General features: G+C 44.1%; 2 protein-coding genes across 7 annotated transcripts; one reads left to right on the forward strand and one right to left on the reverse strand.

The window, feature by feature from the left end:
* Window positions 1-10,071: 10,071 nt before the first annotated feature.
* CAST (calpastatin) lies at window positions 10,072-215,685 on the forward strand. 6 transcript variants are annotated; one of them, XM_040421563.1, is made up of 44 exons: window positions 10,072-10,131; window positions 34,781-34,851; window positions 58,932-58,997; window positions 87,459-87,521; window positions 140,734-140,778; window positions 147,318-147,368; window positions 153,911-154,018; window positions 156,813-156,881; window positions 159,311-159,367; window positions 160,559-160,651; window positions 161,545-161,628; window positions 161,714-161,761; window positions 162,326-162,418; window positions 164,782-164,847; window positions 167,597-167,695; window positions 169,886-169,966; window positions 172,410-172,457; window positions 173,007-173,102; window positions 175,340-175,423; window positions 176,824-176,922; window positions 177,442-177,522; window positions 177,602-177,646; window positions 177,765-177,860; window positions 178,022-178,108; window positions 181,934-182,029; window positions 185,907-185,990; window positions 187,957-188,055; window positions 188,796-188,876; window positions 188,956-189,000; window positions 189,119-189,214; window positions 190,886-190,972; window positions 192,566-192,670; window positions 193,855-193,938; window positions 195,779-195,826; window positions 197,738-197,830; window positions 198,015-198,098; window positions 199,155-199,247; window positions 199,474-199,566; window positions 202,158-202,193; window positions 202,513-202,608; window positions 203,382-203,453; window positions 210,163-210,231; window positions 213,770-213,833; window positions 215,043-215,685. In XM_040421563.1, the coding sequence occupies exons 2-43, from the start codon at window positions 34,822-34,824 to the stop codon at window positions 213,824-213,826; spliced, it is 3,207 nt and encodes a 1,068-aa protein (XP_040277497.1). In that variant the 5' UTR covers window positions 10,072-10,131; window positions 34,781-34,821; the 3' UTR covers window positions 213,827-213,833; window positions 215,043-215,685. The 6 variants fall into 6 exon arrangements, with proteins under 6 accessions (XP_040277497.1, XP_040277502.1, XP_040277496.1 ...); XM_040421562.1 differs by lacking the exon at window positions 10,072-10,131 and having other exon boundaries at window positions 34,696-34,851; XM_040421565.1 differs by lacking the exon at window positions 10,072-10,131 and having other exon boundaries at window positions 34,696-34,851; window positions 164,788-164,847.
* Window positions 215,686-228,649: 12,964 nt separating this feature from the next.
* Window positions 228,650-262,615, reverse strand: ERAP1 (endoplasmic reticulum aminopeptidase 1). Its single transcript, XM_040421569.1, has 19 exons — window positions 262,461-262,615; window positions 259,587-260,138; window positions 258,952-259,090; window positions 257,308-257,442; window positions 254,035-254,155; window positions 253,796-253,950; window positions 253,164-253,277; window positions 251,666-251,797; window positions 250,668-250,799; window positions 250,498-250,572; window positions 250,130-250,287; window positions 248,812-248,891; window positions 244,981-245,164; window positions 240,682-240,838; window positions 240,399-240,583; window positions 237,168-237,326; window positions 233,534-233,674; window positions 233,375-233,456; window positions 228,650-229,423 (listed from the first exon to the last, which is right to left on the reverse strand). The coding sequence occupies exons 2-19, from the start codon at window positions 260,066-260,068 to the stop codon at window positions 229,277-229,279; spliced, it is 2,778 nt and encodes a 925-aa protein (XP_040277503.1). The 5' UTR covers window positions 260,069-260,138; window positions 262,461-262,615; the 3' UTR covers window positions 228,650-229,276.
* Between the last annotated feature and the right edge of the window lie 24,464 nt (window positions 262,616-287,079).

The following is a 287,079-nucleotide window of genomic DNA, read 5'->3' on the forward strand; positions in this document are numbered from 1 at the left end:
TATATACAGTAATACATCTCCACACAGTAGTGATCATTGCTAAACACTTTATTGTGGGACCCCAGTCAGTACCCCATGGCTACCTTTGGCCTGGGAGGAAGTGTGAGGGCTGGAATTCTCAGACAGACCACGACTCATCTGAGCCCACCTCACTGCATCATGAGTTCCTGCCCCGACCACAGGTCTTTTGTCCTGTGCTCACAGTTTGAGTATGGGTCAGCAGACTTCTGGATTCCAGGTCAGGATGTGAAAAATGACCCCCACGGAATTGAGTTGGAATAACTGCAGAAGATTATATGAGAGGGGGCATATCTATCAATGTTTTTTTAATTAGTGCGACATAAACTTTCCACCTTTATTGCCATGAGCGTAAATTGTATGCCGAAAATTGAGGTGATATTTAGCTGATCTTAGGTTGAGAACCTGTTTGAGTTTCTGCCTGTTGAAGGGCCTCAGTTTGAGAGTGTTTGTTGAGCTATTTCTGCGAGGAGGGAGTCATTTTGTTTTTGTTTTTTACTGCTGATTTCTAAAGCAATAACTACCGTATTTTTCGCTTTTATGAGACGCACCTGACGATAAGACGCACGCACCTAGGTTTTTTCAGGTGGAAAATAAGAAAAAAAAAATTTGAAACAAAAGGTGTGCTTTTGGTAAGTTTTGAACTAATGGTGGTCTGAGGATGACACTGTTATGGGCGGATCTGTGGCTGATGCATTGTTATGGGGGATCTGTGGATGACACTGTTATGGGGGATCTGTGGATGACGCACTGTTATGGGGGATCTGTGGATGACGCACTGTTATGGGGGATCTGTGGATGACGCACTGTTATGGAGGATCTGTGGATGACGCACTGTTATGGGGATCTGTGGATGACGCACTATTATGGGGGATATTTGTGGATGACGTACTGTTATGGGGGATATCTGTGGATGACGCACTGTTATGGGGGATATCTGTGGATGATGCACTGTTATGGGGGATATCTGTGGATGACGCACTGTTATGGGGGATGTGTGGATACTTATAGGGGGATGTGTAGATGACACTGTTATGGGGGGATGTGTGGATGACACACATATAGCATCTTATGCTGGTCCCCCTCATGGCCCTATGTGTCACATTATTACATTATTAATGTGCCCCCTCATGTCCATGACCCCATTACACCGGGCCCCGCTCACAGCAGTCTTTATATGTAAAGTCTATTTATTTAATGCTCAAGCGGTGGCTCTGCTTTGTTAAACTACCATAATCGTCTGTAGTAGTACTAGCTCACTCAAAGCAGCGGTCAGGCTGGCAGCGTAACGTCACTCACTCAGTCAGTCACACTCCTGACAGCTTCATTAATCAAGTGGGAGGGGCATGACCGACTGAGTGACGTTACACTGCCGGCCTGACCGCTGCTTTGAGTGAGCTAGTACTACTACAGACGATTATGGTAGTTTTACAAAGAGGGAGCCACTGCTTGAGCATTAAATAAATAAACTTTACATATAAAGACTGCTGTGAGCGGAGTACAGTTACTACGTCGGGTCCGGCCGCGAGTGCAACAGCAGTTGCCGGCCTCCAGCCCTCCTCCCACCCCGGGTGATAGAGGTTTACTGTAACTAATACATCGCAGGCCATGCTGTGCAGCATACGGCGATGTATCAGTGTCACCCATGTAAAAATGGCACCATTCGCTTTATAAGACGCACTGGGGGGAGTGCGTCTTATAAAGCGAAAAATATGGTAGGTGGCGCCTCCGGAGATGCCTCATTAGGTACAAAGAAGTTCTGAAGATGACTCTCCTCATAGGACCTATACGCCCTTTTTTAGACCTGGCGTGTTTAGGGAAAAGTTGCAGATTGTGGCGCAAATAACCTTGTGCCACAATCTGCGACAGAAATACACCAAAAAGTGGCGTAAATCTGTTAATAACAGATTACACTATCTCCAGATATCAAGATGTAAATCCCTCATTTTATCTTGTAGTTTATCCAGCATAACTGGAGGAATCTGGGATTTCTGCCATGAGGAGTCAAGAAGTAAATCTAGCGTCAGGTTTAAATCAGTACCCAGTATAATGTGACCTTCTGCAAAAAAGGTGTAAGGTCTCTAGAGCTTTAATTAACCAGGGGACTTGATTTGTGTTTGGGGCATAGGAATTAGCTATGGTATATGTTGTGGCTGCAATTTCACCCTTAACCAACAGAATCCTCCCCTCAGTGTTGCAATATTGTTGTTTCAGAAGAAACGGGACAGAGTGATGTATGGCTATGGATGCTGATGTAGCATGGGAACTATGGAACCAGTGTGTATAAGGGGATTTAGGTAGTTTGGGTATGCGAGTGATTTTAAAATTGGTTTCTTGGAAGAATACTGTAGTATGTGTGCCTTAAGTTTGCGTATTAGAAGGAGCGCATGGCTCCTCTTATGGAGGGAGTTAAAGCCATTAAGGTTGAAGGTTGTAAAAGTAAGTGTAGACATGTGTCCAAGAAACTGGACTTGCATATAGAATCAATACAATGTCACAATATAGGAGTGTGGAAAAGGGAGAGGAGGAAAAAGAATAGAAAAAGAAACAGGGTGGGGGGAATAGACTATAGACTGAACCTTTGAGTTCCGCCTCATGCACACGGCCGTTGTGTGTTTTGCGGTCCACAAATCGCGGATCCGCAAAACACGGATGGCGTCCGTGTGCGTTCCACAATTTGCGGAATGGCATGGACAGCCATTAATATAATTGCCTATTCTTGTCCGCAAAACGCGGACAAGAATAGGACAGGTTATTTATTTTTTTGCGGACCACGGAACGAAGCAACGGATGTGGACAGCACAAGGAGTGCTGTCCACATCTTTTGCAGCCCCATTGAAGTGAATGGGTCCGCATCTGAGCCGCCAAAACTGCGGCTCGGATGCGGACCAAAACAACAGCCGTGTGCATGAGCCCTTCTGAAGAGTAAATCTACAACCAGGTAGTTTCAATCTAGGGAAAAGCCCATTTGACAGGATATATGAAAAAAAGTGTGGGCCCTCACCCTGCCCAAATATGACGATGAATAGGCAGCAGCACTAATGCAATATGCACCCTGTGGGTATGGGTAAAATGGGGGTAACAAGGAAAGCAACAGATCCGAAGCTGTCCTGGCCAAAAGCCTTCAAGATCGTCTATCCAAATAAGTGGCATAGGAGTACACCCACATTATAAATAACTCTACCAAACTTATGGAAAAATAAAGCTAGACTGAATGAAATGAGACCAATAGTGAAATGAGACAATAACAAATGGCCTCAATTAGACCATTCACGTTGTACGTTATATAAAGTCTCATCCAAAGTTATTTTTAATAAACAAACACTTTCTATATCTTAGGCAAAGTCATTATTCCTCATATACTCGTATAGTGCACAGAATACATGAGCATTATATGACCAATGACCTCAGCGCCTTGTGGGGATCCTATAGATGGCACGGCGAACATACCAACTATTAGAGAGAAAAACAGTTCCGTTCTAAGAGGTAGCTTGAAACGATGGTCTCACCAATCCATCTTCAGTTCAGGTCTTCTGCTATGCACGTTGTGCCCTCTTCCCGTTGGAAGCTCAGATCCAGGGGTCATGTCTGGGAAGAGGCAGTAAGGTCGCTGGGTTCTCTGCTGGCATCCATGATGGAATCTCAATTGGAGTAAGGTTTAAGACAGGCCAAGCTTTTTTCCTGTCCTCTGAGGTACTGTAATGTATACGGATCCTGCGACCGTTATAGAGGATGGAAACTCCAGAAGGATAGAGTCAAGAATAGGACATATTGGGGGAAATTTATTGAGATTCCCATAGCAACCAATCACATTCCACCTTTCATTGTTCACAGCTCCTTTGAAAAATGAAAGGTGGAATCTAATTGGTTGCTATAGGCAACTAAGCCATTTTTACTTTGCACCAGTTTGATAAATCTCCCCCATTATTCCTGCAAAGCTGTTCTAGTAGCGGCCGTAGAATGTATCTCTTGCTGAGGGTAGAGGGAGCAATGTCCTGATAAAGGGACAGGACAGCTCCTTCATAGGTGATAGATGTCCTCTGGCTGGAGTTAGGATCTTGAAAGTGTCCACATATGAAAGAAGACCGCAGATCACATCGCGGGGTGTATCTTTTTTAGCCGGCTTGGGCCTCAGAGAGCAGTGGATCCTTTTGATGGCGATTGAGGATGCTGCTTCAGACCCCACTAGCTGAGTGAATGCTTCAGAGGCCACCTTGCCTAGGGAGTCGGCAGGCCAGGTCTTGGGTAAACCTTTTATGCAGATGTTTTTCACCGCCATGTTTTGGTTTCATCTCATCTGGCAGACGCATTTGAGAAGTCTCACTCTTCTATGAGAGAAATTTTTGCAGTCCAAGCTGACCTTTTTGCAGTTTAGCAGAGTTGGAGTTGTCAGATCCTTTGCCATTTGTGACCATGGTAAATGCTGAGAAGCTACGTCCTAGATTTGCAAGCGGGACTAAAGCCTGTAGGGGAATAACAATAGCACAGATTTCTGCTTCCATATCACCCACAGCATATAATAACGGATGTCCATGCCCCCTCTGTAAAGGATCGGGTGCTGGTTTTCCTTATGTTATCAGACATCCCAACCTGCAAAAACCCATTTCAGGGAGGTTTTCTTTCACTAACTTTTTATTACATTTTCCAAACATATGCAGTATCTGCACACTTTGCTCTATGGTGTGGAGGACTGGGCTCATTACCCTGCCCAAATTATCATATTTATGTATATGATTAAAGGGATTCTGTCACCACCTATAAGCCCTGTGAGCTAAACATCTGCTCATGTCCAGGGTAGCATTCTGATTTCTAAGGTGGCCTTATAAAAGCTATTTGTGGCTTTATTCTGCGGAAAAACAGGTTTTACTAACCTGTCAATCATTGAATTAAGGTGCCCAAGCAGGGGAGGTCTGTGGATACATGGTGCCCGGCCGCACGCATCGCCGTTCGTGCCCAGCGCCGCCTTCTACTCCTCAGTGCCGCCTCTCCCTCCCTCCCCCTCCTCCCGCTTTGAGATCCCGCGCGTGCGCACAGGCTCAGCCTGATGCGCCGTTGCGGACTGCTGGCATTGGCTTCTTCTTGCACTGTGCGCACGCGCCGAGAAGGGGACACTGTTACAGGTTGCCGGAAAGGTTTACTGCGAGTAAACTAGAGATGGGAAGTTCGGATCTTTCACATGAATCGGTTCATTTAAATCAGTTCATTCAAATGAACCGATTCATGAATCGAATCTTCGGTTCATTCGCTGAGCTGACATGAAGCAAGTGAACCAAAGCTTAGGTTGCGCAATGCGCATGCGCTGATGACGGATGCTTGGATTCACTTGCTGACTCGCTGAGTCGGCTCTTGGTCTGAGTCAGGAAGTTTATTCTTTAAAACCCTGTGTGTAATTATCTACCCCACTGTAGGAAAAAAACAAGCATCCAGGGGGGGGGGTGAATTTAACACTGGGGTAAATAATATAATTAAAATGGAGGGTTAAATGTGTAAATGTATTTTTTGTAAATACATCTCTCTCAATAGTTCTATAGCTACTGAATGAGACAGAAGAAGGGATGCCTTTAACATATATATCTCCTTGAGAAGCCAATTTGACCCTAAAGGGTTAATTCAACCTGTAATCTAAACTCTGTGTCCTGTCACTTTTCTTATCTCTCTGCTCTGCTATCAGTAAACCTTTCCTGTATATTGTCTCACATGTGGGCGTCAGGGAGCCGCTATCTAATAGCGGGAGACTCCCTGAACCTCCGGGAGACTTGAGATCCCTGTGTTATAAATGTTCATGGTGGGAAAACCCCTTTAATTCCTGCAGAGAGACGCATGGACAGCTGAGTTATTCTGCTTTATAAGCAGTATGAAATTATCATTAATTCAGTACACGGAAACAATTACCGTATGCTATACAATTGACTGCCTATAAGTAGTGCTTTATTACTGTGTTAGTAGCTTTTTAGCTCTGTTCCATTAGAGCACTGGTTTGCTGCAGCCATCTTCCATGCTTTACCCGGCAGCGCTACTTGTTCAGATGCTGTGTATAAGCACCTCGCCTCAAGCTTAAAGGGGTTGTCTCACTTCAGCAAGTGGCATTTATCATGTAGACAAAGTTAATACAAGGCACTTACTAATGGATTGTGATTGTCCATATTGCCTCCTTTGCTGGCAATGTTAAATTTTATCATCACATTATACACGGCTTGTTTCCATGGTTATGACCACCCTGCAGGGGCGTAGCTATAGGGGGTGCAGAGGTAGCAGTTGCTACCGGGCTAGGTGCACCCCTGAGGAGGAAGCATTGAGAAGCTATGGGGAGGGGAAGACGTTGGGGAAAGAAGGCTGTTTTGGGCACCTTAAATAGGAAAGCCCGACTATCTGGGCACCTGCAAGCTGTTTTCCAAAAGAAAAAAGCAGCTTTTTCTAAAGATTACATTAACACAAATTACATACAGATACAGTGGCATGCAAAGGTTTAGGCAACCCGATCAAAATTGCTGTTACTGTGAACAGTGAAGCAAGTAGAAGATTAAATGATTTCCAAAATACACAAAGTTAAATATTTATTAAAGACACATTCCCTTTGTATTCTAAGCAAAAACATTTTTTTTATTTTCATCTTTTACATTTTAAAAATAAAAAAAAAGTAAAAGAGCCCGAAGCAAAACTTTGGGCACCCTGCATGGTTAGTACCTAGTATAGGGGCATAGCTATAGGGGGTGCAGACGTAGCAGTCGCTACCGGGCCCAGTTGCTTAAGGGGGCCCAAAGACCCTTGTGCCACATAAGAAGACACCAGTATTATAGATAGTGCATTCTGGTCAAGTTACACCTCAGGTAGGAGAGAAGGGGTTAGGTCAAGAATTTGGCATGGAGGGGATGCCATTTAAATTTTTGCCTCAGGCAGCACAAAGGGGATGTGCTTCCCTGGCCACAAAGCATTGAGGGAAGGGGGGCCCCAAGCTGAACTCTTATACCAGGGCCCATGAGTATTTAGCTACGCCCCTAAACTAGTAGCACCCCTTTCACATGTATCACAGCTTGTAAACACTTTTTATAGCCGGATCCGTCTGACAAATGCATTGAAATACCGGATCCGTCTCTCCGATGTCATCCGGAAAAACGGATGCGGTATATATTTTTTTCACAGATTTAATGGTCTGCGCATGCGCGGACCGGAAGAACGGATCCGTCGATCCGGCACTAATACATTTCAATGGAAATTAATGCCGGATCCAGCATTCCGGCAAGTGTTCAGGATTTTTGGCCGGAGAGAAAACTGCAGCATGCAAAAAACGTAAGAGGGACTGAACTGATGCATCCTGAACGGAATGCTCTCCATTCAGAATGCATTAGGAGAAAACTGATCATTTTTTTCCGGTATTGAGCCCCTGTGACTGAACTCAATACCGGAAAAGAATAACGCTAGTGTGAAAGTACCCTTAACTGTTCACAGTAACAGTAATTTTGACCAGGGATGCCCTACATTTTGCATCCCATTGTTTGTTAACAGTGCTTCCGTGGGTTTTCTGTCCGTGCCTCCGCAAGTTTGTCTATCCCTGCACCAAATTTATCATCCAGCCTGAGCCACTATGATAAATTTTGTGCAGATCCACACAGCCTAAGGCCTCTTTCACACTACCGTATGGCTATTTCAGTGTTTTGCGGACCGTTTTTCACGGATCCATTGTTCTGTTTTTTTGTTTCCGTTGTGTTTCCGTTCCTTTTTTCCGTATGGCATATACAGTATACAGTAATTTTTTTTGCGGACCCCTTGACTTGAATGGAACCACGGAACATGATTTGCGGGCAATAATAGGACATGTTCTATCTTTCAACGGAACGGAAATACGGAAACGGAATGCATACGGAGTACATTCAGTTTTTTTTGCTGAACCATTGAAATGAATGGTTCTGTATACGGACCGTATATGGAACGCAAAAAACCGCCCGCAAAATGGAAAAATAAAAACGGTAGTGTAAAAGAGGCCTAAGGAAGCAATGTATCAATTTGCAACTTTTTCCACTTTTTGAAGCCAGTTTCTTTGCAATAAATTTACAAAATGTAATAATTTTTTTTAAACTGTCGCCTAATCATATTTATTGCATTTTGCACACCATCAGGGGACAGTTGCAACTTTTTTGTGAATTTTTTGCTAAAATTTGCAGTGATAAATTGGCTAAAAATATAGCTCTGGCCACAAAACTTCTAGACACCCTGTAGTAAATGTAAGACTATTTTTACACTCGCGTTTTGGGCAGATCCGTCATGGATCTGCAAAAACGGATCTGTTACAATAATACAACCGCATGCATCCATCATGAACGGATCAGTTTGTATTATCTGTAACATAGCCAAGACGGATCCGTCATGAACTCCATTGAAAGTCAATGGGAGACGGATCCGTTTTCTATTGTGCTAGATTGTGTCAGAGAAAACAGATCCGTCCTCATTGACTTACATTGTGTGCCAGAACGGATCCATTTGGCTCAGTTTCGTCAAGCGGACAACAAAACGCTGCAGGCAGCGTTTTGGTGTCCGCCCCCAGAGCGGAATGGAGACTGATCAGAGGCAAACTAATGCATTTTGAGCGGATCCTTTTCCATTCCAAATGCATTAGGGCAAAACTGATTTGCTTTGGACCGCTTGTGAGAGCCCTGAACGGATCTGACAAACGGAAAGTCAAAACGCGAGTGTGAAAGTAGCCTAAACTGGCAGTGCATGGTACAAACAACCCTAACAATGGCACAAATACATAAAAAATGTGGTGCAAATGATTGCTCCAATGACAAAACAGGGAAAATCATTCCACTTTTCTGATACAACATACTTGATACATTACCACCTAAGGTGACGCCATGTACAGGCTTAGTAAATCGACCCGTGTGCTCTGAAGTATGTGAGCCACTGTAAGGCCCCTTTCACACGGGCGAGATTTCCGCGCGGGTGCAATGCGTGAGGTGAACGCATTGCACCCGCACTGAATCCGGACCCATTCATTTCTATGGGGCTGTGCAGATGAGCGGTGATTTTCACGCATCACTTGTGCATTGCGTGAAAATCGCAGCATGCTCCTCTTTGTGTGTTTTTTTTACGTAACGCAGGCCCCATAGAAGTGAATGGGGTTGCGTGAAAATCGCAATCATCCGCAAGCAAGTGCGGATGCGGTGCGATTTTCACGCACGGTTGCTAGGAGACGATCGGGATGGGGACCCGATCATTATTTTCCCTTATAACATGGTCCTATTCCTCACAAAAGAAGACAGAAGAGATGCCGGGCTGCGCGAACAAGTGGATTAAGTTGAGTTAATTTTTTATTTTTATTTTTTTAACCCCTCCAGCCCTTCTGTACTATGCATTCTGTATTCAGAATGCTATTATTTTCCCTTATAACCATGTTATAAGGGAAAATAATAACATCTACACTACAACTAACCCAAACCTGAACTTCTGTGAAGAAGTTCGGGTCTGGGTACCACAGTCGGTTTTTTATCACGCACGTGCAAAACACATTGCACCCGCGCAATAAAAACTGAACATCGGAACACAATCGCTGTCAAAACTGACTGCAATTGGGTACCTACTCGCGCGGGTTTGCATTGGATGCCTTTTTGGTGACTGTCGTGTCGCATTATAAAAATATTGCGCAACTTTTCTGCGACAAGAAGTCGCACGACACATGTCGCCCTAGCCTAAGAACGCTTGCACCTACTACATGTCTCATAAAAACAGGAATGCCATATAAACGCTGCATGCCATTTCAGACACTACGCTGCCTCTGAAGGCGCCAGTAAAGGGGCTGGAAACCAGCTTGCCACATGGGCCACCTCTTTTGAGAAGGTCACATGAGCTAGTGTGGCTAGGACTGGCATGCCGACTTTTGGACAATTGCTTCCACTAGTTCACCTGGTAGAAGTTTCCCTTTAAAGGTATCACATAGATTAAGTCACTCTACAGTTATGTTCTGCAACATGCCTGGCTTTGGACGGCTCAGAAATATTTGCCTAAGGCCGGCCACTCCTATCTCACTCATTCCTTTGCTTAGACAAGATGCCTATGACAAGACATACTGATTAGCAGTCAAGCCACGAAAGAGCTTCCCAGCTTAACTGTCAATAGAAGGTAAGGATATTTCCCTTTTTCGATGTATTTTATGTTTTTTCATATGTTCCTTCTCGTGGTTACATAACGTTGAAGGTGTTTGCTTTATGCTGCTCCCATATGACCCTTTGTATGTGCTCGTACGAGACCCTGACAGCTAAACACTTGTCTTCCAACTTTCACTGTGCGAAATGTCTTATTGAATAGCTGAATGTTTATCTGGGAGTAGGTAGCATGCACAATGGGGTACGACATTCAGGCTGGGACACTACCGGAAAGAGGGGGCATAGCTTCTAAGTCACAGGGAGCTGTGACAGGACATACCTGACGTAGCTTAGTAGTTACACCGTATCCAACAACAATGAACTCAGTAAATAGGTCCCGATGTGTGTCAATGTAAGATACAGTATAAACCGCAATATATCCACTATACCGTATACCACAGAATATTGTGTAGGAACGGTGACCGTGGACCAGGAATGGCTCTTTTCTTCTCGTCACTGGGGGTCAGCATGTATTCCTCATTCATACAGTACTTGCTGCCCTTGGCATAGATCAGTCCATACTTAATTTTTTTTCAATGCAATTGGAAAACCAGAAAGCGGTATATTTCTGGTGTTTTTGAGATGGTATGTTGCATAATCGGTGCATCATAGGTTGTGTATCACCTGTTACTGTTTATGTTCACTTTATTCTTTATTGTTATAAAGTGACAAGGGAGGAGCGTTACTGTTATAAAGTGCAGCTTTTTTTTGTGGCCGAATCCCGCTATATTTGCCAGGTGGTGGCCGGATCTCCACCAATACCAGATCCAGAGAGGTCCAGCCTGCCAGATCTCTTACCGCATATGTGAAGCTTGCCTTAAAATTCCTATTTTTGTTTCCATATTGTATATATTTTTGTTCTATACCGTGTTCCGAGTCGTCGTTTTCTTTAGATTTGTTCTGTTTTTTAAAAGGAAGTCTGTCAGTGGCCAGGAGGCAGAGCTTCACTATGACCTGCTCCCTGCATTGAGCTGTGTCACGGCCCCTCCAGCTGGAGTGGTGTCATGGTGGTGAGGGTTGTAAAGCAGCTCAATGCTGACAGCACTTCACAGTGAAGTTCCACCTCCACATTCGCTCTACTCCTGATGATAAAAGCTCCACAAAATGAATGTTTGTCCCACTCGCCACTACCTGCTGCTGCCAGCAGTTTAGAATGGTCAATACTGCTGGCAGATTCTCTTCAATCGATTAAATGTTTTTTTGCTGTTTTTGTGATGTTGAAAAAATATGCATGATAAAAAATGGAACAAATATGCACATGTGGACTAGGCAAACACAAAAGATGTGCATTTGAATTCAACCCATTGACTTCTATCGGTCGAAAATAATACCCATACAGATTTATTAGTACAAGCTGCATTTTTAAGGGCCAACATACAAATTAAAAGATGCAGGTATAAAAATGGAAACATGAATACAATAATTAGTGTGTTTTTTTTAATGAAATTAATACAGATCCATAAAATGCAGCCAATTTATTTAAAGATCTTGTTTCAAGTTTCAAGAGGGGGTAACTAACTGATTGGTGGGAGTCCCACTGCTGGGATCCCTGCTGATCCCGAGAACTGGCTCCTGTTCCCCCAATCTGATGGTTGAGCATGCACCTTGCCACTCTAGTCTCAATGGGATTGCCAAAGATAACGGAGTACAGTGCTATTTCGGGCGCTCCCATGAAGAATGAAGGAGTGGTTGGGTGCATGCTCGACCTGCTACTGCATCAGATTAGGGGATGGAACCCCTGTTCTTAGGATCGGCGGGGATATCTTAAAAACTTGGCACAACCCCTTTAATGAGTGTAACACTTTCCTACAATAAAGACTAATTTCTAGAGAGATGTGATTGAACAATGAAGGGTTCTGAAGTTTTACACACTTAGGCAGAATGCACACGACTGTGGAACATGGACGTGAGCGGTCCGTGGTATCCCGGCCTGGCATCCTGCTGAGTGCTGGAGAGCACGGCCCCATTGGTTGCTATGATGCCGTGCGCTTCGTACCGCTGCTGCAGTACAGTGATACACTCATATGATCTATACGAGAGTATTACTGTACTGCAGCGGCGGCACGAAGCGCACGGCGTCGTAGCAACCAATGACGCTGTGTGCTCCTGCTCTCATCAGGATGCCAGGCCGGGATACCACAGACCACTCACGTCCGTGTTTCACAGTCGTGTGCATTCAGCCTTAGGAGGGAATTTACCATGTTCCAGAAAAGTGGCAAATTTTCGCAACACTCACACTTTTTTTAAGCTGGTGGGGCTTGGCCTCCCACGGTCCAGCAGATATACTACACTACAAACGTAAAATACAAATGCAATAGCACTCTGCAACCAGCATTCTGCCCTGCCTCCATGCTGGATGAGGCATTGGTGTACATTTTGGCCAAAGCGTAATAAGCCACTCACCACGTCAAGGTCGCCTCTATGGAGTGGTCCCTAACACTAGTTCCTACCTGTTTATGGGCCATGACAGCCACACAAAGTCCAGGGAATGCAGGTCAGCATGCACGCCAAGCACACTCTGCTTTTAACCGCGTCCGGTGCCATTACAGCTTTCATCGGATCCAGGGATGCAAGTACCAACATGCATGCTGATCCCACTATATACTTCTCCTAGAGCCAAATGGCTACTGGTAGGTTCTATATAAACAGACTCAGTTTTATACTGACTTTAAAACCAGCCTCCAGGACAGATTGACTGGTCAGGTGTGCATGACTCCAAGGAGATCGCCACGCCTACAATATATACTACAAAGAAAAAATGTGGGGGATTGGGTCAGCACAACCCTGTATGCAGGTGCACATCGTTATGGCGAAATACATATACAAACACAAAATACAAATGCAATAGCACTCTGCAACCAGCACTCCGCCCTGCCTCTATGCTGGATGAGGCATTGGTGTGAGACAAGGTGAGTGGCTTATTACGCTTTGGCCAAAATGTACACCAATGCCTCATCCAGCATAGAGGCAGGGCAGAGTGCTGGTTGCAGAGTGCTATTGCATTTGTATTTTGCGTTTGTATATGTATTTTGCCATAGCGATGTGCACCTGCATACAGGGTTGTGCTGACTCAATCACCCACATACTACACTACACTTTGCACCTGAAACTGTCATTAATTATAGTGCAAATTTACAATTAGATTTTCTGGTGTACAGACACGGGTCGGTAAAGTAGGCAATTATTGCATGCTTGTCAGAGCTGCTTTTACGTGCACCAATCTCCTCTGTATGGGAATGGACAATCACTACAGTGATCGCTTGTCCCCAAACACATTCAGTTTACACAGGACAGTCTGCTTCTAAGTTCGGGCTCATGCACACAGACGTATTTACTTTCCGTGTCCATTCCGGTTTTTTTTTTGCGTATGTTGAACCATTCATTTCAATGGGTTCGCAAAAAAACAACAAAAAAACTAAGTTACTCTATGTGCATTCCGTTTCTGTATGTCCGTTTTGCAAGAAAATAGAACATATATTATTGTCTGCATAACGGACAAGGATAGTGCTGTTCTATTAGGGGCCAGCTGTTCCGTTCCGCAAAATACAGAATGCACACGGACGTCATCCGTATTTTTTGCAGACCGCAAAATACATACGGTTTTGTGCTTGAGCCCTAACAGTGATTTAGGTGACCGCAACAACTACGCTTTCACCCAATGGACATTAGCTGATCGGTGGCACCTTTGTTTCAGTAACTCACAATTTTCTAGACCAGGGATGCCCAACCTGCAGCCCTCCAGCTGTTGCAAAACTACAACTCCCAGCATGCCTAGACAACCTACAGCTATTAGGGCATGCTGGGAGTTGTAGTTTTACAATAGCTGGAGGGCCGCAGGCTGAATCTAGACCTTTACTTATCAGAACAAATGAAACGTTATATATTCTTTGCAACAATTCTTCATGGTTTTCAATATCTCTGCTTGCTGTCATTTAATAGTAACACTTTTTGTTCACATTCATGCTGCAATATATCACAGTATGTAAGAGCTATCAGTCAGGAATACATAAGAGGAGAGAAATCTCTGCTGCTGTCAAGTCTAGAACTGCAGAAACGTATACACTGTAACAAACTGTCAGCAGTGTGAAAAGAACTAAGCAATGACGTTGGCATGGCTCAAACCAGTGCCACCCTATTCTTTCTCTCCTATGTCCAATGGAAAGAAAACACCTTGTCAGTAGTGAGACGGCCATATTGACTCCCTGACGTCAGTGAGAAACCGTACTTTATTATAAGAACGGAGGGCCACAAAATCTTGTGTGACAGGTCAGGGGACAGGGGACCTCCTGCACACTTCTCATCAATGTGAATACGTTCTAAGGAGAGAATTCAGGTATTGAGTGTCAGAAAGCAATTCTGAATGTGGCTAAACAACTACCAAGGTAATGGGCACAGTGATGCAGATCAACTCCTCAAACCTGTTCAGCCACATTGCACAGATTGATAGTGTTCTGCCTTCTACAAAGGACTGATAACAACTGTAAAACTGTAACATTTCAAAGGAGTTTTATTATGTACAGGCCGACTGTTATGGGGGAATAACTTAGAGACATATCAAACGTTTTGATCAGAAGAGGAGAGAAAACCACTCACAAAGCACGCTCTCTCCTCAAGGATGGAATCAAGGAGGGCCCATAGACTTTCTATCGAGTCCGTCTTGCTTCCTCTCCTGCAGCGAGTGAGCGCAAAATGAGTGATTTCTCTCCTCCTTGTAACGATCCCAGACCCCCAGTGGTCAAAACATTTGATGAGCCTCGGACATATCAAAAGCTTTACGAACACTCAAGTGACCCTATAACTGTTTCGCTGCCCGGGGTGTTTCGACATTTTGCACCTCTGGTTGCCAGGACAATTTTTACAGTTTCAACATGTACAAATAAAACTAAAATTATTGAATAAAAAAACCATACTAACCCCCCCATATATTTTTTTAAACAATGTCAAAATGCCATTCAGCACTTTATACACATTCCTGCAACTTTGCATCAAAGTATAATTTTTTTTATAAAAATTGGCTAAAAGTTGACATTAGTGGGTAAAAATGTTACTTGAGCTGAAAGGTACGGTATATGCATCACACCTCCTAAAAATAAAACTTCAACTTGCGCAGAGTTCATACATACACCTGACATCTAAAGTTACATGCACATATCTTCATAATCACTAGTTGACTGTCGATAGTCATGTCCACCTTCATTTAAATTTGTGACAAACAGAAATACATTTTTTTTAATGCATTAAAATAAACATTTGCACCTAAAACTCACATCCAAGCAGAGATTTCTGCATAAAAACAATGTAAAAATAATGGATACCACAAACATACTGTATACATTAACAAGAGCTTGTGCTCTTAACCCCTTAATAACTGCCAATACGAGTTTTTATTGTAGGCCGTCATGCAGTGGAGAGCAGGGGCTCAGCTCTCATATGTGAGCCGGGTTCCTGCTTTAACGGCCCAGATTGGCAAAATCACTGATCTGAGCTGTTAAACCCCTTAGATGCTGCAGTCAATAAACCACTGGATCTAAGCTGTTACAGAGGGAGCACTCTCCTTCTGTCTCCCATAGGCACACCACAAATGACAGTGCGGGGTGCCAATGCTGTGCATGGCAGCCTGGGACCTAATGAAGGCTCCAGGCCTGCTTGCAGTGTTTACTATCAGGCTACGCCTCCGTGGTGCAGTATAGCACTGACAGTATAATGCTTTGTACAGCATAAGCTCTACAACGAATTACAGAAGTGATCAAAATATCACCTGTTACAGCCCCCTTGTGGGACTAGTAAGTGGTTGAAAAAAAAAGATTTTATTAAATAAAAAAAATCTCCAAGTTAAAACAAATACACCTTTTTTCATTGAAAAAAAAAGCTTTTCAATGGAAAAAAATGTCAAAGACAAAATCCCCTCCACATATTTGGTATTGCCGACCTGCACAACATTTATGATGTAATTTATCCCATACGGTAAATGCCATAAAAAATAAAAAGTGCCAGAATTGTTGTTTTTTGCTTATTCGCCAACAAAAAATACAGAATAAAAAAAAAACTATTAAAAAGCGTTATATGCCCAAAATGATTCAAATAAAAACTTCAAGTTGTTCCCACAAAAATCAAGCCCTAACACAGCTATGTAGAAAGAAAAATAAGTTATCTTGGGATGCGGTAATGCAAAAATATTTTCATTTTTTTCCTTTATTGTGCAAAAGTAGTAAACCTTCAAAAAACTATATGTATTTGGTATCGCTGTAATTGTACTGACCTAGACCATAAAGTTATCATGTTATTTAGGGTCCATTAAGAAGTCCGTAGTGCATTGCGGATCCGCAATACACCTGGCTGGCACCCCCATAGAAATGCCTATTCTTGTCCGCAATTGCGGACAAGAATAGGACATGCTCTATTTTCTTGTGGCGCTGTGGACCGGAAGATCGGAGGCGCACTCCGGAAATGCAGATGCAGAGAGCACATAGTGTGCTCTCCGCATCCATTCCATCCCCATAGAGAATGAATGGGTCAGCACCTGTTCCGCACAATTGCGGAACAAATGCGGACCACACTTGCGGACGTGTAAATGGAGCCTTATGCTGAAAAATGAACCCCGCTAAATTTATAACGTAAAAACTCAGTGGCAGTATCGCAGTTTTTTCCTATCCCCCAGAGAAAAAGTTAAAAGGGTCTTCTGGGATTTTTATGCTGATGAGCTATCCTTTAGATAGGTCATCTGTATCTGATCGGTGGGGATCTGACACCCAGGACACCCGTCAACCAGCTGTTTGAGAAGGCACCGGAAGACACAGGAGTGTCGGTCACTTCTCAAACAGCTGATCGGTGGGGGGCCGGGTGTCAGACCCCCACCAATCAGATACTGATGACCTATCCTCAGTATAAAAATCTCAGAAAACCCTTTTAATAAAAGTAATAGAGATCGCCTTGGCGTGCGTCAGACGGGCTCAAATAATTTTGTACAAAATGTATTTGCTAAGCATCTCTAATTTATTAGCATAGCATTGGCAATACAATATACCTTTGTACTTTATTTGGTTTGTAGAGTGCATTATGTGTTGTTCTTTTAATAAAAGTAAGTTATATGTACAGTACACCAAAATGTCATACGGCTGCATAGATCGAAAAATAAATAAGTTAAAGCTCTTGGAAGGAGACAATCAAAAAATGAAAAAAATGCTTGGTCACTAAGGCCTCTTTCACACGGGCGTCGCGTGTGAGGGCCGGATAGGATGCGGGTGCGTCGCGGGAAAATGCGCGATTTTTCCGTGCGAGTGCAAAGCGTTTTAATGTGTTTTGCACGCGCATGAGAAAAATCGGCATGTTTGGTACCCGAACCCGGACTTCATCACAGAAGTTCAGGTTTGGGATCGGTGTTGTGTAGATTTTATTATTTTCCCTTATAACATGGTTATAAGGGAAAACAATAGCATTCTTAATACAGAATGCTTAGTAAAATAGGGATGGAGGGGTTCTTTGATGACCTGAGAGGAAAAAGACCTTTGGTGACGTCACTGCGCTCATCACATGGTCCATCACATGATCCATCACCATGGTGATGGACCATGTGATAAGCGCAGTGACGTCACCAAAGGTCCTTTTCCTCCCAGATCATCAAAGAAGAAGAAAGAAGAAAAGCCGGGCAGCGCGAACAAGTGGATGAGGTGAGTTTAATTATTCTTAATTTTTTTTAACCCCTCCATCCCTATTTTACTATTAAGAATGCTATTATTTTCCCTTATAACCATGTTATAAGGGAAAATAATAATGATTGGGTCCCCATCCTGATCATCTCCTAGCAACCTTGCGCGAAATCGCACTGCATCCGCACTTGCTTGCGATTTTCATGCAGCCCCATTCACTTCTATGGGGCCTGCGTTGCGTGAAAAACCCAGAATATAGAGCATGCTCTGATTTTCACGCAACGCACAAGTGATGCGTGAAAATCACCGCTCATGTGCACAGCCCCATAGAAATTAATGGGTCCGGATTCAGTGTGGGTGCAATGTGTTCACCTCACACATTGCACCCGCGTGGATAACTCGCCCGTGTGAAAGAGGCCTAACACCCAAAATGCATGCAGGGAAAGGAGTTAAAAACACTTAATCAGAGGCCATAAAATATTTGGATCTCAAATGCATTAAAATGGATACTATACACGGCAAACAGCTGACATGTTACCAAAATGTTACGTTGGTTCTGAGAGTGCACAGCATACAATATACAGTGGACCCTCAAGTTACAATATTAAATCGGTTCCAGGACGACCATTGTATATTGAAACCATTGTAAGTTGAGTAATCGGTTCCAAAGTCCCAAAATGTCATCCAAGATGGCAAAAAATGAAGATTTAAAGAGGACATTTTATGGTTTTGTACTAACGGAGATAAATACCTTTAGGCTGGGTTCACACGAGCGTGTCCGGATTAGTTCCGGATGCGTCCCGGTGTGTTGCGGCAAACCCGCGCGAGTAGGAATGCAATTGCAGTCAGTTTTGACTGCGATTGCGTTCCGATGTTCAGTTTTTATCGTGCGGGTGCAATGTGTTTTGCACGCGCGTGATAAAAAACCGACTGTGGTACCCAGACCCGAACTTCTTCACAGAAGTTCAGGTTTGGGATCGGGGTTGTGTAGATGTTATTATTTTCCCTTATAACATGGTGATGGACCATGTGATTGGAGCATGTGATCTGACATCACCAAAGGTCCTTTAGCCCATAGTTTATCTTTTAAAGAACTAAAGAACGGGAGAACTACGCGAACAAGAGGAGAAGGTGAGTTAATTTTTTTTAGTATTTTTAACCCTCAATTGACCTTGTACTAAGCATTCTGTTTTCAGAATGCTATTATTTTCCCTGATAACCATGTTATAAGGGAAAATAATACAGTGAATAGACTGTCACCTAGCAACCATGCGTGAAAATCGCACCGCATCCGCACTTGCTTGCGGATGCTTGCGATTTTCACGCAACCCCATTCACTTCTATGGGGCCTGCGTTGCGTGAAAAACGCAGAATATAGAGCATGCTGCGATTTTCACGCAACACACAAGTGATGCGTGAAAATCACCGCTCATCTGAACAGCCCCATAGAAATGAATGGGTCAGGATTCAGTGCGGGTGCAATGCGTTCACCTACCGCATTGCACCCGCGCGGAAAACTCGCCCGTGTGAACGCAGCCTTACTTGCGGGTACCCCCTGCTGATGCTACCACCCTGCCTGATTTTTTAAAATAGCGCTCTTACGCCCCGCTGTGCCCCCCTGCACTTTTCGCGCTCAGTATGCTAATACTGAGCATCGGTAAATATAGAAAGGAGACCAAAAGTGGCCCACATGCCAAGACTATAATAGTAGTACATCAATACATATTGTGGCAAAATAAGGGGGCCAACTATAAAGGGATATACGGTAAGTACCAGCTCCTGAATCCAGAACAAAACCTACAAACAAAAATGGAGCTCACAGTACCAGTAAAAATTATTATATTTTATTAAAGTATAACTGTCGTATTTTTAATTTTTTTTGGAGTATTGGATTGTGGGGATTAATATCTCCTTGGTGGCCCTATTTCAAATTTTCACTGTGTATTCAATTACTCCTTAATTCCACATTTTTGTTCCCTGTACTGCCTACTTTTACCTGTGCTTAAAATAGGGTTGCTATCTGTTGGGAGGACAGAAGCATGCAGTCTGCAAGGTCAGATTACAGACAGCCAGGGACTGTAAGTAAATGTATAAAGCCAGGTCCTCCCCAGCAGCTGATAACAGTGCTTGGGCTGTGTGCACTTCTCCCTGTCCCTGCGCTTGGCAGACGCTCCCTCACTCAGCAGACCTGGAGAATGCAGAGTTGAAGCAGCGCAGACCAGGGAAGGGAGATCTGCCATCTGCTCAGTGTATAAATGAAAGCAACATGTGGTAAGAGGACCCCTTTGTGCTGCAGGAGATTAACCCTTTAGGGGGAGGGCTCTGGTTACTGACACTTTTGGGGGGCTATTGTTACTGGCTAGTGAGGGCAGGCGGGATTAGCCTCAGGGTGAGGGCAGTGGCGGCCATCTTAACTGAATAGTGAAATTGCAGTTTTATGCAGACTGGTTGCTAAGGGCTGAATCTTATTAAATATGGGGTAAGTCAGTCTAATAGTAACTGATTCTGGAATATCATGTTATTAGTAACTACATATATGAAAATTGAAATTAGGGTCTAAGTGTGACAGTTATCCTTTAAATCACAGAAATGTAAAAAGACAATGTCACTTTAAAAGGAACGGTAGCAGAAATAAACACACCATTCTGGTCGTTACACAGGCTAAATGTTAATAATATGTTGTAAATTCTTATATAGAAGATTTAGTAAGAGTATGTCCCATATGTTAAATTATATAAACAATAATAACTCATGAACCCATAATCGTTCACACCAATTCATTAAAGAATAGCAATAAAGTAGTGCCCGGGATCAAAGAAATAAGTCTACCCTTTGCATGAAAGCCTGGGACCTACTGCAAGGAACTTACCCTACCCCGACCCGCGTTTCGGTGTGCCTTCGTCCTGTGTGAACGAATATGGGTTCCTGACAGTTATTATTGTTTATATGATTTAACATATGGGTTAAATCTTCTATATAAGAATTTACAACATATTATTAACAATTAGCCTGTGTAACGACCAGGATGGTGTGTTTCTTTCTGCTACCTTTCCTTTTAAAGTGACATTGTCTTTTTACATTTCTGTGATTTAATAGAATATAATATTTTTTACTGGTACTCTGTGAGCTCCATTTTTTTGTAGGTTTTGTTTAATACGGAGCATCGGTACAGGGAGGAGTAGATGCCAGGGTTCTCAATGGGCATCTCCTTCTCCCTGGCTGTGCCGTGATCCAAGCCAGGGAGAAAAAAAAGCTCACCTTCTCCTGGCGTCTCCTCCTCCCTGTACCGATGCTCAGTATTAGCATACTGAGCACAGAAAAGTGCAGGGGGGCACAGCAGGGTGTACGAGCGCTATTTTAAAAAATCAGGCAGGGTGGCAGCATCAGCAGGGGGTACCCGCAAGTAAAGGTATTTATCTCCGTTAGTACAAAACCATGAAAGGTCCTCTTTAAGGAAAATAAGCAGAAAACTGAGACAGATAAAACAAGTCATTACATATTACAATCAGGAATAGCTGCTAACTAGCAACTAATCCAGCTATTACCAGAGAAGTGGCCTTGATTGGCTGGATCTGAGTTTGAGACATTGTATATTGAGTCTAGTTTCAACTTACGATGGGTCAGAAAAGACCATTGTATGTTGAAAATATTGTATCCTGAGGCCATTGTATCTTGAGGGATCACTGTATATAAAGTCAGGTCCATAAAGATTGGGACATTGACACAATTCTAACATTTTTGGCTCTATACACCCCCACAATGGATTTGAAATGAAAAGAACAAGATGTGCTTTAGGCTACTTTCACACTAGCGTTCGGGTGTCCGCTCGTGCGCCCCGTTTGAAGGGGCTCACGAGCGGCCCCGAACGCATCCGTCTGGCCCTAATGCATTCTCAGTGGAGGCGGATCCACTGAGAATGCATCCGCCTGCCAGCGTTCAGCCTCCGCTCCACTCGGTGAGCGGACACCTGAACGCTGCTTGCAGCGTTCGGGTGTCCGCCTGGCCGTGCGGAGGCGAGCGGATCCGTCCAGACTTATAATGGAAGTCAATGGGGACGGATCCGCTTGAAGATGACACAATATGGCTCAATCTTCAAGCGGATCCGTTCCCCATTGACTTTCAATGTAAAGTCTGAACGGATCCGCTCAGACAACTTTCACACTTAGAAAATTTTCTAAGTTTTAATGCAGACGCATCCGTTCTGAACGGATGCGAACGTCTGCATTATCGGAGCGGATCCGTCTGATGAAACATCAGACGGATCCGCTCCGAACGCTAGTGTGAAAGTAGCCTTAACTGCAGACTGTCATCTTTAATTTGAGGGTATTTACATCCAAATCAGGTGAACGGTGTAGGAATTACAACAGTTTGCATGTGCCTCCCACTTGTTAAGGGACCAAAAGTAATGGGACAATTGGCTTCTCAGCTGTTCCATGGCCAGGTGTGTGTTATTCCCTCATTATCCCAATTACAATGAGCAGATTAAAGGTCCACAGTTCATTTCAAGTATGCTATTTGCATTTGGAATCTGTTGCTGTCAACTCTCAAGATGAGATCCAAAGAGCTGTCACTATCAGTGAAGCAAGCCATCATTAGGCTGTAAAAACAAAACAAACCCATCAGAGAGATGGCAAAAACATTAAATGTGGCCAAAACAACTGTTTGGAACATTCTTAAAAAGAAGGAACGCAATGGTGAGCTCAGCAACACCAAAAGACCCGGAAGACCACGAAAAACAACTGTGGTGGATGACCTAAGAATTCTTTCCCTGGTGAAGAAAACACCCTTCAGAACAGTTGGCCAGATCAAGAACACTCTCCAGGAGGTAGGTGTATGTGTGTCAAAGTCAACAATCAAGAGAAGACTTCACCAGAGTGAATACAGAGGGTTCACCACAAGATGTAAACCATTGGTGAACCTCAAAAACAGGAAGGCCAGATTAGAGTTTGCCAAACGACATCTAAAAAAGCCTTCACAGTTCTGGAACAACATCCTATGGACAGATGAGACCAGGATCAACTTGTACCAGAGTGATGGGAAGAGAAGAGTATGGAGAAGGAAAGGAACTGCTCATGATCCTAAGCATACCACCTCATCAGTGAAGCATGGTGGTGGTAGTGTCACGGCGTGGGCATGTATGGCTGCCAATGGAACTGGTTCTCTTGTATTTATTGATTATGTGACTGCTGACAAAAGCAGCAGGATGAATTCTTAAGTGTTACTGTAATGGGGTGCCGAAGGCGCACTCGGTCTCCCATCAGCCGCAGAGCTTGACCTTGTTCCCAGGGCAGCTTTGCTACCTGGGAAGCTCCCTGCTCCTAGGTCTGCCTTGAGAGCCGAGCTGATCACTTGGTTCCTCGATCGGTCGGTCATGTGATGCTGGCCACGTCACATGACCCTCACTCCCCACTATAAATACAGGCAACCTGCTGGCCACAGGTTGCCTGTTAATTTTAGGTATCTGGTGATTGTTTTGTTCCTGCATACTTACCTGATCCTGTGTTCCCTGACGATTCTCTGCCTGCTCCTCCTGTACTGCGCATCTCTCCTGGTATCCTGACCCCGGCTTCCATCTGACGATTCTTTGCGAACTCCTGTTGTACTTCGTTTCTCTCCTGGTATTTGACCTCGGCTTTTCCTGACTATTCTCTGCTCATTCCTTAGTACTGCGTAGCTCTCTAGGTATTGATCCGGTCTATTCACGTTCCGTTATTTGTCTTGTCTGTCTTCCCAGCACGTATCCTAAGTTAGGGACTGCCGTCTAGTTGTCCCCTATCATTAGGACTTGCGAGGCAAGTAGGCAGGGCCAGGGGTGAGGGTGGAGCGTAGTGGTCACTATCCTCCCCCCTGTGTGTAGTGTACGTTACCGTCACAGTTTCGGGCAATATTTTCTGCTCATATTCAGCCAAATGCTTCAGAACTCATTGGACAGCGCTTCACAGTGCAGATGGACAATGACCCAAAGCATACTGCAAAAGCAACCAAAGAGTTTTTTAAGGGAAAGAAATGGAATGTTATGCAATGGCCAAGTCAATCACCTGACCTAAATCCGATTGAGCATGCATTTCACTTACTGAAGACAAAACTGAAGGGAAAATGCCCCAAGAACAAGCAGGAACTGAAGACAGTTGCAGTAGAGGCCTGGCAGAGCATCACCAGGGATGAAATCCAGCGTCTGGTGATGTCTATGCGTTCCAGACTTCAGGCTGTAATTGACTGCAAAGGATTTGCAACCTAGTATTAAAAAGTGAAAGTTTGATTTATGATTATCATTCTGTCCCATTACTTTTGGTTCCTTAACAAGTGGGAGGCACATATGAAAACTGTAATTCCTACACCGTTCACCTGATTTGGATGTAAATACCCTCAAATTAAAGCTGACAGTCTGCAGTTAAAGCACATCTTGTTCGTTTAATTTCCAATCCATTGTGGTGGTGTATAGACCCACAAATGTTAGAATTGTGTCAATGTCCCAATATTTATGGACCTGACTGTATATATGCTTGGGCACATCTATAAACATATACACATACATACATACAAAACCGGGGATATGAATGGGCAGCAATAAGCCCACATACATACTGTCATGCTGACATAAGTGTATATATATAGACATGTGTGCAAATACATACACACATATCTATATATACGCACACACACTCGCATATACCTGGGGCATCACATACAGGGGACATACATATGTCCCCACTTGCCATACAGGGCCAATATATACAAGGCCATACAGGAAATATATATCCCTATTGGCCATATAAAGGGGCCCATATATATACATATAGACACATATCAATGAAGGAGCAGATACATATATATATCTATATATACGCCCACCTGACTTCCCTCTACAATGGAATTGCCTGGTCATTCAGTATGTTCAGGTAATCAGCTGACCTCATTCTTGGAGCACATACTGTTGCTGAACCTAGACCTGACCAACTGCAGCAACCCCAGATCATAGCCCCCACAGGCTTGTACAGTAGGCACTAGGCATGATGGGTGCATCACTTCATCTGCCTCTCTTCTTACCCTGATGTGCCCATCACTCTGGAACAGGGTAAATCTGGACTCATCAGACCACATGACCTTCATCCATTGCTCCAGAGTCCAATCTTTATGCTCCCTAGCAAATTGAAGCCTTTTTTTCTGGTTTGACTCACTGATTATTGGTTTTCTTACGGCTACACAGCTGGTCAGTCCCAATCCCTTGAGTTTCCTTCGCATTGTGCGTGTGGAAATGCTCTTAATTTCAATATTAAACATAGCCCTGAGTTCTACTGTTGTTTTTCTTCGATTTGATTTCACCAAACGTTTAAGTGATCGCCGATCATGATCATTCAGGATTTTTTTCCCCGACACATTTATTCCTCGAATACGAGGGGTCCCCACTATCCTTCCAGTTTTTAATAATGCGTTGGACAGTTTTTAACCACATTTTAGTAGTTTCTGCAATCTCCTTAGATGTTTTCTCTGCTTGATACATGCCAATGATTTCACCCTTCTCAAACAGACTAACATCTTTTCCACGACCATGAGATGTGTCTTTCGACATGATTGTTTAAGAAATGAGAAGCAACTCATTGCACCAGTTGGGGTTAAATAACTTGTTGCAGCTGAAAGATAATGGCCCATGCAGTAATTATCCAATAGGAGGCTCAGAACTATTTGCTTAGTTAAATCCAGGTGGCGACTTTTTTTTTGGACAGGCAGTGTATAACTTAAAGGGACTATGTTTTCCGTCCTGCATATCGGACAGCAGTCGGATCTGTCAAAACGTATGCCAACTGATGGCATTTGTATGACTAATCAGGATCCTGATCCGTCTTACAAATGCATTGAAATGCCGGATCCATCTTTCCAGTGTCATCCGGAAAAAACAAATCCGACTGAAGCTACATGGCAATATGTGTCACGTAGATTACATTACATACATTGCATCTAATGACTGGTGTCACAACACCACTCGCGACATTCTGTCACCGAGATGCCAGAATCGCAAAAATCCAGATGTGTTGGATTTTTGGTCACATGTTGCACAGGGTCCTGCTAGCATAGACCTCAATGCAACAGATATGACTGCAACCTTCCAGACGATTCTCAGCTCTAAAACAGTGGTACAACAGCAAGTTGCGGACTAGTCACACAAATGTTTTTGGTCACGTGACCTTTCTGAATTTTTTTTTCATGTGACATATGTCACTGTGTAACCTCAAGCTACATCTGACAACAAAAGATTTACATTGTTACCTCCCTGATCCAGATGACTGATATTGTAAATGTACTCACTGTTTTAGATGTCTGATATTGCCACCTGCTGGTCTAATGGATTACTGCAGCTTGTTCACCTCCTGTATCAATTATGTCCTTGCTCCGCAGCAGTGCATGGTCCGATGGCTGAAAAAACCGTCCTCTTTACTTCTCTGTTCTATGGCAAGCTATTTTGGGGACCTGGGCTACAGTGCGGCTTTTTCTGCCGTTACTGATTTTAACTACAGTATGCATTGCACAAGATTGCATTCAACTGGATACATTCATTTGGACTGAAGCTGTAGCTCAATGGTTGAAATCAATCAGTCGCGCTACAAAAAGTCGCAGTGTAGCCACATCCTTAAAGGGGTTGCCTCCGTTCAGCAAGTGGCATTTATCATGTAGAGAAAGTTAATACAAGGCACTTACTAATGTATTGTGATTGTCCATATTGCTTCCTTTGCTGGCTAGATAATTTTTTCATCTCATTATACACGGCTCATTTCCATGGTTACGACCACCCACCAATCCATCAGGTCGTGCATGCACACTATAGGAAAAAGCGCTGGCCCCTCTGGTGGGCAGGACTGTGGGCGCTCACATAGGCTGGTGCTTTTTTCTATAGCGACTAACACGGCCACTGCTGCCGGATTGCATGGTGGTCATAACCATGGAAACGAGTGGTGTATAATGTGATGGAAAACTGAATTCCGCCTGCAAAGGAGGCAATATGGAGAATCACAATACATTAGGAAGTGGCTTGTATTAACTTCTACATAATAAATGCCATTTTCTAAAGTGACACAACCGCTTTAGGCCCCTTTCACACGAGCGAGTATTCCGCGCGGGTGCAATGTGTGATGCGAACGCATTGCGCCCGCACGGAATCCGGCCCCATTCAAATTAATGAGTCTGTGTACAAGAGACGCAACGCACAAGTCGCAGCATGTTCTATATTCTGCGATTTTCATGTAACGCTGGCCCCATAAAAGTGAATGGGGCTGCGTTTTTCACGGATCGTTGCTAAGAGATGTTTGTATACCTTCAGTATTTTATCACGCGCATGCAAAATGCATTAAATCGCATTGCACCCGCATGATAAAAACTGAACTGAATGCGATCGCATACAAAACTGAATGAACTTGCTTGCGAAATCGCGCATTTTTCAGTGAATGCATCCGTAACACATCCGCACCTAATCCGCTCACGCTCCTCTGCAAGGGTCCTTAAGGCCCCTTTACATAGGCCGATGCATAGACAATCAATCACCTCTTCTGGATTGGGACGAGTAATAGCTACTACAATAACTCGTCCCCATAGAGCATCATTAGTTCTGGGCAGCAGACTTACACAGGACCATGTGCGGCCCAGAAATGATGATTTCAGTGTCTGAATCAACAACGCTTTCACCGGATTAACAAATGTTTGATCGTTCATCGGGTGATCGGTGGGACACAGGGCAATAATCGGGAATAGGCGTTCCTACGTATGCTCTTTCATGAGAATTGCGCCGATCATCACCCCGAGTGAAGTGTCAGATGCAATGATGGCTGTATAAGGCGATTTTCAAAGCCCTATTGAAATACAGAGGGAAAAAAATCTGCACATTTAAAACATGCTTCATATCTCAGACATGCCCCTTAGGCTACTTTCACATTCGCGTTTGGTGCGGATCCGTCATGGACCTGCACAGACAGATCCGCACTGATAATAAAACTGCATGCATCCGTTCAGAACGGATCCGTTTGTATCATCTGTAACATAGAGCAACCAATATCAAAATACCAATAATTCAAAATATGTGTCACTAGACCATAGTACAACAAAAATATTACTCCACACATATACGGTAATATAAATTCATTCTTTATTATTTAAAAAGAGAAAAGATAAATACATATTATAATACATACAGTGGTAGCAGTGCAGAACAATACTGCGAAAAGTAAAAATCCACCCTCCCCGCAAAACTCCTACAGTTGGCTTTGTACCATCAGAATTACATAGTGCAGGGATGCTCAACCTGTGGCTCTCCAGCTGTTGTAAAACTACAACTCCCACAATGCCCTGCTGTAGGCTGATAGCTGTAGGCTGTTCGGGAATGCTGGGAGTTAAGTTTTGCAACAGCTGGAGGGCCGCAGGTTGAGCATGCCTGATGTATGCATCAGGGTCTTAGTCTAATTACTGTGTAAGGCCTCATGCACACGACCGTTGTGCATCCGCGGCCGTTGTTCCGTTTTTTTCGCGGACCCATTGACTTTCAATGGGTCAGTGGAAAAATCGGAAAATGCACCGTTTTGCAGCCGCATCCGTGATCCGTGTTTCCTGTCCGTCCAAAAAATATGACCTGTCCTATTTTTTTGACGGACAATGGTTCACGGACCCATTCAAGTCAATGGGTTCGTGAAAAAACACGGATGCACACAAGATTGCCATCCACGTCCGTCATCCTTGTCCGTAAGCTACTTTCACACAGACGGATCCGCTGATCCGTCTGCATAAAAGCTTTTTAGATCTGAGTTTTCACTTCGTGAAAACTCAGATCCGACAGTATATTCTAACACAGAGGAGTTCCCATGGTGATGGGGACACTTCAGGTTAGAATATACTAAAAGAACTGTGTACGTGACTGCCCCCTGCTGCCTGGCAGGTGCTGCCAGGCAGCAGGGGGCAGACCCCCCCCTCTCCCTCCCTCCCTTGTATTTAACACATTGGTGGCCAGTGCGGCCGCCCCCCCCCCCCCCCCCCTTGTATTTAACACATTGGTGGCCAGTCCGGCCGGCCCCCCCTCCCTCCCTTGTATTTAACACATTGGTGGCCAGTGCGGCCGGTCCCCCCTCCCTTGTATTTAACACATTGGTGGCCAGTGCGGCCGGCACCCCCTCCCTCCCTTGTATTTAACACATTGGTGGCCAGTGCGGCCGGCCCCCCCTCCCTCCCTTGTATTTAACACATTGGTGGCCAGTGCGGCCGCCCCCCCCCCCTCCCTCACTTGTATTTAACACATTGGTGGCCAGTGCGGCCGTCCCCTCCTAATTAAAATGACCGACCCCCCATCATTGGTGGCAGCGAAGAGTTCCGATCGGAGTCCCAGTTTAATCGCTGGGGCTCCGATCGGTTACCATGGCAGCCAAGACGCTACTGCAGTCCTGGCTGCCATGGTTACTTAGCAATTTTAGAAGCATTATACTTACCTGCGATGTCTGTGACCGGCCGGGCGCTCCTCCTACTGGTAAGTGAAAGGTCTGTGCGGTGCATTGCTTATAGCACAGACCTTTCACTTACCAGTAGGAGGAGCGCCCGGCCGGTCACAGACATCGCAGGTAAGTATAATGCTTCTAAAATTGTTAAGTAACCATGGCAGCCAGGACTGCAGTAGCGTTACCGATCGGAGTCCCAGCGATTAAACTGGGACTCTGATCGGACCTCTCCGCTGCCACCAATGATGGGGGGGTTGGTCATTTTAATTAGGGGGGGGGCCGGCCGCACTGGCCACCAATGTATTAAATACAAGGGAGGGAGGGAGGGGGGCCGCACTGGCCACCGATGTGTTAAATACAAGGGAGGGAGGGGGGTCGGCCGCACTGGCCACCAATGTGTTAAATACAAGGTAAGGAGGGAGGGGGGGCCGGCCGCACTGGCCACCAATGTGTTAAATACAGGGGGGGGGCAGTCATGTACACAGTTCTTTTAGTATATTGTAACCTGAAGCGTCCCCATCACCATGGGAACGCCTCTGTGTTAGAATATACTGTCGGATCTGAGTTTCACGATCTAACTCAAATCCGATGGTATATTCTAACATAGAGGCGTTCCCATGGTGATGGGGACGCTTCAAGTTAAAATATACCATCGGATTGGAGAAAACTCAGATCCGATTGTATAATAGGGACTCCTGACTTTACATTGAAAGTCAATGGGGGACGGATCCGTTTGCAATTGAACCATATTGTATCAACGTCAAACGGATCCGTCCCCATTGACTTGCATTGTAAGTCAGGACGGATCCGTTTGGCTCCGCACGGCCAGGCGGACAGCAAAACGACTTTTTTTTCATGTCCGTGGATCCTCCAAAAATCAAGGAAGACCCACGGAAGAAAAAACGGTCACGGATCACGGAACAACGGAAAGCCGTTTTGCGGACCGCAAAAAAAAATGGTCGTGTGCATGAGGCCTAATACACATGTAAGTTAAATACCTCATAAATCTCGTATACTGACCTTATGCTATAACATATTAACCTGCTCATATGCTACCAGTGCAATTCTCATTAACTGTTGCATGGAGTCTCCAACAGGACATACTGCCAAAGGCAAGGAAAAGGACCTTACAATATATAGCATTCCCACCAATATCCTGAATGACAGGATTATTGGTGGTGCAGAGTAAGGCCTCCTGCACACGACCGTTTTTTTCCCCGTTTACTGGCCATTTATTGCGTTCCGTATACGGTCCGTAAACGGAACCATTCATTTCAATGGTTCCGCAAAAAAAACGGAATGTACTCCGTATGCATTCCATTTCCGTATTTCCGTTCCGTTTAAAGATAGAACATGTCCTATTATTGCCTGCAAATCACGTTCCGTGGCTCCATTCAAGTCAATGGGTCCGCAAAAAAAAAGGAACACATACGGAAAGGCATCCGTATTTCTTCCGTTTCCATTCCGTTTTTTGCGGAACCATCTATTGAAAATGTTATGCCCAGCCCAATTTTATCTATGTAATTACTGTATACTGTATATGCCATACGGAAAAACGGAACAGAAACGGAAACACAACGGAAATAAAAAACGGAACAACGGATCCGTGAAAAACGGACTGCAAAACACTGAAAAAGCCATACGGTCGTGTGCAGGAGGCCTAAGCATAACAGTATACAGTAATTACATAGATAAAATTGGGCTGGGCATAACATTTTCAATAGATGGTTGCGCAAAAAACGGAACGGAAATGGAAGACATACGGATGCATTTCCGTATGTGTTCAGTTTTTTTGCAGACCCATTGACTTGAATGGAGCCACGGAACGTGATTTGCGGGCAATAATAGGAAATGTTCTAACTTTAAACGGAACGGAAAAACGGAAATACGGAATGCATACGGAGTACATTCCGTTTTTTTTGCTAAACCATTGAAATGAATGGTTCCGTATATGGACCGTAAAAAACGGCCAGTAAACGGGGAAAAAAAACGGTTGTGTGCAGGAGGCCTTAGGAAAACAAATACTGACCAGGAGCAGAGGGGGAGAAAGGATGCCAACCCGACGCGCGTTTCGCCTCGCTTCTTCAGGGAGCGTATACGCCAGCAAACAGTACAGAAATAAAAAGGAGTAAAAAACCAATTAGACTAGTGGGGATCCTCACTGGGAAAGCAGCGGAAAGTTGGCCAGACCTACAACTAGGTTTATCTCTGGACTCTGAACCCAGTGCGGCTTAGAGCAAGCTATTTTCAAAGGGTCTTAGCTAGCCCCCCTTTCACCTTCCTCTTAGGCCTCCTGCACACGGACGTTTTTTTTTCCCGTTTACTGGCCGTTTTTTGCGTTCCGTATACGGAACCATTCATTTCAATTGTTCCGCAAAAAAAACGGAATGTACTCCGTATGCATTCCGTTTCCGTATTTCCGTTTTTCCGTTCCGTTTTAACATAGAACATATCCTATTATTGCCCGCAAATCACAGTCCTGATTCAAGTCAATGGGTCCGCAAAAAAACGGAACACATACGGAAATGCATCCGTATGTCTTCCGTTTCCGTTCCGTTTTTTGCTGAACCATCTATTGAAAATGTTATGCCCAGCCCAATTTTATCTATGTAATTACTGTATACTGTATATGCCATACGGAAAAACGGAACAGAAACGGAAACACAACGGAAACAAAAAACGGAACAACGGATCCGTGAAAAACGGATCGCAAAACACTGAAAAAGCCATACGGTCGTGTGCAATAGGCCTTAGTCATGTGACAGGAGGCTGGCTATGGAAGGCTGTATGGCATAATTCTAATTTGAGCCAATAATATGACCAGTAAGTTTTCCAGGATATTTTTACGAACTCAGGCACACCAAACATAAATATGAGATATAAATCCTTTAAACCAATATGGAATTTGGTAGGTTTCCTAAGACCGAAAATCCCGGTGTTTGAGACCAAAGAAACGCCCGAGTTTCCTGTTGATAAGAATATACATTATTTATTACAAGCCATAAATGATGACTAGGCTGCTTTTGAAGTACGTCATCTGGTGTATTTTTTTATACAGCAGCATTAGGTGGCCTGCAGACATACCGTCTGAAGCATCCATTAATTCTATTAGCATCTCTGCGTTAACTGGAGAAGTACAGTTTGGGCTTTTTTAAAATGAGATCAGAACCCATAAGGGCTCATGCACACGACCGCAAAACACGGATCCACCAAAAAACGGATGAAATCCATGTCATGTCTGCAAAATGGACAAGAATAGGACATGTTCTATTTTTTTGCGGACATACGGACACGGAGTGCACGCAAAGTTATTTTGTTTGTTTTGCGGCCCCATTGAAATGAATGGTTCCGCAAACGGGCCGCAAAAAAAAAAAAGGATCGAACACGGACAAAAAATACGCTTGTGTGCATGAGCCCTAAGGGTACTTTCACACTTGCGGCAGGACGGATCTGACAGGCTGTTCACCATGTCGGATCCGTCCTTCTGCTATTTCGCCGTGCCGCCGGAACGCCGCTCCGTCCCCATTGACTATAATGGGGACGGGGGCGGAGCTCCGGCGCAGCACGGCGAAAGCCGCCGGACTAAAAAGTCGGACATGCAGGACTTTTTAGTCCGGCGGCTTTCGCCGTGCTGCGCCGGAGCTCCGCCCCCGTCCCTATTATAGTCAATGGGGACGGAGCGGCGGTCCGGCGAAATAGCGGAAGGACGGATCCGACATGGTGAACAGCCTGTCGGATCCGTCCTGCCGCAAGTGTGAAAGTAGCCTAACTCAGAACACCTCCTATTTCGAGAAGGTAGGTGGTGCTGAGCTCAGAGGTATGGGATCTCTCCTTTGACCTATTTTTATTTTAACACTGTCCACTAGGTGGCAGCAGACCACAAGAAGGAAAAACAGTCATTTTACAGAAGATCCTATTTCAAAATCCTTTTTTACACAACAGGAGGAACTTATCGCTGGCTTTATGCCAGAAAACTGGCCTACAAAAGTTACAGACTTGGGCACCTGCATAACTTTTGGCTGTTTTAGGCTACTTTCACACTAGCGTCACGGACCTCCGGCAGGCTGCTCCGGCGGGTGAACAGCCTGCCGGATCCGTCCTGCCGCTAGTGACCGTGTGCCCTCGGACTGCCGCTACGTCCCCATTGACTATAATGGGGGCGGGGCAGAGTTCCGGCGGAGCCGCGGCAAGAGGCTGCCGGAATAAATGTCGGCCATGTCGTCGTTTTATTCCGGCAGCCTCTCGCATTACCCCCCCCCCCCCCCCCCTTATAGTCAATGGGGACGGAGCGGCAGTCCGGGGGCACGCGGTCACTAGCGGCAGGACGGATCCGGCAGGCTGTTCACCCGACGGGACAGCCTGCTGGAGGTCCGTGACGCTAGTGTGAAAGTAGCCTTATGTGGCGGAAAATCAGTTCCTTTCATGTGAATGAGGCTTCAGAAAAATAGGACAGTCACCAAAATCTCGTCATCAAATCTGTCGCTTGTGAATATACGTATCCGTCAATGGTGCTGATTAGCGTTGAGCGAATCGAAGTCTTTGAGTCGAGTTTCAGGGAAAATGTGATTAATTGAGGTAAAAAAAAACATACTTACCTCATCCGTTTGAGCGTGAAGAGTCGGCCACCGCCATCTTGATTGAAGATCACCAGGGGTCGCGCGGGTTTTTGCGCTAGATTTTTTTAATCAAGATGGCGGCGGCCTGCTCTTCGCTATCAAATGGATGAGGTAAGTATGATTTTATTTTTGTCAGATGCCGCAATCAGCGATGAATGTGGCATCTGAGGGGTACAATGACGGGAAGGGAGCGGCGCAATCGCCTTTCCCTGTCCTTTCACCCACTACTTACAAAGAATTGCACTTCGTGATGAATTAATTTGTCACAAAACAAATTTTTGGGTGAAATTCGGCGAAGCAGCCAAATCGAATTTTCCAAAACTTTGCTCCTCTCTAATGCTAATCCAGCAGTGACGCAGTGAACTCTGCTGTACGCTAGCCGATGAATTTGGTGCAACTTTGATGCGCAATTTTTTTGTGATGAAAAACTGCATTGGGGGCTGTGCGGAATGAGTGACTGGATGACTGTGGAGGTGACTAAGTACGGTATGTACATTCCATAGGTATGGCGGTATGTCATCACCAGGTGTGGAGTAGTTCAGCTTTAGGACAGTGACATGTGACAGGTCTGTGTAGCAGTCACACAGAGGAATGCTGCCCTGTCTGTCTGACTGGTCTGCTCCACTGTGTCACACCCAGGCCTCATCTGGGTCATGTCCCCCCCGGTGGGGACTGTTTACACCTACCGTGGGGGCTGCAGAAACCGCAACAACACACAAGGCAATGTAAACAGTCGCGTAATGTGAGTGCAGGCTGAGGCAGCAGAGCCGGGTGGGCAGCCCCTTGGCATTGGGACAGCGGAGAATAAGGAGGGGCCTCGTCTGAACGAGGTCGGAGACGCTGCTTCGTGCACTAGTAGGAAGTCCTGCTGTCATTTTGACTTTTGTTGTGTTATTCTGCAGTTCCCGGAGCCGGTGACCACAGGACGGACGCTGACATCATGCCGCCGAAGGGGAAGAAGCCCAAGGGGGTAAGTGCCGCCGGGCGAGGGCGTCTGCCAGGGGGCAAGGACATGCTTCCAGAGTGAGTCACGCAGCGGGGGCAGCCCTGGACACTACAACTCCCATCATGGTCTGCAGCACTGATTACTACATGCCTAGGACACATACAGCGCACCTACTCCTGGCTGAGCTCCAGCCTCCTGGAGGAGATGCTAGCAGGGTGTGGTGGAGTCTGCATTCCCTCAGCACTCAACCCCAAAACATAACCCTCCCCTTCTTGTCATGAAGCGGAGGCTCTGCCCTCATCTCTGCCCTCCGCCGCCGCACACCTCTTCTGCCTTCTTCTCCAGCAGAAGCCTTCACCATGGCATTCGCGAGCTGGTGGTACGCTACGGTAAATACCTGCCTCCCCGGGTCCTCTGCGGGGTTCTGCAAGTGGGCTCTGCCGGGCTCTGTGCTCTGCAAGTGGGCTCTGCCGGGCTCTGTGCTCTGCAAGTGAGCTCTGCCGGGCTCTGCGCTCTGCAAGTGTGCTCTGCCGGGCTCTGCAAGTGTGCTCTGCCGGGCTCTGCGCTCTGCAAGTGTGCTCTGCCGGGCTCTGTGCTCTGCAAGTGGGCTCTGCCGGGCTCTGTGCTCTGCAAGTGAGCTCTGCCGGGCTCTGCGCTCTGCAAGTGTGCTCTGCCGGGCTCTGCAAGTGTGCTCTGCCGGGCTCTGCGCTCTGCAAGTGAGCTCTGCCGGGCTCTGCGCTCTGCAAGTGTGCTCTGCCGGGCTCTGCAAGTGTGCTCTGCCGGGCTCTGCGCTCTGCAAGTGTGCTCTGCCGGGCTCTGCGCTCTGCAAGTGTGCTCTGCCGGGCTCTGCGCTCTGCAAGTGAGCTCTGCCGGGCTCTGCGCTCTGCAAGTGTGCTCTGTGCTCTGCAAGTGTGCTCTGCCGGGCTCTGCGCTCTGCAAGTGTGCTCTGACGGGCTCTGCAAGTGTGCTCTGCCGGGCTCTGCAAGTGTGCTCTGCCGGGCTCTGTGCTCTGCGCTCTGCAAGTGTGCTCTGCCGGGCTCTGCGCTCTGCAAGTGTGCTCTGCCGGGCTCTGTGCTCTGCAAGTGTGCTCTGCCGGGCTCTGCGCTCTGCAAGTGTGCTCTGCCGGGCTCTGCGCTCTGCAAGTGAGCTCTGCCGGGCTCTGCGCTCTGCAAGTGTGCTCTGTGCTCTGCAAGTGTGCTCTGCCGGGCTCTGCGCTCTGCAAGTGTGCTCTGCCGGGCTCTGCAAGTGTGCTCTGCCGGGCTCTGCAAGTGTGCTCTGCCGGGCTCTGTGCTCTGCGCTCTGCAAGTGTGCTCTGCCGGGCTCTGCGCTCTGCAAGTGTGCTCTGCCGGGCTCTGTGCTCTGCGCTCTGCAAGTGTGCTCTGCCGGGCTCTGCGCTCTGCAAGTGTGCTCTGCCGGGCTCTGGGCTCTGCAAGTGAGCTCTGCCGGGCTCTGCAAGGTGTGCTGTGTGCTCTGCAGGCCGGGCTGTGTGCTCTGCAAGGTGTGCTGTGTGCTCTGCCTCTCATTCCTGCCCGGAGTTCCCGGAATTCCTCCGCTGTCTCCTGGGAGCTCCGTCCTGTCAGAGGTCACACACTTCCCAGGCATCTCCTATGTGTTACTCTGTACTCAGCAGTAATCCCAGTATCAACATGGTACTGGTGCCTGGCACCCTGCTTGGCAGCCACAGCTGGCAGCCCTCCTGATTTTATAGGGGTTCTCCACACTTTGCTGTTGGGATGCCCACTAATGCCATGATCCTCATTGATTCTATTGCTCTGTGACCTGTGCAGAGGTCAGGAGGGAGCTGATAAGCTGTGGCCTTCTAATCCTGCCTGTAATGATATCACCTCTGTGTATAGATAAGCAGATAACTGCAGTAATGTGATCTGTACAGACCAAGAAGTGGTGCCTATTATTAGGTTTAGTGGGCAGGGCGGAAACTGCAGGATTTTATGTTTTTTGTTTAAATATAGATGACATCGAAAATTAAAAATATCACCAAAAATGAGTGATTTAAACAATAGGTTACTTTCTGATGACACATTTTCTTTAAGGTGCCACCACAGCAGTTCGGTTGGTTGATGTCTGGACTTTGGGCCATTAGAAGATCTTGATTCTTTTCTTGTTCAGCCATTCTGTTGTAGGTTTGCTAGTGTATCAGGGATCATTGTCCTGCTGACTCAGTTTCAGCCACGCTTTAGCTGTTGCTCAGATGGCCCCACATTTGGCTGTAGAATACCTTGTTATACAGAGGAGTAGAGATCCGACCGATTTATCGGTTTGGCCGATATTCCTATTTTTGCAAGTTATCGGCATCTAATCTGCCGATACCACCGATAATGCTTACACCGCTCGTGCCCGCCCGTCCGAAGTCTCTGAGTCCGCCATGTCTTTTGGCTGCCAGTGCCAACTTCGAGGGAGTACAGGAGAGACTACGCGTGTGGGCGTGCCTGCCTGGAACGTCCCCGGAGGGGACCCCGTAGGCGACGCTAGTCAATGTGACTGACGTCATTGGAGGCGAGAAAGTGGTCAGTGTGGGGCAGAGTGGAGAAACAGAGTGCCATAGTCATAGTAGATATACAGTGTGTTACCTACGACATCATATTACACACCTTATATACCTCATATACTATTATACATATACAGTGTGTTATGTATTATATATACCTCGTACTACATCATACACATTATATAGTAATTGTATTGTGTGTATAATGTATGAGCTGAGGTATATAATACATATAACACACTGTATATGTATAATAGTATGAGGTATATATAACACACTGTATATGTATAATAGTATGAGGTATATAAGGAGTCCTTATATACCTCATATTACAGTGTGTTATATATCATATACCTCGCTCATACTACATCATACACTCCTTAGAGTCCTTATATACCTGATAATAGTATACATAACATATACTGTGTGTTATATATACCTCATACTATTATACATATAGTGTGTTATATGTATTATATACCTCAGCTCATACATCATACACACATTACAATTACATACTATAATGTGTGTATGATATAGTATGAGCGAGGTATATGATATATAACACACTGTAATATGAGGTATATAAGGACTCTTTATATACCTCATACTATTATACAGTCCTGATCAAAAGTTTAAGACCACTTGAAAAATGGCAAAAAATCATATTTAGCATGGCTGGATCTTAACAAGGTTCCAAGTAGAGCTTCAACATGCAACAAGAAGAAATGGGAGTGAGACAAAACATTTTTTGAACATTCAATTTAAGGAAAACAATGAATAAACTGAAACAGGCTGTTTTTCAGCTGATCAAAAGTTTAGGACCACACCTCCAAAAAAACACTAAACCCCCCCAAAACAGAAATCCAACTTCCAAACATGAACTCAGTAATGAGTAGCTCCGCCGTTATTGTTAATCACTTCCAAAATCCGTTTCGGCATGCTTGATGCAAGCGTTTCCATGAGGTGAGTGGGAACATTTCTCCAAGTGGTGAAGACGGCCGCACGAAGGCCATCTACTGTCAGGAACTGTTGTCCATTTTTGAAAACTTCCCTTTCCATCCATCCCCAAAGGTTCTCCATTGGATTTAGATCAGGGGAACACGTAGGATGGGCCAAAAGAGTGATGTTATTCTCCTGGAAGAAGTCCCTTGTCCTGCGGGCATTGTGTACTGTAGCGTTGTCCTGTTGAAAAACCCAGTCGTTACCACACAGACGAGGGCCCTCAGTCATGAGGAATGCTCTCTGCAACATCTGGACATAGCCAGCGGCCGTTTGACAACCCTGCACTTCCTGAAGCTCCATTGTTCCACTGAAGGAAAAAGCACCCCAGACCATTATGGCGCCCCCTCCACTGTGGCGCGTAGAAAACATCTCAGGTGGGATCTGCTTGTCATGCCAGTAACGTTGGAAACCATCAGGACCATCAAGGTAAAAAAAATTCTCATCAGAGAATAAAACTTTCTTCCACCTTTGAATGTCCCATGTTTGGTGCTCTCTTGCAAAGTCCAAACGAGCAGTTCTGTGGCGTTCAAGGAGACAAGGTCTTTGAAGACGTTTTTTGTTTTTGTAGCCCTTCAGTCTCAGATGCGGTCTGATGGTTATGGGGCTGCAGTCAGCACCAGTAAGGGCCTTAATTTGGGTCGAGGATCGTCCAGTGTCTTGACGGACAGCCATTTGGATCCTCCGGCTCAGTGCTGATGAAATTTTTTGGGGTCTTCATCTTGACTTTTTTGTTCCATAACCCTCAGGATCATTTAAAAAAAGATGGCGCGCTGTGAGAGACCCTGCTTATGCAGTTCAACAACCCGACCACGTTCAAAAAGAGAGAGTTTTTTTGCCTTTGCCATCACAACGTGTTACTACCTGACAGAAAATGACAATGAATCCACATCTTTGCACAGATTTGGCCTTTTAAAGGCATGTGGTCCTAAAATTTGGATCAGCTGAAATACAGCCTGTTTCCGTTTAATCGTTATTTTCAATTAATTGAATGCTCAAAAAATGTTTTGTCTCACTCCCATTTCTTCTTGTTGCATGTTGAAGCTCTACTTGGAACCTTGTTAAGATCCAACAATGTAAAATAAGATTTTCTGCCATTTTTTAAGTGGTCTTAAACTTTTGATCAGGACTGTATATATACAGTGTGTTATATGTATTATATACCTCAGCTCATACATCATACACACATAACAATTACTATATAATGTGTGTATGATGCAGTATGAGCGAGATATATAATATATAACACACTGTATATGTGTAATATAAGGAGTGTATGATGTAGTATGAGGTTTAACACACTGTATATGTGAGGTATATACTTATATACCTCATAATATTATATATATATATACACCTCAGCTCATCATACACTCATTATATACCTCACAAGCTTTTGTTATATATATTTATTTTACTCCCCCCTCGATTCCACATATTTCTTGCACGCTGTTCCTTAGGGCTCATGCACACAACAGTATTTTGTGTTCAGTATACTGGCCGTTTTTTTAGTTCAGTAAGCGGTACATATACTGAACCATTCATTTCAATGGTTCAGCAAAAAAACAGAAGTGTCTCCGTGTGCATTCCGTTTCAGTATTTCCGTATTTCCGTACCGTCAAAAGATAGAACATGTCCTATTCTTGTCCGCAAATCACAGTGCTTGGCTCCATTCAAGTCAATGGGTCCGCAAAAAAAACGGAACACATATGGAAATGCATCCGTATGTCTTCCGTATCCGTTCCGTTTTTGCGGAACCATCTATTGAAAATGTTATGCCCAGCCCAATTTTTTCTATGTAATTACTGTATACTGTATATGGCATACGGAAAAAGGGAACGGAAAAACGGAAAGGAAACGGAAACAAAAAAAGGAACAACGGATCCGTAAAAAACAGGTAGCAGGGTCTGAATTTTCACTCTGTTCCATTAGGCAGCTCATCTGAGGGGCTCTCTGATCTTTGACCTCCTAAACATTCATTTTAGCTTAAAGGGAACCTGTCACCTGGATTTTGGGTATAGAGCTGAGGACATGGGTTGCTAGATCACCGCTAGCACATCCGCAATATCCAGTCCCCATAGCTCTGTGTGCTTTTATTGTGTATAAAAACCGATTTGTTACATATGCAAATTAACCTGAGATGAGTCATAGCTTGAAAATATATTTGTGTTTTGTACAGCTGGTCTGCACATAATCCGACATAGCAGGATACGGGACTGCTAGAACACTGCTGCGATTTTTATGTGGTAAAGCGCCAGTTGAGAATATTGCATGTATTGTTTAGAAATAGAAAACAGAAAATGGGCATGTGCGTGTGTATTCACCCCCTTTGTTAGGAAGCCCATAAAAAGCTCAGAAGTCACATGATTGGTGAAATGATGTCCACCTGTGTGCAATCTAAGTGTCACAGGATCTGTCATTACATATACACACCTTTTTTGAAAGGCCCCAGAGGCTGCAACACCTAAACAAGAGGCATCACTAACCAAACACTGCCATGAAGACCAAGGAACTCTCCAAACAAGTAAGGGACAATGTTGTTGAGAAGTACAAGTCAGGGTTAGGTTATAGAAAAAATATCTAAATCTTTGATGATCCCCAGGAGCACCATCAAATCTATTATAACCAAATGGAAAGAACATGGCACAACAGCAAACCTGCCAAGAGACGGCCACCCACCAAAACTCACGGACCGGGCAAGGAGGGCATTAATCAGAGAGGCAGCACATAGACCTAAGGTAACCCTGGAGGAGCTGCAGAGTTCCACAGCAGAGAATGGAGTATCTGTACATAGGACGACAATAAGCCGTAAGCTCCACAGAGTTGGGCTTAATGGCAGAGTGGCCAGAAGAAAGTCATTACTTTCAGCTAAAAACAAAAAGGCACGTTGTGAGTTTGCGAAAAGGCATGTGGGAGACTCCCAAAATGTATGAAGGAAGGTGCTCTGGTCTGATGAGACTAAAATAGAACTTTTCGGCCATCAAACAAAACGCTATGTCTGGCGCAAACCCAACACATCACATCACCGACTGGGAAACTGGTCAGAGTTGAGGGAAAGATGGATGGTGCTAAATACAGGGATATTCTTGTGCAAAACCTGTACCACTCTGTGTGTGATTTGAGGCTAGGACGGAGGTTCACCTTCCAGCAGGACAATGACCCCAAACACACTGCTAAAGCAACACTTGAGTGGTTTAAGGGCAAACATGTACATGTGTGGGAATGGCCTAGTCAAAGCCCAGATCTCAATCCAATAGAAGATCTGTGGTCAGTCTTAAAGATTGCTGTTCACAAGCACAAACCATCCAACTTGAAGGAGCTGGAGCAGTTTTGCAAGGAGGAATGGGCAAAAATCCCAGTGGTAAGATGTGGCAAGCTCATAGAGACTTATCCACAGCGACTTGGAGCTGTGATTGCCGCAAAAGGTGGCTCTACAAAGTATTGACTTTAGGGGGGTGAATAGTTCTGCACATTGACTTTTTCTGTTATTTTGTCCTATTTGTTGTTTGCTTTACAATAAATAAATAAAAAACATTTTCAAAGTTGTGGGCATGTTCTATAAGGCTACTTTCACACTAGCGTTCGGAGCGGATCCGTCTGATGTTTCATCAGACGGATCCGCTCCGATAATGCAGACGTTCGCATCCGTTCAGAACGGATGCGTCTGCATTAAAACTTAGAAAATTTTCTAAGTGTGAAAGTTGTCTGAGCGGATCCGTTCAGACTTTACATTGAAAGTCAATGGGGAACGGATCCGCTTGAAGATTGAGCCATATGGTGTCATCTTCAAGCGGATCCGTCCCCATTGACTTCCATTGTAAGTGTGGACGGATCCGCTCGCCTCCGCACGGCCAGGCGGACACCCGAACGCTGCAAGCAGCGTTCAGGTGTCCGCTCACTGAGCGGAGCGGAGGCTGAACGCTGGCAGGCGGATGCATTCTCAGTGGATCCGCATCCATTGAGAATGCATTGGGGCCAGACGGATGCGTTCGGGGCCGCTCGTGAGCCCCTTCAAACGGTGCGCACGAGCGGACACCCGAACGCTAGTGTGAAAGTAGCCTAAGTTAAATTATGCAAATCCTCAAACAATCCATGTTAATTCCAGGTTGTGAGGCACCAAAATACGAAAAAAGTCAAGGGGGTGAATACTTTTGCAAGGCACTGTACCCCTTTACTGAATGGGAGCCATAGAAATGTGCACATCAGAGCATCCAGAGGTCTCTATAGCTTCTCCATGCACATGGCCACCTTTCCTTCTAGTATTTGCAGCCCTCTATCCAAAAGAAGGGGGAGAAGTGTCTGTTTTTTTATTTTTTTTTTCAACTTGTCTTTATTAAAAATGTGGAGCCCCTTTCTCTGTGCAGCCTTGAGATTCTCTAGTAGTAGGCTCTATATTTTTACTCTGTTCCATCAGAATAAGTGCCTGGTCTTTGGGAAAAGGTCTAACCACTGGGACCCACATAAATCTATTGATCTACAGCTGCAGTCCAAATGAATGCTTTCAGTTGAATGCGCTACAAAAATTTGCAGTGTAGCCTAGCCCTTGTCCCTTTATCCTGTGGGTAGGGGATAAGTGTTGTTAGTGGTAAACCCTCTTTAATCCCTTGGATGCCTTTGTCAGCCATGACAGATGGAGGCGGTTCCTCTTTCATCTGGCAGACTGCAGTATGATTGCTGGGTGTTGATGGATTACTGTGGCAGCCAGGGGATCAATAAAAGTACCCTGTCATAGATAAAAGCCTACAATGAATTTAAAATCAATAAAATTTTGATTAAAATTTTTTTATTTTTTTAAAGCGTAAAGATTCGTAGATATGATACCGGCAGTCATAATAATCTGTATGGCGTGAAAAAAAGTGCTAAAACAATGGTAGAGTGCCTTTCTTCCCTTTCAGCTTTTATTATGCTGCGAGGTACAGTACATTGGCATTGGGTTGCTGCGATCTTTGGTTGCTCGATGTGTGTCGCAGGTAAAGTCGCTGTGTAGCCCCAGCCTGATGCTGATGGCTGCAGTTCAATCACTGCTGTGAAGAAGTAATTCTCTTTACTTAATACAAATCAGAATGAAATCCCCAGAGTGGAATATGTAAAGTAAGAGGCGTGGTAGAGATAATTGGGTCTGCAAACCATTAAACATAATTATAAAATTGCCAAACACGATAATCATTAACTCCACTTTATTGAACTGTTCTAATTTTAAAGTCTAATTTTAATCATTTTAATAATCTCATAATTATGATTGCTGTCAGTATTATCATCACAGGTTTCATGTATATATAGAATCTGATGATCCAGTGCACTGACGCTTCCAGTTAGATTACATTTTTGGTTACACTGCGCCATTCTCTCAGGACGAATCCTTTGTACGCAGTTTGTCTCATTGAAGTGAATGTACCCATCACATTGTACTGTACGACTGAATACTGTCAGATGCATACCCCCTAGGGGTGGGCGATATGGCCTAAAATCTATATTGCGATATAATTTTAAGCATGTGCGATATATTCTATATTTCGGGGGGGGGGGGGGTAAACTTTTTATTTTTTTTTTCACTTTTTATTTAATAACTATTAGCCTCCTTAGGGGCTAGAACCCTTGTCCTATTCACCATAATAGAGCTCACAGCAGCAGGGAGCCGACTATGGCAGCCAGGGCTTCGGTAGCATCCTGGCTGCCATGGTAACCGATCGGAGCCCCGTGATTACACTGCTGGGGCTCCAATCAGAAGCTGCCATCCTGGTGCCGTTGCCACCAATGATTTAATCGTGTGGAGGAATCGGGGGGGGGCGCAATTAATATAATACTTCAAAGAGGGGGAGTAGAGTAGGGGGGGCTGTAGCCACTGCGCCACCAATGAATATAGTGAATATGCCCGAATACAAACGTAGCCTGCATGTGCCGGCCATATCCCATACCTGGCCTCTATTACTGCAGGACCTGAGGGTTTAATTGCGGCAGATCACAGTGCGCAGTAATAGAGGCCGGGTATGGGATATGGCCGGCACATGCAGGCTACGTTTGTATTCAGTCCCTCCCCTCCTCCTCCTCTCTGTTCTCATTGGTGGTCAGCGGCCACAGTCCCTCCCCTCCTCCTCCTACTCTGTTCTCATTGGTGGTCAGCGGCAGCCGCTCAGGAGAACATGCTGAGTGCCGAGAGCGGCGCATGCCATGTTCTACTGCGATCTGGCGATATAAACAAAATCTCTATCGTTGGCCAGATTTATATCGTTTATATCGCATATCGTCTATATCGCCCACCCCTAATACCCCCCATGGAAAAGATATTTACTCAGTGTGAACTCAACCTAAATGAGACAACTGATCTGGGGGTACATCTGATCCTCAGTGGGTACCACTAATTTCTTAGGTCATCTATCAGGGAACGGTCTATGTGATAACAGGTTATCTCTCATTATAACACAAGCAAGGATTCTGCTAATTGTAATCAATCAATTCAAGAAAAGGCTGAGCACCTGTAGACCGTTATTGGTGTAAGGGTATGTAAGGGCAGATATGCTGCAGGTTTTCCATCTAGCTTTTGCGTATTTCCCAAAGAATAGAAAGAATCCACATAGAAACGGACACGTAGTGCAGCTTTTAAACCCGCAACATGTCAATTTATGCTGCAGATTTTCATTGTGGATTCCACCCTTTGTAATGCAGGGAGTAAAATCGGAGAAAATCCAAATGTAACTTGTGCGGCTTTTCACGTCGTTTTGTTGTAACTTCTCAGACCTGACAAAGCAGGTGACAAAGCAGAATAAATGTTAATCATTTACACAGTATACAGCTCTGGACACTCAGTTTTAGGCCTCTTTTACACGAACATTGTGCAGCCGTTCCATGCGTTGGGGACTGCAATTTGCGGTGCCCAATGCACAAGCAACTTCTGTGCGGCAGCCGGGACGGATCGAGACCCATTCAACTTAAATAAGTCTGTGATCCGTCCGCACCGCAAAAAAATAGAACAAATTCTATTTTTTTGCGGTGCGGAGGCACTGACAGAAACACCACGGAAGTGCTTTCGTGGTGTTCCGATCCGTGCTGGAGTTCTGCATCTCCGTGATTGTGGACCACGGGCACACAACATTTGTGTGCAAGAGGCCTTAGTGTTTTATTCTGAATTTATTGTGGCTCTTAGGTATCTGGCAGGTGAGAATATCACAGCCACTGGTCGAGGCAGGTCACCTTACATTTCCTGGGTTGAGTGGGGTCTGGAAGTAGAGATCGGAGGGGGACCTGGCAAGTGTCTTGTGCAAATAGTACAATTTAGTATAATTGTGTAACATTCTTTCCCGTAGGGAGACATTGAGGTTGTTTTATGGTACTCCAGCATGTGACTGCATGTCGCCATGTAGCCCTAGCCTTAACCACTTCAGCCCCCAGTGCTTAAACACCCTGAAAGACCAGGCCACTTTTTACACTTCTGACCTACACTACTTTCACCGTTTATTGCTCGGTCATGCAACTTACCACCCAAATGAATTTTACCTCCTTTTCTTCTCACTAATAGAGCTTTCATTTGGTGGTATTTCATTGCTGCTGACATTTTTACTTTTTTTGTTATTAATCGAAATTTAACGATTTTTTTGCAAAAAAATGACATTTTTCACTTTCAGTTGTAAAATTTTGCAAAAAAAACGAGATCCATATAGAAATTTTGCTCTAAATTTATAGTTCTACATGTCTTTGATAAAAAAAAAATGTTTGGGTAAAAAAAAAATGGTTTGGGTAAAAGTTATAGCGTTTACAAACTATGGTACAAAAATGTGAATTTCCGCTTTTTGAAGCAGCTCTGACTTTCTGAGCACCTGTCATGTTTCCTGAGGTTCTACAATGGCCAGACAGTACAAACACCCCACAAATGACCCCATTTCGGAAAGTACACACCCTAAGGTATTCGCTGATGGGCATAGTGAGTTCATCGAACTTTTTATTTTTTGTCACAAGTTAGCGGAAAATGATGATTTTTTTTTTTTTTTTTTTCTTACAAAGTCTCATATTCCACTAACTTGTGACAAAAAATAAAAACTTCTATGAACTCACTATGCCCATCACGAAATACCTTGGGGTCTCTTCTTTCCAAAATGGGGTCACTTGTGGGGTAGTTATACTGCCCTGGCATTCTAGGGGCCCAAATGTGTGGTAAGGAGTTTGAAATCAAATTCTGAAAAAAATGACCTGTCAAATCCGAAAGGTGCTCTTTGGAATATGGGCCCCTTTGCCCACCTAGGCTGCAAAAAAGTGTCACACATCTGGTATCTCCGTACTCAGGAGAAGGTGGGGAATGTGTTTTGGGGTGTCATTTTACATATACCCATGCTGGGTGAGAGAAATATCTTGGCAAAAGACAACTTTTCCCATTTTTTTATACAAAGTTGGCATTTGACCAAGATATTTATCTCACCCAGCATGGGTATATATAAAATGACACCCCAAAACACATTCCCCACCTTCTCCTGAGTACGGAGATACCAGATGTGTGACACTTTTTTGCAGCCTAGGTGGGCAAAGGGGCCCATATTCCAAAGAGCACCTTTCGGATTTGACAGGTCATTTTTTTCAGAATTTGATTTCAAACTCCTTACCACACATTTGGGCCCCTAGAATGACAGGGCAGTATAACTACCCCACAAGTGACCCCATTTTGGAAAGAAGACACCCCAAGGTATTCCGTGAGGGGCATGGCGAGTTCCTAGAATTTTTTATTTTTTGTCACAAGTTAGTGGAAAATGATGATTTTTTTTTTTTTTTTTTTTTTCATACAAAGTCTCATATTCCACTAACTTGTGACAAAAAATAAAAACTTCCATGAACTCACTATGCCCATCAGCGAATACCTTGGGGTCTCTTCTTTCCAAAATGGGGTCACTTGTGGGGTAGTTATACTGCCCTGGCATTCTAGGGGCCCAAATGTGTGTTAAGGAGTTTGAAATCAAATTCAGTAAAAAATGACCTATGAAATCCAAAAGGTGCTCTTTGGAATGTGGGCCCCTTTGCCCACCTAGGCTGCAAAAAAGTGTCACACATCTGGTATCCCCGTACTCAGGAGAAGTTGAGGAATGTGTTTTAGGGTGTCTTTTTACATATACCCATGCTGGGTGAGATAAATATCTTGGTCAAATGCCAACTTTGTATAAAAAAATGGGAAAAGTTGTCTTTTGCCAAGATATTTCTCTCACCCAGCATGGGTATATGTAAAATGACACCCCAAAACACATTCCCCACCTTCTCCTGAGTACGGAGATACCAGATGTGTGACACTTTTTTGCAGCCTAGGTGGGCAAAGGGGCCCATATTCCAAAGAGCACCTTTCGGATTTGACAGGTCATTTTTTTCAGAATTTGATTTCAAACTCCTTACCACACATTTGGGCCCCTAGAATGCCAGGGCAGTATAACTACCCCACAAGTGACCCCATTTTGGAAAGAAGAGACCCCAAGGTATTCGCTGATGGGCATAGTGAGTTCATGGAAATTTTTATTTTTTGTCACAAGTTAGTGGAATATGAGACTTTGTATGAAAAAAAAAAAAATCATCATTTTCCACTAACTTGTGACAAAAAATAAAAAATTCTAGGAACTTGCCATGCCCCTCACGGAATACCTTGGGGTGTCTTCTTTCCAAAATGGGGTCACTTGTGGGGTAGTTATACTGCCCTGGCATTTTCCAGGGGCCCTAATGTCTGGTAAGTAGGTAAATGACCTGCCCAAATGTGTGGTAAGGAGTTTGAAATCAAATTCTGAAAAAAATGACCTGTCAAATCCGAAAGGTGCTCTTTGGAATATGGGCCCCTTTGCCCACCTAGGCTGCAAAAAAGTGTCACACATCTGGTATCTCCGTACTCAGGAGAAGGTGGGGAATGTGTTTTGGGGTGTCATTTTACATATACCCATGCTGGGTGAGAGAAATATCTTGGCAAAAGACAACTTTTCCCATTTTTTTTATACAAAGTTGGCATTTGACCAAGATATTTATCTCACCCAGCATGGGTATATGTAAAATGACACCCCAAAACATATTCCCCAACTTCTGCTGAATACGGAGATACCACATGTGTGACACTTTTTTGCAGCCTAGGTGGGCAAAGGTGCCCAAATTCCTTTTAGGAGGGCATTTTTAGACATTTGGATACCAGACTTCTTCTCACGCTTTGGGGCCCCTAAAATGCCAGGGCAGTATAAATACCCCACATGTGACCCCATTTTGGAAAGAAGACACCCCAAGGTATTCAATGAGGGGCATGGCGAGTTCATTGAAAAAAAAAAATTTTGGCACAAGTTAGCGGAAATAGATTTTTTTGATTTTGTTCTCACAAAGTCTCCCTTTCCGCTAACTTGGGACAAAAATTTCAATCTTTCATGGACTCAATATGCCCCTCAGCGAATACCTTGGGGTATCTTCTTTCCAAAATGGTGTTATTTGTGGGGTGTTTGTACTGCCCTGGCATTTGAGGGTCTCCGCAATCATTACATGTATGCCCAGCATTAGGAGTTTCTGCTATTCTCCTTATATTGAGCATACGGGTAATGAGATTTTTTTTTTCCGTTCAGCCTCTGGGCTGAAAGAAAAAAATGAACGGCACAGATTTCTTCATTCGCATCGATCAATGTGGATGAAAAAATCTCTGCCAAAAAAAGAAAAAGGAGGGGAAAGGCGTCTGCCAGGACATAGGAGCTCCGCCCAACATCCATACCCACTTCAGCTCGTATGCCCTGGCAAACCAGATTTCTCCATTCACATCAATCGATGTGGATGAATAAATCATTGCCGGGATTTTTTTTTTTATATATACAAAGTGTTTGCCAAAGTATATGAACACCGCCACCTCCTCAGCTCATATGCCTCGGCAAACTTATCTTTTACTGCAGAGGAGAAATCTCGTCTTGCAGCGCCGCATACACCGACTTGCGTGTAATCTGACAGCAGCGCAATGCTTCTGTCCGAATGCACATCAGTGCTGCAGCTAGTCGATCGGTTGGTCCACCTGAAAGGTAAAAAAAACAAAACAAAAAAGAAAAAACCAGGCCGCAAAGCAATAACTTTATTAACTGTTGAACAGAACATAGAAACTTTTTTTAAACTTTTTTAACTGAACATTTAACTTTTTTACTTACCGGTATTTTTTTTTTTGTTTAGTTTTTTTTACCTTTTATAGAACAAACCTCTCCTTCCCCATGGGACAATGTGCAAAGCGCAAATCGCCCAAAGATGTGGCGAAGTACGTTATGCACTTTATCCCAGGTGAAAGGAGAGGTTTGCAGCAGCTGTGAGTGAATGGGCCCTAATAGCCCTGTGTGCCTGTCCTGTGAGATGTGATCCCTATGCTAGGTGTACCTGTGTGTGGTACTTCCGGAAACACTCTCCATAGCATAGGGCAGGGTGGTCAGCACAGTCAGGACAGAAATAGCGGGTGTCACGCCTTATTCCACTCCTGCTACAGACACGACATCTTTTTCGGGGTGACGGTTGGGTTGAGGTACCAGGAACGACACTGGGGAAATGTCGCTCGTGTAGACGGCTAACTACACTGGTGGATGGGGCCACGGAACCTCCTGGGTAAAGGAGGTTCTCGATGATCTCTTCCTGGAATTTGAGGAAGGATCCTGTTCTCCCAGCCTTACTGTAGAGAACAAAACTATTGTAGAGCGCCAATTGAATTAAATATACAGACACCTTCTTATACCAGCGTCTGGTTCTGCGGGAAACTAAATACGGAGACAACATCTGGTCATTGAAGTCCACCCCTCCCATGAGCGCATTATAGTCGTGGACACAGAGGGGCTTTTCAATGACACGGGTTGCTCGCTCAATTTGGATTGTCGTGTCTGCGTGAATGGAGGAGAGCATGTAAACGTCACGCTTGTCTCTCCATTTCACCGCGAGCAGTTCTTCGTTACACAAGGCAGCCCTCTGCCCCCTTGCAAGACGGGTGGTTACAAGCCGTTGGGGGAAGCCCACGCGACTAGTTCGCGCGGTGCCACAGGCGCAAATCCGTTCTATAAACAAATGCCTAAAGAGGGCCACACTTGTGTAGAAATTGTCCACATAAAGATGGTACCCCTTGCCGAATAAGGGTGACACCAAGTCCCAGACTGTCTTCCCACTGCTCCCCAGGTAGTCAGGGCAACCGACCGGCTCCAGGGTCTGATCTTTTCCCTCATAGATCCGAAATTTGTGGGTATAGCCTGTGGCCCTTTCACAGAGCTTATACAATTTGACCCCATACCGGGCACGCTTGCTTGGGATGTATTGTTTGAAGCCAAGGCGCCCGGTAAAATGTATTAGGGACTCGTCTACGCAGATGTTTTGCTCAGGGGTATACAAATCTGCAAATTTCTGGTTGAAATGGTCTATGAGGGGCCGAATTTTGTGGAGCCGGTCAAAAGCAGGGTGGCCTCTGGGACGGGAGGTGGTATTGTCGCTAAAATGCAGAAAACGTAGGATGGTCTCAAATCGTGTCCTGGACATAGCAGCAGAGAACATGGGCATGTGATGAATTGGGTGCGTTGACCAATATGACCGCAATTCATGCTTTTTTGTCAGGCCCATGTTGAGGAGAAGGCCCAAAAAAATTTTAAGTTCGGAAACTTGGACTGGTTTCCACCGGAAAGGCTGGGCATAATAGCTTCCCGGGTTAGCGGTTATAAATTGTGTGGCATATTGGTTGGTCTCTGCCACGACTAAGTCCAAGAGCTCCGCAGTCAAGAACAGCTCAAAAAATCCCAGGGCCGAACCGATTTGAGCCGTCTCAACCCGAACTCCAGACTGGGCGGTGAAAGGGGGAACTACTGGTGCGGCTGAAGTTGGTGACTGCCAATCAGGATTTGCCAGCACCTCAGGGACTCTAGGGGCTCTACGGGCCTGTCTTTGCGGTGGCTGCGACGGGGTAACTATTGCACGTGCCACCGTACCAGCTTCAACTGCCCTTCTGGTGCTCGCTACTTCACCATGTTGTACGGCAGTGCTGGTACTAGGTCCAGGAAGGGCTGCTTCTGGTGTATGCCTCACCACGTGATCCGGCAGCGACAGCCCCACTCTGCTGCTCTTGAAGCGGATCCTGCGTAACCTGTGGTCTAGCGACATGGGGCCGGGTACGCCTGGTGCTGCCAGGGACCTCCACCTCCTCGTCCGAACTTTGGGTCAGAGAGCCACTGCTTTCCACAGGTTCATATTCTGACCCGCTAGATTCGTCAGATGAGGGTTCCCACTCCTCATCCGACTGGGTCAGAATCCTGTAGGCCTCTTCAGAAGAATACCCCCTGTTTGACATTTTGGACTACTAAATTTAGGGGTATTCCCTGAGACTACCCAAGAAAAAAAGCAAACCTGTCTTACAAAGGGGAGGCTAGCGAAGTACCGGAGGCTGCTGCGGTTGATAAAAAATATCAAAACTGATTTTTTTATCGCCGCAGTGCGTGTAAAATGAATGTGCAGTGATCAAAAAATAATAATTTTTTGTCACTGCGGTGGGGCGGGCGTGGGTGAACGCACGTGTGGGCGACCGATCAGGCCTGATCGGGCAAACACTGCGTTTTGGGTGGAGGGCAAACTAAAGTGACACTAATACTATTATAGATCTGACCGTGATCAGTTTTGATCACTTACAGATACTATAAAAGTACAAATGCTGATTAGCGATACGCTAAACAGCGAATAAAAGTGATTGCGGTGCGGTGGGGTGGGCGCTAACTGACGCTAACTACCTAACCAAGGGGCCTAAACTATCCCTAAAACCTAACAGCCAATACCAGTGAAAAAAAAAAAGTGACAGTTTACACTGATCACTTTTTTTCCTTTCACTAGTGATTGACAGGGGCGATCAAAGGGGTGATCAAAGGGTTAATTGGGGTGCAGGTGGGTGATCTGGGGCTAAGGTGTAGTGTTGGTGCTACTCACAGTTCAGTCTGCTCCTGTGCTGGATCCAACCGACGAAAAGGACCAGCACAGGAGCAGACAAGCCATATAACAGATCATATTTACTAATATGATCTGTTATATGACTTTGGATTGGATTTTTTGAAAATCGCCAGCCTGCCAGCCAATGATCGTTGCTGGCAGGCTGGTGACGAAATACTTCTTTTAATTTTGCCGGCCCGCGATGCGCATGCGCGGGCCGGCTTGGAGCGAAATCTCGCGTCTCGCGAGATGACGCGTATATGCGTGACTCTGCGCAGCGCTGCCACCTCCGGAACGCAATCCTGCGTTAGGCGGTCCGGAGGTGGTTAAAGAGGACCTGTCACCGCTCCTGACATGCCGGTTTTATTAGCTAAATGCATTCCCCATGTAATAGCAATTCTGGAACATCTATTCTTATGGCTCTATGTTGTACTATTCCTTTATTATTTCTACTAGAAGTTATGAATGAATTGCTATTAGCCTTCAGTAAGGGTTCAGAGGGATGGTAACCAGTTGGGGGGGTGTACCTGCACAGTCTGACAATGGCAGCACTGATAGAGTGAGTCTGTGCAGGTACACACCCCAACTGGTTACCTCCCCTCTGTACCCTTGCTGAAGGTTAATAGCAATTCATTCATTTATCTTCTAGAAGGAATAATAAAGGAATGGAACATCATAGAGCCATGAGAATAGATGCTCCAGAAGTGTTATTACATGGGGAATGCATGAAGCTATTAAACCGGGCATCTCAGGTGTGGTGAGGTCCTCTTTAAAAACCTTTTCCAGAGTAAACAATGACCAATCCTTAGGGCAGGTCATCAGTGTTTCATCAGGGAGATCTTCTTCATTCATCAGAATCAGAATTTGCACACATTTCCGTTTTTCACCGACGTGTGCTGTCCGCATCTGTATGTCCATTTAGCAAAAGAAAAAAAAAGTGTCCTAATCTTGTCTGCAAATGCGGACCACAGACTCATTGAAGTCAACGGGGCCACAAAAAAAAAACAACTGATGCAACACAGACAGAAAAATACGTACTGTTGTTTCCACGGTTAAGAATAGAATCCAAGGTTCCTTTTACCCCCTCCTTCAGAAGCAACTGTAGTGCAGGCTACATTCAGACAGCCCAGTGCTGGTATCCTTTTACCATCTTGAGCTTTTACTACCTTGTGTAAAAGCAACACATGTCAGGCTGTTTTCTTTTCTTTTGAAATCTTTTTTTTTTTTTAAAAGATCAAAGCAAGAGTTTGTGTGTATGTGTGTGTGTGTATATATATGTATATATATATATATATATATCATTAGTTATACAATGATTAAACCTCTATGTCAATATATGATCGGTATTCATAGTGCCTGGATGTCAATGTACAGAAGTGAAAAAAGACATCGATGGAACTGTACTCGTGAGAATAAAGAACAATATGAACAAGTAATTAATAAACTGGGAGGGCGAGGTAAGGTGGGAGGGGGCGAGTCGGCCTATAAGCAGAGAGAGGATGAGGGGCTACAGCAGGCCGGGAGTAGAGTTGAGATGTGGCATATTTAAGCTAATTCATCATTAGGCCCTCCCTGTGCAGCCACTCCTCAAAAAGTGAACCAAGGAGACCAAATTTTGCTAAATTTGGCGTAATTTATAAATAAAGGGTGTGTCCTTCCTGATTGCTTTTGGTGCTACTAGAAACAAATATATAAAGTACTTTATAGTGGTGATGGGGATAGGTTGACTATTGGGAAGTGAAAAGAGGATGTGACCACTGAAAAAATAGTTGGGACTTCTATGACTACTGGGGAATGGTGGTCTGCCATGTAGACTGGAAAGAGGCCTTTACTACAAGAGGGGGACACTGTTGTAACTACTTAGGAGAGTTATATCTGGGAAGGGGAGACCTTCTAGTGACTTAACCATAATGTCAGTACTGACCCAGCCCAACAGTGTGTCATCAAGTGGCTCCTAACGTTATGGTCCAGGCCTGATAACAGATTCACAGAAATAACAGGTCTGTGGCTAATTCTTTTTCTCAGAAGATATAATGATGGTGGAGGGAACAGTTTGGTTGTAGCGTCCAATAATATTAATTGTATATTATTTGATGGAGAATGCATTCTTTGAGGACATAAGACACAGTCTGATATGTCTGGCCTACCAGTCTTTTTTACAGTGTTGGAGTACAAAAACACAGGAGATTAACTAAGGTCAGTCTTGTGTTTGGTGGCACTAGTTGTGATGTCTCCACATTAGACAGAAAAACATTTCTCAGGTATAGATACAAGGCAGGTGCTCAACTTTTCCATCAGTTCTGTTATGTTCAGGCAAAATAGTACTGGCCAGACATAAATAGTAGATGTGAACACTACCATATCTACTAACATGAGGAGTTAAGAGCTTTCTTCTGTTTTGAGTTTGTAGGCCCGGGAGACCAATAGTGTGTAATTACTTCTCATAATATCCTGTGTTTATGGATTCACATGAATGGGTAGATCTAAAACAAACCAACCTTGAACAGAAAACAGCCTGGCACCGTTTTACCACTCCTCACTCCAATTATGAAAATGAGGAGATGGAAGAACTCACACAGAGAGCCATTTCTCCTCATGGCTGGAGACTGGCTCGTAGACTTTCTGTTGACCCCACCTTGTACAGCGAGGAGAGACAGTGTTCTATCTGAGCACTTCTCTCCTCGTTTTAGCAGTCATGGGGGCCTTAGCACACTGATCAAGACATTTTAATGTCCTCTGTCTTTGCACTGTATTTGCTTCTCTATTTGCCCAGTGCAGGTTACCTATCCTGTCCGGTTGCTGGTCATCATTATCAGTGTAGGTTCACATCTGAGGCAGGTAAATCTGGTAGCCTGTTCCGGCAGAGGAACAGACTACCGGAGTTACCGTATCCAGCATAGCCGTAATGGGATCTGGTGGGACAGATGCAGCTGGCATTTATACCGGAAACCTTCCGGATTCCCGTTATATCCCATTATAGTGCATGGGGATCAGGTGGTTTGCAGCAGTATCGGGCTATGCTGGATACAGTAACTGCCTCTGTAGGAACAGACTGCCAGGTGTGAACCTATCCTTACTAAAGACATTTTACTTTTGAAAATCATTGACACGTTTTCCACTATTATTTAATTTAGCCAATCATTATACAGTATGTTGGACAGATATAAGGCTTTATACTTGTGAAAAATTTAACCTACGTGACCGTGACAATCTACTAGCTTTACAAGACATAATGATTGGAATTTTAGAGTTTATAGATTTCTGCAAAATGCAGGCTTGAATAAGTAACTTTAGGCAATTCATACATTGGTTCTGTGAGTATGGTGTGTAAGAACCATGTTCAAGTATCTGAAATGAAGGAGTTATGTGCACCACGCTAGGATCTCAACTGTAATGAGTGCTATTCAGACATGCGTTGGTTCTTCTCCATCAACTTTCCATTGCTCTGTGATATCCAGAATAATGAAGTGTGCTGAAAGAGAGTAGACAAACAGAAAATTATCAGACCAGTCGTAAGTCAATAGGATAAAGAATTGATCATCAAATCCTTGGCACGTGTGAACAGAGCCTACAGCCAGCCATACACTTGAGCTTCGACTATTTCTCCTGACCTATGATCGATGTGCATGTTTTAGTCAATGGAGTGACTAATCTTAGAAGCGACAGCGACTTGTCTTAGAAGCAAAGGATCCGCATGTAAAATCCAACATGGTCAATTTTTTTCCTATCAATGTCTGCATCAGCAGTGGAAGAGTCATTCCACAGAAGATTGTCAGCTGATCCTGCCAGGATTGTCAGATTTGGCTGATTTGTATCTCAGGTACATGGTCAGCTCAATGGTTGCCCATGGAGAAAGTAGTGTGAATTTCTGCATGAACTGACTTTTATACTTTCTTTGTTATTTCTGGATTTTATTTCTGCTTGTAATGAAAACCATGGGTGCCATAATTAGGCTTGTTCCTACATGTTAGAAGAGGAGCTGGTTGCATATTTCTTAGACTAGTTTCACATCTGCGGCAGGGGCTCTGGCAGAAGCTTCCACACATTACAGCACAAAAAGACAAAATACCGCTGCATGGGGCAGTATTTTAAATGCAGACACCCGACGGCAGTCATGAGAATAAAGAACAATGTGAACAAGTAATTAATAAACTGGGCGAAGGAAGTAAGGAAAGAACAGGAAGGTGGGACGGCGCTAACGGACTTATGAGCAGATAGAGGGCGAGGAACTAGAGCGGGTTGGGAGTATCGTATAGAAAGAGTTGAGGGCCATCTTTAAGCTTTTATTACCATTAGGCACTCCCTGTGCAGCCACTCCCTGAGCGATTCCTCAAAAAGTGGACCAAGTAGACCAACATTTGCTAAATTTGGTGTAATTTATAAACTCCAAATAGGAAGGGTGTGTCCTGATTGCTTTAGGTGCTACTAGAAAAAAATATATACCGTACTTTATAGTGGTGATGGGGATAGGCTGACTATTGGGAAGTGAAAAGAGGAGTAGTATCCTTTGGGCATTGGCATTGTCCGGCATATAGTTCCGGTTTTCTGCTCCTATGCCGGAACAGAGTCCCGGAAGTATGGTACAGGTGTGCACATAACCTTAGGGAGAAAGCATTATTACAATAAAGTGTGTGTATAGACTCATCCGGCCAGGGCCCAATGATATCACGGCTACAGTATCACGCCCTGTGGCTTTTATATAGTTGTCATGCAGCTTCTCAGTATTTCTTAATGTCTGGGAATCCGGAGGAAAGATTTACAACTGTAAAATCAGAGGTGGAATCCAACCATAGTTCTCTGTTTTAATTTAGGTGTAGGTTCACATCTGCGCTATAGTTCCGGTATTTTATTCTGGCTAAGGATCAGAATACTGGAATCGCCAGATCCGACATATGCTGGACCGACCCGTTCCACTCTAGATACCATTCAGAAGAATGGGATCCCACAGGTTCTGGTGTGAATACCAACATTTTGCCAGACAAAATACTGCTGCATGCCGGAATCGGCAGCAGATACATGTGCACTTAGCCTAAGGGGCCATTCACATAACAGTAAGAGTTCTGTGTCCATATTGCAGACCCCAAATGGCGGGTCAGCAATACACAGACACCGGCCTGACTTGAATGGATCCGTGATCTGCAAAATATAGCAAAAGATAGGACATATCCTATCTTTTGCGGAGTAGAGGCATGGATCGGAACCCCACGGAAACACTTGGAAGTCTCGAGTCTGTGCATCCGCAACGCAAAAGATAGGACATGTCCTATCCTCTGCAGTATTTTGCGGATCGCTGACCCATTCAAGTCAATGGGTCTGCATCGCAATAAAGAATTTACACCGCTGGTGCCTATGCATTGCGGACTGCTATTTACCGTCTGCAGCACGGGCACGGCAACCATACGGTCGTGTGAATGAGCCCTAAGTGATATAAAATGGCGTATGTGTTGTTTGAGAGTTGGTTTGTGGTTTGTAATTTTTCTGCATTATATCAAGTTTGGTATATGACTACTGTGGGGTTTCGCTCTGGTAGATAGGGTAAGCGGACGCAGTACAGAGGCAAAAGACTAGTTCTTAACGCAAAACTTCAGGGTTTATTCACACTTGAGGCAAATGCACAAAACAATGCGTTACTTTGCAGTCTTGGTGTTTACTTCACACACAATGGAAAGTACATCTTGGAGTTACTTCACACAAATTAGAAAGTTAATATAAGACAAGTCACCTTGATGTCAGTTCTGCCTCCAGAAGTCCACGGCAGTCTTTAGGGGGCCTGTTTCCTCGGCCCATGGGTCTTAGCCAACCTGGCACCAAACCTCAGATCCCAAGACAGAGATCCTGCTGCTGAACCCAGCTGCCTATTTAAGGACAGCCAGGTGCTTCCAAAAACCCAGACCAGCAATTAGATGTTAGGTTCCCTTTGAAGCCCATCACTTACTTATTGAACATGCCTCACATACCCTTGAAAAAGCACTTCCTGCTGCTAATGCTTCATGTGCTGACGGCAGCTAGACGCTTAATAGCCAGTTTTTGGAAACGCACAAACTCCCCCTCACAAACTGATCTTATAACCAGCATAATGGAGGTCAGGAGAATGGAATACCCTTTGGCTACCCTGCTTAACCAGATTGATAGATTTGATCATACTTGGAAAACCTGGGATTTGGTATTTGGTGTCCCAGCCTAAATTAGGCTTTGTTCTCCCTCAGATACTTACCCCGGATGTATCCTGTCCTGTCTTGTCCTTTTTTATTTTATACTGGCTGATACTATTGACGCCACCTTTCAGAAGTAAAATTTAAAGATGTTGGCTTCTTCATGTGTTCAACCTGAATATGACTACTCTGCTTCCACTCATCTGGGGCATGTACCCAGCTGATTTTACGACCATTGCTATCCTCACTTTCTGTACCTTAACATAATGTTTTTACAATGGAAAAAATACGGTCTAAGCTACTGTTGTAAATTAATCTGTGTCTGAAACTTTAATAAACAGACAATTGAAAAAAGTATATAATCCAGTCTAGTATTTGACCCCACCTGGCTGTTTTCCCAGACCATTCCCCTCACTGTGTCACACTACATACAGCCAGGCTACCGGGAAGGCGTGCCATAAAAGAAAAGATACCGTAAAATAGTGTTTTGCTTTCAGGCGTGACACTGGAATAGTAGATAACAGTCGAATTGTGTTTTATTTCAGCAAGGTGGGAAGAAAACAGATGGCACATCCAAGCCTACAGATAAGAAAAGCAGTGAAACAGCGGAGGTAAGTCCACATCTTGTAGCAATATCATTTTATAGAAAGATCTTTTGTTCAACTATGCATGAAAATGTTGACGACTGTTCTTTGTTCATTTTGGTTGAAATCATCATTTTTGAATAAATTTCGAGTAATGTGTGTGGCCACCTTTAGGAAATGATGCAGATGTGCAGCGGCTTCAGCTTTTTTGCTTGTGGTAAAAAATAAATAAAAGGAAAACTGCACTTAACATCTTTGGAAACAAGCAAAATAAGTAAATCTCAAACGTGATGCAAATTTTATTAACGCTATTCTTCTGGCAGGAGGAATGCAGTGGACGTAGTACAGACACTGGAGCTTTTAACATAATATCTATGTCTTTGGTTTTGCTACAAAACAATAGATGTAGTGGTGGTAACAGGACGCTGAATAGGAAATAGCCTGTGATGTCCTGCTATTTGCATCTACCGAGTAATGTTCTCTGGGTTCACTGAGGATATGTGTTGCCTTTGATCACTGTAAAAGTGTAATGACCGGCGTCACGCAAAGGGAGGGAAATGGGAAGGCCGTGTCCAAGGGAGAGGGAAAGGTGGTGACCCCTGACTCACCTTGCGGCTGGCACCTGACTGCCCTGACGTCCCTAGACGGGTTCCTCACCCGTACGCCGATCACGTGCCTAAACCCTGGCTTTCCCTAAGATGAGCCCTATGTAGTGAACGGGGCGGTGGGATCACTAGTCCGCACCACTGACACTAAGAGAAAAACACCAAGGAGAGGACAGACAATACAGACAAACATATAATCCCAGGTGGGCGACAACAGCAGACCACAAAGGTCCAACAGGGACCCGGAGGGTAACGTTCTGGAACAACAACCAGGGAACACAGCTACACAGCTCCAGTGGGTCAGTATAGAAGTCCAGGCAGGAAGCTCTATATCTGGCAACCAGAGAAGTGAGAGAGGGGAATATAAGGAGGTTGGGATTGCTGGACAAGAAACAGCTGAGGAGAAGGAGCTACGGATCCCTGAGTGAGCCAAAAAGGGTTGCAAGGCAAACCCAGAAAGCTACCATAAAGAAACAGCACAATCTTACTACATAGAGCGCGCAGCCACCCGCTGCGACTTCCTGACCCCGGGTATAACGGAGTCAGGCGTGGCTCTTGACACCCTCGTGACAAAAAGTCACTGTTAAAGGAGCGGTCACTGTGAAAGTCACTGTTAAAGCGGCGGTCACCGTTAAAGGTGCGGCCATTGTGAAAGTCACTGTTATTTAATATAAAATTGCAATAAATAAATACCCGAGCAATGCCGGGTCATCAGCTAGTACCTAAATAATTTCACCATGGTGCTGAAATAGCACTTCTACACAGAGGCCAAGTAATACTACCATTGGTGTGAACGAGACCTAAGTTTGATGTGGATACTTGTGGTCCCGGCTATACTGAGAGGAAATGCCAAAGATAGGTGATATAATTAAGGATTCATGTACACAGGCAGATTCTCTGTCTATAGTGAGCGCTGCTTGGTTATATATCGAGCGCTGGTCGATTTTCTATTACTTCCAGTCTCACTGGTGAGTAACGGCTCATGCACACGATGTCACGGCGGACATGCACAGTTAAACAGAATACACACCAACCAGGCTCTGGACGAGAGACGGGGGAAGGGTCACCTCCTAATTTATCCCTGACCTCTTTCCCTACAATGCTCAGCCCACAGATCAAATCTTGATGGTAGATTTGCTGTGTCCACCAGCCTATGCTAACAGAACCCTGAACTCCCTGAGATGGTGAAGTGGGGAGAAAGGAACTGCCAGCTCGCACAGAACCTGGATGGGATAGATGACATAAACAACCAAAGACACTTATCTGCTGAGAGCAGGAACAAACAGCCAACGTTCCATCCTAGCTTCCAAGACCACAATGAAGAGTATAATCCGCTCAGAGCACCTTAGCTGAAGACTATTTAAACTAATGACTCCACCCAGTGCACCTGATGCGAGGCGGATCCAGCACAGCATCAAAACAAATACTAGACTCGTGCTGCAATCCTGGCTGACCTCCGCACATCGTCAGAGTGGGGCATGACACACGACCATTGTTGTTTTGTGGTCCTTTTTTCACGGATCCGTTGTTCAGTATCTGAGGTTTTTTTCTCTCTGATTTAAGTCCTCTTCCATTCCGTTATCGCACAAAACATATCCGTATGGTTTCCATATTTGATAGTTTTTTTTGCGGATCATATACAGTAACAGTAACTTTTTAATCACCAAACACATGATCAATATGGGCTGGGCATAGCATTTCTACAGTATGGATCCGCAAAATACGGATGACATACGGATGTGTTCCGTGTGCGTTCCGTATTTTTTGTGGACCCATTGACTTGAATAGGGCCTCTGACCGTGATTTGCGGACAATAATAGGACATGCGCTACTTTTTTGCGGAACAGCCATGCGGACAAACAGAAATATAAAATCTCAAAAAAATGTCTGTTTGTCCCACTTTCCCCAGCTCCTACCTACTGCTGTGTGCAGTTTAGTATGGTCAAAACTGCTGACAGACTCCATTTAAAGTATAAGCCAGTCTTCATTGCTCAGATGGATCGCTCTTTAGATTAGCAACACTTAGGAGTACATTTATCAACCCTGATTACCAGAAAACTGGGTTCAAAAAGTCACAGAGCTTGGCGCTTGCCATGCTTGTGCAAAAAAAAATTTTGTGGTGGAATTTTACACCTCACTTTACCAAAAAGCATATTTATTATAATCTATGCCAGGAAACCGGCATAGATTATACCTGATATCTAGATAACAAAGCCGTGCCAGCCATGTTGGATCCCATTCAGTTATAATAATAAGGGTGTCCATTAGGGTTCTGATATTTTTGGCAGTACGAATAGTACTGCAGACTACACTGTTCTTGACATCAGACATAGGCCTCATGCACATGACCGTATGCGTTTTTCGGTCCGCAAATCGCGGATCTTGGCCATGTGCATGCCGCCAATTTCTTTTTCACTGCAATAGCAATATCTTATCCTTGTCCGCAAAATGTACAATAATAGGACGTGTTCTATCTTTTTTGCAGGGCTGCAAATTTAATTTAATTTTAATTGTATTGAAATGAATGAGTCCGCATCCGATCCGCAAGGAAAGCAGATCAGATGCGGACCAAACATGCGGTCGTGTACATGAGCCCTTACCCTGTGTGAACAAGTCTAACATGTATTTGCCACTTTCTGATTTTTATCATGGACTGATATTCACTGAAAATATAGAAGCATCTTTTCAGTAAGTATTCTTGCCACATGCTAAGTGTAGATGTCAAGTCCTTTAATTCAGAGGCACTTGGTAACCCCCAGGACATAGTGGTGATAAGTGCTGATCACAGCTCCGTCTTACCAGGGTGTTCACAGTCATGTCCGTACATCAGGAATGCTGATATTCCTCATTCCACTTCTGTTCGTAGCTCTTCTGCAGGTATCTTCTAGGATTGTGCAAAACATTAACACGACACACCCAAACATAAAATGGCCAAGGTCTTCTCAGGCCTGTCACCTACTAGTCACTACACAAACACTTTGCCAGTGATTTACACACTTGTTTGTTGTAAAGTAGCGCATTCAGTGCAAATACACAGTATAACTATGCCGCCAACCACAAGATGAGCGGTTTATGGACAGTGAAACATAGGATCCTTTTTATACAAGTAAATTGCTGCCCGTTAGGCCACATGCGCACGGCGCGCATTACCGTGTGGATTTTATGTTCTGATTTTCATGCAGCGAATGCGCAGCGCAATACATCACCAGTAAAGTTAATGAGGTCTTCAAAATCTCCTCTACACGGAGCGGTAATTTGGAATGCCAGTTGTTTGTGCGGATGTTCAGTGCTGATTCAACGGTTTGCAATGCGTGAAAATCTATGCGGAAAATCTGCATAAGCTACACTGCCATGTGCACATGCCATTAATGAGCTCCAGCAATACAGCATATTGATTAAGTGCCATTTACATGCAGTAGTCATTGTGGGTAATGCGATAAACGATCATTAAAGGGGTTTCCAATTTGTTAATACTGATGATCTATTTGATTGTCCCTTAATGCCGCGTAAAAATGCAGTCACCCAACAAACCTAGGGTTGCACCGGGCATCGAATTATCAATACTTTTGTACCGGCTCACTGTCATAGAGGTCGGGTGCCGTCTATGTGATTCTGCCACCGGCACCCGCCTCCTTTATCTGTATTAAACGTTAATTATCTTCATTGGTGGCGCAGTGCACCCCCCCCCCCCCAGTATCAAAAACATTGGTGGCGCAGTGCGACTATTTCAGTATTAAAGTATATTAGCAAATGTTTGTCATGCCGTTATCCAATTTACTCTCTACTGAAACAGAACTCATTATAGATGGTAGCGTTAGTAGAAGGCCTTGTTTTCCCAAATCTTGAGTTTTGTACAAACAACTTTTTGGATGCAGAGGTTTCTGTGACATTGCTATGTGGCTGGTAATAAGTCACGGCCCTGATACTTCTCATTCAATGGCTTCACTCTGAAATGTGTTTTTTTTTTCTTCTAGTGTCTTTGTAGTCTGCCCTCTAGTGGTCAACCCAACATGTCAGAATTACTATTTAGGTCACCAAATAAACTAGTAAAAGGCTGTGATTTTTTGTTTGATCTGTCAATAATCAAAACAAAAAATAAGATTGAACACTAAGATTTGTTGCATAGACTCGAAATTCTGTAAATATCTTTTCAGAGCAGATCTTAGGAGACTTTCAAGTCAGAGTGTGTAGGGAAATTAAAGAGGTTTTCCGGGTGTTTAGTACTGATGGCCTATCCACAGGACAGGTCATCAATATCAGATCGTCAGGAGTCCAACACCTCCACCTATCAGCTTGTGTGCTGCATTTTAGTGCTCAGGTCCAGGGTCTATAGATTGATAGCGCCGGACATAAAAACGTAGTATGCAGCATTTTTCTTTCCAGCACTTTTTGACATCAGGTGTTATAAGTGATGCTCTGGATGTACGTGAACAATCCCATAGAAAACTATGGGATCAGTTCTGGCTTCAGAAAATGTGAGACTGATCACGGAGATATGTGAAGTAGGCCTAAGTTCTTATCCAGGAGGACAAAAGGTAACCCTCAAGTGTCACCAGGGCTGTGGAGTCGGTAGATAAATGGTCCGACTCCTCAGTTTTTGGTAACTCCGACTCCTCTGTATTTAATATGCAAATGTATTTTATACTATAAAATACATTTGCATATTAAATACAGAGGAGTCGGAGTTGTCGGACCATTTATCTACCGACTCCACAGCCCTGAGTGTCACCTATTGGATTTCTACCCTACAAGTCAACAGCAAACACGCATTGCAACAGCACTCTGCAAACGTTGGATATATAGATTATTTATGTTACTAATGCTACATCTAATATATAAACCTGAGTGTATATGTGTGTGTGTGTGTGTGTGTGTATGTATTTCCGCTAAAGGAATCCGCACCGTCGCATTTACAATCACGAAATTTGACACACAGGTACATCAGGTGTCCGGGAAGGTTTTAGACTCTCAGGTCTCAGCTCTCTAGCACATACCGTTCCCGAGATATTCCCAAAAAATGCATTAGCCAATAGAAGCCTGTTCACATGACCCTTATCAGCCAATAGAAGCTCGCAGGCCCTTAGTCTCCACATACACACAGTTTTACTCCACGTTTCCATAACAACCCAGCCATTTTTTCTTCACTGCTGTAGGTCAGCTTTAAAGGAAATCTGTCACCAGGATAATAGCTATTGAAGTAAAGCCATAGTCTAATAGCACTTAGTCCCTTATTTCCAGATGTGCCTTTGTTCCAGCAATAGATATTTTTATCCTCTGAAAATCCAGTTTATTTGGTATGCAAATGAGCCAGTAAGGTGCCCAGAGGGGCGTCACTCTTGCAGGAAGGAGCCCAGACTCGGCCCCTGCCACAATGTGTCCACCCTCCCCTCCTACATCACATTCAAGCCATAACTTTGCCCCCCTTTTCCCTGCTCCCAGCATGAGGGCAGGCTTGACCACTAGCAGGAGGGGTGCCTGGGCTCCTTTCTGCAAGAGTGACGCCCCTCTGGGCACCTTACTGGCTCATTTGCATACCAAATAAACTGGATTTTCAGAAGATAGAAAACATCTATTGCTGAAACAAAGGCACATCTTGAAATAAGGTACTAAGTGCTATTACATGGCTTTACTTCAATAGCTATTATCCTGGTGACAGATTGCTGTGGATTACGCTGTTAAGGGAACGGAGTGCTGTGGAGGTCACAGTTCAGGGGGAAGGTAGGGTGACCATTCAGGCCACCCTCAAAAGACGGATTTAAAACCCCGCCCCCAAGTCACGCTAAGTCACGCCCTGACTCAGTCCAGCCACGCCCCTTCCAACTCCGCAGTCGACAGGGATTGAAAAAATGAAGGTAAAAATCAACTTCTGTCAGCTGCAGGGGTGGGAGGGAGGGTGACTTCTCCCTGCAGCTCACGCTCAGACAGCACAGTGCTGCTGTCTGAGAGTGAGCTGTTCAAAAGGACATCCCTGTGTCCTTCCAGGACCTGCGCCGGTGTCCTGCCTAAAATCCCTGTGTCCGTCCAGGTGTCCTGCCTAAAACCGGAACTCTGGCCACCCTAGGTGCAGGCTGCTGTGGAGGTCACAATTAAGGGGACGGTCTGCTATGGAGGTCACTGTTAAAGGGGCAGCTGCTGTGGAAGTCTCTGTTAAGGGGGCCGGGAATGGTGGAGGTCACTGGTAAGAGGACTGTAACCTATGGTCAATGTTAAGGGGCGGGAGCTGTAGAGGTCACTGTTAAGAGGGCGGGGTGCTGTGGAACTCAGTGTTAAAGGGACAGGCTGCTGTGAAGGTCAAAGTTAAGGGGGTGGGCTACTGTGGACGTCCCATTTTAAGGAGACGCTGCACTGTGGGGGGGCTGTGGAGGTCACTGTTAAGGCGGCGGGGTGCTGTAGATGTCACTGTTATAGTGGATACTGTCAATATCTTTTAACGACACGCACAAACATTAAATTAAATAGATTAAATATACCCGTGCGACGCCAGGTCCTTCAGCTGGTTAACTGTATACATGAACATGAGGTCTTAGCAGACGCTTTGTTCAAAATAAGATTGCCCATCTACTACAACAGGTTTCCTCTTATAGATGGGAATCTGCTCCAAAATGACTCCTCCTTGGGCCTAGGCCTCAAATTAATTTATAGAAAGTAGGACCTAGTTGTATACTGCTCTATTTGGGTAGCTGGTCTGACCTTTTAAACAGGTCTTGGAGCAGTGATTTGGGATATTACAGTAGCTAAAACCAGAATTGTTTCCATAATAAAGAGACACCCACCCACAGATTTCTGTTTTAGGGTGCTTGCCCCTTGTCAGTGCAGAGCAGGATTGGCTGGGTGAGTGGCTTTGACGTTGTAGTGCCCATAGTACTGCCCAACAAAGAAGTAAAAGTGCTTTACGATTCTAAACCTGCCACACCAGTGTCTACCTAATAGTACCTTCTGCATGTAACCGTGTCTACCACAACGTAATAGTTCCTGCTACAGCGTCCATACTACATCAGTACCCTTTTAGTACCTGCCCTGTAAAGAGACATAGCTGATGCCTGCCTATAGAGAATACATCTGAAAGCCCCCAAAGTATTCTGAGCTTTAGGATTTTGGGTAAATTGATGCTTCTTATAAGAGAAGACAGACCACTAAATGCCTAAGGTGAAGGATCTTTTTTGGTGTTTCATGGGAATGGTCAAGCAGTTCACGCAGTACTACATGGTTTGGGTAATTAGTTTTGCTGCTCGCTTTACAACTACAGGGAGTGCAGAATTATTAGGCAAATGAGTATTTTGACCACATCATCCTCTTTATGCATGTTGTATTACTCCAAGCGGTATAGGCTCGAAAGCCTACTACCAATTAAGCATATTAGGTGATGTGCATCTCTGTAATGAGAAGGGGTGTGGTCTAATGACATCAACACCCTATATCAGGTGTGCATAATTATTAGGCAACTTCCTTTCCTTTGGCAAAATGGGTCAAAAAGAAGGACTTGACAGGCTCAGAAAAGTCAAAAATAGTGAGATATCTTGCAGAGGGATGCAGCACTCTTAAAATTGCAAAGCTTCTGAAGCGTGATCATCGAACAATCAAGCGTTTCATTCAAAATAGTCAACAGGGTCGCAAGAAGCGTGTGGAAAAACCAAGGCGCAAAATAACTGCCCATGAACTGAGAAAAGTCAAGCGTGCAGCTGCCAAGATGCCACTTGCCACCAGTTTGGCCATATTTCAGAGCTGCAACATCACTGGAGTGCCCAAAAGCACAAGGTGTGCAATACTCAGAGACATGGCCAAGGTAAGAAAGGCTGAAAGACGACCACCACTGAACAAGACACACAAGCTGAAACGTCAAGACTGGGCCAAGAAATATCTCAAGACTGATTTTTCTAAGGTTTTATGGACTGAGGAAATGAGAGTGAGTCTTGATGGGCCAGATGGAGTGATCGCTGCTATCGCTCATCCCCATACAAAACATTGCTCCTGGGCAGCAGAGTGATGGTTAGACATCACGATCTGCTGCCTGGGAACGATGCTTGGGGTGTCCGCATTAGGGATCGACCGATTAGCGGAATTACCGTTATTATTGGCTGATATTCAGGATTTTGTACATTATCGGTATCAGCAACTAACCTTGCCGATATACCGATAATGCGTACAAAGCGAATACTAGTGAGCGCTTCCATTATGGAAGCGAGCACTAGTATGCATCGGGTGCCGGGAGCAGGGATGAAGCGCAACAAGCGCTTCCGATACTCCCTGGTCTTCTTTGATGGGGCCCGCGCTGCACTGTCCTGACCCCGTACAGCGTCAGGACGTAGTGCGCACACTATGACCTGACGCTGAACGCTGTCAGGTGACAGTGCAGCGCGGGCCGGAGAACACAGGGGAGCAAGACGCCGGACCCGGAGATGAAGAGGAGCCGCGGCACAGGAGAGGTGAGGAGTTTATTTTATTCATCTGAGGTCTGATAGGGGTTAATAAAGGTCTGATCTGAGGTCTGATAGGGGTTAATAAAGGTCTGATCTGAGGTCTGATAAGGGTTAATAATGGTTTGATCTGAGGTCTGATAGGGGTTAATAATGGTTTGATCTGAGGTCTGATAGGGGTTAATAAAGGTCTGATCTGAGGTCTGATAGGGGTTAATAAAGGTCTGATAGGGGTTAATAAAGGACTGATCTGAGGTCTGATAGGGGTTAATAAAGTCAATGGGGGGGATGGTGTGGAAATTTGCATTTGGCACTAGTATATTATAAATGTAAATTATAAATTGACTACCAACTTAGGGCTTTATTAATTTATAATTTACATTTATAATATACTAGTGCCAAATGCAAATTTCCACCACCTCAGTGACTACCAACTAATATAATATATATTATGAGATATAAAATATCGGTATAAATTATCGGCTATCGGCCTGAAAGTTCACAGATTATCGGTATCGGCTCTAAAAAATCAATATCGGACGATCCCTAGTCCGCATCTCTAATCATTTCACCTGATGAACAAGCATTTCGGGTGATCTGCGGCACCTTTAGACGGGCAGATTATTGGGAACGAGTGTTCGTAGGAACGTTTTACCCCCCCCCCCCCGATAATTGGCCTGATATTCAGGCCGTGTAAATCCACCTGAACTACTGACCTACAGTCATCTACACATTAGCTCTTTATTGCTTTGAAGCTTGGGAGTCTGATGGCATATCAGTAGACCAGAGGTTATGCCGTATATAGTACTGGAGGAGGATGTGATAACGGCAGTGTGGAGCCTGGAAATACAGAACTGCTTGGCAGCTGCATGCAGAGTAATTCCTTATCTGCGTGCTTCCATTTCTAAGCGCTTAGGTAATAAAGCTGCCTGTCTACTAAAAAGCCTCAGTCCGCTAATAGTCACTGCCTTCCGCTAATAGTCACTGCCTTAAAGGCGTAGTACTGTTTCAGCAAGTAAATGGTACTTGTATGGTGAAAAGTTAGAAGTTATATTTCCTAATATACTTTCTGCAGGCTCGGACTGAATGACAGGGGAGCAGGTGAATTCCCTGCTGGGCCCCTGAGCCAGGTTGGGCCCCTAGTCCTCCACCCCCTGCACTACACACAGGTTGGGAGGGCAGAGCATCTCAACCAGCCTGTGCATCCATATAAAAAGTGGGTATATTTACCACACTAGCCAGCCTATTATTATTAGACACATCAGGAGACCGGGTGGACTTCTGGGCAGGCCGGCCAGTATCTTTCCCCAGCGGCCCACCTTCTTGATGTCACTGCAGGGGCTCCCGTCATCAATCATCTTGAAGCGTCTTGCTGCTGCCCGCTGCTGCGTGGTCATGGGTTCCTGGCTGATATAGCTATGAGGGCTGTAATTCAAGGCAGGCAGCGGGATACTGACAGGGGGCTCCAGGACAGAACTATCTAAGGGTGCATTCACATGTTCAATCTTTTTTGCAGGGCTGCAGAACGGACATACGGATTGAAATGAATAGGTCTGCATCCATTCCGCAGAAAATGTGGATCGGATGCAGAACAAAAATATGGTTGTGTGAATGGGGCCTAAGCCACAGGCCAGGCAGCGTGCTACTGAAAGAAATGTTTTAGGGATTTGCAAACAGAGGTTAGGTAATATCTGCATGTAGCTGTACAGTGGGCCCCCAGAATGAATTTTATTGTGGGCCCTAAGCACCCCAGTCCGCCACTGACTTTCTGTATCAGTCCTGGATTTCAGTATCTCTGCTTGCATTCATCCAACAAGAAGTGTTCAGTGTTTACTCCCTGGGGATGCAAATGGGTCCTCTTAACCTGCACACTCCGCCTATCTACAGATATAAAGAAAACTTAAGGGGACTTGTTACCTCCTTTATGCTGCTCCCACCGAGGGCAGCATGATGACGTGGCATACTTGCTGCTGAGAATTTACAGATTAAGGGCTCATGCACACGAAAGTATATATTTTACAGACCGCAAAACACGGATCCGCAAAAAATATGGATGACGTCCGTGTGACATCCGTATTGCATCCTTTTTTCCCCCCAATCCATTGTAACAATGCCTATCTTTGTCTGCAAAACTGACAAGAATAGGACATGTTCTAACTTTTTTGTGGAACGGCCATGTGGGCATATAGAAATGGAATGCACACAGAGTCATTTCCGTTTTTTTGGTGAACCCATTGAAGTGAATGGTTCTGCATACGGGCCGCAAAAAAAAAAAACATAACGGACAAGGAAAAAAAAATATTGTGCATGGTGTGCATGAGCCCTAATACTGGAGGCACACACCGGAGAAGAGTCACAGAGTCCAGCTTATTCATGAGCTTCCGCTCTTTCTGCCCACCCATTGATGATTGACAGTTGTCCTTTAGTGAGAGAACCGACTGGCCGGTTTTCCATTCCTTTCTGGCATTTTCGGCAGTCAGAGTAGCACAGTCTACCACACTATTCTGTCTAGTGAAAATGCTCTATTTTGTGCATTTTTCACGCAACGCAGGCCCCATAGAAGTGAATAGGGCTGCGTGAAAATCGCAAGCATCCGCAAGCATGGGCGGATGCGGTGAGATTTTCACGCACGGTTGCTAGGTGACCATCGGGATGGAGACCCGATCATTATTATTTTCCCTTATAACATGGTTATAAGGGAAAATAATAGCATTCTGAATACAGAACGCATAGTACAATAGTGCTAGAGGGGTTAAAAAAAATAAAATAATATTTAAACTCACCTTAGTCCACTTGATCGCGCAGCCCGGCTTCTCTTCTGTCTCCTTCTTTGCTGATTGCAGGAAAAGGACCTGTGGTGACGTCACTCCGGTCATCACATAGTCCATCACATGATCCATCACCATGGTAAAAGATCATGTGATGACCGGAGTGACGCCACCACAGGTCCTTTTCCTGCAATCAGCAAAGAAGGAGACAGAAGAGAAGCCGGGCTGCGCGATCAAGTGGATTAAGGTGAGTTTAATTATTTTTTATTTATTTTTTTAACCCCTCCAGCGCTATTTTACTATGCATTCTGTATTCAAAATGCTATTATTTTCCCTTATAACCATGTTATAAGGGAAAATAATAATAATCGGGTCTCCATCCCTATCGTCTCCTAGCAACCGTGTGTGAAAATCGCACCGCATCCGCACTTGCTTGCGGATGCTTGCGATTTTCACGCAGCCCCATTCACTTCTATGGGGCCTGCGTTGCGTGAAAAACGCACAAAATAGAGCTTGCTGCGATTTTCACGCAACGCACAAGTGATGCGTGAAAATCACCGCTCATGTAAACAGCCCCATAGAAATGAATGGGTCATGAATGCAGGTGCAATACGTTCAACTCACGCATTGCACCCGCGCGGAAAACTCGCCCGTGTGAAAGGGGCCTTAGTATCTACGAGACCCAATTCCCCATCCCCACAACCCTTTGATCCGCAGACAGTCCATGTTTTATGTCCAGAACATGGATGCAAAAATATTGCTGTATCACGGTGTTGTAATACTGATCATGCGGATTTAGGCCTCATGCACACGTCCGTATGTATTTTGTGTGTTCCGGAATTTTGTATTTTCTCCATTTAAAAACTGTACAGTGACTGAACTGAAGACATCCTGATGCATACTGAACGGATTTCTCTCCATTCAGAATGCATTAGGATAAAACTGATCAGTTTTTTTCCGGTATTATTTGAACCCCTAGGATGGAACTCAATACCTGAAAAGTTTAACGCAAGTTTGAAAGTACCCTAACCTGAAATTACCTAAACTGAATAGTTTTTATGGTTTGCCCTTCCGCTGCAGATGACTTATTCTTTAGTACTGTCATATACAATGTTTGTCTTGTTTATGGAATGAATGGATTCTTCTTGAAGGAATGCAGACATAATTATGTAGATTCATTAACATATCTTTAAAATAAGGGATGTGTTACTATCACAGCCAACAGGGTTGCCAACCCAATATTTTCTTTTTTTCTGAACAACATATCCTACTCATGGACAGCCAACATTTTTTAAGGACAAATAGGAAAACTAAAATAAACCACAAAGTGATATATATATTGTGACAACCGTCTTGCAAGTATTTTCCTTCCAGCATGTCCGGCTGGACTGGTTTCTAGCCAGGTGAGGTCAAATACTGGACCAGAGTTTAAGTGCTGGTCTGGGTTTTGGCAGCAGCTGGCTGTCCTTAAATATGCAGCTGGGCTCAGCAGAGATGTCTCTGTTTTTGGGATCTGAGGCTTTGTGCCATGCCTGAGAGCTGCATGCTGTGGAAACAGGCCCCCTAAAGCCTGCTGTGGACTACTGGAGGCAGAACTGCCAGCAAGGTGACTTGTGTTGTATGAACTTTCCATTATGTGTGAATTAACACCAAGACTGCAAAGTTATGTGCTGTTTTGTGCAATTGCCTCAAGCGTGAATAAACACTGACGTTTTGAGTTAAGAACTTGTATTTTGCCTCTATAGTGCACCCGCTTACCCTGTCTACCAGAGCAAAACCCCACAATATGAACAGTAGTTTAGGATACTGATAGCTGGAATAGACATTAGTTGCAATCACAATAACCTGCAGCGTAGAAGAAAACAGACACATTAATTTTACATGAGCAGTGGAAAAATATTCCCACAGGTTATTATTGAACATCACCACTGCAGCCAGACACTGTTCTTAGCAGTGGACCTCTCAGGACATTGATTGTATACCACCCACATTGTGCCCCCTCACAGTACTTATATCCACATTGTGCCCCATCACAGTAGTTATGCCGACATTGTGCCCCCTCACAGTAGTAATGCCCACATTGTGCCCCCTCACAGTAGTAAGGACCACATTGTGCCCCCTCACTGTAGTTAGGACCACATTGTGCCCCTTCACAGTAGTAATACCCACATTGTGCTCCCTTGTAGTAATGCCCACATTGTGCCCCCTCGTAGTAGTTATGCCCACATAGTCCCCCTCACAGTAGTAGTACACACATTGTGCCCCTCTCACAGTAGTAATGCCCACATTCTGCCTCCTCACAGTAGTAATATCCACATTGTGCCCCCTCACAGTAGTAATGCACACATTTTGCCCCCTCACTGTAGTTATAACCACATTGTGCCCCTTCACAGTAGTAATACCCACATTGTGCCCCCTCGTAGTAGTAATGACCACATAGTCCCCCTCACAGTAGTAATACACACTTTGTTTTCCCTCACAGTAGTAATATCCACATTCTGCCCCCTCACAGTAGCAATGCCCACATTCTGCCCGTTTCAGTAGTGCCCTCTCCAGCTTCATTAGTAAAAGAAAACACAAGTACTCATCTTTCCCTGATGATCGCGTAGATGTGACGTTCCCCAGCAGCAGAATGATGTGGTCACACACACGCCGCGCTGCTGTGCTGTGTAGGAAGAGGCTGATTCCCGGGCCTGAACGTTCCTCCTATACAGCCCAGCAGCGCCATGTGTGGCTGCTGTGGAGCACTGCAGCTCAGCTGAATAGTGGAGCGGAGCGGCTCCCTGCTTCCCCATGTATATCAACTGCCCAGACACACCCTCAACCCTCTACGTGCCCCACTCGCCCTTACCCCCCCATACACACACTTCCTGCTATGGCTTATAGAATTAAAGTCCAAATTGCACCTAATAATGAAAAAATATACAAGTTGAGGTCTATTTTACAGGTAGGAAGCAAATAGTTTCTGGAGTAGTTAAGTAAGTTTATTATAGATTTGCTGTCACCTCTCCTGACATGTCTGTTTTAGTAACTACCGGTACTTGCATTCCCCAAGTAATAATGTTTCTGGAGCATCTGCTCTTGTTACTCTATGTTGTGCCATTCCCTTATTATTTCTACTAGAAGTTATGAATGAATTGCTAGCAGCCTGCAGTAACGGTACAGGGGTTGCCCGAGAGAAGTGAAGATCCCTCCAGTTGCCTGAGTAAAAAAAAACAAAAAAACACCTTATACCTACCCTTTTTTCCAAGGCCGTACTCTGCAGCACTGGTCTGGTCCTCCTGCTGCTGCTTCACAGTGTCGATAACGTGCAGGTGTACGGAACATCACCACTGCAGCCAGACACTGTACAGTCTAACACCAGAAGCACTGATTGAACAGACACAGCCGCTACTGGTAACACCCAGCAGTACCTTTACTGCAGACTGCTGGCAATTTATTTGTAAACTTCTAGCAGGAATAATACAGACATGGCACAACGTAGAGTCATAAGAATCGAGGCTCCAGAAATTGATATTTTATGAAGGATGTACCAGTAAGTAGCTGCTAGAACAGATCTGTCAGGAGAACTGACAAGTCCTCTTTATTGCTCATTTATTTATCAGGTCAAAAAGAGGAACAGAAAGAATTGAGTCAAAAAGAGGGACACGAGGGAGGCATGTGATTGGTTGCAGCAGTTGTACTGTAGTTCGTAAACAAGCCGGAGGACCAGATCAGTGCCACGAAGACTGTGCTGGAGAAACGCTTGATTAGAGGATTATTTTTTATTTTAGGGTATTGCAAGGCTTGTCCACATCTTTGGTGACCCTATAATAGTAATACGTGTTTTATATTGATGACGTATCCTCAGGATAGGACATTAGTACCTGATCAGTGGGGGTCTAACACTAGGGACCTCTGCCCATCAGCTGTTTGAGGAGGCCTCCTCGCAGCTTACCAAGCACAGTGCTGTACATTAGATAGAGGCTGTGTTTGGTGTCGCAGCACAGCCCCATTGACTTGAATGGTACTGAGCTGTGCCTAGGCCCTGTGACCGATGAACGTGACATCACTGGCTTATTGCAACCTGCAAGAAGACCTCGGCACTCACTGGAGTGCCGTGGCCTATTCAAGGACCTGATAGGCGGGGGACGCCCACCGATCAGATACTGATGACCTATGCTGAGATTACATCATCAGTATAAAATACTTGGAAAACCCCTTTAAAGGGCTTCTGTCAGCCCACTAAACCGTTTTTTTTTTTTTTTGCTTAATAATAACCCCTACACTGCAATTTATCCATACATAAGTAAAATAAGAATTTTGGTTCAGTAGAATTTGCTAAAACCCTATTTTTATAATATGTAAATTACCTTGCTACCAGCAAGTAGGGCGGCTACTTGCTGGTAGCAGCCGCATCCTCCGATGGTAATGACGCCCCCTCTGCTTGTTGATTGACAGGGCCAGCGGACGGGATCTTTCTCCGCTGGCCCTGCCTGTTTTCATTCAATATCTGGCGCCTGCGCCGCGGCCGTACCTATCTTCAATCGGCGCAGGCGCACTGAGAGGCGGCCACTCACTCGGCCGCTTCATCCTCAATGCGCCTGCGCCGATGACGTCACATCTACACCCCGCGCAGGCGCATTGAGGATGAAGCGGCCGAGTGAGTGGCCGCCTCTCAGTGCGCCTGCGCCGATTGAAGAGAGGTACGGCCGCGGCGCAGGCGCCAGATATTGAATGAAAACAGGCAGGGCCAGCGGAGAAAGATCCCGTCCGCTGGCCCTGTCAATCAACAAGCAGAGGGGGCGTCATTACCATCGGAGGATGCGGCTGCTACCAGCAAGTAGCCGCCCTACTTGCTGGTAGCAAGGTCATTTACATATTATAAAAATAGGGTTTTAGCAAATTCTACTGAACCAAAATTCTTATTTTACTTATGTATGGATAAATCGCAGTGTAGGGGTTATTATTAAGAAAAAAAAAAAAAAAACGGTTTAGTGGGCTGACAGAAGCCCTTTAATAATAGCAATTAAAAATTCTATAAATGGCAATTAATAATGTTAAACCATAGCAGTGTAAGCTCTGAGACCTCACCCATTGCAATAACTAAAGTGTTTGTGGAGCTGAAGATGGCCGGTAGACTGTAATGCAATTCTAGTGGGAAGATTGCTGAGCTAAGCAAAATCAGTGAAGTTGTAGATGCACTGTATGCCTTATTTGGGGGAATTTATCAAATCTAGAGAACTTTGGTACAAGTTTTTATGCATTTTTTGTAGTCAAGGCCAGTAGTGGATCCTAAGATCCTAAAGACAACTTTAATTCTCTTTTCATTCATGTTTGGCTACATGCACACGCAAATCGCGGATCCGCAAAACACGGATGGCGTCCGTGCGCGTTCCGCGATTTCTGGAACTGCACGGACAGCCTTTAATATAACTGCCTATTCTTGTCCGCAAAGCGCGGACAAGAATAGGACATGTTATTTATTTATTTTTTGCGGGGCCACGGAACAGAGTGACGGAGTGCTGCCCGCATCTTTTGCGGCCCCATTGAAGTGAATGGGTCCGCATCCGAGCCGCCAAAACTGCGGCTCGGATGCGGACCAAAACAAAGGCCGTGTGCATGAGGCCTTTTGGCTAAAAAAAAGACTCAGCAAAAACTGCATCAGCTAGGAATCCGCAAACCCTCAGGGAACATCTGGTGAGTAAGCGGCTCTGGTGGGATGAACATCGAGTGACTGCACATCATGGAAGCTCATTGTTAGGTGTGACACCGTGCATCCCGCTTACAACACAGAGGGCACTCCTTATTTTTTTTATAGGACATATCCATTACAATTATCCAAACCTTGCATACATTACATGTTATACCATAATTTAGCAGGGCTATTGGCAGGCACGCACTTGAAAACATGTTTTGCTCCATTTTTGGGATATTTGACTCCAATTTTCAGAAGAACTTTCATCTTGTGCCAAATGACAGCTCTCAAATCACTGATAGTCCATCTATACTGGTTGTATTATCTCCTAGGCATCTAGTAAGATGTAAAGGTTATGGTGTATATATGATAGGTTGTGCATTCAGAAATATGAAATATTCATGTACAGTATATGTGGTGGTGGAGAGCCCCTCCTTAAAGAGTTTTCCAGGATTATAATACTGATGACCTATCCTCAGGTCAATATCAGATCGGCAGGGGTCTAACACCCAGCATCCCCGCCGATCTGTGCAAGCGCTGCCTTCCCTTCATTGTTTACCTGTTCGCCATCGCAGCGTTGAGCAGGTGTAATTACAAGATGTCCCATTCACTTCAATGGGACGGCTCGTTCCTATTCAAGTGTACACTACAGAGCCGTCCCACAGAAGTGTATGGGACATCTTGTAATTACACCTGCTCAACGCTGCGATGTCGACGGCGAACAGGTAAACAGTGAAGGTGAGCGCAGCCTTCAACCAGCTGATCGGCAGGGGTGCCGGGTGTTGGACCCCAGCCAATCGGAAATTAATGACCTATCTTGAGGAATCCTGGAAAACCCCCTTAAAGGGATTATTCTTTTTTGTTTGCACCTATCAGTATTGTACTGAACCCCCTCCATTTCCGTTAGTATAAAATAAATTCAAGTCCTTAGTTCCGTCTATATCTTACAAGTGCTGCAAAATCTCTGCAAAGTAGGTCTTCTTCACTCAATAGGTCTTCTTTCAAATGGGATTTTCAGGTATATACCATAGCTCCACCATAGATCACTCAGGTCTACGGGGGAAAGCTATATTGGAGATATAGCCCTGAAAATCCTGTTTTCCTATGAAAGAGCAGCCTTTCCATTCCAGCTCTACATCTCTTCTCCTCCCTGCTGCTGCGGCTGTGACATAATGTTTTGGCTGTAGTGATGACATGTGGTATCCAGCACGAGACCACTGAGGCCAGTGATTGGTTGCAGTGGTCATGTGTAGTATACGGGTCCGACACTTCAGCAGCCAGAATAAGTCATCAATATCAGACACCTGGCACCTTCACTGATCAGCTGTTTCAGGCTGTCCTGGCAAAGAAAAAGAACTGCCTATGGAGCGAAAGCAGAAGGCTCCATACACTGTCCTTTCAGCTCAGCTATCATTCATCTGAATTGGAACTGAGCTGCAGTACCAGAGTATGGCCACTACACAGTCTATGGCGCTGTCTGCCTCCAGCTCCATACTTAGTGTAGTTTCCAGAGGCCCAAAACAACTTAGGCCAGGTTCTTCTGAACAGAAAAATAAAGAGAATAACGGATCCTGTAAAAAAAACAAACAGGTACTGAACATCAGTTATGCACATTTGGTCTCTGTTTAAGCCATTCCCATCTGAGATTCGTTACAAAATCCTGCAAATAAACAGTGATGTGAACCCAGCCTAATCATGGGGGTGCTGAGTGTCAAACACAACCGATCTGATATAGATGACCTATCTGTAGCCCGGAGAACCCCTTTACTGTAGTTTACTTGTTTGGTATATGTTGGAGATGTTCAGTGTCCCGTAAATATGTAAAAATATATATTTTGAAGGCTTTCCACCATTCCTGGCCCTTGGTGACACTGGTTATTAGGCACAGATTTTTTTTTTTTAAACTCTACATTTGATGGCAGGATACTTGGTAGTCATGTTGCTGCCTTGACTCCTTTGTGTAGGTTCTTCTACAAAGCTGAGCAGGCCACAGTGGCTTACCTTCAATGGATGCAGACCACGCAACTGCTACAGGAGGAGAGGGCACCTCAATGAACTTTTTGACTTGAAAACACAGCATTTTTACACAGCTGCCACTAGGGGGAGCTCAGTGCAAAGAGATGATTACAGTTTCCATTGCAGTCGGTTATAACTGTATAACGTCTTATGCACTGAGCTCTATAGTGGTAGATAGTTTTGTAACATTAATGGAGTGAAGCAGTGATTTAGAGTTGAATGGGGGAGATTTATCAATGTGCTTATGCCAGTTGTCTGGTGCAAAATCATTGGGAAATATGGTTGAAGTCAGATAAAATTTATTCCACTGAATTCCAATTCCACTCAAAATTTCTTTCACTTTTTCAATAAAAAAAAAAGTAAATTTATCAGAAATCTGGGGCATTGTGGTTTGTGTTCTACGTTGCCTGGGAGTGACTGGGTGGGGGCCTATACTAAGTTTTGCTGTAGGGCCCCATGAGAGCTGTGTACGCCTCCAGCAGGCCACCCAGGGGCGGATTTGCCATAGACCTTACAGGGAAATTTCCAGATGGGCCGATGCCCACGGGCCTGCCTGAACCCTCCTCACGGCCGGCCAGTGAAGGTTTTTGGGGATGTATTTTGTTCTGTTTGCAGTATTTTATGATGGGCTGTGATATTTGGCTTTGTTGTGGTGGTGTAATGACGATTTTTTTAGCAATATTTTTACGATTAATCGAGTATTCTAATAAGAAAAACCATATTTCTATTTCTTAAAGTGGTATAGCACATAATTGCACACACATAAGGCTTCATTCACAGCTGCAATATACCGTACATTCTGTCAGAAGAATAGCCGGAATGTACCATATCGGGTATAGCTGGATTATCTGCCGGCTGCTCCAGCGATTGACTGTAATGGGGTCAGGCCTTGTTACAGCAGTCAAGCTGGGTTTTGGCCGGACCAAAAAAAAAGCTTTGGACGATACGCAGCATGTATTCCAGAACATGGCCAGATGGCCTTGGACCACGTTATAGTCAATGAGAGCTTATAGCTGGTTGTATCCGGCTATACCCAATACTGTATACTGCAGCAGGCTGTTCTTCTGCCATGCCATCCATTGCCAGCCCAATTGCCATGTCTCCCACTCAGTGCCATCAGATCAGCCCCTCCATGCCATGTCCCCCACTCCCCCCGGTGCCATACGCCCCTCCATGCCATCCATTGCCATGTCCCCCTCCCCCAGTGCCTCCATGCCATCCATTGCCATGTCCCCCTCCCCCAGTGCCTCCATGCCATCCACCATGTCCCCCACTCCCCCAGTGCCATCAGATCAGCCCCTCCATGCCATGTCCCCAAACCAGCGCCATCAGCCTGTCTATGCCATCCATGTCTCATCCCCCACTCCCCCAGCGCCATCAGGCCCTCCATGCCATTGCCATCCATGTCCCTCAGCACCAACAGCCCCTTCAAATCACAGGTGCCCCCGCTCCCCGCTCACTTTATACTTACCTATCCTAGCAGTGCGCTGACATGGAGTCCGCAGGAGACCGACCGCGTCTTCTTCCCAGCATGCACTGGGAGGGACCTGACGTCACACACAGCGTCAGCCAGCGCGCTGATGATGTGTGCACGCAAGGCCCTGGCCAGTGCAGCGCGGTGCCGAGTCGGGAGGCCACGGAGCGGTGAGTGAGAGGCTTCACTTTACTCACGCTCCGCGGTCATGTGATTTTAAACGAATCGTCGATGCAGGGAAAATGCATTGGGGATTTTTTTGCCTCTATTACATCGATAAATCGTTTCAGCCCTAGTATAATTTGCCACAATATGGTATCGCTGGCCTGCCTTCCATCAGTATGGACCCGACTACAAAACGGGGCCACTTTTAGTATTTTTTCCAGGGCCTCTTTTAAGTTCCCAATCCGCCCCTGAGGCCACCTACTTTACAGAAAGTGGCTGGTTATAAGAGGGCAGTTAGGACACATGCAGAATCAAACATTTTCTATATGCTCGTATATATAGGTGTAATGTTTGCCCGCTTTGTAAAACAGCAGCAATATATACGGGCATTTTGAAATACATGTGCATTAAAGGAAATGAGTGACACGTTCACCTACTATTTCTATGCATGTTGAGTCATGTCATCCAGCACAATCAACAGGACCTTCATCTAGTGCGTGGTCCTACCGGCCTCATACCAGAGACTAGACTGCACTACTGCAGTGGCCGGGTCCGGTTTAGCAAGTTCAGTGGATGACGGCAACATTTTTTTCCATGCTCTAAATCAGTAATTATAATGACGAATGTTTTACACTGTAGGTGTGGCTGGACTTATATGACTATATGGGAATAAAATTGATTTAGTCATAGTATTAAAGATGAGCTAATTATACATGGAATGATTGGCTTTTTAGTTCTCAACCATATCAGGCCATTAATTCCTTAAATGGGCTAATAGTCATGTGATGCCGTAAAACCATACGTAATAACGCTGTGACGAGATCTGCTACAAAAATAGCATATACTGACACATACAAATATAAAATGGATAACATCATTATACCACTCCACCATGACCATATACCCTCTTAGATCCCAGTCATTAACCACTTCCAGACCGGGCCATTTACCCCCTTCCTGGCCAGGCCTAATTTTGCAAATCTGACATGTGTCACTTTAAGAGCGATAACTTTTTTATTTTTTGTTGAATAAGCTGCGTGAGGGCTTATTTTGTGCGGGACAAGCTGTAGTTTTTATTGGCACCATTTTGGGGTACATGTGGCTTTCTGGTTGCTTTTTTTCTAATTTTTTGGGAGGTGTCATTTTTCTATTTTCTTTTATATCGTTTACTTAATGGGTTAGATCATGGGATATTTTTATAGATCCAGTCATTACGGACACAACTATACCAAATATGTTTTTTTTTTTTTTTTTTTTTTACGTTTTACACAATAAAAACATTTTTAGAAAAAAAATCATGTTTTTGTGAGGGCTTGTTTTTTGCGGGATGAGGTGAGTCGTATGTACCCCAAAATGGTAGCAATAATAACGTCTATTATTGCTACCATTTTGGGGTACATACGACTTTTTGATTGATTTGTGAGGTGACAAAAAAAAGCTGTTTTGCCATATTTTTTTTTTTTTAAACCGTTCACTTGATGGGGTAGATCATGTGATATTTTTGTAGAGCCAATTGTTACGGATGTGGCAATACCAAATATATCAATTTATTTGAAAAAAATTCGTTTTACACAATAAAACGAATTCATGTTTGTGTGTTGCAAGTTTTTTATTTTTCTGTGTGGGGGCTCATTTTTTGTGGTATGAGGTGACGTTTTTATTGCTACCATTTTGGGGTACATATGACTTTTTGATTAATTTAACATTGTTTTTTGGGAGGTGATCTAGCAAAAAATTCTGTTTTGACGTAATGTTTATTTTTACGGTGTTCACCTGATGGGGTAGATCATAAGATATTATAATAGAGCTGGTCGTTGCGGACGTGGTCATACCAAATATGTCTATTTTTTATATTTTCTTCTATGTTTAACATTTTTTAAATAACAGTTTTGGGGGGAATTTTTAAATGTGAAACTTTTTTTTTTTTTTTTTTAATTTTTTTTATACACTTTGTCCCCCCATAAGGTCATACAAGACCTCTGGGGGACATTTAACTTCTTTTTTTTTTTTTACTATTGATTTCTCCTGTAACTGGGCTGACATAGTAGCCCCAGTTACAGGGGAAATACAGCCCCCAGAGAGGCTGTACAGCATAATACTGCACTGTACAGCCTCGGTGCAGGGCTGATTGTGGTCTATGAAAGACCCGTCAGCTCCTGCACTCCCCCGACCCCGGCGGTCACATGACCACCGGGCCGGGACAGGAAGTGGCATAGCGCTTCCTGATCTGTATACACAGCGCTTGTTGAGAGTTGTGTATACAGCGATCTATAAGGCAGGGACATACAGGAACGGTCCCTGCCTTCTCTCTGGGGTGTCCTGCTGTCACTAACAGCGGACCCCGTGCTCGGCAGCTGTACGATTAGCGTGCAGCTGCCATCTCTGAAAGGACGTTCCAGAACGTCCATTCAGAGATAAACCGACCGCCCAAGGATGTTTATAGTCAATGGGTGGTCGGGAAGTGGTTAATAATCCCATTTAAGCCCCCCACACAGGGACTTACAGGTGATTTCTCCTTTGACTGAGTTGTTCCCTTTCCTTTTTTTTCAGTCATTGACAGATCACTCTGACGTCTCCTGACCACAACTTGTTTCTGCATAAATGGACACACAGAACACGCCTATTTAGTAATAATGCCTCCTTTTATGCTCCTACTTAGTAATCATCCCCATTTAGGCCCCAGTCCCACTCAGAAGTAATTTCCATTTAGGCCTCAATAGATATAATGCCCCAGTAGTGCCATCTGTATATATAATGCCCCCCCAGTAGTGCCATCTCTACTTATAATTTCCCCCCAGTAGTGCCATCTGTACATATAATGCTCCGCAGTAGGGGCCTGTTTACATATAATGCCCACCAGTAGTGGTCTCTTCACATACAGTGCCCCCCAGTAGTGGCCTCTTTTACAATTAATCCCCCTGTATATATAATTCCCCTCCCCTATAGTGCCTGCAGTAGTGTCTACAAAAAATAAATAAAAATACTCACCTCATTCCCACTGTCTGTGATGCTGTCAGTCATTGCAACCATCCTGCACCGAACCACTGCCTCATAGGCCTCAGACCTAGCGGCCTTCAGCCTATGAGGCTGAACAGCGAGACACAGTTTCAGTCCCTGCTGTTCAACTTCGGCGACCCCTACAGACCAATACCAGATGATCCACAGCCCGGTATGGTCCATGGCCTGGTGGTTGGGGATCACTAATTTAAAGGATACATTTTTATTAGAAGCTAATTAAAGGGAACAAGAAAAAATCCTTAAATATTATTCAAATTGTTATATACACCCTTGTCAACTTTGCTGTATAGACTGGGACAGAATGAGCAGTGTCATCTCATTATTATTAGAGGGTGGACAAGTTAATGAAAGATCTGTGTTGTGAAGGCCTAAGGCCTCTATCACACTTGCGTTGTTGGGATCCGGCATGCACTTCCGTTGCCGGAGGTGCCTGCCGGATCCGTAACAACGCAAGTGTACTGAAAGCATTTGAAGACGGAACCGTCTTCCAAATGCTTTCAGTGTTACTATGGCATCCAGGACGCTATTAAAGTCCTGGTTGCCATAGTAGGAGCGGGGAGCTGGGGAGCGGTATACTTACAGTCCGTGCGGCTCCCGGGGCGCTCCAGAATGACGTCAGAGCGCCCCATGCGCATGGATTACGTGATCCATGTGATCACGTGATCCATGCGCTTGGGGCGCCCTGACGTCACTCTGGAGCGCCCGGGGAGCCGCACGGACGGTAAGTATGCTGCTCCCCCGCTCCCCGCTACACTTACCATGGCTGTCAGGACTTTAGCGTCCCGGCAGCCATGGTAACCACTCTGAAAAAGCTAAATGTCGGGTCCGGCAATGCGCCGAAACGACGTTTAGCTTAAGGCCGGATCCGGATCAATGCCTTTCAATGGGCATTGATCCCGGATCCGGCCTTGCGGCAAGTCTTCAGGATTTTTGGCCGGAGCAAAAAGCGCAGCATGCTGCGGTATTTTCTCCGGCCAAAAAACGTTCCGTACCGGAACTGAAGACATCCTGATGCATCCTGAACGGATTTCTCTCCATTCAGAATGCATTAGTATAATCCTGATCAGGATTCTTCCGGCATAGAGCCCCGACGACGGAACTCTATGCCGGAAGACAATAACGCAGGTGTGAAAGAGCCCTTAATAAAGCAAGATACAGTAGCAAAATATACATTAAATAAACAACAAAATGAGCCCTAGGTTGGAGCCCTCGGGATGAAAATTCACTTATTATACAAAAGTTCATCCAGACCAAAAAATCCCTTTAGGGGTCCCAACAAAAAAGTTTAATGTATATAAAACTAATTCTTTAATTGTACTTTTAAAATTAAACCTACAGACGACAGATCATGAACAATTAAAACTATCAGGGACTGGCAATATGTGACTTATAGTCTTGGAATTGCTGGGAGGACTGAGTGGGTGCTTTATTTATCTATATGTTTATGGATGTTATTACCACATTGTGTTATATGGAACAGACTCACGTCCCTCTGTCACCATCCACAGTGGCCACTGGGGACGGTTAGGACTTATCACAAATTGGCGATCAGGCAGCCACACTGTTTATTATAAGTCTGCGCAAATCTACTTGGCAGTTTTCTGCTCCATTCACTAGGTGCACACACAATGTGGCTGTCTGTATTACCACATATCAATTGTTCCCTGCCAGCGTTCATGCACTGTGGCTATTTGTATTACCACATACAAATTGCTCACTTATGGCATGTATACACTGTGGCCATTTGTATCGCCTCATTCAAATAACTCACTGCCAGTGTTCATACAATGTGGCTATTTGTATCACCACGTGCAGATTCACTGCCAGCGGTCACACAATGTGGTTAAATCTATCACCGCATGCAGATTGATCACTGCCAGTGTACATACATTGTGGCTGTTTGTATCACCATGTGCAGATTCACTGCCAGCGTTCACACAATGTGGTTAAATCTATCACCGCATGCAGATTGATCACTGCCAGTGTACATACATTGTGGCTGTTTGTATCACCATGTGCAGATTCACTGCCAGCGTTCACACAATGTGGTTTTTTTGTATCACCACACTCAGATTACTATCTGCCGGCGTTCCAGCCCATCCACATATGCCTCCACTCAGTCATGCATATGTGGATGGGCTGGAACGCCGGCAGATAGTAATTTGAGTGTGGTGATACAAACAGCCACACTTTTCAAACACTGGCAGTGATTAATCGGCATGTGGTGATACAAAAAAACCACATTGTGTGAACGCTGGCAGTGAATCTGCACATGGTGATACAAACAGCCACAATGTATGTACACTGGCAGTGATCAATCTGCATGCGGTGATAGATTTAACCACATTGTGTGACCGCTGGCAGTGAATCTGCACGTGGTGATACAAATAGCCACATTGTATGAACACTGGCAGTGAGTTATTTGAATGAGGCGATACAAATGGCCACAGTGTATACATGCCATAAGTGAGCAATTTGAATGTGGTAATACAAGTAGCCACAGTGCATGAACGCTGGCAGGGAACAATTGATATGTGGTAATACAGACAGCCACATTGTGTGTGCACCTAGTGAATGGAGCAGAAAACTGCCAAGTAGATTTGCGCAGACTTATAATAAACAGTGTGGCTGCCTGATCGCCAATTTGTGATAAGTCCTAATCGTCCCCAGTGGCCACTGTGGATGGTGACAGATGGACGTGAGTCTGTTTCATATACCACAATGTGGTAATAATATCCATAAACACACAGATAAATAAAGCACCCACTCAGTCCTCCCAGCAATTCCAAGACTATAAGTCACATATTGCCAGTCCCTGATAGTTTTAATTGTTCATGATCTGTCGTCTGTAGGTTTAATTTTAAAGGTACAATTAAAGAATTAGTTTTATATACATTAAACTTTTTTGTTGGGACCCCTAAAGGGATTTTTTGGTCTGGATGAACTTTTGTATAATAAGAAAATATACATTATGTGCAGATATAAGGCTCTATTTACATCACTCCTGTCACTTCTTGGTCTCTAGTGGAAGGGGTGTACTGCATCACTTCCTAAGGACTGTAGTAATCTGTGACAATTCTCTACCAATTGATAGCAATTCATTTCTGCTGCCATAAAGCACACACATCCTGCTGCACTTTCTATATCAGTGTTCCACATATTGCCATGGTGGCACGTATGATGTTATGGTGCTCCCCATGTGGCTCTGATGACCCTGCTTGTGGCTATCCAGCTAGCTCATGTCAGCACAGAATACTTAGAATACTATGTTACCTAGCAATACCAGAGTTACCATAGCATTACTAAAACTTGCTACTAAGTACATTTAAAACCATATCATTGGGTTTTATCACTAGTACAAGAGACTTGTGACTAGGTCATGTCTTTCAGTGGTTTTTAGCGTGTGTCTTATGTATTTTATGCAATGTTTTGATATTAAGGCCTTGTTCACACTTTACTGTTTTGACAGTGTTTTACATCACTTTAAAAAAAAATAATTGTTTTGAAAAAAGTTCGAAGAGATTGGAATCTAATTTACAAGTTTAAAACCAGGTGGTTTACAGGGCTTATTGCATTAGATGAAACGGTCACTGTTGTAAGACTTAACTATTGTGGCACAATTTTGCGTACAAGTATTGTGGCATTGTATGGCACTTGCCACATGTGACAGTAGCATCTGCTGTGTGTGACCAAGCCTAACATCCTATGGTCATATTAGGCTACTTTCACACTTGCGTTTTTGCCTGATCCGGCAGGGATCAGCAAAAAAAAACCTGCTTCCGTTACTGATAATACAACCATTTGCATCCGTTATGAGCGGATCTGGTTGTATTATCTTTAACATAGCAATGACTGATCCGTCATGAACTCCATTGAAAGTAAATGGGGGATGGATCCTTTTTCCATTGTGTCTGAGAAAACGGATCCGTCCCCATTGACTTGCATTGTGGGTCATGCCAGATCCGTTTTGCTCTGTATCCCATGACTGAAAGAAAACCGTAGCTTGCTGCGGTATGGGAACGCAACGGAACGGAATGCATTTTGGAGCATTCCTTTCTGTTCAGTTACGTTTTGTCCCCTTTGACAATGAATGGGGACAAAACGGAAGCATTTTTCTCCGGTATTGACTTGAGATCCTATGACGGATCTCAATACCGGAAAATGTAAAGGCAAGTGTGAAAGTAGCCTTAGCCCAGTAAAGGCCTCTGTCTCGCTAATTTCATGAAGCACTTATAGGGCAGTTATTACGCATTTGCTGCCTAGCATTTATAATTTGTACCTCTCTTGTATTGTATATGACTGCGGAGCACAATCCTTAAAATAACATTTTCTGGTTTGTTCCATTTTACAGAAAAAACATGGAGCTAGTGCAACAAGTGCAAGCACCAGTGCTGCAGCCGCTAGCAGTAGCAAGGTAAGGACAATGCCCTTCATGTCTACTACCTGTTTCACAGATTCGCTGGTCCGCAGAATTCAGTGGGAGAATCCGTTCATATATTGTTCTCAAAATCTCACGAAAAGCAAATCTCACCTCTTTACCAGTTCACCAATACAGCCTACTGTCCATCAAGTCTGCGAAGCTTGTACAGGGTGAAAAAGTTCAGCCATCTCTACTACTATTACTGCAAAACCCTCCAATTGTTGGCTAAACTTGTGAACTTTAATTTAATGGTGCTTTAAAGGGAATGTGTCAACAGAAAATGATTTTTAAATAATTTTTTGGTAATGTTATGTTAAATTTTCTATATTTAAAGGGAACCGGTCACCTAGAAAATGCATATTAAACCGCCAGCAGTACCTTATTGCAGCCTGTAGTATGATTATAAGGTCGAGTTCACATGAATGTGTGTGACCCGTGCCCGTGCTGCGGCCCGAAAATTGCGGGCCGCAATGCACGATCGCCGGCCGTAGGTCAGCCGCATCGGATCGCGGACCCATTCACTTTAATAGGTCCGCGATTCGCCCGTTCCGCAAAAAGATAGGACATGTTCTATCTTTTTGCGGAACTGAAGTACGGGAGGCAACCCCACGGAAGCACTCCGTAGTGCTTCCGAGGGGTCCCGTTCCGTGCGGCCGTTCCGCAATTTCGGATTTGCGGACCCATTGAAGTGGGTACGGATCACACACGTTCGTGTGAACTAGGCCTAAAGGAGTCTGTGTCTTTTCTGTGCAATGAGGCAAAAGTCTGAAAAAAGACTTTTTATTCAACTGGCCGCGCTATGTAAACCATAGTCTTGAAGTCAAGGGGCAGCGGCTTTCTCGCTTGAAGTCAAGCGCTCCCCGCCCCCTTTACCTCCCTAAAGCGTTTGATTGATAGGATGCCCGATTCCTTCACTGCCGGTTGCTTGAATGTAGTCTCGCGCTTGCCCAGGCTCTCGTGTGCCTGAGCATTGAGCTCATAGCGGAGTGGAACAGGCACAGCACAGGCGCCGGTATTGCAGGGACACGGCGCACGCACAAGACTACATTCATGCGTCCAGTAGTGAAGGAAATCCTATCAATCAAACGCTAAGGGGAGGTAAAGGGGACGGGCCCGCTTGACTTCAGGCTAGAAAGCCGCTGCCCCTTGACTTCAAGACTATGGTTTACATAGCGTGCCCAGTTAAATAAAAGTATTTTTTCAGACTTTTGCTGCATTGCACAGAAAAGACACAGACACCTTTATAGTCATGGTACAGGCTGCAATAAGGTACTGCTGGCGGTTTAATATGCATTTTCTAGGTGACAGGCGCCCTTTAAAAGAAATCCTGCAATTTTCGCACTGGCCACTAAGCCTAATAATAGGTGCCATTTATTGGTCTGTACAGATCACTTTACTGCAGTTATCTGCTTATCATTACAGGCAGGATTAAGGCGCATTTACACGTCAGGCAGGAATGCTTTTTCCTGATAATCTGCCCATGTAAAGGTGCCTTAGATCACTTAATGATTAAGAAAAAACGCTAGTTCATCGAGTGAAATGATCTTTGGTGCGAACAGTCATCCTTTCTGTTGGTGGAACAGAGATCTGCTAACCAGAAACAATAAATCTGTATGGGGACGAGTGATGGCAGTAGCCAACGCTCATCTCCATACAGTGGAGGTGACTGCTGCATGTAAACGCAGCTTTTCACCTCCACTGACGAGAAGGCAATTGTCAGGAAGGAACGCTACCTTCCCGATAATTGTCTTGTCATCCGCCCAGTGTAAATGTGCCTTTCGAATGACAGATATCACCTATATGTAGATAACACAGGATCCACCATTCGCAGTTGCTGATTGTTACAGCTTATCTTCTCCCTCCTGACTAGTGTTGAGCGAACTTGTGTTTTAAGTTCTGGTTCGGGTCGGGTTATCGAAGAATCGCATTATGGATTCCGCTACCACGGACCATAACTTGGTCCGTGGTAGCGGAATCCATAACGCGATTCTTCGATAAGCCGAACTTAAAACACAAGTTTGCTCAACACTACTCCTGACCTCTTCACAGGTCGCAGAGCATGCCTAGAAAACTCTCTCATAGAAATATGGACCAACTCCTCATGGGATATTATCAGCAGTGATGGCCAGTTCGCCGTGTTCGTCCGCGAACGCATGCGAGCTGCCGCCTTAACTCACAAGTCCGGCGATGCACAGGTAAGTCCTTACCTGTGCTGCGAGCCGGTCTGAAATCAAATGCGGTCACCGGGAGCAGGCAGTTCTGAGAACAGCTGCCGGGGGCCTTCATCGGGCTGTTCTCAGAACTGCCTGCACCCGAAGACCGCATTTGTTTCAGACCGGCTCGCGCACAGGTAAGGACTTACCTGTGCATCGCCGGACTTGTGAGCTAAGATGGCAGCTCGCATGTGTTTGCGGGCGAACACGGCGGACTGGCCATCGCTGATTATCAGCCCTTGTAAAAGGACATTTAATATCCCATAATACATTAGTACTGTATGTTCTCTGTAGTGAAAATGTTGCATCTTTTACTATTACATCTTTTTATTTGCTGTGTGGTGCTTGACTTTTACTATGCAGATCACAGCATATTTCTGCAGCGCACATGGCCTCAGAGGGTTAAGTGCTAGGAGAGCTAGTCACTCCTTTGGGTGGAGATTAAGGTTCTTACAGTTGCAGTTTGGGATGGCCCTGTCATGTCATGTGTGCATGAGATTTGGGAAGAGCCTGGTTACGTAGCAGAGGGGTTTGCCAGCACACCGAAAAGAAACTCTGATGTTGTGGTTGAGCTGCAGGGCAGGATATCAGTGAGGACGCAGGGCTCTTGACATAAGGTACGGTTTTATTTTACTGCAGCTCTGTCAGTCTTGCTGTGACAGCAGCCGGCATGACGGCAGGATGGTGGCGGTTCTTTTTGTGACACAGGTTTACGGTGACTTGTCTGAGATGGGTGGGTGCGTAGTGTAGGCAAAGTATCTCCAAAGGTCTGCGTGCATGTGGGGCAAGGAATCCTTACTGAGCTGAGCGATGGAGAAGTTCTGGAGAGTTTTATTTGCAGGGTGTGGCGGTGTTATTCGCCTGTGCCTTCAGTCCCGAGCCACTGACAAGGGTGACCTGGGAGATAAAAGGCATATTCGTGTCACTGGTGGGACCCGGCTTCTTACTGCAATATTGGGTACGAGAACGTAGAGAGGCTGAAACAGAATGTAAATCTGTGCTTATAGTGAAATTGATGAAAGCTGGTTAATTATTAGTAATTGTATAATCTATAGTGATAAGCAGCGCAAGACACTATCCTTACTACTGTCTGTTATCCCAGGCCTAGACTTAAAGGGGGTGTCTCATGGCTTTTATCATGTAGAGAAAGTTAATACAAGGCACTTACTAATGGATAGTGATTGTCCATGTTGCCTCCTTTGCTGAATGGATTCATTTTTCTATCACATCATTCTACACTGCTCATACCCAGGGGTTACGACCACCCTTCAATCGATCAGTGGTGGTCAGACTTGCACACTATAGGATAAAGCATCGGCCACTTTGGTGGCTGGGACCATAGCAGAGCATATAGGCTAGTGCTTTTTCCTGTAGTGTGCAAGCACGACCACCACTGATGGATTGAAGGGTGGTCGTAACCATGGAAATGAGCAGTGTATAATGTGATGGAAAAATGAATGAAGCCAGCAAAGGAGGCAATATGGACAATCACAATCCATTAGTAAGTGCCTTGTATTAACTTTCTCTACATAATAAATGCCATTTGCTGAAGCGAGACAACCCCTTTTAAGGCCACGAACGTTGTGTGCCCGTATTGCGGCCCGCATATGGCGGGTCCGCAATACACGGGCTCCGGCCAATGTGCACTCCAAATCACGGATCCGGACCCAGTCACTTAAATGGGTCCGCAATAACAGAAATGCGGAACGGAAGCACGACTGAGTGCTTCTGTGGTGTTTGTCCGTGTTCTATTTTGCGGTGCGGACGGATCACGGAACCATTCAAGTTGAATGGGTCTCGATCCTTCCCTCCTGCCGCACGGACGTTGCCCGTGCATTTGGGACCGCAAATTGTGGTCCCCAATGCGCGGAACGGATGCACAACGTTCGTGTGCAAGAGGCCTAAGCCTGTATTGGACTGACTGATTCTTCCGGCAATTGTCAGTAAGGAAGCGTTCCTTCCCGGCAGTCGCCTGCTCGCTAGCGGAGGAGGCCACTGCTATATTTCATGCAGCGATTTCCTCCTCAGAATAGGGAGCATCGATCGCTATGCGTCATTTCTCCCTATACTGAATCACTGTTTGCCGGCATCAGAGCGCCTATTACACGGCACGATCTGCCACCAAAAGATAATTTTTTTAACCTGTCAAAAGATTTGGTTTGCCCAATGAACATGCAGTCGGCGGCATTTACACAAATGTATTTTTCTCCCACACCGGTGATTTCACGGTGACGCACACTACTTTTGGTTCCAGATATGGACCAAACACACCTATTGAAGTCTATGGGTCCACAAAAAATGGCATATTTTGCGCATCCACAATTTGCAGACTGCAAAATACATACGGTTGTGTGCATAAGGTCTTACGATGACACACAGACTAAAGACGGATTCTTCACGGATATTTTCACGGATAAAACACAGATGGATACGGAAATGTGAACGAGGCCTAATTTGTATGTAGGTTTTCATCTGGAATAAGCCATGTTTTGCACACAGGCCCGTGCTATTGGCTGTCCGTTACATATGCTTCAGTTTGGTATATCAGCAGTATACAGTGTATATGTTTCATTTATCTGCAGGCGTATGGGGACTTATGGGGCAGCACCTTTGTGCCAGTGCTCTGGACCTGGGTTTGTATCTGATCACTTTAGGCCGGGTTCACATCACTTTTTTCCCATCCGTTTAGCATATACAAAAAACGTATACATTAAACGGATGCCTCAGACAGATGCCATACAGTGGCATCCGTTCACCATAGACTTCCACTGTAAAAAAAAGTGGGTTTTTTACCAAACTCTGCAGGATCCAAGAGTGTGTGCTGCGTTTTAGTATCCTTTTTTTCCCCAATGTATATGTGAAGAGGAGGCCCAAAACGTGATGTGAACCCAGCCTTAGTGACAATGTTTGTGTGGCTTCCCTCAGATATACCGATAGGTACTGTTAACTGCACTCCTGTAATGTTGGCCCCAGTGTGTGTGAGTGTTAACATTGTGTTCTGTTCACACTAGCATCATGGCGTTTGTTCGATTTTAGAATGGTTCCCCATTAATCCTATAGTTGTCCTATAATGGGGTCCATCAGGGTTCCGTCGGGGCTTTAATATATCCATCGGGGTTCCAGTATGTAAAACCTAAAAGGGGTTTTTCCATCTCAACATTACAATATCAGCTTGGTGTGCGTCCCACCTCTGGGACCTTATGCCATCTCCAGAGCAGGGCCCTCAAAGTGAAGGGAGAACAGCCACACATTTGCGGACACCCTCCATTCACCACTATGGGAGTTCCAAAAATAGCCAAAAGCTTGCTCGGCTATTTTCGTCAGTCTCAGAGCGGTGAATGGAGAGGTGGTCATGCTTACGCAGCTTGCTCTCCATTCACTGCTATGGGACTTCCGGAAATAGCTGAGTGAGCATGCAGCGCTCCATTCATAGCAGCGAATAGAGAGGATGCCGGGCATGCACAGTGCACTCTCCCTCAGTTCAAGGTCCCCATTCTGGAGATAGGAGCAGGTCCCAGATCTGGGACCTGCACCTATATGACATTTGTGGCATATCCTAGTGATAGGGCAGATGTTGAGATGGCAAAACCCTTTTAAATGGCGCTTTACATTGTGACCCCCAAACAGAGACCAGGGACTACGGGGCCTACTACCTGTATGCTATGCAGTCTACTTCTACTACTGCAAGCAGTCAAGCGCTAAAGAAGAAATTATGAGGAAGATGAGCAAAAATTCCTACAATTTGTGACTGTTCATACTGTAGATGGGCGTTTTGACAGCTGTATGTAACATTTGATGAATGCAGGGAAGGGCCGAGCCCCACAGGCAAATGTTAAACTCCCTAAGAGAACGCACCCAAACGTGAATAGTAACACTGAGCTGAGACAACGCCGTCTGAATACACAGTGGGACTTTATACACAAAGTCCCTTTTTTTGACCAGATGTACAACAATATTTAGTCACATGGCCAGTTTTACGTCATTGTCGACAGTTTGGCAGGACGGGGACGACCACAGCAAGTTTACCTACGTTAGGGACTCATGTACATGACCGTTGGATGTTTTGCGTCCGCAAATTGTAGATCCGCAAAACGCGGATACCGGCCATGTGCATTCCAAATTTTGTGGAGAGAATTGTCCTATCCTTGCCCGTAATGTGGACAATAATAGGACATGTTCTGTATTTTTGCGGAATGGTCATGTGGACATACAGACACATGATCATTTCCATTTTTTGCAGCCCAATTGAAGTGATTGGTTCCGCATACAGGCTGCAAAAAAACCAGAACGAACACGGAAAAAAAATATGTTTGTGTGCATTAAGCCCTTCACCTTCACATTCAGGTGTAAATGTCAGGGAAAAACTACTACAGCCATGGCCAGGCCGTAGATGCGCCTAATTTATGATAAGGCGCACTCCTTGACGAATCTTATGGCAGCATAAAAAGCCAGTCTTAGTAAATGACCCCCAGTTTGTACAAGCAGAGTGAAATGGTCATTTAATCTGGACACACATGGTTTGATGTCTCTGCCCAATGAAATGATTGAGTGTGTACACGACTGCGAACCGATAGGCCTTAGGGCTCATGTACACAAAAGTATTTTTTGTCCACATTTTTTGGGGGTTGGATGTGGAAAAGATGATAGAACATGTCCTATTATTGTCCACATTACGAACAAGGATAAGACTGTTCTATTAGGGGCCGGCTGTTCCGTTCCGCAAAATGCGGATGTCACACAGCCTGTATCCGCAAAACACTGAACGGTCTTGTGTATGAGAGCTTATACCTACATATTCGGCGGGTCTATACAGAGATTCCTATCAGTCCCTTCTACCGATGGAGCTTACAACCTGACTTTCCTACGAAAGATATTTGCAGTTACATCAGAAACCAATTGACCGGTCAGTACATTTTTCGAAAGGAAACCCACGCAAACCGAGGCACCGATTGGGTAGGATCTGAGGATTTGAACTCAGGATTCCAGAGTTGTAAGGCAATAATGCCAAGGACTTGAGCAATTGGTTCAGAGAGCAGCCCAGTCTCTCCTCTATACGTTTGCATGAAGATGTTATCTCCAAACCAATTAATACTTAGATATCGGAATGTTGGACTCCACATCGGCATACTGTAACCTTTAGTAAGTAGGGGGGAGCTTTGTTACTAGGACTGGCGCACTGTCCAAGTGATGGGTCAGATTTCTCAACTTGGCGCTTGCAAGCAATTAATGGAAGGTTTCAAAGTAGCACATGCTGTTATCACTATTGTTTTTGGGCCAAATGCTAGATTTTTCAGTGTCTTTACACCAAAAACGTTAATAACAAATACAGTTTTATGTAGTTGAGTTTTAAGATAATTTCCTAGAATTTTATGCTTTCTTGGCATTTTTTATTTAATTTTTTCAAGCCAGAAAACCAAGAAAAAAATTCACGCAGCCAAAACAGTATTTTCCATAAGGCCTCTGGGGGGTTGTGTGGCATCTGGCACCAAGATATTAGCAGGTGGGGCCTCCATAGCTCAGGCTTGTTTTTCCAGCACTTCCAACAGATGCTTAATCAGATTCAGTTACTAGGAATTTGGTTTTAACCCCTTAAGGATTGGGGCAATTTTCATTTTTGTTTTTATCTATCCAGTAAGGATACGGAACCGTATACGGAACCATTCATTTCAATGGATCCACAAAAAAAACGGAATTTACTCCGTATGCCTTCCATTTCCGTTTTTCCGTTCAAAGATAGAACATGTCCGCATAGCGGACAAGGATAGTACTGTTCTATCAGGGGCCAGCTGTTCCATTTCGCAAAAAACGGAATGCACACGGATGTCATCCGCATTTTTTGAGGATCGTTTTTTGCGGACCGCAAAATACTGAAAAAGCCATACGGTCGTGTGCAAGAGGCCTAAATAATTATATATATATAGTGTATATACCTTAAAAAAAAATATTTGCATTGCAATATCCTGATACCCATAACTTTTTTTTATATTTCCATCTACGGAGCTCTGTGGGGGCTCATGTTTTTCGCTTGGCAATCACTTTTTCAATAAAAAATTTTGGGAAGTGGAAGCAACCAAAAAAAGTTGATTCTGGCATTTAAATTTTTTTTTCTATTACAGCGTTCACCCCGTAGGATAAATAGTTTCATATTTTGATAGTTTGACATTTTCAGAAGTGGCAATACCAATGATGTTTTTTTTTTTTTTTGTTTATTTGTATTTGTAAAATGGAGAAAGGCGAAAATATATGGGGGGTTATTTAATAAGATCGGTGATTTAGACAGCCCCTGGTTAAATAAAGACCCCTTTTTTAACCAGCTGTGCGACAATATTTTATCACACGGCCAGCTTTACGCCGTGTCCGCCAGTTGGGGGTGATTGGGACGGGGGTCTTGGCAAATTTACTAACATTTACGCTTGCCAACCAGGGGCTGCCGTAGTTTTTACACCAGGCGCAGGGACTGCCACAGATGTGCCTAATTTATGAGGAGGCACACGGCTCGTTATAAATTAGCCTCATCTAGCAGCAGCGCCCCATTGTCTGGAGGCGGGGGGACAAGAGCAGTGGCGCACTCTGTTGTGTTCGGCATATCAGTGCTCTAAGCTAACTGCCATCACAGGGGGGACAGACTTCTGAAATCAGTGCGTCTGTCACTATACTATGCTGTCCTCAGTGAGGGCAGGATAGTGCAGATGAAGGTTCCCTTTAAGCCCTCCCTCTAAATAACTGCTTAGATGCTGTGGTCGCAGTTGACCTTGGCATTTGAGAGGTTAAATGTATGTGATCAAACACTGCTGCAAGATGTCCGCTGTGTAAAATAGAATACGCCTACCGGCTATGTCACCCGCTCAGGCCAGACATCCACCATATACTTAAGCGGATGTCGCCAAGGTGTTAAAGGGGTTGTCCGGCCATTTACTTAATTAAATTATTTATATATTTTATGGCTTACCATGGTGTAAAATTATAATTATTTAAAGTCAACTCAACTTACGGATCCCCCACTGCTCCTATTAGGAGGATTCACTGTCCCTCTTCAGTCTCTGCTACCCCTCAACATGCAGGAGATGCCCTCACGGCTGATGTGATGACCTAATGAGTGTGTCATTACATGTCCCATGGATGAGACAGCCATGTATGACCACCATTATGCCTCATTCACGCAGTCAGTGTTCGATCAGTGATTTTGAGCCAAAACCAGGTGCGGCTCCAAACACAGAACAGGAGCAGATCTTTCCCTTATATCTTATGTCTGTGGAGGCTCCAATCCTGGTTCTGGCTCACAATCACTGATGGAAATCACTGACCAAAACACTGACGTGTGAATTAGGCTACATGCACACGACCATATGTGTTTTGTGGTCCGCAAAAAAAAAAAAAGGATGACGTCATCTGTTTTTTTTTGCGGATCCATTGTAACAATGCCTATCCTTGTCCACAAAATGGACAAGAATAGGACATGTTCTATTTTTTTTTTGCGGGGCTACTGAACGGACATACTGATATGGACAGCACACGGTGTGCTGTCCGCATTTTTTGCGGACCCATTGAAATGAATGGGTCCGCATCCTATCTGCAAAAAAAACGGAACGGACACAGAAACAAAATACGTTTGTGTGCATAATGTGTGATTGTTAGGCCTCCTGCACACGAACGTGTGCGCCCCGTGGTCGTGCTGCAGCCCGCAAAATGTTGGCCGCAATGCACGAACACCGTCCGTGGGGCAGCTGCAGCGGATCGCGGACCCATTCACTTTATTGGGTCCACGATCCGGCCGTTCCGCAAAAAGATAGGACATGTTCTATCATTTTGCGGAACGGAAGTACGGGACGAAACCCCACGGAAGCACTCCGTAGTGCTACCGTAGGGTTCCGTTCCGTGCTTCATTCCGCACCATTCCGCATCTCCGGATTTGCGGACCCATTGAAGTGAATGGGTCCGCATCCGTGATGCGGAAAGGCCACAGAACGGCGCCTGTGTATTGCGGATCCGCAAATGTGGTCCGCAATACAGCAACGGGAAGCACACGTTCGTGTGCAGGAGGCCTTAGGAGGCATTTCAGGCTACCACATACTAGTTACCTCCTATGTGTTACATTTAGCCGGGATGAGTGATATTCTGCTCATGTGTCATCAGTTAGAGCCCAGTTTAAAACCTGTAATTAGGTTATTTTGGTTAACAGAAACCCGCAAATTGTGCATTTCACATGACCTCATAGCTACATTATTTGACATTTGGGAAATATGAAAGTACAGATATTTAAAAGTCATGGCCATAGAAAAGCGTTAACAAACTGACAGTATAGATCTGTTATATAGATTTATATGTACTTTAAATTGGCCATGCTACAGTCAGGTCCATAAATATTGGGACATCGACACAATTGTAACATTTTTGGCTCTATACACCACCACAATGGATTTGAAATGAAACAAACAAGATGTGCTTTAACTGCAGACTGTCAGCTTTAATTTGAGGGTATTTACAAAAGTGGATGACTGCAAAATACTGAAAAAGCCATTCGGCCGTCTGCAATAGGCCTAAATTTGGTGTGCCCTCAAAATAACACCACACAGCCATTAATGTCTAAACCGCTGGCAACAAAAAGGAGTACATCCCTAAGTGAAAATGTTTTGGCCCCATTACACTGTGCCTCTGGCAGGGTGTGATAGAATTCTGGTAAAATTGCTATTCACAGCCGTATGGAAGTATTAGTATGGGTGATCACAATTTCAAGTCCCCTAAGGGGACTAAAGTTTAAAAAAAATTTTTTTAAATATTAAAAAAAACTTTCCATTTCTCATATTAAAAAGATAAGTCTAATATATAAAGCTGAGTGTATGTCCGCTAAAGGAATTTGAACCGTCGCATTTTCAATCACGAAATTTGGCACACAGGTACATCAGGTGTCCGGGAAGGTTTTAGACTCTCAGGTTTCAGCTCTCTAGGACATACCGTTCCTAAGGTTTTCCCAAAAAATGCATTAGCCAATAGAAGCTTGGTCACATGACCCTTATCAGCCAATAGAAGCTCGCAGGTCCTCCAGCCTCCACATACAGTTTTACTCCAGGTTTCCATAACAACCCAGCCATTTTTCTTCACTGCTGTAGGTCAGCTTTAAAGGAAATCTGTCACCAGGATAATCACTATTGAAGTAAAGCCATGGCCTAATAGCACTTAGTACCTTATTTCTAGATGTGCCTTGGTTCCAGCAATAGATGTTTATATCCTCTGTAAATCCAGTTTATTTGTTATGCAAATGAGCCAGTAAGGTGCCCAGAGGGGCGTCACTCTTGCAGGAAGGAGCCCAGACACGCCCCCTGCCACAATGTGTCCACCCTCAAAAGATTAACTTAAAACTCCGCCCCAAGCCCCTCCCACTTTTTAGTCGGTAGGAATTGGAAAAATTAAGTTAAAAATCAACTTCTGTCAGCTGCAGAGGTGGGAGGGAGGGTGACTTTCTCCCTGCAGCTCACACTCAGACAGCACTGTACTGCTGTCTTAGAGTGAGCTGTTCAAAAGGATACACCCCCGATCCAGTTAGGCCACGCCCCTCCCACTCCTCAGCCGACAGGGATTGAGAAAATGAGGTTAAAAATCAACTTCTGTCAGCTGCAGGGGTGGGAGGGAGGGTGACTTCTCCCTGCAGCTTCAAAAGGACATCCCTGTGTCCGTCCAGGCCCTACGCCAGATGGAGAACAGGGAGTCTGAAAGCAAGACTGTCCTGCCTAAAACTGGACCTATGGCCACCGTAGGGGCAGACTGCTGTGGAGGTCACAGTTAAGGGGATTGTCCGCAATGGAGGTCAGTGTTAGGGACAGATTGCTGTGAAAGTCACTGTTAAAGGGGTGGGCTGCTGGGGAGGTCCAATTTTAAGGGATGGGGTACTGTTGGGGGGGGGGGTCAGTGTTAAGGGGTGGGGCGCTGTGGAGGTCACTGTTAAGGGGTGGGGTGCTGTTATAGTGGATACTGTTGATATCTTTTAATGACACACACAAACATTAAATGAAATATACCCGTGTGAAGCCGGGTCCTTCAGCTAGTAAAAAATAAAGTTAAAATGTCATATTATTTATCATGCAAGGTGAATGACGTAAGAAAAAAATCTTCAATGCCAGAATTGTCTTTTTGACCACCTTGCCTCCCCCCCCCCCAAAAAAGTTGAATTACAAATGATCAAAAAGTCAAATGTACACAAAGGTAGTCTCAATAAGTCTTCAGCTCGGCCCACAAAAGATGAGCTCTCACACAGCTCTGTCTGTGGAAAAAGAAAAAAGTTTAAAGTAACAAAAAAAGAGTGAAATATGCAAAACGACCTTTTTTAGTTTTTTTTTTACATTTCCATTCCACAAATATTTTTTTTCACAGTTTCTCAAATACTTTATATAACCCATTAAATGGTTCCTTTAAAAAGTACAATTTGTCACACAAAAAAGCAAGCCTTCGTACGGCTATGTCAACTGAAGATGGGAAGAGAACAAAACAAAACGTCGGCCCCAAAATTAGCTTGGTCATTAAAGGGGTTATCCACCATTTTACAAGCAATGGGCGATCCTCAGGATAGGCCATCAATCCCTAATTGTGGGGGCCCATCATCTCACACCTCCCACCAATCAGCTGTTCTGCAGTTGCTCAAGCACCTGAAGTCTGGGCCACAACTACATCCATTGTGTGGCGGACAGAGCTGGTTACTGTGGCACTGATCCCATTGCAGTTAATTGAAGTGAATGAGACCATCACTTGTAAACTCCTGGAATGGCATCCAGGTGTACTGATCCACAGTAATTTCACACGTCCGTAGTGTATTGCGGATCCGCAATACACCGGGCCGGCACCCCTATAGAAATGCCTATTATTGTCCTCTATTGCAGACAAGGATAGGACTTGTTCTATTTTTTTTATTTTTTTCAGGAGCCGCAGACCGGAAATGCAGCACAATGCCAATGCTTTCCGTCCCCATTGAGAATGAATGGGTCCGCACTAGTTCCACAGAATTGCGGAAACGGATGGGGACCCGTTCTATGGACGTGTGAATGGACCCTAATGGGGAAGGCATGCTATTGGTTCTTAGTTCATAGTAGGTTATTAGTAATTTCAGTGGTCCTTGGTGCACCACTTCCCCTTCTATTCCTGCCCTGTAGATTACGTATCTTTTGGCTCAGATTTTGTGTCTTGCGTAACGTGATGTGAAAGGTTCAGAAGGTGTTATTTCTGTAGAGTAGGCACACTCCAGGGTGGGGAGTGTTCTCTCACATACTTTCCGCTGTACCTTTCCCAGGTGTGGTTCAAAACACAAGTAACTTTGGAAACTCTGGTGCCATGTCCTTATACCTTCTGCATACTGTACAGAGCGTCATTCATTGTCTCTAGATGAGGGGGCATGACGAGATCATGTCATCAGGGAGATTATATGGTTATTGCACTGCATGTATTTTCTTTGATCCAGACACACTAGATGATACCCTACAGAAACCTCCAGGCATGATGTCATGGAACCACGTCATGGATTAGCTTCTGAAGGACTATTATGTACTATTCTTGGTGTACCGTACGGCAGAGCAATTACTGCAAGAGCCTGTTCACATCATGTTTTTTTCCAGTTGAGCATCAGAGGAATATGCTGAAGTAAGAGCTCATGCACACGACCATTGGCTGTTTTGTGGTAACAGTCGGCCCCTAATAGAACAATTCTATCCTTGTCCGTAATGCGGGCAAGAACAGGACATGTTCTATAATTTTGCAGATGGCACGGAACAAACAGGGTGCTGTCAGCATCTTTTGCGGCCCCATTGAAGTGAATGGGTCTGCATCTGACCTGCAAAAAAAATGGATCAGATGAAGACCCAAACCACGGTCATGTGCATGAGCTCTAACAAGTACAGATCATGGATGCCCCACCTCGCAAGTTACAAGCAGGGCTCAGCAACAACACTTCTGTTACTGATAATACAACCGTCTGCATCCGTTATGAACGGATCCGCTTGTATTATCTTTAACATAGCCAAGACGGATCCGTCATGAACTCCATTGAAAGTCAGTGGGGGACGGATCCGTTTTCTATTGTGGCAGATTGTGTCAGAGAAAAACGGATCCGTCCCGCATTGGGAGTCATGCCGGATCCGTCTCGCTCCGCATCCCAGGTCGGAAAGCAAACTACAACATGCTGCCGTTTGCTCTCCGGTATGGGAACGCAACTATATGGAACGGAATGCATTTTTGAGCATTCCGTTCTGTTCAGTTCAGTTTTGTCCCCATTGACAAAGAATGGGGACAAAAGCATTTTTTTCCGGTATTGATCCCCTATGACGGATCTCAATACAGGAAAAAATTAACGCTAGTGAGAAAGTAACCTTAGGCTACATGCACACGACCGTATGTGTTTTGCGGTCCGCAAAAAAAAAAAAGGATGACATCCGTTTACCATCTTTTTTTTTTTTTTTTTTTGCGGATCCATTGTAACAATGCCTAAAACAGACTAGGACATGTTCTATTTTTTTTGCGGGGCTACGGAACGCAGACGGATGCAGACCCATTCACTTCAATGGGGCCGCAAAAGATGTGGACATCACTGTGTGTGCTGTCCGCATCCGTTGCTCCGTTCCGTGGCCCCGCAAAAAAATATAACATGTCCTATTCTTGTCCGCAGTTTGTGGACAAGAATAGGCAGTTATTTTAAAGGCTGTCCATGCCGTTCCACAAATTGCGGAACGCTCACGGATACCATCCGTGTTTTGTGGATCCGCAATTTGCGGACCGCAAAACACACCACGGTCGTGTGCATGTAGATTCACACAGGACCAAATTTATCATTTAGAGTCATCAATTTTGTGGCGTGAAAAAGTCACAAAATATAACTTTTTCGTTACTCATCCAGCCTTGCCACTGTCCCAGAAGAGGGCAGGGCCAGCAGCCACCACTACATTTATCATCTTCACCAGTTTTTTGGCGTAGAAGAACACTGGAATTTATGCCAGCCAAAGGCAAGCATAGAGCTCAGTTCAGGCTTACGGACTGCCACCAGCGAGCCTGATTATCATAGCCCGACATACGCCGCCGGACTATAATAATTTTGGCCCAGTTTTTTTTTCTATTGTCTTTGCCCGACTATTGTGCGCGTTGTCACTTTTTTCATTTCTTTTTTTTTTTTGCATCACCTCCAGATGTTAGAAGTAAGGGTACTTTCACACTTGTGGCAGGACGGATCCGACAGGCTGTTCACCCTGTCGGATCCGTCCTTCCGCTATTTCGCCGGACCGCCACTCCGTCCCTATTGACTATAATGGGGACAGGACGGAGCTCCGGCGCAGCACAACAGTTCGCGGTGAGAGTTCACCGGACTAAAAAGTCCGGCAGTCTTTCGCCGTGCACTGCCGAACTGCGCCGGAGCTCCGCCCCCGTCTCCATTATAGTCAATAGGGACGGAGCGGCGGTATGGTGAAATAGTGGAAGGACGAATCCGACAGGGTGAACAGCCTGTCTGATCCGTCCTGCCGCAAGTGTGAAAGTAGCCTAAGTCTATGGGAATTATGAAATATAGTACAAACGTTTCTTGCAGTAGTGTTTTTCTTAACTTGTGTGTCTTTCTGGTTGGCTCATTTTAAACATCCGTGGGGCCGACGCATGGGGATCGCAGACCCATTCACTTGAATGGGTCCGCGATCCTTCCGTTCCGCAAAAAGATAGAACTTTTAGATAGAAGCACGGAACGGAACCCCAGAAAGCACTCCGTAGTGTTCCTCTAGCAGTGGCTTTGACATTTGCCACAAGTAGCTGTCTTTTATCTGACACCTAAAGAGACGTGTCCTCACTCAGCTGACTATTATGGCTGTGGACATATTGTGGAATCCGCTAGAAGACATGCAGAGATTTGATCCTTTGTATTTCCATTGGCGAAATCTGCAGCAGATTTGGAACCATTCATGGAGGAGTGGAGCCATTCAAATGCATTGTACTATACTTCATTGCAGAATTTCACTGTCAAATCTGCACTAAAAATCTGCAACAAATATGCCACATGCGAACATTGTCTAAAGGTAATACATATATTATGCCCTTTTTGGCCACTCTCCTGGTTTCCCAGGATCAAGCATAACAATGGTGTATACAGTGGAGAACCAGACCATAATTCCAGCAGAAACCGCAGCACTTCCAGGAGATGCCCCTAGAACCGTTTTTCTAGAGAAACGTGTATCTGCATGTAGGAGCTACAGATTTTTACATTCCTCTATTTTTTTGTCATTAAAATAATTCAGTGGAAAAATGGCCACAACAACAGCCTTTCCCAATGGTGCCATATTCAACAATAACCTTTAAAAGCATATACCTTCACCACCATAAGCTGTAATAATAATTAATAAAACAACAGAAACTTCAAGTGGATGAAGAGGCCGCGGTCTTTATTAAATTATTGGGGGTTACATAACTCAACCATTTTAAACCAATATAAAACCATATTAATAAAATTAAAGTCCATTTACTGAATTAATTTAAATCCACCCAGAATTCTGAGCGACTAACCCCCCCTTTAACCACCTCAGCCCCCAGTGCTTAAACACCCTGAAAGACCAGGCCACTTTTTACACTTCTGACCTACACTACTTTCACCGTTTATTGCTCGGTCATGCAACTTACCACCCAAATGAATTTTACCTCCTTTTCTTCTCACTAATAGAGCTTTCATTTGGTGGTATTTCATTGCTGCTGACATTTTTACTTTTTTTGTTATTAATTGAAATTTAACGATTTTTTTGCAAAAAAATGACATTTTTCAGTTGTAAAATTTTGCAAAAAAAACTACATCCATATATAAATTTTGCTTTAAATTTTTTGTTCTACATGTCTTTGATAAAAAAAAAATGTTTGGGTAAAAAAAAAAAATGCTTTGGGTAAAAGTTATAGCGTTTACAAACTATTGTACAAAAATGTGAATTTCCGCTTTTTGAAGCAGCTCTGACTTTCTGAGCACTTGTCATGTTTCCTGAGGTTCTACAATGCCCAGACAGTACAAACACCCCACAAATGACCCCATTTCGGAAAGTACACACCCTAAGGTATTCGCTGATGGGCATAGTGAGTTCATAGAACTTTTTATTTTTTGTCACAAGTTAGCGGAAAATGATGATTTTTTTTCTTTTTTTTTTTTTTCTTACAAAGTCTCATATTCCACTAACTTGTGACAAAAAATAAAAACTTCTATGAACTCACTATGCCCATCACGAAATACCTTGGGGTCTTTTCTTTCCAAAATGGGGTCACTTGTGGGGTAGTTATACTGCCCTGGCATTCTAGGGGCCCAAATGTGTGGTAAGGAGTTTGAAATCAAATTCTGTAAAAAATGACGAGTGAAATCCGAAAGGTGCTCTTTGGAATATGGGCCCCTTTGCCCACCTAGGCTGCAAAAAAGTGTCACACATCTGGTATCTCTTTATTCAGGAGAAGTTGAGGAATGTGTTTTGGGGTGTCATTTTACATATACCGATGCTGGGTGAGATAAATATCTTGGTCAAATGCCAACTTTGTATAAAAAAATGGGAAAAGTTGTCTTTTGCCAAGATATTTCTCTCACCCAGCATGGGTATATGTAAAATGACACCCCAAAACACATTCCCCAACTTCTCCTGAGTACGGAGATACCAGATGTGTGACACTTTTTTGCAGCCTAGGTGGGCAAAGGGGCCCATATTCCAAAGAGCACCTTTCGGATTTCACAGGTCATTTTTTACAGAATTTGATTTCAAACTCCTTACCACACATTTGGGCCCCTAGAATGCCAGGGCAGTATAACTACCCCACAAGTGACCCCATTTTGGAAAGAAGACACCCCAAGGTATTCCGTGAGGGGCATGGCAAGTTCCTAGAATTTTTTATTTTTTGTCACAAGTTAGTGGAAAATGATGATTTTTTTTTTTTTTTTCATACAAAGTCTCATATTCCACTAACTTGTGACAAAAAATAAAAACTTCCATGAACTAACTATGCCCATCAGCGAATACCTTGGGGTCTCTTCTTTCCAAAATGGGGTCACTTGTGGGGTAGTTATAATGCCCTGGCATTCTAGGGGCCCAAATGTGTGGTAAGGAGTTTGAAATCAAATTCTGTAAAAAATGACCTGTGAAATCCGAAAGGTGCTCTTTGGAATATGGGCCCCTTTGCCCACCTAGGCTGCAAAAAAGTGTCACACATGTGGTATCGTCGTATTCAGGAGAAGTTGGGGAATGTGTTTTGGGGTGTCATTTTACATATACCCATGCTGGGTGAGAGAAATATCTTGGCAAAAGACAACTTTTCCCATTTTTTTATACAAAGTTGGCATTTGACCAAGATATTTCTCTCACCCAGCATCGGTATATGTAAAATGACACCCCAAAACACATTCCCCAACTTCTCCTGAGTACGGCGATACCAGATGTGTGACACTTTTTTGCAGCCTAGATGCGCAAAGGTGCCCAAAGTCCTTTTAGGAGGGCATTTTTAGACATTTTAATACCAGACTTCTTCTCACGCTTTGGGGCCCCTAGAATGCCAGGGCAGTATAAATACCCCACATGTGACCCCATTTTGGAAAGAAGACACCCCAAGGTATTCAATGAGGGGCATGGCGAGTTCATAGAAATTTTTTTTTTTTGGCACAAGTTAGCGGAAATTGATATTTTTAATTTTTTTCTCACAAAGTCTCCCGTTCCGCTAACTTGGGACAAAAATTTCAATCTTTCATGGACTCAATATGCCCCTCACGGAATACCTGGGGGTGTCTTCTTTCCGAAATGGGGTCACATGTGGGGTATTTATACTGCCCTGGTATTCTAGGGGCCCTAAAGCGTGAGAAGAAGTCTGGAATATAAATGTCTAAAAAAAATTACGCATTTGGATTCCGTGAGGGGTATGGTGAGTTCGTGTGAGATTTTATTTTTTGACACAAGTTAGTGGAATATGAGACTTTGTAAGAAAAAAAAAAAAAATTCCGCTAACTTGGGCCAAAAAAATGTCTGAATGGAGCCTTACAGGGGGGGTGATCAATGACAGGGGGGGTGATCAATGACAGGGGGGGTGATCAATGACAGGGGGGGTGATCAATGACAGGGGGGTGATCAGGGAGTCTATATGGGGTGATCACCACAGTCATTGATCATGCCCCTGTAAGGTTTCATTCAGACGTCCGGATGCGTTTTGCGGATCCGATCCATCTATCAGTGCATCCGTAAAAATCATGCGGACATCTGAATGGAGCTTTACAGGGGGGTAATCAATGACAGGGGGGTGATCAGGGAGTCTATATGGGGTGATCACCACAGTCATTGATCACGCCCCTGTAAGGCTTCATTCAGACGTCCGGATGCGTTTTGCGGATCCGATCCATCTATCAGTGCATCCGTAAAAATCATGCGGACATCTGAATGGAGCTTTACAGGGGGGTAATCAATGACAGGGGGGTGATCAGGGAGTCTACACTGCGTGCAGAATTATTAGGCAAATTAGTATTTTGACCACATCATCCTCTTTATGCATGTTGTCTTACTCCAAGCTGTATAGGCTCGAAAGCCTACTACCAATTAAGCATATTAGGTGATGTGCATCTCTGTAATGAGAAGGGGTGTGGTCTAATGACATCAACACCCTATATTAGATGTGCATAATTATTACGCATCTTCCTTTCCTTTGGCAAAATGGGTCAAAAGAAGGACTTGACAGGCTCAGAAAAGTCAAAAATAGTGAGATATCTTGCAGAGGGATGCAGCACTCTTAAAATTGCAAAGCTTCTGAAGCGTGATCATCGAACAATCAAGCGTTTCATTCAAAATAGTCAACAGGGTCGCAAGAAGCGTGTGGAAAAACCAAGGCGCAAAATAACTGCCCATGAACTGAGAAAAGTCAAGCGTGCAGCTGCCAAGATGCCACTTGCCACCAGTTTGGCCATATTTCAGAGCTGCAACATCACTGGAGTGCCCAAAAGCACAAGGTGTGCAATACTCAGAGACATGGCCAAGGTAAGAAAGGCTGAAAGACGACCACCACTGAACAAGACACACAAGCTGAAACGTCAAGACTGGGCCAAGAAATATCTCAAGACTGATTTTTCTAAGGTTTTATGGACTGATGAAATGAGAGTGAGTCTTGATGGGCCAGATGGATGGGCCCGTGGCTGGATTGGTAAAGGGCAGAGAGCTCCAGTCCGACTCAGACGCCAGCAAGGTGGAGGTGGAGTACTGGTTTGGGCTGGTATCATCAAAGATGAGCTTGTGGGGCCTTTTCGGGTTGAGGATGGAGTCAAGCTCAACTCCCAGTCCTACTGCCAGTTTCTGGAAGACACCTTCTTCAAGCAGTGGTACAGGAAGAAGTCTGCATCCCATCCTTCAAGAAAAACATGATTTTCATGCAGGACAATGCTCCATCACACGCGTCCAAGTACTCCACAGAGTGGCTGGCAAGAAAGGGTATAAAAGAAGAAAATCTAATGACATGGCCTCCTTGTTCACCTGATCTGAACCCCATTGAGAACCTGTGGTCCATCATCAAATGTGAGATTTACAAGGAGGGAAAACAGTACACCTCTCTGAACAGTGTCTGGGAGGCTGTGGTTGCTGCTGCACGCAATGTTGATGGTGAACAGATCAAAACACTGACAGAATCCATGGATGGCAGGCTTTTGAGTGTCCTTGCAAAGAAAGGTGGCTATATTGGTCACTGATTTGTTTTTGTTTTGTTTTTGAATGTCAGAAATGTATATTTGTGAATGTTGAGATGTTATATTGGTTTCACTGGTAAAAATAAATAATTGAAATGGGTATATATTTGTTTATTGTTAAGTTGCCTAATAATTATGCACAGTAATAGTCACCTGCACACACAGATATCCCCCTAAAATAGCTAAAACTAAAAACAAACTAAAAACTACTTCCAAAAATATTCAGCTTTGATATTAATGAGTTTTTTTGGGTTCATTGAGAACATGGTTGTTGTTCAATAATAAAATTAATCCTCAAAAATACAACTTGCCTAATAATTCTGCACTCCCTGTATATGGGGTGATAACCACAGTCATTGATCATGCCCCTGTAAGGCTTCATTCAGACGTCCGGATGCGTTTTGCGGATCCGATCCATCTATCAGTGGATCCGTAAAAATCATGCGGACGTCTTATGGAGCTTTACAGGGGGTTGATCAATGACAGGGGGGTAATCAATGACAGGGGGGTGATCAGGGAGTCTATATGGGGTGATCAGGGGTGATCATGGGCTAATAAGGGGTTAATAAGTGACGGGGGGGGGGGTGTAGTGTAGTGTAGTGTAGTGGTGCTTGGTGGGACTTTACTGAGCTACCTGTGTCCTCTGGTGGTCGATCCAAACAAAGGGGACCACCAGAGGACCAGGTAGCAGGTATATTAGACGCTGTTATCAAAACAGCGTCTAATATACCTGTTAGGGGTTAAAAAAAACACATCTCCAGCCTGCCAGCGAACGATCGCCGCTGGCAGGCTGGAGATCAACTCTCTTACCTTCCGTTCCTGTGAGCGCGCGCGCCTGTGTGCGCGCGTTCACAGGAAATCTCGCGTCTCGCGAGATGACGCATATATGCGTGACTGTGCGCAGGGCTGCCACCTCCGGAACGCGATCCTGCGTTAGGCGGTCCGGAGGTGGTTAAAGAAACAAAGACCGCGACAATATTCAGGGAGGGTGGGCGGGACAAGCCTCTTCTCTGTTCTTGACACGGCGACTGATCTTCACAGGTACGACACCTTCTTAAATAGGTAGAATTCCCGCCGAACCGCTCCATAAACCAATCCAGGACCTAGATAAAAATAGAACAAGGCCCAGCAACCGGACAGCAACCGATTTAACCAATAGTAAACACTGACCCTTCAGCCACACTGACCAATCCAGAAGCTGCCCGGTATCCAGCTGGCTTACTTGACCTGAGGGAAATAAACAGAAACACAGGGAACAGACAAGGGGAAAAAAGGCAGAAAACCCAGTCCATAGCAACCTATGTTTCAATGGCACCATGAGGTGCAAAGCCTATTCAGGCCAAGCCCCTTTCATTACATGTGATGGCGTACTTTTCAGTCTTCGGCTAAATATACAGCTCCTGCGCAAACCAGTATGACAGCCACACGAAAGCCTCCTACTGTAAGGCTGGTTTCACACGGGCGTTGCGGATTGGGGCCGGATGCGTTCAGGGTGCGTTCAGTGAAACTCGCACTATTTTGCAAGCAAGTTCAGTCAGTTTTGTCTGCGGTTGCGCTTAGTTGTTCAGTTTTTTTCCGCGCGGGTGCAATGCATTTTGATGTGTTTTTCACGCGCGTGATAAAAAACTGAATGTTTACAAACAACATCTCTTAGCAACCATCAGTGAAAAACGCATCGCACCCGCACTTGCTTGCGGATGCAATGCGTTTTTCACGCAGCCCCATTCACTTCTATGGGGCCAGGGCTGCGTGAAAAACGCAGAATATAGAACATGCTGCTATTTTCACGCAACGCAGAACTGATGCGTGAAAAACAACGCTCATGTACACAGCCCCATTGAAATGAATGGGTCAGGATTCAGTGCGGGTGCTATGCGTTCACTTCACGCATTGCATCCGCGCGGAAAACTCGCTCGTGTGAAAGGGACCTAAAACTTCGATGAAGGATCAGGTATGTTGAAATCAAACATGCCGCACCCTCAGTTCCGTGACGTTTGCTTTTCTAGGACAGTTGGGTTGTCTCGATGAACATTAGATTGTTGAATCTTTTCCAAATCAAAGGCTTAGAATCACACATGCCGTTTTTGTTTTTTTACTCAAAGCCAGGAGCACAAGTTTGGAGGCTTTTTTGGCATGTAAGTAAATGCCATGAAATTCATGCATTTAAAAAAAAAAAATTTAGATACATTTTTTTTTTCCTCTTGAGTAGGCCCCATTCACATGACATTTTGCAGATAGGAGGCAGACCCATTCATTTCAATGGCTGTCCACATCCGTATGGCTGTAGCCCCACAAAAAAGATAAAACATGTTCTATTCTTGTCTGTTTTGTGGACAAAGACAGACATTGTTGCGATGGATCCTCAAAAAAAACGGATGCAACACAGACGTCATCCGTATTTTTTTGCGGATCACAAAATACATACGGTCATATGAATGCACCCGTAGTGTTTAGGAAAACTCCTGAAATAAACACCCAGAGCATGCTGCTATTTGAAAAAAATAAATGGAAATGAAGCCGTCTTAAAACTACAGAACAATAAACACAACAGTTCCGTAATTTTTTGTTGCTCAACATATTAATTCTGGCTTTGATGACAAAAAAAAGCCCTTTCTGTTACCACAATAATGCTTCTCCTGTATGTATGCATGTCTGGCTTTGGATGAAAAAAATGCATCAAAAACTGCAACTTACCGTAAATTGCATCAAAGACTGCATGTGTGTTTCCAGCCTTAGGTCTAGGCAGTGGCACTGCACTATAGGTCCAAGGGGTATGTATGGTATGAAGTCACCAGTCGCCTTGGGAGTTGAATATGGATAGCTTCTCCTCAGAAAAGGTTATCAATATCTGATCGGTGGGGGTTTAACTCTCAGTACGGCTGTCGATCAGTTGTTTGAAGAAGCTTTGGCACTCCACTGAGCCCCTTTCTGGACCAGTGATGTCATATTCATGGGTCATATGGTCAGTTTGCACCTCTGTCCCATTCAGGTGAAACGGCCTGGGTTGCAGTATCAAGCGCAGCCGCTATACAATGTACGCGCTGTGCCCGGTGGGGATCTTCTTCAAACAGCCGAGAGTCAGACTCCCGCAGATCAGATATTGATGACCTATGCTGAGGATGGGTCAACAGTAGTGTATTCCCAGGGTTTAAGGGATTTTTAGTGCTTGCAGTTATCCACAGGACATACAATATGTGCGGAGGTCCTGCTCGGTGCCGTCATCGACAATACTGAATGGAAGAGTAGTCATGCATGAGCCCAACTTCTCCATTCTTGGGTCTCCAGGACGTCACATATTCCCTATCCTGGGGATATGGGATAAGTGTCGTTTGTGGGAAAAACACTTTTAAGCACCATAGAAACCTCCTTATGTGTTTCTTGCATGTAGTAGTTTCAGTTGATTGTCTACCGGCAGATTACAGGAAATGTAAGTAAATACATTGTTGGGGGCTTGTTTGGTCTATTGCTGGAATACTCCATTGTTTTCAGCTTGTACACGCGCACCCCTCGGAAGTAGGAAGGAATAGAACCAAATGTAGCCTGTAAAATACTGCATATCTGTGTATATGGTCTGTAGCGGTGCTTTTCAGCTCTAGTCTTTATATCCTCCCATATTATTTCCCGGGAACCTGTGTCTGGTGATACATTGACCCCTGCGGCTGCATTACACATCAGCCGTTCACATGTACGGTGTGCTTGGTCCAGGTCTGCCAGAATGAAGGCCACTCTTAGGCCTCCTGCACACGAACGCGTGCGCCCTCTGGCCGTGCTGCAGCCCGCAAAATACGGGCCGCAATACACGAACACCGTCCCTGGGGCAGCCGCAGCACTTTAATAGGTCCGTGATCCGGCCATTCCGCAAAAAGATAGGACATGTTCTATATCTTTTGCAGAACGGAAGTACGGGACGAAACCCCACGGAAGCACTCCGTAGTGCTTCCGTAGGGTTCTGTTCCGTGCTTCCGTCCCGCATCTCCGGATTTGCGGACCCATTGAAGTGAATGGGTCCGCATCCGTGATGCGAAAAAGGCCACAGAACGGCGCCGGTGTATTGCGAATCCGCAAATGTGGTCCGCAATATGGCAACGGGAAGCACACGTTCGTGTGCAGGAGGCCTTAGGAGGCATTTCAGGCTACCACATACTAGTTAGCTCCTATGTGTTACATTTAACCGGCATGAGTGATATTCTGCTCATTCTGCCAGTTTAAAACCTGTAATTAGGTTATTTTGGTTAACAGAAACCCGCAAATTGTGCATTTCACATGACATCATAGCTACATCATTTGACATTTGGGAAATATGAAAGTACAGATATTTAAAAGTCATGGCCATAGAAAAGCGTTAACAAACTGACAGTATAGATCTGTTATATAGATTTTTATGCACACGGAATGGTGCCCTTGTATTGCGGATCCGCAAACTCGGTCCGCCACACGGCAATGGGACACCTACAGTCGTGTGCAGGAGGCCTCACAGAGATGGTGTCCATGTGCCTATATAGGGCTCAGGGCTTGTTCAAGGGCTTTTAAGGGCTCATTCTGAGGGCCATAATGCTTCTGCATTTGCATCCATAGGTCTCACTCACACGTCCTGGTGCATTTTGCTGATGCAAATACTCGGCCTGTGTTGCATCCAAATGTTGCATCTGTAAAGTTCAGGGTGCATATATATTTTTTTTTATCATGGTTTATTCGTTTTTTTTCATCTGCAAAAAACATAAATCCTCCTTTTTTTTAAATCATTGTTTTATGCAATGAATCCGTGAAAAATAGCATCCGTGTTCTGTCCTTGGTTTTTATTGACCCATAGACTTCTATGGGCATGTTTTGCTTCCAAAGTAGTCTCCATGGTCAGTGGTATGTGAATAAGCACAATGGATCCATGAGCTGTCCATGGAGAACACAGACAGCACACATCCATTTCACTGACATGTGACTTAGGCCTCATGCACACGACCGTTTTTGTGTTCCGTTCCGCAAAATGGGGTTCCGTTGTTCCGTGATCTGTTTCCGTGGGTCTTCCTTTATTTTTGGAGGATCACCAGACATGAAGGAAAGTAAAAAAAAATCTAAGACAGGTTTGCCATGCAAATGATAGGAAAAAAACGGACGCGGACGACAATCTTGTGTGCCTCCGTGTTTTTTGACTTGAATGGGTCTGCGAACCGTTTTCCGCGAAAATAATAGGGCAGGTTATATTTTTTTGACGGACTGGAACCACGGACGCGGATGACAAACGGTGCATTAGACGAGTTTTCAATGGACCCATTGAAAGTCAGTGGGTCCGCAGAAAATCATGAAAAACGACACAACGGACACGGAATAAAACAACGGTCATTGTTTTGGTCCACATCCGAGCCGCAGTTTTGGTGGCTCGGATGCGGACCCATTCACTTCAATGGGGCCGCAAAAGATGTGGACTCTGAACTTGCGGACAAGAATAGGCAGTTATATTAATGTCTGTCCTGCAATTTGCGGAACGGCACGAATGCACACGGACGCCATCTGTGTTTTGCGGATCCGCGATTTGCGGACCAAAACACACAACGTTCGTGTGCATGAGGTCTTAGCCTTTTAATGGATTTCAGTCCTGACCTGTCCTATGGGTATGTAATGCTCTTAGTTTGGGTTATTTCACCATGGAAGGGCTAGGACTTTGGCCTGTGTTATGGCTGCCTGGATGAGGCTTAGCAGAAGTTTTGGTTGAGCAATAATGTCGGTCAGTCATTTTGCACCATATCCCCAAATTCACTCAACATGTATCATTTTTGCTTCTTCTGAAGCAGTTTGAGGACGGAGGTGTATAGCTTTCCTGCTTTTTGTAAATGACCCCCAGTAAGTTTTAACTTACATTAAAAAAAATGATGACGCACAGGCCATATGAGAGATCAGCAATGCATGTACTGTATTGGACCATGCTGAGAACCAGCTGTTTAGCACCGTGATGAATAGGAAGCCATGCAGCAGAGAGGTAGATGACATGTCTGGGCTGTTATCTGCAATGTGCCGGGCTTGCGTCAGAGCTTTACTTTGCAGACAGTAGGAAAGTTCACATTCTTAACCTTCTCTTCGCAAAAGAAATAAAATTTGTTCAGTCAGGCAAGGGTGTGTCTCCGAGGCTTGGACCTCCTCCCATGCAATCCGCATGGCATGAGTCAGACAACCATTGTGTCAGTTGTTAGGCAACCCTGTAATATTTTGCATCAGGATGTGTCACTCTGAACTGCACAGGGACACCCTGCAGCTCTCTGCTCATGTGCTGCTGTTTGTAAATACTGCACATATCGGTATGATGTATACCAGTATATACTGTGTGTGTATATATATCCTACTGATGTATACCGCTGTATACTGTGTGTGTGTGTGTGTGTGTGTGTGTATGTATATATATATATATATATATATATCCTACTGATGTATACCGCTGTATACTGTGTGTGTGTATAATATATATATATATATATATATATATATATATATTACTGATGTATACCTCTATATACTGTATGTGTGTATATATACAGTGAGGAACAGAAGTATTTGAACACCCTGTGATTTTGCAAGTTCTCCCACTTAGAAATCATGGAGGGGTCTGAAATTCACATTGTAGATGCATTCCCACTCTGAGACAGAATAAAAATTCTAAAAAAATCAGGAAATCACATTGTATGATTTTTAAAGAATTTATTTGTCTTGCCCTGCTGAACATAAGTATTTGAACACCTGAGAAAATCTGTGTTAATATTTGGTACAGAAGCCTTTGATTACAATTACAGAGGTCAAACGTTTCCTGTGGTTCTTGACCAGGTTTGCACACACTGCAGGGATTTTGGCCCACTCCTCCACACAGATCTCCTCTAGATCTGTCAGGTTTCGGAGCTGTCGCTGAGCAACACAGAGTTTCAGTTCCCTCCAAAGATGTTCTATTGGATTTAGGTCTGGAGACTGGCTAGGCCACTCCCCACTCCTTGGTTATCCTGGCTGTGTGCTTCGGGTCGTTGTCATGTTGGAAGACCCAGCCACGACCCATCTTCAATGCTCTGACTGAGGGAAAGAGGTTGTTGCGCAAAATCTTACAATAAATGGCCCCATTCATCCTCTCCCTAATACAGTGCAGTCGTCCTGTCCCCTTTGCAGAAAAGCACCACCCAAAGCATGATGTTACCACCCCCATGCTTCACAGTAGGGATGGTGTTCTTGGGATGCAACTCATCCTTCTTTTTCCTCCAAACACGACGAGTGAAGTTTAGACCAAAAAGTTCTACTTTGGTCTCATCTGACCACATGACTTTCTCCCATGCCTCTTCTGGATCATCCAGATGGTCATTGACAAACTTCAGACAGGCCTGGACATGTGATGACTTGAGCAGGGGAACCTTCCGTGCAATGCATGATTTGAAACCATGACGACGTAGTGTTCTACCGACAGTGACCTTTGAAACTGTGGTCCCAGCTCTCTTCATGTCATTGACCAGCTCCTCCCTTGTAGTTCTGGGCGGATTCCTCACCTTTCTTATCATCAGTGATACCCCACGAGGTAAGATCTTGCATGCGGCCCCAGTCCGAGGGAGACTGACAGTCGTCTTTAGCCTCTTCCATTTTCTAACAATTGCTCCAACAGTTGATCTATTTTCACCAAGCTGCTTGGCAATTGCCCTGTAGCCCTTTCCAGCCTTGTGGAGGTCCACAATTTTGTCTCTGGTGTCTTTTGACATCTCTTTGGTCTTGGCCATGGTAGTAGTTGGCATCTGACTGACTGTGGGGTAGACCGGGGTCTTTAAACAGCTCAGACAGGTGCTACTAAGTTAGATTAATGAGTGTTAGAGGTGGACTTTTTGAAGGCACAGTAACAGGTCTTTGAGAGCCAGAATTCTTGCTGTTTCTCAGGTGTTCAAATACTTATGTTCAGCAGTGCAAGACAAATAAATTCTTTAAAAATCATACAATGTGATTTCCTTATTTTTTTTTTTAAGATTCTGTCTCTCAGAGTGGGAATGCACCTACAATGTGAATTTCAGACCCCTCCATGATTTCTAAGTGGGAGAACTTGGAAAATCGCAGAGTGCGCAAATACTTCTGTTCCTCACTGTATCCTACTGATGTATACAGCTATATACTGTAGGTGTATATATATCCTACTGATGTATACCGGTATAGGGGTGGGCGATATGGCCTAATATCTATATTGCAATATAATTTGAAGCATGTGCGATATATATTGCGATATATTATTTTCTGCGATATATAATGGTAACATGTACATACTGTATCTTCTAGTGAACCAAACTAAATGCCCTATTACCCTGCCCTATATTAGATCAGGATGAATGGCAATTGACAATAACACATCCATCAGCATATTACACAGGCAGTTCTGCCGATCATCATCATCATGTCCCCGATTACACAGAGAGATGTGCTGCCGATAATCAGGCATCTGTCATCCTGATCAGCCGAGAGAGTTTGCTTGTTCATCGACTTCATTATACGGGCACTATATTGTAGTGTATATTGAATAGTTTAGGAATGTATTGGATAACACTGACATTATGTCAGTGTTATCCAATACATTCCAGACCTCTAAGGTTTACATAGCATCATAAATCAATATAATGCTATGTGACCCCGGCAGTGCTGGGAGGTCAGGATGGGTGCTCTCGCTGACGCACACTGCGAGTACGATAAGTGGGACTTGCTCGTGTGAAAGGGGTCTAAGGCCTCTTTCACACGGGCGTTGCAGGAAAAGGTGCGGGTGTGTTGCGGGTACATGCACGATTTTTTTCCGCGCGAGTGCAAAACATTGTAATGCGTTTTGCACGCGCATGAGAAAAATCGCTTGGGATCGGTGTTCTGTAGATTGTATTATTTTCCCTTATAACATGGTTATAAGGGAAAATAATAGCATTCTGAATACAGAATGCATAGTAAAATAGCGCTGGAGGGGTTAAAAAAATAAAAAATTAAACTCACCTTAGTCCACTTGATCGCGCAGCCCGACTTCTCTTCTGTCTCCTTTGCTGATTGCAGGAACAGTGGTGACGTCACTCCGGTCATCACATGGTCCATCACATGATCCATCACCATGGTAAAAGATAATGTGATGACCGGAGTGACATCACCACAGGTCCTGTTCCTGCAATCAGCAAAGAAGGAGACAGAAGAGATGCCGGGCTGCGCGATCAAGTGGACTAAGGTGAGTTTAATTATATATTTTTTTTTTTAACCCCTCCAGCGCTATTTTACTTAACATTCTGTATTCAGAATGCTATTATTTTCTCTCATAACCATGTTATAAGGGAAAATAATAATGATCGGGTCTCCATCCCGATCGTCTCCTAGCAACCGTGCGTGAAAATCGCACAACATCCGTACTTGCTTGCGGATGCCTGTGATTTTCACGCAACCCCATTCATTTCTATGGGGCCTGCTTTACGTGAAAAACGCACAAAATAGAGCATGCTGCGATTTTCACGCAACGCACAAGTGATGCGTGAAAATCACCGCTCATGTGAACAGCCCCATAGAAATGAATGGGTCGGTATTTAGTGCGGGTGCAATGCGTTCAACTCACGCATCGCATCCGCGCGGAATACTCGCCCGTGTGAAAGGGGCCTAACACTACCTGCACTCGATGCAGATTGAGTGCAGTTTTTAGATACAGATTTTCTAGCAGAAAAACCACAGCCAAGGCCTCATGCACACGAACGTATTTTCTTTCCGTGTTCGTTCTGTTTTTTTTTTTTTTTGCAGACCGTATGCGGAACCATTCACTTCAATGGGTCCGCAAAAACAACGAAAGGTACTCCGTGTGCTTTCCGTATTTCCGTTCTGCAAAAAAGTAGTGCATGCACTATTATTGTCCGCAAATCATGGTCCGAGGCCCCATTCAAGTCAATGGGACCGCAAAAAATACGGAACGCACACGGAGCACATCTGTATGTCATCCGTATTTCATCCGTATTTTGCGTATCCATACTGTAGAAATGCTATGCCCAGCCCATATTGCTCATGTGTTTGGTGATTAATAAGCTACTGTTTCCGATTCCGATCCGCAAAAAAACTGATCAAGTATGGAAACCATACGGATATGTTTTGTGCAATAAAAGAACGGAAGAGGACTTAAATCGGAGAGAAAAAAACCTCAGATGCGGAAACAACAATGGTCGTGTAGACTTTAAGGAGGTTGTTAACATAAACAGAAAAATCCAAACTAAAATCTGTATAAAAAAAATGCACTAAGCCTACATGCACATGAACTTTTGTGTTTTGCGGTCCGCAAAAAAAATGGATGACGTACGTATGGCATCCTTTTTATTATTTTTTTTTGCTGATCCATTGTAACAATGTTGGTCAAAAGTAAAGGATAAAACTCACTACAAACATTCTGTTTATTGTAATATTTTTTGTGACTTGGAATTTTGTTCAAATTGCACCATGCTGTGGGTGAGGCCTTATTTTTAGGCGTTGTCCCATAGATGCCTCTATAAAAAAAAAAGTCAGAAAGAAACACAATTGAAGCAGTGTGTGACTAAAAAATACCACCCTAAGGCCTCTTTCACACGGGCGTTGCGGGAAAATGTGCGGGTGCGTTGCGGGAACACCTGCGATTTTTCCGCGCGAGTGCAAAACATTGTAATGCGTTTTGCACTCGCGTGAGAAAAATCACGCATGTTTGGTACCCAAACCCGAACTTCTTCACAGAAGTTCGGGCTTGGGTTAGGTGTTGTGTAGATGTTATTATTTTCCCTTATAACATGGTTATAAGGGAAAATAATAGCATTCTGAATACAGAATGCATAGTAGGTGATCAATTGAGGGTTAAAAAAAAATAAAAAAAATTAACTCACCTTCTCCTCTTGTTCGCGTAGTTCCCAGTCTCCTTTACTTCTTTAATGATGAGCTGTGGGCTAAAGGACCTTTGGTGACGTCAGATCACATGCTTCAATCACATGGTCCATCACCGTGGTGATGGACCATGTGATTGGAGCATGTGATCTGACGTCACCACAGGTCCTAGCCGGTAGTTCATCTTTTAAGAAGTAAAGAAGAGACCGGGAACTACGCGAACAAGAGGAGAAGGTGAGTTAATTTTTTTATTATTTTTTAACCCTCAATTGATCACCTACTAAGCATTCTGTATTCAGAATGCTATTATTTTCCCTTATAACCATGTTATAAGGGAAAATAATACAGTGAATAGACTGTCACCTAGCAACCATGCGTGAAAATCGCACCGCATCCGCACTTGCTTGCGGATGCTTGCGATTTTCACGCAACCCCATTCACTTCTATGGGGCCTGCGTTGCGTGAAAAACGCAGAATATAGAGCATGCTGCGATTTTCACGCAACGCACAAGTGATGCGTGAAAATCACCGCTCATGTGCACAGCCCCATAGAAATGAATGAGTCGGTATTCAGTGCGGGTGCAATGGATTTAACTCGCGCATCGCATCCGCGCGGAATACTCGCCCGTGTGAAAGGGGCCTAAGGCCTCATGCACACGACCGTTTTTTTTTTATGTCCGCAAAAACTGGGTCCGTAGGTCCGTGATCCGTGTCCGTTTTTTCTTCCGTGGGTCTTCCTTGATTTTTGGAGGATCCACGGACATGAAGAAAAAGTCGTTTTGGTGTCCGCCTGGCCGTGCGGAGCCAAACGGATCCGTCCTGACTTACAATGCAAGTCAATGAGGACGGATCCGTTTGACGTTGACACAATATGGTGCAATTGCAAACGGATCCGTCCCCCATTGACTTTCAATGTAAAGTCAGGAGTCCCTATTAATATACCATCAGATCGGAGTTTTCTCCAATCCGATGGTATATTTTAACTTGAAGCGTCCCCATCACCATGGGAACGCTTCCTTGTTAGAATATACCATCGGATTTGAGTTAGATCGGCAAAACTCATATCCGACAGTATATTCTAACACAGAGGCGTTCCCATAGTGATGGGGACGCTTCAAGTTAGAATATACTAAGGACTGTGTACATGACTCCCCCCTGCTGCCTGGCAGCACCCGATCTCTTACAGGGGGCTGTGATCAGCACAATTAACCCCTCAGGTGCCGAGGGGGGCCGCACTGGGCACCAATGAATATAATACTGAGGAGGGAGGGAGGGGGGCCGCACTGGCCACCAATGAGTTAAATACAGGGGAGGGGGGTCTGCCCCCTCCTGCCTGGCAGCACCTGATCTCTTACAGGGGGCTATGATACGCACAATTAACCCCTCAGGTTCGGCACCTGAGGGGTTAATTGTGCTGATCACAGCCCCCTGTAAGAGATCGGGTGCTGCCAGGCAGCAGGGGGCAGTTATGTACACAGTTCTTAGTATATTCTAACTTGAAGCGTCCCCATCACAATGGGAACGCCTCTGTGTTAGAATATACTGTCGGATCTGAGTTTTTACGAAGTTTTCTGCGATCCGTCTGTGTGAAAGTAGCTTACGGATCACGGACGCGGATGCCAGTCTTGTGTGCATCCGTGTTTTTTCACTGACCCATTGACTTGAATGGGTCCGTGAACCATTGTCCGTCAAAAAAATAGGACAGGTCATATTTTTTGGACGGACAGGAAACACGGATCACGGCCGCGGATGAACAACGGTGCATTTTCCGAGTTTAACGCCGCAGAAAATCATGGAAAACGGAACAACGGCCACGGATGCACACAACGGTCGTGTGCATGAGGCCTAAAAGAGAGTAAAATATTGAAGACCTATCCTCAGGATAGGTCATCAATATTAGAACAGACTACTATCCAGTTCAGCCTGTAATCCTGCTGTTGATCCAGAGGAAGGCAAAAAAAAAGAAACATGAGATAGAAGCCAGCTTTACTCACTTTATATTTTTGTGTACACCTGCACATCTTATTTTTGGATCCATCTGAAATGTTTTTTTAAACTTTTCCCCTTGATCTCTCTCGGGAGATGCCCTATTTTATATACACTCATCTAAAGAATTATTAGGAACGCCTGTTCTATTTCTCATTAATGCAATTATCTAGTCAACCAATCACATGGCAGTTGCTTCACTGCATTTAGGGGGGTGGTCCTGGTCAAGACAATCTCCTGAACTCCAAACTGAATGTCAGAATGGGAAAGAAAGGTGATTTAGGCAATTTTGAGCGTGGCATGGTTGTTGGTGCCAGACGGGCTGGTCTGAGTATTTCACAATCTGCTCAGTTACTGGGATTTTCACGCACAACCATTTCTAGGGTTTACAAAGAATGGTGTGAAAAGGGAAAAACATCCAGTATGCGGCAGTCCTGTGGGCAAAAATGCCTTGTGGATGCTAGAGGTCAGAGGAGAATGGGCCGACTGATTCAAGCTGATAGAAGAGCAACGTTGACTGAAATAACCACTCGTTACAACCGAGGTATGCAGCAAAGCATTTGTGAAGCCACAACACGCACAACCTTGAGGCGGATGGGCTACAACAGCAGAAGACCCCACCGGGTACCACTCATCTCCACTACAAATAGGAAAAAGAGGCTACAACTTGCATGAGCTCACCAAAATTGGACTGTTGAAGACTGGAAAAATGTTGCCTGGTCTGATGAGTCTCGATTTCTGTTGAGACATTCAAATGGTAGAGTCCGAATTTGGCGTAAACAGAATGAGAACATGTATCCATCCTCTGATGGCTACTTCCAGCAGGATAATGCACCATGTCACAAAGCTCGAATCATTTCAAATTGGTTTCTTGAACATGACAATGAGTTCACTGTACTAAAATGGCCCCCTCAGTCACCAGATCTCAACCCAATAGAGCATCTTTGGGATGTGGTGGAACGGGAGCTTCGTGCCCTGGATGTGCATCCCTCAAATCTCCATCAATTGCAAGATGCTATCCTATCAATATGGGCCAACATTTCTAAAGAATGCTATCAGCACCTTGTTGAATTAATGCCACGTAGAATTAAGGCAGTTCTGAAGGCAAAAGGGGGTCCAACACCGTATTAGTATGGTGTTCCTAATAATTCTTTAGGTGAGTGTACATTAAAACACTAGAGAGCAGGGAAACTTGCTGTAAGGAAATGGTTGTCAGTGTTTCCCTTCTCTCTTGATCTAGAAGAGCGGATTTCCCGTACAAGGGGCCTTATTTCTTTGATTTATGGCAAAAACATAGTAACAGAACCTAAGCTATTAGGTCTCATGTCGGAGCGCGGCGATACGGGATTGTGTCCAGCCTGCAATCTGAATGCTACAGTGTATTCATATAGGAATAAGACATCTGATATGTGTTCCTGTTTGGTCTGGGGATGGTATATTTATATAACAGCCGACATTCACCTGTAAACTATATGTATCTCTATGGAAGATTATCTATTCTCAGTATAAACAGTGTGTATTTGGTGGCTGAGGAAATGGGGGCTATTTCATAACAGCAGCTGATAGTAGTCCTCACTGCTCTATGTGCAGTAAATAATATTTCTTTATAGTACTTGGTTGGAAATGCAACACTTTTAAGCGAGATTACCTCTAATCTGATGAAACAATTTTTTTTTACAATGTTAACCACTTCAATACCACAGTGTTTACCTCCCTTCCTTCGCTGAATCTCCCCATCATGCAGATCACAATTAAGCCCCTTTCAGACAAGCGAGTGTCTCGCTGCGGACTCGCAGCGAGGCACCCAGCCTGAACCTACAGCACTGCCGGGGTCACATAGCATTATATTGATTTTAACCCTTAGGCCTCTTTCACACGGGTGCAATGCGTGAGGTGAACGCATTGCACCCGCACTGAATCCGGACCCATTCATTTCTATGGGGCTGTGCACATGAGCAGCATGCTCTATATTGTGCGATTTTCACGCAACGTGGGCCCCTTAGAAGTGAATGGGGCTGTCATCACATCTTGTAATTCAATATGATGAATGTATACTTTTATACTAAGTGTCACTGAAGAACTTTTATACCGTGTGGATGTTAACTTTCTTGAAAAATAAAAAGAATTTTGAAAGAAAGAAGTGAATGGGGCTGGGTGAAAATTGCAAGCATCCGCAAGCAAGTGCGGATGTGGTGCGATTTTCACACGCGGATGCTAGGAGATGATCGGGATGGGGACCCGATCATTATATCATTTTCCCTTATAACATGGTTATAAAGGGAAAATAATAGCATTCTTAATACAGAATGCTTAGTAAAATAGGGCTGGAGGGGTTAAAAAAAAAAAATTAACTCACCTTAATCCACTTGTTCGCGCAGCCGGCATCTCTTCTGTCTTCTTCTTTCCGGATCTGTGAGAAAAAGGACCTGTGGTGATGTCACTGCGCTTATCACATGGTCCGTCACATGATCCATCACCATGGTGATGGATCATGTGATGGACCATGTGATGAGCGCAGTGATGTCATCAAAGGTCCTTTACCCAGGTCCTGAAGAAAGAAGACAGAAGAGAACAAGTGGATTAAGGGGGAGTTAAATTATATATTATTATTTTTTTAACCCCTCCATCACTATTTTACTATGCATTCTGTATTAAGAATGCTATTATTTTCCCTTATAACCATGTCATAAGGGAAAATAATACATTGAATACACTTGAATGGGGTTCGGGGTTGCTCATCCTTATCATCTCCTAGCAACCATGCGTGAAAATCGCACTGCATCCGCACTTGCTTACGGATGCTTGCGATTTTCACGCAGCCCCATTAATTTCTATGGGGCCTGCGTTGCGTGAAAAATGCAGAATATAGAACATGCTGCGATTTTCACGCAACGCACAAGTGATGCGTGAAAATCACCGCTCATCTGCACAGCCCCATTGAAGTGAATGGGTTTGAATTCAGTGCGGGTGCAATGCGTTCACTTCACGCATTGCACCCGTGCGGAAAACTCCCCCATGTTAAAAGGGGCCTAAGAGGTTAACGTTCTATGTGTTGGATATAGTGTATGCTAGCAACTAATCTCATAATCAGCCAAGCTAAAGCCATTCATTGATCTGATCTCATGGGTTTCTCCAGTCAATCTTACAGACTGTTCTCCTGTACCCAAAAAAGATCTCCCCTGCTCTCCTCTGTAATACCTATGTTACCTATAAGCCAGAAGGGAAGGCTATTTGGAGTCTGTGGACGTTATCATTAGGCGTTGATTAACATCCAGTTATCCATTAATAGCGAATGAGTGCACCCAGCCTATATGTTCTCTCATTGATTTACATTATATAACTTATTATACAAGGCAAGCTGACCAGGATATCAATGAAGGAATAGTGGGTGTAAAATGATTACATCCGTGACCAGTCACCCCTGCAGGACCTCCCAGATGCCTATTAGGGAGCACCATGCAGTTCTAATACAACTGCAGATTTGCAAGCACATTATCCCTATGGCTATAGTTTAATAATGAAAGCAACACTGCAAATCGTTTTAATAAAATAAAAAAAATAAAAAAATATGGTTTTGTGTCAAACCTTTTAGACAGAACTGTGCCCCACAATGTTAACAGACTACGTGCAAACTATCGCCCACATTTATCATTAGATTACACCAGTTGGTGTAAAAAAAAAGGCACAAACTGCATCTTTTTAAACTTTTTGTGCAAGTGCCATTACTCCACCAGCCTCATCACTTTCCGAAAAAGGAGGATGGTGGGGTGGGAAGGGGGCAGGGCCGTCAGCCCCACCACATTTATCATCTTTAACACTAGTTTTCAGTGGCTGGCGTAGATTTCTGTTCAGGCACACACTGTTGGATGCTGTGCCTAGGTTTTGACGAGGCGTACGCTTCATCATAAATCAGGATCAGCACCTAATATTGTGCCTGGTTATCATTGCTCAGTGTATGCCACCGGGCTTTGATAAATCTGGCGCCAAATTTAGTCTGTAATTTGTCTGTCCTGTGTATTAGCAAATGCAAGGGACAAATGGATGGGAATGTAACTGCATAATCAGACTACACGTGGCTTGTTTGTAGTCTGTTACCATGGAGATGCAGAGGTCTACATAGGAGAAGTGGACACAAAGTGAAGAGGAATTTTTAATCAATTGGAGCAGCACATAAATTGAGTCTGAAAGTCGACAATGCTTTTACAAAAAACGTTCTGCAGCATGGATATAGCTGGAAATATGGAGTACTAATCAAGTTGGAGGCAGTAGGACAGGGCAGGCCTCAGACGAGGGCAGTGTCATAGAGATGGGGAATGTAGCATGTAGGGATTTTCATAGAGGAGTTAGAAAAGTGATTGGAACAGTCTAACCAAGCAGTAGTATATGCAGGGCCGATCCTACACGGGGTGCAGTGGGTGCCCCGCACCCCAGCGCTGTCACCCGAAAGGCGCCGAGCGCAGGGCCGGACTGGCCTGCCGGGATAGCGGGAAATTTCCCGGTGGGCCGGCAAGCCTGAGTGCCGCAAGGCCGCGGCCCTGGTGACAAGTGGGGGCGGCCGCGGCCGGCGGCAGGGCAGAGCAGGAGATGAGCGCCTCCATTGCGGAAGCGCTCATCTCCATAGTCATCTGTATTGCCGTCCTCAGGACGGCAATACAGATGCCTGTGCTGCGGCAGAGGAGGGAGAGGTGTGTCCCCTCCTGTTCCTCTGATAGGCTGCCGGCTTAGTGCTGGCAGCCTATCAGAGGCCGGTGCAGGCGGCGCGATGACGTCATCGCGTCGCCTGAGCCGTATAGCGAGGGACACAGACGGAAGAGGCGGCCTGCATCGCATCGCATTGCTGGAGGTAAGTATAAGTGTATTATTTTTTTTTATTTTTTTATATAGGTACAATACTGGGCTGGCACATAAGGGGGGCTACTGGGCTGGCACATAAGGGGGGCTACTGGGCTGGCACATAAGGGGGGACTACTGGGCTGGGCTGGCACATGATAAGGGGGGCTACTGGGCTGGCACATGATAAGGGGGGGACTACTGGGCTGGCACATGATAAGGGGGGACTACTGGGCTGGCACATGATAAGGGGGGACTACTGGGCTGGCACATGATATGGGGGGCTACTGGCACATGATATGGGGGCACTCTGGCTACTGGCACATGATATGGGGGCACTCTGGCTACTGGCACATGATAATGGGGGGGGGATCTGGCTACTGGCACATGATATGGGGGGGGCTCTGGCTACTGGCACATGATAAGGGGGGGGCTCTGGCTACTGGCACATGATATGGGGGGCTACTGGCACATGATAAGGGGGGCTACTGGCACATGATAAGGGGTCTACTGGCACATGATAAGGGGGTCTACTGGCACATGATAAGGGGGGCTACTGGCACATAGGGGGGCTACTGGCACATAAGGGGGGCTACTGGCACATGATATGGGGGGCTCTGGCTACTGGCACATGATATGGGGGGGCTCTGGCTACTGGCACATGATGGTGGGGGGGCTCTTATTTCTGGCACATGATTGGGGGCACTCTGGCTACTGGCACATGATATGGGGGGCTCTGGCTACTGACACATGATATGGGGGGGCTCTGGCTACTGACACATGATATGGGGGGGCTCTGGCTACTGGCACATGATGGTGGGGGGGGGCTCTGGCTACTGGCACATGATATGGGGGGGGGCTCTGGCTACTGGCACATGATATGGGGGGCTACTGGCACATGATAAGGGGGGCTACTGGCACATGATAAGGGGGGCTACTGGCACATGATAAGGGGGGCTACTGGCACATGATAAGGAGGGCTACTGGCACATGATATGGGGGGCTCTGGCTACTGGCACATGATGGTGGGGGGGCTCTTATTACTGACACATGATTGGGGGCATCTATGGGGGCACATCTTACTGCAGATTATTGGGGGGCACTATAGGGGCATCTACTGAGGCTAAAAAAGAAGATATTTTATATGGGGGCTCTGTATAGGGGCATTTTATACTGGGACACATTATGGTGGGTACTATGGGGAAGGGGGGGGCACTATGGGGGTCATCTACGGGGGCACTGAGAAGGGGTATTTTATATTGGCACATTATGGGAACATTAGCTCAACTGGGGGCATTACAAATGTTTTGCATATTATAAGGAGAATTATTACTACTGGGGGGGCATTATGGTGGGCTTTATTACTCCCCCATGGTATGACCCCCTAGTAGCAGCACCAGCCTCTCCCTGCTCTGCTATCCCTCTGCCCTTTCTCCAAATCCTTATTATGAAATCTTTCTCATTAGGTTAAAGCACAACATCAGCTCCGCCGAGCCCCCGGCCAAAGTGTTGAAGTGGCGTCCGAGATCCCCAAGGGCCAAGTCAAGTAACTGTAAGTTTTTATGGGGGTTCTACAAAAGAGCTATCGTGGGGCAAAGTTCATATTCGTGTTTACACACGTGTTTTAAAATGAATGCTTTCTCCTATTACAGTATAAACAAGTAAATAATGACGCAATGCTGTGGGGCTGGTGTGCAATTTTTTCCAGGGCTGGTTTTTATCCCCAGTCCGGCCCTGGCCGAGCGAGCCGCCGGGACTTATTTTTTTTGACTTTTTTTTTTTTTTTAAGCCGAGCCGCCGATTCGTGGGGCTGAAGTTGGGGGCTGAAGTTGTTGCCATAGAAACATTGTAAAGGGGAGGAGTTAGTAAGATAACCACGCCCATGTGGGGGCGCCAGAAATATTTCTGCACCCAGGCGCCTGTGACCCTAGGATCGGCCCTGAGTATATGCTAGTACAAGATTATAATATCAAGTACAGAATCATATGAAATTAAAGCTTAGGTCCAAGTTGACTCATCAGGTTAGATGTTCCTCTACTGCTCTTCTACTGTTAGTTTAAGATGATGTCCTCTCGTATTACATTTCCTCTATAATTATAGCACCATTCTGCTTTGGCTCCTATTTATAACCATATCCACATAATCAAGCTGGATGTTACTGTGACAGTTTTAAGTATGGATTCTGCATCGGACTAGGCGGTCATCTGCTTTTCTGGATTGTACTAGAACAAATAGACTACTTGCAATGAATTGCATAGCTGCATAGGCATTCACATTTTGTTGCAGGTTAGTAATAACGCTGGAGATGTGACAGTCCATGCCCTCGTTCCAGTTATGTGGGCACAACATTTTATAAGTGTCAGGAATGTCCTGTGCTCTTCGTGAACTTGGAACAGGATCTGGAGCTTGGTAACAAACTCACATTTATACTTGTTCTATTGGCATAAACCTGAAGGATGAGGACATAACACAACTATAACACTAACTAAGCGGTGGACGGACCATGCATGTAACATCATCTCCATAATATAATCTCTGGTGAAACATCTCAAGAAAGGGTTTTCTAGTCTGGTGTGTGAATAAAGCTCACACGTTGTAGAATGAAAATGGATGAGTCTGTCTGATATACCAGCTTTTTCTGTTTCTATTCTACTGTTTTCAACATCTCCACATGCTGTTAGTCGATGGATTGCTTTTTTTCCTTGCCTTGAATCATTTTTGTTCACACGTCTGCAGTATACCGTACAGACCTCTTCTTGAATTTTTTTCACATTTTGTTATGTTACCGTCTTGTGCTAAAACAAAAAAATCTAGTTTTTCCTCATCAATCTGCACTTTAGCAAAAAGAAAAGTCTAACCAGCTGAAGCATCTTCTGGTAGAAATAGCTAATGGCTGGGGGTGAAGTGATCATTAACAAGGCTGTCTTTAGAGGAGCATCTGTCTTCATCACACAATCCCTTTACAAGGTTATTCTAATCTCACAAAGTGATGGCATTTGTCTGCGATCAATGATGGTCTAAGTTCTGGGAGCCCAAAATATCCTGAAAATGAAATGGTCGTAGTGCTGATTTTCACTGCATCCCCTTCAAAGAGATTTCTGCAGATTGGCCCTCCCAACCACAAGCTGTGCAGGGGTCTGCAGCATGGCCCCATTGACTTGACTCAAATGATGATAATTACCACCAAAATAATCTAGTCAAGTGCCACCAACCTCAACTGACACATCCATTTTTTTTTTCACTGACTCAGGAAAAAAGTCGCCTATTTTTATGGACTGTCCATAATTTTCTGGACGGTTGGCAACCCTGAGAGACATGCAGCAGTGTCTAGCCCAGCAAATGGCTTGGGTGCAGGGAAGAACACGATGTGATGGTTTTTGAAGATGGAAATGACCGTTTAGGTTCTATGACAAAAGTCAACATTTTTTAACTCTGTAGACAGTTGTATGCTTGTGAGATGGAGTCTGACCACTAAAGAAAGGTTACAGCGTTTTGTGATCTGAAGAGGTGAGGTTGCTATTTCCATGCTCCTGTGGTCAAACAGAGGCATGCCTAAGGCTGGGTTCACACTTGAGCGTTTTACAGCGCGTTCAAACGCGCTGTAAAACGCTCAACACATGAAAACCAATGCTTCCCTATGGCCCTGGTTCTCACTTGAGCATTTTACAGCGCGTTTGAACGCGCTGAAAAACGCCCTACGCTCAAAAAAGTTCTTGAGCTTCTTTGGGGCGTTTTGTCGCGCGTTTGCAGCCATAGGACACTGCTGTTAATCACACAAACGCGCGTTGACTATGGACAAAAACGTGCGACAAAAACGCACGTTAAACGCGCATATCAAATACGCTCAGGTCTGAACCCAGCCTAATGGTCAGATACTGTCGCACTAACAAGTCCACGAAATTGTGCGGTGCCTGACAGGATGGCGTTATGTGGGAGTGACAGCAAGAGAGGCACGAGGTAAAACCTAAGAGACCACACGTTTCATCTAATTACATATGTGGTGTCTTTATATTTTTGTTCAGCCTGAGGATATTGGTGTAGGTACTATTGGTTTCCTAAAAAGTTCACATTTAGTGACTTCATGGTCTACAAAAGTTTTCCTTGATTAGAATTATAAAAAAAAAATCTTTCTGGTGGAAAAACCTTTTGGTATAGTAAGACATCTACTGCAGTGGCGGGCACTTTAGTCATAAGGCCATCTAAAGGTTTTACATCTGACCTGGTTTTTGGAATGCTCTGTCAGACATTTTCCTTGGCCATTAGCTTAGATGTATTTACAGAGGGTTATTATTGTCTGCACAGTTCTTTTGTTGGTGTCAGGACAGGTTTACATGTTGCGTCCACATCGTGTCCGCTGAGCGTTTTTTGCAGTTTTTCCACAGTTTTCCATCTTTTGAGCTGTTAAGTAAAACCAGCCTCAGAGTCTTGATTGATTTGTCTCTAACAATTAGTTGTTTTTAAAAGTTCTTTCATGCAAAATAGAGATTGTTTAGCCACCTGAGATTGGCTGTGAGATGGTATTGGACCAGATGGCCAAAATATACACCCGTCTGCCCTCGTGCATCTCCAGAAGGGGACAGGACATGGGGAGCTGGTAACTCTGCTTTCATGTGATATTGCTTTAAAACCATTAGCCAAACATTTTGTGACCTGTGATGTTTATGGTGGAATTAAGATGATTAGCTGGGAGATCAAGCTAACCTGCTTTGCTGATGAAATGATGCTGTTACTGGAGTCATATATTAAGCCTTTTTTTGGGGGGAGGGGGGACATTCTCTGGCAGCGAGCAGACCTATCAGACTGCCAATTGTTTCTGAGCTTCACAGCGACTCTGAAGAACTTTTCCCTGAGAGTTGCAGTGGGTCACGGATGGGGAAACGTAGTATATTATTATAGTGTAGATAATTGAAGAAAAAAGGCAGCTCTCATCTGCTTCTCCTGCCAGAGCACGGATAGGAAGCCTGGACGCGGCTGATGCAAAACTGAAGAAAAGAGAGAAAATCCAGCTCTTGATAGCAGGGAATCCTTTATTCACAGCGGTATAAAAACTTCCACATACGCAGGGCAGTCAAATCTACGCGTTTCGGACCTTTGCATGCTGGTCCTGAATGACCATCAGTAGCATATCTTATAGTATTACTCCACCTCTCACAAGGGGTGATGGAGTCACATGACTATGATGCTAAATTACTGATTAAAATTTGGAACACATGTTACCAAAGAAATCACAAGGAAAAAAAAGAGTGGTTTAAAACTAAGAAATCGGAACTAAAACAAAAACCTCAATTGTATTGCAATATCAAATCATGGCTTCTGTTTAGCCCAGCAGGAAAACAAGTTAACAACTGAAACATCCAAAAGGCTTCTCTATTCAGTAGCTTCCTTCTATGATCTCCACCCCTCACAGGTGCTTTAACCCTTTCAGTACCTTGTACTGTTAGAGCTGAGGTGTCGCCACCATGTACCACGTTGCGGTGTTTGTAATGTGGCACATCCGAGATGCGCTTGCGGATCCTGGACTTGACAGAGTTGGTTGTACAACCCACATATTGCAGTGAACATAGCTCACAAGTAATTAAATAAACAGCTAATTTTGTGTTGCAGTTTAAATATGATTTAGGCCTCATGCACATGACCGTTGTGTGTTTTGCGGATCCGCAAAACACGGATGGCGTCCATGTGCGTTCCACCATTTGCGGAACGGCACGGACAGCTATTGATATAACTGCCTATTCTTGTCTGCAAAACGGACAAGAATAGGAAAGGTTATATATTTTTTTTGCGGACCACGGAACGGAGCAACGGATACGGACAGCACACGGAGTGCTGTCCGCATCTTTTGCGGCCCCATTGAAGTGAAGGGGTCCGCATCCAAGCCGCAAAAACTGCGGACCAAAACAATGGTCGTGTGCATGAGGCCTTAATCTCATAGCTATTATGGTTCACCATGGATTTAAAACATTTATCAACTTGCATGTGGTCACAACAGATACATCTATTGTGTCCGCATTTATAGCTGCCCTTACTGGTGAGCCATATTGGTTACGACTCTTTCGCTTCCAGGAATAAACTGGGGCTAACCATACTACCTAAAGAGGGAGCTTTGCGTGCCACACACTTGATGCCCTCGGATCCATTTTATCCGCGATAGGCAATTTTCTTGGAAACACAAGAGAATGTCTGTCTGTCCATGGACAAAACCCTATCCCTGGACTTGGAAATAAGACGTGTGGAATATGATCTATGCTGCAATCTATTAGTAATATTGGTAGCTTCCTGGATAAACGTCTGTGTCAGAGCAATTGTGCTTGGCACGAATCATCTCACCTTTAGGCTAAGTTCACAGATGCGGACCCATTCACTTCAATGGGTCCGCAAATCCGGAATCGCGGAACGGCCGCACGGGACGGGACCCCTCGGAAGCACTACGGAGTGCCTCCGTGGGGTTACCTCCCATACTTCCGTTCCGCTAAAAGATAAAACAAGTCCTATCTTTTTGCGGAACGGCCGGATCGCGGACCCATTAAAGTGAATGGGTCCGCGATCCGATGCGGCTGACCTACGGCCAGCGATCGTGCATTGCGGCCCGCTATTTGCGGGCCGCAGCACAGGCACGGGTCACACACGTTCGTGTGAACTCGGCCTTAGGCCGAATGCACACGGTCCGTGGCATCCAGCTGAGAGCAGGAGCGCACGGCGTCATTGGTTGCTATGACGCCGTGCGATTCATGCCGCCGCTGCACTACAGTAATACACTGGTATGATCTATACGAGTGTATTACTGTAGTGCAGCGGCGGCATGAAGTGCACGGCGTCATAGCAACCAATGACGCCGTGCGCTCCTGCTCTCAGCTGGATGCCAGGTCGGGATACCACGGACCGTTCACGGCCGTGTGCATTCGGCCTTAGGTCTAGTGTTAGCACTTCCACGTACAGGAAGGAGTTAGCAGGTAATATCACACTGCTGGCAACCTCCTGTTATCCATCTCATGTCATTCGTAATATCCCTAAGGCTACATGCACACAACCGTATGTGTTTTGCGGTCTGCAAATTGCGGATCCGCAAAAAAACACATTTGCCGTCCGTTTTTGTTTTTTTTCTTTGCGGATCCATTGTAACAATGCCTAAAACCGACAGGAATAGGACATGTTCTATTTTTTTTTTGCGGGGCTACAGAATGGACATACGGATGCGGATAGCACACGCAAAAAAAACAGAACGGACAAAGAAAAAAATACGTTCGTGGGCATGAGGCCTAAAGGTGAGATGATTTGTGCCAGACGCAATTGCTCTGACACAGACGTTTATCCAGGAAGTTACCGATATTACTAATAGATTGCAGCATAGATCATATTCCACACGTCTTATTTCCAAGTCCAGGGATAGGGTTTTGTCCATGGACAGACATTCTCTTGTGTTTCCAAGAAAATTGCCTATCGCGGATAAAATGGATCCAAAATTATCCAGGGACAATCCTTCCCTTTTCATTACCAAATTTAGCGAGGAATATGGGGACATTTGCAAAATAATAAAAAAGCACTTCCCAGTTCTAAGCTACGATAAGGAGTGGTCTAATGTGGTAACCGGGGCATCAAGTGTGTGGCACGCAAAGCCCCCTCTTTAGGTAGTATGGTTAGCCCCAGTTTATTCCTGGAAGCGACAGAGTCGTAACCAATATGGCTCACCAGTAAGGGCAGCTATAAATGCGGACACAATAGATGTATCTGTTGTGACCACATGCAAGTTGATAAATGTTTTAAATCCATGGTGAACCATAATAGCTATGAGATTAAATCATATTTAAACTGCAGCATAAAATTTGCTGTTTATTTAGGTACTTCTGAGCAGGGCCGGCTCCAAGTTTATGTGGGCCCTCGGACGATAAATCTCAGTGGGCCCCATTGTGGCATTTGTCAAATGTCACCACGGCATCTGAGAGTGTTAAAAAAAGATGTTAAAAGAGAGTGTTAAGAGATTGGGGAAGGCACCCTGTTCTAAAAATGAGCCGCAGCCTGTACTAAGCTTCCAGGCTCATTATTAGTATATCCCAGTTCAGGCCACTAGGTGGCAGCACTAAACTGTTAAAGTGATTTCTATACAGAATAATGGAGCAATTTCCATTAGGGCCCATTCAGACGGCCGTAGTGCTTTGCGGATCCGCAAAACACGGACACCGGCCATGTGCGTTTCACAATTTGCGGACTGCACATGGCCGCAACCATAATAGAAAATGCCTATTCTTGTCCGCGATTGCGGATAAGAATAGGACATGTTCTATCTTTTCTGCGGAGCCACGGTACAGAATAACGGATGCGGACGGCACACGGTGTGCTGTCCGCATCTTTTGAGGGTTTATAGAAATGAATGGATCCGCAGACCTTCCGCAAAATTGCGGAACGACTACGGATCCGTACATACGGTCATGTGAATGGACCCTTATTCTGTATAAGTTGCAATGTGATGAAAAGTAATTAAGAAAAGTATTGTCAAAAAAAGACAGATTTCCCTCAAATGAGCCCCCACACATCCCCGTAGACATAACTATAAAAAAAAGTTATGGGGGTCACTGGGGAGCAGGGGTTCTGTTAGGGTTGCCACCTTTCCCAACAAAAAATAATAGTTACACAAATTAATTCTCTTTAATTAAGGAAACTTACAGGAACTAGAACGCTGGCCTACGTTGCCATTATTAGCAGAGTGCAAGTTTGTATGTTTCTGAGAGATTATTGTATCCCCCGAAACCTTCCCTCTACTATTGAAACCTATTGGCCCATATCTTGCACCAATAAAATTTGAGAGGGTAGTTGCAAGAATTGCATCTAAGGCCACTTTCACACCAGCATTTTTTCTGGATCCGTTATGGATCAGCAAAAACGTTTCCGTCATGATAATACAACAGTCTGCATCCGTTATGAACGGATCCGGTTGTATTATCTCTAAAATAGCCAAGATGGATCCATCATGAACTCCATTGAAAGTCTATGGGGGACGGATCTGTTTTCTATTGTGTCAGAGAAAACTGATCCGTGCCTATTGACTTACATTGTGTGTCAGGACGGATCCGTCTTGCTCCGCACCACATCGCTAACAGAAAAATGCTGTTTGCAGTGTTCTGTCCATGATGGAGACGCAACCAAACGGAACGGAATGCATTCTGGCATTGACAATAAATGGGGACAAATGCATTTTCCCCCGCCATTGAGATCCGTCAAAGGGAAAGGCAAGTGTGAAAGTAGCCTACTCTGTAAGGATGCCTTCACACCCCAGATTTTGTTGCAGAATTTTCCAGAACTGAAAATCAGTACCATTCACCTGAATCAGAAATCAATGTAATTGCCACCCCATTCAAATGAATGGAACTGATTTTAAGTTGCAGAAATTTCTGCAACAAAATCTGCAGCATGTGAAGGCACCTTAAGGCTAGGTCTACACGACGACGTGTCGCACGACAGATAGGGCACAACTACACTGCAACATTTGTCGCACGACATTTTGTCGAACCAATGTTTCGCGACAATTTTTATAATGGTAGTCTATGGTGTCGCAATGCGACATGCTGCAGCTGCGACGCGACAGTCGCTTCGCAGCATGTCGCAGTGCGACACCATAGACTATCATTATAAAAATTGTCGTGCAACAAAATGTCGTCGTGTAGAACTAGCCTTAGCGCTGTTTCACACGAGCAAGTCTATTGTGGGAATCACGCTCCGTGTGTGAGTGTGATCCTCTGCTCTGGACTTGCAGGAGCGCGCGGCATTATCATGATTTATAATGCTATGTGTCCAGGGCTGGTGCAAGGATTTTTGCCACCCTAGGTGAAATCAAATTTTGCCGCCCCTTTACCCACCCCCTTTTTCGGACACCTATTCCATGCAACATTGTGCACTGTCTGTGGGGGCAAATTACGTAATGGGCACTGCCCATTACGTAATTTGCCCCCCAGTGCCCCAACAAAGTAATACTAACTGCCCCCACAGACAGTGCAAAACTGCACACTGCCCATTACGTAATTTACCCCCCAGTGCCCCCACTAAGTATTACTAACTGCCCCCACAGACAGTGCACAACTCACTTCACACTGCCCATTACGTAATTTGCCCCCCAGTGCCCCCACTAAGTAATACTGAACTGCCCCCACAGACTGACACTGTGCACAGTCACACTCCAGCCAGGCAGGCTCCATTATGTCATTTGAAATTGCCCCCCCCCCCTTGAACAAACGCATTCCGGCGCAGGCTCGCAGGGGCAGCACAATTCACCAAGTCCAGAGCGGAGGATCACACTCGCACACGGAGCGTGATTCCCGCAATGGACTCGCTCGTGTGAAACAGCCCTTAGTCCCCTTTCACACGGGGGTTGCGGATTGGGGCCGGATGCGTTCAGGGAAAATGGTGCGATTTTGACACTAAGACAAGTCAGTTTTCACTGCGATTGCGTTCCATGTTTGTGTTTTTTTCCGCGCGGGTGCAAGACATTGTAATGCGTTTTGCACGCTCGTGAGAAAAATCGGCATGTTTGGTACCCAGACTTCTTCACAGAAGTTCGGGTTTGGGTTAGGTGTTGTGTAGATTTTATTATTTTCCCTTATAACATGGTTATAAGGGAAAATAATAGCATTCTTAATACAGAATGCATAGTACAATAGGGATGGAGGGGTTAAAAAAAATAAAAAATTTAACTCTCCTTAATCCACTTGATCGCGCAGCCGGTATCTCTTCTGTCTTCATCTGTGAGGAATAGGACCTTTTTGATGACGTCACTGCGCTCATCACATGGTCCATCACATGATCTTTTACCATGGTGATGGATCATGTGACGGACCGTGTGATGAGCGCAGTGACGTCATCAAAGGTCCTTTTCCTGTGCACAGCAAAGAAGAAGACAGAAGAGATGCCGGCTGCGCGATCAAGTGGATTAAGGTGAGTTATATTATTTTTTATTTTTTTTTAACCCCTCCAGCCCTATTGTACTATGCATTCTGTATTAAGAATGCTATTATTTTCCCTTATAATCATGTTATAAGGGAAAATAATAATGATTGGGTCCCCATCCCGATCGTCTCCTAGCAACCATGCGTGAAAATCGCACCGCATCCGCACTTGCTTGCGGATGCTTGCGATTTTCACGCAGCCCCATTCACTACTATGGGGCCTGCTTTGCGTGAAAATAGAATATAGAACATGCTGTGATTTTCACGCAAAGCACAAGTGATGCGTGAAAATCACCGCTCGTGTGCACAGCTCCATAGAAATGAATGGGTCCGGATTCAGTGCGGGTGCAATGCGTTCACGTCACACATTGCACCCGCGCGGAAAACTCGCTCGTGTGAAAGGGGCCTTAGGGTTGTTGAAAATCAGTTCTGTTCATCTAAATGGGGTTGTTTGGGCAGAAAACACCTATGGGGTCATTTATTAAGGCTGACGTTTTAGATGCTGGTCCTAATACCCCTTGTGCTTGGCGCATCCACTGCTGGCCGAAATCTACGCCAGCTCTCTTGCTGGCATAGATTAGATAATTTTCTTTGCCTAAAACAGGCCTAGAAAATGATAAATGAGACAGGCCATCCCGCTCACGCCATGCCCTCTTTTTTAGACCTGGAGTGAGTGGGGAAAAGTCACAAATTCAGCCGTAAATCCCCTTTTGCGACCGAATCTGCGACAGATAATATTAAAAGACCCGCTTAGCTTTCTACAAGCATCATACACATGTATGATACTGATTTTCAGTCGCAGAAATTTCTGCATCAAAACCTACCATGTGTGAAGGCTTTCCTAAAAGTTACATGCCTCTTAAGAAATCTGGTGCATGTGAAATGATCTGTTTGCATTTAATTTAAAGGGGTTGTCCCAGATTTTTTTATTGCTTACCTATCCTGAGGATAGGTTATCAATGTCTAAATCTCGGAAAACCTCTTTAATGTCTGCTATGAGCTACAGCGTCTTAAAGGGTTATTCCCATCTTGCTATTTGATCCTCACCTGCAGCCAGCTGTTCACTTCCTGGTTTCCTGCTTCTAAGGCCTCATGCATACGACAGTATTTTTTTGCGGTCTGCAAAAAGCTGCTCCGTGATCCGTTTCCGTTTTTGTTTCCTTGATTTTTGGAGGATCACCAGACATGAAAAGTGAAAAAAAAATCTAAGTCAAGTTTGCCTTCCAAATGATAGGAAAAAAACGGACGCGGACGCAGATGACTATCTTGTGTGCCTCCGTGTTTTTTCACAGACCCATTGACTTGAATGGGTCCGCGAACCGTTGTCCGTGAAAAAAATAGGACAGGTCTTATTTTTTTGACGGACTGGAAACACTGATCACGGACGCGGATGACAAACAGTGCATTATCCGAGTTTTCAACGGACCCATTGAAAGTCAATGGGTCCGCAGAAAATCACTGAAAACGGAACAACGAACACGGAACACAACAACGGTCGTGTGCATGAGGCCTAAGGCTGGGCGGGCTTAGGCAGTTTGAGTGAAGGCCCTATGACATCACACTGCGAACTCAGTCCTTGCGCGCTCGTTCATGTGGATAGTATGAGTCATTAGTCTGGCAGCCTGCAGTGTCTGTGAGGCCCCTGCTGGGGAATCGTCACTCAGAGAGCTATGGTCAGTGACCTCAGTAGACAGTAACATGTTCTGTCCTGCAGTCTAATACAGTTTTACTCATAGAACCTGTCTTACCTTTTACAAACCCATTCTGTGCAGCAAAACAATAATTCACTACTATACATTAGCCCACAAGCACGTCAGCCAGTAGCCGTATGATCTGTGCTTTTGACTCCCATAAAACATGATCATCCCCCACTGACCAGCACTGCTGCAGATATTTTTCAAATTCAGCTCTACTACAATTGTGTATAAACCTTAGACCTTTTACTTGTATAGATGCATATACAGCGCTGCTACATCTGTCTTCCCTGAATCTCTTCTCTTACAGCTCTGCTACATCTGTCTATTTCTCTCTTCCACCACCACTGTGCCTGAACCGCCCCCTATACAGCTCTGCTACACCGGTCTTCCCTGAACTGCTTTATATACAGCTCTGCTACATCTGTTTTGCTCTCCACTACCAGCACTGTGTTGGAATCACTTCAAATACAGCTCTGCTACATGTGTCTATTTATCTTTTCCCCCAGCACTGTGGCTGAACCACTTCATATACAGCTCTGCTACATACAGCTCTGCTACAATTGTCCCCAGCGTCTCTGCACTAAATAAAATTGTCCCCAGCGTCCCTGCACTAAATAGATAACACCCTTTGATGGTTATAATAAATAAAATCGTTGGTGGATTAGAGGATGATGTTATCCTGCCAGTTACATGCTGTAGCAAGGCACATCCTCTGTACTGCCGCTCGCTCGTATGGGCACGTCCTCTCTCCTCCGCTTGCTTGGAAGGCCGCACTGCATACAGAGCATGCACGGCTCGCTTGCGAGTTTCTGTGTAAATGACCGGCCGCCTGGGTGAAAAGTAGTGTAGTCTGTGCAAGTGCGGCCCATAGATGCGACCGTGGAGCGGTGGCCATATCTATGGGTTGCCACATGACAACAATGGGGTAAGAGGAAAGGGAATTTTTCAAAATGATCTTGAAGATGGTAATACCCCTTTAACCTTTGCTTTTGCAAAGAATGTATTTACAGCTTCACCATGTCTGCTTTCTTTGCTGATTTTTTTGGGAGTGAAAAGTCAAATTTTGACAATTTATATATATTTTTTGCAATGTTGCCACAACTTTATGCCTCATTCACAGTCAGTGTTTGGTCAGTGATTTCCATCAGTGATTTTGAGCCCAAACCAGGTGCGGCTCTAAACCCAGAACAGGTGCAGATCTTTCCCTTCTACCTTATCTCAGTGTAGCCTCCTCTCCTGGTTCTGGCTCACAATGTGTGAATGAGGCTTTAGGTGTGATTTTTTTAACCTGTGCATTTTCTGCCCAAGAAGAGGCTTAAGTTTGTCTCAAAATTGGCCTCCCAAAACAAGAAAGAGGATTGGGTGATCTCTTCTTAGCTAGGTATACTGCATAAACATCGACCGGCTGTCTAGACCTGAAGCACATGTATCACAGCGGCTCAGGCTGGATGATGAATGTGGTACATGGTTGGAAACTTTATACCACTATTGATTGGCCTAAATGGAGACTGAACTTTCAGGCAGAACTTCCGCCAGAATTGAGGTGCAATTTTGGTACAAACATATCAGGCCATGTCTCCTCCACCACCACACCCCTGGTCAGATTAGGCACAGACTGTTTCTCAAAACCTAGTTGCATGAATTTTCTTATGGTTTTCATAGCTTTGCACATTGGGTGTCAGGAACGGATGCAGACACTAGAAGGGCCCCTATTCAATAATAGCATGTGAGCCCCTTGCTTTCCAATGGCTCATCGTAGAGTGCCCCCTTATGTCTCTCCTAATCGACCAGTAATTATGATCCGTGACATTCATTAGCGCAGTATAAAATCTAATAAGGCGACATAGGGCCCCCCTAACTGGATCCCTGTTCTGCTGTACAGGTTTCACATATGGTATGTCCACCCATTTGGTGCTGGACTTAACCTGAAGTACTGTAGAACCTTTACTTTGTAGATCAAAAATAATGTTGATGATAAATACTATAAGACCATAAACCAAATGACTTTCTCTTTGTGTTCTGTAGGTACCAACATCACAAGAAAGGACTATGAAACCAGCAGATACTAAGGTAACTTGCTTCTGTCTGCCACCTTTAGGCGCACACACACCATAGAGCCTATCAACGTACAAACTTATTACTTTCTGATTGGTAAAATTCAGGACGATAGACAAAGCAAGTGTGCTAACCACTGAGCCACCTTGCTTCTATTATGATTATTATATGGCTGACTTTTCACTGCGGATTTGGGTGTATACCTTACCATTGCATTGCTATGGGTGAAATCTGTACGAAAGTCTTTGCTCAATGAAATCCAGGCTATGCAGCTTCTGGAAGATCATGAGTGATCATTTCCTTACAGCTTTTAACCCTGTGGATACCAGAGATTTTTTTGTTTTTCCGTTTTAATTTTTCTTTCCTATCTTCCTGGAGCCACAACTTGTTTTTATTTTTCCATTCACATATCCATATATAAGGTAAGGGCTTGTTTTTTTGCGGGACAAGTTGTTCTTTCTAATGCCACCATTTAATATGGTATGCAATGTAGTGGGTAGCGGGAAAAAAATCCAAATGCAGTAGAATTTGGGAAAAAAAACGGTTTTACGGGTTTTGTCCCTACTGTCCCTTTGCGGCAAAAGTGATTTGTACCCTTCATTCTTTGGGTCAGTACAATTACAACGATACCACATATGTATAGGTCTGAAGAGACCCAGCGTATTAAAGGCAATTGCCAGCATCCCCATTGGCCGCATGGGGATGCTGGTAATTAGGGATGAGCGAATCTACTTCGGATGCTTCATTCGAAGTTTATTCGCATAAAATTTTGTTGTAATACTGTATGGAGTGGGAGCGCCATACAGTATTAGAATGTATTGGCTCCGATGAGCTGAAGTTATTACTTTGTGAAGTCTCGCGAGACTTTGTGTAATGACTTTGGGAATTTATTACTGTAAATAACTTCAGCTCATTGGTTCCAATACATTCTAATACTGTACAGCAAAGTTTAATGCGAATCGACTTCGGATGAAGCATCCGAAGTTGATTCGCTCATCCCTTCCAGTAATGACCTGGAAGTGCGCTCTTCCGGGTTTTTCAAGTTTAGAGGCTGTGTTCACACTTGATCACAGCATTTAAAGGCTTTAATGACCCCGATCGCCATCATTGCTGGATGCTGTCATTAGCCACAGGCCTCTGCTGTTTGAAACAGCAGAAACCCGCCGGCCATGGCGCCTGCTCGCATGTGCGAGCGGGCGCCATGTTTACCCAGCGCCGTACGTGTACTACGCTGGTAGCGAAAGGGTTAAAACCACAAGAATATTCATTTCCTCCAAATAAACTGCAGAACTCGTCTTGTTTTCCTGCTTATTTTTCTGATGTAAGCCAAAATCAGGAGTGGATCATAAAAGGGGAGAAACTATAAAGGACAGATACCACTTCTCTTTTTTGAATTCACTCCTGCAGAAACCTTACCGTGTGGCCATACCCTTACACATATTCATGATCACCAGCATTAGGGCTCGTTCACACGACCGTGTTAAGCCCGTGCCCATGCTGTGGACCGCAAATTGCGGTCCGCAATGCACGGGCACCAACCGTGGCCCAGCCGCATGGGGATCGTGGACCCATTCACTTGAATGGGTCCGCGATCCCACCATTCCGCAAAAAGATAGAGCATGCTCTATCTTTTTGTGGTGCGGAGGAACAGGACCCCAGGAAGCACTCTAGTGCTTCCGTAGTGTTCCATGCTTCCGTTCCGCATCTCCGGATTTGCGGACCTATTGAAGTCAATGGGTCCGCATCCGTGATGCGGAATGCACGTGGAACGGTGCCCGTGTATTGCGGATCCGCAAATGCGGTCCACAATACGGCAACGGGCAGCACACGTTCTTGTGAACAAGCCCTTAGTTGGAGCCTTCTTGTGCCTACATTGTCATATGAAGGTTGTAGACACAGAAATGATGGATGATAACAACTGATCCATGAACTCTCATTATCGGACACCCATGATCATCTGGTCTCAGAGGGACACAAATCCTTCTTGTACACAGCCTGTATAGTCAGGCAGTGTTCAGACCTGGAAATCCAGCATGCCCATGAATATAACCTTATCGTAATATTTAATAATACTTAGTTTATCACAGGTTATCACAAGTCTTGCCAATATATTTGCAACTTCTCACTGCCAGTGCACAGGCACTGAATGGCTACTTATTCTGTAGGAGAGATTTATCAAGACTGGTGTTCCCATACACAAGTCGTGATCTCCCGTGCGCTCAAATGAGGTGCGCCTAATTTATTAAGAGGCAGATGGCTCTTAGTAAATTAGGTGCATTTCTGGCTCGCTGTGCACCAGAAACTCAAACCTACGCTCAACCCCAGACTTGGCTTTAGTAAATCTGATGGGCCGTGGTAGGCTCCACCCCTCCTGCTAAGCCCCACCCTATTTTCTCGCCACTTTCGAAAGTGTAAAGAAGATCAATAAGTTGCAAATTGTGGGCAAATATGGTGTACACCATAATTTGCGAATTTTTTATGCCACCATAGTGAAAATATCTTGATGAACGCCCCTCTGGGTTCTCTGACTTAGACCCCATGAATGGGCAGAACTGTGCGCACTGAGGTTGTAAGGAGGCGCGTAGAGCTGTAGCCACTCCTCATGGCACCACGTGACACTATATTAAAAAGTTATTTTCCTCCTTAGGCCTCTTTCAGACGGGCGTTGCGGGAAAATGTGCGGGTGCGTTACGGGAACACCCGCGATTTTTCCGCGCGAGTGCAAAACATTGTAATGCGTTTTGCACTCGGGTGAGAAAAATCGCGCATGTTTGGTACCCAAACCCGAACTTCTTCGCAGAAGTTCAGATTTGGGATCGGTGTTGTGTAGATGTTATTATTTTCTCTTATAACATGGTTATAAGGGAAAATAATACCATTCTGAATACAGAATGCTTAGTAGGTGATCAATTGAGGGTTAAAAAAATATAAAAAAATAAACTCACCTTCTCCTCTTGTTCGCGTAGTTCCCGGTCTCTTCTTTACTTCGCCCGTGTGAAAGGGGCCTTAAACAGTCTTTCTAGGGTATGAATACCTTTTAATTATGGCTCCCGACTTAGCATGGTGCAACTTTTTTCTCTTGGATTCCATACGAAAACCTCTCTATGTATGTAGTTGAGACACTTAGGCCTCTTTCACACGGGCGTTGCGGGAAAATGTGCGGGTGCGTTGCGGGAACACCCGCGATTTTTCCGCGCAAGTGCAAAACATTGTAATGCGTTTTGCACTCGCGTGAGAAAAATCACGCATGTTTGGTACCCAAACCCGAACTTCTTCACAGAAGTTCAGATTTGGGTTAGGTGTTGTGTAGATGTTATTATTTTCCCTTATAAATGGTTATAAGGGAAAATAATAGTATTCTGAATACAAAATGCTTAGTAGGTGATTACTTGAGGGTTAAAAAATAAAATAAAAATAAACTCACCTTCTCCTCTTGTTCACGTAGTTCTCGGTCTCTTCTTTACTTCTTTAATGATGAGCTGTGGGCTAAAGGACCTTTGGTGACGTCAGATCACATGCTCCAATCACATGGTCCATCACCGTGGTAATGGACCATGTGATTGGAGCATGTGATCTGACGTCACCACAGGTCCTAGCCGGTAGTTCATCATTATAGAAGTAAAGGGAACTACGCGAACAAGAGGAGAAGGTAAGTTAATTTTTTTTTAAAAAATTTAACCCCTCCAGCGCTATTGTACTAAGCATTCTGTATTCAGAATGCTATTATTTTCCCTTATAACCATGTTATAAGGGAAAATAATACATTGAATAGACTGTCACCTAGCAACCATGCGTGAAAATCGCACCGCATCCGCACTTGCTTGCGGATGCTTGCGATTTTCACGCAACCCCATTCACTTCTATGGGGCCTGCGTTGCGTGAAAAATGCAGAATATTGAGCATGCTGCGATTTTCACGCAACGCACAAGTGATGCGTGAAAATCACCGCTCATCTGAACAGCCCCATAGAAATGAATGGGTTGGTATTCAGTGCGGGTGCAATGCGTTCACCTCACGCATCGCATCCGCGCGGAATACTCGCCCATGTGAAAGGGGCCTTAGGGGTTCATTTATAAAGCCCTGCACGCCAGAATTCTGGCTTCAAAAAGTCACACATAGGGGCTTTTGTAATTTTTTGGGGGTCACTTTTGCACAGTTTAGTGACTTTTTAGACACTGCATCTTCCAGGGTCATCTATAGATTTGGAGTGAAAATGTAGTCAGAATCTCAGAGTAGATCACTTTAGTGGCACATTTATGAAGTGCGACTTTTTAAAAAGTTGCAAAGAAGGCCGCAACTCCACACCAGGTATCCCCCATGCGTAATTTAAAAAATAGGCGCAACCACATTGCACTTGTGACAAATGTATTATTACTGTGTGCCATTTTCAGAAATTTGGCGCAATTTGGTGTGCATAACCTCAAATATACCTGCAATGATGAGGTCTAGGGTGCTGTGTTACTGCTTTGCATACTGTTGAGGTTTTATGGGGCTGTCATACACTTCTGTGAATGGCTACAAATTCTAAACCACTGGGTGGGTGAAGCAGAACGTGTATGAATAAAAGATTACTCATTCCTAGAAATCTTACTTAGGCAGTTTTTTCCAAAAATGCTACAGTCTTCCATGTTGGCTAAAAACGCTGTGGCCAGACATTACATGTTGCAAAGTAGTATACTATAATGCACATTTCAAGCAGAGCATTTTTTGTAGGGGCATTTTAGACCGTTCTCTGGCATTTAGTTATTTTTTTTTTCTAATTGCAGCTTGCTCTGGGTGTGACTTTTTTTCAGATGGTTTCTCTATAGAAAATTAAAATAAAATGTAATGCAAGTACAATGTTGTCACCCCAAACGAATGTGTTCTGGCCAAGCCCGCACTATGGACCGCAAATTGCAGTGCGCAATGCACAGGCACCGGCCGTAGGGGCGCCATATGCGGATGCAGGACCCATTCACTTGAATCTGACGATCTGCACTGCAAAAAAGTAGCACATGCACTACTTTTTTGCGGTGTGGAGGCACGGACAGAAAACCACGTAAGCACTGCACCTTCTGGATTGCGGACCCATTCAAGCTGTTTGCAGGCCGCAATACAGACAATGGCTGACAACGGCCGGTTGCATGAGGCCTTACTAGGGACAGGACAGTAGGGATAAATGAATTCTGTCTCGTCACCAGTGTATAGTTTGTGCTATATGTTCACCGATAGACATAATTTTATAGCATGTGTGTATATATATATATATATATATATATATATATATATATATATATATATATATATACACTCACCTAAAGAATTATTAGGAACACCTGTGCTATTTCTCATTAATGCAATTATCTAGTCAACCAATCACATGGAAGTTGCTTCCATGCATTTAGGGGGGTGCTCCTGGTCAAGACAATCTCCTGAACTCCAAACTGAATGTCAGAATGGGAAAGAAAGGTGATTTAAGCAATTTTGAGCGTGGCATGGTTGTTGGTGCCAGACGGGCCGGTCTGAGTATTTCACAATCTGCTCAGTTACTGGGATTTTCACGCACAACCATTTCTAGGGTTTACAAAGAATGGTGTGAAAAGGGAAAAACATCCAGTATGCGGCAGTCCTGTGGGCAAAAATGCCTTGTGGATGCTAGAGGTCAGAGGAGAATGGGCCGACTGATTCAAGCTGATAGAAGAGCAACGTTGACTGAAATAACCACTCGTTACAACCGAGGTATGCAGCAAAGCATTTGTGAAGCCACAACACGCACAACCTTGAGGCGGATGGGCTACAACAGCAGAAGACCCCACCGGGTACCACTCATCTCCACTACAAATAGGAAAAAGAGGCTACAATTTGCACGAGCTCACCAAAATTGGACTGTTGAAGACTGGAAAAATGTTGCCTGGTCTGATGAGTCTCGATTTCTGTTGAGACATTCAAATGGTAGAGTCCGAATTTGGCGTAAACAGAATGAGAACATGTATCCATCCTCTGATGGCTACTTCCAGCAGGATAATGCACCATGTCACAAAGCTCGAATTATTTCAAATTGGTTTCTTGAACATGACAATGAGTTCATTGTACTAAAATGGCCCCCACAGTCTCCAGATCTCAACCCAATAGAGAATCTTTGGGATGTGGTGGAACGGGAGCTTCGTGCCCTGGATGTGCATCCCTCAAATCTCCATCAACTGCAAGATGCTATCCTATCAATATGGGCCAACATTTCTAAAGAATGCTATCAGCACCTTGTTGAATCAATGCCACATAGAATTAAGGGAGTTCTGAAGGCAAAAGGGGGTCCAACACCGTATTAGTATGGTGTTCCTAATAATTCTTTAGGTGAGTGTGTGTGTGTGTGTGTGTATATATATATATATATATATATATATATATATATATATATATATATAATATATTACATCTATGTACTTATATTTGCATATGAAAACCACCCAGGTTTTTATCTCTCGCAAAAGACAAAAAAATGCATATAGTTTCCTGCTTGCTGCGTTTTTATGTTGTGAGCCTGGCCTTGTAACTATACAATTTGTGTTTCTTTTCAGCCAAAGCCCACACCAAAACCTGAACCAGCCAAATCCACACAAACAACTGTGGTAAGTGACCAGCGACCATGACCTTCCTTTATTCCACACATTGCCATTTGTAAGACCACGGGCTACCTGTATGGACAATGTTAGGAGCTGCCAGGGCTCCTGATTTACTTAAAGGGAATCTGTCACCTGCTTTTACCATTTTAAGCTGTCACCATCGCCATGTTCACTAAAGTACCTTATTTCCTGCAGTCTTCTTCTTACTTTATTTCGTTTTGTCCCTTTGATAAAAAAAAAAGCCCTTTTATGATATGCTAATGAAGCTCCAAGGTGCCCAGAGGGGCGTTTTTTTTCCTCTCTGGTGCCCAGTGACTCCCCCCCTGCAGTGCCCAGCCCGCCTTAATTTGAATCTCAAGAACGCCTCCTGATCCTCAAATAACCTCCCACAGCCCCGGCAAACGGTTCCGCCCCTCCCCACGTCATCGTCTACCTTCTAGAAATGCCCCGTCCTTCTTCCTGTCAGCGGTCAGAAATCTCGTGCAGGCGCAGTACCGCCTGCGCGATCATAAACCTCCTCAGGGCAACAGCGCTCAGATTACGTCACTGGGCTCAGCGCATGCCCAGTGAGACTTTTGAGGCTGTTGCCCTCAGGAGCTTGATGATCGCGCAGGCCGCAGGCGGTACTGCGCCTGCGCGAGATTTCTGGCCGCCGACAGGAAGAAGGACGGGGCATTTCTAGAAGGTAGACGATGACGTGGGGAGGGGGCGGAACCGTTTGCTGGGGCTGTGGGAGGTTATTTGAGGATCAGGAGGTGTTCTTGGGATTCAAATTAAGGCGGGCTGGGCACTGCAGGGGGGCGTCACTGGGCACCAGAAAGGAAAAAAACGCCCCTCTGGGCACCTTGGAGCTTCATTAGCATATCATAAAAAGGGCTTTTTGTATCAAAAGGACAAAACGAAATAAAGTAAGAAGAAGACTGCAGGAAATAAGGTACTTTAGTGAACATGGCGATGGTGACAGCTTAAAATGGTAAAAGCAGGTGACAGATTCCCTTTAAATGTTTGGTCTATACTTTACAGAGGTATCCTAAAGGTCTAATTGAGTATCCCATTGTCGGGAGGGAAGTGTTCCTTCTCGGCAATCGTCTCCTCGTCAGTGAAGGAGACTGCTGCACTTACATGTAGAAATCTCCTCCACAGTATGGGGAGGAGCTGTCGCTGACACAATCGCTTGTTTTCATACAGAATCATTGCTTGCCGGCAGTAGAGGCAGTTTAGACACCACGATCTACCGCCGGAAAATGATGATTTAGGTGTCCGCACCAGTGATCCTATTACCTGATGAACAAGAGTTTCACTTCCTCATCGGGTAATTGGCGGCACCTCTACACCGACAGATCATCGCTAACGAGCCTTCCTACAAATTCTTCTTAGTGATTATCTGACCGAGGCTCAGGCAGTGTAAAGGGGGGATATGTCATCAATTTATGATTGAGTGGGGTCCAATCTCTGGGATCATCACGATTGAACTTCTAGGGCAGATTTTACCACCATGCATACTAAGCGAACGCTTAGGGCCCTGGAGATCACAGGGCCCCCTGCTGGCCACAGCCAGTTCAGCTACATAGGGGCCTAGGTGGCCCTTCCCAGCTGTAGCAGAAATGCCCAGGCTACACTACTATGTTGAGAGCGGGGCTTAGTGGGCTGACGAGGGCTTAGGGGTAAAACAGGGTGGAGCTTAGCAGTGTGATGGGGCCCCCAGCCCCAGATATAAACTTGCTTGGGCCCCCCTACTAACTTCCACTGCAGACAGAGCTGTTCCTGAGCCATCGACATATCAGCCTTACCTTGTTGTATGAAAATGTTTGTAGCAGTGAAAAGGCGAGGACAGATAAAGCAGATGCGCTTTCATGCATATTATTTCACTATGTGACCTTGTTTTAATGTGAAATAACAAGATTCGGTAAAGTGAGGATATTACGGGGCGTGTTGCTGTCATTTATTTTAATAACTTTAGTGTCACTTTAAATCTGCTGTGTCCAGAGAGTTGTAGTATGGATTGTCACTGACCCACTTTCTCACATCACTGATCTCGCAGCTACAGGAGCTGAAACCTTACAGATGGCGTATGTGTATACTTATGTGCAACTGGCCTAATGAGCCCATATTCATAAAGAGTGTTTAAATATAACAGGGCTTAGAGAATCTGTATGTTATATAATCTCATCTAATCTCTTGTCCGCATCATCTTCCATCTGCTGTGAAGTGAAAGCAGCTTTTCCCAGGATTTTACATTGATAGCCTTTGACCGTACAGGACCCCCACACGTTACTGTTGTACCTGGAACAGCAGTGTCCGGAAAAGTATGATTGTGCAGCTTAAAGGGGTTTTCTGAAGGGGTTATCCTCAGGATAGGTCCTAAATATCTGATCGTGGGGGTCCGACCACTGGCACCCCACCAATCGGCTGTGGCATTCCAGTTAGAGGTGCAGCCTCTTCCTAGGCCAATGACGTCACGTTCATCGGTCACATGGCATAGACGCAGCTCAGTCTTTTTTAAGTGAATGGGGCTGAGCTGCAATACCAAGCACGGCTGCTTTGCAGTGTACAGCACTGCGCTTGGTAAGCTGTTAGTAGGCCGCAACACCCACGGGAGTACCGTGGCCTCTTCAAACAGCTGATGGGTGTTGGACCCCCATCAATCAGATATTAATGACTTGTCCTGAGGATAGATTCTCAATATCAAACTCACAGAAACTGGTCTCTCTGGGACGTAGGTAATGATGACCTATACATCAGTATAAGATTGCCTGGGGTCCAACACCCATCAACTCCACTGGGCAGACAGTTGCGTCGGAAACTACACAGTGGATGGATTGTTCAATCCATTGTGTCACTTTCTTGTGCTGTCCTACTGCAACTCAGATCCCGTTCACCTCAATGGCAACTAAGCTGCAGCACCCTTGTACCGCCACTACACAGTCGACGAAACCTTCTGCTTCCAATACAGACTACTGCATAGTTTCTGGTGCAGCCAGCTTACCAAAACATGAGAATACACCATCATACATTTTAGTGCCCTATTGCTAGAGTATACCGTAAGTATAAAGATAGGGGAAGTTTTGATTCAAAGTATGGAACAGTCCATTCAACAAAGTTTTCAAGGGGTTGTCCAGCTTCAATGGGTTCCCTATCCTTAAAGGGATTCTGCAGTTTGTTTAAACTGATGATCTATCCTCAGCATCTGACCGGCGGTGGTCCGACACCCGGGACCCCTGCCGATTAGCTGTTTCAGAAGGCAGCGGCACTCCAGCATCGCCGCGGCCTTCTCACTGTTTACCGCTAGCCGAGTGACGTCACGACATGTATCAACTGGCCTGGGCGGGGCTAAGCTCCATTCGAGTGAACGGAGCTTAGCCGCGCCGAGGCCAGTGATACTAGTCGTGACGTCACTGGGCCAGCGGTAAACCATGAGACAGCTAATTGGCGGGGGTCCCGGGTGTCGGACCACCGCCGGTCAGATGCTGATGATCTATCCAGAGGATAGATCATCAGTTTAAATAAACTGCAGAACCCCTTTTAAGATAAGTCATCAATATCAGATCAGCAGGGGTTCAACTCCCAGCTCCCCCGTCAATCAGCTGTTTGAATAGACCATAGCTCTGATATGAACGCTGCGGTCTCTTTTACCTGTTCGCTGTTGACATTGCAGCTCCATGTGATTATAGTTGCTTCGTCACTTTCAAGTGAATCTCTACAAGTTCACTGATGTCAGCTTACATGTCATCCATTACATTTTTATACTCTTTGACAGTGAAGTGTTATATATTATGGGACGCAAATGTTCATTTTAGTATAACTAATAATACAAGATCTCTAAGAGCAGTCAGACTGTGGGATTGGCCGGTATGATCCTCCTCCAGACACCTCCCAAGGATTTGGGTTTCTTCGGGAATGACACATGTAAAGGCATGTTCATTCGTCACAAATTGTCCTATTCATCAAATAATTTAATGGAATGCAGATGAGTCAGGGCTATACATGGACCAGGCAAGGCAATAGACGTCTTTCTGTAGTTGTCCTCTTGCACAGTAAAACACCTGAAACCTATATGATTCATCCTTCGTCATCATATTAGGAGGAACGCAGCAGAACTGTACCAAAGGCACAAAGCCTACTGTAACTGTCTGAAGTAAACAAGTGGATTGTTCATTCTCAATGGAAGCGTGCCAGAAATTAATTTCATCATTAGCCAACATTATTCTTACTAATACTATAATACTCTATCAGATTTACCAACCTCCCACAGACCTCCTGACTAGGGTACATAGGGTACACCCTATCAACCGCAGCGTAGTAACTCATTGATTAGCACTGCTGTCTTGCAGCACTGGGGTCCTAGGTTCAAATCTGACCAAGGGCAACATATGCGTGGAGTTTGTATGTTCTCCCTGTGTTTGCGTGGGTTTCCTCCGGGTACTCCGGTTTCCTCCCACACTCCATACTGATTGTGAGCCCCATTGGGGACAGTGAGTGATGCTAATGACTGTAAAGTGCTGCAGAAGTGCCTAAAATAAATATATAAGTGAGTAAATTAAATAATCAACACATTAAAAAATATAACGTAAAATAAAAATCAATCCCCAGTAGCACTTAACTACAAAAATACATTAAAATAAAACTAGAATGAGAGCAGACTTATTCTTTATCGGGACACATTAGGTGATTAGACATCAGTAGTGTTTGAACTGGGAAAAAAGTAATTTAGTATGGTGTCTTTTGCCAGTAGAGCCTGATAACTCTGTGTTATGGAGTCATAGCCACTAGGTGTGGTGCCATATGGTGCTTTTGTATGGCAGAGATGCTTTTAGGAGAAGGTACCTTTATAATATAAAATCTGATGGAGGATGCTGCAATTTATCTTTCACATGGATTCCATATGAGGTCAGAAGTACAGAATGGATCCATTGATTCCTATAAGGACTGTAACTCATGTGTACAACACATATTCATAGTAGGGCTGTCGGCATTCGGGCTTAAAGGGGCTGGCCACTTTTTGGTTACTGTTGACCAATGTATTTGTGAGATGATTACATGACACTTACTAATATAGCCTTTGTTGAAATTCTGCATCATTTTCTATATTTCATAATGTATAATCCCTTGTTTGCCAAGTCTTTTGTGATGTCTACACAGAGATCCTGTCCATAAGATGGCCACTGATGGAGGATCATGTGACCAGGAAGATCACCTCCATTCAAACACAGGGCAGGTGCAGTGTGTTTTGAATGGAGGAGACATCATGTGATTTGTCTGGTCACATGACCGTCCATCAGTGGGTTTATCACATTAGTGTCCCTCAAGCTTTTGTTGGCCACAAGTCACTGAAATATGACAGATGATATGAAGCCAAACTGAGTAGTAAATCTATCACGGCTGTGTCTCGGTCTCTGTGTTGTTTGCCGTGCATGCTGGTTGCCTGGGGCAAAGTGTAGTTTATGCAGCATGTGTGTACACTTCTCCTTTAAGGTTTGTTTCCCTTCCCTGTCTGGTGCTTATGGGGTTAACTACCTGGCTGGGTGTGGTCACTAGGTGTGTATATTGCCTGTGGCTGGTAGTCTGGGGTTAGTTGTCTTCCAGCATCTGTTGGTGCTGGAGCTATGCTCCTGCCCTGGGTATTCCATCTGCCCAGTTATTGATGGCCACCTAGTTAGACATCGGTGTCATCTCGATGTCACCTTCCCTTCCTTTCCCTATTCTGTGTGTGGTGTGGTATGTACGGGTTGGTGTTGTATGTCCAGTTGTTGTTCCATGCCTGGTCTGTCTATGGTGTGTATAGTCCTGCATGGGTGCTAGACATGTCCCCTATCAACGCCTTTGGTGAGAGGGCTGCAGGGTTTCCCGGAGGGGGAACAACAAGTCAGTGTGCAGCTCTGCCTGGGGCCACCATGTATCCTGTCCGCATGGGGGTTCAGGCAGTTTCTAGTGTGCTGGATTCTGTGTTTGTTGTTTGTACTGTGTCCTGTATGGTGTTCGGGTTCCAGTACATATGCATGGATTCCAGTCTTCTGCTCACTGTCATTTCTCTATTTCTAAGCCTGAGGGAGATTCTGGTTCATCCTTCTGGTGGAGAAACCGGTCGTCTCTAGTCCTGACACTATAACCAGGGTTCTACAGGGTGTGTTAGGGCCCTAGTTTCCGGTGTATGAACTTCCCTACCATCAAGGCCTGTTCATACTGATAGTTAGCCGGGACTAGCATTAGGTTTGCTCTAGGTGGTGACCAGCTCCATTTTCCGGGTGTCCTGGCCTAGTTTATTTTCCCGCTTCCCATCGGTGTTCCCCTCCCCCCCACTCCCCACCGTGACAAAATCCTAGTGTTAGCTGCCAATTAAATGGTCTTGACCCTAGTAATGCTAGTGTATAATGCTGTTGAAAACTGAAGAGCCACATGTAGGGAGCCCAAGAACCATATCTGGCTCCCAAGCCACTGGTTGGAGAATACTGAGAGAAAGTATGGCTGACTTGTATGATTCAAAATATCATGTATCCTTGTCTTTGTGCAAACATTTCATCTTAGAAATACAATGTAAATATTTTTGCCAGCCAAAGAGTACTACCACAACGTCATCAACAGGAAAACCCAGCACAGAGAAGGTCCCGACCAAAAAAGAAGGAAAAGCGGTACCACGGAAGCAGAAATCAGATACCACAGTAAGTCTTAATACCGTCTGTTCTTTAACAGTTTGCCAAACATATTTCTGAGGCTGCACCACTAAGAAATAATAGTAAAAAAAAAAAGTTAAAGGGGTTGTCTCGCTTCATCAAATTACATTTATTATGTAGAAGTAGTTAATACAAGACACTTACTAATGTATTGTTATTATCCATATTGCTTCCTTTGCTGGATTCATTTTTCCATCACATTATTCACCTTGTTTCCATGGTTATGACCACCATGCACTCAGCAGCAGTGGCCGTACCCTACACACTATAGGCGCCTTTTCCTATAGTCTAAATAAATAAATAGTAGTGGGGCACTCTCTATAGTAAAGGGATCTTTATTGGTAATCAGATAAAATATTTAACAGTAATTAACATTCCATAGGTCAGAGATATAGTAATAAAATATCGACAAAAAATGGCAATAATACTCAACTGGATATAATGATTAAAACCTAAAAAAAAACAGTAAAATCTTATACATAAATATACAGATCCCAATAATAAATATATTCTAAAAAGGCAACACTGTAGGGCCTCCAATAATAAAAATAATCGTAAGAAATAGTCGACCATAAATATTCGATAATAATATTCGATGATAAATATTCGATGATGAAATTGGCTGGTAAAATTCGAAGGTAAGAAAATCGCAAAAGAATGAACCATCAAGTTCTTCCGAATATTCGGATTATGTGCCAGCTCCTGACCGATTTTTAGCACACATACAGTTAGTAGCCAAGATTCAGAACACAAATGGAAGTCAATAGTGTATGGAGCGGCGTTCCACTCGCTACATACAGACAGCGGCGTCCCGCTGTATTTTAAACTGAAAAGCGATCGCTTAATTTTGAATGGAATTTGCACAGTCTTATTGGGAGGTCTTTTAAATGGACTTCAGGCCTGATGAAGGGGTCACTGCTCTAAAACCCCGAAACGCGTCTGGTATTACCCCCATTTGGAAAAGCACATTGCCAGACTGAGGAGGCATGGACATCATCGTATGAAATATCGAACCGCCAAAGAAAGAAACCACTACTGCACGAAAGATATCTGGCTCTAATACAAGACCACGTGTATTCAGAGGTTTTGGCGCGGAATTTAAACTTAACCAAACAGCCCTTGAGACCGGAATCCTAATCCTCAAAGAAGGTAGACCGTGTCGAGGGCCTGAAGTCCATTTAAAAGACCTCCCGGTAAGACTATGCAAATTCCATTCAGAATTAAGCGATCGCTTTTCAGTTTAAAATACAGCGGGACGCCGCTGTCTGTATGTAGCGAGTGGAACGCCGTTGACTTCCATTTGTGTTCTGAATCTTGGCTACTAACTGTATGTGTGCTAAAAATCGGTCAGGAGCTGGCACATAATCCGAATATTCGGAAGAACTTGATGGTTCATTCTTTTGTGATTTTCTTACTTTCGAATTTTACCAGCCAATTTCATCATCGAATATTTATCATCGAATATTATTGTCGAATATTTATGGTCGACTATTTCTTACGATTATTTTTATTATTGGAGGCCCTACAGTGTTGCCTTTTTAGAATATATTGATTATTGGGATCTGTATATTTATGTATAAGATTTTATTGTTTTTTTTAGTTTTTAATTATTATATCCAGTTTGTCGATATTTTATTACTATATCTCAGACCTATGGAATGTTAATTACTGTTAAATATTTTATCTGATTACCAATAAAGATCCCTTTACTATAGAGAGTGCCCCACTACTATTTATTTATTCACATTTTGTCAGACTGGGTGTTGTCTGTCAGTGGGAGCACCTCTGCGAGATCCCCCCCCTCTCTAGTGCGACATTTCCTTGTATTTATTTTCCTATAGTCTGCAAGCACAGCCAACACTGCTGGATTGCAGGGTGGTCATAACCACTGGATATGAGCGGTGTATAATGTGATGGAAAATTAATCCAGCCAGCAAAGGAGGCAATATCTACATTCACAATACATTAGTAAGGGCCTTGTATTAACTTCTTCTACATAATAAATGCAATTTGCTGAAGTGAGAAACCCCCATTGAAAGCTTTTACGTGACATGTTTGGAAGTATTAAGGTAAATTCACACATGGCAGATTTGTAGCAGAAATGTCACATCTAGAATCAATTAAGTTTAATAGGTTTTGAAGATATAGACCCTAGTGGCAATTATAGGGGATCACATGCTGGCTAAAACATGGAAACACAAGACTACTGCCCTCCCAGCACGTTTTACTGCCGAAGCAGCGTCATCAGCGAAACATGTCGGGAGGGCAGTAGTGTTGGGTTTCTGTGTTATAGCCAGCATGTGATCCCCTATAATAGAAACTAATAGGCCGGGGTCAGAGCCTTGCTAATACAAATACCAACTTGTGTGTGCACACAGCAGAGGATCAATACATACGAGAAGTAACTCAAGTGGCATAGGGGTCACGTATAGTTTTGATCAGCATTAGTTTGTACCATATGAATATTTATTTTAAAAAGAAATAATAAAGTAGTTGTTAACAGCTTATTAGTGGAAGGATGCTGGATCTACGAGGGGGTGTGCCATCTAAGAGAATCAATCCCTTCCCTAAGCCTGTATTTACCGGGTATATAGAAGATTACCTAGTGACTGCCTTCTAAGGTCCTTTGGGGCCCACTTTGGTATCACAGCCTGGGTCGATCGGAGGATACTCCGGTGGTCCAGTCTGATACAGATTAAAATAAGTTGTGGATTGTAGAATATTTTCATACATTGTTCTTACTGCCACTAGACAGCTGACTTTATATTGCATTTTATTAAAGGTGACTTCAGGTGCTGTAGGTAAAGCGGCTGCGGCCTCTGTAGTTGCTACAAGTAAACCTAAAGATGTGGTGAGTACCAAGAATTTCTAATTCTTCTTTGATCCTGACCTTACCCATATAAAACGTAAAAAAATAAATTGTGCCCCAAGAGGAATTTTGCCTCCCACGTCGACTCAAATTTCAGCTACAACTGGCTGGGAGGCTACTTGCCTTCTGCCAGTGCTCAGGGAAAATATCTCTGCCACATCCTCAGTCTTTCATATGCAAGAAATGGATCTCTACTTTGCCTCCTAGATTTCTGATATAGGTGGTTTTATACCTTTTCTATATGTATTCATTACCCGTCTTTCACACGATCAGTAAACCGAAACTAGAAAAGGAAACTGCAGAGAAAAAGTCAGATGGAAAGATTTATGCCTCCTCTGTGTTTTGGACCCGCTCCTGGTTTTGGCTTTCAAATACTGATGGTGCCGGTGGCACTCTGTTGCTTACAGTGGGGCTACTGAACCTATCAGGGAGCCGGGACGCCGGACCAATCAGACTCTGTGTTGGCGTCAAATGCTTCCTGATTGCGGACTGTTTATACCGGCAGCTAGCTGCCTCTAATTGGTATACCTGCCTCACTTGCTAGTTTAGTGTTTACTGACCTTTGCCTGTTTTTTTGTCTCTGCTATGACCCCCTGGTATTTGACTCACCTAGTTTGTGACCTTGCCTTTGCCTGCTTACTTTATCTCTGATGTTTTCTCCTGGTCTCCTGTGTATTGGTATCAGATTTTGGATTCTGATCCGGTTCTGGTTTGCCTGTCTGGATTTCACCTCCATTTGTTTTACTACTCTTTACCCATTTTGGTTTAAGCCCCCACACTTAAGCTAAGAAGGGACTGCCGTCCAGCTGTGGGCCGTCACTTAGGACAGATCGTGCAAGTAGGTAGGGACAGTGATGCAGGTGGAGCATGATTCACAGTTCCCTACCCTTTCATGACAACTGATGAAAAATACTGTCCGTGTGAAAGTGGCCTTTAACCAGTAAGATGAGTGGTTTATGTAGCCATCAATTAAAAGCCATTCCTTCTTTACGTGTACAGAAAATGTCACATCCACTTTTAATTTTAGTGTAATCTTTGTCATTGCACATACACAGAATCTAGTAGGTTACTTATGAATGATCCCATAAGAAATAGAAGCTAGTCACAACTGGTTGGCTCCAACTTCAGCTCCAAATGGATCACTGGGGCTTGTTACTGTGTAGGAGCCAGTCTACCAGAGGATCCCCTGATGGGCCAGTGTTTGCATGCATAGAATGGTATTCACTGGAATGCCTCCTCTTATTACCACCACTTGAAACACAGAACCAGCGCAGTAGTGTGGTTATATGCCCTCAGGCTCCAGCAATGCAAATCAGAACTTGCAGGTATAAAAACAGCACAAATGTTTTAAACACCAAGACTACATAAAAAAGCCAATAAACATATTAAAGAGAGGTTTTATATACAGTACAGACCAACAGTTTGGACACACCTTCTCATTCAAAGAGTTTTCTTTATTTTCATGACTATGAAAATTGTTGATTCACACTGAAGGCATCAAAACTATGAATTAACACATGTGGAATTATATACATAACAAACAAGTGTGAAACAACTGAAAATATGTCATATTCTAGGTTCTTCAAAGTAGCCACCTTTTGCTTTGATTACTGCTTTGCACACTCTTGGCATTCTCTTGATGAGCTTCAAGAGGTAGACCCCTGAAATGGTTTTCACTTCACAGGTGTGCCCTGTCAGGTTTAATAAGTGGGATTTCTTGCCTTATAAATGGGGTTGGGATCATCAGTTGCTTTGAGGAGAAGTCAGGTGGATACACAGCTGATAGTCCTACTGAATAGACTGTTAGAATTTGTATTATGGCAAGAAAAAAGCAGCTAAGTAAAGAAAAACGAGTGGCCATCATTACTTTAAGAAATGAAGGTCAGTCAGTCAGCCGAAAAATTGGGAAAACTTTGAAAGTAAGGGCTATTTGACCATGAAGGATAGTGATGGGGTGCTGCGCCAGATGACCTGGCCTCCACAGTCACCGGACCTGAACCCAATCGAGATGGTTTGGGGTGAGCTGGACCGCAGAGTGAAGGCAAAAGGGCCAACAAGTGCTAAGCATCTCTGGGAACTCCTTCAAGACTGTTGGAAGACCATTTCAGGGGACTACCTCTTGAAGCTCATCAAGAGAATGCCAAGAGTGTGCAAAGCAGTAATCAAAGCAAAAGGTGGCTACTTTGAAGAACCTAGAATATGGCATATTTTCAGTTGTTTCACACTTGTTTGTTATGTATATAATTCCACATGTGTTAATTCATAGTTTTGATGCCTTCATAGTCATGAAAATAAAGAAAACTCTTTGAATGAGAAGGTGTGTCCAAACTTTTGGTCTGTACTGTATGTACTCTGTATTTTACTATTATGTATTGATTTTAGATGGTAAATGATGTTTCCAATTATTATAGGTCAAAGAGGAAAAGAAAACTGTCAGTGTTGCTCAGATTGCGACTGAACCAGCCACGGTAAATAGCCAGTCTTTCTTGTAATTTTGCGCATCTAGGGTTTTTAGACTTTTAGGATTTTTGGCTCAGACACATTTGTAAATCTGGGTTTCAGATTTATGAAGGTAAATAGGAGCTGACACATTCTGCTCTTTTGCTGCTGAATACAAAAACAATTGCACCACCTAGTGGCCTGTTTTGTTATTTTTTTTCTACTGGAAAAATCCACCACGGAATCAGTCAGAAATCTGAGGCTTTCCCTTGCATTTCTCCCACAGTTTTGCATGCCACGGATCCACACATGGCTTCAGCCTTTCTCAGTGCGGCTAATCTGCGTGTGAACACTGTATGCACAGCACTGCGGATTCCCGTTGAAAACAATGGGAGGCATATTCTGGGTGGATTTCAGCGAGTGGAAATTCACAAACAGAATCTGCCATGTTAACGAGTCCTAAGAGTATGTGAAGGGACTGAGATGATTTCGACACCACAGTGCACCACATGATCACTGGCAGGATGATGGCTATAATACACTCCACAACTGCAGAAATTTGTACTATAGATAATTACACTTACACTGAATTCTTAGGGTCCATTCACACATCCGTATGTGTTTTGCAGATCCGCAAAACACGGACACCGGCAATATGCGTTCCGCATTTTCACTCTCATAGAAAATTCCTTTTCTTGTCCACAATTGCGAACAAGAATAGGACATGTTCTATTTTTTTTGGCGGAACGGAAGTGCGGATCCGCATATGCGGACAGCACATTCCGGCCCCATCGAAAATGAATGGGTCCGCACCTGTTCCGCAAAATTGCGGAACGGATGCGGACCCATTTTGCGGACGTGTGAATGGACCCTTATACTGATGACTTAGCCATTGGATGGGCTGTTTGCAAAAGCTGGAGTACACTGTAACCAGGCACTGCAGTAACCTGCCCCGGACACTATACAGTGTATGAAGCTGTGTGCTTCTGATGCCTGGTTCTGACCCACAGCCGCTCCTGCAAACAGCTGATCAGCATTGGTGTCAGGAGTTGGAGCCCTGCCAATATGCTTTTTTGATGACCTATCCTAAGCATAAGTCATTGATATTGAAATCCCAGATAATCCTTTTAAATGCTTGCATGCACTTCATGTTGAATTTCGCATATATTCAAATCAGTTTTAAGGGTATTGATCCAAATGCTTTTTATATCTTTTTTAAGGGAGACCAAGATGCCTTGGACTTATTAATTGATTCTCTGGGGGGTCCAGAAGATGTGCCACAGTCTCCAAAATTCACTGGTCCAGAGATTGCTGTATGTGTTTATTCAGATTTTGTATTTGTGCTTCGGTACTATATTAGTTATATGATATCATTTCTTTCTGAGGATAATACTTAATGTTAACCGGTCATTTTGGCACTATTAGGCATATGATATGAGGCCTATAAATTACCAGTATGGAGTTCCTCATATATTTTAAGCATTCACAAAGAAAAGCCATTTGAGAGAACAGTTAAATATTTGATTAGAAGGGACGCTTCCGTTATAAAGGGGTATTTTTAATTTAAATTTTTTTTTTAAACTCCATATTTATAGAAAATATTTTTTTAGAAGTTAATATATTGTCACTTTACTGCTGCTGCAAGGAAAAATGTTATCTGCTAGTATATTAGTAGATGTAGAATTGGGATAACAGTATGATGGCTCTATTGTTCTCTTGATAGGCCTAGATGAAGGTGGCCACAAAAGAGCATTGTATTTATTGGTGTAATGTGTGATGCTCTAATTGAGTCACTTATCCCCTTCCCTCTCTGGTCAGAGTGAATGGTCTGACCGAGGAAGTCAAGCGAGGCTGTTTGCCTTGCTAAAAGTGTAAACAAAGGAGCACGTTAAGAGCCAGGATAGGAAGTGAAATACATGGAGAAAAAAAGTATATAGAATATTCACATATAACCTATTAAAGTGGTAATAAAATTTGGTGGAATTGTCCCTTTAACCTAGGAAACTAGACCAAACTGAAAGTAAACCATGGAAAGTCTGACTATTGACCGCATGGAGTTTGTTTGCTATGAGCACACAGAAATGGGACGGGTTTATCTTATAGCGTATAGAATATAATGCAGCAGAACAGACTAGTCTATAATAAATAAGCCCGTGTCACATCACTTGTAAAGAAATCACATGTTCAAATCCATTTCTTCTTTAAGGACACCCCAGCCATCTCAGAGTATCTGGAAGAGCTGGGAAAGAGAGACAGCACGATTCCGCCAGAATACCGGCACCTTCTGGACGTAAGTTCTGGTTGTGGCTGAGTGCTTGTGGCCGCAATATATGTAAAGTATTTTCAACACAGAAATATGGTTGTCTTTATTATAGGGTAAGGGAGAAAAACCAGCACCACCTCCTCCAAAGGAAGCCGAAAAGGTAAATATCTGTTGGCTAACTAATTGGTTAAACTTAGGGTTATTACTGGAAAATGTTGGGGTAATGGAGTGATATTGAAGCAGAATAAATCAGTAAAGGTTCACAAACTGAGGTACGACAGAGTGAAAACCATAGACTACTTCTTCCATCCAGACTCATCTCTGCACACACACTATTCTCAGTGCTTCATGTAGTACGGAAATGGCCTACTGTAGTTGAATATGGCGGTCACCCAGGGATCTGCAGCATGCACCCTGGATGACCAGTGCTAGTGACGTCACTGTCAGGCACTCTCTCCCTCCTGAGGCACACATGAATATGCATCTACAGCACTTCCCTTCTTCCCCTTTACTGTATGGGATGTCTCTTTCAAAGCTTATTAGGGCACAGCAGTATTTGCAGATAGCTGCAGCCAGGAAGCCACATTGACCGGCAGCCTCATTGTGCACCACTTAGTGGGAGATAGTGTAGTACAGGTGCACGGTGCTTGGATGCAATGACTGTGTATTATTGTGTGATATTATAAGAAACATTGATAATTTAACTTTTCTTATGTTTCTGAAGAGCTTGGGAGACGATGATCTTGTTGCAGCATTTTCTTCTGATTTTGTCACCTGTCAGTCACCACCCGAAGAGAAGAAACCTAAGCTTGAAGAGGTATGTAGACAAAGGGGCTCATTTGTCCGATATCCACTGGCTAATGCGTGAAGCAGAGCAATGGAGCAAAAGCCTATACGAAGTCACACTGAGTATACTATGAAGCTGTAGCCACTTTTGTAAAGCCTCATATTACTGAGCTATGCTACCTCTATAATATAGCATCTGGGGGACCTTCTCACTATGTTTTTCTGTACCAAACAGAATCAGCCACATAAAGTGGTACAGAAGGGCCCCATAACCTATGGTGTGTGCTGTAATATGGCCCTATATTATTTAGAGCAGTGGTCCCCAACCAGTGGCTCGGGAGCCACATGTGGCTCGCCACCCCATGCTGTGTGGCTCGCCATCACAGTCCTGAGTTAAGACCATATGTACTGGCAATTGACATTGTTGCAGACCTATCCTAGATTACCACCAATTAGTGCCAATTTAGATGGTATAATGCTAGTGTCAGTAAATGTTAGCAATTTCATGTTTTTTGTTTTCCACATTCAAAATTTTCTCAGTTTTTTGAATTGGCTGTTGCTCCCAACCATCAATGAAAGTTGAATGTGGATCACACAACATACAAAAGGTTAGAGACCTCAGATTTAGAGGTTGCATACACAATAGGCAAGGGATTGTGGTGTACATATTCAATATTGACTTTTACACCTCCTTATATACCTAGAGGCTCCACAATTCTAACTACTAGATATTGTTATCATTTTATTTGTCTTTTTTTTGTTGGGTTTGTTTGTTCATATTTTCTTCATAATCAGACTCTACTAATTCTGGATAATTATCCTGAAATGTGTAATTGTTGCTCATCAGCAAGCAAGAAAGCGCCGCATTTTTCACTTTATAATACGCACCTGTTGATAAGACTCAACCCAGGTTTTAATGGAGGAAAATAAGAAAAAATATTTTTCATCAGACCCCCATATCAGATCCTCAGATCAGACCCCCATATCAGATCCTCAGATCAGACCCCCATATCAGATCCTCAGATCAGACCCCCATATCAGATCCTCAGATCAGACCCCCATATCAGATCCTCAGATCAGACCCCCATATCAGAGCCTCAGATCAGACCCCTATATCAGAGCCTCAGATCAGACCCCCATATCAGAGCCTCAGATCAGACCCCCATATCAGAGCCTCAGATCAGACCCCCATATCAGAGCCTCAGATCAGACCCCCATATCAGAGCCTCAGATCAGACCCCCATATCAGAGCCTCAGATCAGACCCCCATATCAGAGCCTCAGATCAGACCCCCATATCAAAGCCTCAGATCAGACCCCCATATCAGAGCCTCAGATCAGACCCCCATATCAGAGCCTCAGATCAGACCCCCATATCAGAGCCTCAGATCAGACCCCCATATCAGAGCCTCAGATCAGACCCCCATATCAGAGCCTCAGATCAGACCCCCATATCAGAGCCTCAGATCAGACCCCCATATCAGAGCCTCAGATCAGACCCCCATATCAGAGCCTCAGATCAGACCCCCATATCAAATCCTCAGATCAGACCCCCATATCAGAGCCTCAGATCAGACCCCCATATCAGAGCCTCAGATCAGACCCCCATATCAGAGCCTCAGATCAGACCCCCATATCAGAGCCTCAGATCAGACCCCCATATCAGAGCCTCAGATCAGACCCCCATATCAGAGCCTCAGATCAGACCCCCATATCAAATCCTCAGATCAGACCCCCATATCAGAGCCTCAGATCAGACCCCCCCAAGACATGACATCAGACCCCCATAACAGGATATCACATGAGACCCCCATATCAGGATATCACATGAGACCCCCATATCAGGACATCACATGAGACCTTCATATTAGACCCTCATCAGATGCCAATCAGACCTTCTCTAGACCTCATATCAGCCCTTAAAATAAAAAAAACTTCTCTTAACTCCCCTGCGCCGCAGCTGCGCTGTGGATTTGGCTGTCTCTTTAGAAGTCGTGCTCCTGTCTTCTCTGGCCGGCGCTGCACGTTCACCTGACTGCGTGCATTGTCGGGTCATAGTGCACGCACCACGTCCTGACACTGTATGCTGTCAGGACAGGGCGCATGCGGGTCCAGGAAGGAAGACCAGGGAGGGTGAGTACAGGAAGCGCTCACAGCGTTTCACTCCCCTCTCCCGGCACCTAATGCATAATAGTGAGTGCTTCCATAATTGAAGCGCTCACTAGTATTCGCTTTATAAGACGCACAGCCATTTCCCCCCCACTTTTGGGGGAATAAAATGTGTATTATAAAGCGAAAAATACGGTAGTTCTTTTTATGCAGAGATCCTTTTTAGTATTCAGTTCATCTTGTACTGTTAGGCGAACTCAGGGGACTAATTTTAATTATCTTGAAGTTGCAGAAAAAAGCCGCAAAACCAACATCATCAGCTCCAGCTGCTCCCACGCAGCCCAGTGCTCCGGTAAGCCTATGGGATAAATGTACACAAGGTTTCTCCATTCACCTCCTCTGCTTTCTAGAAGGAACACTTTCAAATAACAAAATTGCTGTTTTCCAACAGCCTCAGTCAGGATGGGTGTGGGGTTATCAACCTTCACCAACTGGCAGCAACGTAACCTGCTGCAGCGAACATTGGCCAGGTTTTATGCACATGTTGACTGATTTAGATATTTATTTTCATTGGTCAGGATCTGCCTATTTTTTGTCAGCCATGATATCCATGGGGATAGCTAACAGCCAGTGTTTGGTTAATCAAGTGAACTAATCTGCTAATAATATTGCTTCTACATATTATAAGATAAAGCCTATATTTGTGTATTTACACAATGATAAATGTATTTCCCCATGAGGCCGTACATGGCCTGAGGAGGAGGGTGTATGATTCAGGGATTCAGAGAGAATATCTGAGTCATGTACTCAAGCCCTGCCCGAATCATAGCAATTTTGCTGAAGTGTTCCTTTAAGCTTGCATGCTATTAGAACATGCTTACAATAGATCATCTATGAAAACCATTGTAGCTAATGCCACCTAAACATGCTAAAATATCCATATTAATGTGCATTATTAACCCAATTTCTATTTATTTAACGCACTTATAAAGCACTGCCATATTCCGCAGTGCTTTACAGACAATAGCATTAAAGCTGTCCCCAATGGGGCTCACAATCTACGGTAAGTTCCCTGTGTTTCCCACACAAACACAAGGAGAACATACACACTCCATGCAGATGTTGTCCTTGGTCAGATTGGAACCTAGGACCCCAGAGCTGCAAGGCACCAGTATTAGTGCTGCCCATATTGGCATGTACGTTTTTCTCATCTATACACTGAGTGATTAGTGAGGCATTACAGCCATTTCATTGCACAGCAATATTCTCCAGCACAAACCTCTCACGGTTAAAGGCTATGTACATCTTCAGAGGCAATTTTTGTTTATGATTGAATGTTACTCATTTTTGGCTAAAACTCATGTTTTTAATTGGCCTTTATTAAAAATATTGAGCTCTTCTGTCACAAAGAGTTAAGTGGTTTCCTAGCTGTGTGACTGGTACTTTCACTTTGTGCCCTCATCTAATAAACCTTATCTCTAAACTACTTGGAGGTCATAAACGCTTATTTAAGCCACATTCATATTAGTAAGATAAGAACTGAACTATAATGAGTGTTCAGGAGGTCAGAGTTAAGGAGTCCGTCTGCTCCTGGTCTGACGGAAAAGTCAGAAAATCCAAAGGGTCAGCGCTGTACAGAAATAGACTCCATATTTTTTATAAAGACCAATTAAAAAAATTATTATTGGCTCAAAATGAGTACAATGCAATAATAATAATAAAAAATGTGCCCCAAGGGTGTTACATAGCCTTTAATTTTTCAACACGAAACCACAGCCTGTCTGAATCATATAGAAGAAATGAGAGAAAATAGTTGCATTCAGCTGACTGGAAAAAAAAAAGAATTCTTCCTCCACAACAGCTAGTGGGTCTAGATATCTGTGGTAGATAAGTGCATAGTTATAACGTACTAATATACTTCACTCACCAGTTCCTTTCTTTTCCCCGAGTAAATTCTGCCCAAAAATCCTTTTTCATCATCTGTTGCAGTCCCTAAACTTGTCATCCCCAACCCATTGCCAATTGAATGTCATCTTTGTCTCCAGGGTCTCCGAATCCGACTTTAAAACCAGTGTGGGCGGCTCTAGCATTGAACGCTCGCCCCCACTACGGTCACATGGTATATCTGCACTGTTTTGATTGGCACACGGTAGGGAACTCTTTTTACAGCTTGAAGCAGATGCAGTTGCACCCGCGCAGGTATACCATGTGACCGCATGGCACTGTGAACATGTCATCGTAGCGGGGACGAGCATTCAAGGCTAGAGCCACCCACGCTAGTTTAAAAATCGGCTTCAGAGTCCTTGGAGACGAAGGCGAATTTGACGGTGGATGGCGAGTTTAGAGTCTGCAACCGATGATTAAAAAGGATATTTGGGATGAATTATCAGTATCAGACTAAAAAAGTGTAGTTACTCTTTAATGGCCATGCATGGCTTGAAAAACTACTCGCCAGCAGTGTGTGTGTGTGTGTGTATGTATGTATGTATGTGTGTGTATATATATATATATATATATATATATATATATATATATATATATATATGAGTAAAAAACCACTGGCAGCACCACCCTATGAAGTATGGAAAAATAGACGGGTGCAATGTCCAAGTACGATAAAAGGTGCTTACCCACTTATAGAAGACAAAAATCGGACTGCACTCCAAGCATTTCTTCAAAAAAGTGTGTTTTTATTCACCCATATGGTGGCAAAAGCGACGTTTCGGCTCAAGCATGAGCCTTTCTCATGCTTGAGCCGAAACGTCGCTTTTGCCACCATATGGGTGAATAAAAACACACTTTTTTGAAGAAATGCTTGGAGTGCAGTCCGATTTTTGTCATATATATATATATATATATATATATATAGATAGATAGATGTGTGTGTGTGTGTGTGTGTGTGTGTATATTCCAGTGATCACAAAATTAAGAGTTAATTTCGAACTCCGGAATCTTCTGACAAATAGAAACCCAATGTCATTGTTTCTGTCCTGTGTAATTGGCACATAATGAGCTACACCAGTCACTGCACCGCATGTGACTGGCACAGGGTTCTTTCTCTTACCTCCAACACTAATCTGATGGTATTTTTATTTTGCAAGGCCATGTCTGACGATGCTTTAGATGAACTGCTGGGCACCCTGGAAAGCCCCCCTACATCTGAACCAGAGTTACCCGAGGTTTATGGCCCAGAAGTAACAGTAAGACACCGTGCTTTATCTTTTTGTCTATTATACATGTGTGCAGTGTAATGCAGGTTACAGTATGTATACTAGAGCTCGGATTATTCAGTATGTTTTGACCAGAAATTTACATGCAGCATTCTCTTTCTGCCTATCAGGCTGTTTTCAAGCGAACATATCTGTTTTACCGTCTGGAAATCGGGGATGCACAAAATACGTCCGTGTGCATCCTGCACTTTTCTGTGGGCCCCATTGTAAAAATGCCTATTGTCTGCAAAACAGAAAAGAATAGGACAGGTCCTAGAATTTAGATGACATCCGTAAGGTGTCTGCATTTTTTGCTGCCCCATAGAAATAAATGGATCAGCGTTCGATTCACAAAAAATATGGATCAGACACGGACCAAAAAACGTGATGTGAATGTAGCCTTAGACAGTGACCCGGCGACGACGTGATGCTTGCTGTATCTCTGGCCACCTTTATTGCGTGATATCTTGTGACCATTAGCCTGGCTTCCCGTACATTAAATAGAATAAGACTTGGAAGACTCTTAAAGGGGTGGCATATATTGGTTAACAGCAAAATAAGTTACAGCCAGTACCAAGCCGCGGCTACAAAACCATGTACAATTTCAGGGTATTGCCTCTCTAAAAATTGTGTTGTAAAGTATAATCTTGGAAATAGGGGGAGGGGTAGATTTGTAAGACTCCACACCATAAATAGAGTATACATGAGTTAGGAAGGATTAGTAACTAGATTAGTAAAAGGACTTTAAGGACTGTCTTAAAATAGTAGAAAATATAAATACACATGCCCTGAACCCGTTAAGGACCCGCGCCGTACATGTACTGCGGGCTGATCAGGCAAGTGCAGGAGCTGCACCTGCCCGATCAGCGGCACGGACTCGGCAGTCACTGACAGCCGGGCCCCTGCTGCATACGCCGGCATCGGTGAAAACACAGATGCCGGCATGTTAACCCCTTGTATGCCGCGGTCAAAACTGACCGCGGCATGCAGAGGGTTCGCGGAGGGTACGGGTGCCCTCCGCTTCCCCATCCGGTCCCCTCGCTGCAGTGGCGGGGACCCGCTGGCAGAGAAGGAAAGCCCGATACATTCCATAGGCATTGGAGCGTGCCTTCTACGGAAGCCTCTGAGATCCAGCCCTTAGGTTGAGTCTCACAGGCAGGCTGTCACCATAAAAGCTGACAGACCATGCATTACAATACAGGTTGTATTGTAATGCATTGCAGAGGGGATCAGACCCCAGAAGTTGAAGTCCCAGAGTGGGACAAAAAAAAGAAAGAAAATTAAGTGTTTTTCATAAAGAAAAAAAAAGCTTCAAGTAAAAACAAAAAACAAAAAAATAATAAATTTGGGGGAAAAAAAGAAAACCAGACATATTGGGTATTGCTGGATCCGTAACGACCGGTCCTACAAAAATATCACATGATCCACCCCCTCACCTGAACGCCGTAGAAAAAATAAAAACTATGCTAAAACAATTTTTTTTTTTGTCACCTTCCATCACAAAAAGTGAAATACCAAGCAATCAAAAAGTCATAAGCACCCCAAAAGAGCTGGCAGGGGTCACAACCAGAGGATACCAAGAGCAGCATCCAGAGAAGACTGGGTTACAACATGAAATGGACGGCACAGCATAGGGAGGTAGGCACTGAGATGGAAACTGAGTGTGGTAATGGGTAGCAGAACTCAGACTGATTGCTGGTGCGGAGGAAACACAGGAATTAGGATCAGAGACACAGGTATTGAGGACAAGGTCTCCATGAAGCCCCAGCCTAACACATTAGAGACAGCACCGCAGCGGACTGTCAATGTATTTAAAGTTAACTCGCAGAAGTGTCGCAGGCAAGTCATGTCGCACATAGCCACAGTCTAAGCATATACTAGTGATTACATACAGTATTACTGATCCTCTGCACCGGCAACCAGCCTGAGATCTGCCACCCATTACCAGACTCAGTTTCCACCTTGGTGACTACCTCCCTATGCTGTGTCACCCATCTCATGTCGCAACCCAGCCTTCTCTGGATGCTGTAGCAAGTCCCATTTACTGTCAATGGAGAGTGACTACAATAAGCCATCTCGTTATGATCAGAGTATCTGCATTGTACATGTTGGTTATGCTAATGCATTTCAGATAATAAGATACTCACAGTCACACTAGTGTTCTCTTGTCCTTATCAATAGGAAACCATTACATCCACTTACCGCGAGGAACTTGGTAAGAGGGATCACACAATCCCCCCAGCGTACAGACACTTGCTAGATGTGAGTATACACGGCATTAATTATATATCAATACGTAATGTCATAATAATCATAAATGGGTTGTGCAATTCGTCCAGACTGGTAAAGGAAAGATGACTTACCTGCTTCCTGGTGCTGGCTCCTTCTCCTGCATGCCTACAAGGCTCCACTGGGCTCCCTCGATGTCAACATCCGGCTCGACATCGCTGTAGCAGTGACCTGCTCCCCTTAAGTCATGACAAACGGTCACATGACATATAGGGATCTGGTTTCCACCACGGCCAGTGATTGGCTGCAGCGATGTCAAACCGGATGTTGACACCGATGGAGCCCAGCGGAGCATCGTATGCCTGCAGAAGGAGCGGTGAGCTGGTGCCGGAAAGCAAGTAAGTTATTTTTTGGCTTTGAAGGCCTCCCCATTTTTTCACAACCTCTTTTAGTATTTTATGAAGATCGTTGTTGCTATTTTGAGGGCGTTTTGTTGAGGTCTTTATATTCATGAATATCTGCATGCTGTCATTGTATCCATTCAAAGACTGAAAACTTTTCCAAACCAAACACACAGATGGAAAATAAGTACCGCATGCAGAAGGTCAGACGGAATTGGCTCAAACGGATGCCAAATGTGCATAACACATGCAACAGGATTATTTTTTTCATAGGATCCAGTTTTTTTTGTTTTGTTTTGTTTTTTAATACTGTTTTTCTGACGGGTCAGAAGAATAGGAAAACAAATGGTGATGTGAAACCTTAGAAGTGGAGCGAAAAGTAGGTCAGGACTTCAGACTAGAACACCTTTGGTTTATTTATGATGTGTGGCTTTTTAAAAGCTGCGTCTCCAGGGAACCCCCTGGTGTACTTTTACAGACCTAGGCGTACACCACACTGCACTTGCGCCAAAAATATTATTGTGTGCCATTTCATAAATTTGCCGCAACCTTGCAAAGCAAAGGCAGTCTTAAAACGGACACCAAAACCGCCACAAATGATGAATTCCCACCTTAGTTGTCTGACTCTGCACCAGAATTTTGCTGCTAAACTACGACCTTTGTTAGATGATGTGAGAAAATTGTGCAAAACTCTTAAAGTGGACCCATCATCGCTCCAGATTGTATTTACCATAATAAAGCATTTCTGGAACATCTTTTGTTCTATCTCTGCATTCGGTCAATTCTCAGCTATTCCTCCTAGAATGTTATCAATATGTCAACAGACGCCTAAGGCCACCTGCACACGGGTGCGGGTGAACGCACATAAGATCTGTGCGGATTTATGTGCATTTCTGCAGCGTATTCGCACCAAAATCCGCAATGTCTAACATTGGTTTTTGTTGCGGATTTGATGCGGCTTTGCCACAGATCTCACCGTTCCATTGAAAAGGGTGAAATCCGCAGCTAAAACCGCAAACATAATTGACCTTTATTTAAAAATCTGTGCGGCAAGTCAGTTTCCGCACGGAAAAAAATCCACAAAGCGTACATGAGATTTGTGTAATCTCATACTCTTTGCTGGTACTGTAATACACAGTATTTTTTTCCACACCGAAAAACTGTGCGTATTCCGCAACGTGTGTGAGTGGCCAGTTGGGTGTGTGTCTGTGCACACTGACGGTGTCCAGTCTTTTCTGAACAGTGCCAGGAGGTGTAAGGACACACCCCTATTACAAGGAGAATGGTTTCACCCAGTTGTCAATGAATTCATAATTTTCTAGGAAGAATAATAGAGGAATGACACAAGGCAGTTATAGGAAAACATGCTGTAGAAATGCTGTTTTATGGGGAATACAAATATTTCCTAAGGCTAGGGCTACATAACGACAATAAGCAGCACGACAAAAAGGGTACAACTACACTGCGACATTTATGTTGCAGCAATGCCTAACAACATTTTTTGTAATGATAGTGGATGGTGTCGCACTGCGACTGTGACTATCATTTAAAAAAAAAAGTTGCGTGACTTTTCTGCGACACATGTCGCCATGTAGCCCTAGCCTAAAGTAGACAAGTCAGGATTGGTGACAGGTGGCTCAGTGGTTAGCACTGGTACCTTGCAGCGCTGGGGTCCTGGGTTCAAGTACGACCAAGGACAACATCTGCATGTAGTTTGTATGTTCTCCCCGTGTTTGTGTGGCTTTTCTCCGGGTCCTCCGGTTTCCTCCCACACTCCAAAGACATACTGATAGGGACCTTAGAGTGTGAGCCCCATTGGGGACTGCTTGATGCTACTGTCTGTAGAGCGGTGTGGAATAAGTCAGTGCTATATAAGTACATATAATAATACAATTTGATGCATCTGGCGCATTTTGATTGGTAAATCTTTCACTGATACAGTGTAACAGGCTGTGAGCAGCAAGGCAGAGAAGAAGTTTTTAATGTTTCCATGAAAGCAAACAGATACTTTGAAAATACAAACATTTATTTTTAAAATAGTATTTTTTGTCATAGTCTGTAAATGTATTTCCTAGGGGAAGGACGACGGTAAACCTGTGCCACCTCCAGCTGAACAACCACCGGTAAGGCATCTTCTACAGCAGGCGTGCTCAACCTGCGGCCCTCCAGCTGTTGCAAAACTACAACTCCCAGCATGCCCGAACAGCTTACAGCAAGGCATGGTGGGAGTTGTAGTTTTACAACAGCTGGAGGGCCGCAGGTTGAGCATGCCTGTTCTGCAGCATCTGCAGCATTCTCATAAGGGAATACTGATCTGAGTGATTATATTACTTATCAGTAGAATTGCTGTCTTTACAAGCATGAGAATCCAACAATGTAACAGTGTGGAATCCCCAAACATGAACTCTTTCAGTATCTCCTAGTTCATACATCCCCCACGTCCCAGTAGTTAGATGTTACATAGGCTGTTCATGTGCGGAACATTTATGAAAAGAGTCCATTTTTGGTAAATAATTGAGATAAAAAGAAATTGTACCAAGCAAAGCTATGAAATAAGAACAGCTTTTTATATGGCACCAACTCTTTATGATCAGGGGAAGCACAAGAAAAACTGCTTTTATCAAAACTAATTATAATTTTCTTTACAATGTCTTATTATTTTGACTTTGCAGCCAATGAGCGACACCAGTTTAGTTGATGAATTCTCAAAGGATTTTGAAAGCTGCATCTCTCCCGCTGCCAAAACGGCTCCAGCTTTTCAACCTAAGGTGTGTGGGTATAAACATATTATACATAACGCATCCCTCCAACATCTCGCTCACCATTTGTGGGGCATTAAGCCTTACTACCGTCCACCAAGGAACCTAGAACCTAGACACGAGTTATGCTTTGTGGGACAATCTGGTGAAAAACCCTGGAAGTATGCATAGTAGGTTTATTAAACTGTACCTGATATTATTAAAGGCCCCGTAAATATTAAAATGGCTTCATTAATATAAAGTGCAAGGGGTTTGTACTCAGTTACTCTCATTATGGCTCATGCACACGAACGTAGCGGTCCACAAAATAGCCGTGTGGCCGCCGTTTACGGATGCGGGCCCATTCACTTGATTCAGTCCGCACTGCAAAAAAATGTTCTGAATTCTGCGGTGCAGATGCACGGACTTATATCCCACAGAAGCGCTCCGCAGTGCTTCCATGGGCTTCCCCTCCGTACCTCCGCTCCGTATCTTGCAGATTGCGGACCTAGTCAAGTGAATGAATACAGCTGGTGCCCGTATATTGAGGACCCGCTGTTTGTGGATGAACCCTAAGGCCTCTTGCACACAACCGTGTGTCCCCTGTGGCCGTATTGCGTATACGGCGGGTCTGCAATACACGGGGCACAGTCTGTATGCATTCTGCATCACAGATGCGGACCCATTCACTTGAATAGGTCCGCAAATCCGGAGATGCGGTGCGGAACGGAAGTACTACGGAGTGCTTTCGTGGGGTTCCGTTCGCAAAAAGATAGAACTTGTCCTATCTTTTTGTAGAACATACGGACCGCAGACCCCATTCACACACACGCGCTTGAATGGGGTCACGATCTGCATGCAAATTGCGGATCCGCAAAGCACTACAGCCGTCTGAATGGGCCCTAAGGCCTCTTTCACACGAATGTGTGTGCTCTGTGGCCGTATTGCGGACCGCATTTTCGGATCCGCAATACACGGGCGCCGTTCCGTGGGCATTCCGCATCACGGATGCAGACCCATTCACTTGAATGGGTCCGCAAATCTGGAGATGTGGAATGATGCGGAACGGAACCCTACGGTTTCGTCCTGTGCTTCCGTTCTGCAAAAAGATAGAACATGTTCTATCGTTTTGTGGAACAGGCGGATCACGGACCCATTAAAGTGAATGTGTCCACGATCTGCTGAGGCTGCCCCATGGTTGGTGTTCGTGCACGGCCACGGGGCGCACATGTTCATGTGCAAGAGGCCTAAGGGGCACCTGTTCTGTGTTTAGAGCTGCACCTGGTTTGGCTCACAATCACTGATGGAAATCACTAGGGACGAGCGAATTGACTTTGGATCATACAGTATTAGAATGTATTGGCTCCGATGAGCCAAAGTTATTACTTTGCAAAGTCTCACGAGACTTCGCATTATAACTTCAGAAATTGATTTCTACTGTAAAAAAACATTTCCCAAACTCTGGTTCAGTTCCAAGGTACCACTTGCAAAAGCCTCCAAAACAGGCGCAATTTCAGTAGTAAATGTGACTAATAGAAATAGACTGTCTAGAACGATTAATATTAGGCACAAACACTATAGTAAATGTGCCCCATTGTGCCTAGTCTTTAAAGGGGTTGTCATGGCATATATATTGATGACCTATCCTCAGGATAGTAGACAAAAGTGTTTGTAGAGCAGCACCCACGGACATAAATAGGGATACAGCCGAAACATTGCTGCTTGATTTTATGGCCCACTTTCTGTAAAGTCCGTCCAATAAAGGATTCACTGGAGATGCTGCCGCTACCTCTCTTCATTTACTATCCTCAGGATAGGTCGTCAATATCTGATCGGCGGGGGTCCGACACCTGGCACCCCGCCGATCAGCTGTTTGGCGAGGAGGCTGCGGTCTATGCGAACGCTCTGCTTTCTGTCCATTACACTATGGGTCGTCTCCCTTGCAGTGCAGTGTGATTACAGCTATTCGCTCCATTCACGACAGTCGGGGGTGCCAGGTGTCAGACCCCTGCTATTGATGACCTATCCTGATGATAAGCAGGCTGCACAGCCCCTTTAACTTTTTCCTTCCCAGGATGTTCTCAGATATAAAGCAAGTGAGGAAGGAACAACCTACTATATTAAAAATCATGTTCTGTTCACAGCAGCAAACATTAATGTATTGATGATGTTGGAGAGATTCAGATCTATGTGTCCCTGCCGTATCTGTGAACACCTCTAATTTCATTTTTTTCTGTTTCTTTAAACTCCTCTTTGACTCTTTTAAGGACGCTGCACAAGATAAGCAAGCAAAGTCGGATGTTGTAGTCCCATCCACAGGGTCTTCAGTTCAGACCTCCACCGCACCCTCTGTACGTACGCTCCAGACCAGATTGTTCTCTGTGCGTGTATTACTTACACGTGTAGGTTTTATGTTTAGAAATAGCTGAAAGGGGCTATGCCGACATTAAATGTTAATATTAGTATATTTCAGCATGAAAAACTAGTCACCTTTGTAATTTACTTTCTGTTCCAAAAATTGTGAATTTGTGAGATATGGCAATGTAAATAAAGTGGCACACTATGGCGCACTCCATATTTGTGCGTAGATTTGAGTGCCGGAGATGCAACTAATGTATTAAGAGGGATCTGCCTCTTAATGAATTAGGCGTATTTTACTCCAGCGCAGGGAAATGAAGACTGGCCTATGGGAATACCAGTTTTAATAAATCTCCTAATTGTCTTTACTTCATTAGAATTGTGTTTAATCTGTATAGTATTGTGCACAGATCTACCTACTGAGGTGGTCGCACATGCTCAGTGCCATGTTTCAACTGTCAGCAACCATGTCTAGTGTTGGAAGCCGTGGCAGTTAGGCCTCATGCACACGAACATATGGGTTTCGTTTCCGCATTGCGGACCGCATATGCGGATCCGCAATAAACGGACACCGTTCCATGTGCATTCCGCATCATGGATGCGGACCCATTCACTTGAATAGGTCCGCAAAGCCGGGGAGATGCGGTGCTGAACGGAAGCACGGAACGGAAGCACTACTTCAACCTTCTCTTCAACCGGCTGATTTGCAGGGGTTTCGGACCCCCGCAAATCTGATATTGATGACCTATCCTAATAATAATAACTTGAACAACCTCTTTAACACGGGAAGAAGATGTGTGGTTTGCACAAGCCTACTTATATGCATGGTGTGAACTGCAGTGATCATGACTACTGGAAACTTAGGGGACGGTTACATGTCGACATGTGTCATGCGACACAAAAGGGTATGGCTACTGCACGTGTATTTTAATGGTGTTGCAATGCCACATACTGTAACGTGTCACATTTACATTGTGACACCATTAGAATACATTACATGAAATGTCACGCGCCATGTAGCCATACCCTAAATGGGTATTTCGTTATAGAAAGTTATCCGCTATCCACGGATATAGCTGAGTACAGCACTCGGCTATCTCTGGCGCTCCCATAGAACTGATTGGAGCAGCGGCGCACTTTTCCAACCAGCTGCTCCGTCCATTTCAGGGGGGCTCCTCAGGTATAGGGCCTTGGGGGCCCCAGCAGTAGGACTCCCACAGATCTAATAGTTATCCCCTATCCTGTGGATAAGGGCTAACTTTCTATAACCGGAATACCCCTTTAACCTCCGGATTATGGTTGATTGCTACAGGAGTGCATGTATTGTTTTTCTATTATTCGCAATCACATATGTAAGCATTTATTTGTAATCTTGTTGTCTTCCCCTCTTTAGGCAGGTATGGAGAGTGCTTTAGATGAATTGATGGGTACGTTGGAAGGCCCAGAGTTCAGTGTTCCAGATTCCCCAGTGTACACAGGTCCAGAAGTGACGGTAAGTCTGTATACGTTTTATTCCATCTATTTAGCTGCAGTAGAAAACTTGTCTGGATGTCCACTATAGTTTCCAGGGAAGTACTGTAGATAATCAGCAGTGGATGCATATAGGGAAATCACGGGGAAAACGAACAGCATAAGCAGCATTCAGTTTAATGGAGGCTTTGATCAAACCTCATTTGGAGAGACCATTTTTTTTCTCAAACGATTCCAGTGTCCTGGTAGGGCCGCTCGTGCCCCTGGGTCCCCCTAGTTATGTCCGCCGCTTTAGTCGTACAATTCACCACTACAGTGTGATTTCCCTGCAGACACGTAGGGAAACCATCCTCTAAGTTACACTACACTACGCAGTTATAGGGCCTACGGCGGGAGGTCATGAAACAGTACCACCCCTTTAAGTGGTTTAGTAAATCTCCTCACCCCTTTCACCAGGCAACATCATGTATTTAATGATCCATAGACATTTTACATAAACTGTTCTTTTCTGTAAATAAATATGTTTGGGTTTTGGTTGTAGGAAACGAGCACAGCGACCTATCTGGAAGAGCTTGGGAAGAGAGAAAGTTCCATCCCCCCAGAATACAGACATCTGCTAGATGTAAGTGTGACGCCTGGTACACCAGACATAGGTCTGCATTGTGATTGTCAGCTCTTCTTAGCGCTTTTATGTTCTTTAGGGAAAAGAAGGTGGAAAGCCGGTACCCCCAGTCCCTGAAGAAAAGGTACACTTTCTTATTCCTAAATTTAGTGAAATCAGAAGCCACGACGCCAGTATGAACACAGCCTCATTTTCCCTTTACATTCATGCAATCCCATCATTTATTCTCCCATTCATTTCAGTCCATGAGTGACAGTGAATTGGTGGATGCATTTGATAAGGAGTTTGGATGTCCTGAACCCGCAGCTGCACAGCAGACTCCTCCTGTCAAACCTAAAGTAAGTCTCCATAGTTATATATACATAGAGAAGCCAGTATTTCCACACATGGATCTAACGCCAGCCCCTTTAGTATTGTAATGGGTTATGGTGATTTTATGTTGATACAAAAAAAGTGACTTTAGATATGTTTAGATTTTTTACTTTCTTTATCATTTTAGGATGCCCCTGAAGTAAAAAAGAAAGAAGCTGATGTTGTAGTTGGCTCTTCCTCCTCCTCGGCTCTCCAAGCGCCATCTGCCCCTTCTGTAAGTAACACCAGCCTGAGACTTGTCATTACTACGGCTTTGTAGAGAAAGGTTACAGATTTAGGGGGTCATTTATAGAGATGAGCGAATTTCATAATTTGAAATTCGTTCACGCTTCGTTTACTGGCAAAAGGTGAATTGCGTTATGGATTCCGTTACTACGGACCATAACGCAATTCTAAGCCATTCCGTCATAATAGAAGTCTATGGGCTGCAAAACGGATATGCTCCGTTTCCGTTATGCAGGGCAGTCCTCTCCTGCATAACGGACATGGGACGGATCCGTTTTGCAGCCCATAGACTTCTATTGTGACGGAATGAATAACGGAATGCCTCTTGAGGCATTCCGTTATGCATTCCGTCATGGAATTGCGTTACGGTCCGTGGTAACGGAATCCATAACGCAATTCACTTTTTACCAGTAAACAAAGCATGAACGAATTTCATAACCCGAAATTCGCTCATCTCTAGTCATTTACTATCAGATATATGCCAGTTTTTCGGCGTATATCTGTCGCAGATTGCATTGCAAAGGTTATTTGCGCCACAATCTGTGACTTTTCCCCGCTCACGCCAGGTGTAAAAATAAAAATAAATGTTGTGTGTATGATCACTCTGTGTAGGTGTTCTGGTTTTCCCCACAGTTCATACTAGGAGGTGAATTAGGGTAACATGGTGTTACTGGCTGTACGTGGTCCATGTTCCTTCTCAGTGTGGCGAAACCGACCTCGCCACTGGGTTTTGGAGAGGACTGGCTGCTGGCCTCTTGCCCCAGGATTATGGGCCATATACTAACTTTTAAACCCCTGAACCGATTCAAGTGAATTTTGGATAGGTTTGTCCCCACGTTATACTGTTTGAATTAATGTAAGTTATATGTATGGCCAATGTAAACTCACAAAGTTGTAACAATCTATAATAATTGTAACTTGTCAGCTTGGGAGGAATATGCTGGGTGTGTTTCTATTGTGCCATTGTCCTATTGTGTGTTTAAATGGTGATGTCTGTCCTGTTGTATCTACATGTGTATTGGCGATCTCCCTTTGTTCTGAGAGATAATTGGATTGCTCCTCAGGTTGTCTCCAGACAGAGGGGAGGAGACCATGATGCATTGTGGGGATATGTTGTCCTATGTCACAGTCTTCATTCTGGTCCTCTGGGGGCGTGAACGATTGGTTGCTGTAGTTACATTGTATATGTTGTTAATTACTGATTGGTTGTATTTCAAACCCCTGTGGGCAGTACTATGTTTGTGGTTTATGAATAAAAGAGGCTGTACGTGAAGTACAGTCAGACCACTGCTTGACCCTCAAAACGGAGCCTTGTCTCGTTATTGGGGGGATTCACTGTATGCTGTTAGAGGACCGATTGCCAGGATTGTATCCTTTTCCTGTTCGTCTCCTAGCAGCTATTCGTGAGGTTCCAGTTTGGAGTGCTACTTTGTATCCAGTTCGGGAGTTGGTGTTCTGCAGTAGCTGTGCCTGTCTCTCAGAAAGGGGCTTTTCGCCTAAACGGATTTTAACCCCTTGTCTGCGGAAACGGTCCGTTACACTCAGTATTCTGCAAACAGGGTGACACATGGCCTTGAGGGGCGACATTGTACGGGGAAAATCAGTGAAGAGTAAACGGTGCTAAAATAGCGCTGGGGTTAATTCATTTCCAGAATTTGTGGGGTCCAGACACACACAACATTATGGCGTAGCCTAGCTATATGCCATTACTTTTTAAGATCGTATTAACTCTTTAGTGCAACACAATGTCCACGTGGAATATCTTAATGTCACCTGCATTATGACTGGGACAAGATATTTTGTATGAGTCTTCTGTTATTTCCTGTCAGAAAATATTCAGGATGCAGGTATTTGTCCTATATTGTGTGGTAACATATACAATGCATGCAGAAACTCTTCAGACCTTTTACTTTTTTCACATTTCGTTATGGTTGCACCCTTGTGCCAAAGTAAAATAAGAGAGGACATTTTCTATGTGATTTACACCACAATAACGGCGTTAAGTCAGTTATTGTTGCACGCCATATTTGTGGCAAAATCTGCAACATTTCCCCCTTCACAACACTTTTTAGTAGTGGTGAGGAAAGGAGGCGACGCAGCAGGCCTGGGACATTTATCTTTATTCACGCCAGTTTTATGGCGTTAATAAAGAGTGAAATTCAGGACAGCTAGGAGGCTGCATGGCGAGAAGGAGGATGAGACGAAATTGAGAGGCACGTGCCTCTAAATAACTCTCTCTCATCCTCCGGCGGCACAGGGGGAATCAAAACCGGGGGGGAAAAGCCGATCTTGATAAATTCTTGGGTACGATGCCACGAGGTTTACACACCTGGATTTGGGGATTTCTGCCATTCTTCTCTGCCAACCCTCTCTGTCAGGTTGGATGGGGACCATAAGTGGAGAGCCATTTTCAGGTCTTTCCAGAGATGTTGGGTTCAAGTCAAGGCTCTGGCTGGGCCACTCAAGGACATTCACAGAGTTGTCCCTAAGCCACTTCTTTGTTGTCTTGGTTGTGCGCTTAGGGTCATTATCTTGTTGGAAGGTGAATCTTCAGCCCAGTCTGAGGTACAGAGCCTTCTGGATCAGGATTTCATTAAGAATATCTCAGCATATTTCTCCATTCAGCTTTCCCTCAACTCTGACAAGCCTCCCTGTCCCAGCCGCTGAAAAAGATGATATTGGGCAGTGCCTAGTTTCCTCCAAACATAGCGCTTAGAATTGGGGCCAAATGTTCAATCTTGGTTTCATCAGACCAGAGAATACTGTTTCTAACAGTCTGAGAGTCCTTTAGGTGCTATTTTTTGCAAACTCCAGGGGGGAGGTGTTTGTGTCTTTTTTTCTGGCCACTTTGCCATAAAGCCCAAATTGATGGAGTGCTGCAGTGATGGTTTCTCTCATCTGCACACCAGATCTTTGGTGCTCAGCCAGAGTAACCATTGGGTTCTTGGTCACCACTCTTATCAAGTCCCTGGTGGGGGGGGTGCAGCTCTAGGAAGAGTCCTGGTTGTTCCAAACATCATCCATTTAAGAATTATGGAGGCCATTGTGCTCCACACAGCAGTGTATCTTTTCTGTCTGGGATTTTCTGTATACTTATGTAGTGTTCATTATTTACTGTATTCAAGATATACCTGTTGTTTGGCCATCAGCGAAGGTAAAATCCTAAATTTATCAAGGCTCATTCTGAGCTATTATGCAACTTTCAAAGGGGCCTCATGTCAGAGAATTGCATTCAGTAGTAGTTTTGCTGATGTAATTTTCTTATCCATAGCAGGCAAGAAATATGTAATGTACTCCCTATATAGATACAGATTCTGGGTCTGTATAAAATGATTTACCGTATATGAACCATAGGAACAACCTCCCCTTTTTATCCAGTGCCCCAAAACAACGACATTAAAGGGAACCTGTCACCGGGATTTTTTGTATAAAGCTGAGGACATGGGTTGCTAGATGGCCGCTAGCACATCCGCAATACCCAGTCCCCATAGCTCTGTGTGCTTTTATTGTGTAATAAAAACGATTTGATCCATATGCAGATTAACCTTAGATGTGTTCTGTACGTCAGATGAGTCAGGGACAGGACTCATCTCAGGTTAATTTGCATATCTATCAAATCGGTTTTATTACACAATAAAAGCACACAGAACTATGGGGACTGGGTATTGCGGATGTGCTAGCGGTGATCTAGCAATCCATGTCCTCAGCTCTTTATACAAAATCCTGGTGACAGGTTCCCTTTAAATAATAAATGAGCTATTGTACAGGGAGATGTATAACTCCTCTTATCTGTGTTCATCTTGGTTTGTTGCAGAAAACACCCGCAGGCAAAACCAAACCACTTGATGCCACGTCAGGCAAAAGGAAAGAAGACCCGAAAGACAAAAAACCTGCTACAGATAAAGTTAAGGTAATTTTTTTTTTCTGGAAAGAAAAATATTCCTGATTATAAACTGTAACTGGTAGTAAGTCATACTGCAGCAGGGAATAGCAGTGTAATGCAGCCGACTGTATATTAGTTTCACAGTTATATTGTGTTAGGGAAAAACCCCTACCTCTATGATTGTCGGGATTCCAATTGAAGTTTTGAGCGCCCAGAGGGAGCTGACACAGACACACCGCTGAATCAACTTTTCTACTTTATTCCATAAAAAGCATACATTTTATAACAGTATAGATAACAGACAAATCTGGCACACCATCAAGGGGTGGAAAGCGAAACTAATGATTTGATTGGTTATTCATAAAAGGTAATACTTCTGTACCATACTAACAAAATTCTACTAATTAAAAAAAAGGTTCTGCAGAATCTTATCTCAAAGTTAGTATTCGTTAGCAGCGCATTCCAAACTAACAAGGAGCATAACACTCTCTTGTATGTCAGACTCTGATAAGGAAGCGAGGGGGCTACTTACCTTGGCCTTGCAGCTAGGAGCATTTGATCTATATACACAGACTCCCTACGTCCTGCCAGCTGGTTCATTTATTTTTCCACATATGTACAAGATGGAGGACATGTTAAGGCTACTTTCACACTTGCGTTCGGGGTTCCGCTTGTGAGTTCCGTTTGAAGGCTCTCACAAGCGGCCCCGAACGGATCCGTACAGCCCCAATGCATTCTGAGTGGATGCGGATCCGCTCAGAATGCCTCAGTCTGGCTCCGCTTGGTCTCCGTTCCGCTCAGCAGGCCAAACGGATCTGTCCAGACTTACAATGCAAGTCAATGGGGACGGATCCGTTTGACGTTGACACAATATGGTGCAATTGCAAACGGATCCGTCCCCCATTGACTTTCAATGTAAAGTCAGGAGTCCCTATTAATATACCATCAGATCGGAGTTTTCTCCAATCCGATGGTATATTTTAACTTGAAGCGTCCCCATCACCATGGGAACGCCTCTATGTTAGAATATACCATCGGATTTGAGTTAGATTGTGAAACTCAGATCCGACAGTATATTCTAACACAGAGGCCTTCCCATGGTGAAGAATATACTAAAAGAACTGTGTACATGACTGCCCCCTGCTGCCTGGCAGGTGGGCAGACCCTCCCCCCCCCCCCCTCCCCTGTATTTAACTCATTGGTGGCCAGTGCGGCCCCCCCCCCCTCCCCCCCTGTTTTTAACTCATTGGTGGCCAGTGCGGCCGGCCCCCCTCCCTCCCCCCCTATTTTTAACTCATTGGTGGCCAGTGCGGCCGCCCCCCCCCCCCCTGTTTTTAACTCATTGGTGGCCAGTGCGGCCGCCCCCCCCTCCCTCCCCCCCCTGTTTTTAAATCATTGGTGGCCAGTGCGGCCGCCCCCCCCCCTCCCCCCTAGTTAAAATGACTGACCCCCCATCATTGGTGGCAGTGGAGAGTTCAGATCGGAGTCCCAGTTTAATCGCTGGGACTCCGATCGGTAACCATGGCAACCAGGATGCTACTGCATTCCTGGCTGCCATGGTTACTTAGCAATTTTAGAAGCATTATACTTACCTGCGATGTCTGTGAGCTGCCGGGCGCTCCTCCTACTGGTAAGTGAAAGGTCTGTGCGGCGCATTGCTTATAGCACAGACCTTTCACTTACCAGTAGGAGGAGCGCCCGGCCGGTCACAGACATCGCAGGTAAGTGTAATGCTTCTAAAATTGCGGAACTCTCCGCTGCCACCAATGATGGGGGGTCGGTCATTTTAATTAGGGGGGGGGGAGGCCACCAATGAGTTAAAAACAGGGGGGGGGGGGCGGCCGCACTGGCCACCAATTAGTTAAATATAGGGGAGGGAAGGAGGGGGGGGCCGGCCGAACTGGCCACCAATGAGTTAAATACAGGGGAGGGAGGGGGGGCAGTCATGTACGCAGTTCTTTTAGTATATTCTAACTTGAAGCGTCCCCATCACCATGGGAACGCCTCTGTGTTAGAATATACTGTCGGATCTGAGTTTTCACGAAGTGAAAAATCAGATCTGAAAAAAACTGTTATGCAGACGGATCCGTTCTGAACGGATGCAAGCGTTTGCATTATAGGAGCGGATCCGTCTGTACAGACACCAGACGGATCCGCTCCTAACGCAAGTGTGAAAGTAGCCTTATACAAAATGGATTCTCATCCCTCACAATTGGATCAAATGAAGATCGTGTCCCCCTGGACACAAATAAAGTATATGTCCCCTGCCAATACTTTGGATCAAGATTATGTCCCCCGATTGATGAAATGGAGTTTTGTCCCTAACCTCAGCCTGCGTCTGATGACCTGAACTAATTTAATGGAAAATGAAAGTAGTAATCTGTAGTAATCGCTCCACTCTGCCTTCCGCTTATCTATGCTTATGTTGTAAAGTGCATTACCTGCTAAATTGCCAATTTTAGTTGCCCTGAAATTAAAATGGCGTTTCTTTGAGAACACACTTCAGCCTATTATACCTGTTACAAGTAACATTGATGTCATTGAGTTCGTGAACCAGCGCTTTTTACTTGCAAACAATCTGGACAGTGAAAACGGCCATCAACATCTGCGTTGCATTGCTCATCGCCACTGTTCTGATGGATATTCTCGGAACTGTGCGTCATCATGTTTACCCATCAGAAAGGGCTCTTTCTTTGAACAGTCAAATCTCTCTGAAAAAGTGGCTGCATTTTACTCCCCTCTGGTGCTTGAAAACAAGCAGCACAACTGACGCACCATAGTTGCCATTTATAACTTTTATCGTGAAGTATGTCGTTTTGTACTAACCCAGTTTTGCTCGGTAGTCCCTGTCATAATTTTGAAGTCGTAGTCATAAAAGAAAGTACGTCATGGTCATGCCTGGGGTCGGGAAATATGGGTCTTTGGGATTGTGGACACGGCAACAACTCCAGCTGTTGAGTGTATGACAGAAGTGCTGAAACCCACCATATTTTGATGTGTGGTGTACACCCAGGTTCCTGGGCTGCCTTCTACTACATTGGGCAGCGCTGAATTTGAGTTGGGAACGTGTCAATCACAGTGATCCAAAGTCTTACTGGAATAAATGTAAGGCTTGTATCAAATTGAAAAGGGGTGTTCTTCGTGACTTGCTTACAAATCTAGCAAAATTCAAGTGGTGAGATCGGTTTGGCAAAGATGCATGAAACACTTTGCTTCTGATTATTGCAGACCAGTTTCCTATTTAAGAATACGAAGTTTAATTATGTTTATCGGGTTTATTATTTTGGATTATTTATTTCAATTTATTTCCCTAAACTTTCTTAATGAATTATAAGACAGGCAACTTAATGTCCATCAAGTATTAATTAATTATATTACTAAAAATGCTGACTGGAGTCATACGCTTCATTTGTATCAAGTGAGCAGGATCAAGTGAAAAATGACAGTTGAGGTTAGAGATGCAATCTTCATTTGTTCATTCAAGGGGGACATGATCTTCACTTGATCTGTCATTTCTAGGTGGACAGAGCTGCAGACCATCGTCCATAGACTTCTATGTGTCCCTACTGTACCTCTAAATGCCATTGATTGCATACAGGAGTTTGCATTCACATTCCAACAGAAGAAACATTGTATCAATCATGCTGTATATTACAGAGTTATTCTAAACAGATTCTCCACGTGGCAGCACAAGGGTGCCTTACATCTGTGTGGTACAGAGCTGCGGGGGACTCCATGTGCCACCATACATATTTTCAGCATATTCTTTCCTTGTGGTTTCCAGTCTGTTTTCCACTGTTCTCTTCTGATGTTGTGCTTTAAACTAAATGTAAGGATCAGTTAGTGTATGTTCCTGTGAATGTGTGTTTTATCCTTAAACATCTCTTTGTCTCTTTTTTTTAAGGACGCTGCAAAAGATAAGCAAGCAAAGTCTGACGTTGTAGTCCCATCAACAGCATCATCAGTTAAAGCAGCCACAGCGCCCTCTGTATGTATCCTCCAGACTAGATTGTATGTATGTGTACTTAAAGAGGACCTGTCATCTCTCCTGACATGCCTGTTTTAATAGCTTCATGTATTCCCCATGTAATAGCAATTCTGGAGCATCTATTCTTATGGCTCTATGCTGTGCCATTCCTTTATTTTTTCTACTAGACGTTATGAATGAATTGCTAGCAGTCTGCAGTAAGGGTACAGAGGGGAGGTAACCAGTTGGGGGGGTGTATCTGCACAGACTGAGAATGGAAGCAGTGATTGGATAGAGGGAGTCTGTGCAGTTACACACCCCCAACTGGTTACCTCCCCTCTGTACCCTTACTGCAGACTGCTAGCAATTCATTTATAACGTCTAGTAGAAATAATAAAAGAAATGCACAACATAGAGCCATAAGAATAGATGTTCCAGAACTGCTATTAAATGGGGAATGCATGAAGCTATTAAAACAGGAATGTCAGGAGAGGTGACAGGTCCTCTTTAAAGAGACTCTGTCACCCAAAAATTCTTAGTTAAAGCAGAATCAATGCCTTGTAGGGCTAGCTCATCTGAATGTAATGATACATTTCACTTGGTGATCCGTTGCTCCATTCTGGAGAAAAGGTACTTTTAGTCCATACGCAGATGAGCAGGTAAGTGCACCATTGCACCTCGGCTTCCCTCTGCCAGCCTCCCTTCACCTTTTTGATTGACAAGGCCAAGCGAGAGGACTATGCACTACCCTACTCCTGTCTATCACGGAGGGGGAGATGCTGGCAGCGGAAGCAGGAGGAGCAAGGGTGCACAGAGTGGCTTGGGCCTGCCCTCAGTGCACTTATCTGATCATTTGAATATGGATTAAAACTACTTTCTCTGCAGAATGAAGTAAAGGATCACTAAGAGATCATCATTACATTCAGCTGAGATGGCTCTACAAGGCTTTGTACCTGGTTCAACTGTGAATTTCCTGATGACAGACTGTTTGTGATTATGAATTTGCTGCGCACGTAAAACTATTCAGACATATCTTAGCACGTTTAGGAATAAATATTCAGGTTATTGCTGTAGATCAGGAGTAGAAAACCGCTATGTGGCCACCAGTTTTTGCATGTTCTCCTTGTGGCTGTTGTCAGTAATCTGCTTGGCTGTATAGCTGTCAGCCTGCCAACACCATGTCAGACCGGGCATACAATGTAGAAGGGTAGACGTTTATGTTGTGACTTTTCCACATTTTGTTATGTAGTCTATAATTTCAGGCCATATTCACACCAAAGAGAATATAGGTAATAATCCTTTAGGTATCTTTTAAAGGGGTATTCTAGCCTGAACCATTTATCATCTATCCACTGTATAGGTTGACAAATGGTAGGTCATGGGGGTCCACCCGCTAGGACACCACTAGTTGACAAAAAGGACAACCCTGGTCCCTTGCTCCTCCCAGCCAATAGATTGAAGATAGTAGGAATTTGAATGGAGTAGTGGTTGAGCATGTGCCCTGCTGCTCCTTCTAGAGCCTATGGCACAGCTGGCACGCTGAAGCTTTTATTTATACAAATTGGTTTTACTTAGGCTTTGATGTATTAAAAAAAAGGTGTATAATAATGTATAAAAGTCCCTTCTTTACTTCTGGATTTCTCTGAAAATAGGAAAGTACTGTTCCTCTGTACCAGGATATGCTAGAATAAAAAATAAAAGTTAATGTACTTGTGCAGAACCAGTGAAACAAAAGCCTCCTGTGCCGCTGTGTAGAATGGGTGGCACATAGAGGTGCCAATATGAGTCTATGGGTGCCATATTATGGATCCACACATTTAGCCCTGTGCGTATAACCCTGGTATCCTCATGTGTTCTTTACTTAGTTAATATGACATCAGAGTAGGTTAAACTATAATCTGTACAGTATTAGTAATATAATATTATTCACATATGTAAGCATGCCAGTATATTCTTATTTGTAATCTTGTTGTCTTCCCCTCTTTAGGCAGGTATGGAGAGTGCTTTAGATGAATTGATGGGTACGTTGGAAGGCCCAGAGTTCAGTGTTCCAGATTCCCCAGTGTACACAGGTCCAGAAGTGACGGTAAGTCTGTATACGTTTTATTCCATCTATTTAGCTGCAGTAGAAAACTTGTCTGGATGTCCACTATAGTTTCCAGGAAAGTACTGTAGATAATCGGGCAGTGGATGCATACAGGGAAATCACGGGGGAAACTAACAGCATAAGCAGCATTCAGTTTAATGGAGGCTTTGATCAAACCTCCGTCTACAAGGAGAGACTTATTTTTTCTTAAACGATTCCAGTTTTCTAGTATTTGTACAAAGACAGTAGAATATACTTCTATGCAAAGGCATATTTGGTGTTTCTGGGGCCCCAAAAAAGTTATGTCTGGGGGTCCCTGTCACACCGCTAAGCACCAGTTTAGCAGTGCAGCCTGGGCACTACTGCTCTACCCCTGAGTAGTGCCACCCATGCCATTGGGTCCCCCTTGATATGTCCACCCTTTAGTCGTACAATTCAGATGTTCCCACCACTACAGTGTGATTCTCCTGCAGTCATGTAGGGAAACAATCTTCTAAGTATCCGTCTTCCTGCAAGTAAACAGGGACCCTGTCCATTACCCCACTACACAGTTAGAGGGCCTACGGCGGGAGGTCATGAAACAGTACCACCCCTTTAAGTGGTTTAGTAAATCTCCTCACCCCTTTCACCAGGCAACATCATGTATTTAATGATCCATAGACATTTTACATAAACTGTTCTTTTCTGTAAATAAATATGAAAATCTAAACTTTTTTTGCATGTTTGGGTTTTGGTTGTAGGAAACGAGCACAGCGACCTATCTTGAAGAGCTTGGGAAGAGAGAAAGTTCCATCCCCCCAGAATACAGACATCTGCTAGATGTAAGTGTGACGCCTGGTACACCAGACATAGGTCTGCATTGTGATTGTCAGCTCTTCTTAGCGCTTTTATGTTCTTTAGGGAAAAGAAGGTGGAAAGCCGGTACCCCCAGTGCCTGAAGAAAAGGTACACTTTCTTATTCCTAAATTTAGTGAAATCAGAAGCCACGACGCCAGTATGAACACAGCCACATTTTCTCTTTACATTCATGCAATCCCATCATTTATTCTCCCATTCATTTCAGTCCATGAGTGACAGTGAATTGGTGGATGCATTTGATAAAGAGTTTGGATGTCCTGAACCCGCAGCTGCACAGCAGACTCCTCCTGTCAAACCTAAAGTAAGTCTCCATAGTTATATATACATAGAGAAGCCAATTTGTTTATTTTATGCACATACAGTGCTGCCCATAATTATTCATACCCCTGGCAAATTTTAACTTTAAAGTTACTTTTATTCAACCAGCAAGTAATTTTTTGATGGGAAATGACATAGGTGTCTCCCAAAAGATAATAAGACGATGTACAAGAGGCATTATTGTGGTAAAAAAACATTTCTCAGCTTTTATTTACATTTGAGCAAAAAGTGTCCAGTCCAACATGATTCATACCCTTCTCAATAATCAACAGAAAAGCCTTTATTGGCTATTACAGCAATCAATCGCTTCCTATAATTGCAGACCAGCTTTTTGCATTTCTCCACAGGTATTTTGCCCATTCATCTTTAGCAATGAGCTCCAAATCTTTCAGGTTGGAGGGTCTTCTTGCCATCACCCTGATCTTTAGCTCCCTCCACAGATTCTCAATTGGATTCAAGTCTGGATTCTGGCTGGGCCACTCCAAAACGTTAATGTTGTTGTCTGCTAACAATTTCTTCACCACTTTTGCTGTGTGTTTTGGGTCATTGTCATGCAGAAATGTCCACTGGTGCCCAAGGCCAAGTTTCTCTGCAGACTGCCTGATGTTGTCGTTGAGAATCCTCATGTATTGCTCTTTTTTCATGGTGCCGTTTACTGTGATTAGGTTCCCTGGTCCAATGGCTGAAAAACACCCCCAAAGCATTAGGTTCCCACCACCATGTTTGACAGTGGGGATGGTGTTCTTTGGGTTGAAGGCTTCTCCTTTTTTACGGCAAATAAAGGAAACCTCATTGTGACCAAACAATAAAAATTTTGTTTCATCTGACCATAACACAGAAGACCAGAAGTCTTCTTCTTTGTCCAGATGAGCTTTTGCAAAGGCCAAGCGAGCTTTTGTGTGCCTTATCTGGAGAAGTGGAACCCAGCAGTGTGCAGTGTCCATTGGATTGTCTGCCTTTAGACATTGCCACCAGCAGAGCCTAGATTAACCAGGATGGCCTTGGTGGTGATCCCTGGATTCTTTTTCACCTCTAACTATCCTTCTGGCCAGCACAGGTGTCACTTTTGGTTTCCGACCACATCCTCTGAGATTTTCCACAGTGCGGAACATCTTGTATTTTTTGCTCAAATGTAAATAAAGGCTGAGAAATGTTTTTTTTCCACAATAATGCCTCTTGTACATCGTCTTATCTTTTGGGAGACACATGTCATTTCCCATCAAAAAATTACTTGCTGGTTGAATAAAAGTAACTTTAGGTCAAAATTTGCCAGGTGTATGAATAATTATGGGCAGCACTGTATATAGCGCTGACATATTCCACAGCGCTTTACAGACTTTAGCATCAAGCTGTCCCCAATGGGTCTAAGGTCCCTATCAGTATGTCTTTGGGTGTGGGAGGAAAGTGGAGTACCCAGAGGAAACCATCACAAACATCGGGAGAAGATACAAACTCAATGTAGATATTGTCCTTGGTAAGATTTGAACCTAGGACCCCAATGCTGCAAGGCACCAGTGCTAACCACCAGTGCCGCCCTAAACCAGTAGGATCTAAAGACAGCCCCCTTAGTATTGTAATGGATTAGTGTGATTTTATGTTGATACCAAAGCAGTGACTTGATACTTTCTTATTTTTGCTTTCTTTATCATTTTAGGATGCCCCTGAAGTAAAAAAGAAAGAAGCTGATGTTGTAGTTGGCTCTTCCTCCTCCTCGGCTCTCCAAGCTGCACCATCCCCTTCTGTAAGTAACACCAGCTTAAGACTTGTCATTACTACTGCTACATAAAGAAAGATTTCGTTTTAAGAATTTTCCTGCTGCGCTTTTTGCTCCGGCCAAAAATCCTGAAGACTTGCCGCAAGGCCGGATCCGGAATTAATGCCCATTGAAAGGCATTGATCCGGATCCGGCCTTAAGCTAAACGTCGTTTCGGCGCATTGCCGGACCCGACGTTTAGCTTTTTCTGAATGGTTACCATGGCTGCCGGGACGCTAAAGTCCTGGCAGCCATGGTAAAGTGTAGCGGGGAGCGGGGGAGCAGTATACTTACCGTCCGTGCGGCTCCCGGGGCGCTCCAGAGTGACGTCAGAGCGCCCCAAGCGCATGGATCATGTGATCGCATGGATCACGTCATCCATGCGCATGGGGCGCTCTGACGTCATTCTGGAGCGCCCTGGGAGCCGCACGGACTGTAAGTATACTGCTCCCCCGCTCCCCGCTCCTACTATGGCAACCAGGACTTTAATAGCGTCCTGGCTGCCATAGTAACACTGAACGCATTTTGAAGACGGCTCCGTCTTCAAATGCTTTCAGTACACTTGCGTTTTTCCGGATCCGGCGTGTAATTCCGGCAAGTGGAGTGCACGCCGGATCCGGACAATGCAAGTGTGAAAGAGGCCTAACATGGTGTTACTGGCTGTACGTGGTCCATGTTCCTTCTCCGTATTCTGCAAACAACAGGCCTGTGACACATGGCCTTGAGGGAAAATCAGTGAAGAGGAAACGGCGCTATAATCTCTCTGAGCCTAATTAATTTCCAGTATTTGTGGGGTCCAACCACACATAACATTATGGCGCAGCATAGCTATATGCTATATCTCACTTTTTGAGTTTATAGTAACCCTTTAGTGCAATACAACTCCAACTCCATGTGGAATGTCATAACGTCACCTATGAGTGGGACATTATATTTTGTATGTGTCTATTATTTCCTATCAGAAATGCAGGGCTGTAGATGTATATTGTACCGTAGCGACTGTTTCCGATCATATACTGTATTTGTACCGTAGCGACTGTTTCCTTTCTAATACTGTATTATCACAATTGTATATTAAAAATAGACAGCGGTTTCACCCTTCCAAAATGCCAAGTGATATGACGCAGCTTTATGTGCCCTATAGAGCCTCACTAAATTGAAAATAGTAATCCACATATTAACATATTTGAGGGATTATTTGACATATTTTAGTTGATTACTATTTTCAATATGGTAAAACTTACTGAACTAGAAAGGAAACCTTGAGATCCTCACAGCTGTGTATGTTTTCTGTCTGGGTTCTCCTATATACTGTACATATCTAGTGTAGAGTATTTGGGTTATTTTGCCATTAGCTAAACACCTAAATTTATCAATAATCCATTTTATGCGTGCCACCCGTCTGGAGCAGAGTAGAGTTGCCATAATGTAAGTGAGCAGATAGTGTAGTATTATGATCTCATATATCAACCATAAAAACGACCTGCATCAAGTGCCCAAAAACAACAGTGGCATTAAATATTACATGAGCTTTTGTACAGGGACATGCATATTATCTGTGTTAATGGTGTTTTGTTACAGAAAACACCCGCAGGCAAAGACGACCCACTCGATGCCCTGGCTGGCACATTGGGCAAAAGAAAAGAAGACCCGAAAGACAAGAAACCTGTTGCAGATAAAGTTAAGGTAATTTTGGTTTCTTTGGAAAATCCTTGGAAAGAAAAATATTCCTGATTTGAAACTATAACTGGTAGTTAGTCATACTGCTGTGTGGAGTACAGTTGTATTGCAGCTTCACAGCCATTTTTAGGTGGCGGCAGGCGACACAATTCAGAAGATCCTTCAACGTTATGAAACAGGATTGCAATTAGTGCTGGCTCTATACCACCACAACACCGTGTTCCTATCACACTGCACACAACATTAGTGTGTCTGACCTAATATAACAGAGACTCACGTGGTGCAATCGTCGCTAAACAAAATAGGTATTGCTTCAGAGTGCCATTATGCTGCATGATGTCAAGACTACGTTATTTTACACAATTTTTATTGCGAGGAGGAGAAGGAATGCATCGGGGTCAGGCTTTGTCACACAGCAACTCTGCAGCCAATATACAAATAGATGTCTCCACATGTCATCATATAATAAAGGCTAAATGCACATGGCAAAGCCACATGTGTATGCCCTGTACCGTGGTACACAGAGATTATGTGAGGCACTGTATTCCCCATTAGAATGCTTCTTGGGAACAATCTCAGTAATGCATCATTCCACTGCGATATGTTGGGACCGCGCTGCTTCGTTGGTGCAAATAGCACTATCCTCCAGTGCAGTTAACCCCGTAGCCAGACACAAGATACTGATACTCTCAGCCTAGATTTCCATCCAGCTTTTTGTGGATTCCTCTGCAGAGCATCAAAAATCACACAATAGCGAATTAAATAAATTGTGATTTTTTTTTTTTGTGATGCTCTGCAGAGGAATCCACAAAATGCTGGATGGAAATCTAGGCTGAGAGTATCAGTATCTGGCTACGGGGTTAACTGCACCGGAGGATAGTGCTATTTGCACCAACGAAGCAGCGCGGTCCCAACATATCGCATTGGAATCTTGTGTGAATATACCCACTTCACTTCAGGGACCTGCAGCGAAAGAATATTTTTAGAAAAAGCTACGTGACTGGAACTTTTATACTTTGACTTCAATAATGCATCATACTATACATGGTACAAACGTATAAAGGCTATAGGTGCAATTCCATATATGAACAACTCAAATGCATAATACACTCCTGTATAGAAGACCTTAGAATAATCCTATAGGTATAGGTTAATTTTAAATAAAATAACATTATTGCTATTTGATTCAGGAAAAAACTGGCAAGGAAAATAAGGAAAAGCTTGGCGAGGATGAAAAAACCATACCTCCTGATTACAAACTAAAGGAAGTTAAGGTAGGCAGACTGATTATTTTACTAATGCAAAAAAATTTACATATTCAGTGTCCATGTATGCGCAGGCATACTTTACAGACAGTACATGCAGTCATATTGTAGAGCTGGTGCATGCACTCATGCCTTAGAGGCAGCGCTTGTAGTCAAATTTTAGATGCAATGCCCGCAGTCATGCCTTAGAGGGGGTGCCCGCAGTCATGCTTTAGAGGGGGTGCCCGCAGTCATGCCTTAGTGGGGGTGCCCGCAGTCATGCCTTAGTGGGGGTGCCCGCAGTCATGCCTTAGAGGGGGTGCCCGCAGTCATGCCTTAGAGGGGGTGCCCGCAGTCATGCCTTAGAGGGGGTGCCTGCAGTCATGCCTTAGAGGGGGTGCCCGCAGTCATGCCTTAGAGACAGTGCATCTGCCTTTATCGAGGATAACTATTTTATCATTGCAATTTTGTTTCCAATAAATAATAGAGATAATATCCTGTTGGAAACATACACTATATGGCAAAAGAGCTTTTATGATATCCCATTCTAAATCCAAAGGCATTATATGGAGTTGGTCCCCCTTTGCAACTAAAACAACTTTCACTGTTATAGAAAGGACTTCTACAAGGTTTAGGGAATTTTTGCATTAAGATTTTGCTTTACTGAAATTAAAGGGGTTGTCCGCTTTTTACTATTGATGACCTATCCTCGGGATTGGTCATCAGTATCAGATTGGTGGGGGTTCGACTCGTGGCACCCCGCCGATTAGCTGTTTCAAGAGAAGGCAGCACTAATAGGAGCGCTGCCTTCTGTGTTCTGTTTACCAGCTCGCTGCAGCAATTGCGGTGGTGAGCAGGTGTAATTACAAGTATGGCGTCCTCATTCGCTTCTTCAGGACGGCTCTGTGGTATTCATTTGAACAGACGGAGCTGTCCCATAGAAGGGAATGGGGACGAGCACTGCCTTCTCTTTAAACCACTGATCGGCAGGCGTGCCGGTAGTCGAACCCCCACCAATCTGATATTGATGACCAATCCTGAGGATAGGTCATCAATGGTAAAAAGGGGAGAACCCCTTTGAGGGGTCTAGGCCTACCCTACAATACCACCCATAGCATTATCCCTCCTCAACCAAACTTTCCAGTTGACAAAATGCAGTCAGGCCGGTAACATTCTCCTGGTATTCACCAAACCCAGACTCATCAGCTGCCATATAGAAAAACCTGATTCATTTCCACAGCTCCAGAGTCCAGGGGCAGCATGCTTTACCCCACTCCATCCGAAACTTGGCATTGTACTCGGTGATGTAACGCTTGCGTGCAGCTGGAAACACATGCCATGAAGCTCCTGGTGCACAGGTTTTGAGCTCTGCAGTTATTTAGTCAGCAGAGCCTTGGTGACTTATGCACGAAGTTCCTCAGCACTCTCGGACCCTGCCGTGAAACTTTACGTCGTCTCCATTGCTGTGGTTTCTAAACTTTTCCACTCTCCAATAATACCACTCACAGATGATCATGGAATATCTAGAAGCGAAGACATTTCACAAACTGACTTGCAGAGGTGGCATCCTATTACAGTACCATGCAGGAATTCAGTGAGCTCTTTAGAATGACCCATTCTGTCACAGATGTTTGTAAAGGCAGACTGCATGGCTAGGGGCTGGATTTTATACACCTGTGGCAGTGGGACTGAATGAAACACCTGAATTCAGTGATAGGTGTGTCCTGATACTTTTGCTAAATAGTGTACAGTATATCATGTACATATAGCAAATGAATAGGCTGACTTGCTTCAGCATTATTCCTGACCACCTCAACATTGTGTAAATGACAGACATGACCTAATTTGTACATTTCTTTTCTTATAACAGGATAAAGATGGCAAGCCTCTTTTGCCAAAACCTGAGGAAAAATCAAAGGTGAGTAATAATAGATTTAATTGCCTCCAATTTAAATACTCATCTACCCTTCATTCATTTGCACAATTCTGTGACATACCGGTAATTATGTCTGCCACTCTAAACCAAAGACAGCACAAAATGGAGTGGAGCATAAATGTGTGTGCGCTGTGGCTCAGCACGTGGACATGATTATGTCACTGAATTGTGCCTGCTTGCACTGAATGTGGATGGCAGGGGATAGAGAAGGTTTAAAGGGGTTATCCAATCCCTATAATGACCCTCCTCCCCAGCACCCGCGTCGTTCTGCTCCCCACATGGCCGCCGCTGCATCTCATCGTCACTTGCGCTGCTAGGAAGGCTCATCCCCGTCGCAGTCTGCTATTGGCTAAAGCCAGCACCAAACCCTAACCCCCTGTTCACCTCCCCTCCTGGGTCACTGGATGTTTTGATCCCCGCTACGGGGAGATGCAGCAGCGGCCGTGTGGACATCAAGAGCGACTCAGGGAGCGGGTTAAGTATAACCCTAAACTATGGAGACTAGCAATCACACTAGAGATCCCTTGTCATTATACAATGGAGATGATTGCAGCATGTATATGCAGCTCTCACCTCTTCTAATGAGCAGGCCATTATCAAGAACAAATGGATCGCTCCCAATAATTGCCTGCTCTGTTGATCCTTATAAAGGAGATGTAAATGTACATAATATAGACTTTAGATTTATTGTTCCTTTGTGGGGGCAAACTATCATCAGTTTAAGTTTTTCACCTACCATGATATAGAAAATAATCTGCCTAAAGCTACATTCACACAACTGTGTTTTGCGGTCCGCAAATTGAGGATCTGCAAAACACGGATACTGGCCGCGTGCGTTCCGCATTTTGCGGACAAGAATAGGACATGCTTTATATTTTTTGCGGGGCTGCGGAACAGAACAACGGATGCCTTTTGCGGCCCCATTGAAATGAATGGGTTCTGCAAAATTGCGGATCCATTTATATGGTCGTGTGAATGCATCCTAAGGGCTCGTGAACTTATTTTCTTTCTGTGTCTGTCCCGTTTTGTTTTTTGCGGACTGTATGTGGAACTATTCATTTCAATGGGTCCTCAAAAAAAATGGAAGGTACTCTGTGTGCATTCCGTTTCCGTATTTCCATTCCACAAAAAAATAGAACATGTCCTATTATTGTCCGCATTACGGACCAGGATAGTACTGTTCTATTAGGGGCCAGCTGTTCCGTTCCGCAAAATACGGAATGCACGCGAACGTCATCCGTCTTTTTTGCGGACCGCAAAATACATACGGTCATGAGCATGAGCCCTAAAGCCTAAGCCTCATGCACATGGCAGTGTCCATATTTAGGTTCAGAAAAAGTAGATCAGCAAAATACAGATCCGTTCTGTGTGTATTCTGTAGTTTTCTCACTCTCAATAGAAAGAGCTGTTGCCATCTGCATATATGGAAAAGAATAGGACTTGTGCTGAGATTCGCGGACTAGGCAACTGGATGCGCAAAAAAAGGATGTGTATATAGTCCCATAGAAATGTGTCAGTGTGTGGTATCTGTGAGAAAGAAACCACAAGTGTGCATGAGCCCTTACTGTGAGCCTTTGGTGGCTAGAATACATGCAGGGTTCTTCAGTTGTGAACAGTATCTTTAGTATAACCATGGTTTGCCCGTTCCGGCGCCTGCTTTTGCTAGGAATGCAGCTGGTTTTCTCTGGGGCAGGCGTTTGTTTGCAAATGTTGCTAGGCAGAAGCCTTTTGTCTCTCCGGTATGGGGCACCTGATACTATTTCCCATGTACTGTTTGCTGCAGTGTCACATTTCAGGTCCGCTCATGTAACCAGCATCAGTTCTACCTTTGTAATCAAACCCTATAGTCAGTGTCATTTCTGTTTCTTACATGATATTGCCATGACCATGCAGGCAATGAGCGAGGATGAACTGCTGGATGCACTGACGGAAGGCTTTGACATTGCTCCTGCACCCTCACAGTGTGCACCAGTACAGTCCTCTGCGGTAAGTTCTGTATTATGTACCCCTGTTTAGACTGCTCCTTTTATATGGTCTATTAGAGCATAATTAGCCGGTTGAAGATGGTCCCCATCTATCAGCCAGATCTCTCCTTTTGGACTACTGCAAGCACAGTACTTCATAACAATGGGAAAACAAATCCCTGAAGTTCTTCTTCTTTCTTTTTTAGAAGGCACCTGGAAAATCGGAAGAAACAATTTCCTGTTCTAAAGCATCTGCGGTACAGTCATCAGCAGCAAAACCCTCTGCCTCTGTAAGTTCCTGAATGGTTGTCCGTTTATCCTATATCTGGTAACACTCTTTCGCCTTTAATTTTGATATAAATGGATTTTTTTAGTTTTCTCATGAAATTTATTTATGGCATATATAATAGAATATCTCTACCAGGATTCAGAGCACAGCGCGTGACATGGAATTAATGTGGATAACGTAGGTAGAAATAGTTCTTAGTAGGCCTCCATGGGATAATTTACACAACCAGAAACATTTGTGCGACCAGTCTGCAACTTGTTGTCTGGCTACTGCGTGCGAGTTGTGACAAATCTCACAACAGTCGCATGGTGGTCTATGAGGACAAAGTTGCTTGCGATCTGCTACCGAAAGCCAATAGTTTGGGATTTTTGTGACTGTTGCAATAGCACCACGTCGCATGTCACATTATAATCCCATTGACAATCATTAGGTGCGATGTTGAATTGCAGTCTTCATGTTGCGCAACACACAACATCTTATAGCCCCAGCCTTAGGCCTCATGCACACGACCGCTGTTCTGGTCCGCATCCGAGCCGCAGTTTTTGCGGCTCGGGTGCGGACCTATTCACTTCAATGGGGCCGCAAAAGACGCAGAAAGCACTCCGTGTGCTGTCCGCATCCGTTGCCCCGCAAAAAAAATATAACATGTCCTATTCTTGCCCGTTTTGCGGACAAGAATAGGCATTTCTACAATGGGCCGCACGTTCCGTTCCGCAAATTGCAGAAGGCACATGGGCGGCTCCCGTGTTTTGCTGGAACGGTCGTGTGCACGAGGCCTTACACCTCACTCACCACTTGTCCAACACGCAGGCATAGTTTACTATATGAAGTGCCAGTCTTGATGAGTTTCTACTAGGTACAGCACATGGGGCCTCATGGACTGGGTTGGGGGGTGTTCCACAGTGGAACTCTAGCAATGGAGCATTAATGATAAAATCAGCTGCAGCTCAGCTCACCTTCTGCTCGTACAGGATGTTAGGATGTCTCTTTAAAAAGCTATTTCCTAATCTATAGTGAAGACTGTAACTCAGACATTTTATGCTGTCATGATGTGCAGATCCCTGATGATGCCTTAGATCTGCTGTCTGGTTCTCTGGGAGAAAGGCAGCCTGATCCAGATGAAAACAAGCCTGTAGTGGACGTAGTAAAGGTGAGCAAAAACCGTAACCTCGCGATCACACTTCTTTACAACTGCTCCTGAACGTAAAACTATGTACTGTACTGTATAGCATCTATCTATCTAGTCTGTCTATCCATTTTTCTTCCTACTACATACTAGCAGCACTGCAACACCTAGTGGTAATGTGATATAACAGACAGATACTAGAGTGTGTATATCAAGAAGTACTGATGTGTAATATCTGCTCCATGTGCAGGAGAAAGCAAAAGAAGAGCATATTGATAAGCTTGGAGATAGAGATGACACCATCCCACCAGAGTATAGACACTTGCTGGACGGTAAAGACCAGGTAATAATCTGTAATCTTGCTGGGGCAGATTTACTAATCCCGGCTAAGGTGTAGACATTGTAAATTTACACTAGACAGACCAAGATGCACAAGATTTATCACAGTGGCTGGTACTAGATGCTAAGTTTGGTGCAGCTTTAGACTGTCTTGTTTAAGTTTATGCAACTTGTCCGGCTACTTTCACATATCCGATTACAAACTTTGGTACAAACTCTACCGGAGTATACTGTATTCTGCATAGTCTGTTCTATCAGAGACCACTCTACCGGAGTATACTGTATTCTGCATAGTCTGTTCTATCAGAGACCACTCTACCGGAGTATACTGTATTCTGCATAGTCTGTTCCAGCAGAGAACACTCTACCGGAGTATACTGTATTCTGTATAGTCTGTTCTATCAGAGAACACTCTACCGGAGTATACTGTATTCTGTATAGTCTGTTCTATCAGAGAACACTCTACCGGAGTATACTGTATTCTGTATAGTCTGTTCTATCAGAGAACACTCTACCGGAGTATACTGTATTCTGTATAGTCTGTTCTATCAGAGAACACTCTACCGGAGTATACTGTATTCTGTATAGTCTGTTCTATCAGAGAACACTCTACCGGAGTATACTGTATTCTGCATAGTCTTTTCTATCAGAGAAAACTCTACCGGAGTATACTGTATTCTGCATAGTCTTTTCTATCAGAGACCACTCTACCGGAGTATACTGTATTCTGCATAGTCTGTTCTATCAGAGACCACTCTACCGGAGTATACTGTATTCTGCATAGTCTTTTCTATCAGAGTACACTCTACCGGAGTATACTGTATTCTGTATAGTCTGTTCTATCAGAGAACACTCTTTCGGAGTATACTGTATTCTGTATAGTCTGTTCTATCAGAGAACACTCTACCGGAGTATACTGTATTCTGCATAGTCTGTTCCAGCAGAGAACCCTCTACCGGAGTATACTGTATTCTGCATAGTCTGTTCTATCAGAGAACACTCTACCGGAGTATACTGTATTCTGTATAGTCTGTTCTATCAGAGAACACTCTTTCGGAGTATACTGTATTCTGTATAGTCTGTTCTATCAGAGAACACTCTACCGGAGTATACTGTATTCTGCATAGTCTGTTCCAGCAGAGAACCCTCTACCGGAGTATACTGTATTCTGCATAGTCTGTTCTATCAGAGAACACTCTACCGGAGTATACTGTATTCTGTATAGTCTGTTCTATCAGAGAACACTCTACCGGAGTATACTGTATTCTGTATAGTCTGTTCTATCAGAGAACACTCTTTCGGAGTATACTGTATTCTGTATAGTCTGTTCTATCAGAGAACACTCTACCGGAGTATACTGTATTCTGCATAGTCTGTTCTATCAGAGAAAACGCTACCGGAGTATACTGTATTCTGCATAGTCTTTTCTATCAGAGAAAACTCTACCGGAGTATACTGTATTCTGCATAGTCTGTTCCAGCAGAGAACACTCTACCGGAGTATACTGTATTCTGCATAGTCTTTTCTATCAGAGAACACTCTACCGGAGTATACTGTATTCTGCATAGTCTGTTCTATCAGAGAACCCTCTACCGGAGTATACTGTATTCTGCATAGTCTGTTCTATCAGAGAACACTCTACCGGAGTATACTGTATTCTGCATAGTCTGTTCCAGCAGAGAACACTCTACCTGAGTATACCGTATTCTGCATAGTCTGTTCTATCAGAGAACACTCTACCGGAGTATACAGTATTCTGCATAGTCTGTTCTATCAGAGAACACTCTACCGGAGTATACCGTATTCTGCATAGTCTGTTCTATCAGAGACCACTCTACCGGAGTATACTGTATTCTGCATAGTCTGTTCTATCAGAGAACACTCTACCGGAGTATACCGTATTCTGCATAGTCTGTTCTATCAGAGACCACTCTACCGGAGTATACTGTATTCTGCATAGTCTGTTCCATCAGAGAACACTCTACCGGAGTATACTGTATTCTGCATAGTCTGTTCTATCAGAGACCACTTTACCGGAGTAAACTGTATTCTGCATAGTCTGTTCTATCAGAGAACACTCTACCGGAGTATACCGTATTCTGCATAGAGGGATACTGCCTTGCACTGCTGGATCCCCACTGTCTACAATGGAATCCGGCTTCTTTCCAGCTTGAATGCCGGATAAAAAGTACTGCATACATGACTTCTTGTCCAGCCAAAGGCCAGCATTTATATCAGAAAGTAGTCGGATCCCATCATGGTGTCAGAAAGAACACGGATCACACATCCGGTGATGTTCGGCAGTATCCGGCTATGCCAGATATGGTAAACTCCAGTAGTTTCTGGGACTCCGCTGAAACAGACTACCATCGTTTGTAAACAGATAGCCTTAGTTGACTTAATTCTGGCAAAGTTTTGGCGCATAGTTTCACGTCTTAAGCCACATCCACACTCTGAAAAAGACACAAAAAGTATGGAAAACACTTAGTAAATGTGCCACGCTTTCATAAGTAAATCTGCCCCATTGTCGTTTGGTGTGTACTGTATCTTGCTTGATAACTGTAATGAATTGTTCATCCATATGTCTACTTACAGGGAAAACCTGCAAAACCAGAAGTTGTCAAACCAAAGGTAAACCAAAAGCATAAACCTTCATTTCATTTCAAGTACTGATATATTTATCTTAGTAAATTTTTGCAAACCCAGCGCTCCAATATCTGTGGGATTGGCTGTGAGGTGTTTGGCAGTGACTCTTTCCTCATTTAATTGGAAAATAAAAAACATATATATTAACATGTGTTACTGAGGGTATTCCTTTCATACTGAAATCTGCAACTTTTGATTTCACTATGAGACATATTGAAAATAATTGTATTTTTGAATATTCAAATTGTGCTGCAGCCATCGTTTGTAGAATCGCCTTGTTAAAATTAGCGACTCTTATTTTTAGAAATCTGTGGATGACGCTGCAGCGATCGATCTCCTCTCCAGTGGCTTTGCATCATGTGAAACCAGTTCAACTGACAAAATGTTAAATTCTTCAAAGGTACAGGATAAAGTAATTTTATGTAGAAAATAGAATATAGAAGGTTCCCATAGTATAAAATGAAGTGTGCAAATGTTAAATGCATGCATTGGTCCCATCTATGGGGCACAGGTATAATATTGGGATTGGCTCTCTGTAATCTCAGGAGTCTGAAAATACATAGATTGCAGTGGGTTATCACATCGTCTATACCAGGGGTGCACAACCTATTCTGGTTGGGGGCCACGTTGTCAGACTGAAGGAATCCCAAGGGCCGAAAATAAAAGTTAACGGGGTATTATCAATTGAAATACTGTATTTATGGCGTATTGTACATACAGAATATACTATAAATATCTAGTTACACCTCCAGGATTCCTATCTAATAGGAGAATACATGAAAAATACATGTGAGCAGCCACAAAGCATAGACATACATGTCTGTCACCATACAGAATGGTATCAAGGGCTGCATGTGGCCCCCGGGCCGCAGGTTGTGCACCCCTGCTCTATACTGTACTTGTAGTAATGGCTTACTATGTGAGCAGTTATTTCAGTATGTTCCTGACACTAGCTTAGAAGATTGCACTTCACTACAAGGGCTCATGCACATGGCCATAGTTTTGATCCGAGCCATAAGTCGATTCCGCGGCCCTGCAAAAAAAATAGAACATGTCCTATTGTTGTCCCTTTTGTGGACAAGAATAGGACATTTCTGCAGGAGTAAAAAAAAAAAACTCGGCCAGAATGAGCCCTAAACCAGAACTCCATATGACAACTCTTCTCTACTCCAGGACAAGGTTCAGAAGAGTTCCTCTAGTACTCCAGTATCTAAGGCATCAGGGAAGGTTCCAGAGCCTTCAAAGGTAAAAATAACATTTCCTACAATTCATAATTTGTCATCATAATACAACATTGATTATCTGTGATACAACATCCTCTGGTTCAAGGGGTTGTCAGAGGAAGTGTCATCGGTGTCTGATCAGTGGCTGTGATACCTACAGGTCAGGGCTTTGTCTCCCATCAGCTTAGCTTGGATTTCTCTGGAAGCCATGTGGTCGGCTTATTATATTGAATAGCGGACTATGCAGCCCTCTTCACTGATCAGGTATCTAGCGTTATGCCATCAATATATGTCCTGAGACAACTCATAAGCCTGATTCAGAGGAGTTTGTTACATCCGTGTATCATATGTGTGCATGCAACAGATTGTACTCACACAGCACACAGATTCAATAAAGCCAACAATTCAACTTGTGATTCTTTTTTGGTCCGTCTATGCAGAGAACCCTGCAGAATGCTCCATATTACATATTACAACGTAGACTCATTCATACAAGTGTACTGTATGTGTAGGCAAATAAGAAACGGACAACATATGGACGCCCACACGGAATGACGCGTGTCGTTTTTTTCCAGACATAGATGGGAGCAGCTGTCTGAATCAGGCCTTTAAAGGATAATGTGTAAAATAATTTTTGCGCGCATAGTACTTTTCTTGGAGCTGTAGGCGTTCCATTTTCTCGCTGGTATCATTGGGGGACACAGGACCGTGGATATAGCTTGCTGCTGCCACTAGGAGGCGACACTAGGCTGAAGAAAGACTTAGCTCCTCCCCTGCAGGCTATACCCACTCCAGCCTCGAGAGAGCATGTCAGTTTTTAGCTTAGTGTCGTAGGAGGCAGACATTTTTAATTTTCCCTTTTAGGTTGGGGGTCCAGGGCTACTAAGAGCTCTGCATCCACGGGGGGGCTGACCGGTGACGCTTATTCCACCGCTCTGCCTCCCACAAGAAGACAAAGTGGACCAGGAGGGCTTGACCTTCCTGCTCCCCCCAGCCATGGAGCCACCTGTTCCTGCCCTTCAACCCGGTCCCTGTCACTTGTGCCAGGGACTGTAGAGGTGGCTCTGCTGGTCCATGTCAGAAGGGTGAAGAACACAGATGAAGGCAGGTGAGTATGTCTGTCTGTATTCTGTGTGTACCATCCAGGGGCTGGACTCTCTATTAGGGCATGGAGATTCTCCATGAGGGGATCTGTCTGCACGGCACCGCCGACATGGGGTTGCGGGGGTTAACTCCGCACGTGCAGCGTTTTCCCCACCGGCCTCAGCGATTCGCCCCTCTTTTTCCTGGTTCCTGGGAGAGATCTTCCACATATATATTGTTACCCTAGGACTTCTGAGGGCATCTCTCCACTTTCCCCTCACGGCGCATTGGGGGTTAATGGACACGTCCACAGACACTGTCCGGACACAGCGGGCGGCGCGCTGCTGTTGTCCGGACCTTTACTACCAGCGGTCATGCAGGGAGGGGAGCAGAGGAGGCTTCCCGCTCCCCAGCGCTATTATCCACCCTCCTAGGCAGCAGGTGCTGTGCGCGCCGCTCCGAAAAGGTTAAAGCCCGCACAGGACGACCGAACCCTGGCTTCTCTTGAGCCTACCTCCCTTCTCCTTCCGGTCCCAGCCACTCCAAGTCGCTTTGTTCTCCGGCCGGCAGTAACATCCCAGTCGGCCGTGCTCCACAGCTTTAGGCCCCGGCTTCATGGCCTACTAGGCCGCAGCTCTCTTCCGGCCATGTGAAGGGGGGAGGGGGGGTGGGCTGGTGCGAATCCTTCCCGCCTAGTCTCCCCCTCCCCCAGTAGCTCGCTGAGGCCCGCCCCCGGTCCTCCAGGAGGTTAACCCTTCCTGGCCAGCCTCCGCTTGAGGCTGTCACAGGATTATACTATCTGCGGTGCATTGGGTCTTATTGTTGAGGATTTTAACCCCTTCCTGCCTCTTGCCCACTTGAGTGCATCCTGGATAGAGGAGGTACTCTGTGGTTTCCAAATCCAACATCCTGAGTTGTGCAGGACCTTCCCACTCACCCTCTGAGGTTGTGTGGTTATAAGCACCGCCTGTGCACTCCAGTGGAGCATCTCTAGACCTTCCCAATCACCCTTCGGGGTCGTTTGGTTGATAAGCACCTCCGGTGCATTCCAATGGTGGACCTCCGGACCTTCCCAACCACCCTCCGGGGTCGCTTGGTTGATGAGCACTGCCTGCGCAATCCAACGGAGGACCCCTGAACCTTCCCAATCACCCTCCGGGGTTGCTTGGTCTATGAGCACTGCCTGTGCACTCCAGTGGAGCATCTCCGGACCTTCCCACTCACCCTCCGGGATCGTTTGGTTGATAAAGTACCACCTGCTCAGTCCAATGGAGGCTCTCCGGACCTTCCCAATCCACCCTCCGGGGTCGTTTGGTTGATAAGACACCGCCTACGCAGTCCGGTGAGTGAACCTCTGCAAGTTCCCATTCCACCCCTCGGGTAGTTTGGTCGATAAATCCCACCAGGGCAGTCCACGACTGCCATGGTCGTGACTCTGAGAGTCAAGACTGCACACAGGCGGGCCAGAGCAGGACGTATTTCCTCCTCTGTCACTCCTGCACCCCCAAGCTTCTCCCCCATGATCACGCTCAGACGCACCCTTCCTCCCTGGAGAGGTTCTGTCCGAGGGGGGGAATCACTGATTCGGACTCTGTCATTACCCGGCGCATTCTTCTAAGTCTGCATTCACGGAAGGCAGCAGTATTTGTCGTATCCATTACCCCCTTCCTTAGGCGGAGTATTTGCACTATTACTGGATACAGTACTTGCCTTAGACATTACCTCTTTCCATAGGTGGACTAACAGCACTAGCACTGGCTATAGGTGGCGGAATTGCATTTCCACGGGTACAATATTTACTGTATGCATTAGCCTCTTCCATAGGTGGTGTTATGGCACAGTGTTTCCCGTATGCGTTACCCCTCTCTAGGTGGAGTAATTGCACGCTCACCAGATACAGGACTCGCGATATGCATTAACCCTTTCCTTAATTGGCAAAATTTCTCTGCCATTGGATTCAGTTTCCTTAGGTGGAGTGCTTACACTTCCTCCGGATGCAGTTCTTGCCGTATGCGTTTTTCCCCCTTTGGGGCGGAATTGTTGCACTACCACTGAGGCAGTGCTCGAAGTTGACATTGTCAAACTCCATTGATGGGGTACTTCCAGTACCGTTTGATACGGTTCTGACGGTTCTGCTACCTCCTTCCTTAAGCGGAGTATTGCACTACCACTGGAGGTTATTTCTTCAGTCACATCGACATCTCCATGCTTACTGTTATTTTACCCTTTCGTTAGTGATCGCTAACGGGTGGATAACTAAGCATCTTGAGATGCTGCACCTCCACTGTGCCAGGGCTCTAGATGCCTTAGCCTCCCTTTTGTGCCCTGGACTCTTTATCTGGTAACTATGGATGCCTCCAGTGGATACCATGGCTATTTCCCCGTTGTGGCCTTTTTTCTTGCTGGTGCTGGTTTGGGGCATGAATTTGTCTCCTGTCCTCTCAGGGAGTTACCCGGCAACACTTCAGTATCTTAGGGACCCACATCTCATTTGGTCATGGTATTTGTCCTCAACAAAGTGGAGGGCATACGCCATTGCACATAATATGGTGATTCCGCTCCAGTGAGTCGAGGATCACACTGACTCTGTATTCTCTAGTTCCACTCTTCCTTATCTGGGAAAGTGGTTATGCTGACACTCTGGTTTAGTTTTTACAGTGTGTTCTCCTCCACATGTGCACCTTTTACGCTGGGGCTAAGGGTCGTAGCTGTTGCAGTCTTCGTCCCCCCTCAGGTAGGGGCTCTTCCCTGACGCTAGCTTGGCGGTTGCTCCTGTTCAGCGCCCTTGTCTGGTGGGGTGTTTTAGGTTAGCTCTACTTAACTGGGGCAGTAGGGTTCCATGTCTTATACTGCAAGTCCTCAGACATGCGGTGACATGTGGTGACTACAATGATACGAGGGGTCTTTGCGTTGTCACAACATACTTGGGTCCCTCCTCCACAGCTCCTTCGTTTGGTGGTGGATTCTTCTAGCGCCGCATTCGGTGGCCTCTGCCGTGTGGCCCCCTCCTCAGCTGGAATATGATGCTAGCAATAGACTTGTGGTTCCTCTTGCAGGGGTTCCTTAGGTGGAGTATGGCACCGCCACTACATCCTGTGGCTTCTTCTGTATAGTGCCAGGCCCCAGATGGGGAATGAGCTTTGCCCTGACTTCTTCTCTCCTTCCATCTTTTTCCTTCTCTGGCTCCGGGTTCACGACCACCCCGCAAGTCCTTAGTGGCTCCTACATTACTTCTTCCCCTCATCTGCATTGGCACGGGGTATTTGTTCCGGTCCCGGCTGGTGGACTGTGACTCCTCCACACCCTCCTTCTACAGGTGAATCCTTTCTATTGATCTTGGGTGTCCTACCTGTATCTTCAATTATCTCTCTTACGACATGAGTAATGTCTGTCATGTCAGTCCGGTGGTGGTCATACTTTCACTACCCATTCCGTGGGTAGACTACGAGACTCACTACGCCAGGCGGAGCAGGGGTCCTGTCATGCCCTACCACCGCTGATGGACGTTTCGTTCCTGGGAACGGAACACCTTTTTCTATTTTTTCGTCCTCCTCGAGCCAATTATTGCTTGTCTCTCCCTTCTATCTACCTGTCCAGTAGCCATGCGTGGCACCGCTCTGGACTCCCCTCATCATTTTATTTTTTTTCCTGGGTGACCAGTGTTCTCTGGTACGGGTGGGGTGTTGGATGTAGTCATCGCACTCCATCCAGCAGGGGTATTTCTCTTACCTTGGTCTGGTCGAAATTTTCGCGAGCAGCGTTGCCACTCTGTCAAGATATGGTCGCTGACGGAGCTCCTCACTGTCGGTGGTTCTCGCACCGGCCTTACTCTACCTATCTCACATGTATTGGTTCCTTGGCCTGCGGTTGGTTGTGTCTGATTCAAGCGTTTTTCTCTGTGGGTTATCAAACAGCTTTTCAGTCTCCCCGCAAGCCTCTTCGGCTCTGGGGGCATCGGTTTGCCAATCGACCGCTTCCGTGGAGCGTCCCTCTTTTGCAGTGGTGTATCCTGTGATCTGGGATTTTGGTTCTGCTTCCAGGGTTAGGACCTGGTTTCGTCCAGACGACCGATGGGTCGTTTGGTGCCGTTTCAGTGACGAACATGACCCCTCTCTGCAAATCTTCTTCCCCCCTTTTTTATTTCTGGGAAGGTGGCTTTTCCTGGGCTTTTCCACCCAGCGAATTTGGGAGTTGGGAGCGCCTTTCTTGTACGTACATTTTTCTTGTCAGGTACTCTCGTACGGCAGTGCTCCGCCCATTACCTTCTTTTTTTGCTGAAGGTAGTCGCCGCCTTCCACATCGGCAGGACCTTGTTTTCCCTTCTTTTCCTTCTCCCTCGCACTCGTGAGGGTGAGCTCTCCATCAGTATGGATTCGAGCTCGGAGGTTTGCTTGTCCATGACTAGCTCTTTCCACCGTGCGGATTCTTACCTGGTCATTCCTGGAGGTCCTTGGAAGGGCTCGATGGTCTCCAAGGGGTGTTTCCAGGTGGATTCGTTGGCTGTTGCTTAGGCATTCCGCTCCCGGGGCAAGACACCGCCCAGGGGAGTTCGGGACATCTGACCAGCGGTCAGCCCTTCGTGCCATACATGTTTCACCCTGCATCAGCTTTGCGGTTGTATATGGCGGCGCCTTGATCTTCCTGGCGCACGTTCACCAAGTTTTTTGCTAGGTTCTTCCTAGACATCGCCAGTGCTACTTCGGGCCGCAGGGTCTTGCAGGCAGCAGTGCATTAAGCATTCTCAAGAGTGCTATTCCATGGGCATGGATTTTTTTTCCCTCCCCGTGGACTGCTTTAGGATGTCCCACGGTCCTGTGTCCCCTAATGATACCAGCGAGAAAACGAGATTTTTGTGAAACTCGCCTGTAAAATCTCTTTCTCGCGTGGTTCATTGGGGGACACAGCAGCCACCCAGTATTTATTATTGTTGATGGTGATGTCTTGTTGCGGGTCGGGTGTTTAGCGGGTTTTCTTCCGCCGGCGTTGGTTGCATTCTCTTTTGCTTGACACATGTTTTCTACTGCTCCTACTGCTTGAACACAAACTGACATGCTCTCTCGAGGCTGGAGGGAGTATAGCCTGCAGGGGAGGAGCTAAGTCTTTTTTCAGCCTAGTGTCGCCTCCTAGTGGCAGCAGCAAGCTATACCCACGGTCCTGTGTCCCCCAATGAACCACGCGAGAAAGAGATTTTACAGGTGAGTTTCACAAAAATCTTGTTTTTCTTCCCGATGTCCATTCCATAACCTGACAATTTCATACAGTCCAGTTCTATTTATTCTACATACAAGAACTGTACTGTAGTTCTCAGCTCTTTATTTTTGGGTGCCTGTTATCGCATACACAGGCGGTGTAAAATGGGACTCAATACACTCACACAGGATTTATGTTTTGTAATGGATGATCTTTTTGAACAGACATAAGGGCTTGCATTCAGTATATGGACAGGAAGACATAATGGTTTTGTTCAGCTTCAAGACCATGTAATTGAGGCCCTGTTGCTGGAAGGCCCCGTCCTCTATAATTACTACATTATATCTAATTATAGTTCGTGCTCATGCTATTACATTTCATCAATACTTCTCGTTCCAAGTCTAAAGTAGGCTGTGTGCAGTGATAGTCAGCAGCATAATCCTTCATCTCTGTTACAGGACAAGGTTGAGAAGAGTTCCTCAGTCCACAAAACACAGGCATCAGGGAAGGTTCAAGATTCTTCAAAGGTATAAACCATACATATAGAGTATTCTGGCCACAAAACAGCACATAACTCCGGGAGGTCACAATACTCACAATATTCCTTGGTACAGTACCAAAGGAAATAGAATAGTTTATCAATATCAGATTGGCGGGGTCTGACACCCCCCACCCCCGCCGATCAGCTGTAGGAAGAGACGGCGCGCACACAGTGTGCACTTTCAGTCTCCCTTCCTGCTGCTGCGGCTTTGCCATAGACATAGCAACAGCAGAAAAGGAGACGGCACGCGCACTCTGTGCGTTGTGTCTCCTCATTCAGCTGATCGTCAGGGGTGCCGCGTGTCAGGCCCCTGCCGATCTAATATTGATTACCTATCCTGAGGATAGGCCATAAATACTAAAAGCCCGGAGAACCCCTTTAAGGAGCAAGATTAAGGGTCCCTTTACACAGGTCAGTTATCTGACGGATGATCAGGAATGAAGCAGATGTTCAGGATCACTGTCAGATCATCTATGGAGGTGACCGCTGCTTGTAGGGGGACAAGCGAACCATTCAGCGGTCGCTTGTCCTCATAGAAAATCATTGTTCCAGCGCAGCAGATTATTGTTTATATACCACAATCTGCTGCGCAGGAACAATGATTTTACGTGCTGGTGGAATGACATGATTGTGGAGCCACATGCAGCAGCCTCATGACCCAACTGAGAAATGTTGGTGCCATAATGGCTGCAGGTATAGAAATATTCTCTCTGGAAAAGAAAGCTAAAATGTATTTAAATGTGCCATCAGGTGGACCAGAGTTACCAGCAGCCGGTGTAGTTAGCAGATGCCACAGAACATGACACCTCGTCCTGCTTGTTGAGCAGTGAGCTGTCACATTGCTGTTCTTAACTGTTTGTATCAGTGGGACAAATGTTATTAAAGGGCTTGTCCAGGATTAGAAAGACATGGCTGTTTTCCTCCAAAAACAGCACTGTCTCTGTGCATTGGTTCCGTATTGCAGCTCAGCTCCTTTGATCCCAGCCAGTGAGGCAGAGCTGCCGTATCACACACAACCTGTGGAAAGGAGTTGTGCTGCTTTTGGAAGAAATCAGACATGTTTTTTCTAATCTTGGACAATCCCTTTAAATGACTTGGGGCGCACCAGCTATTATATGACACTGGATGGACTTGGTGGAGGTAGATTGAATAAGTTATATAGTAGAGATGACTATAGAATGCTACAAAAACAATAGAGCATTTAGTGCAGGACCACACGTGTCGTATATGCTGTGGGTTTCCGCAGTGTTTACACTAGCAGAAAAGTGGATGCGATTTTCACGAATGCTGTGGACATTTACTGCAGTAGAATCTGCAAATAATGTAAGATTCGATTCCTGTTAATCTGTGTCATGTTAATTTACATTGATTTCTGCCGTGTATTTTACCCGCGTCATTTGTGGCAAACCTGCAGCAAAATTTTGCCACCGTGGAATACCAGTAGATTACTGCAGAAAATGGGTGGCCGTACCCGTGGACATTGTCTTGGACAGTTATCATAAATGTATGCTAATACTTACTTTATTTTGTGATCTTTCCTGTGGATTTAGTTTGTCCACCAGGTGGCGCTGTTGGCTGGTACCACAGGATATGACACAAATCATATATTGATTCTTGCAAAATGTCAGTGCAGATTCTGCAAGTGAGATTCTACAAAGCAATTTTTTTAATTGGTCTTTATTAAAAATAAAGACTTGAAGGCTTTCTGTTTTAGACCTCATGTACATGACCATAGTTTTGGTCCACATCTGATCCGCATTTTTAGCGTACTGGATGCAGACCCATTCATTTCAACGGGTCTGCAAAAGATGCGGACAGCACACCATGTGCTGTATGCATCCTTATTTCCATTCTGCGGCCCCACAAAATAAAATAGAACATGCCTTATTCTTGTCAGTTTTTCAGACAAGAATAAGCATTTCTAACAGGGGGCAGGACATACTGATCCGCAAAATGCGAAACGCATGCGGAAGGTATCCGTGTTTTGCGGATAGGTGATTTGCAGACTGCAAAAAAAGATACGGTCGTGTACAGGAGACCTTACTATGAATCAATCAGGGAAGTGCTCCCCTGGCTAGATCTATAGCCCTTGTCTGTACTTTCTTATCTGCTCATCAATACTCATTTAAAGGGTTTCTGTCATCAGAAAAATCATTATGTATCTGGCTGATGTTAGCGATGTGCTAATGTCAGCAGAACATAACTATGACTTATAACTCCCTGCCTGCCGCCGTTCCCTCAAAATAAAGACTTTTATAATATGCTAATGAGCCTCTAGGTGCTACTGGGGCGTTGCTGCAGCACCTAGAGGCGCCGTCTTCTCACCCTTTGGCACACCCATGTCCAGTTGATTGACGTCCTAGTTCTCCTCTGTGCCCCCGAAATCCCGCGCGTGCACTGTCCCGTTTAGTATTCGGCGCAGTGAGTGAAGGACACTCTCCTGCTACCGGCTTCACTCGCTGCGCCTGCGCCAAATACTAAACAGGATGGCGCAGGATTTTACGGGCACAGAGGAGAACTAGGACGTCAATCAACTGGACATGGGCGTGCCAAAGGGTGAGAAGACGGCGCCTCTAGGTGCTGAAGCAACGCCCCACTAGCACCTAGAGGCTCATTAGCATATTATAAAAGTCTTTATTTTGAGGGAACGACGGCAGGCAGGGAGCTATAAGTCATAGTTATGTTCTGCTGACATTAGCACATCGCTAACGTCAGCCAGATACATAAGGATTTTTCTGATGACCGAAACCCTTTAAGACATATTCTCATCAGACTGTTAGGAATTTAGCTAGGAGTGTTTATGAGCTGTTAGGGAAGCTGAGATAAGAGATACAAATCCAGCCGACAGTTCTCTTATGGATTCAGAATAAAACAGAAAGCCTTCTTCTGCAAATGCAAAGTGAAACCCGTAGAAGAAAAACTGGTGCAAAATTTGTAATATAGACCGATTGAAAAAAATTATTTTTAGCCCAACATCAGTAAAATGCAATAATGAAAAAGAAATTCCTCCAAAGGTCTCCATAGCCTTTAATGTCTTGTGTTCTCTTCCTTTCATGTACATGTGATAACTTTCCATGCAGGGCAGATACTAACCTATCTAACCAAGGATATGATGGATTGCTGTCCTTCCATCAACTGAGCTTTACGTCCCAGGCTTTTAATTATTCTAATTAAACTTTCTATTTGGTCCTTTGGTTGGTGTGTGACCTGTCATTTACCAGCTCGTTATTCAGAGCAGAGAGTGACTACAAAGGACAGCTCTCTGCCTCTGGAGGACCTTTCCACTCATTACACAGCAGTCATTTGGCACTGTGTAATGCTTCAGTTTCTTTGTGGTGGCGCTGTATCGGGACTGGACACTTGCTGCTAGATTACCGGTCACTGAGGGAAACAGCCTCAGGACATAAAGGCCTGGTTTTAAAGTACATTTCTTTATAGAACCATTATTACCATTTTAGTAATTGCTTTAAAAAATATATATAATTGTATGTACATATTTAACACGGTTTCTGTCCTTGTTCTAGTCCTCAACTCAAAGCTCTTTGGAAAAGTCTAGTGCTCAGAAAACAAGCAAAAGTTAAAGCATTGGTAAGTCAGCGCTGTAATAACATTAAAATCACAGAAAAAAGCATGGCGTGATCCATGTTGAATGCCGTTTTAGGCTACATGCACACAAACGTTATTTTGTGTCCGTTCCATTTTGGGTTTTTTTCCGGATAGGCTGCGGACCCATTCATTTCATTCCATTCATGGGTGCGTCAGTATGTCCGTTCCGTAGCTCCGCAAAAAAAATAGAACATGTTCTATTCTTTTCTGTTTTGCCGACAAGGATAGGCATTGTTACAATGGATCCTCAAAAAAAACGGATGGCTTACAGATGTCGTCCATTTTTTTTGCGGACCGCAAAACCCATACGGTCGTGTGAATGTAGCCTAAGACTCCATTCAGACAGCCGTAGAATGGGTCCGGATCCGTTCCACAATTATGCGGAATGGAAGCAGGCCCATTCATTTTCAATGGGGCCGGAAAAGATGTGGACAGCACACAGTGTGCTGTTCGCATCCACATTTCCGGTCCGCAGCCTCGCAAAAAAATAGAGCATGTCCTATTCTTGTCTTGACTGCACTGCTTTTAGGAGAGAATAAGGACTCTTTCACACGGGCGTGTGCGCCCCGTTGCGGACCGCATTTGCGGATCCGCAATACACGGGTGCCGTTCCGTGGGCATTCCACATCATGGATGCGGACCCATTCACTTCAATGGGTCTGCAGATGCGGAACGGAAGCACGGAACGGCACCCTACGTACTTCCGTTCCGCAAATAGATAGAACATGTCCTATCTTTTTGCGGAACGGCCGGATAGTCGATCTTGGCTGCTCGTGTGACTAAGGATCTCTGGCAGGAGTATCCGGCCACAAATCAAGCTGCATATGACTGACTTTTATTTGGCTCTGTTTTTACAGCCAAATCAAAGCTTTAAAATAGTTGCATAACAGCAAGTTGCACAATTATTTTTGTTCACACGTCTTTTCTGGGAATTGCTGTCACTGCGCAGCCCCACCCTAAGGGCTCATCCACATGGCGGTAGTTTCTGTCCACATCCGATAGGCGTTTTTTGCCTGAGCCCTAAGGCTGCATTCGCTCAGATGGACCGTATACAGTGCTTTGTTCTGACCTGATACGGTCTTCACTGTTGATATTATTGTGTGAACGTTTGAACCAATTCCCTGCTGTTGACTCTAGAATTGCCCATTACACTGTAATGACCTATCCTCGCCCTCTTGTGCTTTCTTTCAGATGCAGATTATAAAAGGACTGATGCAAGCACATGCCTTCCACACTGTACCTTTCCATAGACCCTGTTCTGTTTATGGAAGAGTTATAAATGAGTTATTTTTTTCCTTCTATGCAAAATCTGTTTTTCGGTTCTTTGAGGGGCAAAGCTTCTATAGTTGTAATTAAATGTCTGATGTAAGTAATACCACAAGGCCTGCAACCTTTGCACATATTTTCCACATAAGATGCGTGAGCTCGAGAACGTGTGAGGTTACATAGAAACGTGTACATGACGGCGATGCTCGTATTATTTTAGTGATGTTACAGCGGCTTCATGTGGATCAGTACAGTATAGATCCTATCCTCTATGTTTTTACAAGAACTGTGCCTTTTTACTCGCCATTTCCCCGATTCTTCATGCACATAAAATATAATGGGGCTTCTCTGGCATGGACAGGCCTTTACCATTTTGCTTATATTAAAATATATATTTTTTCAGGAGATGGTTGCACTGATTCCCAATAAATTGATTTGATGTGGATAGTACAAAGCCTGGTGCAGAGGAATAGACTTTTCTACTGGATGTGTCAGTAGAAGTGATATAAGGGCTGTTTTGCTTTATAACTGTGGAACACTATCAGAAATAAAGTTTCATGAAACTGGGGTGGTGGTCTGCGTAGTCATTGTGTTACAGGGGGTTAGCTCATACTGTCAATGAAAGGAGTCCTCACCGCAGACAAGCGCGGCAAACAGATAATGCTGGGGGAACATGCCGCCAGCTAAGATGTGGTCAGAAATGTAGTATCATATGCCAGCCAATCCGATGAATGGACATCCTGAGACGAACAGAGGGGAAGCCCCCCCTCCCCATGAAGTCCATATTCCCTAACACAATTGATGTATTCATGATTATAATAAATACAACATGCTGCAGTGATATAGCCAATGAAAACTAGAAGTACTGTCTGGATAGCCAAAAACTTTCTAGGAACACTGTGTGCTACAGAGGGTAAATGTTATTCCGTATACACTATAGGAGAGATTTTCCATGAGGGGAAGTTTTAAAGTTTGTCAAATATTGCATGTGAAGCCTCATCAAAGGGAACCTCTTGGAAATGCATCTTCAGATAGCATATTATACAGCAGAAGGAGCTGAACAGACTGATGTATAGTTTTAGGGCACAGCTAACTGTGTCACGCGACATTTCATGTAATGTATTTCAATAGTGTCACAATGCGACATGCTGTGACTGCGATGCGAAATTCTGACTTGGATGGATTATTACAATATAATAATAGCAAAGACAGGTGCACTCTGCGGTCTTACTAAACCCTCAAACTGATGATAAAATTGAGAGATTAGCCAACATGTCCTACGGTGTAGGACATGTCTGAGCCCGAGCACCGCGCCAAGGTTTCTCAAGTAGCTCGGGGACCTAACACTCACCTACCTGAGCCGTATGGGCAATACCAGGAGCCAGTGGGCTGATATGGCCCAGGCCTGGGCCATATCAGTCAGTCTTGAGTGGGACTCGCAGACTCCTCCTTCCTCCCATTGCAAGCATGGTTACATGCTGGAGGTAACTGGTGATTTGTCTCTGAATCTGACCTTAACGTTCCTGTAATTTGCCCACTGGCTCCTGGTATTGCCCATACGGCTCAGGTAGGTGAGTGTTAGGACCCGAGCTACTTGAGAAACCTTGGCGCGGTGCTCGGGCTCAGACATGTCCTCCTGGTAGGACATGTTGGCTAATCTCTAAATTTTATCATCAGTTTGAGGGCTTAGAAAATCTGCAGAGTGCACCTGTTTTTGCTATTATATTGTTATATTGAATATCACATCCACATAATTGCTATCTTGTGTAGGATGTCTATTGTGGTACTTGTGGTCCGCCGCAGGCATCCTCTACTGTATGCATTTTTGCTGGGGATTGCCATTAGCAACGGGCCAAGTGCAGGATTTGCTCCCCTGTATATAGATGCACAACTGCATATGGGTTTGAGCACTTCCTGCCTGTTTAACACCACACCATTTTTTTTATTTGTTTGCATATTGGATGGATTATTTGCTACTGTCGCAGCATGTCGCATTGTGACACTATTGAAATAAATAATATGAAATGTCGCCATACCTTTTTATGTCGCACGACACATCTAGCCACATAAAAGCCACAAAAAAAAAACCACACATAAATCTGCACTATATATTGCTTTTTTTGGGACAAATGCAGCAACAATTGACATGCTGCAGATTTCAAAATCCACATTACAGGTCAATTTCTGCACCTAAGAAAAAAAGCAAAGTGTGCATCAGATTTGTCAAATCTCGTTTACTTTGCTTGTTTTTCCCTAATGAAAATCCGCATTGTGTGCAGCCCACCCCTATGATAAAAGATTCAGTCTAAGGGCTCATTCAGACGGCCGTATGCTGTCCGCAAAAATACTGAATGCTATCCGTTTTTTTTGCAGATCCGCAAAAAAACGGATCTGCAAAAAAACGGATAGCATTCAGTATTTTTGCGGACCCATAGACTTCAATGGGGCCATGTCCTGATTTTCACGGACAAGTATAGGACATGTTTCATTTTTTTTTGCGTATCCGCAAAAAAACGGATAGCATTCAGTATTTTTGCGGACAGCATACGGCCGTCTGAATGAGCCCTAACACTTTTTGGGACTTTGTTGATAAATCTGACTTAAATCAACAACAGGCTGAGCATGTCCACTTCCCATCCACAAATAAGCCCAAAAAGTCACACACCCTTATTTTGCTACTTTTTATAGTCCTAGTTCTGAAATGCAAGGCTTGATAAATTCCCCCTTTTCTGTGTGTTAATATGAAACAAAACACAGCCATAGGACTAAAACAAATGGCTTTTTATTGTGTCAGCAATGGGGACACAGTACACAGACATCAAGTACATTTTGTGTCAAATAGGATTCAGTTAAGCCAGTACTGTCTGCTCTGCACTGATAAGGGGGAATCAACCTGAAGAAGCTATCTGCAGATGAGGTGCTGGCTTATTTACACTGCTCAAAAAAATAAAGGGAACACAAAAATAACACATCCTAGATCTGAGTTAATTAAATATTCTTCTGAAATACTTTTTTCTTTACATAGTTGAATGTGCTGACAACAAAATCACACAAAAATAAAAAAATGGAAATAAAATTTTTCAACCCATGGAGGTCTGGATTTGGAGTCACACTCAAAATTAAAGTGGAAAAACACACTACAGGCTGATCCAACTTTGATGTAATGTCCTTAAAACAAGTCAAAATGAGGCTCAGTAGTGTGTGTGGCCTCCACGTGCCTGTATGACCTCCCTACAACGCCTGTGCATGCTCCTGATGAGGTGGCGGACGGTCTCCTGAGGGATCTCCTCCCAGACCTGGACTAAAGCATCTGCCAACTCCTGGACAGTCTGTGGTGCAACGTGACGTTGCTGGATAGAGCACATAGAGGGCTGTGCGGCCCTCCAAAGAAATGCCACCCCACCCCATTACTGACCCAATGCCAAACCGGTCATGCTGGAGGATGTTGCAGGCAGCAGAACGTTCTCCACGGCGTCTCCAGACTCTGTCACGTCTGTCACATGTGGCCAGTGTGAACCTGCTTTCATCTGTGAAGAGCACAGGGCGCCAGTGGCGAATTTGCCAATCTTGGTGTTCTCTGGCAAATGCCAAACGTCCTGCACGGTGTTGGGCTGTAAGCACAACCCCCACCTGTGGCCGTCGGGCCCTCATATCACCCTCATGGAGTCTGTTTCTGACCATTTGAGCAGACACATGCACATTTGTGGCCTGCTGGAGGTCATTTTGCAGGGCTCTGGCAGTGTTCCTCCTTATACAAAGGCGGAGGTAGCGGTCCTGCTGCTGGGTTGTTGCCCTCCTACGGCCTCCTCCATGTCTCCTGATGTACTGGCCTGTCTCCTGGTAGCGCCTCCATGCTCTGGACACTACGCTGACAGACACAGCAAACCTTCTTGCCACAGCTCGCATTGATGTGCCATCCTGGATAAGCTGCACTACCTGAGCCACTTGTGTGGGTTGTAGACTCCGTCTCATGCTACCACTAGAGTGAAAGCACCGCCAGCATTCAAAAGTGACCAAAACATCAGCCAGGAAGCATAGGAACTGAGAAGTGGTCTGTGGTCACCACCTGCAGAACCACTCCTTTATTGGGGGTGTCTTGCTAATTGCCTATAATTTCCACCTGTTGTCTATCCCATTTGCACAACAGTATGTGAAATTGATTGTCACTCAGTGTTGCTTCCTAAGTGGACAGTTTTATTTCACAGAAGTGTGATTGACTTGGAGTTACATTGTGTTGTTTAAGTGTTCCCTTTATTTTTTTGAGCAGTGTATTATCCAGGTCATGTCTTAAGGCCTGTTTAAGGTGAGGGCTACACGGCAACAGCTGTCGCAGCCCAGATCACTGAGTAGCGGTGATCCCATTCATTTCTATGGGATCATCGCTACTCGGTGATCCTGGCAGCGACAGCTGTCGCTGTATAGCCCTAGCCTAAATGGTCGAGCATTAACTTATAGGATAGCTATCTCGCATATGGGCATTTAAATGCTCAGCTTTTTTTTTTTTTTTTCATGGAAAGAGATGATTTGCACATTTTTCTGTACTATAGCAAATAGTCATCTTACGGAAAATTCCTGCTCAAAATAATAAAAAATAACATTACATAATCAGAATTTTTAATACGTTTATTACTGGTGAACAGTGATACCGTATTTATCGGCGTATAACACGCACTGGCGTATAACACGCACCCTTCATTTTAAGGGAAATTTCAGGGAAAAAAATTAAATTTCAAATTGTACTGCTATGGGGTGGGGGGATCTGTGGATGGAACTGTTATGGGGGGGATCTGTGGATGACACTGCTATATGTCATCCACAGATCCCCCTCATAACAGTGTCCCCCAATACACAGGGCCTCTGCTCACCGAAGTATTTATAAACGTGAATCCTTATCCTGTTATTAAGCTGCCCTCTCCCATTTTCCCATGTCCCCCCTGTATCCCCACAGCACTTACGATTCACACGCTTCCATAGCAGGCAGGGCGGACGGCAGCAGTAACGTCACTCACTGACGTCGCGCGTCTGCTCCGCCTGCTTCATTCATAAAGGGGGCGGAGCAGGCGCTCAACGTCAGTGAGTGACGTTACTGCTGCCGTCCGCTCTGCCTGCTATTGAAGCTTAAGTAAGTGCTATGGGGATACAGGGGGAACATGGGAGAGGGCAGCTTAATAACAGGATAAGGATTCACGTTTATAAATACTTTGGTGAGCGGCGGGGCCCGGTGTAAGAGTACAGTGACTGCACCGGGCCCCGCCCCTAGTTACGGACTCCAGCCCCTCCTCTCTCCCGGCTCATACAGCGCAATGAATATCGGCGTATAACACGCATACATGATTTGCCCCCTATTTTCAGGGGGAAAAAGTGCGTGTTATACGCCGATAAATACGGTAATTGACGATTTTTCCTAAAGGGAATAGGTTATCAGATAATGACCTATTTAAAACACATTTTTATGGTCAGCTTAACAAGAACGTATCAGAAAATGACCTATTGTTTAAATCACAATTACGTATATAATCCTGGAGTTTTCACACTGGCCACTAGGTCTAATAATAGGTCATGATTTCCTGTTCAGTATAGGTAACTTTTCAGTAGCAATCTTGTTAATATCACAGGCAGAATTACAATGACAAATAACACCTCCTGTATAGATTACATAGGATCTACCGTTCACAATAGGTGATATAACAGCTTAAGACTTCTGTTGTGGGTTTTGCTTCAAGTACGCTGTAAGATGGATATATTTGATTTTAGAGCTAATCTGCGGTTTGATATAGAAACAGCATTCTCTGTAAAGGAGGATTTGCAAACGACTAATGTGTTGGAGGTTCTCTTCTCTGATTTGGAGCGAGACCTGATCAGAGAACTCAGAATCACCTGGGACATCGCATCTCTGGAGAAATACCTTTGTGAAGGGAAAATACCTGAAGGTTTGAGATGGCAATTACCATTAAATTCAGATGACCCAGGTGATTTAGGAGAATGGGAACAACTAATGAATGATTGCGGCTTTAGAGCCATGCGTTTTATTATCCTAAAGAGGAAAAATAGATTGAAAATGATTAAGGATAATATAGATTCCCTGCAGAGTAAGCTGGAACCTTTCAAGGATCAAGAAAATTATGTTTTTTTATGTGAGAAAAGTAAGAATGCTATAATGAAGGTAGAGAAAGATGTGATTGCAAAAAAACAGAAAAAGTTTTTTAAAACATGTAATGATTATAAGAACAACAGAATCTATAAGTGGAAAGTGAAAATGGAGGAACAGAGAAGCGCAATAGAGAAACCAGAGGATAAAGATATGGGTTTACCGACACAGGAATATAGCACGGGTAACCAAAGAAATTTGCAGACAAAAGGAACAGGAAGTAATAATAATTATTATAAGGGACACAAAGGTAGAGATGATGATTATAGATATAATCAGAGAGATGGTTGTAACAACTATAGACCACAACCGTGGGTGAATACCTATCAGGATCCAGAATATCGGGGAGCGCCATATGGGCAATATAGACCACAGTATTATAAGAATTTTAACCATAATAGGAACCATTATCCACCGCAACAAGGAGGTTATTATCCTCCTCGAAGAAATAACTATTATGGGAAAAGAAATTACTCCAACCCCCCATATGTTAGGAATTATGAGAATTGGGAAAAAGTTCCCCAACCGAGTGCACAGATAAATAAAATAGAAGAAAGGGAACCAATAAATGTGGAGCGTAGTTGCACTACAGATAAACAGAATTTTCCCCATCAGGCAATGAGGGGCGTTCAGAGGCCTGTGACAGGGAAACAGGGCACCCCACAAAAAAGAGGCCATGTAGAGGAAAACGAGGGGGAAAGAAACACAAGCCCAACCCCCAAAAAAAGCAGGGGGATATAGTGGGTATTTTTAATCTTAGCTCACATTCTTTGACTCAATCTGAAAAAGAGGTTTTGGGAAAAGGCCTGAAGTTTGCCCCCACTGTTGGGATCAACAAATTTGAGGCCTTTTTAGATGTGCATAAATTTGTACGCAAGCTTAACATAGCCAAATATTGTTTAACTAACCAGGCCCCATGTAGAAATTTTGAGGAGGAAGGCAGCATTGTACATAGTCAACTTAAGGAGAAATCCCAATTTTTTCCGAAGAATAAGGAAAATGAATGCATAGAGGCCTTCAAAAGGGGAGTCCTAAAGGAAATTGAGGGAATTGGCGCTAAACCGAGGAGACAGAACTTAACACCAGAACAGAGACTTGCTTTGAAACAACTTGAGAATAATAAGAAAATAGTGATAAAACCGGCGGATAAGGGGGGGGGAGTTGTTATTATGGATGTAGATATGTATGAGAGGGAAATGTCCAGACTTTTGGCAGACGTGGGAACATACCAGACACTCAAGAAAAATCCCGCTTTGGAGTTTCAGGTTAAACTTGATTTGTTGTTGACTAGGGGCTTCAAAGAAGGGATCATTAATAAAAAAGAAATGGATTATTTAAATAACAAACACCCAGTCACCCCTGTTATATATTTTTTGCCTAAAATCCATAAGAGTAAGACCAATCCGCCGGGCAGGCCGATTGTTTCTGGCATTAATTCATTGACCAGCCGACTGGGGGAATATGTGGATTTTTTCCTCCAGAAATATGTCCCGTTGATGCCATCTTTCTTAAAGGACACTGGAAGCGTCCTGCAGCTTGTTAAAGATTTTGGCGATTGTCCTGCCAATATGTGGCTGGCCACTATCGATGTGGCCTCATTATATACAGTGATCCCTAAAGAACTGGGACTCAAGGCGATCGAACACGCTCTGAATAATGATCCCCTGATGACCCAACAACAGGGCTTATTTATTTTGGAGTGTGTTGATTTCTGTTTGAGTCACAATTATTTTTGGTACAAGGAGCAACATTACCTGCAGCGGACCGGTACAGCGATGGGGGCGAAATTCGCCCCCAGTTTCGCTAATATTTTTATGGGGTCCTGGGAAAGTGCCACTATCACACCCGTGTTGAATAAGACCATGGAAGCTGGAGAATTGATAACATGGAGGAGATTTATCGATGATTGTCTGGTCCTGTGGAAGGGGGAGAAACAGGGCCTTTTAGATTTCATCGAGGAGTTAAATGACAATCAATGGAATTTATCCTTCACTAGTACAGTCAGTGATACCTCCGTAGATTTTTTGGATCTGACACTTTTTGTGGAGGGTACCCAGCTTAAAACTAAAACTTTCTTCAAAGAGACGGATGTTAATGGCTACATAGACACCTCCAGCTGCCACCATACACCGTGGCTGAAAAATATTCCTAAGGGACAAATTAAGAGGGTCTTTAGGAATTGTACCAAAGTGGAGGATTTTAGAATACAAAGTGAGGTCATTAAGGAACGGTTCAGGGAGAAAGGATATCAGGCAGATGAACTAGCCGAATGCAGCAGGATGATAGAGGAAGAAGTTGAAGGGAAGAAGAAAAAGGTGGTGATTGAGAAAGATTTCCGCTTTTCCTTTTTAACCCAATATAATACGCAGGCTGGTTTGATAAAGGATGCCATTAGGAAAAATTGGTCCACCTTAAAAAATGACCCTGTGCTGGGGAAGGATATTCCACAAAAACCGGTAGTTATTTTCAAAAAGGCTCCATGTTTGCGTACTAAGTTAGTACATAGTTCCAACCATCAAGAGAAGATAACAAAAGGGAATAAGTTTAGCTGGTGTGGATTCTGTTTGCCATGTAAAAATCGGAAAAGGGAAGACAAAAAAATGCATACTCAATCTGTGCACTCTAATGGAAAAAATGTGGATATAAAAATTAAGGGGCAAATTACTTGTGAGAATGTAGGGGTGGTCTACATGTTGGAGTGCCCATGTGGACTCCAATATGTGGGACGTACACTTAGGAAGCTCAAAGTAAGAATTCAGGAGCATGTGAGGAACATTAAGAAGGGGTTGGAGACCCATAGTGTTTCGATGCACTTTAAATTGGTGCACCAAAAGAATCCGAGTGGTTTGTTCTTTGTGGGGTTGGAACAAGTTAAGCCCCACTGGCGTGGAGGGGATGGAGTAAAACAGATTAATAAACGTGAGGTGGAATGGATATACAAACTGGGAACGCTACAACCAAAAGGTCTGAATGTGGAGTTTGACTTAAAACCTTGTCTTACCTGAAGCGACGAAGTGTTCGTGATTGATCTAGGACCTGTGAGTGTGGTGTTGTATCGAGCAAGGACCTTCCGAGGTTGTAGAACTGGATTGGCTGGACAGCACCATGTGATATGGGGGAGTTGCTGTTTTTATGAATGAAGTAGGGCGGGCCTAGGCGTATTTGATCTGTGACTGGCTAAGAGATATCATGTGGTATGGGGGTGTTGCCATTTTTTATGAATGGAGAAAAGAGGGTGAAGGATAATGTGGTCTGTGATTGGTTGGGAGGTTTAGAGTATAGTAAAGAGGAAGTAGCATGAACGGAACTGACAGTATAGAAGTAGGCATAGATCGCCACAAGTGATTATATACTGACATATGATAGATTCATTTTGAGATGTCCTTGTTTTATGTATTTTATGTATTTGTATTTTATGCATTTTATATTGTTTTAAAAGGATGTATATGTGCATGATTTAATTTACCATTGATTGGATCATATGTGTGTGGGTAGGCGGGTGCAAACCAACCTGACCCGTTATAAGACCGCCCTGAAGTGGGTGGGATGAATACCCCTGACGAAGCTCAACCGAGCGAAACCCGGGTCGGGTGATTTTGATCCATTGTATACTGCTTGTTTATACGTGTGCATTGTGAGTATAATAAAACCGTTTTTACTCCGACTTGCATGACGGTACTTCACTATTGGATGCAATTTTGGTGTTCCATAGAAGCCTGGAAAGGAGAGGAGGAGAGGTTTTGATTGGCCTGTTTGCTTCCCCATGCTTGTGAATATCTTGCTGGCTTCGATTGTGGATTCTCTGTGATTCCAGAGGTAGCGCGGTCCTATCCAAAGAAACAAGGTCACAGAACATGCCTAGTAAAGTCTCCCATGTAAGTCAGTGTGTCAATCTCCTATCCACTGTGTCTATAGCCCATGCAGCTGCTCTCAAAAGACGTATTAACATATTTTAGGTCTGGTGGCCAGTGTGAAAACTGCAGGATTATATAAACCCTTCCTTTCATTTGTTTACTCCCTGCCTCAGTAGGGATGGGCGAATCGACTTCGGATGATACTGTACAGAGCGCTCGCTCTGTACAATATTCAAAGTATTATGCGAATCGACTTCGGATGTTTCATCCGAAGTTGATTCGCTCATCCCTACTTCTCAGAGCCATAACTTTTTATTTTTCCATTCACATAGCCGTATAATGTTTTTAGTTTTTTTGTTGCAGGACAAGTTGCACTTTCTAATGGCACCATTTAATATTGCATATCATGTAGTAGAAAGCTGGAAAAAAAAATCCAAATGTGGGTTTTGTTTTTATAGCGGATGAGACAATGCCTGTGATGTTTGTTTATTTATTTTAATTTTGGGGTAAAGGGGTGATTAGAATTTTTATATTTTTAAAAACTTTTTTGGGGGTCTCCAAGAGGATCCCAACATGCAATCATTAGACTGCAATTTGTATCAAGTAATGGAATGTTATCCATTACACCATACAAAGATCAGCATACTACAATTCAGTGCTGCCACCTGCAGGCCTGAATTGTAATATACAAGTGATAAGCCTAGAAGCCTTTGACCACGGCATATGAGGGGTTCTGCATCCGACCTATTCACTTCAATGGGGCCGCAAAAGATGCGGACAGCACTCCGTGTGTTGTCCGCATCCATTGCTCCGTTCCGTGGCCCCACAAAAATTATAGATCATGTCATATTCTTGTCTGTTTTGCGGACAAGAATAGGCATTTCTATGTTGGGCCATCTGTTCCGTTACACAAATTGCGGAAGGCACACGGGTGGCATCCATGTTTTGCGGACCACAGAACGCAGCACGGTCGTGTGAATGAGCCCTTAAGCTGACCAAGATTGAACAATAAATTACTGATGGATCTTTGCTATGATCTGTGGTCTGGTCTTCTATTGATGGGTTTTTGATCCTTTTGTTTGGAATGAACAATTTTCCAAGTATAGCACCTGACAATGACTGAAAAGATCCAAGATGGAAGATCAACTTTTTCACAGATATTTGCCTTCGGTCGCACTCATTTGTGTCACTAAAAGGCATAGTAGAAAATGGTCTAAATCTCACCCACCAGATTATGTCATTATGTATAAAATGACTTCTCTACCATTTATGAAGAATAAGGCTGATTCACTGATCAGTTAGTTTGTGAATATCTTGTTTGAAAGACCATATTATTTAACATTGTTTTTTTGTATATCATTTTGCACATTGTCTTCTGTGGTGTAAAAACCGTTGATAAATCTCCCCCAAGGTATTTAATGATGCCATTAGTGACCAGCTCAAATCTACCATCATTTATTTGAATCCTAAAACCTGGTATCATAATTTAGGTTTAAAGACTATGTAGACCTTCGGAGGCAATTTTTTTTTATGATTGCATGTTACTCATTTTTGGCTAAAAATCATTTTCAATTCGTCTTATAAAAATATTGAGCTGTTCTGTCACAAAGGGCTAGCTGTCTATCGGTGTCACTGCTACTTTCACTTTGTGCCAGTCATCTAATAACCCTCAGCTCTAAACTACTGAGAGGTCATAAACACTTACTGATAACAATGTGGCTTAAATAAGATAAGGATTGAGCTTTAGGCTACATTCACACGAACATATTTTGTTTCCGTGTCCGTTCCGTTATTTTTTGCGGATTGGATGAGGACCTATTCATTTCAATGGGTCCACAAAAAATGCGGACAGCACACCGTGTGCTGTCCGCATCCGTATGTCCGTTCCGTAGCCCCGCAAAAAATATAGAGCATGTCCTATTCTTGTCAGTTTTGCGGACAAGAATAGGACATGTTATAATGGATCCGCAAAAAAAACAGATGCAACACGGACATTATCCGTATTTTTTGCGGATCTGTACTTTGTGGACCACAAACTACATACGGTTGTGTGAATGTAGCCTAAATGAGTGTTTATAACAGGGATAGCCAACTTGCGGCTCTCCAGCTGCTTTAAAACTACAACTCCCACCATGCCCTGTTATAGGCTGATAGCTATAGGCAGTGTTGGCATGCTGGGAGTTCTAGTTTTGCAACAGTTGGATAGCCTCAGGTTGGCCATCCCTGGTTTATAAGGTCACAGAGCAGAGATAAGGAGTACAATGCAATAATAAAAAATTGCCCCCAAAGGTGTACATAGCCTTTAACTGCTCTAAAAATAAAAACGATAAGAGAATAAAGTATCCCTGAGCAAAGCTCCACATTCATCCTACTCACAGCATTCATTCCTACAAACTTCTCACACGTGAATAAGTCCTAACCCACTCCCTAGACTTTATCCTGAGATATTTGCACTGTTAGACTAAATTCACATACATCTGCAGGAAACTAATAAACTTCCGGCAGAGAACAGACTACCAGAGCTTACCATTTCTGGCATAGCCTGATCATGCCTTGCACCGCGATGACTATAATGGGATCCCACAACTGTCTGGCATAAATGCTGTCTTTTGACTGGACAAATATTGCTGCGGTTAAACTCTGGCAGTCTGTTCTCTGCTGGAGCTGACTACCGGATTAGATTAACGCATATGTGAATCTACTCTAATGAGACAAGCTACACCAATATGTTGCCAATAGTTATCTCTAAAGAAACTTGTGACAACCCACACATCTCCAACAGTACCACAAGTAAATGATCTAGGACGCTAAGTATCTCATGTAGACCTAGCCTCAGCCCAGCAGGCACTCTGTGTGCAACAGCATTGTTATAAGCATAAGAAATTAAAAGGGTTGACCACTGTCTTGTTACTGTTGACTCGTCTGTTCGTAAGATGATTATATAGCACTTACTGATATAGCCTTTGTTGAAATTCTGTGCCATTTTCTATATTTCATAGGGTATGCTCCATTGTTTGCCAAGTTTTTGTGCGCGTCCACACAGAGCTCTTGTCCATAAAATGGCTGCTGCTGGAGGGTCATGTGACCAGGCAAATCACTGCCATGTGATGTCTCTTCCATTCAAATACACTACACCTGCCATCTGTACTTGCACTGTTGGGAGTTTAGTACCACTGAAGTGTGTTAGAATACAGGAGGCTGAGTGATGTGTCTGGTCACATGGCCCTCCACCAGCAGCCATCTTAGGCCTCATGCACACGACCGCTGTTTAGGTCGGCATCCGAGACGCCGTTTTGACGACTTTGAGGTGGACCCATTCACTTCAATGGGGCCGCAAAAGATGCGGACAGCACTGCGTGTGCTGTCCGCATCTGTGGCTCCGTTCCGCGGCCCCGCTAAAAAAATATAACATGTCCTATTCTTGTCCGCGCTTTGCGGACAAGAATAGGCATTTATATTGCCAGCGCCCGTTCCGTTCCGCAAATTGCGGAAGGCAACACAAGCGGCTTTTGTTTTTTGCGGATCCACGGTTTGCGGACCGCAAAACACACCACGGTCGTGTGCATGAGGCCTTATGGACAGGATCTCTATGCGGACAGCATAGAAGATTTACCATACAAGGGGATATGGCTTATGAAATATAGCAGATATGCCAACGAATAATTGACATAGAGTTACACAAAAGTGTCTATCCCTGCAGCCCGAGCCACTGTGATGAATCTAGTACGAGTCTAGACAGTCTGTCTAAGGTTTTGTCATCTACAACCTTCCCTAACATGTTGGCTACCAGCAAACCGCCACTGTGTTATTATGGAGGTCAATGGATAACCGTATGGAGGCAGCAAGAATACAGTCTTAAATCTACAGTGTATGTCTATGCAGTGGATTTGGAGTTCTGTAACAGAAAAACGGGGATCCAACTCCTATAGATATAAATTAGCAAGCACAGGATTTTGCACCTAGAAACAACATGACGGTAAAAGGGATCATATTGGACACATTCAGCTAAGGATTTCTGAATGACATGACCAACACGTGCTGTCAACATAGAGGCTTAAAAAGGCTGCTTTTATGCCTACCAGGGATATTTATCAGGTCATCATAAGGCATGGAACAGAATTAAGTTCACATAGGCTCACAAAGAGTGGGCACCAGATCTATAGACTGTTATTTTCTAGCCAGGTTTTAACAATGTCAAAGTTTTTATCCATCCATCGAATGTTTTCTTCTATAGTCTCCCTTGCTTGTTGAACACAACGTAGCTGGGAACCATTTTCTTTCAATGATTCTAAGAACTGCATTGCCTAAAATGAAATTAAAAGTTAGTGATGAATAATGGATAATGGATCCGGGCACAAGCATAAAGGCCAGGTTTGAAAGCAGTCTTCCCCCTGTACCAGTATAACAGATCATTTCTCACTGGTACCAGGTTCTTGCATCGCTCTACCGCTGGCATCCTACTGTATTAGTGATGTGTTGGAAAGGAACGAGACTCATAGTATCTGGTTGTCCCCTTAACATACTTTTGATCTGCAATTATGACAAGGATATTGATCCCCAATAACGGAGACCCTCCTCTTCTCCTGGCCAATTCCATTTTTATTTTATTAACAAATTTAAAAAATATAAATATATTTACTCCTTTCTGATGCAGCAATTTTTCTGCCTTCCCAGAGCCACACGTAACTTTATTTATTTTTTCCATTCACATAGCTGTATGAGGACTTGTTTTTTGTGGGACAAGTTGCACCTTCTAATGGCACCATTTAATATTACATGGAATGTTGTGGGAAGCTGAACATTTCCAAATGAGGTGAAATTGAAAAAAAAAAATGCAATTCCGCCATAGTTTTATGGATTTTGTTTTTACGACACTCCCTATCAGTAGCAACCATAGCAGTGGCTATGGGGCCCTACGCCACTGGGGGCCCGTCCGTGCCGACTTCTGTTGATTTTTTTTATTTACACACACACACTACACACAGGCAGCCAGGCCCGAGCCGCGGACCACCCGCCCACTACACTAGACTAGTGTAGTGGGCGGGACGCGGGCGGTCCGAGGCCCGGGCCTGGCTGGGGAGGAGTCAGGACTGGAGCAGGGCGCACGCAGGGCCGACACAGTGGCTGCGGAGGCTCCAGCCAGGCCACTGAGTAACTCAGAAGATCCGATAGTATATTCTAACCCCCAGGCGTTCCCATGGTGATGGGGACGCTTGCCTGGGGGTTAGAATATACCATCGGATCTGAGTTTTCACGAGCTCAGTGAGATCGTAAAAACTCAAATCTGATGGTATATTCTAACCCCCAGGCGTTCCCATGGTTCCCACGCTTGCCTGGGGGTTAGAATATACAGGGCCACGCCGCTCACAGCAGTATATTTATAAACTAATCAGTAACTACTTTAACTTTAATAATTGCTCATTGCTGAGCTCTTTACTTATTTTTAGTAACCTAAAAAGGTGATAAAAAAGACACACATCCCAAAATGCTATTATAAAAAACTACAGATCGTCCCACAAGAAATGAGCCCTCACAGATCTCCGTAGACATAACTGTAACAAAGTTATGGGGGTCAAAATTTTTTGTTTTTGTATTAAAATACAAGAAAAACTGTACATATGTGGTATTGCTGTAATCATACTGATCTGGAGAATGAAGAGCACAAGTCAGTTATACTACATAGTGAGCAGGGGCGTAGCTAGAAATGCATGGGCCCCATAGCAAAAAAATGTATGGCCCCCCCCCCCCCGTGCCATCCACAGATCCCCCCCACCCCTAAACAGTGCCATCTACAGATCCCCCCCTCCCCTAAACAGTGCCATCCACAGATCTCCCCCCTAAACAGTGCCATCCACAGATCCCCCCTCCCCTGAACAGTGCCATCCACAGATCCCCCCCTCCCCTAAACAGTGCAATCCACAGATCCCCCCCCCTCATAACAGTGCCATCCACAGATCCCCCCCCTAAACAGTGCCATCCACAGATCCCCCTCCACGCCGCTCACAGCAGTATATTTATAAACTAATCAGTAACTACTTTAACTTTAATCATTGCTCATTGCTGAGCTCTTTACTTGGATTATTTGGATATCTTACTCTGTCTTAGCTCCGGTAATAGCAGGCAGTGCGGGGGGCGGCGCTCACTCACTGACGTCACGCGCCTGCGCCGCCTAGTGGGAGGAGCAGGCGCGTGACGTCAGTGAGTGAGCGCCGCCCCCCGCACTGCCTGCTATTTTTAGGTTACTAAAAATAAGTAAAGAGCTCAGCAATGAGCAATTATTAAAGTTAAAGTAGTTACTGATTAGTTTATAAATATACTGCTGTGAGCGGCTTGGCCCTGTATATTCTAACCCCCTAAAAAAAATTCTAAAAAAAAACTGAAAATCGTCCATTTTTATAGTTTATGGTTACACCATTCACAATTTCATATTTTTAGATTTTAATAGTATGGACGTTTTCTGACACAGTGATGCCCATGATGTTGATTTTCTTTATTGTTTAAAAGGGTTTTCCAAGATTTTTATACTGATAACCTATCCTCAGGATAGGTCATCAGTATCTGATTGGTGGGGGTCCGAAACCCGCCGATCAGCTGTTTTGAGAAGGCATCAACGCTCCTGTAAGCAACGCTGCTTTCTTGCAGCTCCCCAAGCACAGCGCCGTACATTGTATAGCGGCTGTTCTTGGTATTGCACTCTGCCCCATTCACTTGAATGGGGCTGAGCTGCTCTTAGACCACGTGACACATGAACATGTCGTCACTTGACTTGGGAAAATCAGAGAGAAGGCCATGCCGCCCACAGGAGCACTGGCACCTTCTCACACAGATGATCGGCAGGGGTCCTGCGTGTCGGACCCCCACCGATCAGATACTGATGACCTATTCATCAGTATAAAAATCTTGGAAAACCCCTTTAATTTTATAATGATTTTGGGGAAAAGGGGTGATTTGAATTTATAGATATTTTTTATAGCTTTATATTTTGTAAAAATATTTTTTGTCTTTTGACTTTTTTTTTAGGTCCCCAAGTGACTACAACATTATCAGACTGCAATTTGTATGGGATAACTGAACTGTTTCCATTATCCTGTACAGAAATAGCTATATTACAATTCAGTGCTGCCACCTGCTGGCCTGAATTGAAATATACAAGTAATGAGCCTGGAAGCCTAGTAAAGGCTCATTACTTTCAAGGAACGCCTTCCCTAATCTCTGCCAGGAAAGGCGTTCCTGCTGGTGAAGCAAGCACTTCCGGGTTTCTGGCTTCTCAGATGCCATGGTGACATTTGACCACGGCATCTGAGGGGTTAAATGTCCATGATCGGCATTACTACTGTTCCGCTCTGGAGCGGGCACCATCTTTAAAGACCCAACATCCGCTGTACATGTATGACGGGTGTCGGGAAGGGGTTAAAAATATATATAAAATATAAATATAAAAACAGTATGAAAAGCAATGACATAGAATACCATGCAGAAGAAAAACTGGCCAAGCTAAGCATAAAAATATAATAGAGTATATAAGAAGAAATTACAGTGTAAAATAAGACCTTCCAGTGTAGACAAAACCAGAAATAAAGCAGTAAGAAGAAGTGGTCAAAATATCACGTACACATTGGTGTACAGTGATACAATAACATAAAAACAATATTGAAGTTAAAAAAATAAATAAAAAAAAAGACAGAAAAAGGAGGGTGGGAGACCAATAGGGGCAGAAAATGACCTACCTTCTCTTTAAGATACAGACAAGCTTCCCTAAATATGAACAGTCCCGAAACAGCTTTTATCCAAGGGCCCCATAAACACAAGCCACATGGTCTTTTGGCCCGCTCTCGTTTCTTGTGCCCAACTGCCTCTCTTTTATGGCAATTGTTCACAAAAATAGCTTTTAACCTTTATATTGCTGGCTGATGTTTTTTTTTTATTTTTTTAGCATTCATTTGTTGTGCTCGCTATATGTGAACACACCCTTTTTTCTTTATGAGTATATTGTCTTCTTGGGTGTGGTGCTTTGAACATCACATTGTTTTTGGGCAGTACCCGTCCTAGGCGGTTTCTTATGGCAAATGGCCATCTATTGTGAGGTTGCTCAGACTTTTACCTTCTTCTTTCCTCCATTTCTTTCTATTATTTTTTACTTCAGCCCCTTTGCCCTCTCTGACCCCTGTCATCTGGGTTTCTGTCCCAATTCCAATATTATCTAATTTGGTATTACTGTAAAATATTAACACTGAAATGGAAATAAAGCTCGTTACCTCTTCCAGCCACTCCCTTGTAGAAAACAGTTTTGTCACACCAACAACCATGTCACCAATTGTACGTGATCCCAACTCAAACCTAGAACATACACAAATTTACATTAGTAGAGCACATCTTGTATTTAAATGACACAAGTGCATGAAGAAGAGACATACTTTTGAATGAGTTGATGCCAATTAGTCTTCAAAAAATGCCAAGCCAAGAGGTGACCAACTTGGTTCCTGCTCACAGAGACAACAATGTGTGGTAGTTCTTGAGTTTTTATAAGATCTCCTTTCAAAGCCGCATCCATGAGCCTAGGGAATATGGGAAATCATCACAAAATGTCCTATTCCTTACAAAACTAGAGTCTTTGGCACTTGCAGCAGAGTACTTGACAGCAGTGCAGAACTTTTAAAGGGAATCTATCATCTCCAAGTATTGTATAGTGTAAGTGACGCCAAGTTCAATTATGTCATTTTTATCTTCATACTCACTTGCATTCTGAAGCTGTGCACCGTGTCAGAATGCAAGAGAGTATGAAGATAAAAATTACATAATCGGACTCAGAACTAATTAGACTACACACTGCTTACTCTAGTTTGTGGTGTGTTTCGAAGTTGACAGATTCCCTTAAAATATTTGGGGGGTTTTAGGCTCTTTTTACACTTTAACCCCCTGCCAACCAGCACCGTCTATGTATGGCCATGGCCGGGACTTTAAAGATGGCATCTGCATAAGCGTGGTGGGTGCCATAGCCTCCGGGTGCCTGCTGTTTTAAACTGCAGACACCTAGAACTAATGTCCGCGACCAACGGTAATGCCAATCGTGTACTTTTAATCCTTCAGATGCTGTGGTCAACTGTGACCATAGCATCTGCACTAGCAGAAAAACAGAAGAACGCGCTACCCGGTGGGCACCGGCTACCCCCAGAAAGAATCGGTGTGCGGCAGCCTCTGTCCTCCTGAGTGACAAAAGGCTGGTGCATATTAGTTCTTATGGAGCCTCTGCTCCATTGGAATACATTGTACAGTGCCAGGGGTGCACCTAGCTTTTCTGCTGCCCTTTTGCCACAATGAAAGCGCTCATTGCCCATGGCCCTTCCGCTGCCCCCCTCTTGCCCCTACCTGGTGCTGCCTACAGTGCATTGGAGTGTATGAGAGAAGCAATCTGATGATCCCATAGGAAACTATATAGAACTATACAGATGCAGCCGAAATAAAGGAGAGAGGAAATGGCTGAACTCCTGGAGCACATAGATTTCTTTATATATTTTTCAGTTTTAAGACAAATAGCATCAGAGGAATTGGTAGAGATCAAGGGAAGAAGTTTTGGGATATAGATTTATTTTTGTGCATTCCGTGGGTTTAGTGTTCCTTTAAGGACTGGTATAGGTCTGTATTTAAGCCTATGTATCCCTTAAAGTGGTTGTCTTATCTTGTCAGTTCCAGAGTGAGATAAGATAAGATAAGATGCCTTTATTGTCACTGTACAATACAATGTAATACAATGTACAATACAATGTACAATACAATGAAATGTTGTTTGGAGCAATCCTAGATGCCATGGACAGAGGAACAAGAACTGACATTTAAACTAAAGCATTACACTAGAAAAAAAAAAACATTGCACTAGAAAGCATTACTATTCCCACTTCACAGCACATTATATATATATATATATATATATATATATATATATATATATATATATATATATACACACACTACGTGCAGAATTATTAGGCAAATGAGTATTTTGACCACATCATCCTCTTTATGCATGTTGTCTTACTCCAAGCTGTATAGGCTCGAAAGCCTACTACCAATTAAGCATATTAGGTGATGTGCATCTCTGTAATGAGAAGGGGTGTGGTCTAATGACATCAACACCCTATATCAGGTGTGCATAATTATTAGGCAACTTCCTTTCCTTTGGCAAAATGGGTCAAAAGAAGGACTTGACAGGCTCAGAAAAGTCAAAAATAGTGAGATATCTTGCAGAGGGATGCAGCACTCTTAAAATTGCAAAGCTTCTGAAGCGTGATCATCGAACAATCAAGCGTTTCATTCAAAATAGTCAACAGGGTCGCAAGAAGCGTGTGGAAAAACCAAGGCGCAAAATAACTGCCCATGAACTGAGAAAAGTCAAGCGTGAAGCTGCCAAGATGCCACTTGCCACCAGTTTGGCCATATTTCAGAGCTGCAACATCACTGGAGTGCCCAAAAGCACAAGGTGTGCAATACTCAGAGACATGGCCAAGGTAAGAAAGGCTGAAAGACGACCACCACTGAACAAGACACACAAGCTGAAACGTCAAGACTGGGCCAAGAAATATCTCAAGACTGATTTTTCTAAGGTTTTATGGACTGATGAAATGAGAGTGAGTCTTGATGGGCCAGATGGATGGGCCCGTGGCTGGATTGGTAAAGGGCAGAGAGCTCCAGTCCGACTCAGACGCCAGCAAGGTGGAGGTGGAGTACTGGTTTGGGCTGGTATCATCAAAGATGGACTTGTGGGGCCTTTTCGGGTTGAGGATGGAGTCAAGCTCAACTCCCAGTCCTACTGCCAGTTTCTGGAAGACACCTTCTTCAAGCAGTGGTACAGGAAGAAGTCTGCATCCTTCAAGAAAAACATGATTTTCATGCAGGACAATGCTCCATCACACGCGTCCAAGTACTCCACAGCGTGGCTGGCAAGAAAGGGTATAAAAGAAGAAAATCTAATGACATGGCCTCCTTGTTCACCTGATCTGAACCCCATTGAGAACCTGTGGTCCATCATCAAATGTGAGATTTACAAGGAGGGAAAACAGTACACCTCTCTGAACAGTGTCTGGGAGGCTGTGGTTGCTGCTGCACGCAATGTTGATAGTGAACAGATCAAAACACTGACAGAATCCATGGATGGCAGGCTTTTGAGTGTCCTTGCAAAGAAAGGTGGCTATATTGGTCACTGATTTGTTTTTGTTTTGTTTTTGAATGTCAGAAATGTATATTTGTGAATGTTGAGATGTTATATTGGTTTCACTGGTAAAAATAAATAATTGAAATGGGTATATATTTGTTTTTTGTTAAGTTGCCTAATAATTATGCACAGTAATAGTCACCTGCACACACAGATATCCCCCTAAAATAGCTAAAACTAAAAACAAACTAAAAACTACTTCCAAAAATATTCAGCTTTGATATTAATGAGTTTTTTGGGTTCATTGAGAACATGGTTGTTGTTCAATAATAAAATTAATCCTCAAAAATACAACTTGCCTAATAATTCTGCACTCCCTGTATATATATATATATAGCAAGAGCAAAGTAGGAAGATGGGACTAAGCTCTGACCCCCGGTGGCCAGGCTTATGGAAACTGCTGAGCGGGCCAGTGCATAGCTTGTTCTGCTATGCCGTTCACCTAACTCCCATTTACTGCAATGGGAGTTACGTACACAGCAGATTGCCGGCCCGCTCAGCTGTTTCCATAAGTCCAGGCTTCTGGGATCAGTGCTTCGTCACACCTCGCCCTAGAAACAGCGAGATGGGATACCCCTTTTAAGTTTTCAACAGTTTGCTATGCATAAATTTGTATAAGTGTCCATTAATGTAATTTACAGGGGCCTCATGAATACCATTTATGCATAATGATCTTATATGTCATAAATGGTGGGGCCCGATCGCCACTCATTCTCAGGACTGGTGTCGGTTGGATTCCACCAATTACATGCTTGAAGTGTATGAAATCATAATGCCATAAATGTCACATAAGTACCATAACTTGATATGTCTTTATATAGCTAAATGAAATGCATTATTACCACTGCAGCTTGTCCTGATTCTGAGTCATAGTCAATGCATATTCAATGAGGTGCATTTCACCAGTGTCAGCAGTCTTATATTGCTCAAACAAATAGTCCCAACCTTCAGATGTCTGAGCTCCTACAGCATAAACAGCAAAGACGACATCACGTGGCAAGCTGAGAAAAAATAAAAATAAAAAAAATATATATATATATATATATATATATATATATAGCAAGTTACCAGAGCAAGGTCAGTATCCTCAGGGGACAGGTGTATGTAGAATGAAATAAACCCTGTAATATAACAATGGGAGAGCACAAATAGCAGAATCTAGTGCTATAGAGCACATAAGAGGATGCCCTGTTTTCAGGTGCAGTTATTTCTCCGTATACTACAGTATGATTTATATTACCTATTATGACCTTCGAAGTCACTTTAAAGTGCCTTGGAAAAGTTCAGGATCCCCTGTGTAGATTTCAGTTTTAAAGGCAATCTGTCCAGTGACCTCCCTATCCATCTGCTTGGATAGACACATGGCTGTGGTTCACCTGATTAAAACGCTGTTTTTCTTTTAATTATCCAAGTCTCCGTTCCTCATATATATATTTTTTTACATATGGTAATTTAGGCCTTTAGTGCAATGAGGTGTCACCACTTCCCTTGTTGCACCCAAGCTCTGCTCATTTCTGTCACCAGCCCCTCCCTGGCTGCTTTGATTGATAGGACCAAGCAGTGGCAAAGGAGGCTGCACACAGAAAAAAGTTGAGCTTGTGTGCAACAACAGCAATGGTGATGTCCTGATTGCACCAACGGCCTACTTTGCATATTAAGAAAAAGTATCCTAATTAGGGAATGGAGCCTAAGTTTCATAGGGATGTCACTGGTGACAGGATCACTTTAAGGGGTTCTCCTGGGCTTAAAACATGTCTAACAGCAGGAAAGTTGATAGAATAAAAAAAAACATATATAGATTCATGCACATTACCCCAGGAGTAAATCAGCTGTGACGCTAGCATACATGGCACAAGGCCACTGAGGAGTGGTGGCACTGGCACAGCAGAGAAACTGAACAGATATGTATTGGCTTTTTTAAAATCAAATTTCCTGCTGTTAGACAGGAAAACCTGACCACCCCTCTAAAAGATAAACACACGGGCTTCAGCCATCCCCCTCTATGGGAAGTTTAGGTAGTAACTGTATAAAGTTAGGCATTTAAAGGCTATGTACACCTTTGGTGGCAATTTTTTTGTATTCTTGCATTGTACTTATTTTGAGCTAAAAATCTTTTTTTCAATTGTTCTTTATTTAGGGATGAGCGAACTTGTGTTTTCAGGTTCAGCGTGCAAGGTTTGGGTTCAGGTTATCTAAGAACTCCATTATGGATTCCGCTACCACTGGACCATAAGTTATGGTCCGTGGTAGTGGAATCCATAACGGAATTCTTAGCTAATCCGAACCTTGTACGCCGAACTTGAAAACACAAGTTTGCTCATCCCTAGGTCTTTATTAAAAATATTGAGCCGTTTCTCCTGCACAGCTGTAAGTTTATCTAGTAGCTGGTTCTGAATGTTCTCTCTGCTCAGTCAGGCAGGGAGCTGACCTGCTCTTTATCTCTGACCTTATAAACACTCATTACATCTCAATTCTTATCATACTGATATGAATGTGGCTTAAATAAGTGTTTATGAACTTTTAGTAATTTACAGATAAGGGTTATTAGATGACTGGCACAAAGTGAAAGTAACATTCACACAGCTAGAAAAAGTTAACCCTTTGTGACAGAACGGCTCAATATTTTTAATAAAGACCAAATTAAAAAATGATTTTTAGCCCAAAATAAGTAAAATGCAATCATAAAAAAAACTGCCCCCAAAGGAGTACATATCCTTTAATGAAATCTTACAGATGCACTATCTTGGTTTTAAAAAGTCGCACATTGTGTAAAAATATAATTTTATATAAAAGTTGACATGTGGGTGTGGTTTACTGGGAGGTGGAATGCCCTAAAACATTTAGACAGGTTTGTTTATAATAAAGTCCAAAAAAGGAACATATTGCAGTGCAAATCTACACCTGCTCACAGCAGGCATGAATTTCATTTTGAAGCTTTTGGACAGTGTAAAATGTGCCAAAATTGGTGTGCACCTTTTAAGAAATGTGACACAATTCACTCCAACTTTTTATTATTACTTATATAAAACTGGGGTTTGCCATTCTTAATAAATGTGGGCTTCAGGGGAAGTGTGTGGCTTCACATGAACTGCGTAGCCTAAATGCACCTCCATGCGCCAAAATTTTGTCACATTTTTAAAACAAACTATGCCTACTTATAGATAGTGTAGAGCGTAAATATTCGAATATCGAATATCTATCACGAGTATCGCCACTTCGAGAATTTGCAAATATTTAGAATATAGTGCTATGTATTCGTTATATCAAATATTCAGCATTTTTTTCCATCTGCTCCATTTTTCTTGCTTGTGGGCCAATGAGAAGGAAGCAATGTCAAGTTCACAACAATACTTCGTGCACCAATCAGTAATCTTTAGTCAGACCCGCTAAAATGTGAAGTTGCACGTAGTGCGAAAAAATATTCTAATCCCTGCCGATTAGTGCAATCGCGAATATATTGGAGCACTCTATCTGTATATAAAGCTATTGTAATGTTCTGCCGTGCCAACCATTTTCTCCAGTCTCAGTAAACTTCTAGCAGCTTGGAAAATGTAGCAAAAAGTGACCCACGCCTGTATTTCGCATTCCGAATTCGCATTACGCTATTTTTACATCGCCATTTTTTCGCATACAATTAAATAACCTCAAATTCGCCAATATATGACAAATATTCTACAGAATATTCGTGAAATATCGCAAATTCGAATATAGCCGCTGCTGCTCAACACTACTTATAGATAGTGTAAACTTAGACTAGGCAGTTTTTAGACTCAAGGACACATTTTTTGGCACACGGATAGAATTTTTGGTGCACTGACAGATTTCTGGGCAAAATCTGGCACAGGATTTAAGATACTCCAAATTTATAAAGGTCCATGAGCCAGAATAGTACATTTGTCTAATATTAAGACTGTGATTTGTATTCTTAGACAGAGTAAATCTGCCCCACTATGTCTGGACACTGTCATACAAAGATTACATTAAAAGTCATGTACTCTGCTTCAGACTTCACAGCTATGATCTCAGATCACATAGTCTGATAAACCCCTCTGTATAAGATGACTAAGGATAACCTTAATGAACCATTGGATTCCTTCCAGTTGTTAAAGTATTCCTGGGCCTTCTCGATACATGGCTGGTATTTCCGGAAACAAGCGAACAGAAGCAAAGAACTGCGGAGCATCCTCTCAGACACTGTGCCATCATCTGTCCATGACTGGGCATCTATCAGGTGGCGGAGAAGCTTTAAAATATAAGCCTGTGGATAGGAAAGGGTGCAGTGCTAATAACTCTAGCAGATCGGAGCACAATCATGAGACTTTTACTGTTCAATGCAAATTCATCATCCATATTTACTTTCATCTGATCTTCCACCTCCTTCATGTCGCGCTTTTCCATTAGTTTGTATATAGGGATCAGTTCATCCATTCCTTGAAAAACTGGCATGATCCGATCTTCCTTCTTCAGGTACATTGTTAAGCTGAGAGCTTTGTCAATCGGTAGGCGACCAATGCTGAGGATGAAAGAACAACTGCTATATTATATAAGTCATGGCTGAGCTGCTGGGGAGGAGCAGAGATAAGGCTCTGTTCACATCACATCTGAGACTTCTATAAGAAGTATATATTGTGGGAAATTGCTTGAGTGTATGCCTCCAACGTACAGTCAGGTCCATAAATATTGGGACATCGACATAATTCTAACATTTTTGGCTCTATACACCACCACAATGGATTTGAAATGAAACGAACAAGATGTGCTGTAACTGCAGACTGTCAGCTTTAATTTGAGGGTATTTACATCCAAATCAGGTGATCGGTGTAGGAATTACAACAGTTTGCATATGTGCCTCCCACTTGTCAAGGGACCAAAAGTAATGGGACAGAATAATAATCATAAATCAAACTTTCACTTTTTAATACTTGGTTGCAAATCCTTTGCTGTCAATTACAGCCTGAAGTCTGGAACGCATAGACATCACCAGACGCTGGGTTTCATCCCTGGTGATGCTCTACCAGGCCTCTACTGCAACTGTCTTCAGTTCCTGCTTGTTCTTGGGGCATTTTCCCTTCAGTTTTGTCTTCAGCAAGTGAAATGCATGCTCAATCGGATTCAGGTCAGGTGATTTACTTGACCATTGCATAACATTTTACTTCTTTCCTTTAAAAAACTCTTTAATTGCTTTTGCAGTATGCTTTGGGCCATTGTCCATCTGCACTGTGAAGCGCCGTCCAATGAGTTCTGAATCATTTGGCTGAATATGAGCAGATAATATTGCCCGAAAGACTTCAGAATTCATCCTGCTGCTTTTGTCAGCACTCACATCATCAATAATACAAGAGAACCAGTTCCATTGGCAGCCATACATGCCCACGCCATGACACTACCACCACCATGCTTTACTGATGAGGTGGTATGAATAGGATCATAAGCAGGTCCTTTCCTTCTCCATACTCTTCTCTTCCCATCACTCTGGTACAAGTTGATCTTGGTCTCATCTGTCCATAGGATGTTGTTCTAGAACAGTGAAGGCTTTTTTAGATGTCATTTGGCAAACTCTAATCTGGCCTTCCTGTTTTTGAGGATCACCAATGGTTTACATCTTGTGGTGAACCCTCTGTATTCACTCTGGTGAAGTCTTCTCTTGATTGTTGACTTTGACATACATACACCTACCTCCTGCAGAGTGTTCTTGATCTGGCCAACTGTTGTGAAGGGTGTTTTCTTCACCAGGGAAAGAATTATTCGGTCATCCACCACAGATGTTTTCCGTGGTCTTCCGGGTCTTTTGGTGTTGCTAAGCTCACCGGTGCGTTCCTTCTTTTTAAGAATGTTCCAAACAGTTGTTTTTTAGCCACGCCTAATGTTTTTGCTATCTCTGATGGGTTTGTTTTGTTTTTTCAGCCTAATGATGGCTTGCTTCACTGATAGTGACAGCTCTTTGGATCTCATCTTGAGAGTTGACAGCAACAGATTCCAAATGCAAATAGCACACTTGAAATGAACTCTGGGCCTTTTATCTGCTCATTGTAATTGGGATAATGAGGGAATAACACACACCTGGCCACGGAACAACTGAGAAGCCAATTGTCCCATTACTTTTGGTCCCTTAACAAGTGGGAGGCACATATGCAAATTGTTGTAATTCCTACACTGTTCACCTGATTTGGATGTAAATACCCTCAAATTAAAGCTGACAGTCTGCAGTTAAAGCACATCTTGTTCATTTCATTTCAAATCCATTGTGGTGGTGTATAGAGACAAAAATGTTAGAATTGTGTCGATGTCCCAATATTTATGGACCTGACTGTATACCACTGCCATGCAGTGTCTTACATCGCCTTAAGACAGTAACACCATACTTTTTTGTATGATGCCTTTGCATAGAAAAAATTTATTTGACTGCACTGTGCAAAACGTGTACTGATGTATACCACCTTGATAGGTCATAGATATATAGACCAAGGATAGGGCTCACACAGTGGACGTATACAGCGAAGATGTAATTATATGCAAATGTCTGACTTTTTATCAGATTATTATGCAACTTGCAAAATTCGGTTTATGTGTGACCAGTGCAGTTTCTAGGTAAAATTTCTCTCAGGGCGAGTGTCAAAAAAACTCCCCCTGCCCTCAAAACTGCTCGATGAAATAAGTGTCTCCCCATTGTAAAAAATGTGTAACCACATTGCACGGACGGTCACAGTGACGCACCCAGTGACCCACTGTCCCATAGACTCAGGCTCTCACTCACAGCAGGCTTCTTTCTCAGCACTGCTCCGGACGGGCGGTAACAGGCAGGCAGTGCGGGCGGCGGTCCTCACCTCACTGACTGTACGTCACGCAGTGCGTGAGGTACAGTGAGTGAGCGCCGCCGCCCGCAGAGCCTGCCTGTGGGGGGACATTATTTTTAATAAGGATCACTATGGACATTATTTAGAATGGAGGCTGCTGTGGGTGTCATTATAACTGTATAATGTCTGATAGGCCTAGTCTTGAGTTATATTACCCTGCCCTGTATAATAATGTACCCCGATACCCCTTAGTTATATTACTCCAGCGGGGTAATATAACTAAGGGGTATCAGGGATGGGTACATTATTATACAGGGCATGGGCAGGGTGATATAACTCAGCTCAGGACTAGGCCTATCAGACATTATACAGTTATAATGAGTAATGACACCAACAGCAGCCTCCATTCTAAATGTCCATAGTGATCCTTATTAAACTTAATGTCCCCCACAGTGACAGTGGCCCCCATTTTCATGTCTCCCACAGTGGCCCCCCCATTGTAATTAATGCCCCCCCCCATTGTAATTAATGCCCCCCCCCGACCATCACTCACCTCACAGCAGGCATCAGCACTGCTCAGGGGCTCAGGGCGGGCGGTAACAGGCATGCAGTGCGGCGCTCACTCACTCACTGTACGTCACGCGCCTGCGCCGCCTAGTGGGAGGAGCAGGCGCGTGACGTCAGTAAGTGCCACCCGCACTGTCTGAAGAGTGAGAGGACTCGGGCCGGCACTCGGGCGCAGGTCAGGCGAGATGTCAGAGGGAGGGAGGCAGGGCGCACGGCAGAGAAACGACAAGAGGGCGCCCCTGCTGGCGCCCCCCTTCTGACAGCGCCCCGGGCGGCCGCCCGTCCCGCCCGCCCCTAGAAACGGCAGTGTGTGTGACCCATGCGCCAACATTAATCTTCTTAAACTTTATTAGTCCAACATCAGAAGATGGTGCAGAGATATTCATCTGGGCACAGAGGTAGTCACATTGGTAGAGCTGTCTCATTACAGGTTACACACTGACGCTTATATTAGCGTTCCTTCACAGCTCGTCAGTGGAGTAGATCGCTGCTATTACATGCAGCGATCTCCTTCTCAGTATGGGGAGGAGCGATTGTTAATGCCATTGCTCGTCCCCATACTTACTTGTTGTTTGCCGGTTGCAGACTGTGATTAGACAGCATGATCTGCTGCCGGCAAACAATGATTTTTAAACCTGCTGAAAGATTCCAATTGGGCGATGTGTTTGCTCGTTCATCGGGTAATCGGCAGTACCTTTACACTGCCAGATCATCTCTAACGTTAGCGACGATCTGCAGGTCTAATATAAGCTTAATTCATATCTATTATCTATGGGAAGGAAAAAATGTTCAGTAATATAGGTTCTGCTGTACAAAGGTTCCTTCTTTCTAGAAAATACCTTCTGAATGGAGGTAGTGAAGCTCCTGCTCACCTGTAGTCGACAGCCAGTAAGTGCAACAACTATGGCTGGCTCACAGGGTGTTCTGCTATAGGTAGCAGCTCCTATGCTGCCTATAGTTACACAGTCTAGAGATTACAGGAGGTATGTTCTCAGTAGCCAGGGGCGTAACTACCATAGCGGCAGACCATGCGACTGCTATGGGGCCCAAAACAAGAGGGGGCCCAGTCTTAGTTGGGATTATCTCCTCTTCTACTGGAGGTGAAAACTTGGTCAGGACTCTACCCTCTAAAAGGAACAACTTTTAGCAAAAGAGGCAGTGGGGAAAATAGCCCCAGGGTCATTGAAAAGGGTTTAGGCAGAAAACCTTCTGTCCTGTGTGGGGGGCCTGGTTTGATCCTTGCTATGGGGCCCTTACTTCTCCATGTACGCCACTGTCAGTAGTGTCTACTTACCTCACAAGTTGGAATGCATTGTTAATGAGATTGGCCCGGTCATTGCTGCTAATTGCAGTGTGATTCTCCTTCAAAAGTTTTATCATAGCATCCCAGCCTTCATCTTCATAATGGACAATGTAGTAGCCATTCATTCCCACATTGAACTTGATCCATTCAACTTCTTCAGACAGGACCAGCATATCTAGAAGCAAACAATTTACCAGGACACCACCATTACATATTTTTTTATCACATACTAACAGCCTATGTGAATATTCTATGTAATTTTTTATACAAAACAGAACCGGATGGATGGTTTTCTGGATATAATTTATTGAAGTCACTCCACGTATTCTACAGGTACTTCCTGTCCTGGCTCTAAAACTTCCTCCTGTAAGGATTTGGCTTCTTTCTCCACTGAACAGATATATTAGGGCTCATGCACACGACCATATTTTTTGCGGAGAGCACACTGACCCATTCATTCCTAAGGGGCCATGCACACATATTTTTGCATAATTACTGATCATGTCCTACTCCATCCGTGTAAGAAAAGTGCAGCGTGCACATGGAAGGTATCCGTATTTTGTGGATCTGTTTACGTACTGAAATTAGGGCTCAGTTTCCAGTTTTATATAAATACATTTTAACCACTGAATAAATGAATAGTTCTGCAAGTTTCTAATATGTTTCTAGTAAACATTTTTAAGTGCAGGGAGAGCTGAGCATTTTACAATTTTTACATTTTTTTTTTAAATTACATTAAAAATGTCATTTTTGGAAAGGATCATGGTGAAAGCATCTGTACCCTTATGTCATCTTCCCCCTTTTATGTGCTTGGTCTCAACATATATTTGGTTTCTCTATATTCACTCTACCCTGTACAATAAAAAAATAATAATGAATAATGAAGGACCTTAATATGTATAGCTTGGAAGAAAGAAGAGACAGAGGGGATATGATAGAAACTTTTAAATACATAAAGGGAATCAACTCGGTAAAGGAAGAGAGCATATTTAAAAGAAGAAAAACTACCACAAGAGGACACAGTTTTAAATTAGAGGGGCAAAGGTTTAAAAGTAATATAAGGAAGTATTACTTTACTGAGAGAGTAGTGGATGCATGGAATAGCCTTCCTGCAGAAGTGGTAGCTGCAAATACAGTGAAGGAGTTTAAGCATGCATGGGATAGGCACAAGGCCATCCTTCATATAAGATAGGGCCGGGGGCTATTCATAGTATTCAGTATATTTGGCAGTCTAGATGGGCCAAATGGTTCTTATCTGCCGACACATTCTATGTTTCTATGTTTCTATGTTTCTAGTAAAAAAGAAAAACTGTCAGAAACAGGGTTTATCTTCCGAACTTTATACAATTAATTGAATGCAACCAACATTTTCCTCCTAACCTCACTGACTAAAGTAAAAAAAAAAAAAAATATATATATATATATATATATATATATATATATATATAAAAAAAAGTTATGACTAACCATTTAAATGGGTTGTCCAAGTTATCCTCAGGATAGGTTATCAATATCAGATTGGTCCGACACCTAGCACCCCCAGCCGTGTGAGCGCAGCCTTCCCTTCTGTTTACCTGCTCGCTGTCGACATCGCAGCAGTGAGCAGTGTAATTACAAGAAGCTGTCCTATTCAGTTCAATGGGACGGCTCCTTCCTATACACTTGAATAGGAACGACCCGTCTCCTTGAAATGAACGGGACGGCTTAGGTGTAGTTACACTGCTCACCGCTGCTGTTGTGAGGATGAGCAGGTAAACAATGAAGGGAAGGCTGCGTTCGCACGGAGTGCAGCCCGCTCTTCAATCAGCTGATTGGCGGGGGTGCCGGGTGTTGGACCACGCCGATCTGATATTGATGATATGTGACCCAATATTTTTTTTAAAAAGTGGTACTTTTGGGATAGTTTTGGTCATTTCACTGTGACTGTAAGGGGATTAATCATATTTTAATGGTCAAACAGTGGGGAAGATTTAGCAATTTATCCAGTGTCCATAGGTTGCATAAATACAAAAGGAAATAATGTAAAATTGTACCAAACTTAGTAAAATAGCACACAAGGTATGACATATTTGACTCACCTCCATTAGTCACATTAGTATGGTGTCCATGTATAGCACAGAATCACAGAGGTATTCCTCCCAAGAAGCAATGTTTCTAGGGGAGAATATCTCCATGAATGCTGTACCCCATGGAACTTAATACACAAAATAAGCCATACAGGCTCAGTGCCTAACTTGACCCAAATACATGTTTACATATTAATAAAATATAACTTTTATTTAAACGCGTTAAAACTCAATTCATTGTGAGCTAAACAAAAAGATATTAAAATTAGGCTGTGCCTTGTGTCCAATGTCTGAGGTCTTTGTATTTGATTGCTAATGGCAGGGATGTGCACTCTCCCTGCTTAATCACATAGGTACTGCCAACGGTTCACTGGTGGCCAGTTAAGTCACGACTCACATTGGAGCCTAAACTTCCTATTGATAAAATGCTCTATTATGCAAACATGCTGTATTTTTCAGACCCAAGGACACGGGCAGACAGATTACTAAAACCTAAAACTGCCCCCCGACATGTTTCGCCAGCTAATCTGGCTTCTTCAGGGATTTTGGGCAGAATTGAAGGAGGACGCCACAAGCGAAATATAAATAGCCTCTGTGAGAAGACTGACAGGCGAGTAGTCAAAAGACAGAGAGGAGCGTCAAATAGTAAATCCTTTTATGACGCTCCTCTCTTTCAGCTTAATAAATGACCCCCTATGTGTCTCCATAAGAAATCAGGAGGTACAATATGGGAGTCATAGTACTACCCCATACAGTTCAACGTGTAAGAAGCCATTAGACAACCATTTTATTAAACGTACACCAGTCTATTTAGCTCCAAGAGAATGGAGTATATTCTTAATAAAATGTTGCCACGTTTCAGGACTCCTCTAAGCAGCTCTCCTTTTTTAGTATTTTTTTCACAACACATGAAATTTGTATCTGTAAAGAATAAATCAAGGCAACTTGACTTACTGTAGATTTCTTTAAAACGTTTCACTCGTTCTTCCAACGAGCTTTCTCAATTCTGAGTGACTGTACAAGAATTCTCTGGGAATAAATATGTAACTGAATCAACATCTTGTAATTATACCCAGCATGGGGTCAAAGGTCATTATACCCAGCATGGGGTCAAAGGTGTTGATTCCATTATCCTAATTGGAGTCAGTAGGCTCAGCATAGAAGAGCCAAAACCTCCTGTCAAGATTCAGCCGTGTACTTACATCTAAAAGAAACAGGTCACACCTTTGAAGACAAGTACGTGTTTTGGATAAGGAGGCCGATTGGAACAAACGAGGTGTAAAGGAGGCCATCTACGTAAAAATGGAGAAGCCAAGCTTGAATAGAGGCGGGGGGGTTAGACATCTATTGTCTGCCACATACAATGCTGTCTTGACACCTTTTTCTGGGAGGTCATTATCACCTACTGACTCCAATTAGGATAATGGAATCCACACCTTTGACCCCATGCTGGGTATAATGACCTCTAACCCCATGCTGGGTATAATTACCAGATGTTGATTCAGTTACATATTTATTCCCAGAGAATTCTTGTACAGTCACTCAGAATTGAGAAAGCTCGTTGGAAGAACGAGTGAAACATTTTCAAGAAATCTACAGTAAGTCCAGTTGCCTTGATTTATTCTTTACAGATATACTATGACCTGGATAAATGAGAACCTTCACAGACACATGAAATTTGGCATGTGTCATTTTATTGGTGTATTAGGTTTCATAAACCTCTACTATTGACTGTATATTACCTTGTATTACATACCTTTCTTAGTTTTTAGCAAAAATCTTTGAACTGCATTTGATTTATTGGTGATGTAGGTCAATGGAATATGCCATAACAACCTATAGTAATATGCAGCAAAATACAATGAGGTTAAAACAGTATAATACAAAATGAAATAATCTTATAATACATATTGTAACATAATTGGCATAGACTTCAGTACTGGTCACATGACAGCAAAAACTAACTAAAAACTTTATCTGTGAATTTTTCTCTAAATGCTTGTTTAGGATTTATTGGAGGAGATAACTTCAGCCAATCCCCAAAAATTCTGACATAACTCAAACACAGACTGCTATCACCAACTAATACGAAAGGGGAAATATGTACACATTTCTGTGGGACCTTGGAGAGCTGCTCAGTAATGTCTTCAGTTTATGCAGAACTGACATGATGGGAACATGGTGGTTAACAGAATGGTGGGAACTAGAGGAAAAAAGTCAGGGATGATCACCTTATTTCCGTTTCGGTTCTAAATAAAGAAGGACAGCTTTTTAGTTTGAAGACCCTACTGAAGAACACCTCAGATCTTCTACAGACTCCTGGAGAGGAGATTGTGTGTTGCAAGTTTGCCGGGAAAAGTGGATCTGCAGCTACCATGTAACACTTCATAGAGTTTCCACACTTTTCTATACAAAACCTGCTTACTCACCATTCCACAGAACAGACAACTATATACTAACTGTATAGATTAACCATTAACAAACCAACACAAAATATGGCAATTAGGCCTCATGCACACGACTATATCTGTTTTGAAGTCCGCAAGACATGGATCTGCAAAACACGGATGAGGTCCGCGTGACATCGGTGTTGCGTCCGTAGTTCGCATTTTGTAGCCAAGAAGAGGACATGTTCTATCTTTTTGCGGAAAGGACATACAGATGCAGACAGCACACAGATCCGTGTGTGGGCTGTTTTTTTGTTTTTTTTTCCGGACCCATTGAAATGAATAGGTTCATGTGCAATCCGCAAAAATGTGGATCTGACATGGATACAAAATATGGTCGTGTGTGTGAGGCCTTACTCGGGACCTCCCTCAGCTCACCTACTCATATGAATAGATGCCATGTAATATTACATTTCCCAAGCGTCAGCTCAGGGGACACATATGGACACAGCTTGCTCCAGTGACCACAACTGTTAGTTAGGGGTTATAGAAATCGGACTTGCAGATTTCACTGTAAGAAGGGGCTGTCCGGTTCGGACAATTCTTTTAAGCTTTACTTACACAAATGGATAATTCATTTAAAGCACCAGCAATGTTATCCGAGTGCCGTTTTACTATACAACTTACCCTGCAGATTCAGCATCTCTAGCACCTTTCTGATAATGCTCTTGGTGTACGTGGATGTACTTTCCTTTTACTGTCACAGTAACTAATGGAAAACCTTTCTGTAGTGTCCATGTATTCATCATAGCCCTTACATCAATGATACTATCTTCTGTCCAGTGCTGTAGGAAACAAATAGAATATCATCAGTCAGAAAACACTAGGAATAACCAGACATCCTAGAAATCCCAGCCCTATCAAGGGCCGCCATATTGTGGTTCTGGCAACTTGCTGTGGGTGGGCAGTGGATTACATAGTACAGATGTGCTTCTGTATGAGAATACATTGTGACATTATTGTAGAATCACTGGCAATAAACACATTTTACATACAGATTTTTCTTGCCCTTTTCTGCAGAATCCTCTTTTCTCATTGTTACCACTGGCGCTGTCTTCTGAAGGACAGATCTAATGGATGCAAACAGATATGAATAAACATGTTTAATGGTGCCACCAAAAGAACATTATCAACCAAGCTTTACTTCTATACCAAGTGAACTTACATCTGTCATGCTGTCCCACAGGTCTTCATTCTTTGCATTGCGATAGCTAAAACGTCGTAAGTAATGTATAATACCGGCTTCAAAACTTTCTGAACCCATGTAGTCCTGCAACATGTTCAAAATGCAAGCACCCTGTAAAAAAGACATTGGAATTAATGGCAGCTCTTTGGCCATTCCTTTGGACCATACATGAGTGCAGAAGGCAGGTCACCTTATCTGCAGTCCAGACTAAACTGAGACAACCTTTCTACATAACCATTACAGTAAGGCTACATGCACACGACCGTATGTGTTTTGCGATCCGCAAATTGCGGATCTGCAAAAAAAAAAACGGATGGCATCCGTTTTTTTTCGGGGATCCATTGTAACAATGCCTAAAACGGACAAGAATAGGACATGTTATTTTTTTTTGCGGGGCTACAGAACGGACATACGGATGCGGATAGCACATGGTGTGCTGTCCGCATTTTTTGCGGACCCATTGAAATGAATGGGTCTGCATCCTATCTGCAAAAAAAATAACGGAAACGGACACGGAAACAAACAACGTTCGTGTGCATGTAGCCTAATACACAGAAGATAGGAGGAGGTATAGTAGACCACATAGCTTATGCACATAAATACTCACAACTATTTTCTTTTATTTCACTTGTCAGTGCTCATTGGTAAGTGATATACGGTACAGAGCAGGGGCATCACGGACATCAGGAAAGCATGGACATGTACAATAAGTAACTTAGTCTGAATGCTATGACTTAGGCCACATTCACATATCTGGTGAACTTTTCCGGCATTGTCGAATTCTACAGATCATCACTGGATCCCTATTGACTAACAGGAACGAGCCACTTTACAGCATAAATGCCGGGTTTTGACCGGATACAAACCGTTGCATGTCATATCAGGCAGCCAGATCAGCTCGCCGCAGATGAGAGGCAAAAAAACTGCACCCAAACGATGTTTATGATGTAATACAATGAATGATGATGATATGTTACCTTATCATAGGAGACCTCATCAAACATCTCTAGTATCTGTTCAGGATTCTCCACAGGGGTGGACACTGCATGGGAAGAGTTTAACGAGTCTACTTCCATGGCACTAAAACATTTGTCTAGAAATTTGTCATCCTGTAGAAGAAAAACAGCTCAGCAGTTGCATCCAAACTTACATCTATGTAGCTAAAATCCCCAAAAATTGATAAAACATATAGGGGGTCATTTGAGAAAACATAGCGGGGACTTCTCCCCGCTCACGCCAGGTCTAATAAGGTGGGCATGGATTGGGCGGGAAAGGGGTCAGGCCGGAAGGCCCGTCTCATTTACCATTTTCTACACCTGTTTTAGGTGTAGAAAATGGTCTAAATGTAAGACAGCAAGGAAGCCGACTTTTATTTAGAAGCGGCAGTGGATCCGTCGAAGTTATGTAGACGCCTGCGCCTCTTTATAACGCCAGCCGATCCACCACCAGATATAGGGGTTATTAGGGCCGGCGTCTAAAACGCCAGTCTTAATAAATCTGCCACATAGTTCTACAGTATTTGAATGTGAAACTGGGTTTCTGACAAAAGTATTATCCTGTTAGAGTTACCGTGTACCGCCATCCAGGATGTAAGTGAATGTTAGCTGAGCTGCAGTAACCCTGTATGGCCATCATACAGAGGACGGAGCTGTGCTTCTGGTTCCTTTCTCTGTGTTAGTTCCTGTGCCAGCTGCAAACAGCTAACCGGTCGGGGTGCCACAGCCACCAATCTGATATTGATGATCTATCCTAAGAATACCTATAACCTGGAAAATCTCTTCAATCCCTAAGGTCCAAGCCAATTTTGTCAGTGATGTTTTTGTATTTTCATCATCACCTTCCAAGAGCTATAACATTTAATTTTTCCAAACAACTTTGCTGTATAAGAGCTTTTTTTTGTTGTATTTTTAATGTCACCATTTAATGTTCCATATAATGTCTTTAGAAACTGCAAAAAAAAATAAAAAATTTAAATAAATAAATCACAATTTAAAATGTGGAGGGGAATAGGAAAAAAACATGTTTTGTGGGGTTTTTATGGGTATGTTTTTAGGGCATTCAAGTGGTAAAATATATGATACCAATAACTTTTTTTATTTTAACAGTTCAGACATTTTTGGAGGTGGTGAAAACAACAATTATCTTGTTTTTTTTATTGATTTCTTTTACATGATAAATAAAAGGGAGGTGAATATTTAATAATTATATTTCAAAAGATTTTTAGCAAAGTTTTCGGAAACAGCAGAATACAGTACTCAGCTATATCCAGCAGTCCCATAGAGAATGAATGGAGTAGCAGGGAGAATGCTCGGCATGCCACCCCATCAGGAAGGAGGAACAGGACCCCCGTTTTCGGGATCGGCGGGGATTCCATTGGTCAGACCCATCCACCGATCACTTAGTTATGCCCTATTGTGAGAATAGAACTAAAGTTGGCCCAACCCAATTAAATAAGCCATAGAAAAATAAACTTACAACTTGCAGCTCTGGATAAGTAATGTTGACAGAAATATACTCCATGAACTTCGCAAATCCTTCATTCAGCCACAGATCATTCCACCACTCCATCGTCACCAGGTTTCCAAACCACTAAAAAGAAAAGCAGACGTGTTTCAGTGGTTGCGGACTACGAACTAACCTTCCGTGTTGGGTGACTGTAGACTATAACAATGTCTCTGCCTCCATATGACCTGACATTCAGGAGACTATAGGGAGTGAAGAGGTTGTGGTTGCATCAGTCCCTGAAGCCTGAGGGGTTCTAAAAGGTCTCTGTGCCCTACATAAGAAGACCAGTTTTATCAATTAAGTGTGATGATTGGCGGACCCTAAAACAGGTTTTGCGTTGTTGCCCAGGAACGCTGTAATCATGGGATCGCTGGGTTGCCTTTGCATGGCAAAGCTGCCTGGATCAGCTCTAGTGAGTCAGGGTTTTCCCCTTGTCGAGTTCTGCATAGTATTGAGAGTGGTGTACATGATACATGTGGAATGACATCAAGTATTTTTAGCAATAGTTATAGAGTACCACATACGTATTTCAGAAGAATGGAAAGTTGACATCAAAAGGCATATTTAAGGCGTAAAGGTAATTCGGATTGCACTCTACTAACCTGGTGAGCCAGCTCATGAGCAATGACCATTGTAATCCAAAGTTTATTGGAGGCCGTAGATGTCTTGGGATCATATAACAATGCGGACTCCCTATAAGTCGTTAGCCCCCAGTTTTCCATCGCACCAGACTGAAAGTCAGGAATTGCCGCAAGATCTATAAGAATGTAGTCAAAGCCATTAGAAAGGCATTAAAAAAAAAAACATCCTGAAAAGCATCAGTCAGTCAATTATACAATACCTTGTTTTGGCAAAGGGTATGGTATACGGAAATATTCCTCATAAAAGTCCAGAAGTTTTACTGCTGCTTGTAAGGCGTACACAGCCTGATCTATCTTGTGTGGAACAGTATAGACAGATATCTAAAATGAAAGCATGGAAACCATCATGATATTAATAAGAGCAGATTCAGATCAATGAACTCTCTTTCATTAAAGGGGTTGTACCATGAAAAATATTCTACAGTTTTCAAACCAGCACCTGGATCTGAATACTTTAGTAATTGCATGTAATTAAACATTTAGTATAGCCAGTGAGTTATTCCATAAAATGTATCTGTATAGCGCCACCTGCTGTTTGTTCTTTTCTTATTTATTTGACCTGCTCACTGAGATGGCCGCACATGCTCAGTTTCATCCTTCAACTGGCTCCTGAGCTGTGATAGGGAGAGCATGGACACGCCCCCTGAGCTGTCAGTTTGATATAAATCTAGCAGAGGAATAAATTAGGAGATCTCTGGATCCATGTGAGGTACATGGCTGGTTCTAGCTTTGTTAAAAAGAGATTGTCATGTCCTATATGATGTCTGATTTTTTAATTTTCTATATTTCCGGTAATCATGGGATAACCCCTTTAAAGATGGAAGGAGGCATCCATGCCATGAATATACAGTCGTGGCAAAAGTTTTGAGAATGACACAAATATTAGTTTTCACAAAGTTTGCTGCTAAACTGCTTTTAGATCTTTGTTTCAGTTGTTTCTGTGATGTAGTGAAATATAATTACACGCACTTCATACGTTTCAAAGGCTTTTATCGAAAATTACATGACATTTATGCAAAGAGTCAGTATTTGCAGTGTTGGCCCTTCTTTTTCAGGACCTCTGCAATTCGACTAGGCATGCTCTCAATCAACTTCTGGGCCAATTCCTGACTGATAGCAACCCATTCTTTCATAATCACTTCTTGGAGTTTGTCAGAATTAGTGGGTTTTTGTTTGTCCACCCGCCTCTTGAGGATTGACCACAAGTTCTCAATGGGATTAAGATCTGGGGAGTTTTCAGGCCATGGACCAAAAATGTGAACATTTTGGTCCCCGAGCCACTTAGTTATCACTTTTGCCTTATGGCACGGTGCTCCATCGTGCTGGAAAATGCATTGTTCTTCACCAAACTGTTGTTGGATTGTTGGAAGAAGTTGCTGTAGGAGAGTGTTTTGGTACCATTCTTTATTCATGGCTGTGTTTTTGGGCAAAATTGTGAGTGAGCCCACACCCTTGGATGAGAAGCAACCCCACACATGAATGGTCTCAGGATGCTTTACTGTTGGCATGACACAGGACTGATGGTAGTGCTCACCTTTTCTTCTCCGGACAAGCCTTTTTCCAGATGCCCCAAACAATCGGAAAGAGGCTTCATCTGAGAATATGACTTTGCCCCAGTCCTCAGCAGTCCATTCACCATACTTTCTGCAGAAGATCAATCTGTCCCTGATGTTTTTTTTGGAGAGAAGTGGCTTCTTTGCTGCCCTTCTTGACACCAGGCCATCTTCCAAAAGTCTTCGCCTCACTGTGCGTGCAGATGCGCTCACACCTGCCTACTGCCATTCCTGAGCAAGCTCTGCACTGGTGGCACTCCGATCCCGCAGCTGAATCCTCTTTAGGAGACGATCCTGGCGCTTGCTGGACTTTCTTGGACGCCCTGAAGCCTTCTTAACAAGAATTGAACCTCTTTCCTTGAAGTTCTTGATGATCCTATAAATTGTTGATTGAGGTGCAATCTTAGTAGCCACAATATCCTTGCCTGTGAAGCCATTTTTATGCAATGCAATGATGGCTGCACACGTTTCTTTGCAGGTCACCATGGTTAACAATGGAAGAACAATGATTTCAAGCATCACCCTCCTTTTAACATGTCAAGTCTGCCATTTTAACCCAATCAGCCTGACATAATGATCTCCAGCCTTGTGCTCGTCCACATTCTCACCTGAGTTAACAAGACGATTACTGAAATGATCTCAGCAGGTCCTTTAATGACAGCAATGAAATGCAGTGGAAAGTTGTTTTTGGGATTAAGTTAATTTTCATGGCAAAGAAGGACTATGCAATTCATCTGATCACTCTTCATAACATTCTGGAGTATATGCAAATTGCTATTATAAAAACTTAAGCAGCAACTTTTCCAATATTTATGTAATTCTCAAAACTTTTGGTCACGACTGTACTATGTGCAAGCTACATTATGTCTTTATTCTGGCTGCACATGTTGTAAAAATGACAGAGATCAGCCAGCTGGCCAGGGGCATAAGGGAGGCAGGTGCCAAACAGAGAGGCCCAAGTTCCCTGTATCGAAATACTACAAATGCTGTGGAAGCCTTTGGGGCAATTTTTCATGATAGCATTTTACTCATTTTGGGCTAAAAATAATTTTTTCAATTGGTCTTTATTAAAAATGTTCAGCAGTTTTTCAGCTACAGAGGTTTGCAGGGTCAGTCTTTTTGCAGAGTATCACTTCTCAGTCCCGTCAGCTGACAGTTCATGTGAAGCTTGTACAAAAAGAGGAGACTCAATCGTTCCTTCAAAAACTGCAATAAAACTCTTGAACTACTGTATAAGCTGTGCATGTTTGCTATAATTATCTACACCAGAGGACCCCAAACTTCTGTACCTTGTGAGCCACATTCACCTTTGAGCAGTGGTCGGGGAACCAATAGCCAGAACAGATGTACATTGTAGAGCAACAAAATTCTGAGACATTTCATTCATGACACACCCTTTGTTCTATACTTCAAGTGTCATAGAGCATGAAGCAACATAAATATGTCCATAAAGAACCCAAATTATTATAAATCATTTGTTAATTGTGTGTATTTCGTGCAAGACACCTTAGATCATTTCCTTTGAAAAATATTTTTTGCCATGTGCCTAACAATGAAAAGAAAAATCCCACAAAGGATGACTTTTATTGAGACCTGTGTTTTATGCCGGTATTCATTTACCCTCCGCTGCTGTCAGATGCACCACAGTTATTAAAAGGCAAACATCTCTTAATTGTGGCGCATCTGTGCAGATCACTCCGCAAGAACCGAAATCTTTGCTAGTGAGGGAGCTGGTGTAGATTTCAACTATAATTAATGTAAATTCCGCCCACTTTTCGGAAAAATGTCCCAAAAAAAATTCACAAATTTTTGCTTGGTCAGCACCAAATTTGTAACGGTTTGATGCCAGAAAACTGTCTTAGGGAAATGATAAGATGGGGTCAGTGTAAGTATATTTTGTGTATATTCTGGGAACCTTACCTTGACTCCATGGTTTGTGATCTGACTGATTGATTTGAAGTCTGAAACAATAAAAGCCACAAGATAGGTGCTCATCTTCACCGTGACATCAAAGTGGTCTTCTAAAAGCCCATCGGCCACATGTAGAGTCTTTACCTGGAAAAAGAACAATGAAGGAGAGGTGAATGTCACTGCAAGAGGAATATGGGTGGACTGATACAGCATACAATTCTATGCACCCCTAGGTCTACAACAGCTCAGAGTAATGCACCTTCCGTATCTCTTGTGAGCCGGCAAATGTATTAGTTCCATACCTTACCTCTGTTTGACAGTAATAACATTTCTAGCTGCTTTTAAGGTAGGGACCTTTTACCTACTGGGACCCTGTTCAGCCGCACACTTGCTGTACCCAGCAATGTAGTGGGAAAAAAAACATTCTAAATAGTGTGGAATTAGAAAAAAATAAAATAAAAATTCCGCCACAGTATTATGGGTTTGTTTTTACAGTGTTTCCTATGTGGTAAAACTGACCTGTTAAATGGAAAAAAATATTTTTTCTTTACATCGCCATACTCTGAACCCCAATACCTTTTTTTTATTTTAGGCGTATGGAGCTGTGTGAGGGCGCATTGTTTGTAGGGAAATCTGTACTTTTCATGGATACCATTTTGCGGTGTGTATGACTTTTTATCACTTTTTATAAATTTTTTTGTGGGAGATGAAGCAACCCCAAAAAATGGGGAATCAGCCATTTTGACTTTTTTTTCTGTTTCACCATTTGCCATATGGAATAAATATATTTTTATATTTTAATGGTACAGGCGTTTTCGCACACTGTGATGCCCATTATGTTTATTTTTTTAATTTGCATTTAGGGGAAAGGGTGGGTGAATTGAATATTTATATTTTTTGTAACTTTTTTTTTACACTTTTTTATAGTTCCTACAGTGAACTATAACAAACAATCATTAGATTGCTTTTCTCATAGCCCTCAATGCATTAGCTTTGGAGTCTATGAGAATTACACTATGGGGCACATTTATTAAGACTGGCGTTTTAGATGCCGATCTTATTAAAGCCCCATAGCTGGCAGTGGTTCAAATTATGAAGAGGCGCAGGCCTCTACATAACTTCAGAAGATCCACCGACAGTTCTAAATGTAAGACAGCTTCTAAAAACAGGAGTAGGAAATGATGATTGCGACAGTCCTGCCGGCCCGCCCACAACCATAGCCTTAGGCCTCGTTCACATGTCTGTTTGATGTCTGTGAGAAAAATCAGTATGTGTTTCACCCATGAAGATGTCCGTGTTTGGTTCGTGTGTTTGTTTTTTGCTCCCTGTGTTTAATCCGTATTCGGTGGACAATGTTATTTGAAAGTTAATTTCCAAAGTATCTCCTATTAGTGTTCAGTTAAAAACGGACCAAATACAGACGCAACATGATCCGTAAAAAAATATTGATATGTAAACAGATCCATTAAAATCAATGGTACGCCTGCTGAGTACACGTCAGTGAACAACGGAAATGTGAACAAGGCCTTAGGAAGTGCATTTTGGATGGTGTTGCTGGAGAATGAAGACACACACAACAAGAGGGGAAGAACAGGTGAAGCGTGCCGCGGTGTATGCCTATTGTGAATGGCTGACGTAGCAGAACATACTTACGATGGGCATATTGGACACAGCACTGTGTTTTGCTTCCCTTCGTATTTTTATAGAAAAACTGGCTTTATAGGCGGGCTCATCGAAACATGGGAAGGCCATACGTGCTGCTGTAGGCTCAAACTGGGTTGATGCAAGCACCCTGGCAAAAAGATATCATAGTGTTGTAATGGTATGACAGATAAACAGTATCATCTAGCATAACAGCAATACCAGTACTCATAATGCTTGTAGTAATAGCATGGCTGACCTTTATGATAGCACATGGATAAAGAGGACGGCACTAATATATTTCTTCAGGATCACTGGGTGAGGGCAGCGCGGTTGCCTTACAGCAGCACATGTTCACATAGGTGGAAGTTGTAATCTTACAAATCAAGTCTCTAACATCTGCATAAACATGTATGTGTATCCGACACCCGTACAATCAGCTGTTCAGAAGTAGCTCCGGCTCCGGACCAGTGGTCCAGTAACCAGCTCCTCCACTACAGAGCTGTGTCGTTTCGGAGCTACACCTGAACAGTTAATTAGCAATCAGATCTACTGTAGAAATCCTGGAAACCCCCCTTTAAGGTCTTCTTGAATCTACTTCGGTCATCAGTCATCATATAAAATAACCATATTGAACAGCAGGTTACCTGATCTCTCCATCTGGGGCCCTGTAGGAGCCTTTATAAAACCCATGGAAGCTGTCAGATAGGTTGGCGCTGTAAGTAATATGAAGAGTATAGTTTTCTCCAGGGCTCAATGGATCATCAGCTTGAAGTGCAATCTGTTCACTTGCAGGACTCTCCAGAAGGTGTAAATCTTGTTGTACGAGCCTGCTCCCCTTTAGTCTTTCCACACTTGTCTTGGTTATGACCAGGTTCTTGCCATGTAGAATGACAGAATGAGTCTGCTCTATTACAAGAACTGTAATTTTGGCAAGGCCAGCAAACGTGAGCGTGGTTAAATTCGGGTGTATGGAGAGGTCATAGTGCAAAGGGATGACATGTTTTGGTAATCTGAGGTCTTTCCAGGGGAAGGCTTCCTTCGAATTGTCTAAATTCTCAGCTACATTAGCCACAGTGCAAAATGTCCATAAGAAGCATAAAGATCCAGGACGAAACAGAAGAGTCATTGTAATGTGTTACCTTCACCTTTATGGACGCTTTCCCTACCATATGTTAATGACGTTATAAAACTGGAACCTGAAAGAACAACCCAGCAATTCAAAAAATAAAATCTGGATGTCGACCAAAGAACATTACCTGCAAAGTCAATTTTAGACCAAAACTCAACATGGAAAAAACATTAAGCTTTAACTTAGAAAGTTTCATCAATTTCCTCTACATGTAGGGAGCAAATCACCAAAGAAGAATTTGTACTGAACAGACAAAGCAACATTTCTACAAAGATGGTCTTCAGGCCACATAGTGCAAAGGCAAAAAACTAAAAAAGCATTGTGTAGATAGAGTGATCTGGGCAGCAGGCAATCATGTCCGATTGCTAACGAGCATTAGTAGTATCACTCGTTAGCGATCATCTGACAGTCTGCCGCCGATTGCACGATCAAACTCTCATTTATCAGGCAATCCACATCTTTTGACATGTTAGAAAATCATCGTTTGCTAATTAAAAAAGACTGAAATCGACAGCATCTCCGAGTTGCGGTAGATTTCAGTCTAGGCGCACAGACTGCCAGAGAATGCGCCCAATTTATGACGATGCCTAAGAGAAATCTCCCCCTGGATGTGCCAAATTGTGCCACTTTTTAGACAGATTTTTAGTGTTTTATATTTCCTATAGACATTCAGCTAACATCTGGGGCGTTTTACAGCAAAACAGTGACAAAAAGTGCAAACATGCAGAAAAATGCCAGAAAAGAACTGTGTGTGAAAGCAGCCTAAGGGCTCATGCACAAGACCGTATGTATTCTGCGGTCCGCAAAACACAGATCCGGAAAAAAAAAAAACGGATGACATCCACAAAACACGGATCAGCAAAAAAAACGGATGACATCCGTGTACATCCGTATTGCATCCATTTTTTTGTGAATCAATTGTAACAATGCCTGTCCTTGTCCGCAAAACGGAAACGAATAGGACATGCGGACATAGGGAAATTGAATAGACATGGAGTGAATCCGTATTTTTTGCGGACCCATTAAAGTGAATGGTTCCGTATACGGACCTGTAAAAAAATGGAATGGACACAGAAAAAAATATGTTCGTGTGCATGAGCTCTAAAGGGGTTTCTGCCTGTGGAATTTTTTTACTAAATGTCTTCACTGTGCATGAGCCCTAACTGACTTTTTTTTCATGTTGTGTGACTATAGGCTGCTTCCCACTACTTTCTTGATACACAGGAAATGCTCGCTCAGCCAATCACTGGCTCCGGAGGGGCTCCTCTTAGCAGGCACCTGCTGCATGACAGGGAGTTAGCGGAAACCTGTTGGGGGACTATGAAGCTTTGGAACAGGCCCCGAAGTGAGAGGAGAAATGCAGGCATGGCCACCCTCCATTCCCCGCTATGAGACTCCTGAAAACAGCCGAGCGCGCTTGCTCTGCCATTATTCTAACTCCCATAGCGATGAATGGAGAACATGTGCAGTGTACACTTCAGGGGCCCCGTTCTGGAGATTGGAGCGGGTCCTAGGGGTAGAACATCACCTATATGACAATGATGAAAAATGCTAGCGATATGCCATCAATGTCCCAGATGTGTTTGCCTGAGACCTCATCCTGTGTTACATTACATGCACAGACCGCAGGTAACACGTGCAGGACCGCAGAACACGCCAAGCCATATAGCTACAGCCTGACAGGCCTGGGGATTTCCACCAGCCACAGTGTAATGTGAAGCAGTAGTGCCAGTAATCTGGTCATTTTTAGATGTGACGGGTGGCCATCATCAGAACTTAAAATGGCGGTCGGCCATTTTGTTTCCTGCAGATGATACTTTCTCTTTTAAATTGTGCAATGACATCTGGTTACATGCTCACAGCAGTCCTAAGAAAGTACAGATGTAGCAGAGTTAACACACACACACACGTGGTGAGTTATCACATCTAGTTAACCTGTTATACATCCGTATAGCAGTCCTATGCAGGGATGACATACAAGGGCAGCCATTACTAAAAATACACTAAACCAAGGAAACAAAGCCAAGGTGTATTCTGTCCTCTACTATTCACACCGGATATATCAATCAGTTATAGTTATAAACATCCACGAGCAGTAAAGATCCGCACACACCTAACAGCGGTGTAGCAGAGCTGGATATGTCAGATGCAGCAGTACTGAGTATGTACAATCATATCAGGATTCACTGTGAATGGAGCTGCAGGTAAACCGAATGTGGTATGTGAAGAATGACAGGTACGTTCAGCTCTGCTACATCTGCAGGTCGTTTCTTTCTGGAGGATTCCAAAACTGAACAAATGCGACGATGAAGAAACAAATGTAAAAATAGCGTAGATGTAGAAGAGAAGGAAGGTAACACGGTGACCCCAGCCACTCACACATACACACCTGAAGGGGCCACTGACTGCAGGCCCTGTACGCGGTGGTCTTCAGGCTGTACACAGCATGGGGAATAGATGAAGACTCCAGTAGTGGCCCCCACAGCTGTCACACAGCAGCCCCTGCACTTTCACTTTCACTCTCCAGCTGCTCAGGATCTGCTGAGCATGCTCCAGTCTGAACACACCCCCACATTCAGGGCTCAAATAATACAGGCTCCAGGAAGCAGAGATATGGGCTGCTGTATATACAAGCAGTGCTTCTATGTACAAGCCTGCAGCTGTAATGAAATAGTTAAAATCAATCAGTCGCACCACAAAAAGTCGCAGTGTAGCCTCACCCTAAAATCAGCCTCTCCCTGGTCAGATGGCAGATAACAGTGAACACTAGATTTCTTTTACCAGTCCAGAAGATGACCTCTGCCCAGCCTGAACTGGCTGACGACAGCGAGCAGTAGATGGTATTCTTCTGACTTAGGGCTCATGCACACGGCCGCTGCCGTTTTTGCAGTCTTCAAATTGCGGATCAGCAAAACACGGATACTGGCTGTGTGCGTTCCGCAATGAACCGTCCTGCCCTCTGTAGAACTGTCCTACCCCTGTCTGCAAAACGGACAAGAATAGAACATGTTCTATTTTTGTGTGTGGCCGTGATATATGGACATGTTGAAATGAATGGGTCCGCATCCGACACGCAAAACATGCAGATTTCATGCGGACTGAAGCCATAGTCGTGTGCATAAGCCCTTTGGCTACATTCACATCAGCGTTTTGGCTTTCTGGTTTTGAGATCCAGCAGAGGGTCTCAAAACCGGGCCAAAACGGTTCAGTTTTGTCCCCATTCATTGTCAATGGGGACAAAACTGATCAGGATGCATCAGTAATGTTTTGTTGCGTCTTGTCTCTGGTCTGCAAAACGGAACAAACCAAATCAATGTAAGTCAATGGTGCCAGATCCGATTTTTTTCATCCATCACCCATTGACTTACAATGACTTTAATGCCGGATCCGGTTTGTTCCGTTTCGATTTAATACAACCACATATGAAGGGATGCATAGGGTTGTATTAAATGAAACTGATCCATTTTATTCAGGTTTTGAGCCTGAAATAGGAGTAAATGGTGGGATTCTCCTGTCACGGTCAGTCTCTCCCCCGCCTGGCATGGCTGATAACACAGAGCAGTAGACTGTATTCTCCTATTTTAGGATTCATGCAGACAACCATATTTTTCATCAGTGTGCTATATACAGATTGCACACGGACGCAGACTCTTCTATGGGTGCAGGACATGTCCAAATTGCGGACAAGAATTGTCATTTCTATTGATGGGAATGAGAAAACTACGGATTGCACACTCAAAATATCTGTACTTTGTGGATCCGTTGTTTGCGGACTGAAATACAGAAACGGTTGCGTGCATGAGGCCTCACTGTGACAAAAACTGCAATGTGTAAACCCACCCTAAGCCCTTATTCATATCTCAGTGTTTGTGGCCCAAAACCAGGAGTAGGACCAAACCACAGAAGAGGTCTACATATTTCCATTACATCATAACTTGGTGGAGGATCCATGCCAGGGTTAATGCAATGATCACTGAAGCAAAATGCTGATGCGTGAATAAGGCCTCTTTCACACGGGCGTTGCGGGAAAAGGTGCGGGTGCGTTGCGGGAACATGCACAATTTTTCCGCGCGAGTGCAAAACATTGTAATGCGTTTTGCACTCACGTGAGAAAAATCGGGCATGTTTGGTACCCAAACCAGAACTTCTTCACAGAAGTTCGGGCTTGGGATCGGTGTTCTGTAGATTGTATTATTTTCCCTTATAACATGGTTATAAGGGAAAATAATAGCATTCTTAATACAGAATGCATAGTAAAAATAGGGGTGGAGGGGTTAAAAAATAAAATAAAATAAATTAAACTCACCTTAATCCACTTGCTCGCGCAGCCGGCATCTCTTCTGTCTTCTTTTTTGCTGTGTGCAGGAAAAGGACCTGTGGTGACGTCACTCCGGTCATCACATGGTCCTTTACATGATCCATCACCATGGTAAAAGATCATTATGCTTTCCCATAGACTTCTATTAGGATGGAAAGCAAACAGAATGCCTTTTAAAGGGTTCCGTTTTGCATTCTGTCTGGGCGTTCCGTTATTTTCCGTTATAACCATGTTATAACGGTGAAGCCATAACGGAATCCCTAAGGCCCCTTTCACACGAGCGAGTATTCCGCGCTGATGCGATGCGGGAGGTGAACGCATTGCACCCACACTGAATACTGACCCATTCATTTCTATGGGGCTGTATAACATGGTTATAAGGGAAAATAATAGCATTCTGAATACAGAATGCATAGTAAAACAGCGCTGGAGGGGTTAAAAAAAATAAAAGATAGTTTAACTCACCTTAGTCCACTTGATCGCGTAGCCCGGCATCTGCTTCTGTCTCCTTTAGGCCTCTTTCACACGGGCATTGCGGGAAAATGTGCGGGTGCGTTACGGGAACACCCGCGATTTTTCCGTACGAGTGCAAAACATTGTAATGCATTTTGCACTCGCGTGAGAAAAATCGCGCCTGTTTGGTACCCAAACCAGAACTTCTTCACAGAAGTTCGGGCTTGGGATCGGTGTTCTGTAGATTGTATTATTTTCCCTTATAACATGGTTATAAGGGAAAATAATAGCATTCTTAATACAGAATGCATAGTAAAAATAGGGGTGGAGGGGTTAAAAAATAAAATAAAATAAATTAAACTCACCTTAATCCACTTGCTCGCGCAGCCGGCATCTCTTCTGTCTTCTTTTTTGCTGTGTGCAGGAAAAGGACCTGTGGTGACGTCACTCCGGTCATCACATGGTCCTTTACATGATCCATCACCATGGTAAAAGATCATTATGCTTTCCCATAGACTTCTATTAGGATGGAAAGCAAACAGAATGCCTTTTAAAGGGTTCCGTTTTGCATTCTGTCTGGGCGTTCCGTTATTTTCCGTTATAACCATGTTATAACGGTGAAGCCATAACGGAATCCCTAAGGCCCCTTTCACACGAGCGAGTATTCCGCGCTGATGCGATGCGGGAGGTGAACGCATTGCACCCACACTGAATACTGACCCATTCATTTCTATGGGGCTGTATAACATGGTTATAAGGGAAAATAATAGCATTCTGAATACAGAATGCATAGTAAAACAGCGCTGGAGGGGTTAAAAAAAATAAAAGATAGTTTAACTCACCTTAGTCCACTTGATCGCGTAGCCCGGCATCTGCTTCTGTCTCCTTTAGGCCTCTTTCACACGGGCATTGCGGGAAAATGTGCGGGTGCGTTACGGGAACACCCGCGATTTTTCCGTACGAGTGCAAAACATTGTAATGCATTTTGCACTCGCGTGAGAAAAATCGCGCCTGTTTGGTACCCAAACCAGAACTTCTTCACAGAAGTTCGGGCTTGGGATCGGTGTTCTGTAGATTGTATTATTTTCCCTTATAACATGGTTATAAGGGAAAATAATAGCATTCTTAATACAGAATGCATAGTAAAAATAGGGGTGGAGGGGTTAAAAAATAAAATAAAATAAATTAAACTCACCTTAATCCACTTGCTCGCGCAGCCGGCATCTCTTCTGTCTTCTTTTTTGCTGTGTGCAGGAAAAGGACCTGTGGTGACGTCACTCCGGTCATCACATGGTCCTTTACATGATCCATCACCATGGTAAAAGATCATTATGCTTTCCCATAGACTTCTATTAGGATGGAAAGCAAACAGAATGCCTTTTAAAGGGTTCCGTTTTGCATTCTGTCTGGGCGTTCCGTTATTTTCCGTTATAACCATGTTATAACGGTGAAGCCATAACGGAATCCCTAAGGCCCCTTTCACACGAGCGAGTATTCCGCGCTGATGCGATGCGGGAGGTGAACGCATTGCACCCACACTGAATACTGACCCATTCATTTCTATGGGGCTGTATAACATGGTTATAAGGGAAAATAATAGCATTCTGAATACAGAATGCATAGTAAAACAGCGCTGGAGGGGTTAAAAAAAATAAAAGATAGTTTAACTCACCTTAGTCCACTTGATCGCGTAGCCCGGCATCTGCTTCTGTCTCCTTTAGGCCTCTTTCACACGGGCATTGCGGGAAAATGTGCGGGTGCGTTACGGGAACACCCGCGATTTTTCCGTACGAGTGCAAAACATTGTAATGCATTTTGCACTCGCGTGAGAAAAATCGCGCCTGTTTGGTACCCAAACCCGAACTTCTTCACAGAAGTTCAGGCTTGGGATCGGTGTTCTGTAGATTGTATTATTTTCCCTTATAACATGGTTATAAGGGAAAATAATAGCACTCTGAATACAGAATGCATAGTACAATAGGGAGGGGTTAAAAAATAATAATAAAAGAATTTAACTCGCCTTAATCCACTTGCTGGCGCTGCCGGCATCTCGTCTGTCTCCTTCTGTGCTGAACAGGACCTGTGGTGAGCATTCATTCCAGGACCTTTGATGACGTCACTCCGGTCATCACATGATCCATCACCATGGTAAAAGATCATGTGACGTACAATGTGATGACCGGAGTGACGTCATCAAAGGTCCTGCAACTGTACTTAATGCTCACCACAGGTCCTATTCAACAAAGGAGACAGAAGCAGATGCCGGGCTACGCAATCAAGTGGACTAAGGTGAGTTAAATTATTTTTAAAAAAAATTTAACCCCTCCAGCGCTGTTTTACTATGCATTCTGTATTCAGAATGCTATTATTTTCCCTTATAACCATGTTATAAGGGAAAATAATAATGATCGGGTCTCCATCCCGATCGTCTCCTAGCAACCGTGCGTGAAAATCGCACCGCATCCGCACTTGCTTGCGGATGCTTGCGATTTTCACGCAACCCATTCACTTCTATGGGGCCTGCGTTGCGTGAAAAACGCACAAAGAGGAGCATGCTGTGATTTTCACGCAACGCACAAGTGATGTGAACAGCCCCATAGAAATGAATAGGTCAGTATTCAGTGCGGGTGCAATGCGTTCACCTCCCGCATCGCATCCGCGCGGAATACTCGCTCGTGTGAAAGGGGCCTTATTGAATAGGACCTGTGGTGAGCATTAAGTACAGTTACAGGACCTTTGATGACGTCACTCCGGTCATCACATGGTACGTCACATGATCTTTTACCATGGTGATGGATCATGTGATGACCGGAGTGACGTCATCAAAGGTTTTGGAATGAATGCTCACCACAGGTCCTGTTCAGCACAGAAGGAGACAGACGAGATGCCGGCAGCGCCAGAAAGTGGATTAAGGTGAGTTAAATTTTTATTTTTATTTTTTTAACCCCTCCAGCGCTAGTTTACTATGCATTCTGTATTCAGAATGCTATTATTTTCCTTATAACCAGGTCATAAGGGAAAATAATACAATCTACAGAACACCTAACCCAAGCCCGAACTTCTGTGAAGGGTACCAAACACGCGCGATTTTTCTCACGCGAGTGCAAAACGCATTACAATGTTTTGCACTCGTGCGGAAAAATCGCGGGTGTTCCCGCAACGCACCCGCACATTTTCCCGCAACGCCCGTGTGAAAGAGGCCTAACGCTAGTGTGAACCCACCCTAATATAAAGGCAGTGTAGAAAGGCAGTCGGCACTGCTGAGAGTGCACTTACATAGATGGACAGGATAATTTTGCGGAGTTCGTGTTCACTGGCGGTGCTCAGCCCAACTATAGCTCCAACTCTTGAAACCACAAATGTAGAGAAAAAAAAAACGGCGGCACTCACCAAAAATCTTTCGCAGCTTTTATTATTTCTTCATAAAACACGGTGGATGCGGGTAGAGCACAGCAAAAAGGCAACAGAAATGTTGATTAAAGCTAATGAAACCCCAAAAGTCAGTATCTCTGAAAATTAGAATAATATACAAGATCAAATGAATGGCCTTTTTTTTGAAAATTAAAAACTTTATTGAAGTACAACATAAGTAGAAGTATACAAACATTTGCTCAATTACTTGTCCAAAGCTGATCAGACAGAGAAATAAACAAAGTGCAAGGCAGGAAAAATCCAGAGGGTTGTTTAAAGTCCAACTAGTGGAAGCAATTCAAAGCACTAGGACAAATATATCATAGACTTCGCATTGTAAAATAGGAATAAAAACTACATACAGTATACAGAAAAAAAAACATAGCCAAATTGTTTAACCCAGGGATGCTCAACCTGTGGCCCTTCAGCTGTTGTAAAACTACAACTCCCACCATGCCCTTCTGTAGGCTGATATAGCTGTGGGATGTCCGAGAATGATGGGAGTTGTAGTTTTCCAACAGCTGGAAGGCCACAGGTTGAACATGCCTGGTTCAACCCATAGAGGACCCGCGCCGTACACAGTGCTGGTTTACGTGACTTAAGGACCAGCGCCGTACATGTATGGCGGGCTGATCGGGTGGGTGCAGGAGCTGTGCCCGCCCGATCAGCGGCACGGACCTAGCAGTCACTGACAGCTGGGCCCCTGGTGCATACGCCGGCGTTGGTGAAAACACTGATGCCAGCAAATTAACCCCTTGTATGCCGCGTTCAAAGGTGAACGTTCATGTGTCGCGTAGCCTAGGAGCAGCTCATCCCCATTCAAGCGATACCAAGCACAGCTGCTATACAATGTACGGCGCTGTGCTTGGTAAACACGGAGAAGGTCACGGCGCTTGCAGGAGTGCCAGTGCCTTCTCAAAACAGCTGATCAGTGGGGGTCCCAGGTGTCGCACCCTCACTATTCAGATACTGATGACCTATCCAGAGGATAGGTCATCAGTATCAAAATCTCGGAAAACCCCTTTAAACGGGAAGCAGTGGTGGGGGATCTTTCTAGAGGAATGGGATGATGTCCTGACATGTCCTTCTCAATTATATATTATACATCAAGCATATTTAACTACGGCTAGGGTTGCCAAATATTGTTCAGGAAAAGAAGATATCTGCTTTAAGTGTAACTTGGTAGCTGGTACCTTTTATCACCTTATCTGGCAATGCCCTTATATCCAAGGATACTGGACACAAGTACAGGTTGGGTCTCAGTATAATCCGATATATTACCCGCAGTCATTAAGGAATATATAGATGTGTTCTCATCATCGACCCCGGAGGCTCTACCACCCCATAGACCTTATCATTGCACCATAGTATTAGTAGAGGGTGCCAGGTTTCCTAAGGGGCGCATTTATAATCTTTCTAAGCACGAACGCAAGGCTATAGAGGATTATATTAGAGAGAGTCTCATTAAGGGGCACATTAGACCCTCTGTCTCTCCGATGGGGGCGGGTTTTATCTTTGTTAAGAAGAAGGATGGTGGTCTCAGACCTTATATCGATTACCGGAAATTAATAAGATTTCTTTCCGGAATAGATACTCCCTCCCATTGATTCCTGATTTGTTTAACCAGGTACTCGGGGCGGCCTGGTTTTCTAAGATTGATCTGAAAGGGGCATATAACTTAATCCGAATCAAGGAGGGAGACGAATGGAAGATAGCGTTCAATACTCCGGCAGGACACTTTGAATATCTGGTTATGCCTTTTGGACTCAGCAATGCCCCGGGCTATGTTCCAAAACTTCATGAACGATATTCTCAGGGAGTTCTTGGGTAAATTTGTCATTGTCTACCTTGATGACATTTGGATTTTTTACCCTGATTTCGAATCTCATGTGTTTCATATTAGACAAGTGTTGGAGGTTTTGAGGAAGAATCAGTTATCTGCTAAACAAGAGAAATGTGTCTTTGGGGTGCAGGAGATACTATTTCTCGGTCATGTTCTGACTCCTCACGCCTTCAAAATGGATCCTAGCAAGGTTCTAGCGATTAAGGAATGGGTAAGACCATCATCCTTAAAGGCCTTACAACGTTTCCTAGGGTTTGCTAATTACTACCGTAAATTCATAAAGAATTTTTCGGTAATTGCTAGACCGTTGACTGACCTCATTAAAAGAGGGGCGGATTTGGAAAATTGGTCTACTGAGGCCTTAACTTCATTTGAAACCCTAAAGAAGGCATTCAGTAGCGCTCCCATTCTAATCCAACCAAATCAGGAAAGACCTTTTTATTGTGGAGGTGGATGCGTCCGAGGATGGGACAGGAGCGGTCCTCTTATAAGGTCCCTCTAGCCTTACTAACCTGAGGCCTTGCGCTTTCTTTTCGCCCACTGAGAGAAACTATGACATAGGGAATCGTGAATTGCTGGCCATTAAATGGGCGTTTTAGGAGTGGAGGCATTTTCTTGAAGTGGAAAAACATTGTGTCACTGTTGTCACTGATTATAAGAACCTAATGTTTCTCGAGTCTGCTAAGAGGTTAAATCCCCGTCAAGCCAGATGGGCATTGTTTTTTACACGTTTTAATTTTTCCATCACTTTCAGGGCAGGAAGTAGAAACGTGAAGGCTGACGCATTGTCTCGGAGCTTCTGTGCGTTTCAGCCTACGGATGCACCTCCTAAACCCATTCTACCAGCTAATATCTTCGTAGCATCACTGGCACTGAACGTTTCATCACTGGCCTAGGAAAAGCTGAGAGAAGGCCGCGGCACTCACAGGAGCACCAGTGCCTTCTTAAGCAGCTGATGGGTGGGTGTCCAGGGTGTCGGCCCCCACAATCAGATACTGTCAGTATCAAAATCTCGAAAAACCCCTTTAAGCTTACTGGACCCTATTATTTTATCTTGGCGGGAGTTTAAGAAACACTTGTATAGCATAGATACTGCCCTTCAGAGTACTCTTGAGCACTCTTGGTAATCTGGCCAAGATATTTTATTCCAAAGCCAAGACAGAGGCCAGGGTCTGGAAGGGAGAGAAATTCTGGTAAACACTGATTTAGGGCTCAATCAGACGGCCATATGAATGAGTCTGCATCCGTTCCACAATTTTGCTGAACAGGTGCGGACCCATTAATTTCAACGGGGCCGCAAAAGATGCAGAGAGCATATATAAAAAATTAAAACAATATAAAAGTTTAAATCCCCCCCTTTCCGTGGTATAAAAAATAAATACATAAATAACAAAAAATATTAACATCACGGGCATCACCAAGTCCAAAAACGCTCATACTATTAAATATATTACAAATATTTTCCAATACGGCAAATGGTGTAACAGAAAAAAGGGTCAAAATGGCCAATTTGCCATTTTTTTATCGCTTCTTTTGCCCAAAAATTTAATAAAATGTGATAAAAAATTCACACACACTCCAAAATGACTCAATAAAAACTAAAGATTGTCCCGCAAAAAAAAAAAAAGAGTCCCCCACACAGCTCTGTAGATATAAAAGTTATGGGAGTCAGAATATGGAGATGGTAAAAAATATATTTTTTTCAATGTTTTAATTTATTTTTACACTATTTAGACATAAAAAAAACTATACATACGTGGTATCGTTGAAATCTTACTGACCCAGAGAATGAAGGGCATAGTCAGTTTTGCCGCAAAGGGAACGCCTTGTGAACAAAACCCGTAAAACGGTGGAGGAATTGCTTTTTTTTTCCTATTCCACCTCATTTGGAATTTTTTTCCCGCTTCTCACTACATTGTATGCCACATTAAATGGTGGCATTAGAAAGTACAACTTGTCCCACAAAAAAAATAAGCCCTCATACAGGTACTGTATGTGAACGGAAAATTAAGAAAAGTTATGGCTCAAGGAAGATAGGGAAGAAAAATTAAAACGAAAAAACCTCCGGTATCCTAAGGGTTAAAGGGGTTGGCCACTTTCTGGTTATTGTTGACCAATGTGTTTGTGAGATGCGCTTGCAACTCCCAACAGAACAAGTGCAGATGGCAGGTGCAGTGTGTTTGAATGGAGGAGGCAACACATGGAGGTGATTTGCCTGGTCACATAATCCTCCATCAGCAGCCATTTTATAGACAGGAACTTTGTGTGGACAGCAGAAAAGACATTGTAAACAAGGGGGCATACATTATGAAATATAGAAAATGGCGCAGATTTTCAGCAAAGGCTATATCAGTAAGGGTCATGTAATCATCTCACAAAGACATTGGTCAATGACAACCAGAAAGTGGCCAACCCCATTAATCTCTCAGTGTATTACAGCCATTAGGGTCTATTTACACGTCCGTGGTGTATTGCGGATCCGCAAATTGTTATAGGTCACCAAATAATTCAGAGTGGGGTCACCTAATATCTCACTCTGAATTATTAGGAATACTCAAATTATCTATCCAAAAAAGTATGAGTAATACTATGTTCCTTTAAAATTAGCACTTTTATTGAACATGAATAAAATAATAATCAAACAGTAATTAGTAGGGATACCAATATATCGGCGCCATGCTTATTAAAGAAATACAGTACCATAATGTAGAAAAAATGTGGGGGGAAAAAAGGCTCACAATAGTAACGAAAAAGGGACTAGATGCATGCCACAATATGAACAAGATAACAGTATTAATCTACTGTAATGATGCCTGCCCTTTGTGATAAATAGCTGTGAGACAACCACTGATATCTATACCGAATCGTGCCCCCAAACGAACAAATCAACCAATTTTTTACATACCAAGTGTTGGAAGTAAAGAATTGTCGCCTGCCCCTCAACGCGCGTTTTACGTTCTCGCTTCTTCCTCTCCTCCTGAAAGTGATTTTAAATGAACATAGTATTACTTAAAAACGCTCTCAGAAATAGAAGTGTTAGGTCATCAGGATAGGTCATCAGTATCTGATCGGTGGGGGTCTGACACCCGGGACTCCCACTGATCAGATACTGATGACCTATCCAGAATGTATAAAAATATCGGAAAACCTCTTTAATATTTTTTTATCAAATAACAAAATGTAAAGTTAATGAACAAATGTAAATGAAACCAATGTTTGGTTTGACCACCCTTTACCTTCAACACCCTCGGTCCTTCTAGGTGCAGCACGCCAGACCTGCAGGGTATTGCGAAGTGAGGTCACGGTTATGGGCAATCGAGGGTTGCTCACTATTTGAAGGAGAACCCTGGGCAGGCATGCGGCAGTGAAGGAGAGGTAGACACAAGTTCCTCTGGGGCACACTCCATATGTAGGGACGAGGTCTGATGGTGGATGAGGTGCCCTGGATGTTACAGGTATTTTGAGTGCCTGAAGCAAGGTCCCTTTTGGAATCGTGATGCCAGTGCCTGTAACGGTGGCACACCGATTTATAGTAGTAATAAGTGAGGTACACAGGTGGTATAGTGAACCAAACGTTGCTTTACTTAAACAGTCCAGCTTTGTACATCAAGATGGTAATGCAGTCCCTTATATCAAGTGCTTCACAAGCAGGCTTCAATACAAATACTGGCAGGTATAATTCTGTGCAAGATACTCAGAGGGTAATCCACAGCACACTCAGAATCAGGTTGTACCTTTCCTCAGAAATAGTGTACGCTGTTCTTTAGAACTCCTGTCTGGTTTCAATCCCAAGGCCCGGATGCCTAAATGCTGGCTTAAATCCTTGGTAAAATATATCTTCCTCCCGTATGGATTCTTGCTCTCACTCTATAGTTCCTCTGCCCATTAGCTTACTTATCTGAGCTGATGACACTGTCTCTGCTTGACTTGAGGGTAACCGCAGGTTTTCTCCCAGGAGGTTCTGTCCTACAACTGGGGTATCTTCTGAGCTAACTGAGGCTCACTTGAACTACAGGCAGGCTAGGATTCTTCACTAGCCTCCTGGTCGTAGCTAGCAGCCGGGGCTATCAAGCTGCATGTCAGGAGGAGGCCCGCAGCTTATCTCTGGCTGGTGCCTTCTGACTTCTGACTCTCTGCCTCCACAGACTCCTGACTATGAACTACCCCTCCCTGTCTGGGCCTGGACATTTAAACTAGGGGCTCCCTATCTCCCTCTAGTGTCTAGGATGCCTAACTACACCCTAATAGGCCTGCTTACACATAACACAGGGGAAACATTGCATATAAAAGCACATAGAAAATACATTACATGCCTGGTTAAATATAAGATCACTGTCCCTTGTGAGTAGAAATAACACGCTAACCAATTGACCCTTGTGTAGTGCCCACGCCTATCTAGTGGGACACTACATACCGCCACACTATAACGTTGCCCGTCCTCGGCGCAACATGGAGGGGCCCTGCCCAGCTGGATACTGCAGATGAAAAAGAGAAAATAATGCAAAGCAGGAAAAACACATCTACATTTGCAAAATACATTATACGTATACATCAGGCAGTTCCACTGGCTTAGGAGCAAGTTCGGTGAAAAGGGGCGTCGTTCTCTTCTCTCAGGATAGTGTAAGGGAACAGGGGCGCTGACCTGGTGCAGCGTATCAGTGATACCAGGATAGTCCATATCAATATTTTAGGTGCAAATTGTCCATAATAGAACAGTAGAAAAATGTAGAACAATTAAAAGTTCCTGGAGGCTCAAAGAACAAACATGAGTCCGTACCCAGGTTCCTTTCTTATTTTAGAGCAAGTGTTTACAAAAAGCCAGCAGAGGTAGAAGATCACAGAGGCTCACATACAGTGGAGTCCATCTCTGGGCACATTTCTTTAAAGTAGCAATATCTCAGAGGCTCATGTACTTTTGAGTCTATCTCCGGGCACGTTTCCTTGAAATTTAATGTTGCACAATAAAAAGACAGCACATAAAAATAGCCCACATTATTCCATTGGCATATATATATATATATATAAAAACAAGTGCTGCAATACCCTTAATCAACCTGAAAAGGGGGTTAAAGGGTTAAAGGTGCAACATAACAAATAGGCACAACTTGGTGAGATATTGTAGAAGCAGGCAGGAGGTCCTGTAAACAAACATGGCTTTAATGCAATTTTTATTTCAGTGGGCGACCATACCACTGAGCCGTGGGTAACTGGCAGCAGCAACAAAGGACCAAAACAAAGTACTCCTGTCCTGGAAGGGTTAAATCCTTTTGAAGCAATCCCTTGTCAAAGAAAATAAATCAATGGCCTAGCAGGCCAATTCACAGGGGCATGTCAAATTCGCTGGACATCACAGTGGTGCTCCCTGGCTCTGCTTGCAGATGGGGCCTGTAGTAAGCATCCACAGGCGGATGTGCCCACAACACGGTATTGGGGGGCAACTGTAGCATAAATGGACCCCTAATAGGTATGGGCCCCATAGGCCTAGGGGTAATCACAGTTGGGGACCGCATCGGTCCAGGCATAACAATTGTAGGCTGTGCTGGCCTAGGTACCGCTGCTGCAAGCGGTCCGGTGGGCTCTGGGATAACTGGCTCTGCGCAGCAAGTCACAGTGTGAGAGGGCCTTCTTGGGGGCCTCAACGCAGCCGCAGTAGGTGGCCGGCTGGTAGAGACAGGTACCCTTACCTCTGACCCAGCGATGTCCGAGTACTGAAGGCGGACCTCTTCCTTCCTAGGTGGCGTCCGGATTCTGGCGGTGGCAATTCGGCGTAACTCCCGCAGCTTTTCCTCCAGACGGACGATCTGGTCATCTAGGCTCTCGGATTCGGGATCGCTGTCCTCCGATGTGGCCGCCGGCACTGGTACAATAGATGGCGCATCCTGCACAGCCGCTGCAGGCTCAGGTGACGCGTCCGGTCTTTTACCCTTTCGGATATTGTCCAGGGTCACGTGGAATCTTTCCAGGTTCTCTAACTCCTTTATAGTCTTCTCCCGGCGAGGCAGCTCAGGGGACGGATAGGGGCTCACCCATTTCTCGACTACCGTTGGCTGCCAGAATACATTCGGGCCAATGAAAGAGCCCCGCTCTTGAAACGCATGATGGGCCGGTTCTGGAGAGCGCGTTGGTTCGCGCTCGCAGCCAGTATAGTCCTCATCTGCTTCCCAGTCCTCCGGTTCTTTCCTGGGACGGGTCACGGCAGTAGCATATGGGCCTCGCAGGCCCTCGGCAGGGGTGAACTCCACTTCTTCTCCCTCGCGGAGGTTGTGCATGTATTCGGAGAGGTAACTCCGCTTGACGGACCTCCGATTTACATATAAGTCTCTGCCGGTGGTATAGTCCTGGATGAAACTGTAGCCACGGTTCTTGTCAAACGCCACAACCAACCCCTTTCTCCTTTCCAGGCGGGGTTGGGTGTCAGTGTGGCGCTCATGAACGGTCTTTGCCAGTTCCTCATAGTATATCTTCGTCTTGGTCGTCCTCTTTATGGCGGCCTCCCGTATCTCTGCCATCAATGCTGACCACTTGAATGAGGGTTGGAAAAAGTCTCTCCAGGAGCCATAGTAGTTCTCCGGTTGCGTCCTCGGTGGCGGGCAGGCGGGTCTCTCCGGTCCCGGAGAGTAGGCCGGTGGAGCGTCCTCTTGCTCTACACCAATAACATCCATCTTTAACAGATCAGGCGCGGACATCCCAGCAGAGCAGTCTTTACTCTTCAACATGCTCAATCCTTCTCTGGAGAGCGACAGGGTGGCGCCAATAATTTCAGACAGATCCTCCCATTGCACTGGGAGGCCGCCCCCCAGGTACTTCAGCATGGGGGAGGCGGAGTCTATTTCTGCAGACATGCAAATGTCCAGACAGGGCGGTGGCGCCGACAGATAGCCTTTCCCGCTCTTTTCAGCAAAAGGCGCCAACTTTTACCGCCAATTTAGTATGAAGATGACGCAGCAGTAAATCCAAGCAAGCTAAGTGGCCATCTTGAGCAAAACGCTGTCTATTCACTGACAGCAAGCGGTGGCTCAAATAAGCAGGAAACAGTCCAGAAAATATTATCTTCACACCGCAAATTATTACAGTTCTCTTTGGCTCAGAAATTTTAATAAAGCAATAGGGCTTGGTCACTTTAAGGCAATTTTTTAGCACAGAGTTTTATATCCGCAATGGCGCAGGAATGTTCAGAATCCTGTTCGTGACGCCAATTTATGCAGCACGCCAGACCTGCAGGGTATTGCGAAGTGAGGTCACGGTTATGGGCAATCGAGGGTTGCTCACTATTTGAAGGAGAACCCTGGGCAGGCATGCGGCAGTGAAGGAGAGGTAGACACAAGTTCCTCTGGGGCACACTCCATATGTAGGGGCCAGGTCTGATGGTGGATGAGGTGCCCTGGATGTTACAGGTATTTTGAGTGCCTGAAGCAAGGTCCCTTTTGGAATCGTGACGCCAGTGCCTGTAACGGTGGCACACCGATTTATAGTAGTAATAAGTGAGGTACACAGGTGGTATAGTGAACCAAACGTTGCTTTACTTAAACAGTCCAACTTTGTACATCAAGATGGTAATGCAGTCCCTTATATCAAGTGCTTCACAAGCAGGCTTCAATACAAATACTGGCAGGTATAATTCTGTGCAAGATACTCAGTGGGTAATCCACAACACACTCAGAATCAGGTTGTACCTTTCCTCAGAAATAGTGTACGCTGTTCTTTAGAACTCCTGTCTGGTTTCAATCCCAAGGCCTGGATGCCTAAATGCTGGTTTAAATCCTTGGTAAAATATATCTTCCTCCCGTATGGATTCTTGCTCTCACTCTATAGTTCCTCTGCCCATTAGCTTACTTATCTGAGCTGATGACACTGTCTCTGCTTGACTTGAGGGTAACCGCAGGTTTTCTCCCAGGAGGTTCTCTCCTACAACTGGGGTATCTTCTGAGCTAACTGAGGCTCACTTGAACTACAGGCAGGCTAGGATTCTTCACTAGCCTCCTGGTCGTAGCTAGCAGCCGGGGCTATCAAGCTGCATGTCAGGAGGAGGCCCGCAGCTTATCTCTGGCTGGTGCCTTCTGACTTCTGTCTCCACAGACTCCTGACTATGAACTCCCCCTCTCTGTCTGGGCCTGGACATTTATACTAGGGGCTCCCTATCTCCCTCTAGCGTCTAGGATGCCTAACTACACCCTAATAGGCCTGCTTACACATAACACAGGGGAAACATTGCATATAAAAGCACATAGAAAATACATTACATGCCTGGTTAAATATAAGATCACTGTCCCTTGTGAGTAGAAGTAACACGCTAACCAATTGACCCTTGTGTAGTGCCCACGCCTATCTAGTGGGACACTACATAGGTAGACCTGCACATCATTTTTGAGGAACTCAGCAGGGAGGTTGTTCCAAATATCTTGGAGAACTAAGCACAGATCTTCTGTGGATGTAGGCTTGCTCAGGTCCTTCTGTCTCTTCATGTAATGGTGTCCTTAGTGCTGATAAATACAAGCAGATACTTATCAGGAGGCATCTGGAGGCTCCAAATTTATTCTGCAGCAGGACAACCACCCCAAACATGAATCCAATGTCATTAAGAACTATCTTCAGTGTAGAGAAGAACAATGAGTCCTGGAAGTGATGATATGGCCCCCACAGAGCCCTGATTTCAACATCATCGAATCTGTCTGGGATTACATGAAGAGACAGAAGGATTGGAGGCTGGAGCAAACCTACATCCACAGGAGATTTGCGGTTAGTTCTTCATAATGTTTGAAGCAACCTCCCTGCTGAGTTTTTTCAAAATCTGTGTGCAAGTGTACCTAGAAGACCTGATGATGTTTTGAAGGCAAAGAGTGGTGTAACATTCCAGCGTCAGCAGATGTGCTACTCTGCAGCGCTGCCAGCGTCCAGTTGCCTGTGAGACGGCCAGGTCTCCCTGTGAAGGAGTGCCGGCCAATCATGGCTGGCACTTGCACATTAGGCCCACTGACGTCAATGGTCATGTGACGCCAGGCGTGTCATGTGACCAGGAAGCGTGGCCTATTGTCACGGAGCGCCAAAGGCGCACTTGGTCTCCCATCAGCCGCAGACCTGCTGCTTAGCTTCGGGAGCGAGAATCTGTGTTTGGCCTCGTTCCTAGGGTGGCTTTGCTAGCTGGGAGGCTCCCTGCTCCTAGGTCTGCCTTGAGCGCCGTGCTGATCACTCGGTGCTCGACTTGTCTGTCTGTCGGTCATGTGACGCTGGCCACGTCACATGACCCTCAGACCCCACTATAAATACAGGCAGCCTGCTGGCCACAGGTTGCCTGTTAATTCTAGGATCCTGGCTATTTGTTGGACTACTGAATACTCACCTGATCCTGTTCCCTGACGATCCTTTGCCTGCTCCTCCTGTACTGCACATCCCTCCTGGTATTGTGAAGTCGGCTCCCACCTGACTACTCTTTGCGGACTCCTCTGGTACTTCTCTACTCTCCTGGTATGTGACCCCGGCTTCTCCTGACCATTCTTTGCTTAACCCCTTGTACTGCGTAGCTCTCTTGATTCTGACCCGGTCCGTTCACTTCTGTATTTTGTCTTTTTTGTCTTCCCTGCACATATCCTAAGTAAATGACTGTCGTCCAGTTGTCCCCTGTCATCAGGACTCGTAAGGCAAGTAGGCAGGGCCAGGGGTGAGGGTGGAGTGCAGTGGTCACTATCCTTCCCCCTGTGTGTGTGTGGACGTGACACCAATTTAAACAGGCAACCTGCTGGCCATAGGTTGCCTGTGAATGGTGTTGTCTTCTGCAATTGCCTCCCTAGCTGTTGGATTGTACTGCTGATTTCTGGATATCTGACCCCTGGAGTTTGACCCTGACTTTGACCTTGGTTGACCCTCTTCTGGACGTGACCTGCTATCTTGGTATTGACTTCTGGCTATTCCTGGTTTCTGCCTTCTGGTTCTGATTTAGTACGGATTGGATTTTCCTGGTATTTAACCTCAGCTTAGTACGTTTCTGGATTTGTCTTCTATTTTCTGTGTTGTTCTGTCATTAGTCGTTTGTTATTTTGTCTCCCTTTTACCTGTCCCTATTCGGACCCTGCACTTACATAAGAAGGTTCCTGACGATCAGTTATGGACCACCGGTTAGAGCAGATCATGCAAATAAGTAAAGACAGTACTTAGGCAGAAGTTCAGGGCTCACTGTTCCATATCATGATAAGGGGTCAAACCGAATATTGATCTTATTTGGATTTCTCTTTCGTTGATTCACTTTGTATTTTGTTAATTGATAAATATAAGCTATTAACACTTCTATCTTTGAAAGCATTCTTACTTTGTAGTATTTTTACCACACCTGCCTAAAACATTTGCACATCACTGTAGTACCCATAAATGATCCACATGGTGTGCACAGAGTACAGTAGATATTTATGGTAATTCTTCAATAGTTGTAACCTCCTCTTTGTTTCTGCTTCCTGAAATGTTGCTCTGATTGTCACATCCCAGCCTGGGTGTCCTTTTATGGATAAATTACTTGCTCGTACATATTCATATTAATGCTCCTTTAATTTAGTCGTTTGTTGGACGCCATCCCTCACAGCGCTGGAAAAAATCTAAAACGCTGCTAAATGAACAGATTGTACAGATACAGTATAAGCCCTGCACGCTATATAAGTATATTATGTAGACAATATCACAGGAGGCATCTGTGTTGAGATCTTGGGAACAGTTTCTGTATGGAGATGATGCATATGGTCCACACACACCTCAGTGCTACTGTAAGGGGTTGCTCTCTCAGGCAGGGCGGTGGCAACAGATTCATTTGCAGACAACAGGATTAAAGTCCAAATTGATACTTTATTATGACACTCTGGCAATTTATAGGCAAACCCAGTTATAATTCACTAGGTACGGTGAAGATCCAGCACCACAAAACAAAAGCCAAACAAAATAAACTCCTGCCCATCTGGGCTCTAACTAATACAGATTTGTTTCTAGCTCACCTATTGAGCGCAGGTCACACACAGAGACTCCGACATCTCTAGCGAGCAAGACAGCCAACTCCTTAGACTTCTTCCAGGCATAACACTCAGCCTGGGATGTGCTTTTATTTCCCCCTAATGATCCCAGCTGGCTACATCTTGGGATCACTCAGACTAGAGGAAAATCTGCCCTGGAATGGGGCTGGACTGGGGAGGTCCCACTACCAAACCTACCTTCCCAGTCTAAATAAAATCCAGCCCTCGAACTTTTAACAAAACTGTCTCAACAACCTACACCTTGCTGAAACCACTTTAGCTTTTCTGGATTTTACTTACCTCACCCAGTTGAGGAACTTAGGTGAGATATACACCCCCTTTTAAGACTTTTCCATACACTTTACCACAGCTACGTACATTGACATCTATTTATACGGGGCAGGGCAATGCACTGGAAAAGACAGATATCAAATTGTAGGAGGTTTGTTTGCAACTAGTGCTTACATATACTTTTCTAGTCTGTATCTGGTATGTGTGATGTCATTCTAGACCATGGTACAAGCATATGTTTCATCTGCATTTTTTGTGAACCCATTGACTTCAATGGGTCTGCAGTACCCATTTTCAGGACAAGTCTAGGACATGTTATATCTACTTGCGGAACGGACATACGGATGCAGAAAGTACATAGATCATCTGTGTGCTTTCCACATTTGTACGTCTGTTCTGCAAAATGCAGCCATGTACCCATTGAAAACAATTGGTCTGCAAATAAAATGTGGACGGCACACGGACCTCATCCGTATTTTGTGGATCCACTTTTGAACTGGAAGACGGATACAGTGATGTGCAGGAGCCCTTAGTGGGAGGTAACACCAGCCATGTTTGATGTGTGCCTAATGGAAATAAAGGTGAAAGACCACCACTGGTCCAGGTCTTGGCAGTAAGGTGTATTGTAGAGCTGCTGCACGCAAGAAACAAAGCCATTAATGGAACCCTCACATTGGTAGCCCCATTCTACACTACAAAATGATTAGTGGCTTCTATTTCCTTCACTTTGGATTATCCAGTGGCACATATAGATTTTGAAAAGGTCTCCTGATATGATGTCCCAACTAAAAATCTTTAACAGGTCAGGTGATATTTATAATATTGGTACAGTATTTTCTTAGGCTACTTTCACACCTGCGTTCAGGTGTCCGCTCGTGAGCTCCATTTGAAGGGGCTCACGAGCGGCCCTGAATGCAGCCGTCCGGCCCTAATGCATTCTCAGTGGAGGCGGATCCACTGAGAATGCATCCGCCTGCCAGCGCTCAGCCTCCGCTCTGCTCAGTGAGCGGACACCTGAACGCTGCTTGCAGCGTTCGGGTGTCCGCCTGGCCGTGCGGAGGCGAGCGGATCCGTCCAGACTTATAATGGAAGTCAATGGGGACGGATCCGCTTGAAGATGACACTATATGGCTCAATCTTCAAGCGGTTCCGTCCCCCATTGACTTTCAATGTAAAGTCTGAACGGATCCGCTCAGGCTACTTTCAGACTTAGAAATTTTTCTAAGTTATAATGCAGACGGATCCGTTCTGAACGGATGCAAACGTCTGCATTATCGGAGCGGATCTGTCTGATGAAGCATCAGACGGACCCGCTCCGAACGCTAGTGTGAAAGTAGCCTTATGTGGCAGATAGGCTTTTGAGACTTTGCAGCTTATGTTTATTTATTTTTTTACCTACTCTGCCCTAAACATTTTGCCCATCGGGCAAAACACAGACAGAATTCAACAAATATATCTATAAGGGCTCAGGCACATGCCAGTGCTGTATTGCGGCCCACAAACAGCAGGTCTGCAATCTGCGGGCACCGGCCTTGTGCACCCTGCATCACAGAGACGGACCCATTCACTTGAATGGGTCCGCAATCTGGAAGGTCGGTGCAGAACGGAGGCACGGAACCTTATGGAAACACTACGGACTGCTTCCATGGGGGTTTCTCTCCGTGCCTCCGCACCACAAAAATAGAACATGTTCTATTTTTTTGAATGGGTCCGGATCAGTCACGGCAGCCGCAGGGATGGTGCCTGTGCATTTGGAACCGCAAATTGTAGCCCCCAATGCACAGAACGGCCGGACAACATCCTTGTGAATGAGCCCTTAGACCTAGTAATATATACTAGGAAGTACTTGGTTCACATGAAGAAAAGAATCACTGGTATCTCCAGGTCCATAAACATTCTATGACATGATTGGAATTAACTCAGCACCATGTTCTCCTTCCACCAAGATAACAAAGATATTATTGAAAAGCAAATGAAAGTGGAGTAAAAGAATAAAAGATCCCTCCAAATAACCAACACCAACCATTCCAACCATCTAGGAATTGCACCCAAACTGTCCTGCATGCCAAGTCCACGCATAGGTGAGAGAGCAGGATTAGTGAAATGTCAAGTTGTCATTGTCACTCACTGAAAAGCAGCCAATGTAGAGATCTCAGAAAGGTGCATGTATACAGGAGCACTCACTCATATTTGTGCTGGATACAGCATGCCAGTTACTTGTAGGAGACTAAAGCACATTTAAAGGGGTTATCCCACGAAAAAAAGTATTGTCATACAATGAATATGGCATTTCAAATGAATTATTATTGCAATATACATGCAATAAAAATATTGTACATTTTGTATGTACATTTTCCTCCCTGGTAGCGCCCCCTGCTGTTTATCTTTATGGTCCACCTTTTCCTGCATTCATAGGTAAACTAACATGTTCTGTAGCTTTTATCCTCCCCTCAGTGCAGGTCTAGTAACCTCAACCCCTTTCATTCGTTCATCCCTTCTTCTAAAACCACAGAAATATAGTTATATCCCTCGCTAGGCAGCGGAGAAGGAGATTATGGGGGTTTTGCATACTGTATGTATCTCTGGGGCTATATGTGAGGGACTATTTTCTATGCAGGGAGGACGAAGTTAAAAAGCTATTTGCAGTGCATACTGGGAGATGCAGAATGTCTCGTGTGAGCTGCTGCCTGCCCACAAAAAGGGAAGAAAGGTCTCCAGATAAGCAGATAACTGGATAAAAAAAAGAAGTTTTACATTTCTGGGAAAACCCCTTTAATATAAAAATAGCCCTTTCTTTCTGTACTCCTTAAAGATGGAGATTATACCAACCCCCTCGTTCTTTGCAGGGAATAACCAGACAATACTTACAGTGATGCATTTACTGTTTTTGTGGGTAAAGGATGCAAAGACACCCTGTCCTTTCTGAAGGCAGTCGTCAACCACATGCAGGAAGAAGGCCTCATGTGAATGACTCATTACTTGATTTGCTCATGCACCCTGCACTGCAGCTCTATGAACATTCATATTATCCAGCCATCCGCATAATTATAATAGGCTGGGGCCCAGGTTATTAGCTTTCTAAGTAACATCAATCGGCCGATTTCAGCAGAATACGAGGTTGCACACTATGCTATCCATTTGTCACTGCGATCTAAGTGTCAAACTGTTCACGAACATAAGATTTTATAAGGCATACTAAAGTCAAATGATAGTGAGACCTACAGAGCGGCTGTGAGGGATGCATTAGTGGTCCACACAATCTTTAGCAGAAAATCTCTTCATACTAATTTCTACTTCAATAACTGTATTTCCTATTTTCCTTAATCGGCGTGAGGAGACTTACAGGTCATACATTATGACTTACGACTGACTTCCACCATAATCCGAATCACTCACTCCCAGCTCCAAGACTTCTCCCGAGCTGCACCAGTTCTCTGGAATGCTCTACCCCAAGAAATCAGGTTAAATCACATCATACACAGTTTTAAGCGCTCCCTAAAAACACATCTTTTTAGGGTGGCCTCTCACATCCCCTGATCTAACTCCTCTCCATATAGACCATTTATAATCTCCTGAAGCTGATCCTCCACCAAACTCTCCACCACACGTATGCACCTAGAAGCACTTCATATATCAGCTGCTGACCGGCTCATGCAGCTTTATATCTGCTCCCCTATTCTCCCAAGATGGCTGCACCATTGTACGAGCACGTTTACCTTTTGTGTCACCCCTATCTCCTCATAGATTGTAAGCTCTTGTGAGCAGGGCGCTCATCCCTCTTGTTGTAATTATTGACTTGTGTGTTGCTATGTTATTTATGACTGTTTGTACATGAACCCCTGAACTGTAAAGCGCTGCAGAATATGTTGCCGCTATAGAAATTAAGGTTATTATTATTATTATTATAATACATGCTCCTCTTCTGCTCTGTCTTTAATGCCACCTGATGTAAAGCAGCTATCCTATAAGTCAATGTTCGACCCTTTAAATAGGCCTTGACACATGGCTGAGATATTAAATAAGCCAGCATCTCATCTGCAGTCAGCTGTTTTGGGGTGATTGACCCCCCCCCCCTTTCCCCAAATCCTGACTTAGGCCTCTCATCCAGTTAAGCCAGTACTCTCTGCTCTGCACTGGGGGGCAATCACCCGCTGTCTGCAGATGAGATGCTGGCTTATTTAATATCCGAGTCCTGTCTCAAGGCCTATTTAAAGCGTTGAACAGTGACTGATAGGATAGTTGCCTTACATCTGCTGGCATTAGAGGCTGAGCTTGCTAACAGCTCATTTGCATCCCTTTCTTCCTATTTTCAGAAAACATGAGTGAAAAAACACAAGTTAGAGGATAAAGAATGGCCTGATTGTCCAATATCCAGACACTATTCTCCCCTATACAGATGTGTTCACACCATGCAGAGAAATAGCTAGGGGTTCCATGTGACATGACGCAGGGGGAAGGGGGGGGGCAGGTCACTTCTGCGGCCAGTGATTGGCTGCAGAGGCGTCATGGAGAACAGTAGGGCAGAGAGCCTGTGTCTCCCTGCTCTGCCTCAGGCTTCAACTGTATGGGTGTCCTGCAGGTGCTGATAACCGTGACAGGGGTGCTAACCTCTACCTCCTGCTGAGCCCCACTATGCAAGGGTGCCTGGAGCTGCCACCCCTCCTGCACCTCTGATAGCTATGCCTCTGACACAATGCACTCATTTTGTGAAAATAATGGCAAAAAAACTGTGCAAACACTGCCTAAAGCAGACCATACACGTTAATGTCGGCCAAAACCCCCAGATTTTGGTATGAGCGACTGACTATCTAATGTGTCAGCGGAAGGAAGGATCAAGCTGTTGGATTTCATCATGTCTGGCAGTAGCTTATTCAGCTCTCCCCACTTAGAACACATGCATGCTCGGCTGACCTGAGAGTGCATATGTAGAGGAGGTCGGGAGGAATAGCTGTTGGCCAAACCAGAATTCAGCTGACCGGTATCTAAGGGCTCATGCACATGAACGTATGTTTTTTCCCTTTCTGTTCCGTTTTTTTTACATGTCCGTATGGGGAACCATACATTTCCATACATTTCAATTGGTCTGCAAAAAAACTGAAATGACTCAATGTGCATTCCGTTTCTGTATGTCCATATGTCTGTTCCGCAAAAAGATAGAACATGTCCTATTCTTGTCCTTTTTGTGGACAAGGACAGGCATTGTTACAATGGATGCAACACGGATGTCACCTGTTTTTTTTTTTTGCGAATCAGTGTTTTGCGGACCGCAAAATACATACGGTCATGTGCATAAACCCTAACATGTATGGTGGTAAAGCAAGGTTAGCAACCCTACTATCCTAAGACTAAGCAATGGCGTGGCATGACCTTGCAGTAAGAGAAGGATCCTACTACAGGGTGGGCCATTTATATGGATACACCTTAATAAAATGGGAATGGTTGGTGATATTAACTTCCTGTTTGTGGCACATTAGTATATGTGAGGGGGGAAACATTTCAAGATGGGTGGTGACCATGGCGGCCATTTTGAAGTTGGCCATTTTGAATCCAACTTTTGTTTTTTCAATAGGAAGAGGGTCATGTGACACATCAAACTTATTGGGAATTTCACATGAAAAACAATGGTGTGCTTGGTTTTAACGTAACTTTATTCTTTCATGAGTTATTTACAAGTTTCTCTTTGTTTACAGCCATTGACATGTCGCCG

This window comes from Bufo bufo, chromosome 2, assembly GCF_905171765.1.
Source record: "Bufo bufo chromosome 2, aBufBuf1.1, whole genome shotgun sequence".
In the NCBI taxonomy this organism is placed as follows: domain Eukaryota; kingdom Metazoa; phylum Chordata; class Amphibia; order Anura; family Bufonidae; genus Bufo; species Bufo bufo.

Bases quoted from the DNA above. Each gene is read 5' to 3' on its own strand.
- ERAP1 (XM_040421569.1), bottom strand. From the start codon at position 260,068: ATGACTCTTCTGTTTCGTCCTGGATCTTTATGCTTCTTATGGACATTT. The intron at 253,951-254,034 runs GTATTGTATAAT...ACATTCTTATAG, and splicing joins ATACCCTTTGCCAAAACAAG to ATCTTGCGGCAATTCCTGAC. The intron at 250,288-250,497 runs GTATGTAAAATG...TGTTTCCTACAG, and splicing joins GAAAAGGGCAAGAAAAATCT to CACTGGACAGAAGATAGTAT.
- CAST (XM_040421563.1), top strand. From the start codon at position 34,822: ATGCCGCCGAAGGGGAAGAAGCCCAAGGGG. The intron at 87,522-140,733 runs GTAAGGACAATG...TGTGTTCTGTAG, and splicing joins CAGCCGCTAGCAGTAGCAAG to GTACCAACATCACAAGAAAG. The intron at 202,194-202,512 runs GTAAACCAAAAG...TCTTATTTTTAG, and splicing joins CAGAAGTTGTCAAACCAAAG to AAATCTGTGGATGACGCTGC.